At 38.5% G+C, this 288,358-nt stretch overlaps 1 long non-coding RNA gene and 1 pseudogene across 2 annotated transcripts; one reads left to right on the top strand and one right to left on the bottom strand.

Moving 5' to 3' along the window:
- Window positions 1-88,427: 88,427 nt before the first annotated feature.
- LOC311591873 (stress-induced-phosphoprotein 1-like) lies at window positions 88,428-89,910 on the top strand (annotated as a pseudogene). Its single transcript has 2 exons — window positions 88,428-88,730; window positions 88,936-89,910. The product of its transcript is annotated as a stress-induced-phosphoprotein 1-like (transcript).
- A 43,668-nt stretch (window positions 89,911-133,578) lies between these two features.
- On the bottom strand, window positions 133,579-282,168 carry LOC311583743. Its single transcript, XR_014774655.1, has 3 exons — window positions 282,120-282,168; window positions 155,610-155,708; window positions 133,579-133,599 (listed from the first exon to the last, which is right to left on the bottom strand). It is a non-coding gene; the product is annotated as an uncharacterized lncRNA (long non-coding RNA).
- Window positions 282,169-288,358: the final 6,190 nt, after the last annotated feature.

Here is a 288,358-nt window from a genome sequence, read left to right as displayed (position 1 = left end):
AATTTGTGGATAAATGGATTGAGCTAGAAATGATCATAATGAGTGAGTTAACCCAGAAGCAGAAAGACTCAAATGGTATATACTCACTTATATCTGCATATTAGCCCAAGGAGCATGTCCCACGAAAGCCTTCACTTACCAGGAAACTGAGACAGAGGGAAGGACATTCTAGTGGGGCTCTAGATGAGAGAATCATGGGAGAATGGCAAAGTAGAAGCATCCAGAGGGTCCTAGAAGCCTACAAGTAGAACATTATGATAGGCAGATTTGGGCACAGGGGTCCTGCTCAAACTAAGGCACCAGCCAAGGACAATACAGGCGGTAAACCTTAAACCCCTACCCAGATCTAGCCAATGGACAGAACACTCTCCACAGTAAAGTGGAGAGTGGGATATGACTTTCTCACATACTCTGGTGCCTCACCTTTGACCATGTCCCCTGGAGGGGGAGACCTGGTGGCACTCAGAGGAAGGACAGCAGGTTACCAAGAAGAGACTTGATACCCTATGAACATATACAGGGGGAGGTAATCCCCCTCAGTCACAGTCATAGGGGAGGGGAATAAGGGGAAAATGGGAGGGAGGGAAGAATGGGAGGATACAAGGGATGGGATAACCATTGAGATGTAACAAGAATAAATTAATAAAGGAGAAAAAAACAATAACTGGAAGAATAGTATTTTATGAGACTTATCAAATGCTTACTAGGATTCAAGCATTGCCCCGAGCTCCATGTTACTTGAAATGATTCACAGAGGAAAGAAAATATCCAAGTTGCAATAGGTTCCAATTGTTATCCCTACTTCATAACAATAAAATGGAATAGAATGTTAGTAAGTAAGTGACCCACGGTCAAAGGAAATATATCTGATCATATGGAGTGGTATTAGCACTTCTATATCATTGTATAAGATGGGCCTAATCTATCAGATATGTGAGATAGTCTTTGGAATGGGTCTCTAATGAAGAACTCAGAAGCATATACAAGTCTTCTGAGCACTAACAGTAACAGGAAGTAAACCAGTGGATACCAACATGAAGAGTCTGCATGTGGAAGGCACTGCCACAAAGGGAGTGAATATTATTGGCAGGCCAGGTCTGAAGTATTATTTAACCATGGAAGTACTTATCCAAAGGGCATGTGTTAATACATGCCATGCTCATAATTCAGTTTGGCAAAATAAAAGTGAAAAATTCAGAGTCAAAGCAAACCAGAAAAAAAAATGTCCATCCAAGATAATGATGGCTATGAATGTTTCAGATACTAGTAAAAGACAATCTCACTGCAAACTCTGTCACCATCTAGTTCTTGCAATCTTTCGTCCTCCACATCTGAATGTTCACTGAGCTGCCAATGCCAAATGGTCAGCCCCCAAAACATACATATAAATAACACTATACTTACTGAACACATTAAACTTGACCTGTTTATATACATATATAAACATACATACATGCATATATACATATGTATATACAATAACAATTAGTAAAAAAAAGACACCATGACTTTTCAGGAGAGCAGGAAGAGGTATATAATATGAATGAGAAGGAAGAAAATGGATAGGGGAATATTGTAAATATATTAATTTCAAACATAAAATAAATATTTAAGACTAACAAAAACAAAACAAAAATACTATGAATACCATAATGAGCAAAATTCTTAAATGCTTTGTACTCCATTAAGCTTATCCAAGGGCTAACATACATTATCACAGCCTTACAACCCTTAGATTACTATTATTATCATCGATATCTTATAACTGAATAAATGTATGGTGCCAAAAAACTTACCTACATCTGAACTAGAGAGTGTCAAACTGAGGCGCAATGACAAACAAGGTGGCTCTTGAGCCCACATTATAGAGAAGATGAAGGATAGAAAACGATATTGGAATTTTGTGATTGTTTTCCATCTATTTTCTTAGCTAATTCTGCAAAAGATTTCCTGAGTGTTTATCACACGATTTAGCATTCTAGTGAGGCTTCTAGTATTCTGAGTATTTACCACACTATTCTAGGCATGTGGGAAGAGCATGTACAAACTGGACACCCTCTTGTTCTGAAAGTTCATAGTCTATTGAGAAATGCAGTGTTGAAATAAAGAGTGCATGTGGTGGGGACAAGATCCAGCCCTTCGCATAGCGTCTTAATGTTCCATTTCTATAACAAGACACCATAACCAAGGCAACTCTTCTAAGAGAAAGCATTTCATTGGGGCTTGCTTATAGTTTCCAAGGATTAATCAATTATTGTCATGGTACAGGTAGACGTAGTACTGGAGAGGTAGCTACGAGCTCTACATCCAGACCTAGAGGAAACAGAAAGAAAATGACAGTGGCCCTAGCTTAAGCTTTTAAAGCCTCAAAGCCCACCCCCAGTGACACACCTCCTTCCACAAGGTCACACCCACTCTAACAATGCCACATGGCCTAACTAATCCTTCTCAAGGAGAGCCACTCCCTGAGGAGTAAGCACTCAAATATATGAACCTATGGGGGCTACTCTTATTCAAGCCACCACATACACCAAATTAAAATTTACCTCACAGCCTTTTATAGATGCCCTACTATCATCTCAGTTTGTTAATGAGGAAAAAGAGTCTAAAGGGAATTGAATAAAGTTACCCAGATGGATACATGTGAAAGTAAAAACCCAAAATAAGACCTACATCTATCTCTAACTTTATACTTACTTCTAGTTTTCTGTAGTGATTTTAAAAAATACATTAGAAGTAAGTATTTTATTGTAGACTTACAGAATCATTTCTAGCCTTTAAAATAGTCCAGAGATAATCATATCATTGTTTTTAATGGGGATATCTGAGAAAAAAAAGAAACAGGTGGGTGATTCAGATACCCTTCTAACTGAAGGGAAAGGCTAACAAAAGATTATCTTACCCACATTCTCTTGCTTGAGTCTCAAATATCTGATCATGTAGCATTGGATATAGCAAATAAAAGCCGTGCTCATGTATATCTTTTCTTCAAACAAAAGTTTAAAATATGGACACTGCCATATAATCTCCACAGCAATGTAGCCAAAGACTGAAGTTATACAAGATGGATTTTGTCTAACGAAAAAAGGTAAATCGCTGGTGGTTTGATCATACAGAAGATAAATATTTTTATTTGTGATAGAAGCCATCCAGGCACATTTAGGCCTGGATGAACTATATTTGAAGGGATCTGCCTTTCTTTGTCAGAGTTGCTTTCTATCTAGCTATTCTCCCAGTGGGAAGGATGCCTTTGTATCATCTGTTATCAAGAGGGACCATGCTGTTCTATAGCTATTTGATATGGTGGAAACACCTGCTGGAAACTCTGCCTTTGCTCTGAATTCCAGCTGATGTATAGCTTTTGTCTCAGGCAGAGAAAGTGCTCAGCACCCCATTAATGGTTGCATATGATTATTCTAAGACATTATCCATGCCTGGAATAATGCTTGGGGTTCTGTCACCATCAAAGTAACAGTGATCATACTGATCACTGCCAAAAGAAGGATTCAACTTGATATTTTAAAATGAGCAGGCAAGCTGTATGTGGGCATAGTCCACTGCCACCATGTGCCTTTCCCTTTACAAAATGAAATATTTAAAGGTCTCCTGCTATCCCTTCATCTTTAGTCAGAGAAGAATTGTTTGGTTATTGTTGTTCTTACTGTTGTTGTTGTTGTTGCTGCTGCTGCTGTTTAGTTTAATGGGCCAAAATAGTGAATGACTATTTAGCCAAGGAATGTGGCTTTCCAAGTAGTGGAGGAAAAATAAAATTTTGTGGTTTTTAAGTTTTTTATATAGATTCAAATCTTGTTATTCTTTCTATCTGTGTCACATTTGGTCATCAAAGCAATCTAGTTGAAAGACAAAAATACGATCATAAAATCTATTTTAACAGTAGAAAGTGGAGTCAGAAGAAAGATGGTAGGAATCAGACTAATCATAAAAAGTAAGTGGCAAAGCTAAGATTTGAATATAGGCTTCTTTTTTATTTGAAAGGGAGTTTTTGTTCTTCTTTTGACCATGTGAAAAAGTGTAATGGAATGTGAATATTTAAGTGGCAAGTTAAAGAAAAATTAGTGACAATTACATATATCCAAGCATATTATGTGTATGCTGTACACCATATATGTAATATAGTTATGTTCAGGTGTTGTGACCTCATTATTTATCACACTCTTTATCACATTCCAAACTGAAAGGAAAACCTTAAGGTCTCCAGGGCAATGTGGCCAGATCACTTGGGTTATCATGGATTGAACTCTTTCAGAAGGAATAGCATCCCCTTTATGCCTACGCAGCCTTGACTTCATCTTTTCTTTGGACTCTTATGAACCTGTTTATACTGCTGTTCACCTCCGTCTATATCTAGGCACTTCTATGGTCTGGCACACATGGATTCCCTTCACATCCTGAATTTGCTGCTTGCTTGTCTTTGATGGTTTAAAACAAAATGTTTGTTTTTAACACTAGAAAAAAATGCAAATCTCCCTGCTCTCAATAATGTAATCTTGTCTTGTTATTTGCTCAACAATATGCTCTCTAAATCACGAAGTGATAATCATTCTTTAAAACACGTTTTAGAGTTCAACAATGAGGAACTAAGAACAGTGACAACTGTCTGTTTAGTAAATGACAGCCTGTGCATGTTAGTAAATCTATTTGTAGTCAACATATGAGAGCTGTTGAATGAATCAAGAGTTACTTGGATGTTAAAGACAATTTTGTATTAACATAAACTTGGAATCACTTTAATTATCCCCTAGATTTAAATACAAAATTATTAACATTTTAATATTATTATTATTATTATTATTATTATTATTATTATTATTATTATTATTATATGTTTAATAATGGTAACAAATTGAAAAAAGCATAGGTAGCACATTCTCCTAGTCCTTATAAAGCATAAAATACAATAATATATTATTGATTCCATATCACTGGGTAAAATATGGAATTTGATAAGTCACTTAACAAAATTAAAACCTTCTATGAGAGTAATTGAAATACAAAAAAAAAAATTATGACCAAACATAATATGACTAAATTAAAAGGCCACCTTATTGGAAAAATGAATCTGCCTGTCAGCATCTCTTAAAAAGCCTAAAAAAAATACAAGGAAATACATGTATATTTCAAAATCAGATGCTGTTACTTGTTGGTGTGTTTTCTTCTTCTGCTTTCTCTGTATTTTTCATATAGCTGAACATATTTGAAAATTACTTTTATGTTTCTTATAAGTTAATTTTCTTATAAGTTAATTTTCAAATTTATAAACTCAATTATGTCACTTTATTTATTGGTAAAATGTGAGATGTTTAGTATCAAAACCATATTTTAATCATCTCTGTGACTTCAGACCCATTTCAAAAATTATCCATTTGTCAATAACTGACTAGATTGGCTTTGTTTACCCTCACTGCCCAGATTTTTAAGTCATACTTGCCAGATGAAATGTATCTAGGAAACTAGTAAAAGATCATGGTAGACAGATTTCAAGAGAAAAGGATAAAATGTAGGTTGTGTGAAAGACTTCAAATCTGTGATAACCCAAGTGACCTTACCCTGTCTTGTTAGAGACCTTACTTAAGGTTTTCCTCTCAGGGAAGAAAGAATGAATCAAGGAAGGATAAATGAAATGAGAAAGAGGAGGTACTATGAAGAGCAATAACTGATATTAAAGACCTTTGAAAAAGCCATATGGAAACAACACTGCAGAATCATCCTAAAATAACCATAAAAACACATATGGAGTTATCTCATAGCAAGAAAACAATGTCTTTCTCAGCCATCACAGGCTACCATCAAAAGCACAGTCTCAAGTATGGGATTTTTCTTTACAACTTGTTCCTCCATGAGGTCCCATAGACATACCCTCTAACTCTGAAAAACTATTGCCATGTTTCTGGATACCCTCAAGGACTTAAGAAGTCCATATTTCTGATGTTGCCACAAAGTTGATTCAAAGAATCTAAAGTAATCAAGGTGGCACTGACCTGGAAGCTTCACAATTGTTGGCTAACTTTATAGTACATAAAGTTAATTTTTACATTAATAAACTCTTAAATACTTTACCTTATTTTTTTTTTGTTAAAATGGAAGGTGTTTAGTATCAAAACCTACTGGAAGAGAAAATTAATCAACAGTTTTATCCACCTTTGTACCCTATAAGCTACAATAATAATGAATGCACACTGACACAATAATATCACGAACGTTATGAGTGTATCCAGCCACCTTCATTTTTTTTTAAAATGTCCCACAAGAGGGAGCTTATTCTTGGTACTATTAACTAGATTCAAAACCCAGAGCTTGGTAGATCATAGGCACCAGGAGAGAGCTGAATACTCTCATTCTACAAAATAAATATAGTAATGAAGTGTCCCTAAGTCATCTTTATATCCATACATCAGTACATCTATCAGCCTTCATCAAAGCAACTTCTTTTTATAAGTATATGAAGATGAATACAATGACCCACTACTCATTCAAATACTGAGAATAAAATACTGTGGGGTTTTCAGCTCTAACTGGCACATCTATAAAACATCTGCTCCCTACAAAGGTCAGAGCTCATAGTGGAAGAAGAGTTTAGAAAGAAAGATGTTAAGATCCAGAGGTATTTCCCAGGGAAAGAGTGGCTGAATAGGCCAGGGTCATTGTGTGCATGAACTCTCATTGTCTGTAATTGTATGCACAAGACATACAGAAGATCAAAACAGCCAGCTCCTCTACTACTGTTGGGAGTACAAACTTGTAAAGCCAGTATGGCAATCAATTTGATGTTTTCTCTGAAACTTGGGAATAGATCTACCTCAAGATCCAGCCATTCCTCCTCCTGTGCATATACCCAAAGGATGCTCCATCATACCACAAAGACACTTGCTCGACTATGTTCATGATAGCTTTATTAATAATACCCAGAAACTGGAAACAACCTAGATGTCCGTCAACCAAAGAATGGATAAAAAAAATTTGGTATATTTATACAATGGAGTATTACTTAGCTATTAAAAACAATGACATTAGGAAATTTGCCAACAAATGGCTAGACCTAAAAAAGATCATGCTGAGTGATGTAATCCAGACCCATAAAGACAAACATGGCTATGTACTCACTTATAAGTAGATATTAGCCATAAAAATAAAGAATAACCATACTATAATCCATAGATCCAAAGAAGAAAGAGGGCTCAAGAGGTGACATGTGAACTTCACTAAGAAAGAAAAATATAATAAACATCTTGAGTAGATGGGAGAGGGGACTTGACTGGGGTGGAGCCATGAACATGAGGGATCAGATCTGGTCAGCAGGAAAGAATACTGGAAGAGAACACAGATTTGGGGGTGTAGGTCATAGACAAGCTGGAAATCCTAGGACAATCAAAAATCCCAGGAATCTATGAGGTGACCCTAGCTAAGACTCCTAGCAATGGCAAATATAGAGCCTGATCCAGCCATCTCCTGCAACCAGGAAAGTCTTCCAACAGAGGGATTTGGATACCAACCCATCCGTAAAAACCTTTGACCTACAATTTTGTCCTACTAAAAGATGTGATGGAGCAAGATCTGAGGAGGTAGCCAACCAAAGACTGGTCCAGCTTTAGATCCAGTGGATCCAGTTATTATTTCCAGCCTATTATCAACAGCATTTTTGTCCTTAGTCATGGTAGTTTCTCATATTACTGTCTTGCCTCAATTACCTACCTTTTCCATTTGATACATTTTTGTATCATCAGGTATGTCTCTGGCACTTCCCTTCTGTGGTGACCATCATTTTCTTTAGATGTCCAAGTTCCATAGTGTCACCAGGTAAACATCACCTTCCCAGGCCTTGCTTGATGTTTTAAACCACATACCATAAAAAAGTATGCTTGTAAACATTTTAACAACCTGTCATCCAAATGTATCATTCTATCTCTTTAAATTGAACTCCACAGGTTGTCCTTTCATGTATATTCTTGTATATTGCTAATGAATACAGACTCTCAAATTCTAGCAAATTATGCCCTCATATATTTTGTAGCCATTATATATCCTTCTACTTAGTCATATTGTGGTGGCCAGATAGTCAACAAAGAGGTGAAGGGTAGATCAGAAGGGGAACACATGCTTATGTGCACAGTAAATGTTTGTCTTTCTACAAAGAGGAATATAGGAGCCAGAGCCTCTAACGGGGATGACTGGGTGCTCCTCTGAATACATATTAGAGGCATATGGAATTTCAAGCTTCCAAGATTATAAATAATTGTTACCTCGTCCTGTCTTAAGAGTCCCTCATTTTTCATCTAGGACTTTGACATTGGCATTATAGACTTGGTGGAAATAAAACTTCCATCCTTTTCGAGCACTGTCATTCTCATGATCAATTCTCTAGATGGATTTTCAGTATCTTCTGGACTTCAGTAGATAAGAGTCTCTTTCTGTAGCCTGAGGAGCCCTTTGGCTTTCAACCTTTAAATTCAACAGAAGATTAATCACCTATATTCTTCCATTTACTTTCTCTGATACATCAATGTCAGTTGGTAAATACTATCCAGGTCTACTCCCCAAGTCTCCTTTCAGATTATCAGAGCATCTGTGTACCTTTCTCAGCTATGGGAAACTCTTGAGTAAATGCAATCTACCATTATTCTAACTCAAAAGTATGTTATTTTTTTATCCTACTGAAAACAAGCAATTTGTGTCATATTTGTTTATTTTCTCCCTTCTAAATTCCCCCACTGTTCAAAGTCACCATCACATTTCAAGAGGCTTTTTACTTATAACAAATGTTAAGTAGTAATATGTAAGATATATATCTATCCTCAGCGAGTTTCTTCCTTCTAACCTAAGCTCTTTAATTATCTCCAGACATTTCCCAATTTTAGGCCTTTTGCATATGTTTTTACAAACCAAATAAATTAACAATAACTCCTGAGGCTCTGGCATTTTATAGATAATATCTTCTTGGTCAGGGACCCACTATGAAATTCTTCAGATACTGAGGAGTGATATACCAATTATTGGGATCACAAAGAGATCATTAGTATCATAGTATATTTATGTATGCAAAAACTTTATATATTTTGTCATACACCAACTTAAATTATCAGAAAAAATAGCAGCCACCAGTAGGTCATAAACCCTTGTCCTAGGGCTTATTTTATTTTTCTAATGAAAGCTAGGTGAAAGATACATTTATGGATGATGTATTCCTGCCTCAGAAGGAAAAGATAAAAAAAATAGTTCTGTTAAATGTGATCCTTTAAACAGTCACTTGCTGAATTCTGCTTAAGGTGTACTTTTAGCTGTTTACAGATATACAGGCATTTCAGGTGACTTGTAAAAGAACAAAGAAAGACAGGTATCTCATTTTATGAATGTAGAAAACAAAAACAAAAAACAAAAACAAACAAAAAAAACCCTGAATTCTACAAAGCTTGTATTCAGCTACTCATTTAGTCAGTGTCTTTGTCTAAGAGGATTTATTCTTCCACATCAAAGACCATGTTTCCTGTGAGCCTAACTCTTGACATATACTAGAAATCCAATGACTATAACATGAAATTTTTAAAAGAAAATGAGTTCATACACTCAGCTTAATTAATCACAGAATTTAAAGATAGTGTCTTAGTTATTCTCTGTTGCTGTACTAAAACACAGCAAGGCAAAGCATGACCAAGAAAACTCATCCCAGAAAGCATTTAATTTGCTTAGAGTTTCAAAGGATTAGAGCCCATAACCATCATGGCAGGGTACATGGCAGCAAGTGGATAGGCATGGCACTACAGCAGTAGCTGAAAGCTCACATCTTCATACATAAGCATGAGGCACAAGTGGCAGGTGCTGGCTTGGGCTTTGGAAACATCAAAACTCACCTCTAGTGGCACACCTCCTGATCCTTCTCAAACAGTTCCAGCAAATGGGGACTAAGAATTTAAATACATGATCCTAATGGGATCCATTCTCATGCAAACCACCACAGAGAATGTGATTTTTGTAAAATATGTGGGGGAGGGGGGAGGCAGGGTGGTAGTTAAGTGTACATGTGAGGACTAGAAGTAGACTTGAGGTGTTTGCTGTGAATTAGTTAATGAGACAGTCTCTGTCACCGAACCCAGAACTTGCTCTTTCATTTAAACTGGCTATTCATCAATGCCCTATCACACACCTGTCTGTTCCTCCATATGCCTACTGCAGCACTGGGGTTAGTGAGTTACCATGCCTTATTTTTATGTAGGTATAGGGGATACAAACTCTAATCTTTACGCTTGCTAAGTGGCTATTATGTTGCATTAACCATCTTCTCATTCTCAATTTTTGGATTTAAATTATGCCTAGAAAGTTTCATGTAAATTATTATTTGAGTAATTATTATTAGGAAGTATTATATTAATAATATTTATTATGACTCATTCCATATAGATAACAATATTTATACTTCATGTAAATGCACAGTGGGTATATGTATAATTTTAAAGTGACTGATACATTAACATAAAAATATTTTTCTTTATATTAATAAAAGTTTCATTGTTTTTGATAAAGTGAAAGCATGATATACATGCCATCAAAAGTATCTTTAATTAAATAACCAAGAAAAATATTTGTTTCATTAAAATTAAATTTGATAACTTTTTATGACTCCTTTTTTAATTAAAATGCAACTACGAGCTAAGACTTCAAGGCTCTTGATAAGAACAACTGACTTTAAACAGCTGAATGTATTGAAGCTCTGCCTAAAAAAATCTGTTTCTTCACTATTTTCCATTGTGCATTTACAACTATACTTTTGCTTTATTTTGCTTTCTTTCTCCCCATCAAGCACACTATTATTTGTTATCAGTTTTGTGTGACTGCTAACATTTTTTGATCAATGAAAAATTTGCTGTTTTCCAAAGTAATGGTATGTAATAAAGCTGTTCTACTCCAACAATTAAAAACATTTTATTGTGCAATAAAATTGGTTTCTTTTTCTCGGAAACAGCCATGCAGCATTAATTCAGACACTAATTTGCACATGATATATTATTGATAGAACTGTATGAGCATTTATTACTAAAGTGTATATACATATACATATATATTACATTATATGTTATATTTAGATCACATAAATACCAAGTCTGAGCCATTTATTCAATTTAATATAATGAGAAATATTTTTCTTTTTGAAAAAGTAAGCATGTAGAGGTAAGTCTGCAAACAAAGTAATTTACACAAGTGGAAGTATTTTGGAACGCATGTAAGTCAAAATAAATGAGACACTTTGGAAAGGATGTCAACCCAGAGTTGTCTGGAACTTGTGCTATAGACCAGGCTGGCCTCAAACTCATGGAGATCTGCCTGCCTCTGTCTCCCTAGGGCAGGCATTACAGGCACGGGTATTGAAAAAGCTTGATATCATTCCTGTCAGTGAGACTCTCTGTGTCACAAGACTGGCTGAGCTGTCATTCATTGAGTCATTCCTGGCTGAATGCATCAATGGGCAGAGTTTGAAAGCCAATTTTGTTCATTTGGATAACAGACTGATTTTTTAAATATGCTTAGGTACATCAAAGTTTAAAATTCTGCTCATGACATGTTAAATGCTTACAATTGGGAGAATGACTGAATCTGCAGACTCTTCTTATGTCCCACCTCATCTTAGTTGCACAGTTTAGCTTCAGCCTTGTGTTCTGGCTCCTACTGCGATAAATTAGTATTTGCTGCTGTGCCCATGCACTCATTAACTGCCCCAAGTGTCTTTCTTTCCTCCCACTCTGCCTACTTCTTACCCTTTTAGCCAAAATTTACCGAGTGCATCTCTTACCATCTAGAATGGGGTATCTGAGCTTTTGATGTTGAATGATGAAAATACAAAATTTCTTCAAATATATTGGTCACCAATTCCTAGTTACTCCAGCATGCATACAGCCAATAATGCAAGAGCTGAACATACCTGAGAGTAATGAAAGTTTATGTAGTAATGTTAAATAGAAGGAATAACGTGAGATGTGATAGAAGATGCAGATTGAAATCCTCTCCCGCTACTATAACTAATATCTAAGAAAATGATATGAAATTTTCAGGAAAATAGATGGAATTTAAAAACATCATCCTGAATGAGGCAACCCAGACAGCAAAAGACAAGAAGGCCACAAGTTCTCTTAGTTGTGAAGATGATTTCCAATCATTGAGCAATACTTGAAAATAAATGCACAGGTGTACAAAGCAGAAGATGATGAGTGGAGGTGCTCTTTTTTAAAAAAAGGATAATAGGACATAGTAAGAAAGGAAGGAAGTGGTGGGCTTTAAATGGGAAGGAGAGAGAGAACAATACAGAAGGAAAGGAAGAAAGGAAAGATAACATGAATCCTGTTTGAAGTGGAATAAGTAAACATTATTTTATAAGCTCGTTTTAAAAACCTATACACAAATGACAAAAGAGAGAAGAGGAAGAAGAAGGAGGAGGAGGAGGAGAAGAAGAAAAGAAAACAAGGACGCATCCTATACAATAACCACAAATAACACAAAATGTCTTTTCGGAACTCTAACCAAGTATATCAAACATTTGTACAACTAAAACTATAAGCCTTTAAAGAAAGAAACTGAAGAAGACATCAAAAGATGAAAAGATCTCCTATGCTGATGAATTTGTACAATTAACATCTTACCAAAAGAAATCTATAAATTCAATGCAATCTCCATCAAAATTCCAACATAATTCTTTACAGGCCTTGAAAGGAAAATTTTAAACTTAATATGGAAAACAAACAAACAAAGAAAGAAAAACAAGCTAGCTAAAACAATCCCCTCTAATAAAAGAACATGCAGAAGTATCACCATGCCCTGATTTTAAACTATTCTACAGAGACATAGGAATAAAAATCTCAGGGTATTCACATAAAAAAGACAGGTTGAACAATGGAATTGAATCAAAGACTCCGGCATAAATACACACAACAATGGACATCTGGTTACGCAGTGGAAAAAACAAAGCATCTTTAACAAATGGAGCTGGTCTAACTGGATGTCAATATGCAAGAGAATGCAAATAGATCTTTATCTATCACCCTGAAGAAAAGTCAAGTCCAGGTGGATCAAACACCTCAACATAAAACCAGATACACTGAGCCTAATAGAAGAGAAAGTGGGGAATAACGGAGAACACATTGGCACAGGCATTAAGATTAACAATCAATAAATGGGTCCTCATGAATCCGAAAAGCTTCTGTAAGGCAAAGACATTGTCAATAGTACACAATTCATCAACATCTGACAAAGAGCTAATATGCAAAATATATGAAGAACTCAAGAAACTAGACATCAACAAATGAAAAAATCCAATTAAAAATGGGATATTTGTTGCAAACAATTTACCAGTATGGCCTAAGGTGCAAATAACCCACATAGTGAGATTATAGTACATTTTATAGCTGCAACCACAAGGTTCAGCAGAATCTAGTCTACTCTAGTCCAATGGCACAAAATCCTACATATTTACCAATAACTAGCCAATCTGATGACTCCTAGGGCAGCTCCTTTCCCCACTGTCACTGTCCAACTACCAATTCTTCCAACCCCCACTAGGCAGCTCTGTCATCTATTTCCTGTCCTTCTGCCCAGCTGATTGGCCAAATAGTGCTTTATTGACAACTGCTACATCCACGCAAAGCATTTCTCCACATGATCTAAACAAAGACTTCTCATTGAGGAAACTCAAATGGCTGAGGAACTCTTAAAGAAATGTTCAACAACCTTAGCAATCAGGTAAATACAAATCAAAACTGCTTTCAGATTCTATGTTTCACCTGTCAGAATGGTTAAAATAAAACACACAAGTAAGTGACAGTTCATGCTGGTGAGGATGTGGAACAAGAGGACATTCCTCCATTGCTTGTGGGAGTGCAAACTTGCACAGCAATTATAAAAATCCGTATGGTGGTTCCTCTGCAAATTAGGAATCTATCTACCTCAAAATGCAGACATAACAACTGAGCATCCAAAGGACACTCCATCCTTCCACAAGGATACTTGTTCAACTATGTTTATAACACCCTTATTCTTTATAGCCAGAAACTGGAAACAACCTAAATGACCTTCAACAAAATAATAAATTAAAAATGTGGTATATTTACACAATGCAGTATTACTCAGCTGTTAAATCATGAGATTTTGCAAATTTATGGAAATCATAAAATTTGCAGGCAAATGGATGTAACTAGGAATAAACAAACAAACAAACAAACAAACAAAAAACAACATCCTGGGTGAGGTAATCCAGACCCAGGAAGACAAAGATGGTATATATTCAGTTGTAAGTGGACATTAACTGATAAATAAAGGATAATGTAACTACAAACCACAAACCCAGAGATGCTAAGTAAAAAAAGGGACTCAAGGGATGAGCGGGTGGCACAGATATCTCTGAAAGGGGAAAAACAATCAAGTTTTGCAAGTGGACTGGGAGCAAGTCAGAATGGGAACAGGATGGATCAGCTGATCGGTGGTAGGGATGAAAGGAGAAAGTACAGGAAGAGGTGACTGGAATTGGGGTGTTTTGTGGGACAATGTAGAAACCTAGTAAGTGGAAACTCCATGGAATCTACAAGAATAACCCTAGCAAAGTCTCCTAGTAATGGGGATTTGGAGCCCAACCTGGCTATCTTCTCTTACCAGGCAAGGCTCCCAACCCAGCCACAAAGCTTTCAACCTACAATCTGTCCTCCCTGCAAGACGTGTTAGGGTAGTGGTTGTGCAGAATTTGTGGGAGTAGCCAATCAACGACTTGTCCAGTTTGAGGCCCATGCCTTAAGGAGATCACACTTGACACTGCCTAGATGGCCAGAAACCAGAGGCAGGACAGTTCAGAGACTCAACACAGAACCAAACATGATTGGCAAAAAAAAGGTTAATGAAATTATTCTTAATGATGTTCTGCTATACTCACAGACAGGAGCCTAGCGTAATTGTCATCAGAGAGGCATCATCCAGCAACTGATGAGAGTAGATGCAGAGATCCACAGCTAGACACTAAGGAGATCCAGAAGAGGGGGAGGAAAGATTGTAGGAGCACAGGAAAACCTACATAATCAGCTAGCCTGGACTGCGGAGCCTCACAGAACTGAATCAATGATGCATATCTGCTAACTTATGAAACCAGCATGTTCCCTAACAATAAACTTTCAACATTTTTCTTTTATGAACAGATAAATGTTGTCCTTCCACCTCATCAAAGAAACTTCTCTTTGTAACACTCAGAGATCATTGAAGAAAACTACAACGACCAGGCCAGCTGGTCAGTTATTGGGGGGCCAAGGAGGGTCACAACCTGTGGATAAAAAATAGGCAAGAGGGAGGCAGGGCTCAGGGAAACCGTAGCTTGTCAAGAGCCATTTATTGAGGGTAAGGGCAGGCTTTTAAAAACCTGCTTTAGGGAGGGCGGGGGTAAGCAAGGAGGGTAATGGAAAAGTACAGAATCTTCTGGGGTTGAGCCCCGGGAACATCTGCAGGGGGAGGGGTTTTCCTGGTTGAGGCAAAGCAGAATGTCTCTGTGGTTATCTCAGGATCGGATCGCTCTCTTCTCAGGGCTAAGCCGGATGCCTTGCATGCCTAGTGAGTGGCCAAGCAGGATGTTTGCTGCAGATGCTGAATGGGTGGGGGTCAGCCACAGGCCGTTTAGTCCCTGGCATCTCACCCTTTTTTGTTTACTTTGGCCTGAAGGAGACCTTACAGCCCAGCGAGTGACCTTTAGGAGGTCACCAGTCATTTTTACAGGATGGCGGTATGTTTGAGAATCACTAGTGTCCAAGTGTTTCAGGACAACAGTTATTCTGGACCGGCCAAATTCCCAAGGAAAGGGGGCCTCGCGATGGCCTGAGCCTGCTAGAGGATCGATGCTCAATCTTACCACGCCTATGGTCTGTCCTCCCACCAAGGACCGACTGACGTCTGATAACCGAGACTTATCTGATCGCTCCATCTCTGACTTACCAGGCACTATCGCGGGTCAGGTCAAGGTGGGCTCAGGCCAAAAGATATGAGGGAGGGCTTGCATAGGTTTACCAAAGGCGCCAAGGGCACAACCAGGCTCGCCATCCAGTGTTCTGCATCCTTGGGAACTGTAAAGGCCGCCCATAGGTAACCAACTGAGGCGTAGGTGATATCTCCTGGATGGTAATCGAAGTCTCATTTGGGTCCTCAGTCTCCAGGCAGTGGTAGTGAACCTGGATATTCTTGGTGGCAGCTTCAATCTGACTTTTAATGAACCCTGTAAGACAGTTGAAAGCCCATGGGCCAAAGGATAATAGAAGGAGAACACCAACGAGGGGCCCGAGCAGGGTGAGGAGAAGAGTAGTAAGCCAGGGGGAGGCAGGGTTAGGGTTAGGGAAATTCCCCCCTCCAGAAAATTTAAAAATGAGTCGGGGTCATGAATAGTAAAACGGGGAAGAAGAATAACAAGGACACACCAGTCTTTGGAGGAAAGGAAGGTAGGGGCATAGACGATCGGGGTTAAACCAGAGGAACAAGCAAAACGGGTGTTATTTGGCACGAGAATGTAGGGGAGGGAGAGGTCAGGGATGATAGTCTGGGTGCAAACGCCGCTGAGGGGAAGAGGAGGGAGCATATTGGGACCCAGGAGGCAAGTATGGAGGGTAATGCGATTGTCGGGAGCTGGGCCGGTGAGGGTGGGGGTAACATTCGAGAAAGTAAGGGGGGACAGGAGAGCAATGCCTTCATAAAAGGGAGGAGAAGGGGAAAATCACATCCAGCATTCAGGAAATGACAAGGAGGAGTCATTCTTTAAGGTCCAAATGGAGGCATTTGCCAACTGGAGAATGACATCAGCTGAGCTGGGGGGGCCCACAGGGAGGGTAGGTCGGAAGGAGGGAGGTGAAGTGGACCAAAGAAGGTCGTTCGAGGGGGTGGGCGGGGAGGGAGGCATGGGGGTGGTGGGCTTAGCCGGGGGGGGGGGGGCAGGAGCAGGAACGGGAACAGGATGATGGAAAATATGATTAGGCCCAACCACTGCAGCGCCCTTATTGGGTATCTCTTTTAGGAGGCGCAACCTGAACGTAAGGCCAAAATCGTACTCTGATTTATAAACACGGAGGCCCCATTCAAATCCACGACCCGTCCAAATGGCTCGTTTACCGGGCTCAGTGAAGCGGATGGTTAGGGGGTTACACCATCCATTGGTGACTGAACGGGCTGCATTGCAAAGGTCCTTAACAGCCTCACCGTTAGGATGGGGATGAACCCAGGAGTCAACAGTGATGTAGTCCCAAGAAGAGGATGGCTTCCAGTACATGTCGCCAGTGGTCTCACACCCCCAAGGGGCACAGTAAAAATCTTGGGCCCCACCACAGCGGTGGTTATCATGACAGGGCCGATGGGAAGGTCCCAGGCAAACATAGAGTCCTCCGGCCCAAGCAATCCCATCCTAGTATAAGATTTTGTGGAGCATGATGCGCTCCAGGTCATTACGGCAGCCGGGACTGGGGCCACCAACAGAGCAAGAGAAAGGGGACGTCTCCTTGGGAGCCTTAGATTGTTTAGTAGGCCAAAAAATGTCTTCCATGCCCCAAGAAGAGGGGCCTCCCAGGGCCAGGGCACAGAGATCAACCTGTAAATCTGGCCACTGGGGATTAATGCCCTGAGAGGAGGAGGAATTGACAATATCTCTCGCTTGGTTAATAATGACCCAGGTAAAGTTATAGATTGTATAAGGCTGAGGTTGGCATGGGAATGCGGCAAGAATCACTTCAGGAAGGCAGAGGCAAAGGAGCGACACGGTGAGTAGCAACATGATGAATCGGCAGTATCCTAAAAAAGAGCACAATTACATTTTTTCCTCAGGGGCATTCCCTGGGGGAGGGGGGTTAAAAGGTTTGATTAGGCACTCAGGTAACCAGCGCGCATTTTGTTCTTTCTGATCATAAATGCAGGCATGACCTTTGCCCCAAATAAGGACTGGGTCAGTTCCATGCCACTGATGGGTTAGTGGATCCTTCCACAAAGCCTTAGCATAGGTGGAGGAGGTGGAAGAATGCCAAAGGCGATCGGCCGCTGAGTGGCCAAGGTCATCTCTTTGTAGAAAATTTAGGATGAACAATGCATGATTGAGAAGTAGGCAGGGTCCCACTGTGGAGGGATATAGGATTCCTTTGGAAGATTGTAACTTATTAAGCATTGCTTTGAGTGTTTGGTGGGCCCTTTCAACAATTCCTTGTCCTTGGGGATTGTAAGGTATCCCCGTAACATGTTTAATCTGCAGTTGGGCACAGAAGGACTTGAAGGCAGAGCTTGTATATCCAGGGCAGTTATCAGTCTTTAAGGTAAAGGGTTTGGGGGCAACAGTAAGGCAATACAAAACATGATCAATAACATCTCTAGTAGCCTCTCCAGCGTGCGGAGAGGCGCAAATAAATCCACTAAAAGTATCTATAGACACATGAATATACTTAAGTTTCTTAAAAGAGGAGAAATGAGTAACATCCATTTGCCAGACCTGTCCAGGCATGAGGCCACGAGGGTTGACTCCCGTATGTGGCTTGGGAAGAAAGGTGACACATGCCTGGCATTCTTTAACAATAGCCCGGGCTTGTTCCCGAGTGATGGAGAACATGTGGCAAAGGCTTTGGGAATTAAGGTGGTGGAGGGCGTGAGCCTCCCTGGCCATAGCAACGGGGTCACTGACGGATGGAATGGCCAGCCCTGAAAGCAGGGGGCGCATGGCTGAGTCCACCTGGGCATTAAGTGTAGTCAGAGGCCCAGGCAGGGTGGAGTGAGCGCGAATATGGCCAACGAAAAAAGGCTGAGAGCGCAAAAGAATAAGCTGTTGGATACGGGAGAATAGAGGGGAGGCATTAGTAGCAGGCTTAATATGAGGAACCGTCTCGAGGAGTGGAACAGAGGACGCGACATAGGCACTATCAGTATATAGATTAAAGGGAGTATGGGGAAGCAATGTAAAGGCATGTGCAACAGCTTCCAGCTCAACAAGCTGAGCAGAGGTATGGGGGATTTGTTTTTGTAGGATAGCTCTGTCCACAGAGAGGGCAGCGACCCCGGTAGAGGAACCATCAGTAAAAACCAGGGAAGCTTGGGGGAGAGGTCTGGAGTGGGTGACTCTCGGGAAGATGACAGGTTGTCGCTGCAGGAATTGAATTAGTTTATCTGGGGGATAATGATTATCTAATAGGCCACAAAAAGAAATACAGGAGACCGCCCAATCATCTGAATTTTGAAAAAGCCACCTTATTTGTGTGGCCGAGTAAGGCGTGATAATAGAGTAAGGGTCCCTTCCGAAGAGCCTGGTGGCTGCTTCCTGTCCCTGCTGAATGAGGGACGCAACCAGAGTGGGATAAGTAGGAAGGACCTTAGTGGAGGAGGAGGGGAGATGAAGCCAAAAAAGAAGGGCCCGTTGCCAGAGCAGTCCCGTGGGGGCAAAGAGGGAGGGAAAAATTATGAGCACGAACGGCTGGGTAGGGTCATAATAGGAGATGGACTGGTGGAAGATGGCATCTTCGACCTTTTGTAGGGCCATGGAAGCTTCAGCAGTGAGACTACGTGGTGAAGAAGGGTCAGAGTTGCCTTTTAAAATATCAAAAAGGGGTTTAAGCTCTCCAGTAGTGAGCTTAAGGTAGGGGCGCAGCCAGTTAATGTCCCCCAAAAGCTTCTGAAAGTCATTAAGTGTTTTAAGGGTGTCTCGGCGGAGATGGACCTTTTGGGTCCTGACCGAAGAGGTCCCAAGTTCATAGCCCAGAAAAAGAAAAGGGGGGTGTTTTTGTATATTGTCTGGGGCAATTTTAAGTCCCAGATGACCCAAACTCTTAACAAGTTCCTGGGTGACTAGAGAGAGCTCAGCCGTGTTAGGGCCAGCAAGTAAGATGTCATCCATGTAATGAATAATATATAAATGTGGGTACCTAAGGCGTAGCGGGTCGATGGCCTGGGCTACATATTTTTTACAAAGGGTGGGACTGTTGGCCATGCCCTGAGGAAGCACCCGCCATTTAAATCTGGGTGAGGGCCCCACATGATTAACGACAGGGAGGCTGAAGGCAAAACGTTTGGAATCGTCAGGGTGTAGGGGAATGCAAAAGAAGCAATCTTTAAGGTCGAGAACGAGTTTATGAAATCCTTTAGGGATAGCTACAGGAGAGGGGAGACCAGGCTGCAGAGCTCCCATGGGCATCATGGTCTTGTTAATTTCTCTGAGGTCCTGGAGGAGTCGCCAGGCACCATTCTTTTTTTGGATGACAAAAATGGGGGTGTTCCAGGGGGAAGTGGAGGGCTCAACATGGCCTGCATCAAGTTGCTCCTGCACCAGCCTTGAGGCTGCAGCCAGTTTACGGGAAGGAAGGGGCCACTGATCGATCCAGATAGGAGAATCAATTCTCCAAGTAATTTTATCGGCCTGGAGTGCAGGGGGAGAAGTGGCCCTTATAAAAAATTTTGTTTATATCCCAGCCCTTGGCAACCAGTCCTATGCATAGGGACAATGGGCTCGAGACGCCCCTGTCCCAGCTTGCCAAGGCCCTGGCCTGGCAGATAGCCTTGATCCAAAAGTTGATGCATGACAGAAGAGGGGCTATAGATAAAGACCCCCATCTGGGAGAGTATGTCCCGGCCCCACAGATTAACGGGTAACCCGGGGACAATGAACGGTTGCACCGTCCCCGTCTGGCCATCAGGGTCAGTCCAGCGAAGGACCTTAGAACTTTGAAGGGTGTTGGTAGATATTCCGATGCCCTGAAGGTGAGTAAGGGAGGGCTGACAGGGCCAAGACGAGGGCCAAGAAGATTGGGACAGAACTGTCGAATCTGCCCCAGAATCAATGATGCCTTCAAAGGGGTGGCCATCAAGCCTTAGCGTAAGATGGGGTCTATCGGAAGTTAAGCGTTGGACCCAAAAAGCGGAGGGGGGCAGGGAGGGAGTTGGGGTGGCGGGAGGAGAGACAACAGAGTCAGCCAGGGTTAAAGGAAGGGCCCAGGCCAAAATCTGACTAGGAGAGATGGAGAGAGGGCCCTGGGTAGCGGCGGCAAGGAGGAGCGCACGAGAAGGGAGCGGGTGTTTCAGAACGAGGGGATAGATGAGTAGCCTGATAAGGGCAGAAGAGGCACGGCTGAGGACCAGGAGGGGAAGGGGGGGGTTTCCATAGAGGGCGACAGGCAAGGACAAGGTTCCATCCTCGGGCGTCAATATTGTGGAGGAGGTGGCACGGAAGTTCAAATCCTGTGCGGGAGGGCAAGGGGCCGCCGCTGGAATGGGAGGAGGTTGGGTTCGGGAGGTGGGGTAGGGGGTCTGTGGATGGAAGCGGGTCTGTAGATTGGGGGGAGCCTGTGACACCGGTGCAGGCTGGAATTGGATAGGGTGAGGGGCCGGGGACTGGCCCCCAGAGAAGTTTCCTGAACACGGGGGGAGAGGGTTGCCCATGGCATCAACAGTGGAACGGCAGGTGTTGGCCCAATGACGACCTCTACAGCAATGAGGGCAGAGCGTAGTGGGGGGGGCGGGCCACAGGTCCCCGGAATCCAGTGGGTGGCGAACGACCGGTGGCTATCTAGCCTGTGAGGGTGGGCGATTACGCTCATTTGGGCAGGCGCAGGCAAAATGTCCCGATTGCCCACACCGGAAACAGGAGGCCCCGCTAGGGAAGGCTCCAACAGCCATAATGGCCTTGGTAAACTTATCAGTTAGGGGGTCAACCTCTCGGCAAAGCTGAATCATCTCATCAAGATCCCTGCCCTTGTATTTGTGTCTAAGAACTGCCTTACAGGCTGAGTTGGCATTTTCAAAGGCCAATTGTGTAAGAAATTTACTGTCTGTCTGGCCAGGACCAAGGGATCTTTCTGAAGCCTCCAGGAGGCATGCAGCAAAGTCGCTGAGGGGCTCCTGAGGTCCCTGAAGAATCTTGGTAATAGGGGACAGGGCGGAGCCCATGGAGGCAATAGTTCTCCAAGCAGCGAGGGCGGCAGAACTAGAATGGGAAAGTAAGGAGAAGGGGAGTGCACACTGTTTTTCATCAGTGGCATATTTGCCCTGGCCAAGGAGTTTGTCAAGAGACCATTTATGGGTCTCGCGATGTCCCTGCTGTACGTTTTTTCGGATAAGGTCACGGCAGCGATCAGCCCAGTCCGCCCTCCAAGAAAGGAACTGTCCTCGAGTGAGGACAGACTGTGCAGTGGTGATCCACTCGTTAGGCGTTAGATGGCCTCCATCTGCCAAATCATCAAGGAGGGAGAGTGTGAACGGCACATTAGGTCCGTAACTACGGACAACCGTGTTAAGTTTTTCTAGCTTTTTAAATTTGAGTTTATGATAAGCAGTGGGGGTAGGGTCAGGAGCCGTTCCACCACCTTTCTGTTCTCCCTCCGAACCTGAGGAATCATGCTCACTATCAGAATCTACAAGGGCCACGGACAACTGGGAAGGTGTAGGGGCAGGTGGCTCTCCCGAAGCAGCGCCTGAATCAGTGGCCTCAGTTTTCGCCCCGCTCAAGGTGGGCTGGCTCTGGGAACGGGTGATGGGGAAAATAAACGGGGCTGTGGAGGAAAGGCGCGTTGTTAAAAGCGAAAGCCGTTGTTGAAGTTGAAGAATCTGGGTCGCATGGGAGATCTGGTGTTGGAGATGGGCCTCCGTCTGGCAAAAGCAGTTTGGGAGGGAACAAGATGGCGGGAGCCGGGAGACAGGGTAGGGCTTAGCAAGGGGAGGGGGAAGAGTGAGCAAGGTAGAGGAGGAAAAGGTTGGCGCCGCGCAGAGGAGGCCATCATCAGAATGGTATCGAGCAGCCTCCTCCTCAAGGGTGGCGGCAGCATTCGGGTCCAAGGGCTCATCCGGGGCCTGAGAAAGGAAAATGGTGGAATGGTGGGGGGCGTGTGAAGGGGCGGCCGACAGAGGGGGAACAGGAGAGGCTGGCAGACTGGACCGGACAGAGGGTGCCTTTTTTGGGGGAAAAACAGGGGTACAAAGTGGTGAACACCCGTGTTCCATAGCGGAAATGGGGTCCTAATAGGCGGGAGGAAGCGACGGATAAAGACGGCGGGGGGAAGGGGAAGGGTTGGACGTGGGCGCAGGGGAAAGATTTTTTAAGGGCTCCGAGGATGTAAGAGGAACAGAATCGGGGGACATGTCAATGAGCGTAAGAGAGGAACCCTGCAAAAAAGAACAAGAAGGAACACGAGAAGGAAGGAGAGATTCACGCAGGCAGAGTTCAGCCACGGAGAGGAGTTGCCTCTGTCCACTTTCGTTTTCGCCAGACTCAATTATGTCCCGTATAAGGCCCCAATAAGAAAAAATACTGTTCGCCACCGCTGCATTACCATCTTTTTGGATAAGCGCATTAAGCTCTCGTCCCACCTTCTGCCACTTTTTAGAATGAATAGTAGGTTCATCAATCATGAACCAGGGACAGGTCTGGTCAATAAAAACAAAAAACTCAATCAAATGTTTCTTTTTTACCCTAATACCCCTCTCTCTGAGTATGTCCTTTAAGCCTCTTATGAACTTTGCTTCCTTGGACAGCGAATGGCCCATTCTTGAGATTTGCGAATGGATGACTCACCTAATGACGAGGCCGGCCAGGCGAGCTTGGCTGGTCATGAAAAATCCAGTGGACCAGTCCCTTAATCCGTTTGGGAAGAAATCCGTGCCTCAAGCCCCACGTTGGGCGCCACTCGACCAGGCCAGCTGGTCAGTTATTGGGGGGCCAAGGAGGGTCACAACCTGTGGATAAAAAATGGGCGAGAGGGAGGCAGGGCTCAGGGAAACCGTAGCTTGTCAAGAGCCGTTTATTGAGGGTAAGGGCAGGCTTTTTAAAACCTGCTTTAGGGAGGGCGAGGGTAAGCAAGGAGGGTAATGGAAAAGTACAGAATCTTCTGGGGTTGAGCCCCGGGAATATCTGCAGGGGGAGGGGTTTTCCTGGTTGAGGCAAAGCAGGATGTCTCTGTGGTTATCTCAGGATCGGATCGCTCTCTTCTCAGGGCTAAGCCGGATGCCTTGCATGCCTAGTGAGTGGCCAAGCAGGATGTTTGCTGCAGATGCTGAATGGGTGGGGGTCGGCCACAGGCCGTTTGGTCCCTGGCACTACAACTAATCAAAACCAGAGTTGTGCTACCAAGACCCAGTGAATATATGTACAAAACACTGTCATCTAAGGCTCAGGTAACACTGTAGAAGATGATACAGAAAAGTTTTAAGAGCCAGAAGATCATAGATTTAACTGTGAGATTGTGTCTTCTAGTAATATCTGAAGCTAAAGACATGAAATCTCAAAAGCATGACTGCTGAAATGTGAACTGAGCAAGAATGACACCTACAAACAGACCAGACTGGATGGAGAAAAGCCCATGAGGCCTCAACCTTACACAGAGAAAGCTGCAGGCAGGATAAGTTGTCTTCCCTAGAGAAGAGCACACCAACTAATGGTGATCAGCCCTGAAAGCATACATACAAATAACATTGTATGGATTTAAAAGTTTACATTTAGCAACATATATGTATGTACATGTATGCATGAAATAACAATTAGGGAAGCTTCATTTTGCAGAAGATGAAGACTATACAGAGATCAACAGATGTTCAAATAGAGAGAAAAGTGGCCATGCAGTGACCATTTCCAAGTGATACATCTATAACACAAACTCTGCATCGAACACTCAGGAAAAAAAGTCACAGAAGAGGGCAAAGTAATATTGAAAGAGCAGAAGATTGATGTAGAAATACTACATAGTATTTCTAGACATAACAGGGAAGCTACCACCCATGAAATCCCAACAGTATGGTTGCCTAAACAAGATCTTAATGATGATAGTATCAGTTGACAGAACAGTGTGGATAGGACAGAGACATTTCACAAGGAGTTGTTCATAGGGAAAGGGATACAGGCTATGAAGGAGCAAGAATCAATTTCCTGTGAAGATGAACTCTCTAACAGGTTACCTGGTTCCAAGTGTCACCTCTAAACATATGTGCATAAGAACAACACTGTGTATGTGTGTGTGCACTTGCACACACGTGCATAATAATAATAAATGACAGGTTATAAATGTGAGAGGGAGTTGGAGAGACAAAGGAGGAGTTGGAGTCATGGACAAAACGGTGGGAATCATGTAAATACAGAACTCATTTTTTAAATATATCTTATTAATTTAGTCATATTATATCTCAATCATTATCTCATCCCTTGTATCCTCCCGTTCCTCCCTCCCTCCTATTTTCCCCTTACTCCCTTCCCCTATGACTGTGACTGAGGGGGACCTCTCCCCCCTGTATATGCTCATAGAGTATCAAGTCCCTTCTTGGTAGCCTGCTATCCTTCCTCTGAGTGCCACCAGGCCTCCTCATCCAGGGGAGAACTCATGTATGAAATTCTCAAAAATACAATATTTAAATTAAAATACTTTCCTCTTAGTGTTGAATCAACAGAAGCTAAGTGGCAACTCCAATTATAAAGAGTATTAAACGCTGGTCTTAATTTCTTTTACACTGAACATTTGTAAACATTAGTGTTTGTACCCATTCCCAGAGAACATCTGAGTCTGTGCACTCTGTTTGCTAAAAGGTTATTTTACAAAAGCAGTAAGGATTAAAGGGAGAGAGAGAGAGAGGCAGGGAAAGGGGGCTAGAGCATTTTTGTAAATGGTGTAATCTTGACTGTTCGAGTCAGCCTAGATTGCCCTGAATGTTACTCACTCCTCCCCTATCTCCCCAGAATAGTTAGAAAAGGGTCTGTGCCCTTTTGCTCTCCCATGACTTCCTACATTTACTAGAAGTCAAGTACTTCTATATTAATACTTAACTTTTTATAATTATGTATCAATATGTTGAGTTTGATAGACTAGGTAGTTCATCAGAATTATTCATCAAAGCAAATGGATGATACAACATTAGATGCTTGGTAAAGTTTCATTAAACTGAATTGCCCTTAATTAAGAGCTTGGATCATTCACCAGCATAAGGAAACTGAGAAAACTGACAGACAGGGAATCTCAGAATAAGTTATCTCTGCTCTCCACTTAATAACTAATCCAGGAGTTTCTTTCAGCCAAAGACCATTTCTCTGAGCTTCATAATCTTACAGTAAAATGTTCAAATGTAGTGGATTTAAATGCCCTTAAGGGTCACAGTTCCTGGTGCATAAATGATGCCCAGGAGACACTTAAGACAATAAATTGATGGATATTTCTCTGAGGTCATGAGATCATTATAGCTATGAAATTATGTTGTAGATTCCATCCGAAACATCATTAAACTGAAGTGAGTCATAACTATAGATGTGTGGTTAAAATGTTGGAGGACTGTCATTGCTACCACTTTTATATAATCCTTTGTAATGGCTAATTCTGAGCAGAGAGAAGCAATGCAGAAGCCAAGTCTCATATTGGCTCATCAGCGACCTCTAGAGTTCTTTTTGTTTTGTTCAAGCATATAAGAATGAAAACATTTAGAATGTGTGCGTTAACTCTGGTAGGATCCTTCTCATTAAGTTCTCTCACGTGGAGAGAGCACAAATGATAGCAAAGATTTACACAGCACTGACATTGGGGCTTACTGGCTTTCCTTGAGTCTTATTTTCTGTCTTGTGTGCCAGGGCAGCTTTTAAATTAGCTCTATCTAGGTGTAGGCAAGGTTGACTGTGTAAGCTTGCTCTCCTGCACACTTTGAGAAATCTGAGTGACCCTGCCAATCTTTCTTGAGGAACGTTCTACAGTCTCTTACCTGCCACTCAGAACGTCACACACTTTAGTCCTCATTCTTGCACCATAATGTAATTTTGTAAGCATCCAAATATTCAGATTTTCATTCCCTATAGACTTTTAACTAGTGAAAAACAGACACCATCACTTGTGCCCATATCCTACTGCCTTGTATGCTTGCTTATCTTACAAAAATAGTTTGTAAAAAGAAAAGAAAAAGCAATCAAGTCACAGTAATGTGTACTTGAAAGCTGTGTCAAGTAAAACGTCAAAGAATACATGTGTATTTTGTGGGATATGCAAATCCTACTGTTACCAATTATTCATCTTGCTACACTCTGAGGAATGGAAGCTTCTTGTCTACCCCATATGTAGTGGCTGAGGAAGTTGTTCCTGGCATCTTGAAGAACTGAGAACATTACTGTAGGATAGTAGCAATCTCTTTGAGTATCTAAATGTATCCCTGGCTATAATCAGAATTTTGATGAGATAGAATACAGGGGTACTAGGAAAAACTGGAGAGTATAAACCATGAAAATGATTACAAACATCTGTTTACTCTGTAGGTACAGTAAAGGATATACATTTTGCACATTTCCTTACTACTATGAGTATTAATGGATTTAAAATATTTAGTTTTGGGGAATGGAGAAATGACTCAGTCCTCAGCACCTACATAGTTGTTCCCACAACCCCCTGCAACTCCAGTTTGATGGGATTTGACACTATCTTCTAGATTCCACATTCACCAGGAAAACACTTGCTGCATATACACACAGGCAAAACACCCCTACACATAAAACAAAAAGTACAATAGATAAATCTTATGTTGAATTTCCCTGAAATATGTGTTTTAGCTTAGAAACCGAAGTAACTTTGCATTCAATAAGGAATAGGGCATTAAGTATCTTTTAGTGGATTGAGATTGTCTCTACTCTTTTGCCTGTTCTTGGGACCCTTTCCTCCTGCTGGGTTGCCTCATCCAGCCTTGATATGAGAGTTTGTGCCTACTCGTATTGTAACTTATTGTTCTGTGTTCAGTTGATATCCCTGGAAGGCCTGCTCTTTTCTGAAGGGAAAAGGAGGAAGAGTGAATCTGAGGGAGAGGAGAGATGGAAGGGGAAAGACTGGGAGGGGTGGAGGGAGCGGAAATTGCAGTTGGGGTGTATAATCTATGAGAGAAGAACAAAGTTTGAAACGTAAAAGAAAATAAATATTTTAAAAAGTACAAGAAGCAGCCATACAGGGTCAAAAGCAGAGGAATGAACATACCAACAGTTATTAACATATATGTATATGGACTGCATGTTAACTGAGCTCTAGATTTCAAAGCCCACGTAAAGACTTTAAGTAGAATGATCCATACACGTTGCAAACTACTCATCATCAGTATTTATATAACTTTTACCCAAAAATTTTTGAGGGCTTAGATTTTTTTTCAAAATTATGATTATTATCTTCAGATCCTCTCCATGACAAAAACCATAGTTCCTTTTCCCAAGGAATTATCATGTCTTTGGTTCTTAACCTCATTGCTTGCTGCTCAGGTTCAGCAGGCAAGGTGCCTAGCTTCGCTTGTCCTTTAAACGTGGACATTTACTTCTCTCTATCCACTACAAAATTACTGTCAAACTAGTTGCTCCAGAACCCAAGTTTAAATGTTTTTCTTCTTGCTTTAAATCTTTCCAGTTCCCTTGACAGCCTATTGAACATAAATCTCTTAATTTAAGACAAAAGCTGTTTATAATTCAAATATTTTTCAATCCTCCACAATGTCAAATATGTATGCTTACTTCAATCCAAAACTCAATAGCAACAAAACTACACTATCTCCTTGCTATGTTGTAACCTCTTGCCTTTGAGCATTTTGAATCCATAGTCCACAATATCCTCACATTTCTCTCTTTTCCTTGCTATCCTTTTATTTTTCAAAGGACAGTCCTTCCCAGCACCATCATCTCCCCATTCCCAAACATAAAGGGATTCGTCCTGTGCTTTCTTTCGTCTCTCAGTATGTTCTGAGGACACAAGGTTATATAGTTGTCACATATTCCTTTTTTTTAGAGTTAAGTGGTTTCTGTGAGACTTGATACAATGGTTTTCGGTTACTCTTTTTCAGGAAAAAAAATAAAATTCTTAGCTTGACATATAAAGTCCTTCAGTTCTTATAGTTTTTCAGTGTCATTTTCTAAGAAGCCCCCAATATTATGCCTCACTGTCCAGCTTTCAGTTCTCTGTTTCTATTTTTCTTGAATAGTGTGTATCTGATGTGCATGTTGCCAGTGGACAGGGTCTAGGTTAGCTGTTACCAGGTTCTACACAACTAATTCAAGAATAAAATAAAGGCACAGACAGATTGAAAAATAGCAAGAGTAGTTTATCTCAAGCAAAGTGATTGGACGAATCAGAACCAAATACACTGTCAAGAGTGACAGCAAGCCACAATAGTAAGAACACTCAAGGCTCATGTTATTGTTCAGGGCTATCTTTGATGGGCTTCGGGAGAAGGAGTAGACAGGTTACTAGTGGAATTATTTGGGTTTGTCTTTACTTTCATTGACAGTTTTAGATTATATAAGCCTCTGACCACTATGTATGAATCTCGCTATAATGTATATAATTTGAGTCATATGCACATCAAGTTATCTACAGTCATAAAATGGTTAATATAGATTCTTCCATAAAGAATTCAGCTTTCCTCTTGGAGCAATATTCCCAAAACTGTTCAAATTCAACTGCCACCCCACCCAGACACACAAGGGTCTGCTTCAATAGAATCTGTGATGACTGTAAAGGAAAAGAGAAACTTTTTCAACTGTTTACACATATAAACGTACGCTGATTGATTCAAGTGAAAGTCCCAGATTTCCAACAGAATGCTAGATGTATTGTTAGGAAAGGGTGCCTGCCTAGCCCAAATCAAGTGGAGCTGCAGCTGGCTAAGCTACTCCCCCTGCTTACCTGCCTGCAGCATCCCTCACTTCCTTTAGAAACACCGTTTTCTGATACTTTTTCACCAAGCTGTTAAGATTCTAATCAGAAGCCTACAAAGAGCCATTCCCCTGTCGTACTCTAAGCCAAGCTCCTTCCCATCAAGTATGTATGCTGTCACATGTCAGTGTCCGGCTCACAGAACTTTAACCACGTCAAAGGAAATGGATGCCAGAATCTACAGTAGCTTTTCTAAGCATGCCTTAGCTCTAGAGCCCAGAGATTAACAACATAGACATCCGAGACTTAGAATATAACTTTACTCTTCTCTACAGAATAGTTCAACCATGTTTATAATTTAGATTAAGTGTATATCATATAATGGTGTCTTTAGAATAAATAAGATGTTATACTAAGCAGTAGTCCGTGCATCTGACATACTCTAAATTGGATGGTGTTTGGTTACGTCACAGGAAGAATAAAAGGCTGCGTGAGCTGCAGGACACAGCTATGCACCGGTATCCACATGCCAAAGGCCAGAAAAGGGGAAAGGCACCTGTTCAAGAGTAACATGCCCCATGTGGTAAGAGTGTGTGTCATATGAACCAGCAGTACGTACAGAGTGCCAAGTGGACACAAGAGGAAAGGAACCTCCGTGAGTGTTGATATGTGCAGAAAGCCTCATGCTGCCCCACACGAAGCTGGAGGGCGGCCACAAGATGAGTGAACCTCCATGGCTGATAATGCCAGCATTCCAAATGCTTCCATAATGGAGCGCTTCAAAATTAGAGTGAGGTAACCCAGACTCAGAAAGATACGCATGGTATATACTCACTCATTAGTGAATATTGGCCCAACATAGATGTCCTCTGAGAGAATCCACCCAGCAGGGGATTGGGATAGATGCTGGGAATCACAGCCATACTCTGGGCTAAGCGCTGAGAGTTGTATGGAAGAGTTAGGAGATGGAAGGACCTGGAGGGGTCCGAAGCTCCACAGGGAGACCATCAAGGCTGGTGGATCGGGACTCGGGGGCCGGGGGGGGGGCAGGTTGCACAAACTGTTGCATCAACCAAGGACAGGGCATGCAGTAAATCTAGACCACCTATTCAGATCTAGCCAATGGACAGCTCATTCTCCATGGTTGTGGGGAGAGCTTGGACTGTCTATGACATGAACTCTGGTGCCCCTGTTTTGATCACTTCCCCTTGGTGGGGAGTCTGGGCAGGCACACAGAGGAAAGGGATGCAGGCTATCCAGATGAGACCTGATATGCTGTGGTCATATGGTAGGGGATGAAGTCCCCTTCTGTCTAAGGGAGGGGAATAGAGTGGAAGAGGGAGGGAGGTTGGGAACGGGATTATACAATTGAGGGGACAATCGTGAGGTAACCTGAATAATTACAATAAATTAACATTTTAAAATTGAAAAAAAATTAGCTGCTTTTCAAATTTCCTTCTACTCTTGCTTGTCGTTTTGGGTAACCTACCAAATTTCCAGCATTCCGGTTGCTATGGTGACTTCTCCATTCCTTTGACAGCAGCAGGCTTTTACACCTCTCATCAGAAAGGTGGACAGGAAGGTAATTTAGTCAAAGAATATTGTTTTGTTGAATTGCGTCTTAGAACAAAGTGATCAGTCTTGCCCACAATATCTACTATTTTTATTTCCTGTTGATTTTTTCCTATTTTTTTTATTTAAAAAATATTTAGCAAGCTCTGAAGACTCTTACCCAATTGTAGATATCCCCAGAGTCAACCACTAGGATATTGTTTTTATCTTCCCACTTTCTACTATCTTTTTCTTCTCCCTTCCATCTGTAGTTGCAGCCCTTATGAATTAATAGGACTTAGCTTTTTATTGATCACTTGCCATTTTCAGAGCTCTGTAGATCTGTCCTGTCCTGATTTTTTATTGCTATGGCAGCAATAAAAAGGTTAGAAATGAAGAAAAATATAACACAGAGACATACACTCAAACCTGTGTCTACATCCAGAATCTATTGTTACTTTGAAATATTGATCTTTCAGAATAACTGGAAATGGCCTGAAATAACGCATTAGAGAAGGCAGCCCACGCAGAGTCCATGAAAGAACTATGAAAAATGAATTGTTTCTTTCCCATTCCTAAGGCGCTGGGTGGTGTGGAAGATGACAAAGAACAATGTCAGGATCCCATCAGCCTTGCTAGGAGGTGCTGAGTCAGCTGCTTCCTCAGAGTGGCTCAGAAGCTATTTTCCTAAAGATAAAGCTCTGACACTCCCACATCTGTAGAGAAACATACTCAGCATAGAACCTGGTATGAACAGTAAAATCAAGCATTACTCTAATATATATATAATTTCCCACTTTCAATATTGTTCATACTAGATAGTGAACCTTTTGGACACCAAACAAAGTGATTTGTTACTAATTTTAATGTACAAATAACTGAAGTGAACTCCGTGTGCTGTGACCCAGATACCGTCGTGTCTGCCTTTCATATGTCACAACATCTTTGGCACCTGAGGTAATACTGATTCCTTTCTGAAATTCAGGAATATCTATTTGAGGTCTTCCGGGTAGCAATCTTGCCCTCTTTATAAGTTTTCCAACACCCAGACTACTTTAGTTTATACAGGGTCTCATTATGTAGCCCAGGTTAGGTTCTGCCTTGGCTTCCAAGTGCTGGGACTGCAGGTGAAAGCCATCATACCTTCCTCACACAAAATCTTTGACATGTTCTAAAGCTTATGGAACAGATATTTAGAGGACTGCTGTTCTGCCCACCATATCTCAGCTCCTTGAAAAATGTCTCTGATCTCCCATGCCTTACCTTACATGCCAACAATGTGTAAGTTATTTTTAATTTACCTTGCTTCCATGTGATACTAGTCTCTTTTCAATTTGCCTTCATTACATGTTATGAGAATTGACATTAAATTTTCATTATAACAATACTTATCTAAGACCAAGGCTTTTTGGTTTTGGTTTTTTGATTAAATGTTAGCTATTACTCTTGCATGGATAATACCTTAATTTACTTTTGTTAATGTCTACATTTTTTTACTTTAAAGTGGACTGTCAATTTAAACAATTTGTGAAGCTATTTAAGTGCTGAATCCCAGGTACTTTTGATGCTTTCAATCACTTGCTATCATCTTACCCACAGACAGTTATAGAATTTTTATGCCTGATCTTCATAGCCTCTGAGGCCTCAAAACAATCTACATACTCATATTTTATCAACTTACCTAAATATGATCAAATCATAAAATTAAAATGCCAGTAAAACTGCATGAATCAGACTTTTCTGGACAATGCTTTCACTTGCAAAAAAATTAAGTAAGTTTTTAGGAAATTATCTCTGTGTGTCAAGAGTTCAGAGTGTTTGGTCATCAGTCAGTGCATATTACCAAATAGACAGAGTCTGATGACAATTGAACAAGGTAGTGAAATGGAAGCCCTTTAAGATTGCAGCACTTTTGCTCTCATCTTTTTATAAGTGGAAAACACAAAGTCAAAAAAGAAAGGTTATTTTCTCAAAGTCAGTCAACTGATGGATTACAAACAAACATTGGAACCTGGTTCTTCTCGATCCTTGGCCTATCCAATAAAATTAAATTTTCACACACACACACACACACACACACACACACACACACACACACACACACACACAAAACTACTACCCTGGTCTCTATACGTCTTTATCACAACAAAATATTCCTTCCAAATCACTATTGAAAAACATGCCTGAGAAAATTCTAAGATTCTCTCCCTAATGTATGGTGTTCGATTATTCACCAAGTTGTTGACATTCAATCTATTGTTGATTAAATAAAAAATACACGAGGGATCCTTGCAACACAGCATGAAATTGCATCTGCCTCCGGTGAAATAATTGACTGAATGACAAAGTTTTCAACATAATCCGGTTAAACCAAAATTAAACCTTACAGGTATTGGCCTTGCTACTTTTCTTGCTATATTGAAAGCCAGCCAAGTTAGTCAATGCCTTTTTCCTACTTCTTCAACATGTTTCTAAATTGATAAGTACACACTGCATTTGGCTGGATAATTATACAAATTTTACTTAGACAAATTGTAATGAAACCAAAGTCAGTCTCCTGAGTTATGAAGTTCAGCTTTACATTTATCCTTGAGGGATATAACATTAAAAAGCATATATCTGCATCAAAATCTATCTAAATATTAGATATCTATTTATTTATGTTAAAGCCTTTATTTTCCTTTTACACTATCACTGCACATTAGACATTGCATAAAAGTTGTTTATTCTCTCTCACAAAAAATATCTCATCGCCTACAAATTATTACAACATAAGGCAAACAGTTTCACAATAACCTAATTTTACAATCTACTTTAGATATCATTTACCTTAATGTTTCTCAATCTTGTCTATTCAGATTCCCAATGACCTTTTAGTTAGCAACAATATTGGTAGAATAATTTTCAAAATTCTTGAAAGACATAAACCTGCTTTCGTCAATATCCAGCACATAGCAAAGGGATCACTACAAACTTCTACTTATAGCAGCAAAATGTAAAACTAATGTTAAGAATGGTACAAATTTAAATATTTGTTAATCAGTGAATTCAATAATATTGGAACATTTACACAAAATGTAGAGTTGAGTTAAAAAAGAGGTTAAAATATAGCCTTAGTAAAGTAAAAGATTGTGAGTGTCTACCCCACATAAAATCATCATTTTCGGCAGGGGTGATAGCTCAAATGAAGTGCTTGGTATGCAAACAAGGGGACCTGAATTTGAATCCACAGAGGCCATGTTTAAAAAAAAAAAAAAGCAGGTGTGGCAGTAATCTGTCATAAAATCAACTAAAAATTCATATGAGAAAATATTTAAAATTATATCATAGAAAAATATATTCATATAAACTATTACCAGAAGTCTAGAGAAGAAGGTAAACCAACCAATGAAAAGATGCTCAAGATTCATAAAAAGGGTCTTTTGTTTCTTCAATTAACAGTTTTTATTAACATATAATTATATCATTTCCTTTTTTTCCTCAAACTTTTCCCATGACTCTGCCCAAATTCCTAGCCTGTTCTCTCTAATTAGCATAGATGATTGATAGATAAATGGTTGATAGATAGATAGAGATAGATAGATAGATAGATAGATAGATAGATAGATAGATATGCATAAAACCTAGATACTTATACATATAGGCACAACCTGCTGAGTATTTTTCATGCCTTATGGACATGACTTCAGGGCTGACCATGTGGCCCTGGCTAATAAATTAGGGAGGCCTCCATGGGGAGAAGACTGCTCCTCCCAGTTTCAGCATTCTTTGTTGCTTGTAGTTTATATGAAGGTGGGGCCTCATGACTTTCAGTCCTTTCATGTTAGCATAGTTATCTATGTTGTCATCTCTAGATCTTGTTTAGACAGCCATATTGCTGAGACATCATGGGTGTAGAGTCCCCATTCTTTCTAAGAGATAGTCTCACCACAGACTTCCTAATTCTCTGGCTCTTTCTGCTCCTTCTTCTGCAATGTTCCCTAGGCTTTAGTTTGCAGGAGTTTTCTTGCTGATGAATCCACTGGGGTTGGAACCCCTAGGTCAGTTGTTCTTTTCATTTTGACCAGCTGTGGTTTTCGGTAACAGTGTTTATCTGTTGCAAAGAGAAGCTTCTTTGGTGAGGGTTGGGAACCTAACTTATTTGGAGGTATAAGGATAGCTATTTATAATGCAGTTAGGAATTATGCTGGTTTAGTGAGGTAGCAGCTGTGGGTTCTCCTTCAATATCCACGACCTCATTATCTTCAGGGAGCTGGCTAAGTTTTCCATATGAGACATGATTTCCTTCCTGCTGAGTGGACCTGAAGTCCAATTAGATAACTGCTGATAACCACCAAGATGTGAGTGCCAGGGTTACACCTTTAGGCATATTTTTGCCATTATGAATCTTGTTCTGGTTCACGGGTTTCAAAACTGGCTAGGAGTATTGTTTGCTTACCTCCATTGGTAGCTTAAATAACACCTCCTGCTTCCATGGAGGCTAGTTCTTTAGATAGAAGGCATGTCAGATACAGCTCTCCACTGGGTTTCTGACAGTCCTGTGTTCTAAGTTCACAGACTCTTCTGAAATAGGTACTTACCTTTAATATGAGAGGCAAACAGGAGCAATAGCAATAGCCTGTATTGTTAAAAAGTACTGTAGACTCCCCTGATCAACAATCAGACAAGGATTTTCTCTTGCCTAGTACCAGGAATTTTACTAGGTAGTCTATGGCTCTTGGATGGAGCACTGTCAGTTCAAGTAGCACAACTGCATTTTGACTATGTATGTATACATACACTTATAAATTACATGTTAATTTATTATATTTTATTAATGTATTCAGATTAAAACTCAATTGCCATCCCATCACTTGTATCCTCCCATTCCTCCCTCCCTCCAGCTTTCACCCTATTCCCCTCCCCTAGGTCTATGACCGAGGGGGACCTCCTCCCTGTCTATATGGTCATAGGCTATCAAGTCTCATCTTGCATATTCTTTCTTTGAGTGCCCTCGGGTCTCACTACCCAGTGGGGGTGTTCAAATATGGGCCACCAGAGTTCATGTCAGAGCTAATATGATTGTTTGCGGCCTTTCATGAAGAAATATTATAGAAAAATAAATACAATAAAAATACATGAGATTCAACTTCACTCACAATAATAGATAGGAAACAGATGTTAATTCCTGTCAATTCAACAAAATCCAACAGTTCCAATATTGTATTATTAGTACTACCGAAACATAAAAGGTTATGAAAATCTTGTGTAAAGTAAGTTAAAAACAGCTCTCAGAATTACACATCCCTTTACCTTGGGTCTGGCAGTTCACTTCACTAAAATCCTCTTAAATATATACCTGTCACAAACAAATTGATATCTTAGGGAGTATTTATTGGATCACCACTTGTGAAAACAATGACCAATCTTGCAAATAATGCAGCACCTAATAAAAGGTTAAATCCATCCTCCTCCTTCTCCCACAGGCAAACAACCAGACATACAACTCCACTCCTTATCTTAAATCACAAGCTTTGAAGTTTTAAAGCCCTTGGTGGCCACTGGGTACTAGATGCTTAATGACATCTTTCAGCCTTTGCATGTCCAGTTTTGTCACCTTACATGTTTAATCCCCTACTTTTTAAACCCTCTATATAACTTCTATTGACCCTGATCAGATACCATCTCTCCTGATATGCCTTTCATGACAACATAAACAGAAAATCCATTAGCTTTCCACAGAAAAGTTACTGATAAAATGAGCATAAAAGCTTCTCTGTCTATATCCACCTGACCATTCATTTAAAGTGCATACAAAAAGCAATAATAGTATGAAAACAATCCACAATTTTATTTATCTCTTGAAAAATATGAAAGAGACAAATCCTGGCTAAATAATATTTCATAAAACTTTTTAAGGCTATGTAATAAAATGAACTAAGTTCAAAAGACAAGGAATAAACAGAGTAGTAGGTTGTTACCTTCTTCTGCCTATCTTACACATTCTAATACAAAGCAAATAAAATATTTTAAATATCTTTCCAAATTCTCCATCTTCATCACTTAATCTCCCAAAATAGTCCTTCAGGTATGTACTGGCTAGGTTTATGTCAACTTGACACAAGCTAGAGTCATTAGAGAGGCAGAGCCTCAATTGAGAAAACGCCTCAATAGGATCAGTCTTTAGGCAACCCTGCAGGACATTGTTAAAAATTAAGGATTGATGTAGGAGGGCCCATCCCACTATGGTCCTGGTGGTCCTGGCCTCTAAAACAAAGCAGGCTGAGCAAGTCATATGGAGCAAGCCAGTAAGCAGCACCCCTCTAATGCTCCTGCATCAGTTATAGCCTCACAGTGCCATCCCTGCTTGAGTCCCGATCCTTACTACTTTTGTTGGTGAACTATTACATAAAACTGTGGATGAAAATAAACCCTTTCATCCCCAAGTTGCCTTTGGTCATGGTGTGTTATTGCAACAATGTAACCCTAACTAAGACAATGTATGAAAATCATTCTTATTTTCTTTTATTTCCTTATTGATGCTGTTAAAGTGCCATCAACTCTCTTCTATTCATGTCCAAAGAAGTTTTCTACATTTTACTGCAAGTAGTAGAGATTTGTGTCCAGAGCCAGGCAATAGCCAAAGCTTTAGAGTTAGCAACGGGAGGAAAGATATACAACACTTGCATAGTCACATCCCCTTCCCAAACTGATTCTGTTAAGCAATTATTTATAAACCTTCCTTAAGAATTTTTAAAGTACTTGACATAGAAATGTCAGGGGATATTAGTCATATTTAAATGTTTTTTTCTTAAATCTTTTTTTCCAATATTAAAATTGCCTCTTTTTCATTTGTTAGTGACTTGCATACTGAAAATCAATCCATTTTTTATACACTGGTAAATCTTTAGAATTTTTTCTACTGAATCATACCAAAAAGAAAGCATGTCATGTTCATTTATGAGGCATATATTTTCTTTGAATGCTCAGTATTCTGTATATTGAGGAAGAAAGAAGAATATATTAATTCCTATTAGTTACTAGATAAATAAGAGCAAAAACGTAACAATATGGAAAGAAGGGAACATTACCCCTGTTTTAACTGGATATGGCAATGGATGCCTTTTATTAACATAAATGTTTCAGGACAAAATGCACTAACATAATTATTCTCAAGAATGCATATTCAATATAAGCAACATAGGAAAAGAAAACAACCTACTTTTCAGTAATGATCCCTCTTATATTTATATTTTAAAATACCTTTGTGTTCATTATGTCTGAGATTATGCCAGCAAAACTGGGCACTAGTGTTGTAATGATCTGTGAGTTGCACAGATGGTGCTGAAACATACAGAACTGAAAGGAAGAACAAGTTAGTGAATCCAGCCATTCAAATTATGAGCTACTTCTGACAATAAAGCTCTTACAGCATAGTCTGATGCTGTTTCTTTTTCTCTTGAGTAAATTAACTTTGACATAAATGCTTACCAGAAACCTCACTTCATGCCAGTCTTAATTGTCTGTCATTCTGTTACAAATAGTATTTCTTATACAGAAAAATCCAAACCAGTTCAGATGCAGCTGGATCTTACTGTGAACGTGTAGCAGACTGAATTGTAAGGCACACCACTGGGCACTGTGTTGGCCATTTATACTGCCATTCATTGGTTAACAATGAGAATAATGCTGAGAAATGTACCACTAGGCAATTTCTATGACATGCTAGCATCCCATAGTGTATTTACTCAAATCTTATAACTACTCCATACCTTAGCTATTGCTCCTAGGCTACAAATATCATGCTACTATGCTGAAAAGTCAGGCAATTATAATGCAATGGCAACTATTAGCGTACCTAACAGCATCTATCAGTGTAAAGTAATGGAACGTATAAAAAATGAGAACAGCAGAATGAAACTTATTATTTCATATGCTAACTGAAGAGTTAGTGAAAAAAGAAAAGGAAAAGCATCACCCAAACAGAATGGGTATAGGAAAAATTACACAAAGGATGAGAAATGTGGCTCAGGGACGGGCATGACAGCGCACATCTGTAATCCCAGCACTCAGGAGGCAGAGGCAGGCGGATCGCTGTGAGTTCGAGGCCAGCCTGGTCTACAAAGCGAGTCCAGGACAGCCAAGAATACATAGAGAAACCCTGTCTTGAGAAGAAAGAAAGAAAGAAAGAAAGAAAGAAAGAAAGAAAGAAAGAAAGAAAGAAAATGTGGCTCGCTCTTGTAGGGGGTTTCACAAGAAAGGACCTTGTAAAAGCGAGCATTGCTCTGGGAGGGCCAGTCAATAAACAGAATGTGAAGAACATTGCCCTACACGATGATGGACTTCATGTGTGGCTGCTTAGGCCATAGAAACTTGATTTAAACACGGTTTTCTTTCTTAAATAAATTAATGTTATCTTGGGATGCTGCTTTTTTAACTATTATATTATTATAAGAGTTATAAACTCTTAATATTTTAACTTTTTAATTCCTCTAATCACTCTTAGCTTTAAAACACACTATAAAGCCGCATAGTTTTAAAATATTTATTCCTTCTCGTTTTTAGACCTTATTTAGTTTTCCTTTCTTATTTTTTAAAAATGTTTTAATTGAAAGAGAATTACATCACTCTTCCCCCTCCCTTTCCTCTCTCCAGGCCTCTCCAAGCGGCTTTCATTCAATTCCTTCCCACACACCTCCTACTCAAGTTGACATCCTGTTTTCTTTTATTATATTTGTTATGTGTACGGGGAGCACACAAATATGTAAAGACACAACCTGCTTGTCAGTCGAGAGCCCAGGCTCTGCTTCTTCCCTTAGGGGCGTCCAGGCAACAGCACTTACAGGTGCGGGAGCTGAAGGAACTTAGCTTAGCTTGGCAGGTGGCTGGGTGTGCGGGATCCCAGTCTCGCGGGTGAATACCCAGAGAGAGAGAAAGCGTTCCTCAAGGTGGTTTTCAGTGAAAAGGCTTTTTTAGTATTACAGCCATTTTAGCTTGGAGCTATCTCAGTGATACAGCGGCACAGTCCTTCCAGTGATACAGCAGCTATTTATTCGGGGAAGTAAGAACTATATAAGCCTTTGGGGAAAGTGGGTAGGGATTTTCGGGCGAGTGGGCACCATTGGCTGAGGCTGAGGTGCTGGGAATGCTTCATTTGCATTGAGAGGAATTCCAAGTCCTAGGCTGTGTGGCAGCTTCAAGAATTCTGAAAGGGGTGGGGTCATAGGGCTAAGTGCACAGGGGCATGCAGGCACAGAACAGAGAGGGCGTAGGCTTTATTCCTGCAGGTCCCATGAATGGACACATCTCTACTCCATGCCAGTTTCCCAGGTGACACCGTCCACACCTGCTGAGTCCTTTCATGTTGTTTGCATTTATATGGATTCAGGGCAGACCAATCTGCACTGGACCAACAATCTGGAGGCTCATGCCTGGAAGAGGTTAACTCTTCTCCCGCCAGCCTATATTTGCCTGTAGTTCTTTGTCTAACGATGAGACCCCATGAAATCCATGTTAACACGCCCATCGATACCGCCATTGTTCTGGTCAATAGCAGGAGACAGTGCTTCACAGCCGACTTCATGGTATGCTGGCTCTTGCGACCTTTCCACCCATCTTCCAGGGTGTTCCAGAAGATGTAGGAGCTATGACGTAGATGAATAGCCTGGGGATGAGGTCTTCATACTAATTCTTCTTTTCATATCTCAGATCTTGACCTTACACAAATGTTAATCCTGTTCTCAAAGTTCTAGGTTTTTTTGTTTTAACTAGATTTGCTTCTTTTTAAGACACATGTGAAAATGAAAACTGTTGGAGTAAATATATACAATTACAGATTGCTTTTCCCAATATGTTGAAGGGAATAGCTGTATAATAGTTTTCTGCTGTTGTATAACAAATTACTACAAACACAGTGCCTTTAAGCAACGCTTGCTTATTTTGTGTTCTTATTCATTAATCACAAGCCCAGGCACACTGAGTAGATCTTAGCTCAAGATCTTGGAGTTTAAAACCTAAGTGTTGGCAGCACAGAGGTTGTATCCGAGTATGGACCCTTTTCACAAGCCCTTTCTGTGTTAGCAAACTGGCTGCCATGTGAGTTGAGCCATATCAATCTGACTAAAAATTGGTCTGATATGAAATAATGATCATCGTCAAGCCCAAGCAGCAATCTTGACTAAAGATGAGTAGAAACTGATGATAGTGTTTTACTAAAAGGTTTTCATAATTTTTTGTTCCTGATAGGAACTGGTTGTCAGTTATCTGTTTTGGCCTATTCTAAGAAATACAAGTTGAATAATTCAGATAAACAAGTTAAAAGCACATTAATTAAATCTCTGTATTTGAAGTAGCATTTGAATCCTCTCTTAGAATCCATTTGTCTCTATTTCAATTTTCCTGAACAAAATGTTCATCCACTTTAATGAATGTAAGCCTTTGAACTCCTTCTAATTTGCCCTAGATTTTTTTTAATGCATCATTAAAATCAGAGAATCAGAATAGAGAGATTTGAGATACTACACCTCCATACCAGTTTTCAGAAAATGAATTTCAACATAGGAGGAAAAATGAGGTAATAGAACCATAGAAATATCATCTAAAACCCCAGATCTTTCATCAGAATAGGAGCCCCAAGGAGATAATTACAGTCTTGCTTGAGATAGATCTAATTAGACATGGGCATGAGGTATACAATGGCTGGAAACAAGGACACTACAATTTTCAAGATATGAGTTTAAAACTGAGCAGAATATGATGGGCCACTTCACTTCTTTCTTCCCTGCAGATGTATAACTGGAATTTTACAACTCATATATAATAGCATCAGAAAGGCCAAGAGTCAAGGAAGAAAGACTCTATGGTACCTCGAAATGAAACATACTGAATAAATCTTAAACAAAGGAGAATGACAGATAACACATGTGTGAGTTTTTTTTTGGGGGGGCTGTATAATAAATTGTCACACATCTAGTGGATTGCAACAATGTCTGCCTGTGTGTTAGTTCACTGTTTCTGTGTCTCTGAAATCTGGAAAATGAGTTCTTTTGTCTTGTGTATAATAGACTCCTCCAGGTTTGAAGTCTGATCTGTAGCTTAGAACATTCCTACCACTTCATTTGCATTGTTGAAATATTTCAGTCAGTTCCATCTTCCCCCAAGCCATCAGCAAGCAATTTCTCTTGGTTCCTACATAATGTCAAGAAGTCATATAACCAACTCACAAAAATGACAGTGAAATCGTTCAGCAGCAAAAGGGCCAAGTAATCTTTTAAGGAACCTAATATAAGGAAATGACTATTCTATCATTTTCACAGGTTCTAACCACACTCATGAGGAGAGATGCTCTATGTATTTAGAAAAGAGTATTATGGAAACATCCTATATGTTTGATTTCATTTCTTTAAAGCATACAAGAAAAGGAAGCAGGGACAGTAAGCTCTTCTCCATCCCTAATGTTTTCCTATCCTGTCTTTTCTTTTTCTTTCACCAAATGGTTTAAGTCCTGAAAATAGTAAGTAACCATACGTGTTTTTTTTAATTCCATCACATTATTGGTAGAAACTCAGATCTGCTCTGTATTTTAGCCACAGTGAATCACAATGATCCTTCAGTCTGTATTTTGTCCAGGGTTAATGATACCATTTCAAAATTGCAAAACTAATTGGATTTTAGTATTATCATTGCAAAGAAATGTTAAATACATAAAGTATAGTTTTAGTTAGCTTTTTGGGAGGAACTTCCTACAATGCTTCTTTGTGAAGAAACATTATTTATATCTCATTTGCCAGTATAATCCCTAACTACATTCTAACTATTTGTCCTTATAACCAATGGTAAGTGTAGTTCTCACCCTCACCAAAGAAGCTTCTCTTTGCAACAAAGAGAGACAGTCACAAAATTAAATTAATTAATTAATTAATTAAAAGAAAAGAAAATGTAGCTGAGCGGGATGGAGCATGCTTTTAACCTCAGCACCCAGTGAGGCAAAAGCAGGCAGATTGCTGCCATCCTGAGGCTGCACAGAGAGTCCAGGACAGCCAAGGTTACAAAATGAATTCCAAAAGAAGAAGAGGAAGAGGAAGGATGAGGAGGAGAAGCAGAAGGAGAGAGAAAAAAGGAAAGAGAGAAAGAAAGAAAGAAAGAAAGAAAGAAAGAAAGAAAGAAAGAAAGAAAGAAAGATGTGGAGCCTCAATAGATGCATCTACAAAACAACGTCCCCACCTAAGGCTCAGGAAACATCTCAGAAGATGGGGCAAAGAGCCTATAAGAGCCAGAGGACCAGGGAGTTTGCTGTGAGATTGCATCTTTGAGGAATGTCAGAAGCTACACTGATAAAAAATCTTACCAACAAAACAATATTGTTTGGCTGAACAATAACAGTTATGAACATGCTATCTTAGAACAGGAAAAGCCTAAGAGGCCTAAACCCTCCATGAAGAACTATAGGCAACTAAGCTGAGGGTACAATAAGTAATCTTCTCCAGAGAATAGCACACCAATTGGTCATCCAATACCAAATGGCCAGCCCTAAAAATATACATAAAAATAACATTACACAGACTGATCATGGTATATTTATGTACTTTGCACAAAAATTAGTGCAGAAAGGGGCCATAAAATTTAAAAACAGTAAAGAAATATAAATATAATAGTTTGGAGGGAAAAGGTGAAAGCATAAATGTTGTAATTATGTTATAATTTTGTAATGTAAAAACAATTTTAAAATGAAAATAAATATAAGTCAATACATTAAAAATAAAATAAAACTTAATAAAGAAGTCATCAGCTTAATAACTAATTAAATTGTTATAGCATCATGTTGAATAAATTTTTTCTAACAATAATTGTAATGATGTTTTCATTGTGACTGAACAAAGTATTTTCCCAGCTGCTTACCCAAGTCAAAACGTCATTCTGTACTTCTCCTCTTAGCACTTTGCCTCACCACTTTATATTATTTTTCTTGATCACTAGGCTTGGCACATGCTATTTTCCTTCCACATGTTATATGACTTCCTTGTTTTTCAGTATTTGTCTTCTCTGTGATGTGAACACAATAATCATTTTGTTCAATTCAATGTCTCGTCTTCAATTAAATATTGCTTTTACAACAGGACAGGTCGCCAGAGTCATCTCACCCCTATAGGAGCAATGTCAATGGGACTACCCAGTTCTTTCTGCCTTCATACTGAGGAAATAAGACGTATACTAAGCCTGCCAGTTGCTCTAAAGCTACAGATTCCCCGGGCTCACTGCTGAAATTCAGCAAGTCTGAAGTGAAGTGCAGCAGTCATTTTTACTAATAGAATAGCATGTAAATTGGAAATCTCACTGCTTGTTAAAATAAACCATATCAGTTTAGCTTATGAATCAGAAAATAAACAGTATTGTGTTCCAAGCATCAGCAAGCACCATCCGTTTGTGACAGAGTTATTCCTCTTTCGTATGTCCAAAACATTAACCATTATCATCTTCTGTGCCGTATTTTCGCCAACAAAACAGATAACTCATGTTTTTCCACAGCTGGAGGAGTAGTTTTAAATGATTGAATAAGAGACAGCATTATCCATATTATTTAAAAGCCACAATGATTTATATGCTTTCTAAATTCCTATTTTCAACTTTTATCTATTCTCCCGTTAGTCACTAAGCTGCATTCACACTGGCTTTCAGCCTTTCCACAAGGCTTGTGTCCCTGATCTAAGTCTAGAACGGCCTTCCTTGGATCTTGGCATCCTTTGGCTCCATTTGCCCTCAAGTCTCAGCTATACTTTGGCTTCCTTAGAAAGGTCCATGCCCAAAAAGTAGCTTCCTCCCTCCCTCTCCGGTACTTCCACTAAAATTTCATGGATAGTTTTAAAAATAAGCCAAAGTCCTCTCCCTAACATGTGTGTTCATTTTGTCTCCTCTCAGTAAAACGTAAACTATCTGTAATAAATAAAAGACTTGGCTGTCTTCACCATTCAGATCTCAGGGTACCAGTGCTTCAAACAATTTCTACTCTGGTGTTGGCATTCAAAAAAAAGAAACAAAGATGAAAACACAAAGAAAAAGAAAATTTTATTCAATGAACAAACAAAACCAGACTGGAACGAAGCAAACAGAGAGAAAGAAAAAAAAACTCCAATTTGCAAAAATAAAAAATTATTCTCCCATCACAGCAGAGTAATTAAGAAAAAATGTGACTATCTATCGGCATCTTGTGATTCATGCCCAGTCAAAGAATTTATGAGATTAGACCAATTTGAAAATATGCCTGCTAAGCACTGCATTTTCACAAAGGTGTGATGTTTTCTAATAATGAAAATGAAACTTCACAATTATAAACACCACTTATACAAAAGAAAATCTGAGAAAATGTTCAATGGAGAGATAAGGGAAACAGATTTTTTTAACATTGATTTAATGGAATTTAAATTTAAAAAGTTTAAGCTACAGTAAAATCTCAAGGCTCTGTGTTCACATTAAAGTAGAGACAGTTTTCATTTCACAAAGTGGTTATGAGGCATTGATGGGCAGTGGAAAGTTGAGAATGTCTGTCTGAAATTGGTACCTAGTATGGCTAATGTCATAATTGTTCTCATTTACTAATTCCTACTATACATTATGGAGTATTCAACTGAGTTAGAGGTTCATCATTGGCTCAGAGTTCTTTATTCACATACACCCTTGTCAGAGCGTGATCTCAACAACAGGAAGACCCAACCAAAGATACCACCTTAACTTGGAAGAAGTACAAGTAAAGAATAATCTAATTTTAAGAGTACATTTGTACGATCAAGATTCCTTATTCTGTCATATCACTATTATCAGACCCATACCCACCCCTAGATGTAATATGGGTGATCCTAAGCATAGTAGGAAATTCATTCTGCATTGAAGACAATGAAATGTACCATCATTTGCTATTGTTGTGTCCTGAATGAGTCTATGCCCCTCATAGGCTCATGTTTCTGAATGACGATGGTATTTGGTGAGGTTATGGAATCTCTAGTAAACAAAGCCTTGCTGAAGGAAGGCACATTGCTGGTGGGAGAGGAAGTTTATGAATTCAGAGCTGAGCCTCACGTAATGTTTGTACTCTCACTTTACTTTCTCAGCATATTGCTCCTCCTGCCACCTGCTGCCATGCCTCCCTCTGCGATTACAATTCTCTCCCCCTCCTCCCCCTTCTCTCTCTCCCTCTCTCTCTCTCTCTCTCTCTCTCTCTCTCTCTCTCTCTCTCTCTCTCTCCCTCTCTCTCTCTCTCTCTTTCTCTCTGGAAGCATAAGGCAAAATGAGCTCACTTCTATGTTATCTTTGAAAATTGTATTCAAGCACAGTAACAGAAAAACAAAACAATACAGCTGTTTTCTAAACAAACAAACAAAAACAAAAAACAACCTTGATGAACATGGGGGAAAACATGCAGACATTGGTATTTTCTACTTAGAATACCTCAGAACACCAGACGCCAGCTTTATAGGATGTCTTTTTGTTGATTCTATACAAACATAACCACCTTGCTCTAGCACGCATGTTCGGGAAGCATAAAACCGGATCTAAGGAGCCCTGTACTGAGTGGCATAAGTCCATGAAACAAGGGATCCAATCAATGCTAAGCTTAGGTTATTTCAAACCAAGAAGCCAATCCTATACCTGCCGATGATGTTTTCTTCTCATGGCTCATGGAAATTGCACCTGTCCTGAAGGAGTTCTCTGGCCTAGAATTGCATCCACAGAGGCAGCCATCATGTGACCAGTGTAGATGACAGAGACTCAGCATCCTTGCTTCCCAGAGAGATACTTGGAGGTGTTGTCATGGTTCTTCACTCCACACGGGGGCTTCTAAATCCTTTGTCGGGATGCATTGAAGCCCACCTTTACTCTTCAGAGTTCTATTTCCCTTGTCCTTCATAGACCCTAAAACACTGTGGTATAGCAGCTTCCAGAAGACCCTCTACTCAAGCTCTCCTATACGTTCCATTTCCTGGAAGCCAAGCCTAGCCCACTGGTTAGCATTTCTCTCTTCAGCTGAATCAAAGCATTGACCTCTGAAAATGAAATGATCATCAGGATAAATGAGAGAGGAAAGAGGAATACATTACTTCTCTCTTGCATTAGTACTAGCCCTGAAACTTTGTGGAGTTGCTGGTCCTAAGAATAGTTTACAGAAGATAACGTGAATAAAGCCCAGAAATTCTTTCCTCATTACTTTACCTTCAACAACTTTCATCTGTGGCTTATTATCAATAAACAGGTTCTGGAAGGTGATTTTTTTTTCAAAAATTACACAGCAGTTGTATGTATGAAAGGCAGCAAGTCAAGCTCGGGTCTGCTTAGTAGAGTCTGTCCTCTTCTCTCTAACTGAGTGCTACCTTGTTAATAAAAGCACCTGCAGCACTTTCGGCTTGCTTTAAAGAAACCTTTTCAGGCTGACAGGCCTATCAGAACTTGTCACTTACAATTTAATGCCACACAGTCTGGTTGGAGCCTGTCAGCTTTACAGTAAGACCCAAATGGACGCTATGCCACTGTGCATTTGATGTACTGGTTCCGTGGAGGCAGCCGCCATATTAAATACTTAATGCCAGTCAATTTTATTTACTGGATCAAGCTTTTCCTTTCAGATATTTCCTTTTATCCTTTATGCTGAAGCCTCTAGAGCTCTTTGGGAGCCACTTGGCACTTTGTCCACCCAGAGTAGCTCATTACCAGTGGTGACATTTCCCCAGTCTAGAGAGAGAGAGGACTATTTATGAAAAAAAATGGGACCCATGGAACTTCAAGTTGAAAGAAAAGAAGCAATTTTTAAAAAGTAATATTTAAAGATGAAAGAGCTCTTTTGCTCTTTCATGTTTTGTTCCACATCAAAATATTATTTATACTGGTCAAGGCTTTTTGAAGATTAATTCTGAATGTTCAGCTTTGATTCGTTTCACCATTTTAAAAAAGGGGGAATGAATTTTTTAAATGCTACCAAGGAAAGAGAAATTAAAGATATTTAGAAAATCAACTCCTTTCTCATTACCCCTATCAAAGATTTCTGACATCATCTTTAGACACATTAGCTACTGATTCTATTTTGTGTGCCTGTGGGGCTTTCTCGTTGGCCTGGTACTTACCACACAGGCTAGACAGTCTGTCCAGGTAATACTAGGCATCTGCCTCCCCATGCTTCTCCAGTGCTGGGTTACAAGTTTCACCATGTCTGTCTTTTTTAAAATATATTTTATTAATTTATTCATATTACATCTCAGTTGTTATCCCATCCCTTGTATCCTCCCATTCCTCCCTCCCTCCCATTTTCCCCTTACTCCCCTCCCCTATGAGTGTGACTGAGGGGTCCTCCTCCCCCTATATATGTTCATAGGGTATCAAATCTCTTCTTGGTAGCCTGTTATCCTTCTTACCATGTCTATCCTTTTTTATTTATTTTACAGGGGCTTCCATGGGGGATTGAACTCAGGTCCTCACACTCACACAGCAAACACATGACTGAATAATCCACAACTATGCATTTCCCTTGGCCTTATACTGATTATTTCTTTAACCCATAGAGTTGGGCATTTATGGTTACTTCCTCCATCTAGCCTAAGACCTAGAAGTTTTAATTTCCTGACTAATAGAGTATATCTGGAGTGCTGTAATATGGAGAAAAGCTATACCATCGAGAGAGCAGAATAAAAATGATGGTCTACCGTTCATGTGATATAAGGAAAGGCTAAAAGACACAAGGATATATTCGCAAGATTATATGTATGTGTGTGTATATGTCTGTATTATATCACAGCAAGAGAAAACAAAACTGTTCTCTCTCTCTGTCTATACATATATATATATATATATATATATATATATATATATATATATATATATATATCGAGAGAGACGGGGGGACATTTAAGAGTAGAGGGGTACCTTTGTAGAAGAGGAGCGTGATGGTGTAATAAAAATGTTCTACTCAAACTTTTCCTACAGGTTACTCACTATGAAAGATGGCAGGACTCTTCAATGTTCACATGCCCAATGTTCACACCTACTCAAGATGTGTCTTATCTATCATTACCACCTCTGGGCCTCTGCTGCCACTAGAATTGGTCCATTTACCAAATGCTATCATCTCAAAGATCTCTTTAGTATACTTCACAGTACTTATTGTGACTTCAAGTGTTATGGTTTTGTGATATATAGAATTTTTGTGGTATATACTGGCATATAGCATATCCCATTCCAATTTAATGAGTAGTACTTTATTTAATACTGTATCTTTTGGGGATTATGACTGTGTTTTCACATAAATGGTCTCAAATATATTTTTTCAGTGAAACCTTATAGAATTCATAAGGGAAGGAAAGAATTGGTATTAATAATTTGACCCAAACAATATAAACTATAGAAAGCCACATGACATTTAAACAATAAAAGTAACAGACCAATGTTTTATATTAAGTCTTATCCTTCATTGTCTCTAATTGAATTCCATGCCAGTAAAAGTATCCAAGTACAAAGACCTCAAATTTTATATAATTGTTAGCCTTGTACTCAAATAATTTCTACTTGGTATAACGCATTTGAGTTAGAAAATTTTACATGTACCCTCTTCTTTCAATATATGAGTGGAGAAGAGCCGTCTATTTGTATTATGATGTCCTGGGTGGTCTAGTCTAAAATACTCTTTTTCAGGCTGGAGAGATGAGATGACTTAGGAGTTAATGTGTGTTGCTCATGCATAGAACCCAGGTACTGCTCCCAGATCCCACAAAGTGATCCACAGCCATTTGGAATTCCATTTGGAGTTTATGGGTCACCTAACAAATTCCTCAGTGCTCATAGTCATTATAAAACAACAACAACAAGAGGAAAAACTTGCTAGGTCCCATCAGAAATTAGTGGAGAAGCTTGTCTGTTAATGGGAATGTATCCAGGCAAGGCTCCTAGCCATAGGACTGACACATCAACATAGCCACAAAATCTTTAACATACAATTTATCCTGCCCAAAATACATGCTGGGGCAATGATGGTGCAGAACTTGTTCAAGTGCCTAACTCATACTGGTCCACTGTCCCCAGCAGTGAAAGGGAGCCAATGTTTGTCGCTGCCTGGATGGCCAGGAGCCAGAGGCAGGACAGTCCAGAGACCCAGGATAGAATCAAACAAGTTTTGCAAAGTCAATGAAATGATTCCTAATATTATTCTGCTATGCTCAGATCGTTGTGTAAGCCAATTGTCATCAAGCAACGAGTGGGAGCAGGTGCAGAGACCCACAGTTAAACACTAGATGGGGCCAGGTGAACTCAATAGAAGAGAGGAGGAAGGATGGTAGGAGCCAGTGGGGTCAAGGGCACCAGGAGAACATGGCCCACACAATCAACTAAGCAGGCCTCATAAGTTCTCACAGAAACTGAAGCAACAAACATAGACCCATATTGGTCTGAATGAGGCTCTCTGCATATACTTTATAGCGATGTAGCTTGGTGTTCTTGTGGAACTCCCCAAATGGGGACGGGGATCTGATTCTTTTGCTTGTGCTTGGAATGCTTTTCCTCCTACTGGGTTGCCTCATCCAGGCTTGATAGGAGGGTTTGTCTCCAGTCTTACTGTGACTTGTTAGGCCATGTTCAGTGGATAGGAGTGGGAAGCCTGCTCTTTTCTTAGAGGTAAATGAAGAAGGAATAAAACGGGAGGCGAGGAGGGAAGCAGGGAGGACTGGGATGAGTGAGAAGACAGGAAACTGTTTGAGATGTGATAAATGAGAGAAAAAAAGAAAAGTTGCCCATCAGTTCTGTCCCTTCTAGGTATAGCAAATGTCTTCAGATGCATAGTGTTAAGACATATTTAGTCTGGACTATTTCTCTACTCCCCTGATAATAACGAAAACTGAAAATTTAACAGTCAACCAAGTGTGATTGCTACAATGAACCCCATTTGCAATCAAGGTGTGCATGATGCACATATAAGGAAAAAAATAATGGAAATTGGAGTAATGAATGTATCCTAAACTAAAACTAAGAAGAAAAATACAGTTTGATTTTGTATGAAAAACTTTACATATTGTCAAACTTTTCAAATGCTAGAAAGGATTAACTTGAAGTAATGAGTTGGTTGACAAGAGTTTTTAAATGTGGCTGATAGACGCTTGCTAGAGATGTGAGATGAGATTCATCCACTGAGTTTGTGTTGGGTCTCTGTGATGTTTAACTGTCATCTCAAATCTCAGGGCGAGGATGAAGTTACTATGGTTTAAAATAGAGATGCAAGAAGAAGTTGAAGACAAAACTGCCCATATTAAGTACCAGAACAACTAAGCCTAACTGGCTTTGTGCCTTAAATGGCATAGGGATTCAAGAAGAGTGTTCCTGGTGACCTACTCTAAAATACTCCCTTTGAGGCTGAAGAAATGGCTCAGGACTTAAGAGCAGTAGCTGTTCTTTCACACAACCAGGTATAGTTCCCAGCACCTACATGTCCAGGGATCTAAGGCTCAAGCCTCTCTGAACACCAGGACTTCACATGGTATGCATATATATATATGCGTATATACACACATGCGTATATACACTCATGCATATAAAATAAAAGTAAATTTTGAAAAGAAAAGAAAATACTCCTTTTCCTCACTTAACAGACATAGGAGATGATTATCACAAGGAATTTCTAAAATTCTAGGGTATAAATCCAAGTATTGCTGGCTCCCAGTATTGACTCCTTTAATCTCTGAGATTACAGAAAGAAATTAAGGCTGATGAAAGAAGTCAACAGGAAATGGCTGCCATTTTCTAGAGGGTTAAATATTCATAATGAGGTCTGAGGTTTAGGTGGGGGGCATTGAGAGAAGTATCAAACATCCTAAAGGAAGAATCCCTGGGAGAAGGCAGGCGTCCTAGAGAGAGAGAAGCTACATGACAGCCCCTCCTTCTTATGAAGTATGGGACACAGGGCAGGTGATGTCAGCTTGTGGTATTGTACATAAATCACAATGTGATCTTAGAAAACCATCATCTCCAAAGGTGTCTGAAACTGAGTCACCGTCCCAAGTAGGACAGAGAAATAACAGCAGTAAAACCCCAAAGGCAAATGAGATGAGCTTCAAACCAGATGGCAGCGAGAAAGTCTGAGATGATTCACGCAACGAGGCCCAGGCAGCTGAAGAGGTTCTACTCTGGTTCCCACAATTACAAAAACGAATATAAAGGGACGTCAAGATATCTCCTGAGTGGTACTGTGAAAGCAGAAGATGCTTGGCATGAGGTGGGTAAGGTGTGGGCAATGCATCATCACCTTAAAAAAATAAAAGAGCCTTCCCATCCTTGCCCCTTTGAAATCCATGATGTTAAAAAAAAAAAGGCAAAAAAAGGCAGCATTGGTAACTGCATCTTCTACCATTAGAAAAGTTGGCGAACAACTAAACCTCTATACTAGTCAAGACCAGCTCAAGAGCAGGAAGATCTGCATCTATTAAGAGGATTACAGTCATTCCAGGTGGGTACTACTGGGAAAGGTAAAAAAACAAACAAACAAACAAAAAAAAAAACCTCTCAAGCATGTGGTATAATGTAAACATAATTAAGAGAGAATGATCAATTTAAGTGGAATTGAATCATATACACATCACTTATACACATACATATATAATTATACACTCAAAAAAACTTCCAATAAGATTTTTTTGTTGTTGTTTTTGTTGTGCTGATGTTTTGCTGTCACTGTTCTTAGTATTGTCTAAGAATTTATAAAACAGAACAGTGCCAACTCATCAAGCTTAAGGGAAAAAAAAAACATCTTCATCTCCTAGTGGATGTGTTGCATTATTTTTGTTTGTTGGCCTGCTTTAGTTTATTTTGTAAGTCTGTATGTAAACTGCCTACTTGATTAACTCTGCTTTGGTTCTGCTGCGGCTGGATAAAGGCTTGTGATGCCACAGAACATGCCAAAATCAGCAAAGAAACAATGACGCAGTAAATAACCTCTGCTTAGAATCTGAAAGAAGGCATTATTAGGCATTAAAAAAGAGAGAGAAAATAATGGCCTGCTCCATGTGTTCTCAGTTATATGGGCAAAGATTCCATGTGGCTAGATACAGATCCCAAGCTATTGTCTCCAAATCAGCAGTGGCCTGGCTTTGCCACAGGAATGCAAATTACGTTATTTGTTACCATTGTGTGTCCATTAAGATAAAATGTGAATTGTCCTACAATATGGTCCTCCTGGAATAGCATCTGGATTTTCTAAATTCTATTGCCTAGCTAGCAAAGATGTTGGTTGTTCCAAATAGACCCTGTGAGGTGTGGCCTCCTTATAGCTCCAGGAGGATGTTGGCCATGTGAGCTTCAAAAATCTAAGAAGGAAGATCGCCGTCTCCTTCTCCTTCCTATTTAATTTGTGCTGGCACTGTTAGTCCCCAAATGACTAGGAGTCAGACTTGAGATAGATTTTTGTTCTCCCTTCTCCTTCTTACATTACTCAGAATATAACATCTACTTCCATGGATTTCATTTTGTTATATCATGGCTTCTAATCTTTGCCCAAATTCCTATCCATGCTTTCTTGTATAAGTCTAAGTTATTATTTAAAAACTTAATTGCTTTCCCTTCTTCTGCTAATCTCCCCCCCTATTATTTTTCCATATTTTGAAAATTTGCTTTGTAAGGCGTTTTTCTCATCATGCTTCTTTCTTCCATTCTCAATACTTTCAGTAGCTTCTGAGTGGCAGATGTGGTACCACGGCCAGATTGTTGAAGGATGCTCTGGTTCACCTTAATGCCTACCTTACCTGCAATGTTCTTGGCTCTCTTTGGTGTTGTTGTTTATGATACTTTGCTTTTGTTCTTTCAAAAACCACAAGTCAACTGTTTTCCTTCTCTATGAAATATCTGCTTAAATTATCAAGCATAGCCATGTCTCGTTTATGCCTTTTCTGCCTGACATAGTAGCTAGCTTCTCTATTGCATCTATCTCTCTCTCTTTTTTTCTCACTTTTTCTTTCTTTTGTTTTTTAATTATCTAATTTATTTTTATTATATCCTGACTGTTATCCCCTCCCTCTTCCGCCCTATTCTGCTCCCTAGACCTCTGACAGAAGGGGAACTCCTCCCACATCATATGACTACAGCCTATCAGGTCTCATGCAGACAGCCTGATTTCCCTTACTCTGTGTGCTGCTGCGCCTTCCCACCAAGGGGAAGTGATCAGATTGGGAACACCAGAGTTAATGTCAGAGGCAGCCCCCACTCTCCTCACAGCCATGGAGAATGAGCTGTCCGTTGGAGATCTGAGCAGGAGGTGGATATTAGGCCAACATGGATCTCCTCTGAGAGTCTCCACTCAGTGGAGGTTTGAGACAAATGCTGGGACGGGCTACTGGATTCCAGGTGAGAGTGATAAATAAGAATGGGGGACAGAAGGACCCATTGGGTCCAAGAGCACCACAAGAAGACCATCAAGCCTGGCAAACCTGGACCCAGGAGGCCCTGCACAAATTGAAGTAACAATCAAGGACAATGCATGCAGTATATCTTATTTTTCTAGTGCTTACATATTGGTTACTAATCTCTTTTATATGGGTATTTTGCTAAAACAACAGTTTGTGTTATTTTAATTGTTTATGAAGTCAATATAATTCTAAGAAATTCAAAGTAAATTCATTTCAACACACAGTACATGTATAAACTGTATTGTTATCTCAAAGATCTAGTGCATGAACACGCTTCTAATAAAAATGTTCTAATAAATTAATTAATATTTAGTGAATCATACATCAATTGTTAGATATACATTTAAATATGTATTTGGTGGCAAAACACTAGTATAACCTCTAAAAGAATTTTCTAGGTAATTTAGGCTGTAGCAACTTCTATTAGAGTTTGGACATAGCTGATTCTATTGAGATGCCTTATCTTGTCTGTACAGCTGCATAGCCTTGATAATGAAAATAATGTGCATTTGAGTCAAACTTATGCTTTATAGGTTTATGCAAACAAGTAAATACAATTATTACCTAAATGTCCCATAATATTAAGAGCAAAATATGAAGGAGTGCAAAACGTTCCACCCTATTTTTATGGAACAATTTTGTCAACTTGTAACTTTACTCTCTATGATTTTAGTTGAATGAAGAAAATAATTACCATATAAATGTGCTCTTTGTCATTTAAAATACAATGGGTGAAGAATAACCAAATATCATTTATGCATCTGAATTTATTTTAACAACAACTATGTAGACAATGTCTAGTCTCTGAAGACAGAAGTGCAGAACTTCTGCTTCAATACTTAAGAATACTGCTGGGGCAGATTGACCTCTAATTCAATATCCACAATATCACTAAATGAGATCAAATCTTCAAGGAAGCCTGCTTTGCATTTAATCAAAAAGAAAACAATTCACAGGCACTTCAAATCCTAAGTGATTACATTCATAACAAACAGGCTTTTAAAAGTTGCCTACAAGGTTTCCGTGATGGAAATCAACAGAGAACAGCTTCCCAGGAACCTATAAATCTTTCACATGAGTCATGACATAAATAGCCACCTACTGCTTGGCCTCATGGACAGAGATGGAAACACAAAAGCCTGTACTTGTGCTGCAGCATCCTTTGGAACAAAAACTGGTTGGAGTTGAAAAGTATTGTCTTCACCAATTAATATTTTAATTCTCACAGACAACAGAACACTATTGTACTGTATGTTATATTTTAGGATATATGTATTTGCTTACACATGTACACATATAATAACAATTAATATAAAAGAGGCCACCTATTTGAAAGAGAGCAAGGAGATTAAATGAGAGGATTTGAAGAGAGGAAAAGAAAGGGACTAATATTGTAATTATATTATAATCACAATTTAAAAAAAAAAGAAGTAAAGCTTAGAGAGGTGAACCAGCATTACTGCCATTAATAAAGACTTAATAATTCACATTACTGATATTAATAAAGACTTAAGGTGGGCTGAAATCTATTTTCTTGTCATCTTAGTTCCAAATCTGGTTCCTTATCCATCATTCCAGAATATAGCAGACATGGCCTGCTAAAGGAAGGAGAAACAAACTAAAGAGATTTGTAGTGTATCCATATGATCTAATGGTGTAATTTGTATAATTCCTACATTTCCATCCCTTTATGCCTACAATTTGATGGTAAAACAAGTACTTTTTCTCCACAGTGATTATTTATAAAACAGATCAATACATACTAGTCTCTACTACTTCTACATGATTTATGTCGTGCACTATTTCTAAAATCCTGTGAGCAGAGTGAGTTTAATTTTTATGCTTGTCATATAAGAAAATTAATAGTTAAGAACTCTGGAAATTTTTTGAAAGGCTAGTCAACTAATAAGTAATGAAATTAGAATTCTGGCTGTCTCACTCCTCATGCAGCAAGTTGTCACCCTCTAACCTGCCCACAAAGATGAGCGAAGTGACAACAGCTGCAACACACGGAAAATATCAGAAGAATCAAGAAATTCACAACTTAGCTCTTCCACTGGCTGGGACCATGAAATTGGGTAGCTGGGTGGTTATTCTTCATTTATAAAACTATGCTAATCATCTTTTTTACCTATCCGATGAAATTATTAAGGGTAGATAAATTAGCATCATAACCCTGCCATATGATATGCACCAGGAAAATTTTCCTGCATTAAAATATGACTATCTTGCGCTTTTTATTCTTTGTAACTCTATGAATGGTGCCCACAGCAATGGTCTTCTTGCAGCGATGGGGGCCTCTGATATTAAAGGAGAAAAATGTTTCGCCTGTTCTGGGCAAAATCACTGACTGAAATCTCACAGAAAAAATGCAGAAACTCAACTATAGTGAAATTGTCCAACACTACACAGATAGAGAGGAACTGAAAATTCAACTAGATAATATAAAAGTGATGTTCATTATAGCTTTAATTAAATTCTGTTGGGATGTTTTAATCTTCCCATTTATCTGTCTTTGAAGCTCTGCTGTAAGGTCAGAAACTTAATCTAGCCATAAAAACTAAACAGATTGTGATGGCTCACTATCAGAAGGCACTAATGCTCTTTGCTTATCACTGAAAAATAATCTCTTTTCTGTATACATTGCTCATGACTTTAACCATCAACCTTGCTTATACTGTCCTCAGATTGATTTTGATCATTCTTTTTCTGTCAGATTTCCCCTAAAAAAACTTATTTTTGTCCCCAATTCATATTTACAATTTTAAAGCAGTACAGAAAATACTTGCATGATTTCATCCATTTGGGAACCTTCATAAAATGATATTTATTGTACTTATAAGCCCCTGTCTACATAAAATATTCAATATAGAATAAATATAATCTATAAAAATTCCAAGGGCCATATAATTAAATCACTACATGTCCTATAAATTCAAAATGCCACAATATATATAAATATGTATATATAATGCGAGTGTGTATATACATGTTCAAACACATTACATCTCTGATATTTTTAAATATTAAATATTTCAGAAAATCTTTCAATATTTTAAAATATTAAATGTATCTTTTACCCATGACTTCTTACGGCTAAAAAGCACCTTTATTTACATCTTTTTTATATAATTTTCCTTTATTCATTTATTTATTCTCTCATATACCTCATCCTAGACCACAGTTTCCCTTGTCTCTCCTCTCCTCCAAGTTCTTCTTTTCTACCTCCTTTTCATCCCCACAACCCACTCCTCCTTTTTTTTTTTTCTTCAGAAATAGGCAAGCCTCCCAGGGATATCACATGTCAAGTTGCAATAAGACAAGGCACACCCCCTCATATTAAGGCTGGAAGAGACAACCCAGTAGAAGTAAAAGGGTCCCCAAAGCAGGCAAAAGTGTCAGAGACAGTCTTCCTTCACACTATTAGGAGTCTCACAAGAAGAATAAGCCACACAACCCTAAGCGACCTGTGTCAGACCCATGCACACCCATGCAGGCTCCCTAATTGTTGGTTCAGCCTCTGTGAGCCCCTATGAGCCCAGGTTAGCTGATTCTCTAAGTTTTCTGTAGTATCCTTGACCCCTTTGGCTCCCACACTTCTTCTTCCCACCCTTCTGCAGGACTCACCGACCTCTGCCTAATTTTGGCTGTGGGTCTCCATTTCCATCAGTTTCTAGATGAAATCTCTCAAATGTTGATTAGGCATTAGACTCCTGTCTATGAGTATAACAGAATATCACTAGGAGTCAGTTCACTTACTTTTTCTGGGCATGTCTGGCTCTATACTAAGTCTCTGAGATATCCAGTCTCTGGTTCCTGGCCCTCCAGGAAATGTCAGCCATGGACTCCCTCTCTAGGCTTGGATCTCAAGCTGTCTCAGTCGTTGGTTGGCCACTCCCACAATTTCTGTGCCACCTTTACCCCAGCACATCTTGAAGGAAGGACAAGTCGTAGGCTGAAGGTTTTGTGACTGGCTTGGTATCTGAGTCCTCAAAAGAACCTTTATCTACATCTTAACTCATGAACAGAAAACATCTACTTTATATTTTGCTATATCAGCGTGTGGTATTTTGAACGACAGTGTCCCTATCTCCTGGTATACTTCAGTGCTTGTTTACCACAAAATGAAACTGTTTGAGAAGGATTAAGTGTGGCTGTTGGAAGGAGTGTGTCATGGGGCATGGGCTTGGAAAATTTGATAGCTCTCTCCTGCTCTCCCACTCTCCCTCTCCCCTACCTTCTCTCCATCTCTCTCTCTCTCTCTCTCTCTCTCTCTCTCTCTCTCTCTCTCTCTCTCTCTGCCTACTGCCTGGAGATCAGGTTGTAATGCTCTCAGCTATTGCTACAGCACCATGACTGTCTGGTTCCCTCCATGATGATCTCGAACTAACCTTCTAAAATTGTAAGCAAGCCCCCAGTCAAAAGTAATTTTATGAGAGTTTTATGAGAGTTGCCTTCACAGCAATAGAACAGTAACTAAGACACAGTGTGTCAGCTATAAGGCATTCCTTGCCTTTTTATAAATACAAATGTTGTCTTTGCTCTAAAACTTAGCTGTACATCCACCATTACTAATGCAGTTTAGTTCTTTGAAATATGACAAAACTGTTAGTGAAAGAAATCGCTGAATAATCTGTTTTAAGGAGCTTCCATGATACTATATTAGTAAACGTCATTGCTAGGTAGCTTTGTCAGAATTTGTTTTAAACAGAAGTCATTGTGCCATGGAATTTGTGTTGCCTACTTTTGGACCTAATGTTGCAATAAAAATATGCAAATACAGAGCCAACTCAATGGCTCAGTGAGTAAAGGCAGCAAGCCTGATAACTGAGTTCAAGTATTCAAGTACAAAGGTCTACCTGGTGGAAGGAAACATCCAAGTCTTGAAAGTTGGTTGGCATATCCCATCCCATCCTCTACCCTAAACTTTACAGCCCAGGGGCAGGAACTTCACCATTCCTAACATTTTTGGCTCCCCTTTTTTTCCATATATATATGAGAGCCACTCCAAATAAACCTGCATTTATATACTTTATATACCTTAACTTGTCCTGAATTAGCTCACATACCAAATCAATAGGGTTTATCACAACGTCTAGGTTATAAAAGGAAAATAGGTCATGATTTTTGCATAATTGAGACTTGAGAGCTTATATCACAGTATTAACATGTAATTGGTGTCTACTAAAATACATATACATATAAAATCCATAAATATATTTCAATTTAATACCTTCATGTAAATATGTAAATATTCTGTGAAAATATTATCAAAATGCATAAAACATATATTTAAAAATATAAGGTAAAAGATGAAGAACAATTATCTTAGTGACTTTGTACCCACTCAGCCCTCCTCTAATTCTCATTAGCATTTCTCAAGAATATCTGTAGGGTGTCCTGGGCATGTAACACTCTATGATATGAGGGAACTGGCCAGACCATTATAGATTCTGTTTCAATCCACCCTTGAAGTAGGTGGTTCTGAAACATATATCCTATGCATCATGCTGTCCCGGGGAGTAAAACGCTGTGAGAGCGCTTTTTGAGTTCTTACAGATACTGTGCAAATGTGGTACATGCACATAGAGAAGGGTGCCTAAGGACCAGCTCACACTGAATTCCAGGCTTCTATTGGCCCTTGCAAATAAATGTAAGTAATACATGCTCTTTGTGTACTTATAAATTCATGAAGGAAACCTGTCTCGTGGACTCTAGTTGACCAAGCAGTTGATCACACAGTGTTTATTTTTTTTTAATATATTTATTATGTATATAGTGTTCCGCCTGTATGTACACCTGCAGGCCAGAAGAGGGCACCAGATCTCATTGTGGATTGTTGTGAGCCACCATGTGGTTGCTGGGGATTGAACTCAGGACCTCTGGAAGAGCAGTCAGTGCTCTCAATCTCTGAGCCATCTCTCCAGCCCCCCACACAGTGTTTAATAATCAATATGTAACAGAATTGCAACAGAACAAAAAAAAAGAAAAGAGATGGCTAAATAAATGACAGCACATTTGTATAACGAAAGGGATATGACTACTGTGCAGGTATTTCTAACTGAAAAAGATAATTAAGTTGCAAGGCAGTATGTATGATGTCATTTGACTTGACTAAGGGCCGTTACTCTACTTACCATAGCTGCTCTAGTGTTAGAGACCGTGCTTCCTCTCTTCCCTCCAGGGCCTGGAACACATAAGCAAACATTTAGCAACTGATCCAGTCCCTAATGATGATGTATGAAAAACAGTTTGTCTAGAAAATTAGCAGATAAATTTGCATAAAATTTTTCTTTAAAGGTCTATTTTAGCTTATTTTTGATGTGTAAACTTTGTGGTGGACCCAGCTTTCCTCCTTCCTGGGGATCCCTCCCAGGTCCCCTTCTAGTCCCTTCCTGCTCTTAGTATCAACCTGATGCCTAGAAACCTGGGAACCCAGAGCCGCACCTGGGCAAGGAATCAAGATAGGTGGTCTTCATCGTACTTCCTGTCCTCAAATACAGTTTCTCCAGACTCACCTGCAGCTCTCTAGCAGAGTGCTTACAGAAGCCTGTCTTTTCATTCCACACTAACTCCTGTGGCCACATGGCAGGTAAATGAATCAAGCTATCCTTCCTGTCCAGCATTACAGTCTCTCAATTCTCGCCCTCAGCCCACTAACAACCTGATCACATGTGCCCTTCAACCCAGCTCAACTTCGTTCAGTGGAAACTCCAACTCCTGGTTCAGCCTGAGGGTCCCCCTAGACCTTTCATTTGTGTCTCTCCAGATAAGTCCTTGCCTTCCTGCAACAGACTTGCAGGATCCCCACTTCCCACCAGGGCTCCAAATTCCTATGGATCCCCTTAGCTCTTCCTTGAACTCCCTCTGCACCTTCTCCTCTGAACCAATTCGATTCCTCCCTGCCATTCACTGGCCTGCACAAACACTCTCTACAAAGCAACTCACAGCCACCATATACTCCTAAGATCCAGGAAGGCCAGCAGAAACAAAGGAACAGAACAATCCAACAAAGACAAGACAGACATTAACACTTAGACTCACAGTCATGCGAGGCCCAGATGCCTACACACTAGCACATGAACACAATAACAGCCAAGACAATATGCCTACATCACATCCTATAGACAGCAGGCTCTAAGAACTACAATATAGTTGACACACTAAACAAGAACTTCAAAACAGCTACTATGAATATGCTCAATGGCCTAAAACTACAAGCTTTGGTAGGAGGAAGAAGGCAGTGGATGTGATATTTAAAAAGAAAAAAAAAGTTAACAACCTTGCTATGAAGAAAGTGCTAATTTCTTCACTAGATCCATGACAACAGTATAACTATTGTAACATAGTATACTTATAAAAGATATTTTCTTCAGGGAAAGCTGGTTAAGAACACATGGGAACTAGCTGCTTGTGTCTATGGTGATCTATCTGCATATCTCCATAGTTACAACATTTCTTTTCCATCAACTTTGTACAAAGACTACAATTTCTCCACACCTTTGGCAAGAAAGGTTTAATTATTGTAGTTTTTGTTATACCCGCTCTTATAGTGACACTGTAATTTTAAGAGGTGTTTTATTGAGATCTATGGACCTCATTATACATTTGTTTGCTGTGTTTACACTTTGGAAATGTATAGTCACAAGGGTGGTGGCGATGCGCAACTTTAATCCTTTAATCCCAGCACCAAGGAGGTGAGCCTGATCTATACATCCAGGATAGCTAGGGCTACAGAGAAATCGTCATGAAAGAAAGAAAGAAAGAAAGAAAGAAAGAAAGAAAGAAAGGAAGGAAGGAAGGAAGGAAGGGAAAATAAAATAAAATAAATATACTCAAGTTATATTTCTCACTGGGTTTAAGCAAAGGTTTGCCATTGCGATGTAGATTCCAAACACTTTCTCCCACTCTGTAGGCTGCTTCCTCATTCTCTTGACTGTCTACTTTACTATTCAGAAGCTTTGCAGTTTGATATGTTCTGGCTTATCTATTTTTGTTTGCGTTGAGGTTTTGTTTTAATATATTTTTGTTTCTATTGAATCATTACTAGGATGAATGGCATAAGAAGGTAAAACCTACTAGTGGACATAATGTCTCAAATATGTAATATGAATAAGTTCTAGAGATCTTCTGAGCACCAGTCCCTATAACTGACAATACTAAATTGCACACAGGGAGAATGAAGGAGAAGGTATCACATAAGTGCCCTTACCGCATAAAGCATTTAAAGCCTATGATCATGTGTCATATTATCTTTCCTCCATCTTCAAGTTGTATGATATAGCATGTGCCTTTTTACAATTGAAGTCTTTCTTTAATTAAAAAAATATATATAAAAACTTAGTATTTTGCGATGAGTAACTTTCTGGAAAATTGAAAGTGATCATAAAAAAGTAATACAAATCCTCCTTCTGGGTAAATCATCTTTAACGAAATTGGAAGTTATTACTGTCTGAATCTTATTACAATCTGCACTTTTCAGTTACAAAGAAATAAATTTGGATCAAATCATTTCAAATTTTATAATTAGTGACTTGGACATCTTGTACCTCATGCAATTTTGATTACCTATGGAGAGCCATTTCCCAGAATATCTTCCCACTTAGTGTTTCTTAGTAAAAGTAGAAATGTCAGATCTACTAATTATAACAGGCTCTGTTAAGGAGCGTAACATTAGGAAAGAACAGAAAGTCAGATTTAAAACCACGATTACTATAAGCTGTCACATACATGCACCCCACCCCCACCCCTACCACAGACATGCACACACGGATGATGACACTTCTGCAGCTTTGAAATGTTTCTCTGCTCATTTGATATAGGATGTCACCTCAAACAATTTGGAGCCCCCGATGTATTTATTTTAGTCCCCTAACCATTCAGGTGCCAGAGAACATTTCTATTCACCTAACAATGTCCTAGAACTTGCAATTTTCCAAATGCATTCCCAGAGTTTCTGTGGCTCTCTTGGTGAGTGCCTCTGCTCATAATGATTGCTGTTGTTGTTCCCCCTGAGGGATCCCTTTCCTTCCTCACAGGTTGCGAGACTCCAGAAAACTACCTCCAGATGTTAGTGCTATTCGGACCACATAGTTGAAATCTATCTGTTTTAAGATAAATGTAGAAGCCATAAGACTCAACTTTGTTCATTGTTTGTCTTTATATACTTCATTATTTTATATTTTCAATGATTTCCCAGTTTATTACTCCTTTCTGCCTAAAATGAATTGAGGAGATGATTGTTCATTTGTTTTCTTTTTATATTTCTTAAGGTGAAGCTTTAGGGCACTATTATAGATTATTTTATGCTCCTATAACATTTTAAAGCTATAGGTGCCTCCAGATTTTAATATAAGCATTTAAATTGGCCCAAAGTTATATAACCACTTTGAAAATCAATCAAGTACTTTCTCAGAAAACTGGGAATAGTGCTACCTCAAGATCCAACTATACAACTCCTGGGCATATGCCTGAAAGATGGTCCACCATACGAAGACATTTGCTCACCTGTGTTCATAGGAGCCTTATTTGTAATAGCCAGAATATAGAAACAACCCAGAATCCTTCAACTGAAGAATGGATAAAGAAACTGGTACATTTACGCAATGGAATACTACTCAGCTATTTAAAGCAAGGAAATCTTGAAATTTTCAGGCAAATGGATGCAAGTAGAAAAAAATCATCCTGAGTAAGGTAACTCAGACTCAGGAAGACACTCATGGTATATATTCACTTAGAAGTAAATATTTGCACACATAGATGTCTTCTGAAAGACTCCATCCAGCAGGGAACCAAAACAGATGGTAAGACTCATCCAAATTCTGGGCAGAGCACTGAGAGTCCTATGGAAGAGTTGGGGTATATAGAAGGACCCAGAGGGGACAGAAGCTCCATAAGGAGACCATCAAAGCCAACAAATCTGGATCCAGGGGGCTTGCACAAACTGATGTATCAACCAAAGAAAACTCATGCAGAGAGCCTAGACCCCCTGTTCAGATGTAGCCTATTGACAGCTTATTCTCCAAGTGGAACCCCTAGTAAGGGGCACAGAGACTACCTCTGTCATGGACACTGGTGCCACAATTTGATCATTTCCCTTTGGTGGGGTGGCCTTGCTGGGTCACAGATGGAACAAATACAGGTTATCATAATGAGACTTGATAGGCTAGGGCCAGTTGGTAGGGGAGGAGGGCCCCTCATCAGAAATCTAGGGGAGGAGAAGAGAGGGGAAGAGGGAGCTTGGGAACAGGACAATATGAGTGAAGGAGTAACAATTGGGATGTAATGCGAATAAATTATTAAAAAATTAAAAATTAAAAGAAATAAATCTTTAAATTTTGCTCACAGAGGTTCACTGAGACTGAAGTGACAATCATGGAACCTCTGTGAGTCTGACCTAAGTTGCTTGGTGGGCTTCTGGAACTCAGTGTCTTTTACTCTTTCAACTGCTTTTAGGACCCTTTACCTCTTACTGGGTTGACTCACCCAGCATTGATGTAAGAGTTTGTGCTCCCTCTCTGTCTTCTTCCCTGCCTTCTTTCCTTCCCCTTTCCCCTCCCTTCCTCCTTCAGCTCCCCCTCCATTGTTTGTTTGTTTGTTTGTTTGAGGTTTCCCTTGAGCTTTGGCTGTCCTGGACTTGCTTTGTAGACAAGGCTGAGTTTGAACTCATAGAGATGCACTTGCTTCTAACTCCCCAAATGCTTGGACTACAGGTGTGCACCACCATGCTTTGTGGTGCCTAGTCTTATTTTAACGTGTTATGCCATGTCTGGTTGATATTCCTGGGAGAGCTGCTCTTTTGTGAAGTGAAATGGAAGAGTGAATCTGGTGGAGAGGTGATGGCAAGAGACTGGGAGAGGAAGGCTAGGAAAGTACGGCTGGGATATATGAGAGAAGAGCCAGGCAAACAAACAAACAGAGGAAAATGTATTGAAAGCATACTTAGATATATACCTCAGCACTTGTTATAATATGTATGTATTACCATTAAGTGCAAACACAAAGGTAAAATAGAAAAAGCCATTTATAAAATGATCAGAAAGTTAATTAAATGGGAAAAAACAAGTCCTTATTTTTATATTTGTCTTCATTGTGAGTAGACTAGATTCTCCACCTTAATGATACAGTGTGGATAGACAGGTACAAAATATGACTGAACTGTATGATGCTCACAAAGGCTCATTCCATCTTTGAGATCACTCATGGACTGAAAGTGGAGACGTGGAGAGAAAAGGATCTGTGCATGTGGAACTTAGAAGGCATGCCAGAGCAATACCTGCATGGAGCAAACAGACAAGACTCTAAAACCTCTAAGACAAAGTAAAGGATCTTATGATTAAGCAGCGATAACTTGTCAAAATATTTTATAATCTCAGCATCAAGCCACAAGTTGTTTACAATAGCATTGCCTAATTTCTCACTATCCGGTATTTTCTAAGTATCATTTCATTTATGATGGTCAGTTGGTTATTTGCAACCTCCATATATTTCAACATTTTTACACATTGAGAGTTGTATTATGGTCCATCATAAAGCCCATGTAAATATAACATTGTTTATGATGCAAATGTTCTTGATAACAAATGTTCGTACCTCTAGTAATGACTGTGATATGTAAATTTTTATTTATTAAATTAGATTCATTTTACATAGATTTTTGTCTCTTGGCTGAGAATTCCACTTTTCATTCATTTAAGGTTATTTTCATATGGGAACATGGTCATGGCTAGCATATTAATTTTCTGTGGTAGCCAAAGCAGAGTAGTACATAGTTGATGTGCAACAAGACCTATCACCTCACTTATTTAAAGTCTAGCTATATAATGCCAACAGCATTGTTTTCTAAAAGGTCTGTGAAGGGAATTCTGGCCAGCCTTCTTAACTTCAAGTGGACTACATGCCATCTTTGACATTCTCTGACTTCTAGATGCATTATTGAAGCTCTCTTTGTTTCTAGTTTTTTGATGTCAGCCCTGGGTTTGATTATTTCCAGATATCTACTCCTCTTGTGTATTTCTGCTTCTTTTTTCCCCAGGGCTTCCAGGTGTGTCATTAAGTTGCTTATATGGGATGTTTCCAATTTCTTTATAAAGGCACTTAATGACAATGAATTTTCCTTTTACCACTACTTTCAATGTGCCCCACAAATTTGGGCATGTTGTTCCTTCATTTTCATTGAATTTCAGGAAATCCTTAATTTCTTTCTTTATTTCTTCCTTGACCTAGGTGTCATTAAGTAGAGAGTTGCTTAGTTTCCGTGTATGTAGGCTTTTTGTTATTTCTATTATTGTTGAAGTCCAGCCTTATACTATGGTGTCTAATAGCATACAAGGTATTATTTCTTGTATCTGTTGAGGCTTGCTTTGTGACATACTATATGATCAGTTTTGGAGAAGGTTCCATGGGGTGGTGAGAAGGTATAATCCTTTGTGTTTGGGTGAAAAGTTCTGTAGATATGTTAGATCCATTTGATTCATGATGTTGGTTAGTGACATCATTTCTCAGTTTATTTTCTGTTTCAATGACCTATCCTTCGGTGAAAGGGGGGTGTTGAAGACCCCACTATTAATCTGTGGGGATCAATGTGTATTTAAGTTTTCTTAATAGTTCTTCTACAAATGTGGGTGCCCTTGTAATGGGAGCATAGATGTTTAGAATTGTGATGTCATCTTGGTTGACTTTACCTTTGATGAGTATGAAGTGTCCTTCCTCGTCTCTTTTGATTAATTTTGGGTAAAGTTTATTTTATTAGATATTAAAATGGCCACACCAGCATGTTTCCTGTGTCCTTTTTCTTCTAATATCTTTTTCCAGGCTTTTACCCTGAGGTAATATCTATCCTTGTGGCTGAGACGTGTTTCTTGAATGCAGAAGAATGTTGGATCTTGTTTACTCATCCATTCAGTTAGTCTATATCTTTTTTTTGGAGAACTGAGACCATTGATGTTGAGAGATATTAATGACCAGTGACTGTTAAGTCCTTTGACCTTGATGTTGGTTGCAGTAGAGAGTTTGTGTAGTTGTGTTTTTGCGATGGTGTAGTTGTCTATTTCCCATGTGATATTGGTTATACCTTGTCCCTTTGGGATGGAGTTTAGTAATTTCTGCAAAACAAGATTTGGAGATAGGTACTGTTTGAATTTGTTTTTGTCATGGAATATCTTGTTTTCTCCATCAATGGTTATTGATAATTTTGCTGGATATTAGTCTAGCCTGGCATCTGTGGTCTCTTAGGCTTTGCAGGATCTCTGTCCAGGCCCCTCTGGCATTTATGGTCTCTGCTGAGAAGTTGGGTTTAATTCCGATAGGCTTGTCACTATATGTTACTTGGCACTTTTCCCTTGCTGCTTTTAATATTATTTCTCTGTTTTGTATATTTTGTGTTTTGATTAATATGTTGCAGGAAGTTTTTATTTTCTGGTCTATTCTATTTGGTGTTCCGTAGGCCTCTTGTATGTTTATAAACATCTTCTTTAAATTGGGGAAATTTTCTTCTGTGATTTTGTTGAAAATATTTTCTAGGCCTTAGAGTAAGGCATCTTCTCTTTCCTCAATACCTGTTATCCTCAGGTTTCGGTTTTTCATAGTGTCCTTGATTTCTTGGATGTTTTGTGTCAGGAATTTTTCAGATTTAGCCTTTACTTTGATGGTTGCTTCAAGATCTACTATTGTATCTTCTAGTCCTGAGATTCATTCCTCTATCTCTTGGATTCTATTAGAGAAGCTCACCTCTATGTTATTTGCTTTCTTCTCTAAGCTTTCTCTTTCCCATTTTTTTCTCTCTGTGTCTTTATCATTGTTTCCATTTTCATCTTCATATCTTGAACTGTTTTATTGATTTCCTTCATCTGATTGTATATTCTTGAGCTTCTTCCACATCTCTTTATAGGTCTTCAGATCTTAAACTGTTTTATTGATTTCCTTCATCTGATTGTATTTTCCTGAATTCCTTCCAGTGCTTCTCTATAGGCCTCTTTTATGTCTTCCACCTGTTTGGCTGCATCTTCCTGCATTTGTTTACAGATTTTATGCATTTCCTCCATTATTATCTTCATTACTAAGGACCTGAGGTCATGTTTTTGTATTTCAATCATGCTTAAGTTCTCCGGGTTGCTTTCTTTGGAATAGCTGAGATCTAGAGATGCCATATTGTTTTTGTTTCGGTTGTTTATGTTTTTACACTGGTCTTTAGCCATCTTACTGTCTCTGATGTTGGGAGGTAGCTTCTGGTGTCCTTCACTGGTCAACGAGAGCAGTTTGTTGGTGAGTGATTATAGGTCGAGGGCCTTTGTCTGTGGTGGTCAGGCAACTCTTCCCTGGGACAAGCAGGTGACCTGGTTTTGGCTTGAAGACTTTGCTCCACACCCTGGGATCCCCACTGGGTCAGCTGAGGTAGGCGCTGGTGCTCTGCAGCTCCAGTATCAGTCTGAGGTAGTGTATTTAGAACCAGTTATCCTGTCTTTGGCTGGGCTTTGAATACCCTGTCCTCAGGCCCTGAGGCTTAGGGTCCTAGGCTCAGATCACCCTATAATGCCTGAACCCCTGATGGCTTCTAGAAGTTGTTTAAGTTTCTGCCTGTTCCAGGTAGTGTGGCCTGTGTTTCACCTACCAGGGAGAGAGCAGCTACTGCCTTCTGATTATTGTTGGGTGGTTAGATTTTTACTCTATCTTTTCTGGCCTGCCCAGCCTCTCCCAAAAGCATGCAAGTCCCTGCTAGGCTGTGGAGTGCCAGAACAATCTTCTGGGGCCAGAAGTTAGACTCCTGCCCAGTCCTGCTCAAACAGCTGCTGCGGTCTGTGACACCCCATCTCTGGTCTCAGACCATGCAGCTGTGGCTGGGCAATGTGAACACAGCTGTCTGAGCTTCCCTGTGGCACCTAGTCTTTCTGTGGACTGGTGTGGGGAGGGTGGGGGGGGTGTCTAAGGACAGGTTCACCCATTTCCCAGAGATTTCCCTAGGCCAGATGCTTCCCTGCCGGGATTTCAGTCCCAAATACTGAGTTCACATTGCCAAGCAAGGCAACAAACAGCTCACAGCTTGCAGCTTACAGGCAGGGTCCTATCCAGGCTTTGGGGACTGGGTTGCTGTCAGTAGCTTCTCCAGTCTCAGTCCGCACTGCTGTGGCTAGGTGTCCAGTCTCAGCTCACCACCATCTTGGCTCCCTGGTTGATGGTGAGAAGGAAATTTGCAGAGTGCCTCAAGTGCAGATGATCTCAAAAGTTCAGGATCAGCTTCCAGGGACAACACAGGAACAAGGCAAAAGAAGATGGTACCAAGGTAAATCGAGTATCTGTCACATTACTACTTCTTTTAGAAAGATATGCTTTGTGTTCTAGGACCCCAGATTTCAGTATGCCTTCTCTGTAAGGGCAAAATTTAATTCAAAATGGCTTATTTAAAACCCTGTATGCTAATGATAATATTTTGATCATTTTAGGATATGTATCTTTGTTTCTGTAGTTGTTTGGTGACTTGGCTGTTTTGTTATTTTTTTCCTCTTCTTCTTTGAAATAGATCAGGTTACTGTTTTTTGATTTCAGTTATTTTTGTGGAATAATAAATGTGTTATAGACATTTTTTAGTATGTTATATACTCTGAAGAAAAATACATTTGAACGGCTGAAATCACAACCTGTTTCATTTGTTCTGGGCACCTATTTGACCCATCTCATTCTTTCCTATCCAAGGTAAACTCCATCATTATCCAGTGGTAATGATATGTTTCTAGATCTTCAAGACAGTACAACTTTGTGCATTATATTCCACATATGTCACAGATCATGTTGTGCTTCATGTTAAAAGACAGGAAAATATAAATATGCTGATGGTTGTCCCTCATTCAAAGTTACATTATATCTTGGCTTAAATCTACTCTCAAATATCTTTAAAATGAGATTTTAAAAATATTGCCCAGAGTTTACATCTATCATCTTTAGGAGCATTGTTTTGCCTGTTCCCATATCTTTTAAATGCTTTAACTATGGACTAGGAACAAAGGCCAGAAATGACAGTGTTGGCACAGTAGGATTAGTGGAGATGCCAGTTGCTTAGCCAGGACTGAAACCTAAATCCATCCTTTGTCATTATGGTATTTTTAGTACAATCTCCTGTGTGCTTTATTTTAAAATGTGAGTGAAGAAATGGTTAGTTGTATTTGCCTTTCATATAGTAGACCCTTGACACCAGTCTAGGACTCATATATACATCTACTCAGAAACCATTTTGAATACCTACCTTCATAAATAGATAATTTCTTGGGCCCTTTTCTATACCTAAAATTATATTCATGTCTGAAGTAATGAGTTTCCTAACACAGCTTCAAAATTTAATCACAGTTTTCAACATTTACTAAAGTTTTATCTCTCCCTTGTCAGAAATATTTCATAAATAAACCATTTTTATAGCCTTGGAAGAATTTATAAGTATACAAGAAAAGAAGAGAACAACCCCACTGCACCAAGATATGATAGACTAACATCATTCACTATTTCTGCAATTCACAGCTAGGTTTTCTGTTTTTTGATTCAGAAAGGCACTAGGTTGTCACTGTAGCACTTACCAAGTATGGTGACTGTACAGCTTTTTCCTGAGTTATTTGCTACCAGGTAATTGCTCATATGTTGTCTGGCAGAGTTGACTTACTATAGAATTTGTGGAACTGCTTAATGAAAAGTTAAAACCACATTGTTAAAGTTTGACTGAATTAATACAATAAAATAAAATGTATACTTTATGATATTAAGAGTTTAGATTGGGCCATACATCTCTCTCTCTCTCTCTCTCTCTCTATATATATATATATATATATATATATATATATATATATATATATATATAGTTAGTTAGTTAGTTAGTGTCATAACCTACAAATATTTGGAATGAACACATTTTTCAAAGCATAATATAAACATACTTTAAAACACTTTGCCTTTCTAATAACTTATGCAATTTTCTTCAAATATTTTACTTGCCCACTATTCTTTTCAAGTATTCTATACAGTTTTTTTTTTCAGACACCTCTATGAACCATAAAATTCTACATTCTGAACTGAGTAGTTGATGAGGACCTAAACATTTACTAAAGGCTCTGTTCCCATTTAATGCACAATAAAATTATCTTTTCTCAAAGCCAGATTAATGTTTTCCCTGCTTTGTTTTTGACAATTTCATAACTGTATGCAATGCATTGTGACTATATTCCTCCCCATTAAACTCTCCTATGTCCCTTTCACTCCCATTAATCACCTTTTTACTCTATATTAGGCTCCTTTCCCATTTTTATGTCTTTTTTATGTAGATCTCTTGCATGTAAGCACAGCCTAGTATGTTGATTGCAATAGTCATGTCATGGCCAGAATATAGTGTCTTCTAAACACCCTATCCTCACTTTCATTATATCTCATTGGTAATTCTAGGTTGAAGTTACTTCAGCAAATGCCACTGCAGATAGCCAATTTGTTTGAGAGTTCATAGACTTTATAAATTGATTTTCATCCCTTGACTCTTACTTCCATTACCAATAGAATTTATTTCTTGGATATCTAGTTTCATCTACTTTATTTCAGTTCAACAAGAAAATTTGTGTCTATTGTTGAGTTGAGGTCATTCATATTAAATTTATTATTGAAAGATTAATATTAATTCCTGTAATTTTCATAATTGGTTTTTTTTCTGGTTGACTAAATGGCTATTTGTTCTTTCTTTCTCTTCTAGTACTAACATAGCATGTTGACTTACTGAGTTAGACAAGATAGACTCCGTCTTAGCACCCCATTATTCATCACTTTCATGAAATTTATTCTCTAATGTGTCCTCAAAATTGAGGTGATCATCTATCTCCTGTTTAGTAGTGAGGATCTGCCTTATTTTATGCTTGACTTGGTATGTTTTTATTTCTCCATCAAACTAGCTTTGCTGGATATATAAGCTTACTTGACAGTTATTTACTTCAGGTGCTTGAAATGTGTTGATAAGTTTTTTTCCTGGGTGTTATTGGGTTGGTGATGAGCAAAATGATAGCATTCTATTGTGTTTGTGTTTGTAGGTGAGTGATGTTTTCTAGTTAAAACTTTCAGTATTGAGTCTTTTCTTTGTGGGTTTGACACCATGAACTTAATATGTCATCGATTCCCTTCAAGCCATGCATGTTAGTAGTTCTATGAAGCTTGTATTCGCAAACCCATTTCTTCTTCTAAATTTGATTATTTGTTGGTTTAGCTTGTCTTTTTCCTCAACCCTATAGATTCTTATGTTTTGTCTTTTGTCATGTCCCAGAATTCATGAATGTTGTTGTCATGCTCATATTTGCTTTGCTTTATTCTAGTGTGAATGGATTTCCTCAACTTTGAGCTCACCCCCTGACCACTTTTCTTCTGCTTGCACAAATCTATTGGTGATGTTTTTCACCATGCTTATCATTTGGTTCATCAGGTTTCAAAGATTTATGCTTTTTCCCAATATCCTTGCCAAAATTTTCCTCTGTGTTGCTGACCTTTACATTCATACTGCTGATTTTCTCAGCTCTCTTCTTGGCTTTTATGGTCATGTTGCTGATCTTCCTGTAACCTTGTAGTTAGCTCATGCTCTTGTCTCTGTTCACACTGGGACAAAGTAGTAAACTTGAAATCTTCATGTAACCATATACCTATTTCAGGATAGTTTGATTCAGGAGTTAAAGACTTATGACCTTTTGATGGGCTCCAGTTGTTATGCTTTGTTATGTTTTACATACTTCTTTCTGTGTCATAATTTACTCATCTATTCCTTTGATGATTTCTTGTTTTAATTGAGGACATTCTGATTAACAACCCTTCACTTTAGATTTTAAATTTCAGTCCCACTCAGAAAGAATAAAGCAAATGTGGTTTTGGAGGTAATTTCTCCTACTTCTTCCCCTGTCAGGGAATCATATAGTTGAAGTGATGTTTGGCTTGGCTTCCTTAATTTCACTATGGCATCTGCCTTTTTCTCTGCAGTTTTGAAATCCTGTCACTACCTTAGAGGTTTCCAAAGATGTTTCTCTTTCTCTCTTAGGAATAGATTCTGCTTGTTTTTTGTGTTTCTTCCTTCTCTCAGGTCTGCGACAGGCATTGTCTAGTGATTTGGTTTCAGAATAAAGAAATGCCATCTAACCTTCTTTTCTCCAGATGCTTTGAGCTATTCTTTCTCAAAGATTATCTGTGGCTTTAGCTTGTCCTCTTCACCAACACTTTAGATTCTTTCTATACCAATGCACTTGAGTTGTTTTGAAATGATAGGCTTAACTGTATAAATTATAATTGCGTATTTGAAGCTACAGACTGAATTTTAATTTTCTATTGGCAATGTTGATTTAAGTGACTGACATTGATGTAAAATCCAAACAAATGTGTAGAAAGGAAGATATTTTCAAAGATCAAGCAGCTATAAATGAACAGCACTAAAATTTCAGTATAGATTTGTCTCTGTGTCAAAAATTCACTTTGCCTCTAAAGTTTAAAACCCAGTCTCAAAATTACCAATTTATGGCCAATAATGCTTTATGGAGAGTATGAGAGAAATAGTAAATATTAACAGAAAATGTCACTATCATCTTCAAAAAAGGTAGTCTGTAGTTATGTTAAGAAAACCTAGTGTGACAGAATTATGCTAAAAATGAAAATACAAGACAATGCTATTGGAATAGCACCATATCAAGAATATGGCTTTTGTACTTTTAAAAAGCCAATATATGTTCAATAAAAAAGTAAAAGCCAGTTATTGTTAAAAATAACCTGAAATATATTGACAAAATAATCCAAATAATATTCTACAATCAGATAGAATACACAAAACCAGACCTCAGGCTTCTTCATCGTAAGTCTACTTTGTAGAATTTCATTTTATATTGACTGAACATTTCCATTTGAAATAATCCCTTACCTTCTGTTTCTTTGATATATGGTTTTCTGTCTTGGTCATATATTACTTTTGTCAAAATTCATGAACTACTTTCTTTAAAAAAATTAATAGCACATGAATGCCATGGCATGAATTCAGAGGTCAGAGAAGTGCCCGTGGGAAGTCAGAGCTGTCCTTCTGCCATGTGTACTCCAACAATGGAGCCCAGCTTGGCTCTGATTGGGTCACCCACTGAGCCATCCTGCTAGCTCACAGATCATTATTATCTTCTTCACCACCTCACCCTTCCTGATACTTATTCTGTTTGATTTTCTCCTGATCTATAGTTTATTTTATCACAAATATTTATATTAATTAACCTCAACTATGACTTGAAATGACATTATACCATAATCCAAATTTGTCTAACCAACCGTGGCTAGATTTCTAATTTCTTATTCTGATTCCCTGGTCTATACATCCAGAGAAATAGTCTGAGATAAAAAATAGCTTAATAAGAATTCTAAGTGTAGTTGTCCTGATCCTAGATGTACCAACTTATCATTGTGTAACTGGAAAGTCAATGAGTGGACAAGACTGACCAGGAGTGTCTGAGGTGAACTCAGAAGGTCACGACAGAGTTGATAAAGTTCAAGGTCATGTTTTTTGAACTGTTTCACATCTCTAGCTATGATTTATCCACTTCTAAACAAGAGCTACTATTTCTATTCTAAGTGATTTCTTTTTCATTTCTGCTCCGATCTATAAAGGTCAATGCAAACATAGCCACTGAACAAATTTACTTTTGCTTAGCCTGTGTCTCTAATTCCTTGGTCTTGTATTTCAGTGAACTAGCTTTATATTTTCTTATCTAATTCCAACAGATACATTTGAGACTTTGTTCTTGCTGATTGAACCATATCCTACAAAGTAATACTCTATGGATCTTTTTTCTTTCACTTTCACTTATCTCTTAATAATTTGTTGAGATAATATATTTCTGAATTGTCCCAATTCATCTCATCATTAAAAAGCTTCAATTATCATTCAATGAATCCTATATGCTAAGATATCATTGTGAATACTCTCAGAAAAAAAATATTTCCTTAACTAATTTATCAACAAGTTTTAATATATTTAGCTAAAGTTCATCGATTTTACACTTTAATGCCAACACCTTCTATCGTACTATAATTTGTATCCTATTCAACTTGCTTATTTATAAAAATTCCCTTGACAAATTAATAATAAATTATAAGATATATTATATTAGAAATAAAATGATGGACTAATAAAAAGACTGCTGGCCATAAAGGGAATATATACAAGTAATAAATATATTTACAAACTGAAGTTATGTGGTCAACCAGATAAGCACATTAATGTGAGAAGAGTGTATCATGATGTGACATTCTAGAAGTTATCCTTCGATGGGCATCTTGTACCACCCAGAGTTAAAGTCCTTTTAAGGTAGAGAATGTCATATTTTCTGCCACAGATATTTACATTGAACTTTTCAAAAGTAAATTTGAAGCTCAAAACATTTTACTTTTTTAAAGTGTATGTTGTACTAATTCATGGTTTTTAGCAAAATTGTGTCCTGTGGAGTCATGTATGTGCTTCATGGCTCAGAACACATACTTATCATGGACAATGTGGATATTTAAAGTAAGTCAAGCAAATACAACTCGTTTTCCAAATAATCCTGGGTGAGTGGCTATGAATTGAGTAGTTCTGAGGCATTGTGTTACCTGAGATTTTATGTCCATTGCCACCTGACTGGTTATAGAATCACACATCTAGCTGTGCCTAATAGGTGTTTTCTTATTAGTTTAGATGTGGAAGATATAGTCTGAATGTGGGTGGCATCATACCATAGTATAGAGTTCTAGATTGCATAAAAATGGGAAAGCTAGTTGAGCAATAGTATTCATTTTCCTTTGCTTTCTGACTTGCAGATGCTGTGTGATCAGGTGCCTCCTACTACTGTCTCATTACTCTCCTTGCCTTAATAGACCATGTCCCTTCAAATTGTATGCAAGCCCTTACTACTTTAAATTACTTTTTATCAGGTATATGATCTCACCAAAGAAAAAGTAAATAATACACACATATAATGACTAAATACTCAAGGAACTAAAGGAGGACATTAATGAAAATTTGATAAAGCCTATCTGAGGTATACTTTAATTACATTTAATACACCAATGTTAATGTCTTAGTTACTATAGGCATTTCATGAAAATATGAGATATTAAATATAAACAGGAATGAATAGAAGATGTACATATAAATACAACCCGCTGAGTCTGTTCAGTGTTTCTTGATTGTATACATTTCTAGGGAGGACCATTCTAAGTAATCACCCCTGGGGAAGACTATATTTTCCTTTTTTAGCAATTGTTAATTTCTTGAAGCTTCTTCATCTACAGGGGCGGGTCCTGTGGGATTTCCCTCATCTATATCAAAATGCCTTTCTGAGGCAGCATAACAGACTCTTTGCTGATAAAAGAGGCAAGCTCAGACATTACAATGTCCAGGGCAAAGACTTCATGAACCTAAATTAGACCTTGTCTTTGTTGAAAATGTACTACCGGCCAATAGTAAGACTAAATAATTGAGCTGGGTGTGTTGGTACATGCCTTTAATCCCAGAACTCATGGAGACAGGCAGGGAGATCTCTATGAGTCTGAGGCAGGTTTGATCTACAAAGCCAGTCCAGGAGAGCCAAGGGTACACAGAGAAACCTTTTCATGAAAAAAACAAAACAAAACAACAAAGAAAGACTGAATAAATGTCCACCAAACATGTTAAGTAAAACATTCTTCCAAGGCCAGAAAGTCCCCTGATACACTGCAGCTGACCTTAGTTATAGGAATATATACTGGTCTAATGTCATTAAGAAAATTTACTTTTCTGTGTGGATTTCTGAAGAAGCACTTAAATTCACCTTTATATATTCTTCTCCCTTTGTTATAAAATTCTAAAGGCCTGTAGGATTTTTCAATCACATTGTTCAAAACAAATTTCCTTTAGTGTTCTTTCCACTTAGTATTTGAAACCTAAAGGCATTATGGCCAATGACAATCCCCCAAAGTCTAATCTGTCATCACACATGTCTTTTTTGTCCAAGTATGTATTCAGAATAGCAACTGACTGCAGTCCAGGAACAGGTAGGTCCTGCAGTGTGATTCTAAAATGCCAGCCTTGTTCTCACAGCCTGCCTTCTGGAGGATCTTAGATATTCTGATCAGTATTTAAGTAATTAAAGTTGCTCATGATCAAAGTTCTGACTTGTGCCTTGGTCTTGCTTATCAGTGAAAACATGTCTTGATCTCCTTGGCCACAGCCTATGGAAGGTTTGTATAACGATACCACTAAGTTCCTGTCTTCCTCCTGTCCTTTACTTTGGTTCATGCTGTGTCTGCTGTGTCAGCCATAGCCACCCTGTAAGTTCTCTTGGCTGCCTCAGCTGATTTCTAACCAGCATTACACTCTCCCCACTTCTGTTCTGCTTCTCAAACAGCTTTTCCAACAATCATTTTTAAATCTGCTAATATTTTATTACTTCAGGCCTCTGTAGTTGGTTTTTCCTCTCTTAATCTTTAAAAACTTGATGATTAAATCCAACAATCTTGTGGTACATATCAAGTGGTCGTTTGTAAGGAAAAAGTGCCTTTTGGTTTACTCAGAATTCCTCGTAGTCCTCACAACACTCTCCTCTTCAGTAAGTCCCATCATGCTGTGAGCCTCCACTCTCCCATCCATAAAAGATATTAGATATGTGACAAAAATCTCCCTAACTCCTTATTAGGGTTACATTTCTTTCTCTTGTGTATGCATGATGAAATGCCTGTCAAGTGGCTACCACCATACAGTGAAGAAGGTAACAAGAAAAAGAAACAAATAGGAAGATAGTCTGCCGTTATAATGAATCTTAACTTTTTAAAATTATTTTGTTTTTGTACATATACTTTTATATTATTACATATATATATATATATATATATATATATATATATATATATATATATATATACACACATACACAATAGATTACCTATGGCAAGAAGAACTGTGACACAATCAACAATTATATAAATGTTACATTCTTAGTGTTTTGGCTATTTGTATTTGACAGCCTTGAAGAAGATATTAGTCCTACCTTGGTGCATCTACATTTCTGAATGTAAATCAAACTCCATCACACATCGTCATTATTAACTAGGAACACAGCCACTGGGAAAATGGTCCTCATTTCTTCCACAGACAGAATTCTGCCTAAAAAAAGGGCAAGCTTGGGTGCAAGCATAGTTGACAGCCAAACTCTGCCAAGACAGGGTAAGCAAGTCCTCAATAGTGCCTGCATCACAAATATGTCTCCAGATGTATTAGGCCAGAAGGCTGATGATGATGGTCCAACGTTATAGAGAGTTTTGGGTGGCTACTCAGGTAGAAAACTGTCTCTGTCATCTTCTCATTTGGAAAGATACTAACCTGCACCCCTAGCATACTCAGATAATCAAGTTTACTCCTTCTCAAGTCTCTGAGGGAGTTGAAGACCAGGTAGCTTAGTTATACAATGAAGGTTAATTGAATCTTAACTTTTAATGGTAGTGGGGAAAATGAACATTTTCAATTAAAAAATTACTTAAGAGGATTGTTCAGAGCTGTATGATGACATGAAAGAGCAACCTATTTAAGAGTAAGTTGAAAGAAACTTATACATTGATCTAACCTCTTGCCTGTTTTGAAGCCCAAAGAATCTTTTGCCACCCTGAGCGCAAAGCACAGTAGCATCACTATACTAATGTCTGAGGGTCTCTTCACCTGACTCTGAGGCATAATGAGATCACAGCTGAAATTCTCAGAACCTAAAAACATTTCTGTGAGCACATTCAACACAAATGGGAGAGGAAGGGAGGGGAGGAGTAGAGGGATGGGGAGAGAAAGAAAGTATGAAATCATTCAGTATCTTACAGTTTCTTTCTTTTTTTATATTTTTTTCTTTTTTTATTAATTTATTCTTGTTACATCTCAATGGTTATCCCATCCCTTGTATCCTCCCATTCTTCCCTCCCTCCCTTTTCCCCCTTATTCCCCTCCCCTATGACTGTTCCTGAGGGGGATTACCTCCCCCTGTATATGCTCATAGGGTATCAAGTCTCTTCTTAGTAACCTGCTGTCCTTCCTTAAAGAATTAAATTCGCCATGTCATCTAGACACCATCAACATTCCTTGCTTCTAAAAGCAAAGGGCCATGGTGAAATGTCTATCAATTTTATTTACTTTCTCAAAAGGACTAAAAAGAGCTATCTCAGGAAACACCAGTTCCGTTCCAGTCACCAAATCATCTCTCTTTCATTATACTCTAGTTGACTTTGTAACAGATCCTCAGATTACTAAGAATGCATAAATTTCAGATAATATTAATATAATATTTCCAACCCATAAACCAAATTCAGGGTATCCTAAACTTTTCAGTCAAAACAAAACTGATTAATGTCACAATTAACACATACCATAGAATGTCATAAATACCAGGGAGAGTATTATATTTCCTCACCTAACTTAAAAAAGTGAGCCTAGTCCAAAATCTTTTTTTAAAGTTATTCAATGTCACATACTTAATAATGCCTCTGAAACTAAAATCATATCCCCCAATTCCAGGTTTTAAAGGGCAATAAAAAAATCTTGAATGCCTTATAGGTTACACTCATAAGGCTTCTATTGCCTATGTTGTTATACTATGTAGTTATTACTTTTAGTAGTATATATGAATCATGGCGTAATTTATTCAGCACGTAATACTGTTATACATTACAATAGCAACAAAGATTTAACTTCTTAGATCTCTCCATTTTTGCCAAGGTAAGATAACACTGGTAACAGTGTTTACTGAATTAATAGACTAGTAAAATAAAGAGAATAAAGAAGTTGGCCAATTCTGTGAGCTGGCAACTCATATTTTCTAGTTTGGTTTGCCTTCTCATTTCAGCGTAACTGAGCAGGCATTTTACTCCTCTCAACTTTTCACTCAGCATGAACTTGCATACTGAAGCATAATAAATAATGTATAATAGCATAATCATATCAAAGTAGAGTAAAGATCAAAGCCTAAAGAATGAGCTTTCCAGAATTCTGCATAATCATATTAATCAAAGATGAAAATTATGATGGCTGTGTTGATAAAAAAAAGACCAGAACTATACTCATATGTTGTATTCTGTTTTATCAATTATGTATTTTTATCTTTTAACCCAAAAGACTTATCCATGGAAGAAAATCATAGCGTGCTGCCTTTAGATAGAAGATGAGAAATAATATAAATCAATTTTGCTAGTTAGGAAGATATGTTATGAAGAAAAATATTCTTCTATAGTCAAATAAATACCAAGCCAGTTTTCCAAAGTTCGACACAAATTAGACCAGTTCCAAACTCACGGCTTAAGTAGTCTACCAGGGTATGGTTGTGCTTATTTACCTTCTCAACTTTATAAATTTCGATAGACTTTCTTTTGTACTTAAGGGTTTTAACTATGATATTCCATGGGGATTTCCTTATCTAGTCTTGTCTGGATTTCTATGTGCCTCTTTTGTGTGTATGAATGTGTCTGTTCTTAGCATAGAAAAACTTCCTTCAATTATCTGGTTAAAGATTGAATCTATGGTGTTGATTGAAAATGTCCTCCCTCATCTATGCTTATAACTCAAAGGTTTGGTCTCTTTGTGATGTCCCATAGTTTCTGTATGTTCCTTTCTTGTATGTGTGGGAATTTTTTAGTCTTTCAGAGTCCTTGCTTATTGGATCTGAATTTGCCTCAGATTCAAGTTCTGATAACCTATTTTATGCTTGATTCACTCTACTTACAAGGCTTTACTTTCAGTGTTATAGTTTAGCTACTGGGATTTTCAATTCTGTTTTCATTCAAGCTTGAGTCCTCTTCAGTGTTTCTATCTCTCTATTGAATTCCACTTAAAATCCTGCAATCTCTCCGTCATTGCTGTTAGTCTTATGTTTGTGTTTTCTTGGGCATCGCCCAGGTGTTTATTCTCCTTAATTCCATCAAGCTGTTTCTTTGTGTTTTCTTTATACTCCTTGAATTCTGTGATAAAATGTATGAATGTTTTAAATTATGTGTTCTGGATTTTAATCTAAGTAACTCTCATTAGCAAACATTCCTATAGGACTAATACATTTTAGAGAGAGAATAGAAGATTCATCTTTCATATTTTTATAAATTTTCTATGAGATCTGGACTTTTAAATTTTTAAATTAAATAGTCTTTTTGTAAGTGCCTTGCAAGTCTTTAAAAAAGAGGTTTGAAAATCCATCCATAAAAAATAAAACAAAACAAAAACAGAAAGTACTTAAATGACAGTACTCACAAAACAACAAATACTTATTGTACTTTATCCATAATGATACAAATTTAAGGAGTTTCACAGATGATATCTGATTTAACACCTTAGTGAAATAAACTGCTTTATGTCAACATGTCATGGGAAAACAAACAAAATTGCACAAAAGTCATGGAGCCTGTTTGTAGCTAAACAGTTTGTAAGTGGCTACAGGGATCACATGGTATACTAAACATACTAGATTTAAACCCAGGTATCTTTCAGGAGCTGTATATTGTATATTAGTATTTTCTTGTACCCATCCTTCTTTTTACCTTCTACATCTAAAAATGAGGACCTGTGTATAAAAAGGACTTGAGTCTTCTGCTGCGCTACCGTTGAAAGGGTGTAATTTCACAAATCACCTTCTTCAACATTTATCTCTCATTCTTTCACATTTTAAGTCTAATTTTTATGCAAATAAATGCATTCTTCCATGCCTTCTCCAATCTAAAAATACAGCTATTCAGCTCTCTCTTTCCTGGCTAATCATTTGTTTAATACAGACCGTGTGTACTCTTTGCCATTTAACAGAGTTATATGAATGACTTGTCCCTCTATAGTTTGACTCTGAAATGTGCCCCACAGGAGTAACTCAATTCTCCAACTGGTAGAGTTATTTAGGAAGTTGGTGGAAACATTTGCTAGAGCAGTATAGCTAGAGTAGGGACATCAATGTGAACGTACCTTGGTTCTAACCTGATTTCCATTCCTTTCTCCCCTTTTTCTTTGCTGGCTGCCTTGAGAAGTGCTCCCTCCACACACTGTCACCACCATGATGTTACTACCTCAGTTCAGTTCTAGGAGCTGAGACCATGGACCAAACTGAACCAAAAGAAACCTTTCCTTCTATGAAATTGCTGGTACCAAACAGTGGTCACAGGAACCATAGCTCCACTGACATACTCTTTAGGAACTCCCTGAGTTTCCTGAATTCAATATTGCCTCAAATTCTGAAATTTGGTGTTGTATACAGAGGGAGCTCTAAGAAAACCAGAATTGGGAAGAGTAATCCTAAGTGTACAGAAAGTGGAGGCTTCTACTACCTTTTTCCTTTTCACCTCCTTGCAATCTAATGCTCAAGCCATCACATTGAGCTATTTATGAATAGAGAACAGCAGCTCGTGATGCTTCCAGCAGCCAAAGTGAGGTAGCTTTCCCGTCCCTTTATGGGCAATAGGATGTTGAGAACTATAAAGGGTGGGTCCAGAGAACTCACAGGTACAGGGAGATCACTGAGAGAGAAAGTAAGAAAGTCATCCTATAAGGTTATATGTGACCTCTAGGCTCAGTCCATGCAGCAAAGGTACCAATCCGGTAATAAGAAATATGTGAGTGTAACTGAACTAAGGGATTATTGCCTAGGTCCTAAACCGCCCATGTCCTGAAGTGCTGAAAACAGATGAGCAGCCTTCTATAAATGCTTTGAAACCTGAAGTGGCTGTAATCGCAAGAAGCAGGTTCTAAACTAGTACCTAAAGAATATAAAGAAACAAGATCACCCAAACTATGCTGGTGGAAGTTGTATAACTATTCTGAAAACAAGTATGGCTATTAATTTTAAGAATAGATTTGTGACTACTGCTCTAGGCCATTTATTACAAATAACTGAAGACATATGTTCACACACAGCAAAAACAATTGGATCCATAAATATTAATAGGACTCATATTTGTAATATTGAAGAACTAGACACTACCAAGATGTCTATCACTATAATAATGATTAAGCAGATTATCACATAACCATATCACAATACTACTCAAACACCAAAAGTAACAACCTATGGATATATACAAACACCTACATGAATATTCAGATAATTACGATAAGTAGAAAAATCCAATCCCCAAATTTTATATGCTACATACTTTATTTGCATAATTCTGAAATAACAAAATTATGAAAATAGATACCAGAAGTTCTCAAAGTTTGAAAGTGATAGGAAAGACCATGTGGACAAAAAGAGAATGGCAAATATTTTATGCTAAAGTTTTATACATTGATTGTATAATTGAAAATATGGTACTGCTATAATCTCATTCTAATTTGTTTTGGAATATGACCAAGTCTGGTTGATCTGTAACTCATTATGTAGACTAAGTTGGCCACAAACTCACAGAGATCTTTCTGCCTCTACCTTCCAAGTGCTGGGATTAAAGGTGTGCACCCCCATGCTGGGCTTTCTTTCTAAATGTTTTATCATCTATCTATCTATTTATCTATCTATCTATCATCTATCTATTCATCCACCTATATATGTATTATGCATATAGGTGTTTTGCCTTCATATATGTACACCACATGTGTGAAGTGTTCACGGCATCCAAAAGAAGGTCTTGGATTTCCTGGGACTGATATTATAGACCATTGTAAGCTGTTCACTTGAGGACCTGCTTACCTTGTCTTGGCAGAGTTTGGCCATTGACTCTGCCTGCATCCAAGCTTGCCCTTTTTTATGGCAGAATTCTGTCTGTGGTAGAAAAGAGCACATTTTCTTTATTTAATCATCTATTAATAGACATCTAAGTTGCTTCCAAGTTTTGTCTATTATGAATAATGTAATGTTCAAGCTAGTTTTATGTCAATTGACACAAGCTAAAGCCACTTGAAAGGAGAGAACCTCATTTGATAAAATGCCTCTATAAGATCCAACTACAGGAAATTTTCTTAACTAGTGATTGATGGGATAAGGCCTAGCCTATTATGAGTAATACCAACCCTGTGCTGGTGGTTCTAGGTTGAATTATGAAGGATGACCAAGCCAGTAAGCAGCATCCCTCCAAAACCCATCAGTTCCTTCCTTGATTGAGGCTCTGCCTTCATTGCTTTTGATGATGGACGGTTATATGGAATTGTAAGTGAAATAAACCCTCTTATCCTGAAGTTTCTTTTGGTAATGGTGTTTCATCACACTAATAGTAACCCTAACAAATATAGTCAGCAGTGAACATGCTGAACAAGTAAGTATCTCTGTAATGAGATGCAGAGTCCTTCAGGTATATGCCCCAAAAATGGTGTAGCTAAAAAATGGAGAAGATCAATTCCCAGCTTCCTTTGCCACACTTGTTTCCATAGTGGTTGTGCAAGTTTGTACTTTCACTAGTAATGGATGAGTCTTCCCCTTAATCTATGAGCTGTCATTTGTTTTATTGATCTTAGTCATTTTGACTAATGTAAGATAAAAATCTCAAAACATTTTTGACTTTATTTTCCTAATGACTAAGGATGTTGAACATTTCTTCTTTTGAGAACACACTTTGAATTGGATTATTTACTTTCTTGATGTTTAGAGTTTTTGTTTTGTTTTCTTTGGTTTTTTTTTTCAGTTCTTTGTGTATTTTAAATATTTACCCTCTATTTTATGTGTAGTTTGTAAAAAAACAAAAGACAAAAACCTTCTCCAATTCTGTAGAAATGGTTAATTTTCTTGATATATAACCTAGTAAGATCAGATAAGCACTTTAAACAAAACAAATCATAAGCAGTAATTAAAAGACTTCAAACCAAAAATCAAGTCCAAGGACAGAATTCTACCAGACTTCCAAAGAAGAATTAATACCAATACTCCTTGAATTATTTTCCATAATACAAAGGAAAGTAACATTGCCCAATTCTTTTAAGAGGTCACAGCTACCTTGATACCTAAACTACATAAAGACCCAACAAAGAAAATTAAAGACCAATTCCCTTTATGAACATAGATGAAAAAATTCTCAATAAAATACTTACAAACCAAAAAAGCCAAGAACCAAAGAACACATAAAAAGAGATCATCCTCCATGATCAAGTAGGCTTCATCCCAGAGATGCTAGGAAAGTTCAACATATACAGAATAATAAATATAATCAAACATATAAACAGGCTGATGTTATGGGATGAATTTTAGACTCTAGAGGGATTTTATAGCTCAGTGAGTTCCCAAAAGACTAAGACAGAGACCTTTTTTTAATTCAAAAAGTTTTAAGGCACCATAACTGGCCAGGTATCACCCCCCTAAGTTATTTTGCTATTTCCCTTAGTTGCTGGCCACAGTTGTTTCTGTCTGGACCAATTCTGTTCCATCAGGCGAGCCCTCATGGCCTTGTGCTCATGGATCCTACTACCCACCGGCCACTTCTTTCTCTCCAGCTCCTGCTCATCATCCCTCTCACTTCAAGCCCAGGACCTTAAACTCCACCTATTTCTCTTCTGCCTGGTGACATGCTTTATTAACCAATTAACTTTAAGTTAGGTAGAGCAAGGTTTACACAACAAAGAGGGTTGTACATGAGAATGTGCTCCTCTGGCTAGCAACCAGATCTTCTTGGGCAAGTAATTAGCATAAGAATACTTAGCACCAGACTAAGTCACAGCAGATTGAACCACGGGATCATCTAATTAGGTCTAGAAATGAGCTTTGACAAAAATCCCAAACCCCTTCATGATACAAAGTCCTGGAAAGATCAAGGATACAAGGGATGTATCTGAACATGATAAAGGCAGTTTACAGCAAGTCTACAGCCAACATCAACATAAGCTGAGAGAAACTCAAAGCATTTCCCATAAAATCAGGAACAAGATAAGGTTGTCTACTCTCTCCATACCTATTCAATATAGGTCTTGAAATCCTTGGGAGAACAATTTTTAAAAAAACTGAAGAAAACTGAAAGGATATAAATAAGAAGGGAAGAAGTCAAAGCACATTTATTTGTAGATGATATGATTGTATATTTAAGTGACTATAAAAATTTCACCAAAAATTTCTACAGATGACTCAGCAATGTAGCAGGATATAAAATTAATACACCAAATCAATAACTTCCTATGCAAATAACAAATGATCTGAGAAAGAAACCAGAAAAAAAACAATGCCTTTTATAATAGCCGCAAAAATAAAATAAAATGTGTTGTGGTAACTAACCAAGTGAAAGCCCTGTATGATATAAACTTTAAGACATTGGAAAAATAAATGGAAAAGATAACATAAGACGGAATGTGTTCCATGGTCTTGGATCAGTAGGATTATTCTAATAAAAGTGGCTGTCTTACCAAAGGCAGTCTACTTATTCAATGTAAACGCTATCAAAATTCTGGCATACTTCTTCGCAAAACTAGAAAAGACAATTTTCAGCTTCATATGAAAACACAAAAACCTAAACTATCTAAAAAAAGAAAAAAAAACAAAAACAAAAACAAAAAGCCTGAATAAGTAATGTTGCATTGTCACTAGTCACAACTGCAAAACTACAGAGATATAGTAACAAAAAAACAGTGTGGCACTGGCATAAAAGCAAGCATGTAGATCAACGGAATCTAATTGAAGAACAAGATGTAAGTCCTCACACCTATGAACACTTCATTTTTTAAAATAAATAAGTAATTCATGAAGACACACTGGAAAAAAGATAGCATGCTCAACAAATGGTACTGTGAAACTAGATAGGAGCCTGTAGATGAATACATATAGACCCATACTTATCATCCTGTACAAAATTCAGTTCCAACTGGATCAAAGACCTCAACATAAAACCAGATACATGTAACCTAAGAGATGATCAAGCGGAAAACAGTCTTGAACTTACTTCAAGAGAAACTTTCTGAAAAAAGCATTGCTAGCACAGGCACCAAAATAAACACTTAGTAAAAAGGAACTTCATGAAACTGAGAAGCTTATGTATGTCAAAGGATAGATACCCTTGTGTAGACAAAGTGGCAGGCTACAAATGAAAATGATTCACAAGAGAATAAAGATGGAGGGTAGTCTATGTGACCATAACCATCATTTCTAAAAGATGATGAACAGCATGCCTCTGCTTAAGTTAAACACAGTGTTTCTCATCAACTTTCAAAACTAAACTAATTTTATTTATATTTATGTATTTGTATTCTAATGATTGTTCTACATTACAGTATGCTTGATGTAATGTATTATAATTTAGAGAAAATCTTTGTGATATCTCCGGGTGAAACTCTTAATAGTTGAAGTTATTTTATTTTTAATATGATTTTTCATAAAAGCTTTAGAAGTTTAACATATATATGAAAGTATGAGAATGTGTACATTATAATATAATAGCATTCTGGTATAAAATTATATGAAGCATAGTTTGATTAAGATGTATTTTCAGGAGACTGTTCTAAGTTGTATGAGTATCAGTAAGGGAAAAAAATGAAATCAACATCTTAGTTAAAATTCTAGATCTATGTTAATTTTTAAAATCTGTTTATCTTTATTATAGGTCTTTTTAGTTGGTTGTAACTGGTATTGTTGTATAGCTAACTGAAGTTTACAAAGCATAATAAAAATCAAGAAATGATGGAGTAGGATTCAGACACAGCCCTTAAGAAAGATATTAAGTTCAAGATACTTATAGAGAGAAGATATTGTAACTAGAGTAATGGGTGATTGATTACAAAGATGAGTTGCTAAAAGGTAGGATCTGAGTGGTAATAAGACAGAAACCTGGGAGCTTCATTTGAGTAAAAAACAGCTTCATTGACAAGAGTTCTTAATGCCGAGCCAGCTTATTTTAAAATATGATCATTTTTGCCTCTTGAACTCTTGTTTGTTGAAAGTCAGGACCTGAGCGATTGGGAACATGGAGCAGTCTCATTAGAATCAATGGGGTTCCGGGCCAGGCTATGGAGCAGGTGAATGGATAAAAGGAGAAAAATGATAAGGCCCTGGAGCTGGGAACATTGACAATACCTTACAGTGCTACTCTGACGCAGTCACACTAGATCCCCAGAACCATGTGCTCTATAGCAATCGCTCTGCAGCCTACGCCAAGGAAAGGGACTACCAGAAGGGCAATGAGGATCCTACAAGACTGTTGATATGAAGCCTGACTGGGGCAAGGGTTATTTATCCAAGAAAAGCAGAAGCCTTAGAGTTTCTAAATCGACTTGAAGAAGCCAAACTGACCGGTGAAGAAGCTTTAAACCGTGAAGCCAGGGGCTGGAGAGGTGGCTGAGCAGTTAAGAGCACTGGCTGCTCTTTCAAAGGTCCTGAGTTCAATTCTCAGCAACCACATGGTGGCTCTCAGCCATCTATAACAAGATATGGTGCCCTCTTCTGGCCTGTAGGTGTAGGTGAAGACAGAACATTGTATACATACATAATAAATAAATAAATCTTAAAAAAAAAAAATTGAAGCCAACAACCTCCAACTTAGAGAAGGCTTGCAGAATATGGAGGCCAGTTTGGCAGAGAGGAAATTTGTGAATCCTTTCAACTTGCCTAATCTGTACCAGAAGTTGGAGAATGATCCAGGACTAGGACGCTGCTCAGTGACCCCACGTACCGGGGGTCACATAGAGCAGCTACAGAACAAGCCTTCAGACCTGGGTACGACACCTCAAGATGCCCGGGTCATGACTACTCTCAGTGTCCTCTTTGGGGTTGAACTGGGCAGTATGGATGAAGAAGAAGAGGCAGCAACACCCCCACCCCCACCTCCTCCCAAAAAGTAAGTCAAGCCAGAGAATAAGAACCAGGCACTGAAAGAAAAAGAGTTGGCAAATGATGCCTACGAGAAGAAAGATTTTTGGCAAGGCCCTGAAGCATCATGAAAAGGCCACGGAACTGGACCTCACAAATACGACTTACAAACCTAATCAAGCACCTGTGCACTTTGAAAAGAAGGACTACAGTAAATGCCAGGAGTTCTGTGAGAAGGCTACTGGAGTGGGCCGAAAGAAGCAAGCGACAGGATTACCGATAATCGCCAAAGCTTATGCCCGAATTGGCAATTCCTATTTCAAAGATAGGAAAGATAGAGCCATGCTACCCATTTCTACAACAAATCTCTGGCAGAGCACCGAATCCCTGATGTGCTCAAAAAGTGCCAGCAGGCAGAGAAAAATCCTGAAGGGGCAAGAGAAACTTGCCCATGTCAACCCCTGAACTGGCTTTGGAGGAGAATAAGGACAACGGATGCTTCCAGAAAGGGGCCTACCCTCCAGGCCATGAAGCGTTTTACAGGAGCCATTAAACGGAAGCCAAGAGACACCAAACTGTACAGTAACCGAGCTGCCTGTTACACTAAGCACCCTCGAATTTCAGCTGACACTCAAGGACTGGGGGAAATGCATCCAACTGGATCCAACCACATTTTTACTTTAAAATAGCACTCAGATTTTTTTCATTACTTTTCGCTATAGATAAATTTGATATCTGTACACCATCCTTTGCTTTCTTTGCAGTCTTGAAATGTTGCTTAGATAAGTTGTTTTATCTTACAAAGATAAAATAACAATAACAAAAACTTATATAATTTCTTGAAAACTTTTAACTTGGGAAACATACTTAATTTTTGTCTTATTTCCCTATTCTGCTTAAAAGGAGGTGCAATAAAAGACAACAATAGCTATGAAGCTAGAATGTGCCATATAGACTAAGTTTCTTACCTCTCAAATAATGGTAGCTGGCTCTGACCTTGATCATTACTTCACTGTTAAAGATCAGTTGTTCATTAGCTCAGTCTTCTGATTTTTTTCCAAAGGTCTTCCTCTTGTATCACACCTAATGATGGTTAAAGACCAAGGAAATGCTGAGCATCAAACTGCTGCTCAATTCTAGTCATGCTCTCCAAGTGCAGATGTTACAGAAAGCAAGCAGGAAAAAAAACATATTTAAAAGCTATTGTTAACTTTCAAAGTATTCCTTTACTCTGTTTCTATCTCACTCTACAGGTGCACTAACCTGTTGAAATTCCTAATTGAGTTTTATCAGGGATAAAATAGCAAATATCCTAAAGTCCTAGAATTTTAAAACAATGTAAAAGAGCATTGCTTCATGAACTCATGGAGACTAAAGCAGCAAGCACAGGACCTACGTGAGTCTACACCAAATCATACATGTGTTAAGTTTAATATGTTTATAGAATATATGAATGAATGAGTCTTTGATTCTTGTGCCTTCGCTTAGGCCTCTTTTCCTTCTGTTGGTTTGTTTCATCCAACTTCAATGTGATGTTTATGTTTTATCTTATTATATTTTAGTCTGTTTAAAAAACTGTCAAGACAAAAGGTCCTCTAAACATCATTAATTCTCAACAACCGATGACAAGTCTGGCTAAATAGATGTGAAGATAGAACTGAAGCAAACGAATAAATAAGCAGATAAACCTTTATAAGCATTTGTGTAAGCATAATTATTCATTTTTATTTTCCTTTCCAAAGCCTTACATGTTGAGTAAATTTTCTATTAATCTGCTTCAAATAAAAATGAACAAGGAAAAAAACAAAGCGAAAATGTCATAGAAACATACTTTATATGATTGAGATATGTCTGACATGCAGAGAAAAGGATGGTATAATTTTTTTTCTTCTGCCCTTTCTTTGACAGCATCTGCCTTGGAAACATTTTTTCCTTCTCCTTCTAGTCCACAGGTAAGTACTCTTCTATCCATAGGCTAATATTTTTTGTACTTTATTAAGATGCATTGTAATTGCAGTCTCCCTAATTGCCTCCTAATTGGTTCTTTCCTCCCCTTGGTGTATTTTTCATGCATTATTAAATTCCAACTGGCTTTCTGGAACTCACTTTGTATTCCTTCCAGATAGCTCTTTCAAAGTTAAACTGTGTATCTCCTGGAACCTTGGTTATACAGGAAATGGCACTGTCATATTGAAAGGAACACTATTTGGAAACTATGAACCCTCTGATACGGCTAAAGGGGACACGACAGCACCACCAACCTTCCTGGTCCTTAGCTTTCATTCACAGTCACCTTCATGCACAGAAATTATTTGGTACCATTTTCTTACAGAAGTATTTTGATAGCAATTTCTTCCAGTTGTTGTTATTATTCCCATTCAAAATGGGACATATCTAGGATCAGAATTAGTACATATCTTGAAGCTAGTCTCTGTATTCTATGATCATCACGCACAGTTAATATAATAACACAAAGGACAGGTTCCTAGCCAGTTAACCTCGTTTTCTACCCTACATGTTTCTCAAGAAAGTATTTCTCTCTCCAGCACTAAGTTCTTTGGTAAAGAAAATGTGTCATGGAGTGATTTAAGTATCAGGAGTGAGGCCTGGTATGGCCACCACTTCTCCATTTGTAAAACTAATTATGATGCTACTGTCTTTACTGAGTTCTTCTGAGCTTACAATATAAGCAAATTATTTTTATAGACAGAATTTCTAGGAGTCAAGAGATCACTGAATTATATAGTTGAGATATAAATGTGTGTGTGTGTGTGTGTGTGTGTGTGTGTGTGTGTGTGTGTGTTCATCTCTATGTACGTACACCTATGTGTGGGTGGCTTTAGAGGCTAGAAAACAAATTTGGGTGTCATTCCTCAGGCACCATCACCTTTAATTAAGTCAGTCTTGTAGAGACATGGAACTGACCAGGTAGGCCAATCCCAGAGGTGTTTAAAAGAGCTGCAGAATTATACCGGTGCTGCCTCCCAAAGGCTGGTGCTCACAAGTACTCACCAGCACGTCGGGCTTCAGCTACACAGATGCTTGGGTTTGAATTTCAATTGTTAAAACTGTAAAGCAAACGCTCTACTGACTGAAACTACCTAGTTGTTCAGTTTTATTTTATTGACATTCAAATTAAAATGCTATGCAATAAGAGGTTTGGAAGTATTTTTATAGAGGCAGAATTTCTAGGGGGCAAGAGATCATTAAACTATATAGTTGATATGTAAGTGTATATGTGTGTGCCTGTTCATGTTATAGTTTTTCATATACTATATATAAATAGATATATATTTCATTATATATTTATATTAAAATGTGTTTGTATTTAAATACAAATTTATATTCAACCAGTCAGATCCCTTCTAGAGAATTTAAAACTCTGAGCTCATATTGCTTTGCACATTTTTTTTACCTAACATTAATATACTATTAAGAACCAATTCCAATGAAGAACTAAAGCTGCATACTTCAAGACTAGCAGGCCTTTAAAACATAGTCCTGAACAACTGCAATAGTGCAGAGCACAGTCATATCCACTGGAAACGGAAAGAGTCATGAACCTAGCACAGCTGTTTAACACAGTTCCAGCAAAGCTGAGCCAAATTCTGCAATTGCTGTCATTCTATGACTTCTGAATTTGGGTATCTGCATGTCCCTTTCTTGGGGGGAGTTTCTGCATTATGATTCCGTTTATGTCTTCTCCTGGGAAAATTATGTCTATGTCTTTTTCAGAAAACCCTAAAATGAACTTTATCTGGCCTCTATTTTCAAGTCTTCTTTATGCCTTGGAGATCATTAAGCATAGATAAACACATAGCTAGATGAGGGAGGTTTCAGGAATCTTCTTGGGGTATCGGCCCCTGTCCTAACTCAAACAGTATAGTTGGTACAGGGTAAACAAAGAGAATTGGCAAGCTCTGACTGGTCAGGAGAATAGGCTACAGATTCAAGGTGTCTTTTTATATAGGCTTAGAGCTTTCTGAAAATGTAGTTTAAAGGTAGAGGGTGATACAGGGTACATCCTAGAGGAATAGAACTCAGTAAGTAAGATAGATTGAGAAAAATGAAGCTTTCCATACTTTGTAGAGTAGATTATGAAACATATAGTGAAAGGAGTTAGCTATCAGTATTTGTTATTCAGAAAAGGACCTGTTCAAATATTTTCTGTTTGTCTGGAGTGTTTTCAAATTGCAAACATTGCCAGCCTAAAAGCAGGCTGTCATATAATAAATGCTTTTGGTTTGGAGGAGACATTCTTTAGATTCTTTAACTTGAGGTTATAGGTCTGATAATAAAAATAAAATCTGTTCTGTTTGTGTTATCTAATTGTGATTGGACTTGTAGCCTGGGACATGTAATGAAAATATCAAATATATAATCTGTAGTTTTCTGATAATCATTAGTCCATCTTTTTTCCCGTGCAACCTGAATAAATAAAGAAGCTCCTGGTTGCTAGTCAATCAAAGCTGCAGAAGCAATTTGGTTGATAGTCAGAGCTGCAAGATTCCCCTGACCACAGCCCAACTCACTCCTTCCTCCCCTCACAAACTCCTTACCTCCTCTGCAGGCTTCCTTGCCAGCAAGACCAACAGACTGGCCAGGGAAGGCCCAGGCAAGTGCATTTATAGGGGAGGTAATCCCCCTCAGGAACAGTCATAGGGGAGGGGAATAAGGGGAAATTGGGAGGGAGGGAAGAATGGGAGGATACAAGGGATGGGATAACCATTGAGATGTAACAAGAATAAATTAATAAAGGAGGAAAAAATAATTCTTTTAGCAAGTCAAGAGTTTGAATCACACTCACGATCTGCCTGCCTCTGTCTCCCAAGTGCTGGGATTAAAGGCGTGCTCCTCCACCACCCAGCTCATTATGTACTTTTTAAAACTTTCAATGAAGTATTTCAATGTCAAAGATAGAATACTTCTTTTGGAAAAATAATTAATTTGTTTTTACTCCAAAAACTTTATAAACCCTTTAACACACAATTCTTTGTAAAATATTTTAAATTTCATTTTATATGTATATTCATACCTACAAGTATGAAGGTGTACCATATATGTGCCTGATGCCCACAGAGGCCAAAGAGATTGTGAATGTGGTTGTGAGTAATTTCAGATGAAATATATTTCTTATTTTTTAAGGAGTCTGGTAGTAACCTCATGTGTTGAGAGGAACAAGATAAAACTGAAATCTTTGTAGCCTCTGGACAGCTCATCCTCCACATAGTGGGGTCAGGGGGGTGGTTGTGGAGGGAGCGAGTGGAGACTGCCTCTGAATTGAACTCCAGTGCTGCAATTTGATCACTGCAGGCTATCCCGGTGAGACCTGATAGGTTGTGGTCAGATGGAGGGGGAGGACAACCCCCTGTCAGAGGTCTAGGGGAAGGGAAAAGGGAGGAAGAGGGAAGGCAAATGGGTGGGAATGGGAAGATAAGAGCAAGGGGATAACAATCAAGATGTAATGTGAATAACTTATAATAAATAAAACGTTTTTTAAACTGAAAACTTCATTGTATATGTCAAACAAATTTCAAATGTTTCACCATAACCCCAAGCACAGACCTACTGCCAATATATGGCACGTGCCTACAGAACTAAACAGCCACTAGGTGAGGCTAGGAATCACTTCTCACCTGGTTACAAAGAATAACTCTTGTGAGATTGTGTCTGACTACTCACGCCAGTCTCAGTATCCAGGCCTTTCCACAGTTTTACTCCATGGGTGAACCTGTGATAGTATTGAGAAAATGAACAAAGAAGTTACTTTGTATTTTGAATAAAAGATGAAAGATGAATAAACAACAAGCACCAGTTTACCAGCTCCAATGAATCAGATTGTAGATAGAAACCAACTAAAATTGCGTTCTAAAATCTTTACTGCTTTTAGTAAAAACCCAGACTCAACTCATCCATCAACTAAAAGCTATTCTTGTGCTTCAAGGTGAAAGAATCAAATGATACTGGCTGTGCTGTTAATTCCATAGTTTCCAATGAACCTCACATTGCTTCTGTTAAAATAGGGTCCCTTTTCATTGGTCTGTGCCCAAACACTGGAAGGGCCCATCAAAACCTGAGCACTGGGGAAAATGGCGATCTTTCACCAAGAGTAGACTAGCATCTTGCATCACTGAGTAAACCAACAGCAACACGTAACTGACTGCTGCTTATATAACCAGAAAGTTTTGACATAAAAGAAAAGAAACTCATTGGGATGTGGTATAAATAATAATAATAACACCCATAGTGGAAAATTTATTTAATGATCTGTATGTAGCAGATTTTTATATAAGCACTTTACATGCATCAATGTATTTAATCTATAAAACTCTGTGAAGTAAAATGTTATTAGAATTTATAGGTAAAGGCTTGAACAAAACGACATTTTATAGCAAAGAAGTGACAGGACTAAACAGTGTGGACAATGAAAGACTGCAGGCACAGCACGATCTGATAATGTGAGAGATAGTACGTCTTCCAGCAAAGTTCTGCTTTTGCAGACCTAACAAAATGCCATTTATGCCTAGGCTTTCGCTTCTTTTAAAATCAGCTTTATCAGTTTTCTCATTCAAAGCCCTCATTTAAATTGAAGTCTTTGAGAGTAAAGAATAATCTGTCACTTATAGCTGTGTCCATGACAGAACCAGAGCAAATCGCGTCTACATTCTCATGTCCATCATCCCGACTGAGCATTCATTTTCCTCACATCTCTCTTCTTTTCTAAAACATCGAGATATGTCATGCCAGTGGAGTGTGCCAACCATTCAGAAGAAACCAATATTTATCAATAAGCACGCCCATACATATGCTAACCGTGAATCTACTAAATGCTGAGCCTGTCTGTACAACCGGTCGCACAAGTTGAAACCACGAGATGACCGTGCAAGTTTGCCTAAGGCATGCAAATACTTACTATACGCTTAGCACTAAGCTGGCACTGAATTCATTCTTGACTCATTCTCCCTTCGAGTCTCAAGCTGTTCAACTATATGAGATTTAGCAGCCTACCCTCCTGATACTTCCTCAGAAAGGAACCCAGAGACCCTACGCGTGCTACTTGGTTTCTCCTGATCCCTGCTTAATAATTTCTGCATCTGCGAAAGCGTATGTTCCTGTCATTGTCTGTATCTTATTATCCAAGATCATTCTTTGAAGCATCTTGGTGCTTATCTACCAGGAGAATTCCTTAACACATGATATATTAATTGATGTCAGCCCTGTCACGCTAGCATTGACTTATAAATAACTTCATTTATATTATTTGAGAATTCAAGGACAGAAATAAAATGTTTTTTTTTTCTACCAGGTTTTACTTATTGTAAAACAAGAACATTGTGTGAAGATCTTATTTTTCGGGGACAGTGAGCTGAATACTCCCCCCTTTGTCTCTAAATCATCCCAGGGAAGGCTCTCAGGGCCGGTGGCACATCACAGCCTCCCTCCTAGCTTGGTCATTGTACTAACACTTTCATCCTGTTCTCCGTCTCCAGGTTTTGAACCTTTCTGTTTAAGTTATGCTGTTCATGGCACAGTTTCTCTGGCTACCTACAGCTTCTTCCTCTGCCTACAATTCACAGTCATCTCTGATGACACCATCAACCATCTATTAGAGCCCTCAGCCATAACAACCCATTTTTGTGGCAAGGAAAGAAAGGTGGATGAACGAAGACTTAATGGAAAACAACACAGTACATTAGAGACCCTTGTGTGTTACACTAGGCTAATGACTAATATTGAGTTTGTTGTTGTTACATTAAGAACACCACCCCTCCTCCTTTACTGAACAAAAATACTACTTTTCTTTTTAAAGATTCATTTAGCTTCGTGGTAGCTCAAGCCTGTAATCTCAGGATTTAGGAGGATAAGGAAGATAACCATGGACTGGAGACCAGCCTGGACTTCATAGAAAGTAACTAAAAATCCTGGACTATCTGAAATCAATAAAAACAAAGAGTAAAAAAATGAATTTCAGATAAAATGTAACATATAAGCTATCTGTCCAAACTTTTTTTTAAAGCTGTGTGGGTTTTTAGGCTTATATTTCATTAACATTCATTGCATATTCCAGACACAACATCTTATCATCATAATTTATATTATTATCATAGTAATAATTTTGTCCTTTTCATTAAACAGTGAGCTATTGAGGATAAAAAACTTGTTCTACTTTATATCCACTCCAGTTGACTGCATTGTCTAGCCACACAAAGAAAGTCCTCAGCACTTATCAAACATGACAGGATTCTGATAAAATGTCAACTTAGAGAACTGAAAGAGCAATAAAGAGAAGAGCCACAGACAGGTCACATTAAAGCAGGATGCCCAACTCATGGAAAAACTTCAGCTGAGCAAGGTGGCAGCAAAGACAAATAAAGAAGGAAGAGCCTCCATACTAACGCTCATAGTCGGTACTGATTCATATTTCCACCTATGAGAATTTTCATGTTGAACTAGACCAAATCTTGAAATCTTTTTTTTTCTTTGCCAAATTGAACTCTATGCAACCTAATTTCAAGCAACTTTCCCTCCTCTGCATGAGCCCAATCTTCAGATACAAAGAGCATTGTGGTTGGTTTCTGATTGCTAGAACACTCTAATTTTTTTTGGGCATGTCTGACTGCTTCTTAGCATTCATATGTTCTCACAGATTTTTTTTTCTTACCACAAACTAAAACTACTGCCTGTTACCACACCACAATTTGTGGTCTTCATTTAATATATTTACAATAGGTTGAATAATGATATTTTTTAAAAAGCCTGTGAACATGTCATCTGATATGTTAATTATTGTTTGAAGACATGATTAAATTAAAACTTTTGAGGTGGAAATACGATTCTGAATATAGCAGGTATCACAGGCTTCTTATAAGGCTGAGGCAGAGAAGCAAACAGCAAAAGGAAAGTTTGTAAGATACTATGCCGTTGGCTTTGAAGACGGAGTAAGGTTCATGAGCCACTGATTAGAAGTAATCTCTGGAGCTAGAAAAGTCTGGGAAAGCAAATTTCCACTAGATTCCCTAAAGAATGCCACTTTACTATTGCTTTTACTTTAGGACTTCTGACCTCCAGAAACATAATAAAGTTTTGTGACTTTATGCTACTAACTTTATATAGTAGAAACATAAAAAAATCTATATAAGTTTTCACAACAGGAAAAAGACTGCTGCTATAACAACAGCAGCAACAACAAAAACCAAATAATTTATAAGCAGCTTTAGAACTGAGCAATGAGTGTAGGATGAAAAGATTTCAGGGTTGTTAATGGTAAACCCCAGCCTGATAAGTTCTGGCTCCTCTATTTAACAATATGTGACTAGAATAGTATAAACTCAGGGAAATGTTGAGGAAAAAATATACTGATGAAATGAGAAGTTCTCAGCCTATCCAGATTGTAAAATAAACTGAATTAAGGAGAATGAATGTCAGAGATTCTTCCCCTGGGAGAAGAGCAAGGATGCAGGTGGATGAACTATTGCTAGTACCTTCGAAGGATCAAAACCCAGAACAACCAATCACAGAGAAGAGGTGAGCCATATGGCTCTGTGTTCTCTCAGACCTCTGAAGATAAACTAGGAACTCAGAGGAGATTGTCAAAAAAAAAAAAACGATTCATGATGAAGCACTCTATCTAATGGAGGGACTCTATGGGATGACAGGAAATGTGCAGGAGCTATTGAGAAGGTTGCATCAGAAAAAAAAAACCTGCCATTTTGGAATGTAAATGATAACAGAAGGACAAAATGGAAAGGCTGGGAAGTTCTCAATATTTTAAGAAACCATTCATAAAATTTCTATTTGCATCTCTTTGCATTCATGATAGAGGTTGAGTCATTTAGGAAGCATAGTTACCAGTTCTATGTATAAATCATCAAAGCACAAAGGGTAGAGAACTGGACCCAGAATTTATGACGATTTCTTATAGTGGCAATGGGATCTAATACCTCATGGGCAGTGAGCTCTGCTAAAGACCTTACTTGACTTAATCAGTGCTATTCTGACATTATCAAGAAGAATTGGCACAGTACTGAGGACCCTTGAAAATATTTCTCAAATATGCTAATTAATGTGATGTATTGAAATGTACAGCTGTGGGAATATATGACAGTCTGAGACTTCCAAAAAAAATCCTCATGTTTAACTGTAAACATTTTTATACATCTCTATAAGGAATAGAAAAACATATTGCAATTACAGAAATACTTGCAACTTTATGTTGTTTAAATAAGTTAGTTTTAGACAAATAACTTACACGCACTATGAATATTTAATGCTGACATGCCTCAAATTTGGCCAAGATATAGGGACAAATGACTGATACATCACTATATCAGAATGCTGATCCATATTTTGGATGTCATCAAAATTGATGAGTTTAGTTGATAGTATCAAAACTCCTAGCATCATTCATTGCTGATATGCCAATTTTTTATAATACGATAATTTCATAATCTGCTTTTATGTTGTGAGATAACCATAGATAACCCAGAATTTGCATCATTTTATATCTTTCCATTCTTCGCCCAAAAATATGTTTAACCAAGTCTGTGGAGCCAACTTGATTTTCCAAATCTAGTAGCTCCATCTGTGGGTCACTGCTTAGAAACGCTGCTATTCGTAAAAATTACACAGTCATTATAATGATCTGACCTAACATGAGGTAGATAGATAGATAGATAGATAGATAGATAGATAGATAGATAGATAGATGATAGATAGATAGATAGATAGATAGATAGATAGATAGACAGATAGACAGATAGACAGATAGATCTGGTATGTTTACCCACTAGCAAATCATTTAAGTATGAAAAGCAATTTGATGGAATGTACAATTAGCTCATGACATGCATGAGAAATGTTTTTCCAAGTATATGGAAAAACTGTATTTTAATAAATAATTGGTTTTGATCATTTCTTTTGCTTTGAAACATCAGATTTCTGAAGAAGAAATCACACTAGGAGTCCAGTGATAGATAAATAGATAAGGAAAATGCAATGCATATACACACAGCAGAAATTTCAGCCATAAAGAAGAGTAAAGTTTGGAGGTTGTAAGAATATGGGGGCAGCTGGAGACCACAGCATTTAGTGACTTACGCTGATTGCTGACAATCAAGAATCATGTTTCCTCTCATTTGAAGTTCCCGGATTTTATATAAGTATATAAAATCATGTACATATATGTCATCAAAATAAGATTAAAACTGTTTAGGGGAAAAAGAAAACCAACAGGAGAGTGGAAGGGAGGGAAAGAAAATAGGAGGTGTGAGATAGAATACAATCAACAAACAATATACATGTACAAAAGCTTGGAAAACATAAATATGTGATTATTTCAAATAGATATTTACAAAAGTTTTAAAACATTCTTAGATATTTTCTTTTAAAATTATTTCTTTTATTTTTGAGATTATAATAATTTAAATTAAATTTTCTCTTCCCTTTACTCCTTTCAAGCCTTCCCATGTATCTCTCCTTGCTTTCTGTCAGTTTCGTGTACTATTTTTTCATTAAGTATTGTTACATGCATAAATGTTTATGTGTACACATATATATTCCTAAATATAATATCTTCTGTCTCTATAATATTTATTTGTATGTATGTTTTCAGGGATTACAATTTGTTATTAGATTAAAAAGATTCTGATTCTGTTTGATTTTAGTTTCTAATTTCTTCAAAAGAAGTGTATATATATATATATGTGTGTATTTGTGTGTGTGTGTGTACATATATGACATACATACATATACTATATATACATATATGTACATAAACATATATTCTATATATTCATTTATATAGTGCCTTAAAACTAACTTTTCATTAAAAGTAAACAGAATAAGGTAGTCCTAACATGATCCTTATTTTGTGTTTCTCAATGACATCTATATACCCTCATCAAAAATTCAGTGGAAGACTGAGGCCAGGCAAGGCAACACCATTAGGGGGAAGTGATCACAAAGTAGGCACAAAGTCCATGTCATAGACAGCACCTGCTCAACTTATGAGGGTACGCACATGAAAATCAAGCTGCCCATTGGCTACATATGTGTCGGGGTCCTAGATCAAGTTCATGCATGCTCTTTGGTTGGTGCTTCTGTATCTGTGAGCCCCCATGGGCCTAGGTTAGTTGGCTCTATTGGTCTTCTTGTCGTGTTCTTGTCCCCTCTGAGTCCTTCTATTCTTCCACACCACCACACTCTTCCACAGGACTCATAAACATGAACACAAGCATCTACTCATTTTCTTCACTGTGTAGCCGGGCATTGGGATTGGTGACCCTGATGGCCAGCTGTACTGCTTTTTCTTACCATGCTCTTCGGTTCTTGGAGGAAACATTGTAAGCAATCTCAGCACAGTAAGATTTGTTGCACATCAGCAGCACTTCCAGCTCCTTGACACTGTGGACCAGAAACTTTTGGAAGCCACTGGGCAACATGTGCTTGGTCTTCTTATTGTTCCTATAACCATTGCTGGGCATAAGAATCTGACCCTTGAATCTTCTCTGAGCCCTTTTGTCGATAGCTCTGGGTTTCTGCCAGTTTCACTTAATTTTGACATATCAGTCTGACTGGTGCCTGGTGAACTTCTTGGCCCTCTTTCTGATGATGCTGGTCTTTGCCAGAGGGCAGCCATGATGCAGCAAAAGAGACGGCAGCCACCTTGTCGGTAGCACCAAGAAGGGGAGGCAGCATGCCTTTTTGTAAACTTTAAATTCATGTAAGCTTCAGGGAATGATTTGGATACACCTATCACAGATAAGTGCTCCTGTCAATCAACAGCCTAAATTTCCCCACCTGCTGCTTATTCCTGAGGGGCAAGTTCTAAATGTAATGTTTTTCTTTACGTTCTTAAACTTTAACTGAAAGCTGATGTAAACCAGACCAGCCAGTGTGCTTGCTCCCTGTCTCCACAGCTGCGTCAGCAAACAAGATGTTTCTGAGGAATGGTGTCTACTGCCCGAAGCCCCACCCCTTGTCCTTTGCTTAGCATTCCAGCCATTAGGGACCCTAATCTCAGCTCACAAGCAGCTACAGAAGAGAGTGTGTCACCCTTTATTCTCAACAAAAGGAGGAAATATTAGGTCTAAAGGAAACTGCGACCCCACTAGAAGGGACCTTGTCATTCTGACTATGCCCACCGCCGTCAAGGTAGATGGTATTCACACACGTAGATACATCACTCTCAGGTCAAGCACATCATGAGATAACAACCTGGCTGCAGGAAAATAGACTGTCACCAAGGCCTGAAAAGATCCACTCAGAGGAAAAATAGCAGGCTACCACGAAGAGACTTGATACCCTATGAGCATATACAGGGGGAGGAAGTCCCCCTCAGTCACAGTCTTAGGGGAAAAGAGTAAAGGGAAAATGGGAGGGAGGGAGGAATGGGAGGATACAAGAGATGGGATAACAATTGAGATGTAATATGAATAAATTAACAAAAAATATTTTTTAAAAAGATCCACTAAAGCTAAGACTGATGTGGATTTTAGACTCCTTCATTTGTTTTGTGTGACTATGTTCTCTCCTGCCCTTTTGTGAGAGAAATGTCTAGATCCCTTTTAAGAGAAAATGCAAACTTGCCAGAAATGTCAAAAATAATAATTCAGTGGAAAAAAGGAATCCATCTCAGCTGTATCAAACTTAGAACCAAGATGATGATGACTCTACAATTATCTATTACAAACTTACACAGAACTCCATTTGGCATCTTTCTAATATTAATCTACTTGTATTTCATGTGTAGAAGTATTTTTCCTGCATTCATTTGTGTGTAGCACATTAATGTTTGATGCCCACAGAGTTCAGAAAAGGGATAGAATCTCCTGGAACGACAGTTACAGTTACAGATGTTTGTGAACTGTCATGTGGGTTCCTCGACTGACCTTGGGTCCTCTATAGGAGAATCAAGTGCTCTTTAATTAATGAATAATCTCTCCAATAACAAGTTTACCATTTTAAAACAACAGAGTGCAGAACATTTAGGTCAGAGATAATGCATTTGCCTAATGGTTGGGGCTTAACTCTTATTACTGCAGGGAAATATGACATCTTATTGTTTCTCCGGTTTGGGTTCTGGATGTACTTATGAATGCCTGACTTAAAGTCTTTCTCATAAGTGTTGACTCTGATGGCCTCTCCACAACAGGGTAAACCATTTCCCTCAAACACACAAGGTAAGTGATGTACACAAGTTGGAAGCCAATCTCTTTGTATCAAGTGTCTGAAGTGGGATTCTATAACTTTCCTAATAATTCACTGACTACACATCATTCCATAGGCCCAGGCCTCACTCAAGGTGAAGGGATTAAATACAAACATGAATCACAGGAAAGAACAGTCACTAGGTGGTTTGAGATGATGCCTTAGTGAGTAAAGTACAACCTGCACAATCCTGAGTTCAGCTTCCATCCACATAAAAGCCAAGGAAGATGGCAGGAGCCTGTAACTCCACTGTCAGGTTGTGGAGCCAGGAAAATCCCTGGGGACTCTCTTGTGACTTTCACATTTAGTGAGGGACCCTGTCTGGAAATTTGAGGTGGAAAGAAATATAATAAAACATACAGTGTTAACTTCTGGAGCAAAGATAAGAATATGCACACAAACACATGCATAAGCCCTCATCAGACACACACATTCATGCCCGCACACTCATGCACACATATGCACATGCCTTCACACAATACTTATAGGCTGTCTTAAAGACAACCCACAACAATTTCTTACTCAGATTTGAGGTTCTTAGAGTGAATAATATTGTTATAAGCATCATTGCTTCAATTTTTTAACTTTTTAGTTTCACATTAATTTAAAGGTTATTTTAAAATTAGTTTTGATACAATTAACATTTGCTATCAATTTACTTTGAGTAAACTAATAACCTCCATGACGTGACAGATGTCATCATTTAGAAAGACCTTAAGAGCAAAGATTGAAGTGACCCAAAGAAAGAATTCCACTGTATGACTGCAGAAAAAAATCTGCCCATGTTTTCCAGGCTTCAGTTTCAGACTCTGTACTATAATGTCTGCTCTTAGCAATGTCTCTAGAAGCCTTGATGACCCTCTAAATTCTTGTCTTGCCAGATGCTGTAACTGTATAAGGCATTTTCTTAAAAACCATTTTCTTCACTTTCTTCCTCCCGTCTACCATCCCTTATTCTTTCCTTCTCTACCTCTTCCTCCATCATAAGTAAGGAAATATAATGGCAAACAGATGACAGACAGGGGGACCTGACTCATAACTAACATGAAGATAATACCTCATCCAATCACTCAAGATGACTGAAAACTGAAATATGATATTATAGTCAAAGATGAGGTGGAAAATCGCAGAGACCTGTGACTTTTTAACTTGAGCTGGCTACCTAACTTTCCTGAATTTCTAGAAACGTATAAAAGCAGATAATGGTAGTCACTTGATCAGATTTATAAATATTTGATTACCTCTAACCAAGAAGCTTTTGTCAACTGGTAGCTGCCAGGAATGGGAGAGTCCATTTTATTTCTTTATTTTCTAATAATTTATTTATTAACTTTACATCCTGATCATAGCACACTCCCTCCTCTCCTCCTGGTCCCACCCTCTCTCTGTCATCCCCCCATCCTCCTCCCCCACATCTTAGAAAAGGGGAGCTCCCCTCCCCACCTATTTATCCCAGCACATCAGGTTGTTTCAGGACTGACAGCATCCTCTTCCAAGGTGGCCTGGAAAGACAGTCCCAGCAGGGGAAAGTGATCGAAATGCATACAACAGAGTCCTTGTCAGAGACAGACCCAGCTCCCCTTACTAGGGGACCCACATGAAGACCAAAGTGCCCATCAAATACATATGTGTAGGTCCATACATGGTCCTTGGTTGATGCTTCAATATCAGAAAGTCCCCCTAGGCCCAGGTTAGTTGGCTCTTCTGGTCTTCTTGTGGAGCTCCTGTCCTCTCTGAGTCCTTATATCCTTCCCCCTACTCTTCAACAAGGCTCCATGCACTCTGCTGTGTCTTAAACTGTGAGTCTCAGCATCTGTATCAATCCCTTGTTTGGTAGAGCCTCTCAGGAGACTGCTATGTTCAGCTCCCTCCTGCAAACATAGTAATTTTCTTTAAGAGTGTAGTCTATGGTAAGTTGACCATATTCCAGTAGGTCAAACATACAAGAGTGTATGTTGATGAAAACTGGAATTGAAAGGTTTAGAAAAAGAGAACACAAAATTGGATGTGTAAAGAACAGGGTTTGACCTGGGAGGAGTTGCAAATTGAGGTAAATATAATCAAAATTTGTTGAATTAAATTGTCAAAAATTAATAAAATTTTAATATAAATAAACATTTTATTGCCAAATATTGATAGTACAATTTTGGTTTTGAATACCATTATCGTTGCTACTATCACAGGTTTTCATTTACAATTAGGACAGGAACAATGTAGACAAAAGGAGATAATACTAGATCTGTATTTGCTATTTATAACATGTTTCTAAAACCCAGAAATACAAAAGTTAATAGCAAATAGGGCACTTTGAGGGGGAAAGAATAAATTACAGTTTAAAACAGCCAATTTAATCATTTCCCTTTAAATCAATGTGTTCTCACATTTGTTAGCTTGTTAATTATTGTGGAAAGGCTTTTCAAAATAGCTTAGTAGATTCAGACACATTTCAGTCCAGATGTGCTTTAGCTTAAGATGTTTTATATGTAAATATTGACAATATTTCTTTGGGGGCATTTTAGCACTGTTATGCACCAGTTTCATTTAACAAAGCATGTGTTCTCTTTGCCTCGGCTTAGATAGGGAATGCCAGCATTAGCTTGTGAACATGGTATGACACGATAAGAGCAGCACGGTGAATAGGGAAGTAAGACTGTGACACACTTAAGCATTTCTTCTTGATAAAGAAAAACATCCTACCTGGGGAATATATTTAAGATTCTGTCTTAACAAGCCTAGCCTTCTACACAGTAACTCTGTTTTCTATGAATTCAAATTGATTTGTAAAAAACTGCTTCATCATTCCTGACGTGATACAACACGGAAGACCCATGTACCATGTAAAGGTGTAAACAGCACTGTGTGCGGAGATTCAAGCTATGCTTGTCACGGTTACTTGCTTCTCACCATGTGATCTTGAGACGGTTATTTAACCTGTCTCTGGGCTTTATTTTTTCCAGATGAATCAAGTAAAATAAAAATACTTCTATGAACCAAGGATACCTAAAATAATTTATGGGGCTGGAGAGATGGTTCAACAGTTAAAAGCACTGGCTGCTATTTGAGGATCTGGGATTGATTGCCAGCGTGATGGTTCACAGAGCTCTGTAACTCCACTTCCAGGGGAATCTGTTGCCCTCTTCTGGTCTCTGTGAACACTACATACCTGTGATGCACAAATTTATATGCAAGCAACACATACACATAAAAATAAATTACAATATTTTAATTCCCTTTAAATTCTGTATTTGGTAAAATATAAATCATAATACTTCCCCATTAAACTTACATTAGCTCTTAATTTATGTTTGTCACTAATGACTAAAAGCAGAATAATAAGTGGCAAAATATTTACTAAATTATCAAGATATTCCTGTAGGGAAAAGTCCAAGGAAATGGGGAAAAATAGGTATATAAAAGTAAAGGAAGACTAAGGAAAGTCCCGGAGCCAAACGATGTCTTCAGTAATAGAATTTAAAAATAAAATGTATATTTTTCCAATAATAATATTTATCAGCACCCAAAATAACTGACTAAATTTCAAGGCAAAAGTCAGTCCCAATAATTCCTCCTCCTTTCTCTTCCTGTCTCTCTTCTGTCAGGGAGATCTCCAGACCTGAAATTTTAATTGGAAGCCAGAAAGATCTTATTCAGTCCCAAACTCAAAAACTGGGACTAAAAGGTAACATGCTTTGTCATTGAGACTCCTTTCCATCAGCTGTCGGAGACTATATATAGCTCAGTTACAATGCAGCCACTGCAGTCGTGCTCAGAAACATGCGACCCTAAATGTGACCCTAAGCAGAACCACACTCTATAGAAGCAGATCTCATAATATATAGCACAGGCCCAGAAGCCATGAGACCCTTAACAAGGAGCTACTCTGCAAAAACTTTCCTGGATACATTTCATATCTAATAACTCTAGTTTTGAAAATGATAAGAGTCATTTTTAATTTGGCTGAGAAGATATCACAGTGGGTAAAGAACTCCCTACGCAAGCCTGAGGACCTGAGTCCAGACCTTTGCCACACACCTGAAGCTGAGAGTACTAGTGCTCACCTATAACCTCAAGGCTTCAGCAGTAGATAGCACAATCCCCAGAAGCTCTTCAACCAGCTACCTGGGAGTAGCCAGAAGCAAACGGCAAAGGGATGGCATCTCAAACACGGTGAAAGGCATTGCCTAGCATCAGAAGTTATCCTCTGACCTCCATGTATCTACTGAGGCATGTTCATATCCACATTTGCATGCATACGTGAACACAGACATTTATATACAACATACACACAAAAGCAATTTTCAACCCTACCTCAGAATTTTTTTCTCAGTTTTGCAATTAGCCAAAAGTCCCTAAAGCAACCTAAAACCAAAAAACAAAAGTTATTAAACAGTGGGGATATTTTCACCTCTTTAGATATTGACTCCGTATCCTCTCCTCCAAGATGATCTGTATATGTTGTTTTTACCTTGTAAATAATATTGTCTTCAACATACACATAATAACAACAAAAGGGAATATAGATGACAATAGTAATGTTACCCAGCATAGTTTGATCACTTACTGGACCTTGTCTCTGTGAACTGTAGAGTATGTCCTCCAGCCCTTGACGAATGCAAGCATCATTCTGAGTACATATGGGCAGTCAAAGCCTATAACTTTCAGTGTTGTCTCTATTCTAACTTCCAGTCCATACCACTAAGTTTGGTCACATCCCCCTGGTAAAGAGGCCTGGTGGCACACAGAGGATGGGGAAGCAGAGTATCTGGATGAGACCTGTTGGGCTGTGGTCATACGGTAGGGGATGAGGTCCTCTTCTGTCAGAAGTCTAGGGGAGAGGAATAGGGCAAGAGAGGGAGGGAGGATGGGACAGGAAGATACAAGTGAGGGGATAACAAGATTTAATCTGAATAAATTATAATAAAAAATTTTTTTAAAGAAAAAGAAACCCCAAGGCAATAGAAAAAGGAAAATAAAAGATGCTTCTTTCTGTACAGTCTCATGAGACAAGAGGCAGGGACCTCATCTGTGTTCCCAGCCAGGGACTGACTCATTCTGCAGTAACGTTACCAGAGTGTCTGAAGCCACTATGTTTGCCAAGTCATTACTGAAGTGAAACTCTGTTCTCTATTTGTCTCTTACTTTTGATGTATGTTACTTTGATTAGAAAGCCAAAGTGGGAGGAAATAGAAATCTTATCATTCAAGCATCAACCCCCATTCACTTCTTTAAATTCTTCTTTTGTCAAATGCCCATGTTATTGTTTTATGATCATATGTCTTTTTAAAAATCCTGTGTAATAAATTCTAACAAAAGAGAGTATATGAATTGTTTCTGTGTGGCAATGAGTCCTTCCTCTGGATTTTGGTAGTTGGAACTGAGTTGATTATGATTAAGTACAATCTATTTTTTCCTGGAATGTGCCCAATCCTCTGTGAAATTCATTCAAATTATTTATAGTCAAAGGTATTTCTGGGGTAAGTTATTCAACACTGTAGGCAGAATGGTTGATGTATTTGTTCAATCTTTTTGCTTATATACTTCAAAGTAATGGGTAAATTATTGTCTCATAATTTTAAAATATAAAAATAAACAAAAATTATAGTACCATAAATTTCTTAAATGCTTTAAAGCAGTCATTTCTAATCACCAGGAAAAAGACAAATACTTGTCTATAATGAATTTTCAAGACTACAATTAAATGAGAATAAAAAATGAAACAATTTGCATTTTTTCTTAAAATGGAGAAGCTTGCAAGAATCTTCCTCTTGTCAAAATAATGAGCAGGAGAAGAAAGGCAGGGTTCGTTTTTAAACTTCTTAGATTGTTTAGATGTCAAAATGAATAAATGAACAAAATTTGCAACAAAGCTGTTATCCCTATCAGAAAATCTTGAAGAGAAACCAGCAAATGCATAGTACATATAGAAGACTGTTCGTGTGAGAAGAAATTTAACATTAATATATGATTCAATATGTTGGCTATAGTCCTGCAAAATGTCGTAGGGCTGGGGGCAAACTCCCTATGTATGTCTGCCAAATATTTTTCAAGAGACTTTCACCATGTCTGGCATGTGAAAGACCAGAGCTAGTTGAAAGAAAGAATAAGAGCAAGAAAGAGATACAGCAATTAATGGTAAATTAGAGGGATGGAATGTTAAATGTTGTTCATATTAAAAGCCAAATGGAATTTTGAGGGTCACTTATGTACACTATCATATCATCTGCAAATAGTGATAATTTGACTTCCTCCTTTCCCATGAGCATATACAGGGGGAGGTAATCCCCTTCAGGAATAGTCATAGGGGAGGGGAATAAGAGGAAAATGGGAGGGAGCGAAGAAGGGGAGGATACAAGGATGGGATAACCATTGAGATGTAACAAGAATAAATTAATAAAAAAGATTTTTAAATAAATAAATAAAATAATGAAAACCAAAAAAAAAAAAGCCAAATGGAGGACTTGATGCTCTCAAAACCATAAATTTCTAATTCTATTAGTTAATTTCTTCTGTATAAGAAAAGGACTGACTTTCAGATGTAACCTTATAGTGTGCAAACTTGGTTAAAAAAAATTGCTCATTTTAGGAATTTCAGGTTATTATTTTATACAATATCTATAAGAACAATTACATCACCTGCAAAAGCATTTGTATTTTGTGTTTTCTTTTTTAAATTTATTTTTAATTTATAGATTCACTTTACATCCCAATTGTAGCTTCCTCCCTCTTCTCCTCCAGGTCCCTCCATCCCACCCTCTTCCCCCATCCCCCATCCCTTTTTCCTTAGAAAAAAGGAGCCCCCACCATCAACCCACCCCAGTACATCAAGTCGCATCATGACTGAGCACATCCTCATCCACTGAGGCCAGACAGAGCAGCCCATTAGAGTGAAGTGACCAAAAGCAGGCATCAGAGTCCATGTCATAGACTGTCCTGCTCAACCTACTAGGGGACCAACATGAAGATCAAACTGCCCATTTGTTACATATGTGCAGGAAGCTTGGGTCCAGTTCACGCATGCTCTTTGATTGGTGATTCCATGTCTGTAGGCTCCCATGGCTAGGATAGTTGGTTCAGTTGGCACCACACTTCTTGTGATGTTCTCGTCTCCTCCAGATCATTCTATGTATTTTTGTGTTTTCAATATGTCTATAATTTTATCCATTTAGCACTGTGTTCAAAAGAGGCCATGATACAGGGCAATTTATGGTTTTACCGGGAAAATTGTAATGGCCTCGTCATTTTGAGTGCAGCATGGGAAAGTTATATATGCACATATTCCAGTTGAGGATCACCCACCTCTATTTCTAGATTGCTGATAAGGTCATCAGTAACGGGTGTTACACTTTCTAAACTGCTTTTTCTTCTTTTACTTACTCGTGAATTTGTTCTCCTTCTTAGACTATTGGTATGGTGGATCATGTGAACTGATTTGTAAATGTTGAGCCAGCCTTTCACACCTGCCAAAATATGACTGATATGGTATTAAAATGTTTTCATATATTGTTAGATTTGATTGGCTAAGATTTTGTAGAGGATTTTTGAACTCATATTTATGGGAGGTATCCATCTCTAGTCATTCCTTCTCATAGCAGTTTTGTTGAACTTTGGTAATAGAATGGTGCTGGATAGATGTTTCTTCTATTTCTATATTCTAGAACAGACTATAATGAGACATTAATTTCATCCTTGATTATCAGTATAATATACCAATGAAGACATTTTGGTATGGTGTTTTCTCTATTGGAAAGTTAGTGACCAATGATCTAATTTATATAATAAATATACAACTATCATCATCATCATCATCATCATAATCATCATTATCTTTTTTTTTCTTGGTTGAGCTTGGCAAAATTGTGGGTTTTTTTAAATTAAGAAATGAGTTCCATTTCATTTACCATAAGCTATCAAACTTTTATCCAGAAACATTTTTACAGCATTCTGTTATATATTTTCAGTATCTACTTTTGGAAGGAGTCATCATTATATACAGGTGAATAATGGCGCTCTTCAGGTCAACTGATTTTTTTCTGTATGATGAATTTAGTTTTTCAACACAACATGTGAAAGTTTTCAAATAGAATATATTCCTCTTGCTTCTATCCCCCCTTTTATTGAAAATAGATGATCTTTTCATACAATATATCCTGATTATAATTTCCCCTCCCTATACTCCTTCCAGTTCCCTTATAACTTCCCTTCCATCCATATTGAATCCACTTTACACATTTAGACACTGTTTTGGAACACACAGGTACTACTCTTTCCTAGATTTCTTTGGTAACTGACTTGTTATTTTTTTATGTACTGCCTGCCTTTCTTTGTCCTTAATATTTTTTTGAAAGAGAAACACAAGGAAAAAAATTAACAAAGGCACAGGCTAGTCTATTTTTATAGAAAACATTATGAATCAGCAATCAGAACAATAAAAGGGATGTGTGGATAGTGGAGATGGGAACTATAAAATACCAATATGAAAATAAAAGGCTATCACTCGTCTTTCTGGGGACATAAAAAATTGTATAGAAACATTATGAAAAAGTAATAAAAAGTCACATGTAGCTCAATAATCTCGACTATACACATTGAGTAAATTCTTTTTTATTTTTACTTTTACATTTATATTATTACACATATATACAATAAACTACCTATAGCAAGAAGAACCATGAAACAATCAGGAGTTATATAAATGTTACATTCTTAGCATTTTGGCTATTTATATTTGGCAGTCTTAAGAGAGGGAACAATGGGAGGATACAAGGGATGGGATAACCATTGAGATGTAACAAGAATAAATTAATTTTTAAAAAGTGGGAAAAAAAAGAAAACATCTTTCCTATCTTGGTGTGTCTAAAATTCTAAATGTAAATCAATATCTATCGTATCTCATCTTTTCAACTTAAAACCTCTTATATTAACTTATTTTGTCTTGGACAAATACGTACACATATATAATGCATGCTTGTTGCCCTCCTTCTATAATTCTCTTATCTTGCTCCCAGCTGAATCAACCCATACTCTTCCCTACACATCTTTCTCACCTTCCTTTTTTTTGTGTGTGTAGCATACTGAATTTAACCATAGTTATCTTTGTGATTGTGAATTTAGAGCTGAACTCTAGAGCCTGATGGGCTCAAAAACAGGTTGACAACTGAATGCAATGACTACCACTCTCATAAATATATCCATAACTAATACTACAGCAATAAAGAAATGCCTCCATGAGCCCTTCTGTCATACTTGACTGGCTGGTGACAGGGCCAACCTTATGCTGTCCTAATGCAGGTACCCACAGATGCTGTGAGTTCATGATTGGAATAGCCATGTTATACTTTTTTTTTTCAACACTTATATTCTTCTCATCCACTTCTGAAATGTTTTCTTACCCTTTAGAAGAATGAGTGACATCTTTGAGCTGAATAGACGGCTCAGCGGGGAATAGTACATACAGTCCCCGTCACCCACGCAAAGTGGTTCATGATCATCTGCAACTCTAACTCCAAGAAATTCAATTCCTTCTTCTGGTCTTGATGGCATCCACATTTTCATGCATGGACCCACACACAACCACACAAACGTCACAGAATTAAATAAAAATAAATCTTTAATGTCTTTTTATGGTGTCCTTTGACTCAAACATCACTTATCTTAACTCATCGCTTATCCTCATTTAGGAAAATCATGAGTCTCAAGGCTGAAATAAACTCTTAGTGACACTCTGAGGCAGAAAGCACTAATCATTGGTGGTTTCACTGGTAAGGTCTACGAAACATTCAAAGAAGAAATGAGCCTAAATGGCCTCACTATCTCACAAAATGAAAACAAGGGGAATACTTTCTAACTCTCTCTGAAATGATCATTGCCTAATGTCCCCAAACAAAAAGGCATTCAGAAAAAGAAAACTATAAACTAATACCTCTCATAAACACACACAGCAAAGTAACAATTCTGGCTAATGAATTATAAAATGTATATATGAAAACAACTAAACACTGTGAACAAATATGATTTATCACAGTATGCAAAGTTAATTCAACATTAAGCATGAGCATCTATACTACACTCTATCAACAGAGTAAGAAATTCTACACTCTATCAATTAAAATAATCTCATTGACATAACAGCAGCTATTGCTGATCAATTTCTCCAATTAGGAAAGAATTCAATTCTTTTACCCATTGAAGAGGATTTATGGGGGAAATCCTAGAAATAGCATTATACTTAATAAGTGGAAAGTGGGGTATTTCCCCACTAAAAGGGGAAACAGGACAAGGCCGTGCTTACTCACCACTTCCCTTCATCACTGTACTGGGTAGTTCTAACTAATGCAAGAAGACAAAACAAAAGATGGATCTAAGCTCATAAGGGAGAAAGGAAAGTACTCTGATTCACAGAAGATTCAGTTACCTAAGTAGAAAATTATTTTTAAATGCTTTAAACTAAGAAAAGAGTATAGAAAATTGGATAATGCAAACATAGCATCAAATATCAATTTCAATTTTGCATAACAGCAGTGAAAACTCAGAGTTAGAAATTAAGAAAACAATACCATTTACAGTATGAACAAAACCAAAATTTTTTGTTGTGTTAAAAAAAAAGTATATGAGGATCTATATGTAAAAAAAACTGTAAGTGTGCCTTTTAAAAATCTCAAAGGTTATTGAAATAAAAATACTCTATGTTTATTTATGTACCTTTAGTATGATTAAGCTAGTATGATCTGTTTAAAAACTGTAATAACTGCCAAATACCAGAGAAATATTGTGTTGAAACCTATATATTATTTTTAAAGTTCTTGTAGAAAAGTAAGAGACCTGAAAATGCTAAAGAATAATTTTAGAGGAATAGTACTACCAGTTTAAAGAGTTATTTTAGATCTACAGAAATCAAAATATGATATGATAGTAAAGAAAAATAAACAGAGATCAAATGGATCAAATGACTAGAACAGAAAACCCAGAGACCAACAAATATAGTCAAGAAATCTTTAACAAAAGAACAAAATAATCCAATGTGTGTATTCTTTTCAATATACTGTTCTAAAATAATTGGACATCTTTATGCAAGCAAAAAGTCACAAGAACAAACACATGTACACCTATACTGAGACCTTATAGATTTCACAAATCTATAGCTATATAAATAGCTCATGCACCTGAGTGTAAAATCTAAAACTATAAAACTTCTAAATGAAAGTAAGGGAAAAAATTCAAAGTGTCTTTGTATTCAGCAACAAAGCTATAGATAAAATAATAAATGCAGAGTCTTTGAAAAATAATAAGCTGTACTTCATTAAAATTATAACCTTTGCCAAATATAATCAATAAAATTAATTAATGCTACAAGTAAGTAAATGCCAATGCCATGTGGTTCTAAATTACTACTATCCAAAATACACAGGAAAAAAAAACTTTTACATTTCAGTAAAAAGTGAACAACCAAACTTTAAAATTAGGAAATAAGCTGTACACCTCAACAAAGTAGATACATAGAGAAAACTAAAGGCATGAAAGGACATTCATTTCTCTCATGACTACATACCATTAACAACAATTGCAAACCACTACACACCTATCACAATGGCTTAAATTCTTTTTTTTAATTTTTTTATTAATTTATTCTTGTTACATCTCAATGGTTATCCCATCCCTTGTATCCTCCCCTTCTTCCCTCCCTCCCATTTTCCCCTTATTCCCTTCCCCTATGACTGTTCCTGAAGGGGATTACCTCCCTCTGTATATGCTCATAAGGTATCAAGTCTCTTCTCAGTAACCTGCTGTCCTTCCTCTGAGTGCCACCAGGTCTCCCCCTCCAGGAGACATGGTCAAATGTGAGGCACCAGAGTATGTGAGAAAGTCATATCCCACTCTCCACTCAACTGGGGAGACTGATCTGACCATTGGCTAGATCTGGGTAGGGGTTTAAAGTTTACTGCCTGTATTGTCCTTGGCTGGTGCCTTAGTTTGAGCAGGACCCCTGGGCCCAAATATGCCTACCATAATGTGCTACTTGTAGGTTTCTAGGACCCTCTGGATCCTTCTACTTTGCTATTCTCCCATGCTTCTCTCATCCAGAGTCTCAATGGGATGTCCTCCCCTCTGTCCCAGTTTCCCGGTAAGTGAAGGCTTTCGTGGGACATGCCCCTTGGGGTAGTATGCAGATATAAGTGAGTATATACCATTTGAGTCTTTCTGCTTCTGGGTTAACTCACTCATTATGATCATTTCTAGCTCAATCCATTTATCCACAAATTTCGGGAATTCCTTGTTTTTAATAGCTGAGTAGTATTCCATAGTGTCAATGTACCACAATTTCTTCATCCATTCTTCTACTGAGGGACACTTAGGCTGTTTCCATGTTCTGGCTATTATGAATAAGGCTGCTATGAACATGGTTGAGCAAATTTTCTTGTTGTGTGCTGGAGCATCTTCTGGGTATATTCCAAGGAGTGGAATAGCTGGGTCTTGAGGAAGCCCTATTCCCATTTTTCTGAGATAGCACCAAATAGATTTCCAAAGTGGCTATACTAGTTTGCATTCCCACCAGCAATGAAGAAGTGTTCCTCTCTCCCCACATCCTCGCCAGCATGTGGTGTCGCTTGAATTTTTTATCTTAGCCCACAATGGCTTAAATTCAAAACATAAGACTGAACAATGTGCTTATGGTCTTTAGGAGGCAGGATTTCTCACATTAGTAGTGGGAATAAAAAAAATAGGTAAGTCAGATTGATGTTCCTCTCCCTCCACTAAGAGTCATGTCTAGTTAGAGGGTGGCCTCTTCAGTCTCCATGACCTCTGCTACTAGAAGTCTCAGCTAAAGTCACTCCGATATCATCATAGGAATCTACCCCATTGTAGGTCTTCAGCTTGTCAGAGAGATGCCCCTGCCCATGGTTTCTCTTCTCTCTACAAGCTCTCTGTCCTCCTGCCCTGCTCTTTCCACCCTCATCTCTCTGTGCTTCATTTCCTACCCTGTTCTCTCTCTTCAGCCACTTCCACTGTGTATTCTATTTCCCCATTCCAAGTGAGGTCTAAGCATTCTCCCTTGGGTCCTCCTTGTTGCTTACTTTCTTTGTGTCTGTTATTTGTAGTATGGTTATCCTGTCTATATGGCTAAAATCCACTTATAAGTGAGTCCATACCATGTGTGTCTTTCTTGGTCTGTATTACCTCACTCAGGATATTTTCTAGTTCCATCAATTTGCCTGAAAAGTGAATTATGTCCTTGTTTTTAATAGTCAATCCAGTCACAAAACCTTTGACTTGGGGGAGGAGGAAAGATGGCAACACTTAGCACATATGGTATCTGAGTACCAAAAGATTAGAGATTGAAGACCAAGTAAACAACTTGGCAGCTGACTCCAAAGTGCCAAAGTCTGTGTTTCCCAGACAAGAGGAGATATCCTGTGATCTAAAGACACATAGGTCCAGACCTGTATGGACAGCTATTGAGACCAAGGGATACACAGGTTGCTAGGTTCCTAGCACTTGGACCCTTCTGCCTACCAGAAAAATACTCCCTCATCCTAGAAACGGTCGGCCTCAGAATCCTTCAGCTCCAGGACACCAGGGACAGGGTTCCAGCCTCTGGTCCACAGCTCTACCAATCCCCTGGTGGAGACCAGCTGTGCAGTAGTAGCATGAAGGGTTCAAAGGTTCCAAGATGGTGGATCCCAGTGGAGTCTGAGAGCCAGGAACACAGTGTCTGTGAGGTGACCAATCCACTAGACTGCATATTCCAAAATTTCCACATTAGTTTTTGTCTTTCCAGAGAAAGGAGAGGATGCAGCTGTCAGACATGCAAGGTACCACTCTCAGATCTCCCAGCTACTCCTACCATCTTGAGGATGACTCTGGGAGGCCAGAGACATGCAGATCTAGCCTTCAGTTCATGGCTCTACTAGCCATCTTGAGAGGACCTGCAGGACCTCAGAATCACACAAGTTCAATATCCATACCCTAATTACCCACCTATAGGTTCAACTGGGACACAACCAGCATATAAGAGCTGTGAGCTACTTGAGAAGAACTCAAGCTCTCAGCTCATGATCTAGAGTTTCTCTTCATTCATGAGAATCCCAGAAGGCTCCTGGAACAACCAGCCAACTTGAGGGACAACCAGATGGCTAAAGACCAGTGTAAGAACACAATCAACAAAAACAGAGTATGGCAAAGGAAAATTACTTTATATCTAGGCTTATGAAGATGGTACAGCCCTTTAAAGAGGAAGTAGATAAATCATTTAAAGAAATATAGGAAAGCACAATCAAGGGCACAAAGAAAATTAGTAAAATGGTTCAAGACATGAAAATGGGAATAGAAGCAATTTAAAACACACACACACACAAAATGAAGAAACCGTGAAGATGGAAAACTTAAGGAAGAGAACAAGAACCACAAAGGTAAATACAGAGATGGAGGAGAGAATCGCAGGCACAGAAAATACAATTGAAGAAATTGATACATCTGTCAAAGAGAATATTAAATCAAAAAATTCCTGACACAAAACATTCACGAATCAAGGACACCATGAAAAGTTTAAACCTAATAAAATAGGAATAGAAGAAAGAGATGATTACAGGCTCCAAGGAGCAGAAAATATTTTCAACAAACTCATAGAAGAAAAATTTCCTAACCTAAAGAAAGAAATGCCTTAAGACATACAAAACGCTTACAGAACACCAAGCAGATTAGACAAGAAAAGAAATTTCTCCTGCCACATAGTAGTCAAAACACTAAATGTACAGAACAAAGAAAAATACAGGATATGAATAACTTCACTACAGCAAAACAAAAGAAAATAAGCGGAGGATCCAAGATGGCGGTGAGCAGTGTGGACTGTGTTTGAAAGCTCCAGTGAACAATTCAGGGAATTGCACAGATTTCTGAGCCAGGAACACCAAGGTCCCCACACCACGGCAGCAGAAGTGCTCCACGGTTCGGAGGGACCAGGGTGCGGAGGACCTGCCTGCCCCTGCACACGGGAGGAGCAAGGACTTTCTCGGATCAGAGCGGCAGCGGTGGGGACAGCAGTGCCACCAGCAGATCCAGCGGCGCCAGCGGCAGTGGCTGAGGTTTGCAGCTCAGAGCCTTCCAGTGGAGGCGATTAGTGTGGTGGACGGTGGGAAGTGCTGCGGGAGAGGGGACTCTGGACAGGATTTGGGTCGCATGGTGCCTTGAGACCCAGGCTGGACTCAGTGGACGGTTCAGCCCGGAGTCCTGGGTTTGCTCAGTGAGCTGTGCCGTGGAGAGGCTGGATCGGCTCGGTGGGCAATTCTGCCCGAGGCGCAGCTCCCCTGCTGTGACACAGGCTAGGCGGAGTGCTCGCTTCCACCCTGGGCTCGGGCTCAGTGCAGCCGCAGTTTTCCTCCTGTCACGCGAGCTGGGCGGAGCGCTCAGTTATACTCTGGGTGTTTGCTCAGCGCAGCCGCGGTTTTCCTGCTGCGACTCAAGTTGGGCGGAGCGCACGCTTCTACCCTGGGTGCTTGCCCAGCGCGGTCGTAATTTCCCTGCTGTGATGCAAGCCGGGCGTTGTGCTCACTTCTACCCTGGGTGCTTGCTCAGTGCAGTCGCAGTTCTCCTGCTGTGGCAGACGGTTCAGGCCCTGAGAAACTAGCTGAGCTTGATGCGTAGTTCGGGCCCAGTATCCCTGGCTGGACTTGGCAGAGGACCAAAAAGGTTGTGGATACCTTGGCCTGACCCAACAATCATTCAGATACCTAGAACAATTGCAGGACCCACAGCAAAGGGGAGCTGAGGATCACTGGCTGTGAGAGCCCAAAACGACAGGGTTAACGTCCTGCCATCCACACCAGTGAAGTATCAGGGCTTCCAGCCTACGGAAATCGTGAGAAAACAAGTGAATCTATCATCAGACTCCCTCCACTCAACTCTGGAAGTTACCCAACAAAAACAGAGATGGCAAGATGTCTAAGGGACAGCGTAAAAGCATACGCAAAAAAAACCAAAATAACATGGCATCTCCAGTTCCCAGCTATCCCAAAGAAAACAACCCGGAGAACTCAAATACAATGGAAACACAAGAAAATGACCTCAAATCCTTATTAACAAGGATGATAATGGAGGAAACAAATAAAATTCGAAATCAGATGCAGGAAGACGCAGCGAAGCAGGTGCGAGACATAAAAGAAGCACATAGAGTGGAACTGGAAATTTTTCAGGAAAATACAAACAACCAGATGAAAGAAATAAAAAAAATCTGTTCAAGATATGAAGATGAAAATGGATTCAATGATAAACACACAGACAGAAGAAAAACGAGAATGTGAGGCCTCAGAGAAGAAGGCGAATGACACAGTGCTGAGCTTTTCTAACAGAATACAAGAGATGGAAGAACGAATCTCAAGTCTAGAAGATACAATCACACATCTTGAAGCAACCATTAGAGAAAATGCCAAATCTGGAAAACTCCTGACACAAAACATCCAAGAAATTAAGGACACCATGAAAAGAAGAAATCTGAGGATAATAGGCATTGAAGAAAGAGAAGATATCAGACTCCAAGGCACAGAAACTCTTCTCAACAAAATCATAGAAGAAAATTTCCCCCAATCTAAAGAAAGAGATGCCTATAAACATACAAGAGGCATACAGAACACCAAATAGATTTGACCAGAAAAGAAAAATTGCCCGTCACATAATAATCAAAACACAAAATATACAGAACAAAGAAAAAATATTAAAAGCTGCAAGGGAAAAGGGCCAAATAACATTTAATGGCAAACCTATCAGAATTACACCCGACTTCTCAGCAGAGACCATCAAAGCCAGAAGGGCCTGGACAGAGATCCTGCAAACCCTAAGAGACCACAGATGCCAGGCCAGACTACTTTACCCAGCAAAACTATCAATAACCATTGATGGAGAAAACAAAATATTCCATGACAAAACCAAATTCAAACAGTACCTATCCACAAATTCAGCTTTACAGAAGGTACTAGAAGGAAAACTCCATCCCAAAGGGTCAAGCTACAACCAAAACTACTCAGGAAATAGATAACTATACCATGGCAAAAACACAACTACACAAACGCTCGACTGGATCCAACATCAAAATTAAGACTCTTAATAGTAACTGGTCATTAATATCTCTCAACATTATTGGTCTCAATTCTCCAATAAAAAGACACAGACTAACTGAATGGATGCATAAACAGGATCCAACTTTCTTCTGCATTCAAGAAACACATCTCACCCATAATGATAGGCATTACCTCAGGATAAAAGGTTAGAAAAAAATATTCCAAGCAAATGGTGACAAGAAGCAAGCAGGCGTAGCCATTTTAATATCGAACAAAATAGACTTTCAACCAATATTAATCAAAAGGGAAGAGGATGGACACTTCATACTCATCAAGGGTAAAGTCAATCAAGATGACATCACAATCCTGAACATCTATGCCCCCAATACAAGGGCACCCACATTTGTAAAAGATCTGCTAAAAAGGCTTAAACCACACATCGATCCCCACACAATAAGGGGAAAATGGGAGGGAGGGAAGAATGGGAGGATACAAGGGATGGGATAACCATTGAGATGTAACAAGAATAAATTAATAAAGGAGGAAAAAAAAGAAGATAAGCAAACAAACACTACCACCAGCACCATACAAAACGAACTATCATTGGTTATTAATATATCTCGCTAATGGACTCAATTCTCCAATTAAAAAAAAGACACAGGTAACAGAATGGATGGGAAATCAGGACCCAAAATTCTGCTACATACAAGAAACACAACTCAGCAACAAAGATAGATATTACCTCAAAATAAAGGGCTTGAAACAGGTTTCCAAGCAAATGGATCCAAGAAACAAGCAGGAGTAGCCATCCTAATATCTAATAAAATATATCCCTCATGTTCATAGATGGGTAGGATTAACTTTGTAGAAATGGCTATCTTGTCAAAGGCAATCCACAGATTCAATGTAACTCCCCTCAAAATGCCAACACAACTCTTCACAGACTTTGAAAGAACAATACTAAACTTCATATGGAAAAATAAAAAAACCACAATAGCTAAAACAATCCTATACAATAATAGAATTTCTGGAAGTATCTCTATCCCAGACTTGAAGCTGTACTACAGAGCAGTAGTAATTAAAAACTGTATGATACTGGCATAGAAATAGACTGGTTGATCAATGGAATTGAATCAAAGATGCAGAAACCGACAGACCTAAGGACACTTGATTTTTTACAAAGGACCCAAAACCTTACAATGGGGAGGAAAAGCATCTTCAACACATGGTGCTCATCTAAATGAATGTCTACTTGTAGAAAAATATGAATAGATTCATATTTACCAGTCTGCACAAACATCATGTCAACGTGATTCAAAGTTAAAACCAGATACACTAAGTCTATTAGAAAAGAAAGTAGGAAAGAGCCTTGGACTCACTGAAACAGGAGACAACTTCCTAAACAGAATGATAGCAGCTCATGCTCTAAGATCACCAATTAATAAATGAGGCCTCATGAAACTGAAAAGCTTCTGTAAGGCAAATGACATTGTCAGTAGAACAAAATGGTACTCTACAAACTTGGAAGAGATCTTTGTCAAACCTACATCTGACAAAGGGTAATATCTATGCTGGAGAGGATGTAGGGAAAAAGGATCACTCCTCTATTACTGGTGGGAGTGCAACCACTTTGAAAATCAATCTAGTGCTTTCTAAGAAAATTCAGAATAGCTTTACCTCAAGACCCAGCTATGCTACTCATGAGCATAGCTCTTCCATATAACAAAGAAAGTTGTTCAACTATGTTCATAGCAGCCTTATGCATAATAGGCAGAATCTGGAAACAACCTAGATGCCCCTCCACCAAAGAATGGATAAAGAAACTGTGGTACTTTAACACAATGGAATACTACTCAGCTATTTAAAAAAAAAGGAAGTTATGAAATTTGTAGGTAAATGGATGGAACTACAAAATATCATCTTGAGTGAGGTAACCCAGTCCTAGAAAGACACACATGGTATGTACTCACTCATAAGCAAACATTAGCAATATACTACAGGAAATCATACTACAATTCACACACCCAGAGAAGATAAGTAACAAGGAGGACCTGAGGAAAAATGCTTAACTCTCACTAGGAAGGGAAGTAGAATAAACAGCAGATCCACCCATCAGTGGATTGAAACAGATGCTGAGACTCACAGCCAAACATTAGGCTAATTCATGTTGAAGAGTAGGAGGAAAGACAGAAGGACCTGTAAAGGACAGGAGCTTCTCAAGAAAACAAACAGAGCCACCTAAGCAGGGCCCAGGGAAGCTTGTGAAGGCAGAAAACCCAAACAAGGACCATGCATGGACTTTACCTAGACCTCTACACATATGTACCCGACGGGCAGCTCAGACTTCATGTGGGTCCCTAGTAAGGGGTGCAGGGGCTCTCTAACATGGATTCTGTTGCACTACATGTAGATATGGAGCTATATAGTTAGGTAAATGAGTGGCAGGTGGCTTGAGTTGGGCTTCTTAGAGGAGAAAGTGTGAAAATAAGTAAGGGAAGGTACAGGAATGATTTATGATAACATTGGAGACATCTTGTGAGCTCATGGTTAGTCTCTGTATATAAATATTTATAAGTATAAATATATTACTGAGTAATTGAACACAAACACACATACTTACTCTTCATGTAGTCTAAAAGAACTGGGAAAAACAACACACCAAAAGCAGAAGCACCATGAGCTTCCCAGAATTGGCTGGTAAAAGATACCACAATCATTGGGGAAATAGTTGATTCTGTGACTTAAGTAGGAAATGAGAAAAGTGTGTGTGTGTGTGTGTGTGTGTGTGTGTGTGTGTGTGTGTGTGTTTCAAAGTGATAGAGAAAACAACCAAAAAGTGAACATTTTCCCAATAACCGGGCAAAACATAAGCAATGTGTTCCAATCTCTGGCATTAAAAAAAAAATGTTCAACTTAGTTTAGGGATTTTACCACAGCCCCAAAGCAGCATGTGTTCCTTAAAGGGTTTGTAGTTGATCTCTTCCTGGGCGAATGACATGTGCTATGGTATTTCCTGCTATGATGAGCACCATCATTGCAAGCTGGTCACCAACCAGAAAGGTGATCTGTCCCATAACCAATCTAAACTATACTATTCTGTGTTGCTAACCTTTGATATTTCTCAGCTTAAGTATATTAAATGCATTATCAACTACTAATATTTTCAGGGTACCTTCTCTTCAGGAGTAAGGAAATAATCTCATCCTAGGTCAAGTAACATTTATATCCAGAGTTTATGCAACCACAAGTAATTGATCAACTTTAAAATGGGAGATAACCTTCCTATGAGACAAAGTCAGTAACAGTGCACAAAACTCTGCGCTCTTTACATATGCAATGATCGATGCGCTTTCTTCCTAAGTAACACACCACAGAAGGAGAAAAGGTAGGGAATATGTGCAGACTGGCAAGAAGTACAGGAACACTAGTCTGGTAATGTAGCGAAAGTTAACTTTAAAATGGTAAATTGTATAGAAGTTGTGTTGTAAATTTATCACTTGTAACTAGGCTCCACAACTCTGCAGTTTGATTAGTTGTGATATTCTGTAATGATTTCTATTGTAAAAAGAAGTAGGAGTGAGAACTACACTTATCTATTGGTATAAGGACAAATATTTAAAAATAGTTAGGAATTATACTGGTTTGGTAACATAATGGTTGTAGGTTCTCCTCCAAGAGCCCGACATTCTTAGCCCTGGTAGTTGGCTAGGTTCCCAGTGCTAGGCACTCTTGTCCAGTGGCTCATAAGTCCAATTACAGAGCTGTTGGTTACTGCATGCCACTATTGCACCTTCTGTGTTAACTGGACATCCTTGTCATTGTTGTGATTCATAAGTGTCATAGCTAGGTAGAGCTGTCGATTGCTTCCACATTTGGAAACTTGCATAGTGCCTTATGGCACCATGAAAGATATCTTCAGAGAGGAGAGTTTCAAGTCTCCTGACCTCTGGTTTCTTTTTTTTTCCCTCCTTTATTAATTTATTCTTGTTACATCTCAATGGTTATCCCATCCCTTGTATCCTCCCATTCTTCCCTCCCTCCCATTTTCCCCTTATTCCCCTCCCCTATGACTGTTCCTGAGGGGGATTACCTCCCCCTGTATAGGGACACCACATGCTGGTGAGGATGTGGGGAGAGAGGAACACTCCTTCATTGCTGGTGAGAATGCAAACTAGTACAACCACTTTGGAAATCTATCTGGTGCTATCTCAGAAAAATGGGAATAGGGCTTCCTCAAGACCCAGCTATTCCACTCCTTGGAATATACCCAGAAGATGCTCCAGCACACAACAAGAAAATTTGCTCAACCATGTTCATAGCAGCCTTATTCATAATGACCTCTGGTTTCTATGCTGACATGGATTGAAGAGAGCTCTCATGAAGCCTCAACCCTGCACAAAGAACTGTGAAGAGGTGCCAATAGCAGGAGAAATGTTCTTCCTCAGGGAAAACAATATCATAGAGAGAGAGAGAGAGAGAGAGAGAGAGAGAGAGAGAGAGAGGGAAGAAAGGAAATGAAAATTATATAATTGTATTAATATAACCGCTAAAATGTTATACAAAAAAAATGTCAAATTATATTGACTGTATGGAACACTGATGAGATGTTGTGATATGAAAATAATGAGACTTTACCTCACTAAAGTCCCTTCTCAAAATTCATAACTGCAATCTATTTATGAAAGTGTAAACAGAAATTTTTCAACAAATGGGAAAACATTTTCAATGTCATTACTAGCAAAAAAAGTTTTAAAAGCTATTACAGCCAAGAGAAGCCTACAGCCTATAGGATAACTAAAGGTAATGTGGCTTCTTGGATGAGATATAGGACCATAAAAGAGAATTAGGAGAAAACTAATGAAATCAGAATACAGCACATGCTCTTTACTTAACTATAATGTATCAGTAATTGTACCTTGATTGTAATAAATGCACCATCATTCTGTAAAATTCTATGTGTAGAAGAAACTGATTGTGGGATACATTGGAAATCCTTCTGATAATCACAATCTTCTGTCAACCCAATACTGTTACAATGTTTTAAGGGTTTTTTAAACCAATAAATGAACCTTACCACCATGAAATTCCCTACCTTATAAACATTTTATTGGCTTGCTTGTTTTATTTATTTACTTTCTCATGCCCAAAAATTTCTTCCTTTGGGAACTTTAATTATTTTGTAGGCATTACTCTTTTTGAAAACCATTGTTTTCTTCGTGTGATGTTTTGGAAGCTTATTTTATTTTGGAGTGAGTTATATTAAAAGGTTTATTATGGAGCCAAAAAGACTTATATGGTATGTACTCGTTTATAAGTAGATATTAGCCACGTATTACAGCATAACCATACTACAATTCACAGGCCCAAAGAAGCTAAATAACAAGGAAGGCCCAAGAGATTATGTTTAAATCTCACTCAAAAGGGGAAATAGAATAACCAGCAGAAGTGGTTGAAGATGAAACAGGACATGAGGGGAAGTGCTGAGGGCAATGAGGTTAAGGATCAGATGTGGGGGGGAACAGGAGAAAGAGGACAGAGGGTTTCCAGAGAAGAGAAACCACCGCATTGGCATCTCTGAGACAAGCTGGAAACCTATGACAGGGTAGACTCCTGAGAGAAAATGGCGGTGCCTCTAGCTCAGATCCCTCGTAGTATGTGTCATGGAGATGGAAGAGGCTACTCACTAACCAGACAGTAAAGGAAGAGGAACATCAACTCACACAATAAAACTTCAACCAATAATTTCCCTGCCTAAAAGATGTGCAGGGATAAAGATAGAGCAGAGATTGGGGGAATATCCAACCAATGGCTGGCCCAACCTGAGACACACCAAGGGAGAGAGCCAACCTCAGACACTATTTATGACACTCTGCTATGCTTGCAGACAAAAGCCTAGCATAGTAGTCCTCTGAGATGCTTCAATCAGCAATGGATCAAAAGAGATGCTGAGACTCATAACCAAACATTGATCAGAATGCAGAGAGCATTATAGAATGGGGGGGGAGGCGGAGAGGATAGAAAGACCTGAAGGGACAGGAGCTCCACAAGAAGACCAACAGACTCAACTAACCTAGGTACAGGGGAGCTTGGGTAGACTGAAGCACCAACCAAGGACCATGCATGGACTGTACCTAGACCTCCTACACATACTTACCAGATGGGAAGCTTGTTCTTAATTTGAGTCTCCTAGCAAGGGGAACAGGAGCTGTCTCTGAAAAGGACTCTGTTGCATGCTTTTCAATCACTTCCCCCCAGCAAGGCTACCTAGACAGGTCACTCAGGAAGAGAATGAGCTCAGTCCTGATATGACTTGATGTTCTGACATGGGGTGGGAGCTCCCTTTTTCTGAGGGGTAGAGGATGGGGCATGGGGGAAAGAGGGAGGGAGAGTGGGACCAGGAGAAGAGGAGGAAGGTGGCTACAATTTGGATGTAAAGTAAATAAACAAATTAAGTAATTAATTTAAAAAGATTTATTATGAATATGGGGGTTGAGGTATGTAGAGTTGATGACGGGTGTTCTTGGAGGCCAGAAACATCAGATTCCTGGACTTGGGGTTGCGGACTGCTACAGGTGCTAAAAACTAAACTTTGGTCTTTTTCTGAGCTTTCTCATAGGACAAAAACTCTTTATAACCCTCCAGTACACCTTGAGTATGGACTATTCTGATGTTATTTTTTTTTCATTTTTAAAACTTTCTATTGATTCGTTGTGAACTTTACACCATGTACCCCAATCCGAAGTCATCCCTCCATCCCTTCATGTCGTCCCTCTACATTTGCAACCTTTCCCCCCAAAAGAAAAAAAACAAAACCAAATGAACAAAACTATCTAGCCATCGATGTTGAGACATGCCGTGCTGTATCACACAGCGTACCCTTTGTCCAAACATCTTTAGTTGCAAAAGTTCATCACAATGAGACATTGGTCTGGCTCAAAGGCTCTGGCTTCTGCAAGACTGTCAATACTGGGTCCTCACCAGAACTGCTCTAGGATATCCTGTTGTTGCCTCATGTCATGGAGATTCTGCAGGTTTGCATCTGTAGTACAAGCCCCTTAATGCAGTCTAGCAGTTCACAGATGGGGTAGATATTGTGGTGCACCCATTCAAAGTCCTGGATCTGGTCCTGGGTGGTGCTTGAGTTGGTCAGCCTGCCAGCTCTCCCCCATCCACACCACCAGGGCAAGCTCTCCAGCTCTGCCCTGGACAGCTCACCCAAGTGTCACAGGCAGCAAAGGGCAGGGCCAGCTCTCTGCTTTCCAGTCATCAGGTCCATCTCACCTGCCTGGATGCCACCAGGGCCAGCTCTACCATACTGCCCAAGTGAGATGTGCAGCCTGCTCTTCCAAGTGCTATAGCCACTGAGGGGGTGAAGCCAGCTCTCCCTCTCCCATTCTCATGACCTTGGGCCTAGATATCTTGTTGCCTGTGACAAAGGATGAGGCAAGAAGGGCAGATCTCATGTGCCCATGCCATCTCACTGCCTACTAGAGGAGGGCCAAGTCAGGGTCCACCAGGTGAGGTGTGTTCCCTCAAGTACTGCAGCCATGAGGTGTGGGGCCAGCTCTGAACAGCCCTTGGATGGTCTCAGGCCAGGGACATCCACAGGGCCTTTGATGGTAACATGGGATAGCACCCCTGTTGCTGCTGCAGGACGTAGCCCTCAGTGGCAGCATGAGCAAGTACTTCATCATGGCTTCGTGTGACACTTCAGGCTACTAAGGTTAGGCTGTGCCTCACCTGCCTCACACTGCAGTTCTACCTTTATTTATACAACTCAAACAGCTCAACTTCCCCTTCTCTCCCAGCTCTCCACCCCATACTTGCACAGCATGGTGGTACCTGCAGCAGGTGGGCCCCTGCTTTTGAAATGAGGAAAATGAAATTCAGGAAGGTGAGCTGATTTATTCAAGATGATTTCCATACTAGTTAGTAGATATACAGGATCTCAAATCAGTTTTTGGATCACAAACTTTAGTTCTTCAGCAGTATTTGAGACATTTTTTAAAAAACATTTTTCTAATTTTTTAACATATCCACCCTGTCCTCATCTCCCAGATATCGCATTATTTCTATCACATCTCTCCTCTCCTAACTTTGAGACAACTTCTTTTTCTTTTTTCACTATCAAGTTAAGTTTGTGTTGCCAAGCTATTCTTAGGAATGATGCATGTCATGCTCAATCTACCAGAGGTCAGTATTTTCTTATTCTTTTACAAATTTACCATTGACATTAAGTCAATTTACAAATATGTTTTTAATCCTCTCATTGTTTATAGATGTATTTTAAGCTAAGTGGTTATTGATTTCAAGTATAATATCATTGTGGTCAAGGACTATAGTTTAAATGAAAAACAAAGATAATTAAGCAGTACAAAATTTTTCATTAATGTTTACTTTCTTCTACTTATAGTTTATTGTGGTGACTTTAAAAAAAACTATTTTAAAGGAGACATTAAGGATAGGAGAAATCCCAAAAATTGCTTTCTATATTAGAGACATTTCTAAATTTGAAGTTGGGTAGAGATTAGGGTTATCTAATGTTGTGCTTTTAGTTAAATGTCTTTTATGGGGACTGATGTCATTCAAGGAGCAAGAATACAGTACAGGGATGGAAGAAAAAAACAGAGCAAAAATGTGTACCAATCATCTATCCTCTGGGCTTTAATAAGAATCACGTATGGATCATCATCAGAATCCTTACTTAGAAAATTGTTTTAGAGCCATTTGCCCCAGTAGACTAAGAGAGAAACATTTATCATTTGTTGCCCATGTCCACCTAGTCAAGGACTGACATTAACTCTACATTTTTAGTTTATATGTACACCAATGTGCAAAGAATCCTGAGAAACGCCAAAGCAGGACATAAAACCCACACATTTCAAACATAGATGAATACAGTGCCTTTGCATACATAAATGTGTGGTCAAATACCCTCAGACACCAGGTGGCACTAAACAATGGTTGAAAAGGTGTGAAAAAGTGCCCAAAATTCCCCCAAAGCTAACTACATTTCACTTTGAAGTTTACTTTCCCTTGCCTTGCCATTTTACATTCTCATGACTTTTTATGAGGATAAAGCCCAGTAAAGCCAAAGGATTTCAGTATTTCTAGGATCTCTGGCTATAGTGACCCTCTCAGTTTCACTGCCCATTTCAAACCACCTGATAGTTTTCTGTTCTTTTGGAGTGAAGATGTGAACTTTTTTATAACTTTATGCTTTTATCAAGCCTTACTTTGCACCCACATAATTGTCTGTCTGTATTCTGCCAGGCTGGTGTTCTTTCTTTCCATAAGAAAACTTACTTCTTCATGCTCAGGGTCTTTATTTCTTTCTGCTCCCAGTGAAGATTAAGATTATTCATCTTCCAAATAGTAAATGTTGTCCTCCCTTGTCACCTCAGTTCACAATATTAAAACCTCTTATGTATGTATCCATTTGAATGTTTGGGCTATGGTTGACTTATTCACTATGCTATAAGCATCATAATAACAGAAAGTGAGTTTTTAAATTTATTATCATTTAATTCATCATGATGGAACTTAGAACTTAATTCTAAGTGCACAAAGAACAGAAGTAATTGTGCCATCAGTGGTTTCTTAGAAAATCATTAGTGCTCTTCCTCTCACTCCTGAGGGCAATTTAACATCTTAGCTCCACCACATTCTAAGACCTGTTGTCCTCTCATGGAAAAATTCATAGTTTCAGACTATTTCTGTTACAGTGCAATTCAGTATATTTCATTAATTAGCATCTACCTTTAAACCTGCATTCTCACCATTCCCAGTGTGGTTGAAATGTCCCTCCACGCATTATAATTCTTACACACTTCATGCTGTTCTTTTTACCTCTTTAAAAATTTTAGAGATGTGTTTATTTTTATTTTATGTGTGTGTGAGAGTGATTACATGGATGTTTATGTACCACAAATGCGCCTGGGTCACACAGTAGCCAGCATATTGTATCAGTTAATCCTCTGGAAATGGCTTTATAAGCAGTTGTGAGCTACATGATGTCAATACTGAGATCCACACTTGGGTCTTCGGCAAGAGCAGCAAATGCGCTTCACCACTGAGCCATCTCTTCAGATCCAAGTTGCCTCTTTTAGATCATAATAACTAATCTTAACATAGAATCAATCTCTCTCTCTCTCTCTCTCTCTCTCTCTCTCTCTCTCTCTCTCTCTCTCTCTCTCTCTCTCTCTCTCTCTCTCTCCCTCCCTCTGGTCTTTTCCTTGGATACTGAAAGCCCAGTCCTAGAGATAAAATCTTATTTCAGGACCTTGGTCAGGACTCTCAAATTGGCTGGGAAGCCAACCTGAGGTTGTCTCTTTTCAATTCTATGCAGCCATTCAGTTGTCAATTATCAACTAAGAAACTGGTGAAAATCTTGATACAGAGCAATAAAAATAAAGCAAACATGGCCTACTTATCTAAATTATATGATATGGAATCAAAATGGCAAGGAAAACTCACAAAAGAAATTAGCCAGGTTCTTCAAGGTTCAGGGATACATATAAACTTCTGCTGCATAGGCTATCAGTAGCAGACAACAACATCCATATGAGCAAGAGTTCCATCATAAGTTTTGGAAGCATCACAACCACCTATTTGACCTTAAGCTTCTCCACGATATCCTACTTCACACTGTCTACTGCTGTATTTTCATGGGCAACTGCATTCATGTCTATCACTTATTGGGTTTCTACTGGTCTATGCCTTTTTAAATCCTCGCCTAAAGTACAAAATCATGTGGGTGGTGTTTTGTCTTACTTCCATCTACTTTCTGCTCATGGTCTGATACACAGTATAGTGAGCCACCATGAGTCAAAGCACTGGGCAGACAATGGTTCAAATTTCAATTCCTCATTTTGGTAGTTTTATGGCCAATGTAATTTTTCTTTCTAGTCAAGTCTAAATAGCCATTGCATATATTTGATCGGATTACTGTGAGTTACACAACATTATGCAAAGTTCAGAACTATAGTAGGCGCTCAATATATGTCCATTTATCACTTTCATTTTTATTTGATTGATTTCACAAAAAAAAAACCCTGCAAAGAAAAATGAAGCCTAGATCATCAGGCCAGCAAGAGACACATTAAACAGATGGCAAGGCAACAAGGATATGAGGCATGAGAGAGCAGTTTGAAGAAGCCAGGAATGGCGATGTTTAATCAATATGGAAATGTGGGCACAGAAGAACCTGGATGACGCTGAATACATTTTCTTCTCCAGTAATGAGAACAGAAAGCCACCCCAGCAGGCTGCGCGGATCTTCTAGTTTATTACACCAGGACTGTTCTCACCCTGTGCTAGCCCTGTAATTTTGCATGGCAAATGAAAGTATGGTCTGAAAAAGGGACAAAGAGGCTGCTGGGGCTGGTGCATCCTCACAGCCCAGGTGGGCATGTCCATCTGGAACATAAACTAACAGAGTCTCGCCCTTCATCTCTGCCCCGTGCAAAGACAATGACGGCAACAACACAATAATTATTACATTTTGTTTAGCCGCCACTCTTGTTGTAATTTATATTGCTCGTTTAAGGCATGCTGAACGCTTGCTTTGATTGGGGTCTGTGACCAACGCTTCATGTGTTTTCCCACAGAGAGCGCTTCGTGTAACTCTACAGAGTAAATTAGATGACATACTATTCTTATGATCTTTCTAAATAATCTACAATTCATAGGTATTCACCTGGGACTTCTCACATAGCTGGTAATGGTGAGAAATTACTATTTTTCTGTCTGATCTCAAGAGCCCTTGTTCTTAAGGTGAGCTTTTGGAGATAGACCTACATTAGCATTATCACTATAGTCACAGCTGTCTCTGTTCATTGCTGTCAGCTATAGTTACTACGTTGGTGGGTTTATGGCTGACACAAGAGGAAACAGTTATGAGTAACCTGCTTTCCTTTCATTCAGTTTTAAAGACTTAATTAACCATAGAAAAACCAAGTCTTCCTTTCTCTGCGAATCCCTGGTTCTTACAGTTTTTTTTCCCAGTAAAAGCACTAACGGCATCAATATAAAGGCTATGTGTGTTCTTGAGTTAACATTAGCCATGATGCTGGTTATTTGAATGAACTTTTTTCACGGAGATTTCTTATATTATTGAGACATTGCAGAAACTTCGGATAGATTCTGGCAAAAAAAAAAAAAAAGCCCAAATATTAAATTAAAAAACCCCCAAAATCACAGTGTCTGGTGATTTTGGAGGACATATTCCTGTGTGGCAGACTAACAATAAATAATAGACATTTAATTTAATGAGATTCTTTTTCCTAGAAGCAACAACATACAAGTGCAGCCAGGAACAAGAATGCCACCTTACTTATCTGGAAACTCCCATCTAATACAGAGTATCTGAGCTGTTTTCTATGTGTTAAGAAAGAACTATATGCTGCCAGGTTCAGCACTTTGCAGACCTAATTATCAGTGCAGTAGACAATGACGGGGCTATGAGACAAGCATGAGCCCACTCAAACTATAAATTCTTCTAAAATATATTCTAATAATAGTGTTTTACTTATACCATCTCTAATATTAAAGCATTATTTGTCATAGTGTATGACATCTGAAGATGGTTAGAATCATCAGGCTGTTGAATATCTCACTAAGTATTTCATAGCAGGACAAAATCTACATGGACCTTCCCCTGAATTCCATAGCAGATCCTGAAAGAGTTTCATACTGTGAAACTGTGGTTTCAAACTGTGGTTTTATTAGTCATGTTATGCTATGTCCAGTAAAATATACCTTATAAAATGAACCATACTCATCCAAGTATGTATAAATTATGTTAATTTTGAACAATCCATGTTTATTTAATATAATCTGAAAAACTGTTTTCTTTTTCTTGTTCCCTGATCATGCAGACATGACCCATAGGCCTACTCAATGACTACTCCTTGTTAATAAATCACAAATAAATCAACACACAGTAGCTTTATATCCAGACAATTTTAAAAATTAATGAAATTAAATCTAGATTTTATTTAGATTTTACATTTCTATTCTCCCCCAGTTAACACCAACCTTGAAAGTATGATTGTGATTTGATTTCATTTTTTCTGGTACTTTATTCTTCTTTCCATATCTATCAACTTGCTTCTGTTACCTATGGGATGAAAAAAGGTGGGACTGAAGTAGCTTAGAGGCAGAAAATGTCTAAATGTCTGAAAGGAAGCACTGTCCTGCCATGTGTTTAGTTCTCTTAGCTCAAAGATATTTAATTTGTTTTCTTCCATGGGAAGCAAGAGTAATTCTTTGAAGAAGTTCCCTCCAAACATCATTACAGTATATAATGAGCCTACAATGACTTAAGATAAGTAGCGCACACTACTTTAATGGCTTGATGCATGTTGAAATTGTTCATATAAAATATCGTATCTTCCGTTAGGGTCCTTTTGCCCCTCCAAGCTACACTTCAACATGGTCCTGTGAACAATGTTTTAATTCTTTGATTTTCTTTCTCCATCCCTCCTTCTTTTCTCTGTAATCAATCTAGCTATCTATTTATCTATCTCCTCTCTCTCTCTCTCTCTCTCTCTCTCTCTCTCTCTCTCTCTCTCTCACACACACACACACACACACACACACACATGCACTTACATTCCTTAGCAAATACCCCTTGACTCATCATAGGTGAACAGAGAAGTGTTACTTCTAAAGTGAACTGACAGCCCTTAACCTCATCACCAGCTAGGAAATTCCACCACGCACATTCACTTTCAGAGCTATTGGGCAAAGATACAATACCAAGATCTACATCTTAACAGTCCCTCGGCTACAATGCCAAGCTCTACAAATGACTTCTTTGAAGGCCTTCTCAGTTGTATAAAGAGAGGAGGGAATCCCTGACATCACTGCTCTGTGGGTCCTTAGTCCTCATCACACATTGTTGGTCAGCTTTCCATCACTATGACTAAGTACCTGGCAAAACAACGTAGAAAGAGTAAAAGGTTTATTTTAGCTCACAGATTTGGTCAATCGCTCCTATTACGGTGACGGTGACATGTCGTGAATTAGCACATTGCATCAGAATCATGGGCCTTCACAACTCACATCAACAGACAGGGAACAAAGGAGAGTGAGGAGGAGCCTGACACCCCAGTATACCTTCCAAAAGGAAGCCCTCAATAGCCTAAAACTCTCATACAAGTTCTTGCTTTTCAAAGGGCCAGTGCCTCTCTGGAACACCAACTTGGGGATCAGTTTCACTAATGCTTCAGCTTTAGGGTGCATTTTACACTTAAATTGTAGCACATAGTCAAATCTCTTTGAAATAAAGCTCATTTGCAAACCCTTCTGGGCTTCTGAATTTCTTATGGATAGCAACATTGGAAGGCTTAATAATTGAAAAAGAACAGGAGGGATACATGAGAGACTTCGGATGGAGGAAAGGGAAGTAAAAAGATATAATTATATTATAATCTTGAAATTTTTAAAATATATTTAAAAATAGAAGACTATATTTTGAAGAATCTATTCAAGTCAATTTGTACCCACTGTGGAATGTAGGAGTGTTTCCCATCTGTTTCACCTATTTTCCTGATACATAGCAAATTACAGCAAAAACCTCTCTTTTTAATATTTTCATGAAATTTATTTTAAATATACATATATGCACATTCAACCATGTACAGATATTACAAGATAGATATGTATGTGTATGTGTATACATTTAACATGTGAGCTCTGAACATGATTATATACTGTCTGTCCCTATAAAACTGGTTTCATTGAGTTGTTCTGCCTTACATGAACTCTACTGATCTTTCTGCCTAGCCTGAAGGCCCCAAAGGGCATGATGAAAAGAAGCCTCATCAACCTAAGAAGCATCATCTAGAGTTTGATTTTGAACAGTTTCTTAATCATATTATACAGTATCTTTTCTACAGGGATAAAGAAGAGAAATATCAGAAATGTATGAGACACTTGCAAACAACGTGTTCATTTTTACTCTATGGAAACTGAATTATATAAAGGATCATCTTCACCTCTGCTGGGTTATTTCTATAAAATCCAGAGCTTTGAAATTCATGGCATATGATATAAAATATATAGATACAGATACATCTAATTTTCCTCATTCACTCTAAAGTCTTACACATCAGGATTGCCTTATTAATGCAAAGAGAAATAATGAGTTAAAGTCAGATTTTTCCCCTAATATCGATAAGACTATAAAAGAAATAAGACAGAACATGGCTTAAAAGTAAACTTCAAATAATTAAAGAACTGACCAAATTCGGTCTGGATACATGCAAAATACCAAATTGAGTGTGATCCTAGTGGGAAAGAGAATTAGAGAAGTGAATCTAGAGTAAAAAGCATTAAAATGGTGTTAGTGTGTGTGTGTGTGTGTGTGTGTGTGTGTGTGTGTGTGTGTAAAACTATCAAGCAATAGAAATGTTCACCACAGAATCGAAACCCACATAAGATGAACTTGTGTATTCTATGACAGCTCCTGAGAAAGCAGCTGAATAGCAAGGGGAAAACCATCCAAGGAAGCAATAATACTGAGAGTGCTTAACCTTGTCTCACAAATCAAGGAAAGAATTATAAGAAATTCACTTCCATTTTATTAACAGGACAAAGGAGTTTTTTAAAAGTCCATTTCACTGTGTTGATTAAAGCACTAATTAAAACAATGTGTGTAAAGGGTCCCCGTGGCATAGCTGTTTAAGAGGGAAAAAAAATAGTAATGAAATTAAATTACACAAAGACAAGTTAAGAATACAATGTTTGGTGACTTAATAACGAACAAAAATTAAGGCAAGTAGAGTGTGCATGCCACATCCAGCTACTTCCCAGACTACAGGAGCCAGAGATGAAAAACAGCACATACCTAGGCCAGTTATTTTCTCCTTTGGGCTATTTTCTGATTGCTATTGTTCTACCCACATTCATTGCTTCCACAGCTGTTCCCAAGTTCACTAACCATCCTGCTTGTGTTCCGTCGTGTCAACACATTTCTCACATGCTCTCCCATCTCCTTTTCCCGAGGACCACCAGTAGAATCTCAGATCCAAGCGGCATCCTCTTCACATTTTTCTTTTATTTCTACTTTGCTCCCAGCATGCCTTCACAGGGAGGGGACATAACACCGCTAAGACTTTCTTCAGCTTTACTGAGGATAACGGCAAAGCACGCTCCAATTTTCCCCTCTGAGTCCACCGGCGGCAAAGCTTTGTGTTCATCTGCTAGCTCATTTGACAAGGAGTGATCGAACTTCTTCCCCGTAGTAACTGCTGTGTAACCGATGGTTGCAAAGTGGGTCCCCAACACTGCCTCAATGATCTTCAGCCTCATCTTGGCGGGGGGGCCCTATTAATGTCTCCATTTCACACAGGGAAAACTAAGACTAAATGAGGTGAGCTAGCGCTTCTTGTCTAGCGACAATTTTCCTGACTTTCATGTTGTGCACTGTTGCAATATAAAAGACGGATTCACGACATTATATCTAGTTCTTGGATGCTTGTCGATGAACTTTTTTTTTTTTTTTTACCATTTTAAAATTTTTATGTGTTTAATCATTTTACAGCCCTGATCCCAGGCCCCTCCTCTCTCTCCTCCCAGTCCCAACCTCAGGACCCTCTACCTCTCATTCGCCCATCTCTTTCTTCTCAGAGAAGCGGAGACCCCTAAGGGGTACCAACCCATCCTGGCACTTCAAGTCACAGCAGGACTAAGGGCTTCTCTGGCTGAGGCCAGGCAAGGCAGCCCACCTAGGGTGAAGGGATCCAAAAGCAGGCAACAGAGTCAGAGATAGCCCCTACTCCTGTTTTTAGGGAACCCACACCCACACGATAACTGTGCTACACATCTGCTGCATATATGTAGATATTCTGGATCCGATCCATGCAAGCTGTTTGGTTGGTAGACTGCTGGCTTGTCCCACTACCTGTTTTCTGCTCTTGGGTTTTTGCAGTCCCTGAGGCCAGGCCCCCTATGCTCCCTGCTTCCCGGGAAGCTTGCATGTGTTTTCTGGGCGACTTGTGATAACTAGCCCACACGTGTTGGCATTTGCATGTCAGGCGTCTGCAGCTCTCACTATTATCGTTGCCTGTACCCAATGGAACGGTAGGGCCACGGCCGAGGAGGCACTGATTTTGTCAATGGATTTTAAAATAAATTATGGGGATTCAAAAGGAAAGATAAAGAAGAAATAAAGTAGAAAACACAGAAAAGCATAACAATGAACAACTGTAACAATATTTGAGAGCAGAAAGCTTTAGGAAAATATGGAAGTCAAGTTACCCTAGACTAATGCCTTAAGTATTTGATGAGCTATCTTGAACCTGCAGGAAGTTAAAGATGAACTCAAGAACATCCCTCCTGTTCAGTTTGGCCCTTGAGAGAGGACTTATGTGGTACTAAGGCAACATTACTCATCAGTGTCCTACACAAACTAATGAAAATCTCTAAAGCAAGTACCATCAATTTATACCCCCAGGTTGCACATGGACTAAATTAAAACAATAAAATATTAACAGACACGGAAGGAAAAAAAGACCCTGTGATTCAGCAGAAACAACAAATGATAGTTTTCCTTAGATGACCAATGTCTTTGCATACATTATTTATCACGATAAAAAGTGTGTATTAAAAATGAATAACAATTGAGTATTGAGAACCAGTGAAGTGAAAATGGGAACTTTGAAGAAACAGGATATGTAGCCTCAGAGATGATCCCATGAGTCCCCTGCTAACAAAATTCTTCTAATGTCTTTATGTGTAAATGTTCATAGCACATCTTCCTTTTCAATACAATGTATTTACTAACTTCTCACATTCATTTTTTTCTTTAAAAGATATCATATGATATACAATTACTATTCTGCTCCTTATATTTCTCTTTCCTTGGTCATCTTTAATATATATTCTTTATCTCTGGTTTTATCATTTAATCATGCTGTCAGGCTTACTCCACATTCTGTCTATTTATAATTAACTTTCTTTGTAAGTTTGCTTCTTCTATTTTTTTTCACTAAAATTAAAAAGAAAAATATTCAATAAATTTCATATTTAGTGGTGTGACAATTCTAAGTTAATAACTCAAACATATTAATATGTTTCTAAAAATTGCATGTTGCTTACTAAAACACCAAGATATGTTTAAAAATGGCCAATACCACATGAATATAGTAATGAATTCAAACAATAGAATGCTGTACAGTGTGAATCAGGGAAGTACTGAAAAACAGCTTCATGCAAAAATCTGAAATATACAATTCTAGTGGAAGCAACCAGAAAAAATAACTCTGGTGTCCCATATTTATCCATGTCCCCTGGATGGGGAGGCCTGGTGGCACTCAGAGGAAGGATAGCAGGCTACCAAGAAGAGACTTGATACCCTAAGAGCATATATAGGGGGAGGAGGACCCCCTCAGTCACAGTCATGTGCATATACAGGGGGAGGAAATCCCCCTCAGGAACAGTCATAGAGTAAGGAGAAAATTGGGGAGAAGGAATGGGAAAATACAAGGGATGGATTAACAATTGAGATGTAATATGAATAAATTAATAAAATATAATTTTAAAAGTGTATTCCCATTGATAGTTTTTTGTAACTTTAGAACAACAAAAAATAAGTTTTATTTATAGATATCAGAATAGTGTAGCCTGATAAAGATAATGAATGATAAAAATCAAAGAATTTACAATGTATAAAAGTGTAGAAATATTTGGTTGTTAATTGGGGTCGAGATTGCACAGTGTATAATCTGTTAAATCCATCAAAGCATAAGTATCACTGATGATCCATTGAGGAAAGCGCTTACATTCTTGGCTCCAAATCAGTAATAAAGCTAAATAGCTTATTTTAAAAATCTGAATAGTAAAATTAAAAACTAGAAACCAGGTCAGAGGAAACTACACAAACTAAATTACAGACAGGTGTAGAAAACAAACTACCAAAGAAAAGGTTGAAGACAGAAGATATTTTCTCTGTCTCATTGATTTGAGGGGCCAGTTGCTCATTCAAACTTCTAATAAACATTTTAAAAATCAATTCAATATATGTCAAAATATTTTTAAAATACTGAGAGTGACAACCCCTTTACTATCACACAAAAAATATGAGCAAAACCAGAAATACAAGTATGTTAGTAGGACACTGAAACCAGTCTAGGCCTGAGGATCTTTGCCAAGTGCAGAGAAGGCTTGTGTTTTGACCGTTCTCCATTGCGTAGGATAGGGTATGAAGTCTGTGATTCTAAGGCAAGTTCACTTACTTGAGAATCAATAAATAAAATGATCTAACCCTGTTCGAATCCCAGACAAACACAAGAAATGCTGTTGTGGCTCCGATGAAGAAGGGGAATGTTTTACAGAAAATTCCACAAAGCCTTAGGGTTTAGGGCAAGTCTCAAACTTATTCCTGATTAAAATGAATTACATCTCCATAGTTTTAACACTCAAAAGCAGTCTCTAATAAGAAGTTCCCTTCAGTACCTTGCAGTAGCAAGTGCAAAGTAGCTTCAGATGACAGTCACTCATCTTAAGGCTCGAAGAACCCAAAAAGTCATTTTATATATAGGTACTAAGAATTTTAGATCATCCAAAATCAGAGTAAAAGTTAAGCCAACAGAAACAAATCATACAGGCATCAGAAACATCTGGTACTTTCTTAGAAGGATCTTTATTCTATAAACTATTAGTATATTGCTGTAGTAGTAAATCTTCTGGTAGTATTTATTTGTATTTTTTTACTTATTTTGCTTCTCTCTCATTTTTAGGATGGGCTAGCACATCAGTATGCTCAACTCTATGGAAAGAGACCTAGATCCTAGGTCACCACTTTGATTATGAAAAATGTATCAAATGGTATATTAGATATCTATTGGCATGTAGCAAAGTGCTCTCAGAATTATGTTTAAAACAGCATTTTGTGCATGTGTGTGTGTGTGTGTGTGTGTGTTTGTGTTTTGTGCAAGTGCTTTGTGTGTGTATCTAGGTGTGTGTGTGTGTGTGTGTGCATGTATATGTGTGTGTCTTGTGTGTGTGCAGTTTGTGTGTGTCTCTGGGTGAGTGTGAGTACATGTGTGTGTGTGTGTGTTTGTGTGTATCTGTGTGTATGTCCATGTGTCTGTGTGTGTATCTGTGTGTGTTTGTCTGTGTGTATGTCTGTGTCTGTGTGTGCATGTGTGTATGTGTGTGTATGTGTATCTTTGTGTCTGTGTCTATGGGTGTTTTGCCCACACAAATGTCTGTGCACTACATGCATGCCTGTCACTCCTGGAGGACAGAGGAAGGTTGTGAGCCCTGATGGAGGTCCTGGGGTTTGAATTCGGGTCTTCTGGGAGGGCAGTGGGTGCTTTTACCTGCTGAGTCCATAGCACTTTTTATTTCTTTGATAAGAATCTTGTTAAATCTGGCTCTAAAAGACATATACAAGGCATGATCCTTATTCTAAGTAAATTAATACATCTATATTGATTGAGATTCTGTTATATCCCTGAAATTAGGCTGGGAGGTAAGAAAAGGGCAAATTAAATATGGGCTTCTACTTACGGCTATGAGACAAGCTAAGGTATTTTCAAAACAGTGTATTTAGACAAAAATTATAATTTAACATGTAAGAGAGATAATGGCCATTGACTAGATCTGGGTAGGGGTTTAAAGTTTACTGCCTGTATTGTCCTTGGCTGGTGCCTTTGTTTGAACAGGACCCCTGGGCCCAAATCTGCCTATCATAATGTTCTACTTGTAGGTTTCTAGGACCCTCTGGATCCTTCTACTTTGCTATTCTCCCATGCTTCTCTCATCTAGAGTCCCAATAGGATGTCCTCCCCTCTGTCCCAGTTTCCTGGTAAGTGAAGGCTTTCATGGGACATGCCCCTTGGGCTAATACCAATGGTCAGAACATTCTCCACATTTGAGTGGAGAGTGGGATATGACTTTCTCACATACTCTGGTGCCTCACATTTGACCATGTCTCCTGGAGGGGGAGACCTGGTGGCACTCAGAGGAAGAACAGCAGGTTACCAAGAAGAGACTTGATACTCTATGAGCATATACAGGGGGAGGTAATCCCCCTCAGGAACAGTCATAGGGGAGGGGAATAAGGGAAAAATGGGAGGGAGGGAAGAACAGGAGGATACAAGGGATGGGATAACCATTGAGATGTAACAAGAATAAATTAATAAAAAATAAAAAAAGACAGATAATGGCAGAGATAGAGCCAAAGAGATGGGAAAGAATCAATTAATAGAGAGCTTTGGAAGCAATGCTAAGGCTTTTGCTGAGAAGCCATTGGAATTTTTCATCAAAGTGGTAATATAATCCAAAATATAATCCCTGCTGCTGTGTGCAGGTTATGCATAAAGGAGATGCATATGGAGACTGAGAGATAAGCTTTGACAAGAAAGAAAATAATCCAAATTAAGGCAGTGAAAAAGAAATGTAATGTTATCTCAGTCTCTGCTGACAGAAATATCTAAACTAATCAAACTGTACCTCCAATCAGTCCTCCCAAGCAAGCACCTCTGCCTTGGAGCCCCTCTCTCACGCCACCTTTGTTTTCTTGTTGACAGGAGGGTCCCTCCCACCACATGATTCATGCAGGTAGACTATTGCTCACTGTCTGATAGGCAGTGCTTTTCCTGGACCGCATGTATCAAGGACACGGATACAGTGTGGACAGGTGCTTTGCCTCCTGTTTTTGTTGGCTTCCTCTTAAGATGGCAAAGCTTAGGCCTTGAAAGGAAGAGACCCGAGCACAGCAACAATGAGAAGCATCTGCACTGTGTGAGCAGCTCTGGCATGAAATCTCCCATCCCTGCTTCAAAAGCCTTGACAGCAGATGGCACCAACTGTTAGTTAATGTGACCACAAGGAAGAGAAAAGGGAGCATCCTATAACTTGCAGATAGTCGATGTTTACAAAAATTCTTTATGTTCACTAGATATTTTAAAACCCACTATGTGTGTGTCCTGACTGCATGGGATATCTTTTCTTCTCGTATCCCAGAGGCATCCTTCCCACTGTCCTTTTTTAAGGGAAAGAAGAGATAACGTTGAAACCGTACCTCACATTTATAGTCAGCCTGTATCTAACCTCTGAAGTTCATGAATGTTTCTTTTAGCTGTTCCTTTGTTTTCACTTCATTCATGGACCCTCATGGTGTCTTTAACTACTCACTGTTGTCCAAAACAAAAGGATATAAAATGTTTTGACCTATTTCCTCTATCAAATGACGACTAGGAAACCTCCCATTTCACTGGCCCTGTGGCTGTTCTTCTAGGCAAGCAGTTCCTTAAAGTGTGAAGATGAGTCGAAAGATTGTCATTATAAACTCAAGGGTTGGTTCTGCTTGTGGTGACGGTCATCTCTTCATTTCTCTCTGTCGATGTTTAATATGACCTCTGGCACAAACTTGGCAAATTCAGAAATGCTCCTACCATGTGGGTGGATAGGGTCTGTGACATAAGCCTCCAAATGGGTCCATTCATAAAGGTACAGATGGCATAGCAGCTCCAATGCTGTCCACTGACCAGCCATGTGCTGAACACAAAATTTAAGTCACTAATGGTATGGTCAACAGAGAGTTTGTCATTATTGTTCAAATGCACTGTAGCCCACTTAGCAATATGGTCACTGAGCTCTTCATGAATATATAAAGACTGTTATTAAACTTTTTGAGCATAAGTCATTCTTTCATCACTATGAAAACTACTGAGAATTTCTTCTACCAGCTGTGTCAAAAAATGTCATTTGGAATCATCATATTACGTAATAATGCTATCTTCAAAAAGCAGTATTGCATTCTTATTATCATTTGTGGATCCTAGGCACATTAAACTATACATGCATATGCATGTGTGTGTGCATGAGAGTGTTATGTTTGTGTGTGCTCATGTGTATGATAGACAGAGGGGAGGAGAAGCAGGAGGGATATTGGAGAAGGAAGGAGTCTAGCATAGGTAAGAAAGGGAGATCAGTATGAATGGGATGATACAAGGGATGAAAATGGTTAAATCACATAATATACTTTACATCATTGTCATGATGCCCAGCAGTATGTCCAGTGAATGTACAGAGAAGAGAGAGAGAGAGAGAGAGAGAGAGAGAGAGAGAGAGACAGACAGACAGACAGACAGACAGACAGACAGACAGACAGACAGACAGACAGACACAGACACAGAAGACTGACAGACACAGAGAGAGACAGAAACACAGAGACAGAAGACTGACAGACACAGAGAGAGACAGAAACACAGAGCCAGAAAGAGAATAAAAACACAGTCCATACAGCAAGTGAGACAAAGAACACCAGGCAATTTTAAAGTTAGCCTTAACTTGACCCTCACTCGTATTCCAGATGCACAAAGAAAGTTCAAAGACATGTCTCCAGATGTTTGAAAGATAATCTGTTTTTAGCATCTTCCCTAACAGTAAGCTGTATGGAGGAAATCTGGCCATCAAAATTACCCTGAATTGCCACTGATATGTTCACTGACACATTTGTAGTTACTGCCTACTGAGAAAATAAAATGAATAGATATTGATTTCTTAAGGAAATAGTTAAAGGAAAAACCTGAATTTATGTTGCCATAAAGTCAAAAGAGATAAGATAAATCAAGGTAGAAACAATTCTATAAATGCAAGGGCAATGTGCACATCTTATAGATAAGAAGGTAATGCGTCTTGTTGGGAAATTTATGGGGACAAAATTAAAATTTAGACTTTTAAACACAAAGATATGTAGCAGAAAAAGTTATAAGAAAAGCATGAGGATATGGTTCCCTCTTATCCAGTTATTGAAATATGATTTTTACAATAGACTATTCCTTCGGCACCCAAGGAAATTTTTAAAATCTCTGCCACCCTCACATGGGCATGTATTAGATTACAAAATCTATCTCTACAACCATTACCCCATCCAAACAACATTATTGGAAGACTAGAGTTGACAACAAGAAAACTTTTAGAGAAAGTTATCAGTGTCCTGCATGTGTGAATATGTAGGTGTATATGTATGCATGTGTGTTCTCTGTGTGTGCATGCCTGCCCTGGATTTGGCAAGTGGGGTAGGGCTTACAATCACGGAAAAATACTGGTCTCAAATGATGAGGGCCTTCATGGCACTCCTAGAATTTTAGAAATGTTGGTATCTGTGTCTGACTCAGACATGAAAGGTATTAGAGTCTCTGAATAAAAGATTACTAAATTGACAATGCTTTCCTTTCCCTAAAAATAAGGCAGAATATTACGTGGGTGCCAGGCTTGGTGTAATCCACACTTGACCTGCAGAGGCATATGACACAGTCAGGTGATTAATGCATAATGTCAGAGGTCCAACACGGACAGGCACAAGAGAGCAAGCAAGTGGGGCTCTCCAAAGAACATGTAATGCACCTCACTGGGAGAAAAGAAAATCAGCACTTTGCTTCTTCTACATCTCATGGTCACTGTGTTCACCAATGTATTGCTACTCTGCTTTGAAATCACACATTAGTATATGCATTGTGATTTAAAATGATAGTAATAAATTTCTCTGGGACTAGAGAGATGGTTCTGTGTTTAAAAGTACTAGGTGTTCATTATGAGGAGTAAGGTTTTATTCCCGCACATAGTGACTCACAACCATGTATAGCTTCAGTTTTAGGGGATCTGGCATGCCCTTCTGCCCTCTGCAGGCATCATGCTGTGATGTACACACACACACACACACACACACACACACACACACACACACACACACACATGCATACATGCAGGAGAAACACCCATATACATATAATAAAGATTTTAATTATTCCTTTGTTTTTCTTCTTTACAGTGATTCTGGAGTCCTCCATAATGCCAGGGAAAACTAGTTTCTACCAAGGGTCAAGGTGAATAGGGCATGAGGTCACATGATGGCACACTACCTGACCAAGATCTAGAATGCAGTCCTTCGGGGCATTTGCCACCTCATCTTATGGTAACTTTTCCTTAGTTCCTTCAGTCAGGAAACCAAAGGCTGTGTGATCATGTGCTCCCAAGACTTCCTCCATGCCTCTTCAGTCTATAGCCTGGATACTGATCTCCTGTCACCTGAAATGTACTCTGGAAGGATTCTTAGTCCCTGTGTGCAAGCTCTCCTAGCCCAATACTGAGCAAATGAGAGCACTTCTTTGCTTACAGAGGACAGAATCATTCCTCCTTCTGTTTCAGCGACTGTGCAGTTTCTGTCTCCTCACTAGACACTCACTGCTACAGCCACCTATGCAAGTATTACGGTTAGACACACCAGGTCCAAAGCCTGTCTTTTACCCCTAATCCCCCTAACCCCTCCAACTCTGGAGGAGACAAATTAAAGCCTCAGAGATGAAGGCTTGGAAGCATAGGAAAAGATAGGTGAAATAAAGAAATCACAGCCTCCCTGCCCTATTCAATCGCTATATCCCTAACGCTAGGGCACAGTAAAGCAAGGAGAGAAACCTTAATTGAGTAAGTCATTGGAGTTTTGTGATTCTTGGTTTCTTCACTTCTAAAAATAAGTGAAAAAGAACCCAGTATGCCCAAGATGCTGCATGGGCATAGAGGAGATGCTAACGAGGGAAAAGAACAAAAGATGCAAAGTAAAATGAGCATGTGCCTTTTCAGGCCAGTTAAATCCATATATGTATCTGTGATCTTATTCTGGGATAAAGATCTGATCGTGACATCCTCCACCTGGTAGATGGCATGAATGCTATCTGTCTTTTTGTCAGTTAGATAGGTATTTTGTTAAAATTATTATGGTTGAAGATGAAGTCAATTGGGAAGAGAAGGTAAGGAATATTTAGACTAAAAGAATTTAAGTTTAAAAGTAAATAAATCCCAGGTTAAAATAAGCCCTTATAGTTTATCAGACTTATGAAAACTATTAATCAACAAGTGTTACCTGAATCACAAAGATGTATTAGTTAGGTAGGGTGTTCTTATTGTTAACCTCTTCTTCGAAGTGTTGATTCATCTGTGGGATCTCTCCAACTTATTTTCAAACAATCACCAATAAAGAATTCTAATCTGCTAAGGAAATCTAATCCCAATACCAGAGGGCACATGTAGGCTTTGAATTTTTTCAAACCTACTTTACTTGGGGTTCTTTAATGCTTATACCTCCCTTCCAACCCACCTACCCAGGCTAGGAGAAAAGAGATTAATGGGAACAAAAGTAGACCTTTTCAGACTCAATTCTATGCAGCGATTCTACTGGCATAGTCAGCAGAATGCCAGCTGACCCATTAAACAGCAAACAAGAAATTCAACAAATGTGATTGTAACTGCAGCCTCTGGAACCCAGGAGCAGCAGGCAGAACCTGGAGCAGCTGCTGGAACCTCGAAGCATTCGCTAGAAAGTTTCTCTCTAGCAGTGTCTTGAATGGGAACAATGAACAGCCAGACAGTAGGAAATGATGCCAAGACCAAAAAGCCCAGCATCTTGTTTTGGGTATGTGTGTGTGTGTGTGTGTGTGTGTGTGTGTGTGTGTGTGTGTGTGTGTGTGTGTGTGTGTGTACACATATATACATAGCCTCTCAGAGTCCTTCTAGGATGTTTATCAGTCGACAAAGACCATTCCCCCAAAAGAGGTGGACAAACATCACTTGTTCTCTCACAAGTCTGTTTCCAGCAGACAAACACCACACACTCTCACACAAGTCTGTTTCACATCCCACTCTTGGGATTAAGACAAGACATCTTAACATCCACTATAGGCACAAAACTTCAGAGAGTGTTTCCTATAATTGAGGTAAAAATACAATTCCATTTCTAAGTTTTCAGGAGAAAAACTTTCCTTTCCTGTGACATCTTTGAAATCTTTAAAAGAAGTTGTCATAACCCCAGAGAGTATCTTCTCTCCCACTGAAAAACCAATGCTTTATTTTCATAAGGCTCACTCAGTGTCCTCACTCACTTCTGAACACATGAAAGTAGCAAACATCTCCAAGATTATTCTCTTTTTTTTTCCTCCTTTATTAATTTATTCTTGTTACATCTCAATGGTTATCCCATCCCTTGTATCCTCCCATTCTTCCCTCCCTCCCAATTTCCCCTTATTCCCCTCCCCTATGACTGTTCCTGAGGGGGATTACCTCCCCCTCTATATGATCATAGGGTATCAAGTCTCTTCTTGGTAACCTGCTGTCCTTCCTCTGAGTGCCACCAGGTCTCCCCGTCCAGGGGACATGGTCAAAGGTGAGGCACCAGAGTATGTGAGAAAGTAATATCCCACTCTCCACTCTACTGTGGAGAGTGTTCTGTCCATTGGCTAGATCTGGGTAGGGGCTTAAGGTTTACCACCTGTATTGTCCTTGGCTGGTGCCTTAGTTTGAGTGGGACCCCTGTGCCCAAATCTGCCTATCATAATGTTCTACTTGTAGGCTTCTAGGACCCTCTGGGTCCTTCTACTTTGCCTTTCTCCCATATCGGCCTCTGTGCATAATGATTCCTTTACATTACTGTACAAACAAAAGCATCAGAAAGACTTGTTTAGAGTCCATCCTATGGACCGACAGAAAAGATCTACTCTATTGGCCTTCCATTTTCCTTATTTTTCAAAATGAGACTTGCTGAGGCAGGAGTGAGGGGGTCCTCTAAAACACTGTCAGCCTCACAGGATCTACAATCAAGTAGAAGTCAACCTTCTGGGATGTCCCAGGATTGTGTAGATTAGGTTAGTTGAAGTAGAAGAACCCTTCTTAACTGTGGGTGTCACCATTTCATGGGTTAGTGTCCTTGACTGAATAAAAATGAGAGATTTTGCAAAAACAAAATCAGAGACCCACTCATTCACATACTCAAAATCCCATAAAAACACTAAACTGAAAGCTAAAATATATACACAGAGGACCCAGTTCAGAACCATGGAGGCCCTGTGCTTGCCGCATCAGTCTCTGTGAGCTCATTTGAGTGTTTCTCAGTTCATTTTCTCAAGTTGTTCTCCTGGGTTCTCTGGTTCTTACTCTACTTCCGCCTACTCTTCCGTGGTGTTCTCCAATCTCTGAGAGGATGGTCTGAGAGACCATTTAGAGCTGTGTGTTCAAAGGACCCTCTCTCTGAGTGAGGTGTGCCTGTGAGTCCCTATTTTTTCCATCAGCTGCAAGAGGGAGCTTCTCTGTTGATAGTTGAATAAGGCATGGATCTGAGTACAGCAAAATATCATTAGGAGTCATTTTAGCCCTACTCTTTTTTTTAAAAAAAGACTAATAGTATTTGGTTTTACCTTAGGTCACTGGGCTATCTAGTTTCTGGTCCTTGATCACCCAAGCATCATGGGATATGGGTTCCAACTCATGCAGTGAGCCTTAAGTCAAATCAGACATTGGCTGGTTACTCCCACAAGCTTGGAACCGCCGTTGTTCTAGCATATTCTCTGGCAAGAAAGCATTGCAGATCAAAGGTGTTGTGGATGCGTTGGTGTTTATGTTTCTCTTTCGGTAGCCTGCAGAGTACCTTCCCACACCAAAGACAATGCGTGGGTGAAAGTTCTGTGTAGGCGCTAGCTCAGCCTCTGTATAGTCATAGAGTTGTGTGGGTGTTGTCGTCAGCTTTTGCTATCAGTTTGCGGGGAGAAACCTATTGTCTTGGCAACTGCCTGCGTTGTTTAAGAATTGAGAGTGGTATGAAAGAATGGGGAGGGGGGTGAAAAGACCCAGAGGGTTCAGGAACTCCACAAGGAAGACCATTAAGGCCAGTAGATCTGGACGGGGGGAGGGGGGGACGGGGGGCTGCACAAACTACTGCAGCAACAAAGGACAATGCATGAAGTAAACCTAGACTCCCTGTTCAGACCTAGCCAATGAACAGCTCATTCTCCACTGTTGTGGAGACAGTGGGAATTGCCTCTGACATGAACTCTGGTGCCCCCAGTTTGATCACTTCCCCTTCATTGGGAGGCCAGGTGACACACAGAGGAATGGGAAGCAGGCTATCCAAATGGGACCTAATAGGTTATGGGCTATGGGCATATGGTGAGGGAGAAGGTCCCCTTCTTTCAGAGGTTTAGGGGCAGGGGAATAGGTCAGAAGAGGAAGTGAGGGTAGGAATAGAAAGATACAATCAGGATGTAATATGAATAAATTATAATAAATTAAAATTAAATAATTTCCACAGGGCCCAGTTGGTCAATAGCTATGAGATATAACCCAGTCCCAATACAGGAAGCTCTGTTTGGTGACAAGAGATGGCAGTTGAGACTCTGTATCCCTCATTATTTGGGGATTTCATTGGGACCAACTTCATATATTTTAGGATGTTTCCACTTCATGAAGTTTCCATTCTACCCCTCAAATACTCATCAATTCTATCTGTCCCTCTAATTCCCCATATGCCCTCCTCCTCGCCACCTGATCTTCCCATTCCTGCCCCTTCCCACACCCCAGTCCACCTATTAATTCTTTTCCATCTCCCTCTCACAGGAAGATCCTTGTGTCTTCCCTAGTCTCTTCCTCTTTATACTTATCCTTTCTGGGTTTACAGACTGTGGCTTGATTATCATTTATTTAATAGTTAAAATCCACATATAAGCAAATACATACTATATTTTTCTCTCTGGTTCTGGGTTATCTCAGTGAAGATGATTTTTTTTTTCTAGTTCCATCAATTTTCCGGCAAATTTCATGATGTCATATTTTAAACAGGTAAATAATACTCCATTGTGTAGATGTACCACACTTTCTTTACACATTGTTCCAATCTTGGCATCAATGCTATTTCCAATTTCTGGCTATTATAAATAGAGCAGCAACGAGCAAGGTTGAACAAGTGTCTCTGTGGTAGAATAAAGCATCCTTTGGTAATATGCCAAAGAGCGGTTATAGCTGGATCTTGAGGTAGACTGATTCCCATCTTTCTGAGGGACGACCATACTGATATCTATAGTGGCTGGACAAGTTTACACATCCACTTGCAATGGAAGAGTGTTCTCCTTGCCCCACAGACCCACCAGCATGACCTGTTCATTTATCATTTGAATTATACTTGTGAGAGGACATGAGATGGTGTTTATCTGTTAAAAGAGGAATTGCCTCCTGAGGGGCATGGTCTTTGCCCGCTGATAAAATTCCTAGAATAAACTTTGAGTAGATATATATGAGGCCTCAAACAGAGGCTTGGTTTTTTTTGGTTTTTGTATCACATCCTATCAATTGGGTGATCATTGCTCCACTTCTAGACGCTCCTAAAGAAAAATGGTCCAGAGAATGCTTTGAGTTTCTTCAGGATTTCGGCTGCTCCTCCAGGTTCCAGTGGCTGTGGTTGCATTCAATTTTGCTGAATTGCTGATTTGCTCTTTAAAGGGTCTGCTGGAATCCTGAAATCAGAAGGTAAAATGGCTCCAAAGAACTGAGTCTAAAAAGGTCTACTTCTCCTGTCCCCATTAACCTCTTTTCTCTCCTATCTAGTGTAGATAGGTTGGAAGGGAGGTGTAAGCATTAAAGAACCCTAAGGGAAGTAGGTTTATAAAAGTTCAAAGCCTACAAAAGAGTTCCCTGGTGAAATTTTTCTGGTCCCATATGTATACTATCATACTATTTACAAATAAAGAAACTGTAGCTTTTTCCTTTCCAATTTGAATCTTTTGTTTTCTTGTAATTCAATTACTATTGCTACTTTTCACTTGTTCTCTAGTTGATTTTTCTTGTTTGCAGTCTCCACAAATATGACCCTGCTAGTGTCTATCCACCTACCACTAATCTATACCTCTTCACACATTTTATGTAGTTTATCCGATCACCTACTGTCATCATTTATCATTTCTAGATATTGCAGATATACCTCAACATATATATATATATGTTCTAAGGAAACAAAGAGGTATACATTCCCATAGAAAAACTGAGAAAATGCCTATCCCCATGACTTGCCCTAAAATAAACAATAAAAGGATCCCATCATCCTGGAAGAAACAGATGCTAAATACATATGAAGAAAATGTAGGAACATTTAAAATTCACTCTTAGAAGAAACTATACACATAATTAAAGAATTTTATTTGATTAACAAAGTAACTCATCTTTTGATTATTCCTCCCGCTACTTTCTCCTCGAGCCTATCTCTTTGTATCCTTCCCTAATGCATTTTTTCACAGCTAATATATTTAGTAAATACTCAAAACAGCATTTTAGAATACTAACTATACTAATATTTTAAGAAAGAAAATGTGGGCAGATATAAAATCAGATATCATTAAAATGTGTAAAAGAACAGAGTCGGATACATTTTACTATTATACTTTTTCTATCCTAATTTTTGTCACTATTACTAACTTGTTACCATAAGATGTGTCAGAATTTAAAATGATACCTTGAATATGTATCATGATAATCACAAAAGTAAATGTCAATAATAAACAAACAAAAATAATTACTACGGAACCAACTACAGAGGGAATCATTTCACCAGAAAAGATGACCTAAGAAAGGAAAGAAAGGAAAGAAAAAAATTTTAAAAATATATTTTTAAGTAGTTATAAGACTTTGATTTTTAATACTTACCTTAAATGTAAATTAATTAAATTCATACAGTAAGACAATTTAAGAAGACCTAGCAACATACTGCTTCAAGAAACTTGTTATTTCTAAGAGCACACATAAGCTGTTCCATACAAATAAAATCCCAGGGAAATCTGGAATACTTAGATTAGGTGGAAGACTTCAAACCAAAAACAATGAAAAGAGAAGAGGGTGTTTATAATAAATGAGCCATCTTAGCAAGAAGAAACAAAAATTCTAAGTGGTATCACTGTTTTGAAGTATCTGAATGTGCAAAGAAAATAGTAATAAAGTTGAGGGGCTGTATAGACTCAAATACAATAATAAATGGGGACTTGAACACCTCATTTTCTGCAAAGGATGAATCATACAGAAAGGAAAATCAAGGAAAGAGACCATGATTAAATATACCCTGAATCAAATGAACCCAACAGACAACTACAGAGCATGGATATAATTTAGTAACAAATAAGTTCCACATTTTAATTTGAAAATATATTGTATATAGCAAGAATCTTTTGAAAATACAAAGGGATAATGTTGGAAATCAATTGAAGAAAAATCTTTAGAAGATATATAAATATTTGGAAATGAAATAGCTTCCTGTGAAATAACTAAAGGAGAGAAGAGGCATATTAACGGAGTTTAGTTATCAAATGAGTGTCATTTCTACAAACATTCATGAATAGTGTCCATCCATGTCTACATAAAGTGTTTCTGTTCAGCTATGAGTATCACAGTGACAGTTTGGAAAACTAGAGGAGCATTATTCTTACATTACTTCCATGGAAAAGATGGTATTTTATGTCTAACTCAAATAGATAACCATAAAAACACTGAAAACTCAATGACCAAAAGTACTTCATACTTAATTTTATTTTGACAGATTTTGATAAGTTTATGGTTTTAGAGTATATTAAAGACAACGTTTTTATTTTTTCTATAGACAATACTGAAAACAAAATCTACCAAAATTTGTTGCTCCAATTGTTTCAAACCATATATACAGAATTTAAAGTCCTTCATGTCTCTCTCCCTCTCTTTCCCTTTCTCTCTCTCTCTCTCTCTCTCTCTCTCTCTCTCTCTCTCTCTCTCTCTCTCTCTCTCTCTCTCTTTCTCTCTCATGTGTGCACACTCTTCCTCTACTCTCTCCATGTCTCTTTTGTAGCCTTTCTCCCTTCCAACCTTTCTTTTTCAGAGAGATTAACTGGGATGTTTAGACAAAGGAGGACACTCCTTAGACTTGCAAATTTTGAAGTATCAGAATTCTGAATGAATCACTGCAGCTGTGAATAAGTAATGTCATCGAAATACCGAGATGTCCTGAACCACTTTAGAAATTAATGGACTGAGTGTGATATACTGGCGCCTCTTTCATGCATCTATAATTGGAGTGCCAATTTATTTCCAATCATTTCAAGCACTGTAATTATAGACCATCATCACTGCCTGTTTAACATTCATATGGGAAGCTGTTGCATGAATGCTAGCCAGGGACCAATATTTTGCAAATGAGATACATACACAAAATATAACATGCCCTAGTTTGTTTATCAAAAACACCTTGAACCTTGGCCAAAATGGGCAGAATTCATAGAGCAGTAGAGCAGTTTGTAGGTTTGTAAGTTATGAACGTTTTGTTTAAACATACCATTAAGCACGTGGAAAGAAAGAAAGCAAACAATGACAACAGGTTATTGTAACATTGATATACTCATGACACTTCAACAGTCATTAGTAGAGCATTTATTGTATGCCAGGCATTCTGCTGAATAGTATATCTACTGAAATAAAAGTGGAAAACACCCACACAAGTGTTCAAAACAATGCTGACATAGTGAGAGGTGGTTACAGACTGTACTATGGGAGGATACTTCTAAAAATTCTCTACTGAACAGTACTGTTTTCATTTCAAATATGGTGATGCAAAAGCATAGGTGCATAATGAAAATATTTACTCCATTTTCTGGAAGCCAAATATAATTTGAGACTTCAAGTTCATATAAAGTTATTTGGAAAATGTTTATGGCAATTTTTGATTATCATTTAAAGGTAAGACTGTTCTGTCTGTTCCTGTAATATTCTTAAACTGTATTAATGTATTTATATCCTATTGTCTCTACTCCTGAATTGTGATACTTCATTTACATTTTCTATACCTCAAAGGAAGACAAGAAACCTAGCTTATTCACTGGGGGATCCTTGACGTCTGTCTTTCCACCGGGGTCACCATAGCTACTATGCAAATGCTGAGTAATTGTAGAAATGGAATCCCATGTTGTAACAGTATTCATATTTGATATCTTCCTTCCACACCATTTCTATAGTTTAGACAAGATCTCTAAGCATAACTAGCCTGAATTGTTTACCTTTGTAAAATGAGAATTAAATCTTCTCAAAGCATACCACAAAACCGTCCATAGGATTTTAATTATGTGCCATTATTTGGAAAACAAAATCACATCTCCTTATCTGGTATCCAGAACCCTGCATCACTCATTTGTTCTCCGTTTGTAATTTATTCTATTACTGTGAAACTAGTGTTGTTCTTGAAAATTAATATTTGTGGAGGTTTTGTCATGTTATTTAAATTTTTCAAATTTTATTTCAAAAATTATTTAGTACCAATTTTGGTACTATATTTATATACTCATGAAAATTATAATGATGAGAATTTTTATCAGCACATAAAATATAAAGATAATTATAACGACTTATACATTGAGCTAGCTGTTGTGTTATTAAATCAATAAAACTAAGATGGCTTATACAGATGGAGAAGAGACAAGGAATGTTCCAGGAGGACAGCAGAACAGGAGCAAAGGAATTTTGATCGAACTGCAAATCCAAATCCCTGACTGTTCTCTGTGAATATCAAGATGGACAAATGATTCTTGGTAGTGGCAGATTTTTGTGTGTAATTACAATAGCAGTTGTTTATACCAGTTTATGTGAATTTTATTACTGGTCATAAAACACAATAGCAATTATAAAGGGTTATTAATAATAATGAATCTACTTAGACTGGGGTTTTAATTGATTTAGCTTAGAACTATCAATTTACTATTGTGGAGAGCCAGATTGACACAAATCTTTCTGAGAAGCCCTAATAAAAAGACAAGGGGAACTTTAGTTCTGTGTCTTGTTCTTGTCCAGGAGTCGACTTAGCAATGCTCATATAAGGCTGGAGTCAGTGTCTCCAAGCAGTCAGGGTTTCAGTTTCTGGGGACCTGACTCTTCCCTCTGGGCTGTGATATTAGTCCTAAGGCAGCTGTGTCTGTGGTATGCTGTGTCCTCTTGGTCAACATTGTTTGATTCAGCTCTCTATTGACTTTGGCCATTTTTCCATTTATCAAAAGTTTATAAGTTGCTGTATTTTCCAATAAATTTGCTTGGCCTAATTGTCAACTTGCTTTTGTCTCCTTTGTTTCTCAACCCTTGTCCTTGCAATTGACACCACATTACTTGGAACCCTATTTCTGTATATTCATGTCATGCTATGGGAAGAGAAAAGACAGAGAACAGGCCCCTGTTCAGCCCTCTGCATGTGCCTCTGAGTGATAGCTCTTAACATACACCACTTCACATCGTGGTCTCAGCACTCACATCAACATTATTGTTTGACGTGGTTGCAAAGCTATGAAAAGATAAATAACTCACTGAAGGTCCATCTGCACCAGCTAGTCAATTCAAAGTCAGGATTTGAACCCAAGTCTTCAGATTCGAACATTATGTCTCTTTCCTTTCATTAAACTTTGCCTGGAAAAATGTAAAACAGCTGAATGGAGACAATAGGAAGTGAAATCTGAGCATTTCATATAATCGTGCATAGTGCATTTGAGATGGGCAAGAAATTTGACAGTGAGGAACTTGAAAGGACTCACTTCCGCTCAGCAATGCATCCATTTCTCCATTTGCGCTGCCAATGTAGTTTAAAGATCATGATTGAGACAAAGATGAGTTATCACTTTGAAATGTGGAGAATTCTGTATCTGAATGTGGGTGTGAATATAAATGAGTCTCTCGATAAAAAATAATTCTAAAGAACATATAAAAATCAGAATTCTAAATACTTTTGATAACTGACCTGAGTCTTCATCCTCCAGGTACTGCATACACACACACACACACACACACACACACACACACACACACACACACACACAAACACACACACCCAGCAGCTGGTATAATTTTCCAGGATGTAGAACTATACAAAACAGGCTTTGAGCACAACAATAGATGAGAGAGGGAAAAGAGAGAATGGACAATTTTTAAAAGTATTTTAAAATAGTAATTTCTGTGTTCACAATAATAAAATATATTTAAGACAATTCCTAACTGAAATTGCTGTAAGATTAGGAAGCAAAACTAGTCTGCGCCAATGGCCTCTCAGGCATTTTGATAATGTGGGTTTATCTATAAATCAATGACCACACTTCATGCTGTATTTAATAAGTTCCCACACTATTCCTCTGTAGCCTATATATTTAAGTCTGAAGGGGGTGTGTGGGTGAGGTGATGGGAGCATTTTTATCAACAACTAAAAACCTGAGAAGGCAAGATTATCAAATCACATCAGAGATTTCTATCGAGGATAGAATCAAGTTACTCTATAGGCATGTAGACAAGCCAGATTACCATAATGAAATTTAATGAAGATAAATGTAAACAATCCAATAAGCCCTGAAAAATCAAATACACAAGCTTAAGATATTAACTAACTGCTATTTATGTGTAAAAGGCCTAGGCAAAAGCTGACAGTACACTCAGTAGGAATCAATATTGTGACATTGCAACAGCTGACTTAATTTCAGACCACAAGACTCCAAGCTCAGTTCCAAACACCAGTGAAAGCAGTCCCACTGTGCCTCAGCCTGGTGATACATGAAGTGGAATTCCCTAAGGCACAAACTATTGAGCCGTGCACATTGAAATGTTGAGAACCCAGGGCAAAAGACAAATAATTAAAGCGACTAAAGAAAATTCCTATGTATCTATTCAGATATTAACATATTAACAGGCTCAGTTTATCCCAGAGAAGAGAGCAGACATAAGCAATCAAAGGAGAACAGAGCACATTTCTGATGACTCACTGAAGAGGCAGTGGAAGAATGCTTAGCTTTGGACACATCAGAACAAACAAGATTTCTTTAAGATGGTTCATTTATGGAGGCAGAAGGTCCCTTTGACACAGCTTCCCTGCTGTGTTCCCGAGCCTGTTCTAAGAGTCCAGCTCTGCAGTACACGTACTTGAGGGATAAAGGAAAACTTGACTTTCTAGAGTGTATGGTATGCAAGAGTGACCTCAACTCTCTACATTGACATACTAGTCAGCTAGTGCACAGAGTAAAAGAAATAGTCTAGGTTCCTTGTAAGCCAGTATTTCTCAATCTTCCTTATGCTGCGACCATTGTTAGTCTGTAACTGTAATTTCGCTACTGTTATGAACCATAATGTAAATATGGGATATGAAAGATATCTGATATGCAACCTCTGTGAAAGGGTAGTTTAATCCCCGGGAGGGGTTATGACCCACAGGTTGAGAACCACTTTTGAAAACATAACTGGTGATTTTTTTATTTACTCATCACCTCCCCATTTTAAAAATTGATTACAAATGTCCTTAGTGCTTTTTTTCTTTTCTAAGTTCATCCCAAGCTCAAGGCACTAGAAAAAGAGTTTCCTTGTGTAACAGATACTTTGTATACAATACTCCTGTTTCAAAATTTAGAATTTGCCTTTTGTTAAAATGCTGCTACTGTTGCTGGTTGGGGTTTGTTCCCGGTACTGCTTGCTGGACTGCTGGGTGCTGTTTGGAGATATCCTGACTAAGAAGATCAAGCTCAAGCCCAGGCACTCAATATCCCTACTCAGCGGGGATTAACCTAATGATAGCAACCCTCCCACTCCCTTCTATCCTTCTTTCTCTCCTAACTAGTTTTGGGGTGAGAGGAGGGATAGGGGTGTTGCAGGAAGGTAGATAAGAGAACCCAACCATGTTCATAGCAGCCTTATTCATAATAGCCAGAACCTGGAAACAACCTAGATGTCCCTCAGTCAAAGACTGGATAACAAAACTGTGGTATGTTTACACTATGGAATACTACTTACTCGGCTATTAAAAACAAGGAAATCTTGAATTTCGCAGGTAAATGGATGGAACTAGAAATGATCATCCTGAGTGAGTTAACCCAGACTCAGAAAGATATACATGGTATATATACTCACATGGTATACACCATTAGACACTAGCCCAACAGGCACACCCTCTTAAATTCTTCACTTAGCAGAAGATTGGGGTAGATGCTGGGACTTCCTACTAGGACTCCAGGTAAGAGAGATATGGGATCCAGAGCGTCTTAGAAACCCGCAAGAAGACCATCATGGCTGGCAGATCAGGACTCAGGGGGGTCTACTCAAACTACTATACCAACCAAGGACAATGCATGCAGTGAACCTAGAACCCCTATTCATATCTAGCCAATGGACAACACATTCTCCACAGTTGTGTGGATAGTGAGGGCTGACTTACCTGAATTCTAATGCCTCCTATTTCACCACTTCCCCTTGGTGGGGAGGCCTGGTGGCACTCGGAGGAAAGGTAAGCAGGCTACCAAGATGACTCTCCTGCTTGCCATAAGTGTTGGGGGACAAAGAGGAGGGCACCTCTCCATTGCCCATGCCACTACAACACAAGCAAGCGGCATGGCCAGCTCTCCCATGCTCATATACTCAAGACCAATTTACCCACAACTCCTATAACTAGGGCCAGATCTACTGTGTTTCCTGGTCAAGGTACAGAGCCTATTCTCCAAACCGTTGCAGCTGGCAAGGGGCAGGGCCAGCTTTCCTACACTCACCTCCTTGGGACTGGCTCACATGCAACTCCTGCAGCAATTATACTTTCCAGGCAAGGTTCAGGGCCCATTCTTATGTGTTACAGCACGACACATCCAGCTCTCCTACTTGCTGCAGGTGGTGATGGGAGGGGGGCATCTCTTCCTCACTCAACCACTTTGAAAATCAATCTGGTGCTTTCTCAGAAAATTGGAAATAATGCTATTTCAAGACCCATCGGTACCATTCCTGGGCATATACCTGAAAGATGCTCCACCATACAGGGACATTTTCTCAACTATGTTCATAGCAGCTTTATTTGTAATAGCCAGAATCTGGAAACAACCTAGATACCCCTCAGCTGAATAGTGTGTAAAGAAACTGTGGTACATTTACACAATAGAATACTATTCAGCTATTAAAAAACAAGAAAATCTTGAAATCACCCAAACTGCTGCACCAACCAAGGACAGTGCATGCAGAGATCCAAGACCCTCTGTTCAGATATAGCCAATGGACAGCTTATTCTCCATGTGAGCGCTGGGGGAGGGGAAACTGCTGCTGAACATGCACTCTGGTGCCCACTCTTTGATCACTACCCCCTTGGCAAGACAACTTTGCAAGCACACAGAGGAAGAGGATGCAGGCTATCCTGATGAGATCTAATAACCTGGCCAGACAGTGGGATTGGAGGGCCTCTCATCAGAGGTCTAGTAGAGGGAAATAGGACAGAAGAGGGAGGGAGGGTAGGAACCGGAAGATAAGGAGAATATAGGCAGTAAACTTCGAACCCCTACCAAGACCTAGCCGACGAACAGGATATTCTCCACAGTTGAGTGGAGAGTGAGATCTGACTCTCACACGAACTCTGGTGCCCCTTTTCAGACCATGTCCCCTGGATGGGGAGGCCTGGTGGCACTCAGAGGAGGGATAGCAAGTTACCAAGAAGAGACTCGATATTCTAAGAGCATATATAGGGGGAGGAGGTCTCCCTCAATCACAGACATAGGGGAGGGGAGAAGGGGAGAAGTGGGAGGGAGGGAGGAATGGGAGGAAACAGGGGAAGGGCTAACAATCGAGAGGTAATATGAATAAATTAATAAAAAAGAAAATTTTGGCTTATATTAAAGAAGAGTGAGGGGATAACAATCAGGATGCAATATGAATGAATTAAGAAAGAAAGAAAGAAAGAAAGAAAGAAAGAAAGAAAGAAAAGAAAGAAAAGAAAGAAAGAGAAGGAGATGGAAGACAAAGGAAGAGAAGAAGATATGACTTTAAAAAAAAAGAGATACATGTTGGCAAAGCAGATGTTGAAATTATATACCTTTAAGAATGTAGAAAGGACCACAAGTCAATGAACAGAGGCTGTTAATCAATGCTTTTAAAAAGAAAAAAAAGTGTGAACACCATTCTCCTCTCACAGCTTGTAGAAGGACATAACCACTTATATTTGAATTCTAGTCCAGTGGGATGCATTTCAAAATTTGACTTCAAGAACTGCAAAACTTGGACTTTAAGAAATGGAATTATTTCATCTGTATGTCAAGTGCTGAGGAAAGTCAGGGATCTGGGTTACCAAAAGATGGAAGAGATGCTTTATAGAGTTAGTCTATAATGCATAATTGATCACATTTATTTTAGCTATATCATAGTATGTAAGAATTGTCAGTATCAATACAAAATGAAGCTAATATTTGATTTCTTAAAATCTGAATGCACCTCTCTGTCTATCTTTCTCATTTTAAAAACCTGAGGTAAATATTGTTCTTTCATTTATTCGTAATAAAAGATCCAGAAAATGAATATTGGATTTCTGGCATAAGGTTAAAATATAAGTTGCATGTGCAAATACATAAATCTCAGTAAGTTGACTGACCTTATCTTTGATGGACTCCAAGTTTTCCAAGAGTCATCTACTTTAATCAAGTGTTCAGGCACTGGAATGATGTGAAATAGACATCCCACTATGGTTGGTATCCTATAACCTGATTTCCAAAGTGTTTCCTCTTCTTATATACACCCTGCATTCTTAACTCCTGTCTTTGCAAATATTATGTAATTTGCTTGAAAAGTTCTCTTTTCCTTCCTTCAACGCTCCAATAATAGGCCAGAAATTGTTCACTCATTTGTTAGATCCCAACCATGAAATGCCCCTTCTTCTTAGAACTTAGAGTATCCCTCTGGATTCTTCCTTTAATCTTTAGCTTGTATTCAGCATTCTATTGGACTTTAGAGAAATTGTTCTAAAATGATCACCTTTATTTAACAGACTGTCTGTGGGCTTTGAACTTTTTAAAACCTACTTTATTTGGGGTTTGTAATGCTTTTACGTTCCTTCCAACCCACTTACCCTAGGTGAGATAGAAGAGAGGTTAATGGAAACAGGAGAATTAGACATTTTAAAACACAGTTCCTTGGAGCAATTCCACTGGCATAGTCAACAGGATTACAGCAGATCCATTAAACAGCAAACCAGCAATTCCACAAAATGACTGCCACCACAGTCGCTGGAACCTGGAGCAGCAGCTGGAACCGGTAACCTCAGAGTGTTTTCTGGAATGGGAGCATCTCAAAGTGGAGTGATGCACAGTCAATACCAAAAAGCAAAAAAATAAAAATAAAAATAAAAAAATAAAAAAAAATAAAAGCCCCATCTCTTGTTTTGGGCTCAAATATATAATATATATCTCCTCTCAGAGTCCATACGAGCATGTTTCCTAGTTGGCAAAGGACATGCCTCCAAAAAGGCAGTTCCTTTTCCAGTAGACAAACATAACCAGCTCTCTCACTAGTCTGTTTTCAGCAGAAAAATACCACATACCCTTTCACAAGTCTGTTTCACATGCCACACTTGGGATAAAAAAAAAAAAGTATGTTTACATGCACTACAACTGTCTGCCACAGTATTTTCTATATGTTTAAACTTTAACCTGCACTCCCCAGTCTTCTCAGTTGAAGAAACAAAAAAAAATGTTAATAATGTGTGTGGATCTCAACTCCATAACAGGTCTCTTGGATTTGAATCTGGCCTAAGCACAACATTTTCATGCATGACATTGTTAACTATTTTGTACATTATAAACATCTATCCTCTCTTAATGTATTATCCCTTCTGTTGCTGAACCATTAATATAGAAATTATTTTAAAGGTTCCATTTAATTTTATTTACATAGTCTTCATCCCTGATTCTGAAAGTGTTATCATGGCTATGAGAAGTCATCTCTTCAGGAAAATTGTTGTTGTTGTTGTTGTTGTTGTTGTTGTTGTTGTTGTTTTTATTTCCAAAAGCATGATAATTTTTATTAAACTTGATGTATTGTCTTTCAAGACGTGAAATTAATTTACCTCTGAGGATCTATGATTATTTTTTATATAAAATGGTATTACTGGCTAAAATTAGGCCAGAATTGCATGTCACATTGTTTCACATACTCACTGACAACTAATGCTTCTTTCTGACAAAGACAGATTCATTAAAAGAAAGAAGTGCCTGAATTTATGCTATTTCAAGTTGTCCACAGTTTCTTCTGCTTTAAGGCAAAAGGAGAATGTAGAGGTCCGGGTTCCCATGTGTACGCCTCACATTTTGACCACAGCATAAGTCCTGCACTTAACCACTGCTACCCAATGAGACAGTCTGTTGTGATTTAAAAAAAAAAAAAACCTTATCCCAAGACAATAATATCAAATTAGGAAGTTTCTTTTAATTTGTATTTAATTTTAATTTTTTTCAAATAGCTTTTATTCATTGTCAATAGAACAAAATGGCAGGCTACACACTGGAAGGAGATCTTCACCAATCCTATATCCTACAAAGCACTAATATCCAAAATATATAAAGAACTTGACACCACCAAACCAAATAATCCAACTAAAAATCGGGACACACAGCTAAACAGAGGATTCTCAGCATAGGAATCTCAAACAGCCAAGAAGTACTTAAAAAATTCTCAACGTACTTAGTCATTAGGGAAATACTAATCAAAATTACTCTGAGATTGCATCTTACACCCATTAGAAAGGCTAAGATAAAAAACTCCAGTGACAGTGCATGCTGGTGAGGATGTGGGAAAAGGGGAACTTTCATTAAGAGCATGAGGTTGAGTGGGTTAGAAACGGAGCTAGGATATGTGAGGAGTTGGTGGATGGGGAAGAAAAGTTGATATATACTGCATGAAAATTTCAAAGAATAGCTAAAACTTTTTAAAAAGAAAATCTTATTGACAGTTTGCTGAATATTTAAAACGCACTGTTGCGAACTACTACCAAAAACTATTTTCAAAATATTACTGCTTCCTAGCAATGTACCTGGTCACTCAAAATAGTTCACAGAGGTTTAAATGAGATTACTGGCTTTATGACAATATCTATTTTTCACATCCTTCATCAAGAAGCAATTTGACTTCCAACTCTTCTTTAAGGATGTAGTTTATAAGGCTGTGGTTACCATGGGTAGGGAGTCCCCTGACAGAGCAAGGCAAAGTCACCTGAAATCTTCTTTAAATTGCTGTTCATTTAGAGACATCATTAATAACAACTGTGACTTGATTAAGGAGATCACAATAAAAAAAACATTAAGAAATATTTTGAGAAATGGAAAGATGGCTCAGTGGTTAAGAGTATATACTGTTTATGCAGAAGACCTGTGTTTGGTGTACAGCACCCATGTATTAAGTCAAGATAATCATAACCTCCTATAACTCCAGCTCCAGGGATCCAAAGCTGCGGTCTCTGTAAGGACTGAACTCACGAACACAACACAGACACATACATACATACATACATACATACATACATACATACATACATACATACACACCCAATTTTAAAAATAAAATAATTTTTCTATAGTAAAAAATTGAAAGAAGTTGTTTCCCACCTTTAAGGGTATCTTTGATGAGTACAAAGAAAGTGAGTACAAATGTGGTTTTAAAATAGCAAGGAAAAAAAGGCTAGAATTGGAAGTAGGAGCTGAAGGTGTAGCTGAATTACTAAAATCTCATAAAAATTTAACAAATGAGGACCTTCTTATAAATGGGCAGAGAAAGGGGTTCTTGAGATAGAATCTACATCTATTGCATATGCAGTAAAATTGTTGAAATTACAACAAAGAACAGATTATTGCATAGACTTTCTATAAAACTGCAAAAGAGTTTGAGTGAATTGACTATAATTTTACAGAAGAGTTCCACTATGGTAAATGCTATCATCATCTCATGCTACAGAGAACCCTTTCATAAGAGAATCTATCCATCAACGTAGCAAATTCTGCTATTTTATCTAAGGAAGTGATACAGCTAAGCCATCTACTAGCATCCACAATGCAATCAATCAGCAGCCAACAATACTGTAACAAGACCCTCCATCAGCAGAGACTGCATTGTAAAGCCTCAGATTATGATTACCATTTTTCAAGCAATAAAATCTTTTTAATTAAAGCATGAACCTTGCACGATGTGTTGTCTACCACCCCATTGATCATGAGGTTTGATTCAATTGATCTGAGTGACTGATAAGGGCATCCACTTCTTTCTGTGGTGCCTTATATTAAGAATGTCTTCCAAACACTCAGATATATAAACATACAGTCTCTGGTTGTTGGTACTTTAGGGGGATGTTATGTGAGGCGCAGCCTTGGTAGAAGGAGTACCTAACTGAGAGTAGACATTGAGAGATTATAATCTCACCCCACTTTTTCAGTTCAGGCTCTCTGCTTTGTGTTTGCAATTGAAGTTGTAAGTTCTAAGCTTCCTGGTCCTGTTGCCATGTCTCCCACCATAATGGCCATGGATTTATCATTTTGGAACTATAAGCCCTAATAAACCCTTTCTTCCACATATTGCTTTTGGTCTTGTCAATGTAGGAAGAGAAAGGTAACTAATACACTCTCTCACTACTCTATATGCATACCTCCCAAAGTTTTGTACTCAGTCAAGGAGAACAGACTTCTTTGATAGTTGAAGGCTTTTCTTTGGTCAACTGACATATGAGTAGCTGTATCTGCTGTTATAATTTCCAGATAAGCTCTGCTGGTACATACAGATACAGATACGTCATTGCTCAAGATACAAAATATAAGGTATGGATGAGAGACTGATGCTTTTCATACAGCTTTTCTCTAAAGCTCAGGGAATATTGACGAAGAAAGGGACAGAAAGGATATAAAAGCTGGAAGACAGGGAGGTGGCAGTGAAATCCCTTGCTTTTGATATCACACAACCAATGTCAACAAAAACTCACAGACACTGTGATGGCTTGCACTGGCCCTAAACAAGAGAGCCACTAACGGATAATCACTGGTGGGGGAGGGACTCATGGAACTTTACCCCTTGCTTCTGAGTTAAGAGGCCACTGATTGACTCCGCAAGAAAAAGACCACTGTCTTCAGCTAAGTTATCCCTGCGTTATCCTCCAGACTCCAATGGATATTTCCAATCCCAAAGCCATATAGATTATCCTGGTCAAATTCAGAAAGACATAAAGAAACCAAAAAAGACAGGAATGTGGGAAGAAAAGTAGTAAGATGGTGTGGACAGGGAAGAAAGGGAATGAGGGAGTGTGAAAGTGAGAATATTCATGATACATCACATGTATGTAAAAATTTTAATTTTTAAAAGGAAAATATGTCATGCATGGTAGTGTGTGTGTTTAATCCAAACAATCAGGATATAGATAAAGGTAAATCTTTGTGAGTCTGTCAAGGTGAGCTTGGTCTATAAATCAAATTCCAAGACAGTAAAGCCCTGTCTTCAACAAATAAATTAACCAATTTAGTAATTTTTAAATAGAAAATATGTTTTTACTACACTGTGGTATACTGTAAAAAAAATGGAATAAAGTCTAAAAGACTATGTTGGTCAGGAAGACCTCAGAGCCCACCAAAACCTAAATGCTTTTGCTTTTCTCCATGCTTGTCCACCAGAACTAGATTGTAAGACCCTATTGATGAAGATACCACACCATGATTGCAAGATATAGAGGACTCAAGCTGAAATACTCTTCCCTGGACTAGTTCTCAAAATGCCAAAAGGTACCATGCAGAATACTAGGGAAGAAAAGGCATCAAAGGGCTTACTAAGCAATAAACTCTGTGAACTTTAATACTGACCTCGCAGTCAAGATGTGCTCACATGTGCAATAGTGGCAAGACTGTTGCATGGGCTAACCAATTGTTCTCTGGGTAAATTTGAAGCCTGTACTAAAAATGAGATCCTGTGCCTGGTGCTATATAACTGGCTCAAAAATGCACATCTCAATAATTCATAAGCTCTATGAGGAAAATTGCTACTAATGGTTAGGTAAATACAAGCAACGTCAATTTGCCTTTTAAATACCTATGTTTATAGTTAGAGATTACTCTCGGTCATGATCAAAGTGTATTCTTCTATTTCTATCCTAACAACTCCTAGGTTGTTCCCAGGCATGATCCCATACCTGGCACTAGGATTTTTATTCAATATCTTGATGTTTCTAGGGACAGAATTATCTAGCTATACTGGCTATTTCCTTGCAGACATTTTTCCTCGTTGTTGTTGTTGTTGTTGTTGTTGTTGTTGTTGTTGGGTTTATGTATACCATGGCATGTACGTGGAGATCAGAGAAAAATCATGGAGTAGTCAGTTCTTTCCTTTCACCCTGTCTGCCTCCGATATACCTCCTCAATACTTTCATTTTATCTATTGTCCACTATGCCCCTTCCATTCAGACTCCCCTTTATCCTGATAACATTCTTCTACTTACATGACTTCCACAGGGACTCCAAACCAAATGTACAAATCCAAAGAATCAAAGCTAAGATCTGCACATTGGATTCAGCATGCATATGCTGTCTCTCTACGGCTAGTTTACCTCACGAGGTCTCTTTTTCCTGGTTTTACCCATTTTCCTGAAAGTTTCAAGGTTACATTTTCCTTTACCGCTGAATAAAATTCAACTATGTATGTTTACCCCATTTTATTTCCATGTTCTTCAAGTGATGGAACATCCAGACTGTTTTTTAAGCTAAAGTGAGTAAGGCTGCAGTAAACAAGAATGTGCAAGCTTCTTTATAATAGGATGTAGATTCATTTGAGTCTAGGCCCAGGAGTAGTGTAGCTGAGTTATAGGGTAATTTTCTTTTTAATTTATTGAGGACCCTCCAGGCTGATTTCCCAAGTCACTGTGCTTGCTTATACTTCTACTAATAGTATGAAAGAGTGCCCCCTTTTAGCTGCTTTGTTGTGCCATTGTGGAGTTCTTAAGATGCCAGCATGTAGTGTGACTCTTCAAAAGTGGCAGCAATCCAGCAAGCATCTGTATCATTTGAGCAGATTGCCTGGAACAAGTGTTCCCTGGAATATTATTTAGAAAATGCAGTTCCAACTTGATATTTATTTATTGACCTACTCATTTAATCAGCAAAACATCCTGGAAGAAAGTTGAGTATGAAAATACCCAGTGTCTCAGAATTTGTTATTCCATTTCAGTTCAGTCGAGGGTCTCTTTTTGCATCACCTCATACAAATGAAAGTAAATTTCAAAGGGCGGGTGGAAAATCCTTTTGGTGCCTTCCTGCTTCTCCTTTTACAACTGCTTGTATCAAGCTCAGGTACTAATTATTTAATAAGGTTAGACGTGAGTAGATATAGAAAGAATACTAAATAGGAAATGAAGGCTCTTATCCTGCTGCTCCCCTGATTCTCATCGGTTCCCTCCACCCTCCTGGGCTATGCTCTCATTTTATGCAAGAATACAAGGAGAGAAGTTGGTCTTAACTTTCCATTCTAATGACAATCTTCCTAGTTACTGTCTCAATTGGTTGGTAGATCTATTGTTTGCCAGGGTCTTGGGTAAGAAAAAAAAATTTTTCAATGTGTCAGCTGTAAACAATGTTAAGATTGCCAACTGATGCCTGCGTTTGCAATGCACTATGTTTACACTCTAACTATTGCAAATTGCCACGTCATTTGATTCTTAGGAAAACTATCAATATAAGACATGGATTTTTTTTAACAGATGAGGAAACCATGTTTCATGTATTTTCCCAAGTTTATTCAGTTGTTAAATGATAGAGCTAGTCTTGACCTCAATGGCCATCTGAGTTAAGAGTCCTATGTATTCGGAAATAGAAAGCGTCCTTACCATCCTGAGACCACAGCCAGAATAATTTTGCTACATTCTCCGTTGCTACCAGACAATCACTCTAGGGAGAGAGGTACTCATTATTTTTCTGCAGGGAAAACACAATGTTAACTCACACAACATAATAATTTTATGGTTTGAATGGAAAAAAAATTTGCTCCTGTCAAAATCAATTTATATCATGAGACTAAATAAAAATTTTGTGTACTGAGTGAGGAAAAAATAGACAGAAAATGTCCTGAGTAGATGAGCTTAAATTATGTCCCATTTGAATGAGTTCATTTCCCAGAGAGAGTCTCATCAGGCTTTTTAATTAAGAGCAAATTGTTCATCTAGGCTCAGTAATTTGCCAATGACCTTTTCATAACACTTTTTTCTAAGGTGACAGAATTGACAATAGGGCTGGCAAATTAAAAACATCAAGCTCTCAGAGACAGGGAGACCTCTGTGTCTAAGTGAGTCATGAGAAAGAGGTTACTTGAGGAAGTAACTAAATTTCAATCTTATGCCTCCCCTCAAATATAGGGCCCAAGATATCTAAGAGGCTACTTGACATTGATTAGGGAGCTCCAGTCATATATGTAAACATGTATATGCAAATTACATGTGTGTCCTTACATAGAACCTTGTGAAAATCAAACATTCAGATTACTTCCAAAGTCAGGCAGAGACTTTATTAAGGAAGGCTTGGAGCAGAGTGCTAATACATCTGAGGACAAGACAGCCATTATTGGTTATGCTCAGGAGCTGACAGGGAGCAGCACTTGGGTTTTGAGGAAGTGTTTTGTTGGTAAGACTCTAAGATGAGGTGGTGAAAGAAAGAAAACAAAATCCGAATAACTTCTCACACCAACACAGAAGTAATGGGTTGTTGGAAGTAAGGAATTCAGAAAAGAATGGCTACTTCCATAACATTCACTATTTCCATAACTTCTGTTTTACATCTTTGCTTCAACTACAACAAAACTATTATTTCCACTACTATATAACAACCACTATTTAACTATCACTTTTTAGGTACCAGTAAACCTATGAATAAAACTGTATTTTTGTTTTCCTAAGTAATTATGCCTGTAATTTACCACAGATAACTGTGGTGTAGAATATCCAGTGAACTGTGAGAATGTGACGTTGGCATTGAATAAGGAAAATATGGAAACCAATATAATTGGCAAGACAAACTCTACCATGATTTACAAGCCAAGACAGAATGTACAACATGAATCCCCTAAACTAATATTTTAGCATCAACAGATTCAGATTCAAATCTCCCAAGGCAAAACTACATGCTGTGTTGATAATGAATCTCCAGGCTCATGCATTCTAAAAGTAATACCCGTAAGCCCGCCAGAAACTCGCCTAATTTGCAAAGTCTAACTTTACCCAGAATGTACTTGTTAACCTACATCCTATAAACTGCATTGGTATATGTAATAAAATTATATTATTTATTTTATATTTTATTTATATGTTATTTATTATATATATTTATTTTACACAGGTTATATAATATATAATTCTATATTTATATAAATTATAATATATAAAACACACATATATGTGTGTGTGTTTTCCTCACAGCGTCTCTGAAAAACGGAATCAGTGTTTATTTGATAGACGATTGAATCGAGGCTCAGAGATCCTCTGTAACTTCTTGCTTTTCTCACAACTAAAATCAGTCTCAGTCCCCATCCCCTGACCTGAAAGGAGGTATGCCTGTTTGATTTTTCAGTTTTTTTTCCCTGAAAGTGTTTAGAAAGATTTGATACGTAATGATAATCTTTATAACAGGTATTGTTTTAAGACTTTAAAGCAGGGACATTTTAGTAACCTGAAGAATTTTGACTCTTCAGTAAACTTGTCTTGCAACTAAGTACACTACAAAAAATAAATGTTATTTTGCAACACTGCAGCAACTTAGAAGATGGTTCCAGGATACCAAGCCCACACATGCTGTAGAAGTGTGAGCTACAAATGGGCACCTATAAAAGGGTATATTAACATTCACTGGTCCAGTGTCTCAGTGGTGGAAAAAATACATCATCCAGTTAATACAAAATGTAATTTATTTCCAGTAATGTGTTTATTTCCTCTACAACATCAAATCTGGCAGCTTTTGTGAAGGTGCTGTTCTGTCAGCTGGAATGGCACCTTTAACAAGCTCATCTGTGGAACAATGAATGTGCAATCTGCTACCCTACTGTTCACACGCCCATCATCTTACCTACCAGCTTCTTGTAGTTATACAAATCCTTCCCTGACCTAAGAAATGGTGAACCGGCCTCCAGAGCTGTTTGTGTGCCGTTTGCGTTGCTGCTGCTCTCACCTATGAGCCACCTGAAGGGAAGAAGTCTGCATAGCTACGGGAAACCTGAAATGCTCCTCCCACCAATGAACATTCTCTGGGACTGTGTAACTCAGTGCCTCTCCCAAAAAAAAACATGAATAGGATATCGTGATGTCCTAAGTGGTGAACTTTAGTCCTTCCCTGCATCTCCTGCGGTCCCTGGAGTGTGGGTTTGCCATTCTGGCTATTGCCATGGTCTCTACCTCCCGGGTCCAAGACTGTTTGCCCGTGCTTCTGAGCACTAGTCAAGACTCATCATCTGACAGCTCTTCCATTGTGCCTTCTAAGACACAACAGGGAGACCATGTTGCTTTCTAAACCTCTGGTGCCCCCGATGATCACTTTCCCTTGGTGGGAGGCCCAGCGGCACGCAGAGGAAGAGGAAGCAGGCTATCCAAATGAGACCTGATAGGCTGTGGTCTTATGGTGGGGGAGGAGGTCCCCTTCTGTCAGAGGTTTAAAAGAGGGGAATAGGGATGAGGAGGGAGGGAGCGTGGGTGGGAAGGGGAAGATACAAGCAAGGAGATAACAATGGGGATGTAATCTGAATAAATTATAATAAATTTTAAAATTTTTAAAGAAAATAAATGAGTCTTTTTTGTTTTGTTTCATTTTAATATATGTTATTAATTTATTCATATTACATCTAAATTGTTATCCCATCCCTTGTATCCTCCCATTCCTCCCTCCCTCCCATTTTCCCCTTACTCCCTGCCCCTATGACTGCGACTAAGGGGGACTTCCCCCTGTATATGCTCGTAGGGTATCAAGTCTCTTCTTGGTAGCCTGCTATCCTTCCTCTGAGTGCCACCAGGCCTCCCCATCCAGGGGACATGGTCAAATATGGGGCACCAGAGTTCATGTGAAAGTCAGACCCCACTCTCCACTCAACTGTGGAGAATGTCCTGTCCATTGGCTAGATCTGGGTACGGGTTCAAAGTTAACTGGATGTATTGTCTTTGATGCTATCTCAGAAAACTGGAAATGGGGCTGCCTAAAGACCCAGCTATTCCACTCCTTGGAATATACCCAGAAGATGCTCCAGCACACAACAAGAACATTTGCTCAACCATGTTCATAGCAGCCTTATTCATAATAGCCAGAACCTGGAAACAGCCTAAGTGTCCCTCAGTAGAAGAATGGATAAATTAGTCTTTTAAGAAAAGGCATTTCAAGTTTTAATGCCTCTGAAACTCTGGTCCTTCTTCAACGCAAACACCTTTATTCATATTCCTTTTGGAGCCCCACCCTTGTTGATCCCTCCTAAATATGTCTTCAGTTTGAATTTTCCATTAGCAACCCTCACTCTTCAGTCTGCCCTCACAGATCCCTCCGTGTTTGTAATCCCTATGATAACAGAGGCATCAAGCAGTTTAATCCAGGAATATCAGTTCTTCACAGTGATATTGAATCTATTATTCTGGCCAGAAGCTGACTCTGGCTGGGAAGTGATTTGGTGATGTTGAAGCGTGCCTTATTAAATAGAAAATGGAGTAACTAGAGTTATTATGCAACGAGCATAACAGGTGAGACAAACTATCTTTAAAGCATATTCAACAAACTTGGGTGAATTTCTATTGTGTGCAAGGTGTAATGCCTCAGAGAGTGGGGATCCTAGGGAAGGAAACAGACTAAGTACATCCAAACAAAAACATGATGAATTTACTGAATACAGAACTGCAGCTAGCACACACACAAAAAAATTAATACTCAGTATTCTGAGATACTCCGGTGTAATTCATGTAGGGATTTTTTTTTCCTATTTCACTCTACTTTCCAAAAATAAAACTGACTGAGTCAAATGTTCCTGAAAGCATGTAGAGAAATACTGAAAAGCAGAGACATCACATCTCATGTTGCTCTGTGATCAATGTATACATTGAATGTCTAAGCTTAAAGCTGCTACTCCAGCCATTCTCAGTATATTGTTAACTGAGATCACCTCATCCAGTGTGCTTATACTAATTATTCAATTACAATGTTCCAGTAGATTGTCCTAGACCTACACACATATACTAAGTGGTAGACTCAGTGGGTTAAAAAGGGACCAAGAAGTTGAGGAATACATGAGGGGAGTTGGAAGAGGGAAATTGGTGAGAGGGGCAAACGTAATCATATTTCATTGTGTGCAATGTATGAGAAGTATATCATTCTTACTGTAAGCCCTGTAACTATGTAAACACAAAGAAAAATGGACTTACAGAGTTGTATTTATATATCTGTGTATTTATAGGAAAGTTTGAGACATTTTCACTTTATTGAAACATGCATAATCAATCACGTCGGGGAAGTCACCTGATCTAAAATCAGAACTCTTGGCAAGCTGTGTCTTAAGATTTTTAAAGACAGTCAATTGAAGGCATCTGACACTCCAGCTTTAATCATACATAGAAATTCCATCAGAATTGAAATATATTTGTATATATGCATATATACATACATATATGGATATATAATTAATCTTACTTTCTCTACTACTGTAGAATGCTTAAACACCACCAATATACTCTGTAGCCTATACAAATGAAGCGGATATGAATGTGACTGGAGAGAAAGGCAAGGTTCTCAAGTTCTGTGGGCATCCAGAGCATTTAGCAGGAACACTAGTAAGGAAATGGGAGACTTCAAAGTTATTTAACAGAAGATCTTATTAAGACTTGGAACATTGCCGTAGTCTCTTGACCAGCTGTTGGCTTCTCTCTCTCTCTCTCTCTCTCTCTCTCTCTCTCGCTCTCTCTCTCTCTCTCTCTCTCTCTCTCTCTCTCGCTCTCACTCTCTCTCTCTGAGACTGTAAATGTAAGGTAAGAAGGAGGAAGAACAAAGTTCAAAAGGCAAATCAAATGGAAGGAGAAATAAGGAAGAGAAGGAGGAAGTTCTCCAGCAAAATGTATTAAAAAGATAGGATAAAACTTACTAAATATTAATGATAGAGAAGAAATAGTTTTGAATACTAGAAGTAACCATGTCCTAGTAACAAAGAGTAAGGGCTGGAGGCAAAATGTCAGGTATCAAATCTTTGATCCACAACTAGAGGCTATGTGAGCTTTGACAAATCAATCAACCACCACAAACTCCAACCTTTATCTATAAAATTGGATAACAGTGAGAGTCTAAAGAATGCTTGCATATAGTGATTCTTACATGCAAACTGCTTAAGGAACTTTCTGGTATAAAGTAAACTAAGTGTGTGTTTACCATTGGGTTTTTTGTTTGTTTGTTTTTTGTTTTTTGTTTTTCGAGACAGGGTTTCTATGTGTTGCCTTGGCTGTCGTAGACTCACTTTGTAGACCAAGCTGGCCTCGAACTCACAGAGATCCATCTGCCTCTGCCTACCAATTGCTGGGATTAAAGGAGTGCACCACTACTCCCTGCCTTATTATTTCTAATGGGGAAAAAACAGGTTCAGAAGGTGCAATAGACCACACAAGAAAAGAAATGATAAGGCTTTCCAGAAAGAAGAAAGCTGAGATAGAGAGATGCAACTAATCACTAAGTACCTTTAGTCTTTCTCTCTTTGGGCGGGGGCAAAGGAGGGCGGGCGGGGTGGAATACAGAATCAAACACGCACCTTCAGGAAGCTCCAGCAGCTTCATACACACACACACACACACACACACACACACACGCACACACACACACACGCACACACACACACACACACACACATATGTATGTATATATATGTACATATATACATATATATATACACATACATATTTGATGAGTGAAGCAAAGCTCCAACCAACTTCACACACACACATATATGCAACATACACACTGGGTAGATAGAGCAAATCTCCAAGGACTTTACATATATACATATATACATTTGGTGGATGGAGCAAAGTTCCAACAATTTCATCTCTGACAGCTTTCATATCCCAGCAAAATCTCTCAAGTAGCATAAAAACTACAATGTGAATACATTCTTTTTTTTTTCTAGTGGATGATTACAGTGAGTATATGTAAGGAAAAAAAGCTTGTTTCCTAAGCACATGATCAAATGGTTTACATATTATGGATGAAAAACAAATTATTCTCAAGAACCCACCTACATTGGTAACTAAGCAACTTGTTATAAATTAACAAACTATAAGCAAGCAAAGTAATTTTCTCAGCCAGTTTCTCTTACTGACAGGCTACAGTTTACAGTTCCAAAGAAAGAACCAATTATTTGTATTATTTATCTTAAAAAGTAATCTTGTAAAAATCTTTTATTAAAAATCACAAATCTAAACTTTTATATAAGAATATCAGTCAATTTTGTTTTAAATCCTCAGGGTGCACATCTTCTTGTTGACAATATTTTATTAAATCATACCAAGAAGCTGGGGGCAAAAAATGGGTACAAGAAATGACTCATTACCATAATCAACAGCTAAGCTTTAGTGAGAAAGATATGTTAGCTAATACTACTCCTCTTGTTCCCTGACCTCAAAAAATCCCTAGCTCAACTAAGAGTTTGCCTTTCTGAATTTCAAATTGTCCCATAAGGTGTTCTACATCAGAGCCACTAGCAAAAACATCTTAACTTAACTTTGGAGAAGTATATTATTATCTACTTCTCCAAATTCTTTCTAAGGATGGTGGTCATTCCTAACAATCCACATCTCTACGTTCTTTCCATTTATCTTCTTTTCATTAATCTTCTCCAGCAACAATTCTTGAAAAAGATCAAATACTATCATCGTAAGGAGCCAATGATACTGCCCAGTGAGGAGCTGGGAGAACCTTAGAGTTCTCATTCAACACATAGATGAGAAGTTATGGGAGGGCACCAAGCAGAGCAAAACTCCACAATAGCAATAAGTCCTCAGAGCTCCTCCTCTTCCAGGCACACCGAACACCCATCATGGTGGTGCTAACCAGCAAGCCACATTCCATGACTTCTAAAGTTCTAAAGTTGTTCTGACATGGCCCCCAACAGAACTGGTCTAAACACACACACACACACACACACATACACACACACACACACACACACACACACACACACAAAACACATGCACGCACGCATGCACACATGTGAACAAACGCATGCATTAAAATTAATAATACATTAAAATAAATACAATAAAATAAATACGATAAAATAAAACATTAAAATAAAATAATAATGGCGGTAAAAGGAATCATAAAAAAGTAGAGAAAAATATAAAGTTTGGATTGATAGTTTTAAATAAACAATTACAGAGCCAGAAAAAAACTAATTATGAATCTTGTCACCATGTGATTGACAATAGTAAACTATAGAAGAAATAGTGAGACTTTTCTGCTTACAGATATACTAGAACCAGTAAGGATGTTGGGCAGTCTCTCTGTGCTAAATATTTAAAAACTCAGTACAACTCATTCTGAGTTCATATGGATGGGATGAATAGCCAAATATTTGCATGACTGTACTGAAATTTGAAGGATATGCTACACAATTGTTTCACTACTGAAATGTGAAAATATAACTTAAGCAGTTTTTAGTTCTATGTGAACATATACTCCACAGAAATTGTATTTTATATACCATCATCAGCCTATTTTAAAGATAAAAATAAGGAAACTTAGGTAACTTCTCTGGGTTTCTGAAGTGATGGGTCTTGGCATGGGTGTGACCTAGATGGCATCTACAAACTGAATTGTATAAGTCCATCCCATTTAGTTCAATATCATGTTCCCTTAATGGATGACTATGACCCGGTCCCCTTGTGAATAACACTTATAAAAAGCATGCAGGACAGGAGAATAAAATCCCTTCTAAATTTGAAGCACAATCATTTTAATATCCTAGCAAATCTTTTGTGATAATTATTTTAAGAAGCTTGGCTTTCCCTATTGTCTTAAAGAAAATGTAGACTCGGATATTTTCTTGGATCCTCCACAATACAGTTGACAATATCTCAATGGAACAGCCTCAGAAAGAGAATAAATGTTACAGACACTTGTGTGTCACTGAAACTTTTGTGCCCATTGAGGCTTTGTTCTGACACACTAGTGGGTGTAAGTCTTTATTGAACTACTTTCAAAGCCATAAGTTGAAAAAGAAAAAATTTTATCTTGATCCATTGAAAAAAAATGACTCTACACCCTGAATTAGATTCCTTACTTTGCATAAATCCTATTTTCTAAGAGTGAATTAATTATCCATAAAAAGAAATGAGTAGCTTCAGTTTCTATTTTAAAGCTTGATATACCCTCACCAGCCCTGGAAATTGAAAAGATCAATCTTGCAATGAATCGGAAGTTGGCTTTAAGCCATAAAACATCTTTTTAGAATGAGTATCTCAAGGAAGCTGAAAAAGAAAGCAAGACAGGAAAAGTATGGATAGAATGTGGAAGCAAAGTGGCATTTTCAGAACACATTCTTGAGTTTTCATTCTTAAAGAAAGATAGAACTCAGTAGTTTTCAACTCATCTCTAGATTCTAAAGGCTTAGAACTTTCCATAGTCCATTTCATGCAAATCCCTACTGTTCTAATTCCCTTTATTTTTTATTTCTTTTATTTCCTTTATTGCTGTGATTATACACTCTAACAACAGAACGCAACTTAACAAAGAAAACGGTTTACTTCATTTTACAGATTACTATTACTATTACTATTACTATTACTATTACTATTTATTACTATTACTATTACTATTGACAAAAATCAGGTCAGGAATGCAAAACAGAAGCCGTGAAACAATGCTGTTTGCTGGCTTGCTTGAAAGGTCATGGTTACCTAGCCTTCCCATACAGCCCTGTATTAGTAAGGGTTCTCTAAAGGAACAGAAGTAATTGAATGAGTATATGTGGGACTTATGAGAGTGGCTCCCATGCTGTGATCAATCTGATCCAACAAGGATGGTCTACCAAGAATCAAGTCCAAGAATCAGATCCTGTTCCACCCATGAGGTTGGATGTCACAGCTAGTCTTCTGTATTTGCTAGAACCCTGAAGGCGTAGTCTCCTGCGCCAGTGAAGGAATGAGCTTGCTAGTTAGAGAGAGGACATGCAGGGAAAAGCAATGGATTCCTTCTTCCATGTCCTTTGTATTATCTACCAACAGAAGATATAACCCAGATTTAAGGTGGATTTTCCCACCTCAAAAGATACAAATCTAGTGTACATCTTCCCATTATGAGAATTTAACTGACAAAAGTTCCTCACAGGTATACTGAGGCACTTGGCTTGTAGGTAATTTCAGATATAGTCAAGCTGGTATCCAAGAACAACCATCACTAACTCAAAAACACATCCCCTAAGAAACAGTGCTTCATGGTGGTCTGGGCACTCTGGACACCAATTAAGTTTAATTTGCTGTGAGACTGCCTCATGAATTCTCAAAACATCCTAAAATGAAAAGGTTCTGGAATTACCATTTTTAAATAAGGCTATTAAGTCCAGCTCACTTCAGGACAGCCATGTTGGTGAGACTTGATGGAGGGTGCAGCTTTGGGCAGTATTAGGAGACACAGTCTCACAGAAGACTCCCTGTCTCTTTCAATACCTCTGCCTTCTCTTCAATGTTCCCTGAGTCTTGGACACAGTAGTGTTTATTTTTTTGAAAGTTCCCTTATACTATTTTTTATTGTTTTATGGGGGTTTCGCTTTAGTTTTGAGGGGGGTTGTTTTTGTTTTTCAAGGCAGGGTTTCTCTGTGTAACAGCCCTAGCTGTCCTGAAACTTTCTCTGTAGGCCCAGCCAGCCTCGAACTCAGAGATCTCCCTGCCTCTGCCTCCCAGGTGCTTGGATTAAAGGCATGCACCACCACTGCCTGGCTTATACTATTTGTATTCCTTGTTTCAAAGCCAATTTCTCCTATTTTAATCCAAGCAGTCTTTTTAAAAATTGCCTTTCTGGGGCTGTAAAAAACTTTTACTGAGATTATACTACAAATCGTTTTTGTCAAATATAGACCAGTTTTCGATCACTTATTTTATAGAACAAAATTTTGTTGGAAGAGGACATCGCACTGAGTTCACAAGTTCCAAATGACTTGTACACTCCCAAACTTGAAAATAACCTTTTGGGTGATTTGAAGTTGTATAACTTCATTTTCCTCATTTTAGGAAAACAAAATTAATAAACCTTGCCACCTAGGAATCTGAGGACAATCGTTTGAAATAATGTAGCTAAAACAATTCTTTGATGATTCTTTACGATGGTCAGTAACTATAGAAAAAGTTTTGAAATTATCAGGGGGTAAAAAGAGTCATTCTCCTCTAACTTAGCTAAAACTGATCAAAACATTTCATCTTAAATTCATTCTTGGTTTGCTTTTTTTTGTTTTTTGTTTTTGTTTTTGTTTTTGTTTTTGTTGTTTTTTTGTTTGTTTGTTTGTTTTGTTTGCAATAGTTACAAGGGACATAGATGAAATTTGTGTTTTAGAAAAAGGGAATCCTAATATGGTGTAAAAACAGAGGGAAACAAATGGACATATGTGAGACTAGGAATGCCTTTACCCCAGGTTTCTGCTCTCCACAGTCACCTCTCCAACACAGCAAATCAATCTCCCTTTTCCTTGCCTGGTCGGTCTGGTCACTTCCCACATGTCAGTTAAAGCTCAGATCCCCTATCATCCACTCAACACAAAGTACTGCAGACAGGAGTAATGACCAGCTCTGCTAAGGCGCCACTGGCTCTATCTATTTGTGTAACTGTCACAGAGAATAGTGCTTAGTTGCTTATGTGTTTGTCTCTCCTTACAATTGTATCTCTTCTAAACTGAGTTACTTATCTTTGTAGCACATGATGATTGATATAGAAAACAGCATGTAAAAAAAAAAAGTCCACAACATGTGTCTGTTGATCAAAACGGAAGTCATCATTATTGATTACATATCACCAATCAGAAAACCTGCAAGGTGTTTTGTCACCATTGCCTCACGAATTCCTGAAATGTCCTAATGAAGTGGACATCTTTAAATAGAGAGAATTCAGCATCGCACCAAACTTGTTCATTCTGAAATTCTCTGGAGGAGCTAAGTTTCTGACCTGTGTTCATTAATAAAACAAATGAATTATAAAAATGTAATAGCTACCTACTTCTTATAATAACTATAGCCTAAACATAACCCATTGTAACTAATAAAGCAGCTCCCAAACGGTGAGCTTGCCTACGCCTGAGGATTAGCTAGAAATCAGAGCTAACAATGATCAGCTTTCATGACACTGAAAAGTCTGATTGTTTAAGACTGCACTGAGGTAGCTATTCCTAAGACACTGGAGAAAAAAAAAGTGTCAGTACAGAAGCTCTACTTGGGAATTCTGAAAGCCAGTCATGTCCTTTGTTTATTGAAGAGGAGCAGCCATTAATCATTTTGAGCTAGGAGGTACAGGACCAAGGCTTACCAATAAAATAATGGTACCCATGATAGCAGAGCCAACAATGATGCACAGGATAGTAAAAGATAAGGAAGACATATTCTGATAAGAGGGCTGTAATTGTAAGTGACTTTTAGCTTCAGAAAAATTAATTGAGTGTCTCTTGATAGATGCCTATGAAGAAGCCCTAAATGACACTCATGGTGAGATATGGCCTCTGGTACAAACTCTGAGAGATTTTCCCTGTGAGCCAAAGCTAGATATATTCCAGTGACAGTGCGTGAGATGGATAGGAAACGTGTCAAATGATTGATCAATGCTTGGCCACAGGGTTGCCTACTATAATTTTTAGAAATTGAAAAACAGGTTTGGTTTTTGTTTTTTTTTTTTTGAGAAATTGGGCTTTAAACATTATCAGCAGGGAAGGAACAAGGAAGGTCACAGAGGATAGATGGCCTCTTTGGGAGGCCAGAGATTAGTCTCTGGATTAATTTTTAAGTTCCTCTGTGATGGCCTATCATTGCATCTCTGAACATTCAATCTAACCCTCACAGTATCGCTAGAGTTATCATTTTCAAACACAGAATGCTCAAAATAGTATATAGTTCCCACCCACCACCACTTTATGACGCCCTGCATGTTTCTAATGTCGTGGGCTTTCCTTCACAATGTGACCAAATTTATATCTGAAGAATTAATTCTTCATCCTTGAATTAAGTACACTTCAAGGGATGAAATTCATTTATCAGCTTCTGTGACACTGAATGTCTGATCACTTTGTACTACATTGAAAGAGCTGCTTCCTGAAACAGGAGAAGAAATAAATGTCAGTGTGGAAGCTCTCCCTGAAAACCCTAAAAGATTGCCACGTCCTTTGTCTATGGAAAAGGAACAGTAGTTAATCACTGAGCCAGGATGTGCAGGTGCTCTTTCCTCTTCCTGAATTATGGTGACTCCTATGCTAATACTGCTTCTCTGTGCAGACGTCTTTCCTAAAAGCACAGTGATACTCCACAAACCTTTACTTCTACATCATTGTTCTCATAATATTCTATCTCCATGTGGAAATGCACCCCTCTTATATTCACCCACAGATTTATATGGCTCTAGAGAGCTGGAAAATGACTTCTAGTTCTGCCTACCCCGTGGCCTTGAGAAAGTCTCTTGATCATTTCAGTGTTTTATCTGTAAACTAGGCCTTACCAGATTCTCAGGGAAAGCAGAATGTTCAATTAATGACTAAAAAGCTTTGAGAGTGCCTAGACGGAAGTGGATATGAGTGCTGATGCACGAAAGATTCCAAAGTGCGCAGTATGCTTGGGTAATGGGGCCATTTGGGGAGGCAGGAAAAAAAATGTTAGACAAAAACAAGAGAGAGCTGTGTACTGTGAGATTACATTCCTCTTCGCATGTACACCCTACTTATCTTGAGCCAAAGCCTCAAGAGAAATATTCACTTGGCAAGAGAGACCACAAAACACTTAGAGAATATGAACTTACCAAGAGGAAGTCAACCAACTGAAAAAACCCACAAACATTTGAAGCCACCCTATTAAACTAATCAAAATTATTCAAAACAAGCATAACAATCAGCTTAATATGTCATGTTTGTTAGCCTGATGTTTTGGGGAACCCCTGACAGTGCTCTCACACACTGAGGGTGTCTCTGACTCTATTGCCTGCTCTTGGGACCCTTTTACTCCTACTGGGTTGACTTTCCCAGCCATGATGTGAGAGTGTCTGCTTGGTTTTATTATATCTTGTTTTGCCATGTTCAGTTGATATCCCTGGGAGGGCTGCTCTTTTCTGGGGATATGGGAATAGTTCTGGGGGACAGGGGAGATGAGGGGGAATAGAAGGAGTGGTGTGAAGGGAAGTTGTGGTCTTGATGTATTATATGAGATAGGAATAAATGATTTCTTAAATAAAAATTTCTAAATAACACAGGATATTAGGAAATAACAGAAAACAGCATCAAGAAAACTTTAGTCACTACAATTAGGAGTTCAATAAATTAGGTGAATAGCAGGATAAATCACATAGAAAGTAAGTTAATGAACTTGAGCATGAGATAAGAAGTTTCCCCAAAAGGCTTTAGGGGAATAAGCACATTCTCTTTAAAAATGTCATTATGAATGTCTCAAAAAAAAAGGGAAAAGATAAAATAAAAAGTTACTTTTAAATGGTTTAACTGAGATTTTCAAAGCTACAATTTATAAAAACTTCTTAAATTTAACATTAATAAAAGTAATATAGATAGGATAAACTCACATAAGAAGTCTGAGCCTCATGCCAGGCATGGTGGTACATGTCTATAATCCCATATTCGAGAGGATAAGGAAAATGCAAGGCCCTTCTAGACTACATAAAGAGTTACAATCCAGCCTGGGACATTAGTGAGTCTCTGTCTCAAAAGAAAACGTAAAAAGTTAAATTTAAATTTTAAAAGGGGACTATTGGTATATATCAATTGCCTAGTTTGCACAAAAAAAAAAGCAGTAAACAAGACCTAGAACATAATGCTTATAGATGCTGTCTTTAGGGAATATGGTACGTAAAATTAAAAGGCAGAAAAAGTAACCAAAGCACAGGTAACCCAAAGAAGTTATAGTTAAATTTTACAACAATCAAAATGATACCTGACATGGAAATTCATTAGAACTGTGAAAAAACGAAGAGATGCTACCTGCTAGGAAACTGAGCAATAAATTGTGTTTAAATAATATTTTGCTCAGTGAAAGAACATTTGCTTAGCATATGTAAGACTTGTGAGCAGTCCCTAGTGGTCCTACACACACACAAAAAAAAAATAATAGTTGTGGATTTTAATACATATCAAGTTATAAATTCATAGTGATTATATACTAAGACCACAATTTTGAAAAGCACTAAATCATTCACAAGAGAAGCCTAAGAGACCATAAGCTTAGGAACATGTTATAACCATGTTTTATTTTCTTTCTCAATGTTTTCTTCAGAGCCAATGAAATTAATACACAGCAGTATGGATACTAAAACAGATTTCAGTGGGGAAGAAATTTTTTTCATCGTGCTATAATATGTAAAAACTTAATCCACACGCATACAAAATAATCCTACAACAAAGAGAATGCAGGATTAATGCTGTTTTGTTTTTCAGGGAACCTCGTGCTCAAAGACATGGACAAAAAAAAAGAAGATGAACATGTTTAGAGAATGACCACTCATGTAATGTGTGTCATAATTGCTGGGCTTAATAGTTTGGAAGGTGGTGCGCATGGTTGAGGGGGAAGAAATGCGTGGCTGGTGTCAAATCCAAAGGAACTGATGAAGTTCAGGTTTTCAGGCTGTCATATATAACCCGTTAGAATGCCACTAAAAAATTTTATGGCCCAGAAGGATGGGAGGACCCTTGCTGGCTTACAAAGGCCACATGAAGAAACCCCAAGCTGTCACCAACTAGCTCAGCTTCAAGATTTCAGACACGTCGCAGAGTAAGGCTCTTAGTTAAAATGAGGCTCTTGCAAAGAACGGTCAGGTTACTCTGCCTGGGGTGGAATCTGCTGGAAGTAAGGACATTCAAGTCAGAAGACACTTTGATCTTCAGATGATGTATGTCACCAATACATGTCAGAGTGTCAGCCATACATCTGTCATCCAGATAGTGCTATATAAAAATATTTTAATTGCTTATGGAGTATAAATAAAAGAGGACATTATCACAGAGATAAACGGCGAGAGCACTGCTAATTTGCAGGCTGTGCTATGAAGGACAAAGTGAATTCCCCCAAAGGGCTGCAGTGCAAGCTGTTTTACTGATAGGAGGTGCGAGCAAAAGTGTTTTAATAACAAATGGCAACTCTCATCCTGCGTCGACAAGAGCTTTGATTCAGAAAAATTCCAGGCTGATGTATCCCATTTTCTGTCCTGTATTTAATCAAGTGTGGAAGATATTGCTGGAAGAAAGGTATTGAGAAAAGGACTTGTGAATGTCAAATGTTAAAAGAAATGTTTGCATTTAGGTAATCTTTTCAATTTTGGTGTGCATCATGGCCAAATTTAATGTCCCCATGCCTGCTTTTCACATGTCTGCCTCTGATATTTTCCCTCACTTCTACTGCCTTCTGTCTCTGCTCTACTGTAATACCTAACCTTCCTTTCCTTGTACTTTTTATCTCTTATCAAGATCAATCCTCATAAAGTACCATTAGGGTTATTCAAGTCTTTGCTCAGAAATTCCACCAGACCAAAGGCAGCCTGCAGAACGCAGTTGCTACTCTTCTTAAGTTCAAGAAAATTCATGACACCCATTCAGTCAGTCAGCAGGAATGTAGTAAACAGCTCCTACATGCCAGGAGCTGTGCTGGACATTTGAAAGATATAGTTTATCCATGTCTGACAAATGCACTGTTGTCAGGGAGCTTGTAGACTAAAGAGACTATGCCCAGACATACAACCCTAAACAAATAGATTAGTTTGCTCACGGCTCCTTAAATTAAATGCCATGCTGTATTATGTTTTGTGGCTTTTATTAACATAATAAATAATTTTCTATTATACGTGTCTTTGGTGTCTGTGTATATAATGCATCCAGCTCCTTGGACTCTTGCCTCCTTGTCTTTTTCTGAAATGTTTTCTTATTCCTCTGACTGCTTGGCACTCCTTGTCACCATCACTCAAGTGAATTCACACCAAAATAACAGCACCAACTTTCAACTTTTAAGTCCAAGTGCTACCAAGAACTAGTCACCACTTATCCTGATCTGCCTTTCCAGCCCTACAGCCATACAGAGCTTTGGCATCACCAACATTTCTAGTACATGCTTGCTCTTTCCTGCCCCCATGTTTTTTTTGTTGTTTTTTTTTTTTTACCTGAACTGAAGTTCTTACATCCATTTAATGACACATTAAATTGCTACATTTCATAGCACAACACCTATGTGTCCCTACATGTGTATTTTGTTATTTTTTTATATTTTTTATTCAATTAATTTATTCAGATTACAACTCAGTTTTTATCCCATCACTTGTATCCTCCCATTCCTCCCTCCCTTCGGCTTTCACCCTATTCCCCTCCCCTAGGTCTATGACAGAGGAGGACCTCCTCTCCCATTATATGGTCATAGGCTATCATGTCTCTTCTATTGTTTCTCTGAGTGCTACCAGGCCTCCCCACCAAGGGGAGGTGATCTACCCAATGGACAGGACATTCTCCACAGTTATGTGGACAGCGGGGACTGACTCTGACATCAACTCTGATGCCCCATATTTGTTACTATATTTTCAAAGCTAAGGTCACAAGGCTTGTATAATACCAACTAATATTTACTGAACACTCAAAATATGATTAAATATATATTGAATAAATTATCTGAACTGCTTCAGTGTGGACTGATTTCATCTTCACAGCAAGTATGTGGTATGAATTAATTATTTTCATTATTTTTATTTTAACTAAAGAGAAAATTACTAAAATGAGAATTTCAATTAATTGGCATAAACATGATAAATGTTCTTAGATGTTTGTTAATTTATTAAATTTATTAATAAATTAAAATTATAAGTAATCTCACAAAGACTTAAAGCAGCCTTTAGAATTTCACACAGCAGAGGTAAAGTAGGAATACAAAATCAAAATTCATACAAAGGAATCTTTACTTCAGACTCAAGTTTCCTAACTGCTATATTATTCTGAAACATAATTCAATCCTCAAACATTTGTAAAATGAATGGGTGAATGAATTTAAAGGCCTCCTTACTTTATAAATCAAAAATTTGTTATAATCACTGAGGTTATTTCATCCTGTCAGATTCCCAACTTGATACTTCCTCTAGGTAGACACCTTGACATTGTCCTTCACTTGTCTGAAAACTTCTTGTTGATGCCTCGTCAAAATTGCTTCATTTGGATCTAACGTTCTAGGGTAGGCAAGATGTTTGTTTCAGACACAGTGACGTAAATAATGAAAATGACGAGTATTCTATTACTCCACTGCTACATCCTCCCTTTGATGAAGATCTAGTAGCTTATTTAATTTTCATCCCCATAACATAGATAATATTTCCCTATTTTATATAACAGAACTTAAGAACTAAACATTTTTGCCAGGCATAGGTGGCCCATGCATTTAATCCCAGCAATTGGGAAGCAGAGACCGGCATTATCTCTCAGTTTGAGGCCAGCCTAGTCTACAAAGAAAGTCTAGGACAGTCAAGGCTACATGGAGAAACCCTGTCTCAACCTCCACCCACTCCCTCAAAAAAAACAAAAAAGGAATAAAACATTTTTAGGGAATGCTGATAAATACACAAACTGTATATACAAATGTGAGTTTCTCATTAAAATTGTTATGATTATCACTCATTCCCAGTACAGCTAGAAGCCACACACTTTAGTAAGCTGTGTGATCTGTGGACATTAAATGTTGATAAACGTCAATGTCTTTGTTATTTCTGCTTTCTTGGAACAAGGTTAGCATTGGCACAAATCCATCAGAGAAACGTTTCCAAGCTACCTGCATTTACCCCCATGCTGATTTCTACTTCAGACCTATGGCCACCACAATCTAGTGCTCCAAGAGGGTGCACAAAGCGCCAGCCCCCCAAAAGCCTATCTTTGAGAGGATGACCAGGACAGATGTCAATTTGACTTTGGGATTGGGCCAGTGGTGCAATGGAATACTGTAGGTTGGTATGCTGGGTGGAGAGTGGTTATGGAATTACAAATCCAGAAATCAAGCTATGCTAATATTGTATGTACTGAGGGATATTTAATAATTCCATTTTCATGCTTCCTTTGGAACACATGATAAGATAAGGCTGCCTCTCAGAGATCCCAGGAGGATGGATTAATCAGAATACCACGCGGGATGAAACTTTATACGCTATGGATCTTTGTAAGCATTTAAGAAACTATTTGATATTACCTTCAGCTTCTAGCTTCTTCTGAGAGCAAAGAATTTAAGCTATATTTCTGAATCACTGAAGTTTTTCTGGGATCCAGGGTTCCTTTGTTTTGCTTCTGCCTTTTTCCCAAACGGAGGAAACTCAAGGTCACTAAAAAGACACTACATCATATTTGCATGGCTCTATGTAGCAAAGTAAAGAATTTTCCATTTTTTTAAACTTTCATTTTAAAAGTTTAAAAATTACTAATCACCCAAACATTATATATAATATATCATATTTATATGTAACATATAATATTTATATATATATATCATATTTGTATATTTACATATATTTAAGTGTTTGCTTGTTGTTTTATAAAAATGTAATCTGGATATTTCAACCTCTCTTCCTGAGATTTTTCACTTATGGGCTCTATATTTTAAACAATCCTGGGACAATTCATATTTTCTACTTTACCTTTCTTAAATTATGTTAAGTTGTGATTTTTTTCAAGGCATTGCTTTATTCTGTATAAATTTATTACTGTAAACATTTTTAACTTCGTGGCAGTCTGTAGAAATGAAAATTATATTCATTCATTTGAAGTTGTTTATGTGTATCTCCTGATCTCATTCTTAGCAGTACACCAGCAGTTTGTCAATTTTATTAGACTTTGTAAAGAACTCGCATCAGATTTATTGATCTTTTTCCTGCAAGTTTGTTCCTTTCATGTTTCTCTTCACCTCATAATTTACCACACTTAACTTGGTATTTAGTATGTTATTATTTTTGACTTTTTTGAATGAGTATCTCTATTTTTATTTCCAAAATTTGCATTGTACAAGTTTTGACAATTTCAGTTCTAAATTTATCCAAGCATGGCATTATTTGTATTCCATGCTTACTTTCCAAATGTGTGTCAAGTTGTGACCTAGATAAGGACAGTGCTTAGGCACATGCATGCTCCGTTCTGTGTATCTACCAAGAGCCTGCAGTTACTCAGCATTGACTCTCTTCCCTGGGTTGCTCTGAGTCACTGACTACTTTCATATGTATGTGCAATAGATGTAAATGAAATCATAATATGCATATTTACAAAAGGATGTCCATGTAATTTTACACAATATACAACCTCTAGACTTTTACTGCTAAACTTTTGGATCTTTGGCCAAAAACAATTAAACTTTTATTTTTAAAAAAATTTCTTACAAAATTCTTAAAGTTGTATGTGTTAATTGTGTTGCTTAATCTGATCTAAAAATATCTATCATTTAGTTGGAACAGGTGGACCATTTGTGCTGGGAAGTAATTGTTGATATATATGAGTCCAAATTTATGTTGCTAAGCAATCTGTTTTCTTACAGACTCTGTTCTCACTGAAATACTTCTTATTTCACTTCCTTTACTAATTTAACTATTTAAATTTTCATTAACACATTTGCATTTCTGTTGTTTTAGTTTTATATTAATCATTCATATATAAGTACAGTATAAAATTAATGTGCTATACTTAACTGAGTAAATCATTGGGATGACCTTTACTGAATCTTTTTTTAGACAAAGTTTCTCTGTTCCTTGGCTGTCCTGGAACTTTTTCTGTTCCAGGCTAACCTTGAACTCATGGAGATGCCCCTGCCTCTGCTTCCCAAGTGCTAGGATTAAAGGCATGTGCCACCATGCCCAAATTAGAATGTTTTTTTAAACTCGTTTTATTTTTATTTGTATGTACGTGTGCATGTGCACATGCTCACATACTCTTGTGGAGGTGAGATAAGAGCACCATGTCACCCTGCAGCTAGAGAGTATGAGCATGGGCCACCATACCCAGATATCATGTGGGTATTCAAGTTCATGTCTTAACAACAAAGGCTTTTCTGAGCTTTAGCTTCAACTGTCAATAAAATTTAAAAATTAAAAACCCAAAAGCATCCACTCTCAACTAGATTAAAATCCAAAGATCTTTGACCATCTGCCCAGGAGCAGTATAGCTAGTTCTGGAGGTAGATGGATTCCCAATTTTCTTGGAAACGGCTATATTGATTTCCAAAGTAGCTGTACAAGTTTGCACACCCACCAGAAATGGAAGAGTGTTTATCTTGCTCCACATCCTCTCCAGCACAATCAGTCACTAGTATTATTGATCTTAATCATTTTGACAGATATAAAATGGAATCTCAGGGTCATTTTTATTTGCATTTCCCTGATGGATAAGAATATTGAACACTTATTTAAGTGTTTATTATTCATTTGAGATTCTCCTGTTGAGGATTCTCTGCTGAAATCTGTACCCTGATTTTTATTTGGATTTGACTTGCTGATGTCCAGTTTCTTGGGGGACTATCATCATCATCATCATCATCATCATTATTTATTATTATTATTATTATTATTATTATTATTATTATTATTATTATTAACATCAGCCCTCTGTTAGATGTGGTGAAGACCTTTTCCCACTCTATAGGCTGCTGTTTTGTCTTTTTGATGGTGTCCTTTGCCTTATAAAAGCATTTCCATTTCAGAGGTCCCATTTATTAATTGTCAGTCTTAAAGCCTGCAGGATTGGTGTTCTATTCAGGAAGTCGTTTCCTGAGCCAATGTGTTCATGGCTATTCCCTATCTTTTCTTTTATCAAGTTTAATGTATCTGATTTTATGCTGAGGTCTTTGATTCACTTAGACTTGAATTTTGAGCAAGATGAATGTAGAGAGAATCTCTTGTGTGCTGTATAAAAGCATCCCCTTGTCAATAAAAAGCTGATGGCCTATTAGTTGAGGCAGGAAATAGGAAGTGGGGGTTCCAGCAGAGAGAGATAGGCTCTAGGATAGAGACAGGAGCGATTCACCTCAGGCTCTGAGGAAGAAGGACACATGAAACTGAGAAGGAGTAATCAGCCATGTGGCACACATAGAATAAATGGGTAATGGAAGTGATGAGCTAGTCAGGGAATGAGCCAAAGCATATGGCCTACACATTTATTCATAAATAACAAAGTCTCAGGGCCATTATTTCAGGAAACGGGGTGTGGGTGGAAAACCCAAAGTTACAGGTGATAGGATATGGACCTACTTGAAATTAGTACATGCAGACATCGAGTTGGACCAGCACCATTTGCTGAAGAGATGTTTTCTTTTTTCCATTGTTTAATTTTGGCTTCTTTGTCAAAAACTGAGTGTCCATAGGTGTGCTTGCTTCTGGCATTTTATTCAGTTCCATTGATCAGCCTGTCTGTTTTTATGCCAATACCATACCATTTTTATTGCTATTGCTCTAAGGTACAGCTTGAAACCAGAGAGAGTTGTACCTCCAGAAGTTCTTTTATTGTTCAGGATTATTTTAGCTATCCTGTGCTTTCTGTCTTCTATATAAAGTTAATTATTGTTCCTTCCATGTCTATAAAAAATTGTGTTGGGATTTTGATGGGAATTCCATTGAACGTATAGATTGGTTTTGGTAGAATGGCCGCTTTTACTATGTTAATCCTACTGATCCATGAGCTTAGGAGTTCTTTCTATCCTCTATTTTCTCTAATTTCTATCATCAAATATTTGAGGTTCTTACCATATAGGCGTTTCACACCACAAGGACACTTGCTCAACTACGTTCATGGCAGCTTTATTCATAACAGCCAAAAGCTGGAAGCAACCTAGATTGCCCCTCAGTCATAGAACGGATAAAGAAAATATGGTATCTTTCACAATGGAATATTACTCAGCTGTTAAAAAACAATGATATCATGAAATGTTCTGGCATATGGGTGAGACTAGAAACCTATGAGTGAGCCCATACTGAGAAAGACAAACATGGTAGGTACTCATTTATAACTGGATATTATACATAAACTACAGGAAAACCATGCTACAATCCACATGCCCAAAGAAGCTAAACTTCAAGAAGAGTTCAAGGCGGGATGAGTGAATCTCACTGTGAAAGGGAAATAGAATATACATTACAGATGGTGGAAGAGTTAGGAGAGGAAGTTGGGGATGGAACCAAGAATTATCACATAGGGGGAGGATGGAGAGACAACTGGAATCAGGGGCCATCTCCGGAATGAACTAGAAACCTAGTGTAATGGAAATTCCCAAGGTTCTATAAGAGAGACCCTAGCTAAGACTACTAGCAATGGAGTCTGAATCAGCCATATTTTGTAACCAGGCAAGACTTCCAGTGGAGGGATTGGGATATCTACCCAACCAAATATATTTGACCTAAAATTTGTCATGCCTACAAGATGTGCTGGGGTAAAGGTGGTGCAGATATTGTGGAAGTGGCCAACTAACAGCTGTCCAATTTGAGACCCATGCCATGAGAGGAAGCCCATCCATGACTCTATCTGGAAGGCCAGGACCAAGAGGCTGAATACCCAGACTTAGGCTGAACTAAACACGAATAGAGGGAAAAAAGCAAATTAAGTGATTCCTAATGATATTTTTCTATACTCATAGATTGATGACTAGCTCAATGGCTATCTGAGAGTCTTCATACAGCAACTGATGGAAACAAATGAAGAGACCCACAGCCAACAGTAAGTGAAGCTTACTGAATCCTGTGGAAGAGGGGATGGAAATTTTGTAGGAGCCACAGAATCAACCAAACTTGTCCCATAGAGGCTCATAGAGGCTGGATCAATAGCCAATAGGGGCTCATAGAGACTGGATCAATAACCAATAGGGGCTCATAGAGACTGGATCAATAACCAAAGAGCCTGCATGGAACTGACCTAGGCTCTTTGCACATATGTTACAATTGTGTAGTTCGGCCTTTGCAAATGTTTTTATTTCTTCGGGTGGGGGTAGAGATGATAGCCATACTCAAGTTTTGTTGAAACATGGCTTAGGCTGAGCCCAGAAGATTTCTATCTAAATATTTCTAGGCTTAGGCCTGGAAGCATCTAGCCTCTATACAATATATAATATTCTCCAAGCACAGACCTTGACGCTTCATCTGGTGCCCTAGGCCTAGAATGTTTTCAGCCTCCAATACTTACTGCTGAATAAACTCACCCATTGTACTTCCTCCTGAACTATGGCTGGCTGGGCCAACTCATCTCAAAACTCCCCTCCAAACTGACTGATTCAAACTGGCTTCTCTCCATTTCTCCCTGAATCGTTCCAGTTGGAAAAACTGACACTCTGAACTACACAAACTGAACTGCATGAACTCAACTGCACTCAAATGAACTGTACCTAACTGTACTAAACTCTCCTCTCTCTCTCTCTCTCTCTCTCTCTCTCTCTCTCTCTCTCTCTCTCTCTCTCTCTCTCTCAGCTTCTTTTTCTCGTCTGTTCTCCTGAGAGTTAGATATATCCTATCTCTGCCTAATTCTGTCAAATATTTTTCTAATCTGATTCATCACTCTGTCTGCCCCTCCATTAGATTTCATGGTTTGTGATTAAAGATGTGTACTAAATTCTAGACAGAGGGATAAAATGTGTGTACTAAGGGCATGACTGTATTCCAGCTAGATCACACCAATCTAGGTCTTTGAATGTGATCCTTGCCAGAGCAGCTATGTTACTGGAATAAAATTCCACTACAGGTCTTTTTGTGGGAATTCTAACAGTGGGATCAGGGGTTGTCTCTGATTTTGTTGCCTGCTTTTGGGACTCGTTTCCCCTACTGAGTTTCCTCATCCAGTCTCAATTGAAGAGGAGAAAAAGGAGGAAGAGGATTGAGTGGGAGGAGAGGGAGGTAGGGAAAACTGTGATCAGGATGTAAATAAATGAATGACTAAATGAATGAATGAGTGAATGAATGAATAAGTGCATGCCAAAGATCTTAAAATATCTACAAGAGTTTACATTTCAGTCCTCCCTCGGCTCTTGTCTTTTGTTTTCCTGACTTTATTATCCATAGTCTTTCAAAAAGTCATTCCTACCAGGTCTAACAAAAAGAACCAAGCTTTGTGTGCCTTAAGGTGATGTAGGAGGCACATGAATACCAACTGCCAATGGGTATGGAATTGGGATAGGGTGATTTCACTGTTCTAAATGTAGTGAAAATGGTTCAACAACCCCCTGACTATGCTAAGTCAATAACCTGCAGTCTTAAATAAGTAAATTTTATGGAATGTTAATTATACTTTTAAAGAATGTATTTTCCAACTAAATTTCCACCTACTTTTAATCAATTGAATTTTTAGATCCTAAAGACTTCTTTTTTCCAGTGATACTTTTGAGTGACTTCTATTTGTCAAAAAAATTACCCACAATAAACAGTAAACAGGAAGACCAGTAAGCCATGGCCTGTACCCTTCTGGAGTTTACAGTCTCACAAGAAACAAATGAATGGTTGATAATGAAGTTGACATTAGGCAACATACACGGAACTAAGTTTAAAGCAGTAATATTGGCAAACGACAGTTACTATCATAGTAACTCAAAAATTCTATTACCACACACTGTGGCCTGGAGGACTTTTATTTTGTTTTCCCTTCCTATGGTGGTTTGAATATGAATGGTCCCAAGGGCCCATGTATTTGAATGCTTGGTCATCAGAAAGTAGCATTAATTGGGAAAGATCAGGAGGCGTGATGTTATTAGAATAGGTGTGGCCTTGTTGAAGTGAGTCTGGCCTTTTTGAGGAAAGTGTGCCACGTGGGGTGGGACTTGGGGTTTCAAACGACCAAACCAGTCCCAGTGTCTCTCACTTCCTGTGAGATACATATTCAGAACTCTCAGCAACTTCTCTAGCACCATGTCTGCCTGCAGGCTCCCTGCCATGATGACAGTGGACTAAAGTGCAATTAAATGATTTTCTTTATGAGAATTACTATAATCATGGTGTCTCTTCACAACAATAAATCCCTATCTAAGACATTCCCTTTCTGAATTTCAGTAGTCTACATGCACGCGCGCACGAGCGCACACACACACACACACACACACACACACACACACACCAGAAACCTTTTCTATCATGACAGAGATGGTACTGTGTGTCCACAAATGACTTCTAGCCAGTGTCTTGGGCCAGATAAATTGTTCTTGGCATCCACAACGTCTTGGATTTTTCTTTGCAAATACCCATTGTCTGAGAAGAACATGTTTTTCAGAAGATAATTCCCTTTCAATTGAAAAAAACACACACAAAGCTCAATAGATGCCACTTAGTTGTATACAAATGATTTGGAATGCACTATTTCCTCCTGGCACTCATCTTCAAAACATAGCATGGTCTCCTTGTTCAAGTGCTGAAAATAAATGCTCACAGCCCAAATACCGTGAAACTGGAGCTTTCACATCAAAGAGAATTGAGACAATGATTCCGGGTTTGAGTTCTTAAAAAAAAAATGCTATGCTTACAAATTCTAAAGTGTCTTTCAAACACTGGCATTATGGCATGCCTACATTGTTTGATTCCATCCCACTTGAATACAGGAGGAAAACCATGATAAAAATCTCAAGTTGCCTATCCAGCTGTGTCCAGCTGGAAGGCTATAGTTTGGAAAGCTTTTTAGGCTTTGATCTTTTGTTTGTTGTTGCTCATTTTGATGTTTTCTTGTTGAAGAACAGAAGTCAATAAAGACATGCTTAATAATTTTTTTAAATTTAAATCAAAGTCACCTATGTGGTATGACTTGTCCAATAAGAGTAAATGAAAATTTAAAATATCAAAAGAAATGAAAAAAAGATGAATTAACGTTCTTGTGGTCAAAAGACTGTGAGACCTGAGCCTCTGTTTACAAAGGATAGTTTTACTCTGAGATTCATTGAAAATATTCAATACCTGTAAAACACTGTATTAATGTAAAGCTTAATTCTCAAGATAGTTTATTTAATCACTCAGAGTGTTTGACATTGGTTCATTCTGTTTTTTCGAGACACAGTGGCATACACACAAAATTGCCAGTAGAAGCTGGAGAGATGACTCAGCGGTTAAAAATGCTCTTCCAGAGGACAAGAATTCAATTCACAGGACCCATGTAGTGATTCACAGCCATCTGCAACTCTAATCCAAAGGAATGCTATACTTTCTGTGCTGGCCCCAGGTGCAAATAATTATATATACTCCTGCAAAACAACCATACATATAAAATAGATATCTTAATTATCAGTCAATATGCACATCTTAAATTTGATTACTGCTTACAAAGTGAGGATTTCCATACTGAGATCTCAGAACATTTCATTCTACCACCCTGTATTCTTCCCCTGCCAGGCTTTATCCCATTATCTGTATCTCTGCCCAACCTTAAGATCCCAGTAAATTGCCCTCCTCTTTTCTTCCAATTCTTTTCCCTAAACTCAAACACCAAAATAGTTGAAGCTTTATCGTTACTGCCATTTTAAGCTACTCTGTTCTTTCTCCAATTTCTTTGGACAAAAACATCATATCAGAATACTTTTTTTCCCCTCAAAGTGTTTTCTGTTTGTGTACTGTCCTCCAAGTGCAGGTGGTCAGGTGTCATCTTGGAGAGGGCTGTAGGAAATCATCCTGGAGAGAACAATTGTGATGAGTTGTAGAAGACCTTGAATTTCTGGGCTATTGGCATCTTGGAGATATTAACACGTTTAGCACAAAGGTGTCACATGAGAGATTACAGACAATCTCAACAGTCTAAACATGAGTGGATAAAGAGAATGATGAGAACCTTAGCTGTAGACAAAGAACAAGACTAATAGTTAAAAATCTAGCCATAAGGCTGGTGATGGGGCTGGAGAGGTGGCTCAGTGGTTAAGAGCACTGGCTGTTCTTCCAAAGGTCCTGAGTTCAATTCCCAGCAACCACATGGTGGCTCACAACCATTTATAATGTGATTTTATGCCCTCTTCAGGCATGCAGGTGTAAATGCAGACAGAGCATAAATAAATAAATAAATATTTTTAAAATATATTTTTTTTTTAAAAAAAAAAAGGCTTGTGATGGTCCAGGAAAGTCCTTGTCTCTCAACATATGATGTTGATTCATTGTCAGTTTGACTGGATTTAAATCATTTAGGAGATATGCCTATGAATGTCTCTGGGAGAGTATGTCCAAAAAGATTTAACTGAAGAAAGTAGTCATACCCTGAATGTTTGTAGCATCATTGCATGAACTATGATCCCAGATTACTTATTTTTTTTAAGGAGGCTTTCAAATGGAGGAGGGAAGCACTCAGGGATTGGTGGGTTTTCTTGTCCATGGATTAGTGTGACTTTTCTTGTAGGGCAGGGTCTAGGCACTCTTCCACCATGGGGCTAGGAATGACCATTATGGCCATTAGGAAAGTCTGAGGGCAGGGCCTGACTGTCAGAGCTCCCCTGCTGGGGACCTAGTCACTTTCCGGCCCTGAGGGTTTCCAAATTTTATAAAGTATGCAAAGTTTACAAAGTCTTTCCCTGCCACCTGAGTCTGTGTGAATAGCCAGGACTGACCCTTTGCCCATCCTCCAGACACTTCACTTGCCAATTATTGTAGTCCTGCCTTCCTCAACACTTCACAGTGCCTTGTCCCCCCCACACACACTCTCTCTATTCTTTCATTAGAAATGAATTTGTTTATTTGTTCTTCATATTAGAATTTTTTTTTTGGCTTGGAACACTCCATAGATTTGTCTTGTATTCTCAGAACACCATTATGATGTCTGTTGACTTCACAAACCACCACGAATTGTCATTATCTCTACTATGCTCCATTTAATTCAGAATCCCTGGAAGACAGAAACCATGTGGCTTTTTGCCCTATTATCATTAGCCTCTATTACAACTTGAAAATCTAGAGAAGGCACATGTAAATGGCATCTGAGTTAACTAGTCAGTGATTGCATGACATGGCTCTTAGGAAATGGAAAACTAAGGGAAATATAACAAGACTTATTTGTTCAGATCATGACCGAAGTTCCCATTATATCTCAGATAGAAGTGGGCCTAAATCATTGGTAAGAACCTCTTCTAAGATCAGGGACTCTAGAAACGAAACAAGACTAGAATCTGTCAACCTAAATTTCTGAACCTAGTAGTGTCACTAGTTTTGAAGAAACCAACAGGCTAGAACCTGCTTATCCCTGTTGTAATAACTAAATGACATTGGTCATATTGTCAGAAACACTAAGGTCACTCCTATTTTTATTTTACTTAAATTTCATATCTTGCAATAGAGAATACAAAATCTCCACCTTACAGAACTGGCATGAAGCTTAAGCAAGATAAGCTACACACAAAAAGAAAAAAATGAATGAAAGAAAGAAAGAAAGAAAGAAAGAAAGAAAAAGAAATACAGTGTCTATTTTGGTGTCTGGCTTCAAGTGGAAAATGCCGACTATAATTATCAGTGCTATTATATGAGTGCTTCAAATCTAGGAAATACTGTTCATGTGTTAATCTATAAGGCTTGTGTACATCTACAAAAACATTACCTTCTAAATGAATCTGATACTGCAGAAGACGTGAGCTGAGGTTGACACATATGAGAGAATTATTGTAGTTTGTTGATGTTCAGTAGAAAGATATAAGATACATACTGAAAATAGGGAATTTCAAGCATTCACCACTCTCACAGTATGCATAGTGCCAGCTATAAAGTGGTGGCTACACATTAGTCTCTTCAGTGTGTTGCTGTGTTTTACCTTTTCCATAAGTAGAGACACATGTAGTTGTCCCATTTCCAGATAGAGAAAATACAGCCAGAGAAGATAAATAGCAACCCGGCAAACTGCTTTCTTCTTCCCTACACCCACGCTCTTTCTAACCATGGTATTTTCCTGCTGAGCTTGTCCAGGTGTCTATAGTGTGCAAAGACCTTTATTTTGTACATAAGAGGATCACTGACTCTAGCAATTCCTAACCAAAAAAAAAAAAAAAAAAGCAGTCAAAATATTTAACTGACTAGCCTAAGGTCACAAAAATAGTAAGCCACGGTCTAGGAAAACAACCTCCTTTTCTACAATGGAGTGGCCACCAACTGTTCATAAATAATTAGAAGTAGACCAAGGATGTAGCCTGGGGGTATATTGCTCGCCTGATATGTACAAAGCTATGAGTTCAATTCCCAACATCACAAAAAGTAAAGAAACTACTTTTCCCTAAGCTTAGTGTTAGAACTTTGTCTTTAAAAAAAAATACTCCTCTAGTAAAGTAGTTACAAAAGCTATCCCCATGTGAGGAAAAAATTGTGATTATATGAATTTCTTACCAACCTCGTCTTAGTGTTGGGAGGACTTAATGACTGCGTGTAAAAGTTCCCATTGTCCAAAGAGCAGCACACCTGGGACTCATCGATCACAAGTTCGTATTGCATTCAAAGTGAATTCTTACTTACTTAGAAAATGACAGCTTGTGGGAAAGTTACAAATATTTGGATAAACACATAAAATGCAGTTTTCATGCATGGGTTACTTTATACCAAGAGGACTTTCTAAACTAATGCTCAAAAGTAGAGTTTATTACATTAGTTTGAAAGACTTATTAAGCATTTCTTGAGATGCCTAGACAATGGGCCACAGAGATATGTAAGTATAATTATGTTTCTGTGGAGTCCCTGGTCCAATAAAAGTGACTGGTTAATAAGAAGATATAATGAATTATAGGTTCCACCTGCCTCTATTAGCATGTTTGAAGGGTACACAGTGTGTGGGATGGCCAGCTTTATGGAAAGATAAAAAATACAATTCAGAGAATAAGTAATATTTAAGCTATATCTTGGAGAGTGGAGAGATATTACAAGATACACAGGGATAATGGGAGGCTGTGTGTGGAGTGTGAAGAATGCCATCCCATCTTATCTCTTGGGAACTTCAGTGTCTCTACAACTCCAAGGAACTAGAAACATAGCAAGACCAGATGTGATGTTATATCAAGAACTGTAGCAACAGCCATAGAGATGGACATGTGAGGATGCAGTAAAAAGGATACAGGAATTGAGGAAAATAAATAAGAGAAGTCTTCTTTGGTGGCTTGAGGCTATTAATACCTAGGGTAGAGAATAAAGAAGAGTAGGGAAAGGGCATCAAGTTTCCCCCATGATGATAGCCTGGGAAATCTGGGTGACATCCAGGTAGAAAAGGAAAATAATTAGGCAGTGAAATAAATGAGACAGGAGATCAGAAATAAAGGGCTCATTGTAGATATATACAGTGAGAATATTTGAATAGTTAATTCAATCATATGAGTGGTTGGCTTTGCTCTGAGACAGGGAGTGAAAGGGGGAAGGAGCTGAGGACAGAGTGCTAAGCAGTTATTTAAGAATGACAGAAGGACTAAGAAGATGAACAGAAATGATAGAAGAAAGTAGACAGCAAGCCCAACAGAGAAATGAAAAAGATATAAAACAGAATTGTTTCAGTTTAACACTTTAAGAGTGGAAGACATATCTGGAGTAACAACATAAGCACAGAAGTGAATCAACCAGCCTATCGGAGCAAATGGGGACCAGGAGGTCAGGAAAAAGATATGATGGATTGTCCATTTGGGTGTGAGAGTCCTCTAACAAGAGAAGGAGACACGAAAATAAAAGCCAAGAAGAAAATGTCTTGATAAATAAAGAACATTGGTCACAACTGCAAGGGATACTGACATAACAAATGTCATGTGTTTCATACATGAGTAGGGGTTTGTTTTTTTTTTTTGGTTCTTTTTTTTTTTTTTTTTTTTTTGGTTTTTTGGGGAGTTTTTTTTTTGTTTGTTTGTTTTTTTTTTTAGATAGAAGTAGGATAGATAGTAGGTGACAATGGGAAAAACGGGATGTTGTTGGGAGACTCCTCAGGACTTTAAGACGCAACACTTAGCAGAGTAAACAGTCTCTGCTTTTGTAAGAGGCTGTCCACGCAAATGAGTAAGCCCTTGAGAATAAAAATTCCATGGGAAGGATGGGGCAATAGAGTCAGAGAGCACACATGATACAGAATGAGCATCTTTATTGCAAGTGGAAGATGGAGGTCCTACTCTTGTACTCTGAAGTCTGTGGTGATAGGAGTAAAGCCATTTAGAAACCATTAAAATCAAGTTTTAGAGTGAGCATGATTGTCAGTGGCTGGATGGGATTGAATCTACAGCTAACATTGATTAATTGCTGAGGTATTGTTTTAGATATTATTCGAAGTGCCCTATTTAGACAGTTTTTATTCCCTGACATTGAAGAATCCACAGAATGGGAGGAAAGAAATCATAGTACACATAGTAAAAAGACCAATTTAGATAAGTAGACAGACCAGCAGATGAGTCCTTTCTGCATCATCTGTGCGTCCCAAGCACTAGGCCATGCTCTCTAGTGCAGCTTCTGACAGTTGCGTGGCTGCTACAATAAGACAGGAAGCAGAGAGGGCACAGCAGCAAGTGGTAATGCCCAGACTGTAGAACACAGGAGTATACCAGAAGACACTCAACATCCTGAAGTTACCCAGATGGCAGCAAGAATTAGGACGTATGCAACAAAATGATAACCAGGTTCAAAATCCTTCATGACCTCAGGTTCAAGCACTTCTATTCCTCCTAAGGACAGAGGGCTGTTTTCAAGGCAGTGGAGAGAGAATCTGTTATGGTACACTCAAAGGATCACTCTCGCTATTAGTAAGAGGAAAATTTGAAATGCCTTGCAGTCTTATTTTGAGGATTATGTGAGTTATTGTTGTATAAAACTCAGCACAATATTAAACACATATACCTCACAGAAATCCACTGAATTGAAATATTTTTTGTGGAGTTCAAAGAAGCATTCCTCTATTGGTTGTATTTTAACCTACTTCAATAAATCCTTACTTCTCTACATATTAATTCTGAAACTTTAGTTCTAAGAATCTCATTATTCATTTCAAAACTTAGCATATAATACAGCTCATATGTATATATTAAATTATGTGTGCATTTCATAGGAGGGGATTAATTTTTTGTCTATTACCCTAAGTTCATTTTGTTGCTTGTTTTAAGTTTGCTTTGACCATCAGATATTCAAGTCAATTTGCACATATGCCACTATTATCTAGAAAGTGAAGATATTTGTAAAAAAAAAAAAAAGCAAAAAAAATTGGTAAAGACTTATCTTTTAGGACAAGTCTAAAACTCACATCAAGAAGTTTTGCAAAGATTCAAGTATCTTGTGCGATTGTCTAATCCAATGCTTATCACAAAGTCAGAGCTCAATTTACTATGAAAATAATTTTAGAGGTCTGAAGAGATGGCACAACAGGATGAAGGGATAACTCGCACAACAGAAGGCAGCCTTTCTAAACTGCTCATTAAACAAATGTTTAATATCTAAAATATATTAGAAACTCAAGGAAGTCACCCTTGTGATTTCATTCTACTATGGCCTTCAGCCAAGAAATTCCTTGTGGCCTGAAAGAAAGACATACCTGTGGGGAAACGGTGGCATCTCCTGCCACTTTTATAGGTTACACCTTACACACAGTAGCCTCATAGGTCAAGAAAGTGAAATGTTTGCTCAAATTTACAGTCAAGTAGGTTATTAAGGGAACTATACAATTCTGGAAATGTCCTTAGGTACCATTTGAATAGTTTTAACTTACCATCTCCACTTCAAATCCTTTCCTAAATCTCTTCTTTAAAAAGCCAACTCCCTGACACCTGCTCTGTAATACCTTTACTGATTTTTCTGGTCAAAAGGACAGATTCCCCTTCTGGGATAAAATCTCCCTGCTTATCAATGTGCACAGTCTTGTCTTCCGTTGTTTATCTGCACATAGGAGGTGCCCTATAAATAAATAGCTATTTGAATTGACAGAAGAGTAACTCAGTGTAAAGACAGGTGTGTATCTGACTAATTTGCTAAAATGCCTAGATAAGTGAACTTGGACTAAGATGTTACAACTTTGAAAATTTTATACAATTTTACTTCTGTGAGACTGCTTTATTAAATATGCAATATTTGGAAACATTTTTCTTATTTGTTTTGTTGTTATTATTGTTGCTTAAAATGAGGTCTCACTGCAGTTCTAGCTCATCTCCAATCCTGGGTTCAAGCAGTAATCCTTAGCCTCCAGAGTAGCTGAGATTATAGACAAACAACACTCAGCTAAGAATGAACATTTTAACAGGTCCTATGTCAAAGCCTAAGAGCACAAAGATGCAGAAAATGAGGAAGTAAAACACAGAGATGAGAAAGGGCATCTCCAGCCACTGGGAAGGACTTGGAAAGGTGGAATTAATCTTGATACAGAAAACTAAGAAAATTGCAACAGATACAAACACTGTCATGCTTGCTTTCTTTACACAAGCAGTGATTAATGTCACTTTGTGTATCAGATAACAGTTGGGTCCTGAAAGTGAACAAAGATGTTTTTAAAAACAGTCATGCCCAATTAACTCAAAATCGACCGGAGTAGAGAAACGGGGAATTGAAAGAGTGTAAAAGCTAAGGGAAAAAAAAAAAAAACAAACCAGAGTGAAGCATGGAAACATAGGAAGTTAGCACAATGTTCAGAGGATGCCTGAGGGAAAAAGGCTTTGTAAAAAGACTCAGCAAAGAGGAAGAGGGGTCCACTTGGCTGGGATGTGATCATAGAAACTGTAAGCAGAAGGTAAAGTCTGCATTCAGAATTGCAGCGTGGTGGCTCTGTGTTATCCAGGATGCTATAGGTCAGAGCACTTCGAACTAAAGGCATAAGTGAAGTCCCAGGGGAGGAGGCTGCTGCGACAGGCAGGCCAGCTCGTGAAGTACTTTCATGCTCTACTGTGCAACGTGAAGGAGAACGCTGACTGCTGTTGTTTACTTGTCTATGTGTGTTTCCGTTTACTTATTTAATCGTTCGGTAATGGAAGCACTGAAATGTCATGGTGTACATGTTTAAGTAGGAAGGCAGCGTTCTGGAGTTGAATTTCACCTTGCACCTTCTTGAAAAAGGGTCATTTGTATTCTTTTTTGCTATGCTGAGTATTCAAGGCTAATTGGCCTCTGAGTTTCCAGCAATTCTCCTGTCTGCACTGCCTGTCCGCCCATAAGAATGCTAGTATTACAGAAGTGTGCCACTACACCCAGTTTTACCCATGGGCTCCAGGGGTAAAATTGGTCTGTCAGACTCATGCTGCAAGCAATTTTATGTAATAAGCCACTTTCCTAAAGGCTGAGAGAAAAATGTTACAAGCATATCAGGACACTGTCTACAAAGGTCAGGTACACAGAGCACCACTGGACTCTACTCTGGTCAATGCCTATACATAAACATTCAGTCAAAAGGACGACATGAAGAACAGTGGTCCAGGCTGGTAGAAGAAGTATGCTAGGCAGTGAGAAGTGCAGCATTTAGAAAGGATGTGGATGCTAGGTCATGCAGGATGCAGAGTTTAGAGCTTCTCTAGGCAGCAGAAAGGAATCGTTGTAGAATGTGTCAGCTTTCATTTGCCTTATGATAGCAGGCACAGTGCCAATTGCTTGACCAGCTACTAACATTGTACATGGAAATGGCTTTTGCATTAGATAGCAATGTGAGGGGAAAACCTATCCTCATGCCTACTTCATATAGTTTTCTACTGCTATGATAAAGTGACATGACTAAAAGCAACTTGGAGAGGAAAGATTTATTTCAACCGAAAGCTTATAGTCTGTCATATAGGAAATTCAGGGCAGAAATGCATGCAGGAACCTGGAGACAAGAACTGAAGCAGAGACCACGGAAGAATGCTACTACTTACTGGCGTGCTACTTAATAATGTTTTTTATACCTCCCAAGGCCACCTGCCCAGAAGTGACACCACCTACAGCAGTCTAGTGCACCCCTCTTATCACCAATTATTAACCACAAAAATACCCTCCCAGATTTGCCTTCAGGCCAATCTCATGGGAATATTTTCTTGATCGAAGCTCCCTGTTCCCAGAAAATCTCATGTCAACATGACAAAATACAAACAAGCAAACAAAACACTGTTCAGTATACCATCTACTTATTTTACCTTTAAATTATTCCCTTGAATTATTTCTTCCTAAAGATAGAAAAGATAGTTGAAGGATTGAATAGTTTTTTATCTTTATAACTATACTCTAGATGTATAGAAATTGTATTTTACCTTTATGAAGTATGCTCTTATTTTCCTATTGTCCAACTTTTCTGTTGCCATGGCAAAACACCATGAACAAGGCTACTTATAAAAGAAAATGTTTAATTCTGGGTTCATGACTGCCGAGAGTTAATGCCCATGGCTGTCATGATGAGGAGCATGGCAGCAAGTCAAGAGGCATAGTGCTGGAGCAGCAGAAGAGAGCTTGTATCCTTATCTGTAACTGGGAAGCAGAAACCCCAAATGCCACTGCTACTGATACATCCCCTCCAATCCAACAAGGCCACAATTTTTAATTCTTCCCAAACAGTGCCATAACTGGGCACCAAACATTTAAATATAAACAGTCAAAAATAGCCCCCTATGAGGGCTATTCTCATTCAAACTATGGCATCCTGATGAAAGTAGTATTTAATTTTACATATATAATATAATGTGTGCATGCATGTATGCCTACACATGCATGCATTTGTGAGTTTATTTGTATGAGACAGTGCACATGCACATGTGTCCATACCTCTGGAGGCAAAAAGTCAATCTTAGCTCCTTAGGTTCCATCCATACTGCTTTTTTAAATTTTTTATTAATTTATTCTTGTTACATCTCAATGGTTATCCCATCCCTTGTATCCTCCCATTCTTTCCTCCCTCCCATTTTCCCCTTATTCCCCTCCCCTATGACTGTTCCTGAGGGGGATTTCCTCCCCCTGTATATGCTCATAGGTTATCAAGTCTCTTCTTGGTAACCTGCTATCCTTCCTCTGAGTTCCACCAAGTCTCCCCCTCCAGGGAAAATGGTCAAGTATGAGGCACCAGAGTTAGTGTGAAAGTCATACACCACTCTCCACTCAACTGTGGAGAATGTTCTGCCCATTGGCTAGAACAGCCTAATTGTCCCTCAGTAGAAGAATGGATAAAGAAACTATGGTACATATACACTATGGAATAATACTCAGCTATTAAAAACAAAGAATTCCCGAAGTTTGTGGACAAATGGATTGAGCTAGAAATGATCATAATGAGTGAGTTAACCCAGAAGCAGAAAGACTCAAATGGTATATACTCACTTATATCTGCACACTAGCCCAAGGGGCATGTCCCACGAAAGCCTTCACTTACCAGGAAACTGGGACAGAGGGTAGGACATCCTATTGGGACTCTAGATGAGAGAAGCATGGGAGAATAGCAAAGTAGAAGGATCCAGAGGGTCCTAGAAACCTACAAGTAGAACATTATGGTAGGCAGATTTGGGCCCAGGGGTCCTGCTCAAACTAAGGCACCATCCAAGGACCATACTGGTTTTTGAAACAGGTTCTATCCCTGGCCTAGAGATCATCTCATATCCTAGACTGGCCAGCCTGTGAAACCCAGGAATTATCTTATAGCCACCTCAACAGCAGTGGGATTATAAACATACAACCTCAGGCCCAGTTTTTTACATGGATTCTTAAGCAAACCACATTACTAACTGAGCCATCTCACCAATCCTGGATGATATACCTTAATTCACATTTGTGTACTCTAGTGTTCGTCTCAATTCTTTCTATGTTTTACACTGAAGCATTTTAATGCTGAGAAATGATAATAGGAAAGCATGGAAGGACAGGACCAGAAGGTCAGAAACACAGGCCACACTGCACTTCACCACGCTCAGTACGCACAGGTGCTTAGTCAATATGTGTCAAACAGATGAAAGAAATAAACTCAACTTAAGTGGTCTGAATTCTAAATCCATCTTTTTTTTTTCTACGACTTCATGATCATTGACAAATTGTTAAGCTATTTTATGCCCTAGTTTCCTCAAGAGGCTATTTAGCATAAAATTTTGCAAGCTTGACTACATAGAAGAATTACTCTGAGTCATGTTATAAGGAAAGTTCTGACTCAGTTAAGATGTGAGGTTGAGCCTGAGCTCTTGCATGTCTAACAAGATCCAGTTGATGCCAACATTGCTTGCCTGAGGGCCACATTTTGAACTGGAGGGTGGGAGAAGTTAGAAAATCTAAGAAGATATGTAAACACTTTACAATCTGTTAACTATTACAATTTAAAAGTTTCTTATCATTATATATTCAGCTAGCAAGCTTCTAATAGTTATGGAGCCATGTATTTAGTTTTACATATTTAGTTTCTTCTGTTACAACCAAAGTTGAAATAAATACACTATTGCATGTTCCATGAAAGTCTTCACTTACCAGGAAACTGGGACAGAGGGAAGGACATCCTACTGGGATGCTAGGTGAGAGAAGCTTGGGAGAATGAGGAAATAGAAGGATCCAGAGGGTCCTAGAAACCTACAAGAAGAACATTATGATGGGCAGATCTGGGCCAAGGGGTCCCACTAAAACTATGGCACCAGCCAAGGACAATACATGCAGTAAACTTCGAAAACCTACTCAGATCTAGCCAATGGACAGGACATTCTCCACAGTTGAGTGGAGAGTGGGGTCTGACTTTCACATGAACTCGGGTGCCCCATATTTGACCATGTCCCCTGGATGGAGAGGCCCAGTGGCACTCGGAGGAAGAATAGCAGGGTACCAAGAAGAGACTTGATACCCTATGAGCATATACAGGGGGAGGAGGTCTCCCTCAGTCACAGTCATAGGGGAGGGGAGTAAGGGGAAAATGGGAGGGAGGGAGGAATGGGAGGATACAAGGGATGGGATAACAATTTAGATGTAATATGAATAAATTGATCAAATACATTTTTAAAAGAACAAAAAAAGAAATAAATACACTATATAATGTCTTCATAGATTTAAGCATATTTTCAAAGATATGTGTAATTCTTTTGATACTATAAATTTTACTTAACACTGATATTCAGCTGCCCAAGATAAATTCAATATTGATTTTTCATTATTATATAATACTTTTTTAAGTCTTAAGGATTCACACACATTTAGTCTGTCTTTTAAACATATTTTAAACATTTACTAAATTAATTTAAATCTATTTCTGAACCTATAAAGATTTTTATCTCTGATGGCACAGCTTTTCTTCTTTTTATTTTTTTCTTTTCTTTTTTCTTCTTTTTTATTTAATAAGCATAATTTTCCATAAGGAAAAAAGTATTATGTTTCAGGGTAAAACAAAAGTATAAATATAGACATGAGAAGATGGAAATTGTAATCCTAAAACTCATTCTTACTAATGTCTAAGTTCTGTGTTACTAGAATAGAGGTAGGAATGCAACTGATTTTTATAGATTTATCATATCTATTCTTGATCTGTATCTCATCACCTAGCACAGTGCTTTGGTACAAAAAGGCTACTTAATGAATATTTCTTGAGCAAACAAATAGAACAAATAGAACTGGGACTCACCCCACACACACATCTTTCTGTTGTAAACAAAGCTGGCTAACCCAGAGCTTCAGACAGCAGCTAAGAGCTATGCCCAACAGACCTGCTGGCCATGACTACCTGTCTCTCTGTGAAGTCTCTGTTGGTCCCCAGGATCCCATTGCTTGTGACGTCCCTTTATTACAGCCTTCAGTACAGCACTGCTTATATTTTCTTGAACCTGAGTTGATATCCTTCTCCCCACCAAATTACTTTCCTTTTTGCATTTCTTTGCTGTCACTCAAATTTCATTTTCTCTCAACTAGTGCTCACTGCCAGTGAATGGCTGAATCAAGATCTGAACCAAAAGACATCTCATTTCAAAGTAGCATTTTGTGTACGTTCGTGCACTGGCACTCAAGACTTGTCCCTGCTGTGTGACTAACTTTTCCTATACATATATCTACTCACCTGAGACAAGGCAAGGACCACAAGCAAGTGGTTTTCAAACTATGGGTCATAACCCCCTTTTACAGATGAGCAATCATTTCACAGGAGTCATATATCAGATATCCTGTATATTGAATATTTACATTGTAGTTGATAGCAGTAGCAAAATTACAATTATGAAGCAGCAACATAAATAATTCTGTGGTTGGGGCCACCACAACATGAGGAACTGTATTAAAGAGTGGAAGCACTGGGAGGGTTAAGAGCTACTGTCACAAACCAAAGGAATGATTGATTGTGCTGACGTGCAATTGGAGGACCAATGAGCTTTTTGAAGTTAACTGTGGGTATATGAAAGAAGGGTTACCTATAAAGGATGAATGACCCAAAGGCAACCACATCATCAGAAAGTCCACCCCAGCAGCCCTGGAGCTCTGCACAACTTGCAAGCAGAGCAATAGTCCTTCCTGTGCATATAAGCTTGTATAGGAAGTGGCTTTGTGCCTCTGCTAAGTGTCAAGGTCTTCCTGAGGCTTAAGCAGCCTCCCTCCCGCCATAGAATCTTTCATTTTAAAACTTCCTGAGCCTCCGTCTAGCATGAAATGTTTTAACTTGGAGGAAAGTTCTGGACAACAGTTTCCTATAGGTTCACATTTCAGAATACTTGGTCACCACCTGTTGGTGCTGTTTAGAAAACTTGTGGAATTTTCTGGAATTGGAGCCTCCCTGGAGGAAGTTGGTCATATCAAGGCCAGTTCGTAAGGTTCTAGAAGCCAAGCAATATTTCCTGCTCACTCTCTGCTTTTTGTGTTGATATGTAACATATCCAGTCAACTTCCTCCTCTTGTGGCCATACCTTTGCACCATGATGAATTGAATTTTCCTGGAACTATAAGCCAAGTTTAATCCTTTCTCCCTCAGATTTCTGTTTAAAGGGTATTTTATCACTTAAAGGATATTTTATCACAGCAACAGAATGCAACGAAGACATGACAACAGTTATCAGTGTGTTCACAACAACCATATGTGTGCCACTTTGCACTTTGTACATGTAGAAATAATCAACCAAATCCCATGCAAAACTGTGGTGTCTACAGTTCCATAGGCTCCTGCTCTTGGGTTCCCACAGAAGACTAAGGAAAGAGGCAGCTCTATGGTGACTTTCACCGAAGCTTCAGTCTTAGATGCCATCTAGATTTCTCTCCAGACAGGTCTCCCTGGTCACATGCTTCAGACAAGATAGCCCAGCTCTTGTCATCATTCCCTGGCTCACTTTAGAATATACCATTTTCCCTTCAAATTTTCCTTGTTGGAGAAATGAGGGGTAACTGTTGCATCTTCCCTTTTGGGGGAGCCCTACAGTTGTTCTTAGCTCATTTCCCTCTTCCTCCTTGGTTCTTCTCTACGCAGTCACATCAGGACTCCTTTGGCATGCCTTTCCTGGACAAAAGATGTTCAGCCCCTGCACCTGCAGCTCTAAAGTATTCAGACTGTCTCAGTGCTGAAGGGAAGTCTCTGATGTGGCTGGTGCAGCCGTCTACCTCATGATGTACAGGATTAAACTGAGGAGAAAGGTAAAGCAGCCATTTATCAAAAGCACAATGATCTATCCTAGATTTTCTAACTCTGAATCTCTCAGCCTCACTATGGTAACATAGAATTATATGCCAGCGTCACAAAAGGCTGTGACACCAGCCCAAGATCCTTTGATGCTAGTTCATTTAACCCTCAAAAAATCTTTTTTTTTTTTTGAATAGGTAAACAGTGGTGCCACCCACAGTCTCATTTGAGGCAACCAATGTTACTAAGTTATATAGGTAGCTACTCTACCCTGGGGCAAAACATATCTGCTATTGTAACTGAAGTGAATCCCACTTGCTGGTTTTATTTGTGACATTATGTTAACAAGATTCTTTCTGTTTTTAGAGTCACAATAACTTGTGGTGTCTGTCATCCATGCACATATGACATTTATAAAGCTGCAATTACCTGGTGTAAGAAAACATAATTCTTTCTCTATTTCTCTTTTTCTAATTGATATTTAAGTATTCACTTCAGCCAAATTCTCACTTTGAAATTCTTTCACCAGCCACCATAAGTAAATAAGGTTTGAAATACCTTCAACCCAGAAGTATTTTCAAAATAGAAATGAATCTATTGTATTTTGAATGTTTACAATTGGGTTTATGATGCACCTTTAAATTCTTCTATAATGCAAGCGGGTGCATAAATCTAATATTCATGAAACTTAAGTAACCATCCCAGAATAACATCATTTCCAAAGGGCCAAAAGGGAACTGAGATTCAGATCTATCTGGCTACAAAATACAGTGTTCTTCTCATTGCATCTGAGTCTGCTACAGCAAGGATTGTGGCACATGCTGACAAATACCTTTTATCCCACAATAAAAAATCAGCAGTCTGACAGACCTTAACATCGGGCATTTCACCTTTTAGTTTTTCTCTCAGGATGCTCAAAAGCACATCTTTCGCTGTAAAGCAGAAGTACTTTTAATATTAATAATCATCATAATAAAATCAAATACATATAACTCTAAAGTACCAGACAGCAGACACCATAATTTATGTAATTGGTTGGAAAGACTATTTGTTACATTGTATTTTTTAAAACCCACGTTTACTGCCTATGTTGCTGGGGGGCAAACTGAGAAGATTTCAAAGTTAATTTCCACTCATAAATAATACATTACAAAGCCTAAAACACACAGGCTGGTGCCTGAGCTTCATCGCTGAGCTACTGTCGCCATCTGTCGGCCTTCAAACTACCTACAGCTGAAACTGGAGCTGGAGTCAAGGTTGGGTCCCAGTGAGTTGCTAGTTTTGGTGACTAAAGCTCTGTGAGCCAGAATGGTACTATGTTTAATGCTCGTTTCAAATGACTGCTCTTGGTACTTTTTTAAAAGAATGTTTTGTTATTGATAGAATGTTCATAAGGCAGAGATATGTCCATCAGTGAAGATGTGTTTCTGCCATGCAAATGTGGCCAGATAAAAAAGCAAGAGCACAAGAGAAAGAAGGACTTGGCTACCACAGTGTACAATTAATAGGAAAGAAAACGGCACGGTGTGTTATGCAGCTCACACAAACTCAGTCAATGCTGACTGAAACCTGTCAACCTTTTACAGCATCAGTGGCTTTTCAGCATCTGCAGGGCATTCAACCTCATCCCAAAGTGAGCTTCTGTGGTGCTGTGAGCTCCCCGGAGTTCTATGAAAAGACAGCTTTCAAGCCCATTTCCTTTCTGTGTCAGATTTTTTGATTCTCTAGTTCATGAAAACTCTAATGTGTTTGGGACTGAGCTCCTGCCATTGGCCCTTCAAATGCCCCCCCCAAAAAAGACCAAGGACAGACATCTTACAAGTTAAAAGTGAGGTGGGAGCAGCTGTATCTCTCACTCTTTTGCATGACCTTGGGACTCTTTTCCTCCTACTATTGGGTTGCCTTGTCCAGCCTATATATGAGGGCTCTTGCCTTGACTTATTGTATCTTATTTTGTCCTGTTTAGGTGTCTACTCTAAGATGCCTGCTCTTTTCTGAAGAGAAAAATGGAGGTAGAGTAGATCTGGGGAGGGTAGATGCACCAGGGGGAGTGGAGGAAGGAGGAACTGTGGTCAGAGTGCATTGTCTGAGAGAAGAATCTATTTGCAATAAAAAAAATCTTTTTTTTTAAGTGAGTCTCCTCTGCTACTGTTTGCTACATGTCCTTGAACTCCTATACACAGAGATATTTAAATTCTCAGCTTCTCGGTTTGAGAGGTGAGAATCTGCTGCACAAGTGGAGTTCAGGCACTTTGTCCAGGTGTGTTGAGCCAGTGCTCTAATGATGCGTATTTTCCCAAGACCCACAGCTGCTTCGTGTACTTCTTTCTTCATCTAACCTGGTTTTTCAGGACACTGAAAGGCAGATCTTTAAATGGGAGCCAATTCTGTGGGACCCAAGTTCTAGAAGTTTAGTGTGTTACCACTGCTACCTTGAAATTCTCTGAGTTGACCTAGGTGACAACAACTGATGGAACAAAGAAGCATGTGGGTAAAAGAGGTGCTTGGCCACTCCTCGCCATGTTCCCACAGATTCTTGAACTCCTGACCGCAGTCCTCACCTTCCCCACCTTAACTTTCTGCTGATCTTCACCCATGTTCACCACCAGGTAACTCCCAGGATTCAATTCCTTTTATTTTCCCTCATCTTTCTGCACAAAAGGCTGCTACAGTACCTTAGTGAGTCTGGTGGACAGTTTGGAGAAGACCCTGTCATTCATCATTGGTCTCAGTGAAAGATTTATCTCTGCATGGAGGTTGCAGACCTGCCAGCGTTGTCCTTCAACGTGGATTAGAGCTGGGGTGTCAAGGAAGAAGAGATTCACTTCTCTACCCTACCATAGCCTCATATTTTTATGTTGCATAAATGTTCAGCAAATAATGTAGCTGGCACTTACCCTAAAGAAATATTTATATTTTAAAATTTAGAAGGAAACCGTAGTAAGCTATTAGTGGAATTTGCTTTAAGTTCCCTTTGGCTAAATCCTCTGTCTGCTGGCACCAGCACTCTGGATTCACAGTCATACAGCATCAGATATTTGAGAATAAAACTGCAAACAAATTCTAAGAATCAATTGTATCAAAAAAGAGGGGAAAAAATATATATGATGTTCTATCTCATGGAACCATATGCTATTTTCATTTTTAAAACTGGGGGGAAAGAAATGGGCTGGTTGGGATAAGCTTAATACTTTTCTTCATCCTGTGCATCTCCTTTATATTAAACCTCTGTTCTGCTAGCTAGCACTGACAAGCAAAACCTGTTGGGAATTAGTTCATTTTCCAGACTAAACAGCTAAAAAGATTGCTTTCTTCCCACTATTTTTTTTTTCATTAGGAAATAGGTTGCAAACTATATTTATGGTCTCAGCAAGAGTGCTCAATCCACGGTGTTTAAAAAATAACGTGCATCCTTTCATATCATTTAAGAAACTCAGACTCGCCCACTCTCTGCCCTCTCTTCTCCAATGTGTGGCTGTGTGGACTTACTCATGAAAACTTTGAGGTTAGTTAAGGTTGTCACAGCGTTCCCCATTCTCCGCATATCATGCCAGTGTTTTCTCCCTCTGCTGCTCACCTATCCTAGTGCCTCATTTTAAAAACAAATATATGCATTGCATTCCTGGATGTTGGGCCTAATGGGTCTCTAATGCTGAAAGGATCTGACCCTGCATTTAAGAGTCCTGCAAAAAAATATACTATAAGACAAGCAGAGTCTAGAGAACTGTAACTTCATTGTAAGGCATTCATTGTAAATCCCATAGAAGTTAGCCACGACTACGGTCCAAATCTAACTAAAAGAAAAAGGCTTTCAGCGCAATGCCAATAACAATCTGGCCAGGTTTTTACTCCTTCTGGATGCGTGTTTAAAATGGTAAGAAAAGAGACATCTGAATCTATTTTTTCAGTATGAAAAACCTTTACACAATGGTCTCATTTATAACTCAGTCCATTGCAAGAAATCCAGTGTTCACACAGGCCAATAAAGCAATTAACTAGAATAGAAGAGAGCAATAAAAGCCCTTCCTATAGAGGTCTGGAAATGGGCTCTTTAACGTATAGTAGGGTTGAGGTGAGCACAGCAGGGGCATCAGTGACTAGAGTCCATGCGGGACGTGAACTCTAAGGGAGTTCTCCTTAGCAGCCCCATTATCACTGCCATCATGCTCTGCTACACTGGCATGCTTGGCTTTGCATCTCTGTACTGTTTAAGACTTCCAAGTCAGGAGCCATGGTCACTTCTCCACGATAAGCCCCCATCTAGGCTTGAGAGGACAAATCTTTCACTGAATCTATGCCACTGAATTTGCTCACACTTCATCTCAACCTTGTATATAAAGTGTTCTCTCTTTCTTGCAGTTTCTTCTCTGCCAGTCCTTCTAGCTGGCACCTGGAACACAGGCCATCTCTGTTCTCACGTAAAAAATCACCATCACATGAAATCAAAGCAATCTTTTCTTCAAAATAACTGTAGCCCTAAATTGACAAATTTTAGAACTCTCTCCTCAGGAGTGGGAGGGGATCGTGACCTCTGAGCAGAACACAGTAGATTCAACTAATTCAGTGCCCCTGAGTAGTACATGGGAGTCCTGTCAAATCCCTGGTTAACAAGCTGGCATATTTCATCATCAGTCAATATCTAGCAGCCTCCCTCCACCTGAGACAGCCTATTCTGAAGAACAGGATGAATGGAGCATCAGAGTACAGCTCCCTCCTATGATTTCTGCCAGAAATACCAATGTAGACCACCTGTCCAATTTTCCATGATCCACACCACAACTGGGAAACATTCTACCTGCCATCTGTCACTTTTTTTTTCTGTCAGATTTCTTGTAAGGCAAAGGAAACGGATTGTGTTTTTACATATAAATTACACTGATACCAGTAATAAAACACCTGACTGAGCCGTGCAACTTAATAAACGCAGCCTGCTCAGCAAAGCCATGTCACACAAGATGGAATGGCAGTCATCTATCAAGACTGGCATGCCCTGCCTGCCTGGATGCTCCCATCTCAGCTCTGGTCTCAGCAGCTCTTGGAGTCTTCTCATCTTTCCATCTTATCTGTCTCTCCTTTGAAGGATCAATTTTGTAGAGACCCAGTCCTTTCAGAAAGAGATATGTATCTGGAAGAGCATCCACTTTGAAGCTAGACAATGTTAGCAAGAATCGCCTCTCTACTTCTGAATGCTAGTACTGTACATGAGGGCAAGTCACTGATCTTCTGCAATATTTGGTATTCTCAATAGGGAACATGAATATTGAAATTATTATCTTTAAGATACCTGTGGAAGGGAGATCCAAGATGGTGGCGCCTAACACACACCTTGTTTGATCAGCAGGACAGCAGTGACCATTGAGCAACCTAAGGACTGATCCACAAAACACCAATACAGGTGACCCACAAGTGAGAGGTCCAGCCTCTGGACACCAGCTAAACCACAAAGTCCCTGGTCCCCACAGAAATGGACACACAGCCTCCAAAGGCTAGCACCACACACCTGGCTGGTGGGCAGCTCTTGAACTCCCTGGGGGCACAGAGCTAGCTGGGTACTGCAAAAACACCAGCATCTGTGGTTCTAGCACCAAGCAGATACTACAATTAGGATCACAAGTGGATCTAACCTCAGGTCACCCAGCAAATCCACAGGAAGTTCCGAGGTCCAAACAGGCACTGGGCATACACTCCAACCAGAGACATCACAACGGGAAGAGGTCAGCATAAGAGCACAAGCAACAACCCCCAGGACCATTTGATACCACCAGAAACCAGCAGTCTCACCACCACAACAAGCCCTGGAGATACTATCACAGCCTATGCACAAGAGAGGGATTTCGAATCTGAGGTTATGAAAATGATAGAGGCCTTAAAGGAGAAAAGATACCCATGGAATTAGAAATAAAACTTTCTAAGTGCCTCGGTTGGTCACTCACAAACTGAAGTCAGTCATAAATCAAGAGAAGTCATTTGTCGCAATACATTTTCCCTTTCCTCCACCAAAATGCTACACATTGTTGGACCTAACCATTTAACTTGGTTTTGGAGACCCTAGAAGGCTTCTCCAGAATAAGACAGGTTGAAGCGCATGCATGCTATCTATAGACTAGAAGGAAAAGAACTCTCCCTTTATTTGAGTTATCTCATCTGTAAATGGGATTAAAGAAAGGGGGAATTTTCACAACAAAACCAGACCTCCTATAAATAAGAATAATTCTAAAAGCCTGAAATAACATTCAAGAACCAACTGACCCTTACAGATACATCTTTCCTGCCACTTCCTCAATAGCCAGCTCCACTGGCCCCATTGTTCTGCCTTTGGTGACTCCATGCCCCCCTGCCCATTTCTGCCCCTACTGTTATAACTGAGTCTGCTATGATGCCCCACATATGTATTTCTCAAAGTTTCGGATTGCATATGGTTTCCTTTGTCCACCGGCCTCATGAATTCTTTACTTCCAAGATGCCTGTTTACGTGCTCTGTGAGGTCTTCTTGCAGTCTGTGTCTCTACTGACAAACAAGGAATGTACATATCTAAAATTCAAGCTTCCCAATGAAAAAAGACTCCCTACTTCAGCTTATCACTGTCAAAGATGATCATCATCTCAAGAATTGGGAATAGCTCATATACCAGGCCACCTCAATGCAGACAGCTACCCTGTATCCAATCAGTTATAGAAAAGATCTCAAACCCAAAATTCTACAGGAGCTTAAGAACTCCTTAAGATTGCTCCATCCACAGCAGGCTTCTGGCTTGGCCTTGGAAGGCAGTCAACACAATAGATTCTTCTCCAAAACATCTCTTTCCTCAGGCATTTTCATTCCAGAAAAGGCTTGTTATACAAAGCAGAGAATTGATTACTGCACCAGAAATGGCACTTATTACACAGGATTGCTCATTTTAGAAATTTCAGAGTAGACAGAAACACAAATGTTGTTACAAAGTTGTGTTCTTTAAAATGGGAGCTTTTGCATCAGAGAAGGCTTGGAGTCTATTTCCAAACACAGCAAGGTGATTACCAAATGCCTACTGAGGTTCTGGGTGGAATGCTCATCATATTCACAAACTAACTGGAAAAATCTAAGATAGCTTCCAGCAGGAGGGACAATTATGTTAATAATGCACTATATATCATTTTCTTTGGCTCTGATTTTTGGTGTTGTATGTGGTGGCTTCCCAACTCAATATGTACTAATGAATCACATACTCTTATATACTATAAAAGAAAAAAAATAAGAAAAAGGAAAGGAACTGCCTGCTGGTTTTTTAATAGCCATGGATAATGACAGTTTCAAAATAGCTTTGGTGAGTGCCAGGTAGTGAGTGCTGCAAAAATCAGTGAAACAATTGCATTTCATGCCTGGACTTCACACCTCTAATTGTGATGTTTTATGTCTTAGCAACATAACCTTAACCTTTTTCCTTGAAACATTCAAGACAACTTCACCAAGTCAACTCTCTTTGCTGATAAGCTAGATGAATTTCTGTTCTAGTCTGAGAGAGAGAGAGGGAGAAAGAGAGAGAGAGAGAGAGAGAGAGAGAGAGAGAGAGAGAGAGAGAGAGAAGAATGAAAGAAATGTTGGCTAAACCAAGAGGCTTTTTGCAAATGTCTGGGAACATTTGTCTCATTTTCTGGCAGTTTAGGGCAATTTACATGACTTACTAAGTGAAGAAAAACAGTATCATTGCTCCATGAATGATCATGAGGTCAGAGGACTCAAGGGTGATATAAGACCAGTAATGATCTCACCTCTGAAACACTGTTGAGGGCAGTTACCCAGATGTCATTCCAGCAAAGGAATCAGCCTAGCAATTTCATGCCTCATGCCGGCTATGCTGACTCTGTCTGAGCAGGCCCTCTGTGGTGATTTTGTAATTTACAAGCCTTTCCATGAAAGTAGTTACTTTGCAAAGCAGTTTAATGAAGAGGCTTAGTAGGTACCTCCATGAAACTTCAGGGGCCGGATAGGAAGAACACACAACACACTACTTTTATGTAACAAAAAAAAAAAAAAACTTTATATAAAGGGCTACCCTTCCAGTTAGAAGAAGATGGTCCTTTATTTCTATTAGTCTAAAATCAGTGGACTTTCATGGAATCAAACAAGGTGGGGTTCATTCAGCTCAAACATTTGGACAATGGTTGATGACATTTTGCAGAAAAGGATGGGAGATACTTGACAGTGCCTGAGCTGACAGTATGCAGTATAGTGGCACCTAAGTTTGCATACATCCGTGCCAGCAAAACTACAAAGTAAGCTGCTGTGAGCAGTGTGAGCAGTATGATTGGCCTTGCCTGGGCATCATCCAAGTTATCTATGTAGTCATTCACAACCAACTAACTTTTTTCTTACTGAAGAATAATTCATACCAGATTGCTTATGTCCGTGGGTCTGCAGAAGTACCTCAGTAATATTATAGTGCTTGCTTAGCAAATGATAGGACTTCAATTCACCTGAATTAAAGCCCCAGCATCACAGAAGAAAATTATACCTATGGCATCACCAAGAAAGATTGTAGGCTAGGAAGATAACCACAGGTCAGTGAAAGATGCTGTCTCAGAACACAAAGCAGCTAGCAATCAAAAAAGAAAAGGAAAAAAAAAACGGTTCCTCCAGGGAACACAGCCAGCGGAGTCCTTAACTTTCCCTCTAGAGGAGGCCTGACAGCCCCAGTATCACCCAGGCCTTCAGATCCCTACAAAGAGCCAGGTTAGACCTTTCCAGACTTTTATCTGTCTTCCAGGGGACACAACCCGCACATCTCCATGACCACCTCTCTAAAGGAGGCTTGCTAGTTCCAATCATCCAGGCCTGTGGTTCCCCAGGAAGAGCCATGTTAGAGCATATCCACATTTTGCCTGTCTTCCAGGGGATACAGTGAACAGAGCTCCATAACCATCCCTCTGGAGGAGGTCTGAAACCCTAGGATGATCTAGGCCTGTAAGTCCCCAGGAAAAGCCAGGTTAGCCTGCCAAGCCTTTCTCCTATCCATCAGGAACACAGGCATCAGAGGAACATCAGGCTTGCAGGAACACCCAGCCAGCAGGGGTAAATAAACTGCTCTACCCTGAGTTCCACTATCAGACCCAGGGTTATTCCTGCCTTCCTGAGGAGTCCTGTAAGATTAGACCAAAAAAGAAAATCCTCCCCCTCCAGACACATAATAATAAAAACTCTAAATGTACAGAACAAAGAAAGAATATTAAAAGCTGCAAGGAGAAAAGGCCAAGTCACATATAAAGGGAGACCTATCAGAATTACACCTGACTTCTCAATAGAGAATCTAAAAGCCAAAAGGACCTGGGCAGATATCTTACAGACACTAATAGACCACAAATGTCAGCCCTGACTACTATACCCAACAAAATTTTTAATCACTCTAACAACACCAACATTGAAATAACTGTAATTAATAATCATTGGTTATTAATATCTCTCAACATCAATGAACTCAATTCCCCAATAAAAAGACACAGAATAAAAGAATGGATACAAAATCAGGATCCATCATTCTGATGAATACAAGAAACATACCTCAGCAACAAAGATAAACATTTTCTCAGAGCAAAGGACTGGAAGATTTTCAAAGCAAATGGAGTCAAGAAGCCAGCTAGAGTAGCTACTCTATTCTCTAATAAAATAAACTTTCAATCAAACGTAGTCAAAAGAGATAGGGAAGGACACTTCATACTCATCAGAAGAAAAATCTTCCAAGATGAACTCTCAGTTCTGAACATCTATGCCCCCAAATGGAAGAGTACCAACATTTGCAAAAGAAACATTACTAGAGCTTAAATCACACATTGACCTCCACACATTAATAGTGGGAGATGTCAACATCCCATTCTCACCAATGGACAGGTGATAAAGACAGAAACTAAATAGAAAAATAATGAAACTAACAGATGTCATTAATCAAATGGACCTAACAGATAGCTACAGAATATTTCACCCAAACACAAACTTACACATTCTTCTCAGCACCCCATGGAACCTTCTCCAAAACTGACCATATACTCAGTCACAAAGCAAGCCTTAACAGATACAAGAAAACTAAAAAAAAAAAAAAACAAAACAAAACCTAGTATCTTGTCATACCACCATAGCCTAAAGCTAGAGTTAAACAACAAACAACAAAAACAAAAAAAAAGCTACAAACTCATGGAAACGGAACAACTCTCTACTCAATGACCACTGGGTCAAGGAAGAAATAAAGACATTAAAGACTTTCAAGAATTCAATGAAGTTAAAGGCACAGCATACCCAAACATTTTGGACACAATGAAAGCAGTTCATAGCACAAAATGCCTTCATAAAGAAATTGGAGAGTTCACATACTAGCAATTTAAAAACACACCTGAAAGCTCTAGAACAAAAAGAATTAAACACCTCCAAGAGGAGTAGATGTATGGAAATAATTATACTCAGGCCTGAAATCAATAACTTAAGAACAACAACAACAACAAAGACAATACAATCAATGAAACTGAGAGCTAGGTCTTTGAGAAAATCAACAACATAGACAAACTCCTAGCCATAACTAACTAAAAGGCAGAGAATCAGAAGTCAAAAAGGGTACATAACAACAAACACTAAGGAACTCTAAAGAATCATTAGGTCTTCTTCAAAAGCTAGAATTCCAGAAAATTGGGAAATCTAAATGAGCTGGTTTTCATGATAGATTTTCCATACCAAAGTTAAATCAAGATCAGGTAAGCGATCTAAACAGTCCTATAACCCCTAACAAAATGAAAGCAGTCATTAAAAGTCTCCCAAGCAAAAAAAAAAGCCCAAGGCCAGATGGTTTTAGCACAGAATTTTACCAAACTTTCACAGAAGAGTTGATAGAAATACTTCTCAAACTATTCCACAAAATAGAAACAGAAGGAGCATTGCCAAACTCATTCCATGAAGCCATAGTCACCCTGCTACCTAAGCCACACAAAGACTCAATAAAGAAAGAAAATTTCAGATCAATTTCTCTCCTAAATATTGATGCAAAAATACACACAAAAAATACTCATGAACTGAATCCAAGAACACATCAAATACAATGTGCACCAAGATCCAGTCATTCATCCTAAGGATGCAGAGATGGTTCAACATATGAAAATCCATCAATGTAATCCACATATAAAGAAGCTGAAAGAAAAAAAATCACATGATCATCTCACTAGATGCATAAAATGCCTTTGAAAAAAAAATCTAACACCTCTTCATGATAAAAATCTTGGAAAGGTCAGTGATACAAAGCACATACCTAAACACAATAAAAGCAATATATAGCAAGCCATTAGCCAACATCAAATTAAATGGAGAGAAACTTCAAGTAATTGCACTAAAATCAGGTACAAGACAAGGCGGCCTACTCTAGAGCTCTTCAGTATAGTACTTGAAGTTCTAGCTAAAGCAACTAGTCAATGAAAGATCAAGGGGATACAAATTGGAAAGGAAAAAGTCAACACATTGCTATTCCCAGATGATATGACAGTATGCATAAGTGAACCTCAAAATTCTATCAGGGAAATCCTCCAGTTGATAAACACTTTCAGGAAAGCAGCTAGATATAATTAACTTTTAAAAAATCATTAGCCTTCTTGTATACAAGCAACAAATTGGCTTAGAATGAAATCAGAGAAACAACACCCTTCATAGTAGCCAAGAATAATATAAAGTATCTTTGTGTAACTCTAACCAAACAAATGAAAGACCTGTGTCACAAAAACTTTAAGCCTCTGAAGAAAGAAATTGAGGAAAATAACAAAAGATGGAATGATCTCCCATGCTCATGGATCAGTAAGATTAACATAGTAAGAATTGCCATCTTACCAAAAGCAGTCCACAGATTCAATGTAATTCCCATCACCCTTCACAAAATTCAAATTCAAGTGGGTCAAAAACCACAACATAAAACCAGAAACACCAAATTTATTAGAAGTAAATTGGAAATCAGACTTGAATTCATTGGTGCAATACACAATTTACTGAACTGAACACCAACAGGATAGGCTCTAAAATCAACAATAAATGAGACCTCTTGAAACTGAAAAGCTTCTGTAAGGCAAATGACACTGTCAATAGAACAAAATGGCACTCTACAGACTGGGGAAAGATTTTCCTCAATTCTTCATCTGACAAAGGGCTGATATCCAAAATATAAAAGGAATTCCAGAAACTAAATACCAGCAAACCAAATAACCCAATTAAAAATGGGGTACAGATCTAAACAGAGAATTCTCAACATAGGAATATAAAATGGCTGAGAAGCACTTAAAGAAATGATCAAGGTCCTTAGTCATCAAGGAAATCCAAATCAAAATGACTCTGAGATTCTATCCTATACCCATCAGAATGGCTAAGATCAAAAACTTTGTCAGCACATGCTGACAAAGATGTGGAAGAGGAATACTCTTCCATTGCTGGTGAGAGTGCAAACTTGTAAAACCACTTTAGAAATCAATCTGGTGCTTTCTCAGAAAACTGGGAACAGCTCTACCTCGAAACCCAGCTTTACCTTCTGGCATATACCCAAAAGATGATCCACCATAAAACGAGGACATTTGCTCAACTATGTTCATAGCAGCTTTATTTGTAATAGCTAGAAACTGGAAACAACTCAGATGTCCTTCAAGCAAAGAATGGATTAAAAAAAAATTGTGAAAGGTTTACACAATGGAATACTACTCAGCTATTAAAAACAAAGACAACTTGGAATTTGCATGCAAATGGATGGAATTAGAAAAGATCATCCTGAGTGAGGTAACCCATACGCAGAAAGGCACATGTGGCATATACTCACTTATAAGTGAATATTAGCCATGTATTATACAGGATAACCATACTACAATTCACAGACCCAAAGAAGCTAAGTAACAAGGAGAGCCTAAGGGAGGTTGTTTTAATCTCTCAGAGGGAAAATAAAATAGTCAGCAGAAGTGGTTAAAAAGAGGGAAAAAATAGGAGAGAGACTGCAGAAAGAAATGAGGGTGGGGGTCACATGAGATGAGAGAAGGCAGGAGGACAGAGAGCATGCAGAGAGAAGAGAAAATATGGGCAGAGGCATCTCTAAGCAAGCTGAGAAGTATGATAAGGTAGGTTCTTGGGAAGATATGGGGGTCACTTTAGCTGAGACTCCTAATAGTGGAGGTCATGGAAACTGAGGAGACCACCCTCTAACCAGACAGGAGTCCTAATGGAGGGAGGAGAACATCCACCCACACATGAACCTTGGACCAACAAGATGTGCAGGAATAAAGATAGAGCAGAGGCGAGGGGAATATCCAACCAATACCTGGCCCAACCTGAGATCCATCCCATGGGAGAGAGCCAGTTCCTGACACTATTAATTACACTCCATATGCTTGCAGACAAGAGCTGTCCTCTGAGAGCCTCCACCCAGCAGCAGATCAGAACAGATGCTAAGACTCACAGCTGAACGTTAGACAGAGTGCCAGAAGTCTTGTGGAAGAGTTGGGGGATAATAAAAGGACCCAGCGGGCACAGGAGCTCCACAAGACCAACAGAGCCAACTGACCAGGGCCCAGAAATGCTTGCAGAGACTGAAGCATCAACCAAGAACCATGTACAAACTTGATCTAGGCCCCCTACACATATATACCCAATGGCAAGCTTGGTCTTCATGTGAGTCCCTTAATTAGGGGAGTAGGTGCTGTCTCTGACATGGACTCTGTTGCCTGCTTTTAGATGACTATGCCCTGGCTGAAGAGGATGTACTAAGTCCTGCTGGGATAGAAGGGTCTCCTTTTCTGAGGTGTGGGGGGGAGGGATAGGTGGAAAAGGGAGGGAGAGGAGGAGGAAAAGAGGGAGAGAGGGAGGGAGAGAGGAAGGGAGGGAGGGAGGAAGACAGGGAGGAAGGGAGAGAAGAAAGGATTATATGGAGAGGAAGGAAGGGCTATGATTGGGGTGTAAATTTAATAAATAAATATATAAAAAATTAAAAACATATATCTGCAATCAATCTCTGGTCCCTGCAGGCACACACATGTTTATATGCACACACACACACACACACACACACACACACACACACACACACACACACATTATAACACATGCACAAAGACTGTCTTGCTCTTATCTATTTTATCGTTAACTTGGTACTTTGTGGGTTAACATGTTACCTGGAAAAGATTCTCCTGTTCTATGGGTTTGATAGTTTCTCTTGTTTTGGATCCAAAATAACTTAGCATTGTGGACCCCTACCAGTAGACTCATAACTAAATATAAAACTTGGCTTATCATTAAAATATTGATGGTTAAACATGCCATTCACAGGCCAGAAACAGAGAGCAGAGAGAGAGAGGTGGGGTGGGTTCGTATATGAAGTTATAACTCAATGAGTAGCTCTGAGAAATTTAAGCAAAAGCCTATTCTTGACATGGCTGTCAAGGTGGGCATTCAGGAAGAAACATCATCTTAAATTGTAGCACGAATAAAAAGTACTGGCTGCCCACTAAACCCACCTCCACTCCAAACCTGAAATCTAAATGTTTTTTTTCTACTATCAGTAGGTTTTTATCTACTCCAAGCTTCTATAAAATTGATAACATTCACTCAACATGTTGCTTTCTCTGAATTTAATATGTAGGCTCTTCTTCCAAACTATACCAAATTACCTCTCTGACTAGGAAGGAAGAATTAGATATTTTAAACCTATCTCCATGTGCAGCAGAATATAAGAAGAGTCTAAACAACCAAGAGAAGTAGTTCACACTTGGCGACTGTGAACTCCAGATGTGCTTAGGGTAGAAATTTCTATTGTACGCATAACTAATGAGAAGACTGTCCAATAATGGACTGAGAAATACAGAGAAAAAGCACTGATTGATCTCACACATGAAAGGGAAATTTTTTAATTAGCATTAAAGCAACCAGAACAGCAGAGCTCTCTAACTCATAAGTGCAGGTCGACAGGTATGCTAGCCCAAGGTCCCAGATGATAAGTCACAAAGAATGCGGAGCTAGGAGACAAAGGCCTATTGAATGTTCCAGGGACCAGCTGGCCATAAAAGATAGGGAGAATACACAAGGACAAATTCCTGAGAGAAACAGGTACCGGACATGGTCGAGTGAGTAATGAGCCAAGACCCCTCATCCAATCTTATGGTGTCTGCTTAATGTCCCCCTGAGGCCCGCACACAATGTTCCAGGTTTGAGTTTAACCAGATGTGTCATTAGCTCAGATAAATATCTACCCTCGGGTTCCAAGAAAAACAGGAACCAAGGACTCTTCCCATGTGATTAAGTCTGAGCTTACCCCAGATCTGCCTATGCAATTTGCTGATGCTCAAATGTTTGAAACAACCAATCGTGTGTGGCCGCGCCAAAACTTCCCACTCCCCACAACCCTAGCCCATATAAACTCCTAACCCCTGGGCTTCTGGGTTGACCCCTGTGTCTCCTGTGTGAGATACGTGTCGACCTGGAGCTCCGCCAATAAACTGCCTCATGTGTTTACAGCAAGACGGTCGTTTGTGTGTCTTTAGGTGCGTGCCATCCCGAGGCTTGAGTGAGGGTCTCCCTTCGGGGGTCTTTCACACACTCTTTGCTTAGCCCTGTATTTAGTTCTGCTAACTCCACAAAGGCAGGTCTGTGTACCTCATTTTCTACATGAGAAAATGGACTCACAGCAGACAAGGCATTTGACTAGGATCACCAGATGGTCAAGGAAGATGTTTATATCTTCCCTACCCCACCTTTGTCTTCAGCTCTATCTTGTTTATACTTTTGAAGTGGTTTTCAGCATTAAGTGCTGAGCCCACAGAAAAGTCCAGAGGCTTAGGGCTTCCCTTACTCACAATGGACAGCAGAAACCCAAAGAAAGAGACTATTAACTACACCCCCACTACCATTCTAATCACAATGCAAGCAACATATCCGTCTGGCACTTCAAATTAAGCAAGGCATGGAGGAGCACTCAAGTACACTAGAGGGCCCTTGTACACATTTCAGTAATTTGGACTGGGATTCTTCTAAGCACTCATTGACCAAGGCAATTCTTGTCACAGAAGCTTCTGCTCATTGGGGTTACCCCCGCCCCCTTCTAAGTCTGTGTGAGAATGATTTTGCAGGATAAGAGTTCCACCTGGAGGCTGAGAGGGGATCTAGCAATTCCTGCACAGAATCATGCAAGAGGCGCCCTACACAAGCGTTTGCAGGACAAAGCCCCAAGAAAACGCATAAGCATGAAGATAGCACAATGGCTCTCCTTTATTCACTGATTGCTGCCTTAGCTCTGGAAACTGAACCGAGCATGCACTTCACAGCATCATCACACTTAATCCTCAGTAAGTTCTTAGAATAATACTTTTATGATTCCCATGCCAGAGATAACTGAGATTTCAAAGCCAATATTTTTTCTTAATTCACTCAGCTATTAAGTATTGAAGAGGGAATTAAAACTCAGGTTTCCATAAACACATTTCAGACTCTTAGTAGTATTGCAGACTGAATCTCTAAACAACGAAAATAGCAAAGGATTGACCAAAAGCCTCAAGAACCAAACTGTTGTTATGCTCTAGTCTAAGTCTCAGGAGGAAAAAACAAAACAACTTGGATGCTCCCTTCACGCCTTGTGCTACCGTGCCCTCCCTAGAAACTATTAAATTTCTGTCACAAGCAATCAGACTTAAGTCTATTCACATTCATGTGTAAATAAAGCATAATCGATAAAGCTTGCAGCTTAATTATTTATTTATCCAAATTGATTACTTAAGCCCAACAAACAAAACTTAAGCAAATTTCATTATTTTTATCATATAATGAATTATTTACTGCTAAATTAGGATAAACATGGTTTAGTTTATCAGCTCTTATTTGGAAACCACAGTCAGGCTTCATCAGCTCCAGATTGTTCTTTCCTTCTCCCAGTCCCTGGCTTCTAAACTCCCTTTCTTCCCAGCTACCACCAGGAAGCCTATCCATCTGAAATCTCTTCTCCCAGGCATAGAATATCAACTCTCCAGGAAGCGCAGTTCTTTGGAATGCTGAAAACAAATTCCAGAATGTTTTGTGTTTTAAGTATTCCCTTTTGTAGTACAATGGCTAAGCATGCAGAAATTACCATGAGCTAAATAGTCATTTGCATTCTCCAAGATGGCCACCGCTCTGGCTCCTACTGATTAAAATGCTGGCACTAATACCCACACCATTTGTATGAAATCTGTCTCTGCTTCTCAAACCTGAGTGGATCTTTGCCAATGCTGACACCATGCAATGGCAGAAGTGTTGCTGTGCACCTTCTAATTTAGGAAAGTGGCATGACCTTTGCCCGTAGTTTCTTAGGGTGTGTGGGATCTGAACCTAGCCTGTATAATATGAACAATCTAAAACTGGCCCAGGGCCTGGAGTTGAAGATGATTCAGATATGTGTTCTGGTCAACAGACTGGCTAGATTTTTTGTGTTTCATCCTCCAAGACACCACAGTATTTTAAGATATTTCTCTAACAGTTAATAAGATATTCTTTCCTCTCTTCTGTGTCCCAATAGAATGGAGCTAATTGAAAATAATCAGTTTTCATCTCCAGCTCAGTTCCTGTTATACAGTAGCAGGTTATGATTCAACCAAAAATGTCTTATTGTCTTAAATGTTTATTTATTCAATAACTAATAAAATATTAATTTTTAGTGTTTGGAATAAGGAAGGCTACCTGTAAAACATACCATTTGAATTAAGTATTGAAAAATAGAGAGCAGACTAGCACATTCTTTAATATTACATTCTGTAGAAGGAATCTCTTATGTATTGTATGGATACACCTGTCAATTAAAAAAAAAAACTATAGTCTATGGCTGACACAGAAAGTAGTTGGGAGATCCAGCAGGCAGAAGGGACTCTGGGATAGAGACAGGTGCTCAAGACATGAGGAGCTCAGGTAACCAGCCTCAGTGCAGAATGTAAATTAGCATAAATGGGTTATTTGAAGTTATGAACTAGCCGGAGAGCCTCATGAGTCATTATTCTGGGGCAGAAAGAAAAGCTCCCTACAACAATATTCTTATTAATTCTTTGAGAAATTTCTATATTCATACAACATACTTTTATATATTTATATTAACACCCTGAGCCTCTCATATCTATCCCCTATTTTTCCATCTTCCATCACTGTCTCCCCCCTTTACAGCCCACTATTCCCAGGTTTTCTGCTCATAGGTTTGGGGTCTTCACTGGATCATAGTCATCCTAGCAGAGATCACACCATTACAGAAAACTGACTCTCCCTCCCTTCGATTCCACCAACTGTCAACAGCTCATCAGTTGGGGAACTCATAGCTGGCCCTTCTCCAGTCCATGCTAGAATGTTTCATGGCTTGATCTTACACGGGTCTCATGAAGGCAACCACACCTGCTAGGAGTTCATGGGTGAAGCTGTTTTGTCATGTCCAGCAGATGCTGTTTCTCTTCATCTGGAACATTCTAAACAGATAATTCTGAATAAAAATTCAGAGACAGCAAAATGATGAGAATTTATGAGGCAGTAAATACATGAAATAGGGACACCAATCTCAAGAGAAATAATGAAGAATTTGTTAAAGCAGTTTATGAATAATCATGTAGTGATTTAAATGAACCATTGGAATTTGACTACATTTGTGTCCCTGGGAATTACTGAAAGACTTTAAGAAAGTAAACATGGATATCACATTTCTTCTGAGGCACACATTAAAAATTTAAATGAAATTTTATAGAATAATTTGTATCTTATTAATAAAATTTTGTAAAACATGTGGATATTCTGCTTCCATACTCATACTTTCCTTTCTTGTTTTTTGCTTTGTGTGTGTGTGTGTGTGAGAGAGAGAGAGAGAGAATGTGAGAGAGAGAATGAGAGAGAGAGAGAGAGAGAGACAGAGACAGAGACAGAGACACAGAGAGACAGAGACACAGAGACACAGAGAGAGAGACAGAGACAGAGAGACAGAGACAGAGAGACAGAGAGACAGAGACAGAGAGACAGAGAGAAACTACTCTGGGCAAAATCAACTTAAAGAAGGATTTATCTGCCTTTTACTCCTTCTCACAGGCCATTAATGAGGTTGGAATTCAAGCAAAAACTTGAACCAGAAACTGAAGAGGAATGTTGTTTTCTGGTTCTCTCCCAGATAGGCTTTTTTATATAACTCAAGACCACCTGCTTGGGGAAAGGTGCTGCCCACAGTGGGCCGCCCCCTACTATACCAACTAATAATCAAAACAACGCCCTATAAACATGTTCATATGTCAAGATGATCTAGACAATCCTTCAATTGAGACTCCCTTCTCAGATGACTCTAGGCTATGTTGACTTGACAGTTAAAGCTATCCGTGACACACACCTAATATCCATATCCTATCTTAGCATCCTTGATGGAAATATGGATCCTGAATGGAGCAGTGCTGTATCCTTGACTTTCTCTGAGAACCAGAGGGGTGCTGTAAGGCATGCGTCATGCTATGCCAAGTTGTCCATGTCACAGTACCATGAAGCTCCAGATGGAATCACCGACTAGACCTCCTGTAGCTCTCTCCTACAAACCTGACATGATGAGAGAATCATTAACCAGAGAGGATTATTAACTTCAAAACCAGCAGGATTATTAACTGCAGCCGCACCTCAGACAGCACTGTGCAGAAAATCCTTGCCAAATAGCATGAAGCTATTTGACACGTTTCTTTGACAAGTGCAGGTATGGACCAGTTTCTTTTACTTGTTTCACTAAATAATAAGTTAGTATAACTTTTAAAATAATGTAACAGAATTTCCATTAAAAACAGACTCTGGTCCTATGTCACTTCATGTAGTTCATTAAACGTAATAAATAAGTAGGAACTAAATGCTTTAAAAATATTGTTTAATTTAATCCTGTCTTCATAATCATGAAAATAAATCCACTATAGTATTTATTTTAGGAATAGTAAACCTTAATTTCAAGAATATTAATTAATTAGGCCACAGTCATATAGTAATGGCTATTTTCAAATGCATTCTGATTTTAGTTGTTTTTCCCCATCAAACAATTCTCCCATATAGGACAGACACTAATATTAGAAGTACAAAAATGAGTAAAGTATCATCTTCATCTTAAAAACCTCAAAAACTACATGGTAATAGTATGTCATCAAAGAACAATGAATTGAGGGTCAAATAGAAAGGATTTTGACTAATGGACAGGAAAACATTACCATCAGAAGAATTCCTAGTAGACAAGTACAAAAAAAAAAGTCTTTGAATCAATTCAAAACTGGAATTAGTAATGCATGGATGAAATATTAAAATAAAACTAAGAAAGAGAAGCATTCATTATCATGGAGCAGACAGTCAAAACTCACACAAAACTAGAAAAGGCATCAAATTAGCCTTAAAAGGCTTAAAGGAAATATAATGACAAGTCTCATTTGTCCTATCAATATAAAATCTCTTAATACTAACCCCAGCACTCAGGAGGCTGAGGCAGATGGATCTTTGTGAGTTCGAGGCCAGCCTGGTCTAAAGAGTGAGTTCCTGGACAGCCAAGAATACACAGAGAAACACTGTCTCAAAAAAACAAAACAAAATAAAAAACAACAAAACTATTGATACAATTGACAAAAAAAAGGATTAAGAAAGAAAAAAAAACAGAGGCTATAAAAAGGTCTAAGCAAAGTCAATGAGACATCATAAATAATCTAAATGTTGCTTAAATTGCTAATATTTGTAGCAATTTAAGTTGCCACAAGTGGTGTCTTATAAATGACTATTAGAACAAACAATACTGAAGATCTTGTAATCAGACACATCCAGGAAAGTTATATTATGGAAGTGGAAACTCTCCCTGGATTAGATGAGATAATGCATCTTTACTTTTCTAATTCTCCTGGATTAGAATCTCTTCCTTATACCTGTGTAGGGAAACTCACAGTCTATATCAGTTCAGAGTTCCCAATTTATGAATGACTATTTGCTGAAGAAAAAAAACCCTTGAAATCTTTCTTATTTTGCCTCTGTTTACTTTTTGATATTATAAGAATGGCTATTATTGCTGCTTCTCTTTTCTATTGCCCTTGAAGTACAATTAAGCATACCAAAACAAGAGCAAATGCATATATGTACATGTGTATGTATATGTGTATGTGTATATGTGAATGATGTATATATCAAATAAATGTGTATATATTATATATAATACACATATATAATATATATTAAGAACTAAAGTGGAAAAGGAGGCTATCATACTTTGTCATGCAAGTGATTATCTACTTAGAGAACACAAAAGAATTTTCTGATAGATTAGGAGAACAACTATTGTCAAAATCTAGGGGAAAAAAAACAACTACATTAAACTCTTTTAATTAAAATAAATGTTGTAAAGTCAATTTTCTCCAAAATTAAAATGTCAAATTTCAATCAGATCTCAATGGCCTGTTCATGTGATTTAACAGTCTAATTCTAAAACAGACTTGGGGAAGGAAAGGCAAGGAATAATCAGTCAAGAATATGATGTAGAAAGATGTACAATAAAGTTGAGATTGCATATCAGTGGGAAGAGCATTAAGAATTCTTTAAAGAAAGGATGAGATATGAATCTTATGGGAAAAGTACCAATTAATTTGATTACATTATAAGTTAAAATTTTGCAACAAAGAAATATGAAACGAATCAAAACATAAGGCATCAACTTAAAAGGGGGCTGTGCTCCTCATCACTGAGAGATGCATGTATGTCACCTTAAGTTCCTGCGGCCCCTCTGAGACATACTGGTGAAGGGATTGTTCATGCTAGTTCCTGGTTACCATGGTCCGGAATAATGAATATTCTTGCTATCAATGACCCTTTCATTGGCCTCACATTGATTATCTACATGTTCTTATATGAAATGGAACCCTTAGAAATGGTTAGTTTAATGCACACTAAGAACAGGAGATTTGTCATCAATGGGAGTCTACCTCCATTTTCCAAGAGCAGGAGCCCATCAAGTTCAAGTAGGCTGATGGTGATGTCTAATGTGTCATGGTATATACTAATGATTTTCACCATGGAGAATGTTTATGCCTACTTGAATGGTTTAAAGTTAAAGGAGTATCATCTCTGCCCCTTCTATCAAGGTGCTCCTGTTTTGATGGGCACAGACCATGAGAAGAACTTCAATCCACTCCTCATCATCAGTGATGCCTCCTGCACCACTAACTTCTTTGCCTTCTTCATAAAGGTCATCCATGATAATTTCAGAATTGTAGAGGGAATCATGATCACAGCCAATAATACAGTTTCCACCATCTAGGAAACTGGGACACTGTAGCCACATGGACATAACTAATACTATCTCTGCATTCATTCTCATTGCCAAGATTGTAATAAAAATAACCCCATAGCTGAATAAGAAGGTCACTGTTACATCCTTCTGTGTACCTAACCTTAATGTGTCCATGTGTACCTGACCCACTGCCAGGAGAAAGCTTCCAAATATGATGACATCACAAAGGTAAAAAAACCTTGGTCCAGGTCACCTCTTGTATCTTAATAACACTCAAATTTCAGCTTTGATTCAGGAGTTGCTATTGCCCTTAACAAGCACTTTGTCAACCTCGTTTTCCACTATGACAGAAATTTGCCTACAACAACAGGGCATGGTTTATGTACTGTTCAAGAAGTAAGAAGCCTTGGCCCACCTACTCCAGCAAGAACATGAAAAGAAGAGAGAGACCCTCACTGACTGGGAAGTCCCTGTCCCAACTCATCTCCCAACAAACATCATCTTTCTCCATTTTAAAATCCAGACCCACAGAAGAATGAGGGTCTTAAAGAATATTAATCTCTCATTTACTATCAACAAAGTTCACTGAACCCAGCCTCTCCCCAAAATCTAGACTGAAATAATTCATTTTTTTAATTTGTCCAAAATTTATTTTGAACCATATAAAACTGGAATTCTTACAGGTCAACGAATATAAAACTATTGACAGTTACTTTGTTAACCTGATATAAATAATTCTTATGAGTCATTAAGAGAAAGCTAAGCAGAACCATAAAAATTTGAGCAACTTACATAAGCAACCATTTCATAGATGTGGAAGCAGCTGTCCAACAACTCAATAAACATTAAGAATAATGAAAATGGCAGGCAGTCCTGCAGATTCAAAGCTGCAGGATCTCCATGACACAGGGCAACAACCGCATATGAGAGGAGTCCCCATGAGCATACAGTGTTGACAGCGTAGCAGAAGCCAGAGGCCTCGAACCAGACTGCATTGCAAAAAACATTTGCAAGTAAAGATGTACGGACAAAAGGGTATGCTTCGTGATGTACTACAGCTCCTGTGCCAAGATTGTTTTTTACTTCAATCTTATTTTATTTTATTTTGTGGGGAGGTTGCAAGGGCAGAGGGCAGAGATGAGGGAGAGGGAGGATGAGAGGGACGGGAGTGCATGATGTCAAATTCACAAAAAAAAAAAGAACAAAAAGTTTTTATATTAAAAGTGAATAAGGAAAATGAAAATTAAACTCAAGATGATATGCAATTTCACATCTATTAATTTGGCAGAAATTATGAATTCTGACTACCAAGAAAGCAAAAGTGGTCCATGTACTGCTGAAAATACAGATCAAGGAGACATCTCATTCAGTGTTCCTGCTCTATCTTGGGGTTTACCACACTCAGTTTTTCCTGACCTCTTCTGAATGCCATCCGTGCCTAGGATAATGATACCTGAAGACAGTCCCAGGTGCTCGCTCAGAAGCTAGGGTCCTGCAGTCTCTGTGATGATTGGATTTGTTCAGAAATAATATGGATAGAAATAAGATTGTTGAACTCTGATTTAAATTGAATCTTACGCCTTAAGAAAGCAATTTTAAGCTTGAGAATGCACCAAATTTGACGGCAGAGGATGATACATATTTCATAATCCCACCATTAGAATTTTTGACACAGGAGGTGTGTGGTGGGACACAAAAAATTTACATTTATGACAAGCCCTTAGGAGATTCTTGGTAGATCACAGCCACTGTAACCATCTCTGCCTCATTCCCAGAAACCAGGCCACAACCCTACAGTCTCTGTCTCTGGACAGGGTTGGTTATAAAGCTTAGTCTACTGTGCCTTTGAAGTCTCCCTATTTCTTCCAGCTATAAATGAGTACAAGATAGCCTTGAATTAAAATTTTACTTTTATCTAGTGCCTTCTAGCCTCGTGACTTCTAACACACAGACTAAGCTAAGCTGCCCGGTGTGCTCAGGGCCTTGTTCCCTCTTCCTGGCATATAAGAATCAGAAACTACCTTTATCATATGGGATCAAAGTCTTCCTTACTCTCCCTCTGGTATGATACTCATAACTCTCACAATATTTTTTGGAACTGAGTGGCTTATGTCTTTAGGGCTCCTCATGAATGTCTATAGACATGGTGCTTTAATCTCTCCACCTTAAAGGATATTTCTCTTCAAGATCTCCATCACATTTTCCAGGATTGCTTTCTATCCCAATGTTCTCCTATTTCAATATCCAATCATGGCTTCTTGCGGTTGTCATGTTATCCCTGCTAATACAGTGTATCCAAAAGGTCATCATCTCAGCCTCCTTTTCTGTCTCTCCTTCCCCCTTTCTAATAATTCGTATGTGGCTGGTCTCAAGATCACATTTTAAAAGGTTTTGCTCCAAACAGAGATTATTATCTATTGTAGGCTAAGAAGGAAGGAGTGATACAGTGGAAGGGAACTGGACATATAGTTACTGCCCACTGTATGCAGTTAGTGTACTCTTAAATAGATTACATCTGTTAATACATCTTGATATCTAAAATATAGAATCTGTCTGTCAAAATAATATCGGTCAAAATTCACCCAGATGTTGCTTATACATGCATATACACACATCCCAAAAAAAGACACAAAGGAATGCTGGGATACAATTCAGCAATTTAAAAAAAAGAAATACTATCAATTTTAGCATGAGTGAACCTGGAGGACAATGTGGTGAGTAAAATAAAACAGGAATAGAATGGAAAAGAAAATTACAATCTCGCCCACTTATATGTGGAATGCAAAATAATAGTTGAAGTCATAGAAATATATGTAATAGACTGGCAATGGCTTATGAGTAGGAACAAATATCAAGTTAGGCAAGATGATAGAAAGAATACAAAGTTTCACAAAGAAGGAGGCGTTTCCAGAAATCCATTGTACAGAAGTTTAAAGCACTGAAGAAAGACATAGAAGAACTATAAGGTAGAGATCCTCCTCATGTCTGTGGGAAGTCTATAGAATTAATACGACAACCCCTGTGAAAATCCTAATGGCCTTCTTCAGAGAGCTATAAAAAAAAAGTTTATATGGAAGCAGTAAAGACCCCAAGCAGCCAAAGCAATTCTAAGCAGGAAAATCAATACTAAGGGTGTCAAATACCCATCTTCAAGCTATACAGGATAAAGGCAACATTATGCTAGCACACGGCAGGCACACAGGCTACAGGAATACAATAGAGGGCCCAGAAGGAAATCCACGTAAAGGAAGGCATCTGATTTTCAACAAAAATGAGGAAAAGGTGTTAGAAAAGATAGCCTTCCCAGGAAAAGGTACTGGAAAACTAGAATGAAACTTGTGTTGGTTTGAGTAAGAATGGACCCATACAGAGGCTATAAATTTGAATGTTTAGTCACCAGGGAGTGGAACTCTTTGTAAGGATTAGAAAGATTAGGAGGTTTGGCCTTGTTGGAGGAAGTCTGTTTCTAGGGGTTGGGCTCTGAAGTCTCAAAAAGCCTACGCAGTGCTGTTTCTCTCCGGGTTGCAGATAAGAATATAGCTCTTAACTACTTCTCCAGCGCCACACCTACCTGCCACCGTGCTCCCTCCCTGCCTTGATGATAATGGTAATAATAAAAGATTAGGCCCCTGAATCTGAGACCAATCCTTCAATTAAATGCTTTCCTTTGTAAGAACTGCTTTGGTCATATTGTCTCTTTACAGCAACAGAACAGTGACTAAGATAGAACCAGATCCACATTTATCACCTTCTTAAAAATTAATTCAGAATAAATTATATATCTGAAAATTAGACTTGAAACTGAAATTTCAAGGGGGAAAAAACTCCAGTCTATAGGCATAGGTAAAGACTTTCTGAACAGGACTCCAGTGCCTCAGAAACTGACAAACATTACATAAAATTAAATAACTTGTCTAGCAGTAAATAGATAGAAAGAAAGATAGATAGAAAATAGATAATAGATAGATGGATAGATAGATAAATAGATAGATAGATAGATAGATAGATAGATAGATAGATAGATAGAAGATAGGAACATATATAAAATTTTTAAAAATCAACCAACAGAGTGAGGCAGCCTGCATATTTAGCCATGCAAGAAGAGATTAGTATTTAAAATATACAAAGAACTAGAGAAATTAAAACCCTAGAATTTGGCAGATTTCACAAGTTTGAGGCCTGCCTCAGCTACATAGTAAGTTCCAGGCCAGCTTAAGATGCACAGCAAAACAGGTTTAAAATGAAATCCTAATAATAATATTACAATCAATAAGTGCAAAAATAAATTGAACAGACTTCTTGAGGGAATTATAAATCACAAGTGATTAAATTAAAACTGATAAACACGTATCAGAGAAATGACTATCAAAACTATATTAACAACAAACCATTTTACTCCAGTTGCAAAGGCCACTATGGGGAAAATAGCAAATGCTAGGAAAGATATACAAGGAAAGGACCCTTAAACACTTCTGATGAAATGAAAATTCAGGAAGCCACAATACATATTGGAACCAGTACAGAAGTTCCTTATAGACCTAAGAATGAAATTACTAAGCAATCCTGTGCTCCACTGCTTCTGGATACATAGCCAAAAGGACCAGTCAGCATCACAATACCAGCAGCCTAGAAAAGTTAAGAGCATTTATTATATATTGCTGGGCAAGGAGGAAACAAGTTAACTCATCTCTATAAAGTCTCTGCAGCAGAGCAGTTGACAGCTGCAGTTATGCAGGGGGAGGAAGCTGAGATTAAGACTTTCTGAGTACGCAGGTTTTAACTAAAGGTGAATCACTTGTGACACGATACTTTGACCAAAGGAAGTCTTTGCCACATCCCTGAGCCTCACTTAGAAAATGCCCTGCTATCCCCGTGAAAGGGAAATTTTTTAATTAGCATTAAAGCAACCAGAACAGCAGAGCTCTCTAACTCATAAGTGCAGGTCGACAGGTATGCTAGCCCAAGGTCCCAGATGATAAGTCACAAAGAATGCGGAGCTAGGAGACAAAGGCCTATTGAGTGTTCCAGGGACTGGCTGGCCATAAAAGATAGGGAGGATACACAAGGACAAATTCCTGAGAGAAACAGGTACCGGACATGGTCGAGTGAGTAATGATCCAAGACCCCTCATCCAATCTTATGGTGTCTGCTTAATCCCCCCCTTGAGGCCCACACACAATGTTCCAGGTTTGAGTTTAACCAGATGTGTCGTTAGCTCAGATAAACATCTACCCTCGGGTTCCAAGAAAGACAGGAACCAAGGACTGTACCCATGTGATTAAGTCTGAGCTTACCCCAATCTGCCTATGCAATTTGCTGATGTTCTAATGTTTGAAACAACCAATCGTGTGTGGCCGCGCCAAAACTTCCCACTCCCCACGACCCTTGCCCATATAAACCCCTGACCCTTGGGCTTCTGGGTTGACCCCTCTGTCTCCTGTGTGAGATACGTGTCGACCCGGAGCTCCGCCAATAAACTGCCTCATGTGTTTACAGCAAGACGGTCGTTTGTGTGTCTTTGGGTGCGCGCCATCCCGAGGCTTGAGTGAGGGTCTCCCTTCAGGGGTCTTTCACCCACAGGTCTGAGGAATTGGGGTCCTTGACATAGCAGGCTTTTGAGCTCATACACAGCTGCACAGGGCTCCATCCCCTACCCACATGAACAGAAAAAGAAAATGTGGTATCTGCATACAACCCAGTATTCTTCATACACAAAGAAGAAATTCACACACAAAGAGGTAAGCACCAAAGCCCTTTAAGGTGTCTTGCGTTTCTATTATAAATATGAAATAAGTGAAGGAAAATGACTGGCCGTCGTACTTCCTGGAATAAGCCAGACTCTGACAAATATCATCTATTTTCACTCAGATCTAGACAGGAAGGTAGAAGGGAGACTATTTGGAGGGAAGAGTAATTGGAAGTGAGAGGTGCTACGAGGGTGAACATGATAGAAATGCATCAGACGTATGTGTAAGAATGCCATAATGCTGTGTATCATTTTGTACAAATAACATTCACTTATAATAGTTTCTAAAATGACAGACAAGCTACATATTGGATATTAAGGTCCAGATCTCACAAAGAAATCTAAGGCTTTCAAAAGGTTTGCTTTCTACCATGCAGATAACCCTGGAAAGAGGACAGAAAACACGGCTCTGTCTTATTATAACCCTAATGCGCTGTGCTGCATACTCTGTGCCTGTCAGTGAAACTTATCAGCCCTGCAGTTGGTATCAATGATACGCAATACCTGTTACCTGCTATAAGGAAATTCACGGTCACTTTCTATTATCCTAGTGAAAACTGAGGAATACTGTGCATTCAAATGTTTCTACTTAAAAAAAAAAACATAAATATATACAATTATGCCTTATCAAGCTATATACCTACTAAGTACAATTCATTTGTATATGTTAACTTCTTAGCAAATATTTATGCTACCTTGTAAAATTTCAGACAAAAGTTTTCAACACTGTGAAAACAATAATCTATACAGTAGACCTAATATCTATACACAGTGCCTCTCTGGACTCTGATCTAATCAGAAAACTAAAACAAACAAGGAAGCAAAACTATATATAGCTGAAGGAGAAAAAGAAACTGTCCACAATACAAGCACATGAAAGGAATTTATGTGTACCAATCCATCCATATGGAGAATACCTGAAGCAGTATTTCAGACTGAAGACAACAATAAGCATAGCCTAAATGCTTATTTAAGAGACTCTAAAAGAAAACCAATGAAATTATAGTTACTGAAAAATGAAATATGACTAAGAACACAAACCACAAATAAGCAACAAAATGGCTGTAATCAACACATATTTTTCAATAATACCTCAAAATATCAGTGGCCTCAACTCTCCTATTAAAAGACACAAATTTATTGAATAAATAAAGGGGAAAACCTTCTGTTGTCTAAAAGAAATTCAGCTTTAAAGATAGATACCATCTTAAAGTAAGTGGGTAGAAAAATATTTCAAGCAAATGGGACAAAGAAGAAAGCAAGCATTGCTATTCTAATAACTGACAAAATAGACTTCAGGTGAAAACTAATCAGAAGAAATAAACAAAAACACTTCATTCTAAGCAATGGAACAGTTAGCCAAGAACACAGTACAACCTTACACATATATGCACTAAACTCTAGTGCACCCAATTTCATAAAAAGACATACTACTAAAGTCAAAGACAAAGACCAACAGCAACTCAATAATAGTAGGAGTTCCTAATACCCCACTTTCTCCAATAAACAGGTAATCCAGACATAAAAATGAACATTAAAAAATCAGAATTAAATGGCATCATGCCTCAAATAGACTTAGGAGAACTCTACAGAATATTCCACTGAAACACCAAGGAATATACATTGTTTTCTTCAGTCCATAGAAATTTCTCTACAATAGGCTGTATCCTGGTTAACAAAACAATACCAACTCTTGCTCTTAATTTCTAATGGTACTGTGACAAGGGACACAAAAGTATAACAATAAATGACTTTACCCCATTTCCTAAGATTCTTCATTAAATTTAGTAATACTTGGGATATTTGAAGTTGGAGCTAAGCACCAAAGCTCTTTAAGGTGTCTTGTATTTTTATAATAAATAAAATTATCACTGCAGTGTTTTGAAATCATCATTTCTCTACAGGCATGGAAGTAAACAACACATCTATTGATTTTTAAGCTTTAGGTTAACATTGCCTCTCTGTGACTCAATGAAACTAGAAAACTCAAAAGCTTGCATGAGTTTACAGGGCTTACCAGCATAAAGAACTCTACTCCTATGTACTCTTCAGATGAGGGAAAATGTGTCTGCAAGATAGACCAGGTGGTTAAAGAAGGAAAGAAAGAAAGAAAGAAAGAAAGAAAGAAAGAAAGAAAGAAAGAAAGAAAGAGAAAAGAAAAAGAAAACCTGACAACCATAGTCTGATCTCCAGGATTGACAATGAGAGGAGGAGAATAAGACAAGTTGTCCTCCGACCTCCCACTTGTATAACATGGAACCTGTACACATGAAAGTGGGGATACACACACACACACAAACACACACACACACACACACACACCAATACACAAGAACAACAGCAATAAAAAGTTTCAAAATAAAACAATATTATCTTACCCACCTGGAGAAACTACAGATTTACAATACATTACAGGCATCACAGTGCAAGTGCAGAGGTAATTACCCAACACTGTGGCTGCACTACAATTTCTAAGTTCTAACCCACTGCTCAATGTGAGCCTCACGTTGTTGCTACAATTTTGGGATAAATGGGTAAAATTAAAACATAAATATTCATCTTCTTAGAATTAACCACAATCTATTAATTTATTCCCATGTCTTTTTTCAGTGGTCAAATTTGGAGACTGAGCTTTGGATTTTGGATAAGCTATGCTCAGAATGCCTGTGATATCTTTTGGAGTAATGGTATTTGTAGGCATGCAGATTAATGTCAGTGTGTCATCTGCAGAGGCTGTACCGTGTGTGTGTGTGTGTGTGTGTGTGTGTGTGTGTGTGTGTGTGTGTGTAAGTTTGAAAGGTAAGCTTAATTCCAGCTTTGATATGAGGGAAATGCAGTCTACTGAAGCAAGAAGAGCAATGCAGTGGTGACATGAGTGACTGGTCACATTGGGTCCACACTCAGAAAGCAGAGAGAGCAAATGTTTCCTCTTTTCATAGCTGCACGGAGTATCCTGAAAGTTCACCAACTTCCTTTGAAAGTCAGACAGAAGCTTTTGAGAAAGAGCTATTTGGACCCAAAAGGAAAATCTTCCAAACAAATGAATGGGTCACCCCACATTTCACTTCAAGTGTTTTTAAACCTATCCTGAGAAATCTAACAGCTTCCATTTCTTTTCATGGTATTGCCTAACATGATCCGCCTGTTCTCCTGCAAATGGGATTTTTCAATACTATATCCGAAGACGGATCTTGGCAGCACTAAAACCAACAGAGTTCTAAACATGGGCTAAAATTCAAAGCTTTTTCCCGAGTAATGACACTGGTACAAATAAATTCAACTGAGTTAATAAAGATGTGATGGAATAATTTTCAAGTATGGACACATTCATACATCTTCCAGCAATATAACAATCTAGTCTAGACTTTTTGTTTTGGCAACTGACACAATGTTTTATCTTTATTTTGAGAAGCATCTCAAACACAGATGGAGGAGCATCTCCGTGTCAGCGCAGCACCATAGGATAACGGCTGCCATTTATTGATCACTTACTACATGAGAGACAATTTATAACCCCATAATAGATATATATTGAACTTTTATCATGGGTGATAAAGGTGGAATCCAGAAAGCTTTGAGAATTTTCCTGATATCAACAAATAAACAACATAACTTGAAATTAAAATTCTATGATTCTCTTACCACTACCTTTCTTTCCCTAATCTAGGCCTGCACATGAGAATTTCCTAGAATTTTGGGTTCTGGCCGTGTGGGCAGGGCTGGTGTTAGTTTCTATTCTTCAGAAAGCAGTCATCAGCTCAGGGATTAGGACCCACTGGATGGATAACATCATACAGCAATGATTTGCCTAGATGTTCACATATACAAGCCAGGAGTAGGTCACTCCTAACAATAATGAAGGAATTCACTATTTTTAAAAGGTGTTAGGGAAGAAAAATGTTACCACAGTCTTAAGTTCACATGTGTCTATACAAATTTACAATAACTTTTGCCCAGGCAATAAGTCATTCAAATTACCTTTCCAAATGTAAAGATATATGGAGATTCACTCTCAGAGTTCAGTATTTAATCACACACCCGCATTATCTCGATTGAAGGAGGAAGCAGAAATTCCAATATCAAGCCCATCGGCAGAGGTGACAGGAGCATTCCTGAGAGCAGGCCAGTGCTGCGCCTAAGTCAACTGTATTTATGAATACAAACACAAAATTCCAAAGAAAGTGATGGCAAATAGAGTTCAGCACACATCACAAGCAGAGGGTGCATGAGGAATGAAATGATGGTTTAAATTCAGAAAATTCATATACTCTTGATGATATTACCTGATTTCTTTTTTTTTCATTTTTTTTCTCCTTTATTAATTTATTCTTGTTACATCTCAATGGTTATCCCATCCCTTGTATCCTCCCATTCTTCCCTCCCTCCCATTTTCCCCTTATTCCCCTCCCCTATGACTGTTCCTGAGGGGGATTACCTCCCCCTGTACTGATTTCTAAAAATACAACTTGGTTGCCCAGTACCTGATGAACAGTCTTGAAAATATGCATACAAGTAACATTCTACGAACTGAGCAGGTTTTACTTAGGAAAAAAAAAATATATATATGCACATAAAAACAATTAATGAAAAAAGAGGCCAGGAATTTGTAGGAGAGCAGGAAGGGGTATGTTGGAGGATTTTAAGGGGGAAAAGGGGAGGAAGGGAAGGGTACGGAGAGACGTTAAAATTATATTTTAATCTCAACAATAAAAGAAATTTAAGATCAAGAAAAGATGCATCAAGAAATATCAAATATATGATTAAAACTTAATACTATTCACAGCCACAATCTAAATGTTCAGTGACACAGAAAGAATTATAAATTACTACATTTCCTCTCAGAAACTACAAGGTCTCATTAGAAATCACTTTTATGGAAAGCATGTAATAACCTAGGAAATGCTTATGCTCTTATTGTCATTAGAAAAATCATGCTCTGAAATTGTACATACAACTGCCATTATAGAAAAAGAACACACACAGAAGCAACAGGAAAACACACTTCAAAAGGCATATGATGATAATCCACCAGCATTATTATAGTTCTTTTCAAGTTTGTTATTCAAATATCTTAAGTTAATACTATAATTTAATAGTGACACGGGGCTTTTCATCATAACATAAAAAGCACATTGAAGCCTCTTTCATCTTTCTTCTGACTACTTGTGTTCATTTTCTTCTTCATCCTTAGGGCAATTTGGTTTATCTAGAATCCTTGTTTCCCAATTTCTTCACATCTCATATTTCATACTTCAAAAGTTACTGCTTAATGCTCAGGCAATGTTTATATTTTCTCACCTGTTATCAGTGGTCTTATAGAGACAACATTGGACATTCTGTCATGTTGAATCCACTCAGGAAAGAAAATTATGCTAATGCAACATTTGTCAGTTTCCCTGTGGCTGGGAGTAAAAGTCTTTTGGTCACAAAAGATTAAATTGAATTCCCTTTTCTCTTTCCACAGCTCAAACTTACCTTGCCCTCACAGTCTGTAAGAACCCAAGCCAATTAGATGTTCACACATGAGTCACTTGGCCTGTCCTTTCTTCTGGAGACATCGGAGAAAAATAATTCATCTTTTATTATTGAATTTTAAAAATCTACTTTAAACTGGAATTAAATAATGTTGTTTGTGATCATACATTGGATTATTGTCTTAAAGAATTCCACTGGGGCAGAGGGAGGCTGAAGAAATGACTGTGTGGTTGAAAGTGTGTCCTGCTAACCTAAGTTTGGTTCCCAGCATGAATGCTGGGTGGCTCACAATTGCCTCTAACTCTAGGTCCAGGTATATAAACCAATTTTCTAGTTTGCAGGCACCTATGCACACATGGCATACATTCATACAGATATTTACACATAAAAATAAGAAAATATGGACAGGAAAGTGGGGACTGACTCTGAAACAAACTCTGATGCCCCATATTTGACCACCTCTCCTTGGTGGGGAGGCCTGGAGGCACCCAAAGGAAGGATAAGCAGGCTACCAAGAAGAGACTTGATAGCCTATGACCATGTAGTGGGGGAGGAGGTCCCTCTCAGTCACACACGTAGGGGAGGGGAATAGGGTGAAAGTGGGAGGGAGGGAGGAACGCGAATATATAAGGGATGGGATAACAATTGAGATGTAATCTGAATAAATTAATTAAATTTAAAAATAATAAATAGAGCATATAAAGGGGGAGGAAGTCTTTTTTCTGTGTGATCCTTCCTTCCCCTGAGGGCTGTTGGCCACCATCCCACGAGAACAAAGGGAGCAGACACAATGAATAGGGTTCTGACATCCATGAGTATGACAGACAGGACTTTCTGGAGTCAGCTTCAGAGAGGCAGCTCAATTTATTATTTTAGGAGTAAGCAATATAAAGGTTCTTAGGATTTCAGGCGGGAAGAACTGATTGGTCATAACACAGTACCTAACTGTCATATGGTCAGGGAGGGTTGATTGGTCATAGCACACAGGCAGGGAGAAAGAGAGAGACTCATGTGCTAAGTCATATGCCACTTACAGGAGACTCTGTGCAGGGTCATTCTTTAAGCAAATTCAGGAATCTGTGCCTAGAGATGCTCACCAAATAAGATCAGACTAAGAAAAAGAAGCTCTGCTGAGAAAGAGAATCCTCCATTTTGCACCAAGCTCAGAGAACTATCAGGACATGGTGGCTTGTGGCCTTAATGGCAGGATCCTCCAACAATGCTAAGAATTTTTTTTTACCACAATCTCATTGTTCCTACCAGTGACTGAGGAAGAGGAAAGACAGTCAAGCATTACTTTTGCTATTTGACATAAAAAAAAAATGATGTGCATATTAAATAACCAATTCAAAGTCAGGCAACCAGTATGTCATCCAACACACACACACATACACACACACACACACACACACACACACACACACACACACACACACACACCAATTCCTTCTCTTTCATCATACACTGTGGTTTTCTGAAGTACATCTGAAAATTGACTTATTAATGTCGCTTGAGAGTATCCTTACTTCCAAATAGCCCTCCCCAGGTTGTTTATGCATTCACAATTAGAAGTGCGTCCTTCTAGATCAAGTACTATATCTCCATGTAGCCTGTGTTGGAATACCACCAGATAACACACGCCAGGCTGGGTGTAAATGGACAGAAATATGTCTAGGGGAATTCACAGACCCTAGAGAGGATCACACACATTATGGATATATGGCTGCAGCCATCATCAAAGCACATAGGAGGCACTTCAGTCCTCAAAGAAGCCATATGCAGTAGATCATCAAGAAGTATCATCCTCACCTTGCAACTGAGAAAACTGGGTCTGGCAAAAGTTAGACAATGAAGGGGTGAGCTAACTCAAGAAGTCTTCTACAATCCTACCCACCTTGAGAGCTGCCCAGAGTAGGAAATTAAAGAGAACTGTAATGCCCTTAGGATTTTCCCAGTAAGTATTCTTTATTAATGTCTCCACAACAGCACCTAATTTCTCTTTGGTGAACACTTTCTTACAACATATAGCTTGAGAGAGGGGTGATTAATGGAGGATATATTTCCACCACCAAAGCATGGGCTCCTGAACTAAGCTGCTAGATCAGAGTATACTGTTCAACTACATTTGTTCACAAAATAGCATGCAACCAAGCAGAACAGATTAATGTTTTGGAGAAAATGAATATGGGTGCTCAGAGGGCTATTGCTGAGACTGTAAATACCAAGACCTATGTAAATTTTGAGCTTCCAAACACCTTCTAATCTCAGGAAGAAACTTTTCTCAAAGAAAATGAAGCCAAGACCAAGAAAACATCTTATAAAGGGAATAAGGAATGGAAAGATGGAGGAATAAAAGAAAGCAATTGAGAGGCACAGGGAGAGGGGGAAGAGACATAAGGAAAATGGCAAAAGAAAGAAGATTATCCAGACCTCTAATCTAGCCCACACTGAAGGAAACACAAAGCACCTTGACCTGTAAAGGTCAGATATTCTCATCAGAAAACAAAACAAACTTAAATTTTGTTGCTGTTAATAACAACCAAAATAACTTTCTACTGACTGTTCTGTATAACTTTTGGATATACGTATATCCAAATGCATGTGCTTATGGCTATTTCATCAATGTAGATTCTAATAAATGTAAAATGATCATTTTCAAAAAGAATCATTTCTTTGAGCTATATTGAAAAACATAGTCTGAGAAACTACTGACCCAGTGAAATGGTAAAATGTGTGAGACATGGCTATAGAGAGATGATTCCATTTTGTGGTACAAAAAGAGAAAATTTAGTGCAAGACCTTGTGCAAGCACAGTTTAGCCCTGCCACACTAGAAATTCTTTCTAAGGGTTAAATTTATTTTCAGATTAAGGTAACCTGTTTATTCCTCTCAGACACTATTTTTAAGAATTATTAGGAGAAAATATAAAGTTTCTACCTGAGCTTAAAATGCTATGTAGGTGTGACATATTCATTATAGAATCACAGACCCTTTATTGAGGTGTGTGTTCTTGCATGAGTACATAAATGTGTGTTGTGCTCTGTAACTACAGAATAAATAGCATTTCCACAGCTGCACACACAGTCTCTCTCTCTTTCACTCTCATTGATCTTTCACTTTGATAGAGAAAGTACTTTAAGGTGTTTGCAGATTGGCAATGTGCTTCACACTTGATTTTCCCCATCAATCGTCATAGCAGGAAGATAATAACGGACTTGGACAGACACTGAGTCAAAGCTGTCTGGACTGCTCAATACAGAACTCAGCTCTGTCTGTTCTTTTTCATCACCAAATGCAAATGCTCCTGACAGCATGTCCTATTGGCTCTTAAATGTTCTGCAAAATGCATGGGCTCTGCCTCTTTGGAAATCTAAGGTACTGGAATCAGTGGTCAGAGAGTCATCTTCTCTTCTTAAAGCCTGTATCCCATCATCCATCAGCCATACCATTCCCACCCAATCCCTCCTGCCCCCGCAGTACTGACACTTCCTGAACTTATGTCTTTATCACCGCACAGTCCCAACACCAGAGAGACCCAACCCAAAAACAAGTATCTGATCACATACATTCACATAAAAACTTTTCGACAGCTCGCTATAACTTGCAAAGCTAAATATTAATCTTGTAGTGCTTAGGCAGAAATCTGCACCCTCCTTTATGTCTTTAATCTTTTCATGCTTCTCCCCAGTGTGTATGTTATAATCCAGATGCACCAAAATATTGCTTCAGCTTCTTTGCAAGTCTGTCTAAGTCCATTATTACCTTCCTGCCATGATGGTTGATGGGTAAAATCTCTTAGGAAGCACATGCAAATCAGCACACACCTTCAAGTACTTTTTCCATCAAAGTAAAAGATCAATGAGAAAGAGTGTGTGTGTGCAGCTGTGAAAATGCTATTTATTCTGTGGGTACAGCCACAGGACACACATGTATGCCACATGCAGGCACACACGCTTCAACAAAGGCTTAACTGGTCATTGGGGTCTGTGAGTCAATAATGAATCTGTCACGCCTACACAACACTTTTAAGTTCAGGTAGCAACTTTACATTCTTTTCTTCCTCAGACACTTTCTTCACTCTAGTCCTGTGATGTTGAGCGCTCTACAATGTAATTTATAGCTATGATGCTGCAGGATTTGCACAAACTACTCTCATTTAATATTTAACCTGATCACCAATGCAGTGAAGCATGTATATTTTTTATTTCCACTTCATAGATGGAGAAAATAGAAATTAAGGATATTGTCTACCAAAATCACAGAGGTAATTAATGGTCAAACTAGGATTGAAACCTAAGACGTTATACTGAAGAACTCATGAGCATTATCCCCAATATTAAACTACTGGCATATTTCTGTTGTTGCATTCATCAAACTGTATTTTAATTGGTGGTGTGGCTATTTCCACTTGAAAGAGACTTGAGCTGGTTATGAATGAGGAAAATATGTCTTAATTTCTTTAATCACTAAGTTGGTGAGCGGAAAGTCTGAAAATGACAAGGCACAAAGTAATAAGGATAACATAATAAGGGAGGTAAAGGATGGGATACTATGAGGTCACACACACACACACACACACACACACACACACACACACACACACACACACAACTTTAACCAAGAATCTAAGAAGGGAAGACAGGCAACCAAAGAGGGGTAGGAAACATGAACATGCAGTCTGAGACACAGTAGGAAAATCAAAAGTCCTTTTGTGAATCTACCCTGCGTCTAACAGAAATGGGGGTTACAACTCTGGTAGAAGAAGGCTCCATGAATGCACAGGCACAAAAGACATTCTGTTCAGGAACATTGCCCAGAGCAGATTATGCCTACCCATGTGTCTCTACTGGCTACATAGTTGTACGCCTGTCAACTAACTTTTAATGTATGACTTGCATTTGGAAGCCAGTATTTAAAATATAATTTAGGAAAAAGACAAATCCTGGTACCAAAGAGGTACCTGATAGTACTGTGTTAGTTAGAGGTTTACCTGTGTATCTATTAATTGATTTGTTCTCTCTCTCAAAATATTCAATGAGTATTTTTCAATTTCCAGCAGCTGTGCTAGGTTCCAGAGATAAATCAGAGGCAGGTGCTGTTGTATCTCAAAATATAGTGAGAAGACATTTACAAAAACGACAGAGTGTTATGACTGCAGGTACACTGGAGTCAGAAAACAGACCCGACCTGCTTCCAGGAGTTAAAATCTCCCGAACTAAACCTTGGAAGCGATAGATAAGCTGAGACTAGAATGAAGGACAGAATCAGGAAAATGAGCAGGAAATACAGGCATTTTCCAGATAGAGAATGTTTAAAATCAAGTCTAGAAAAAAAAACTCAGGATTCTCAAGAAAGAAGCAGTCTCACATAGCTGATGTATAAGCTATGAAGAGAGTTGCACCGGTGAGGAAGCCATCAGGGATGATGACAGGGACCAGATGTGGAAGACGGAGGATCCAAGTTGAAGTATTTGGGTCTTAATACATGGTTAATAAGGAATCATTAAAGAAGCCAATTAAGGAAGACACGTGATCCATTTGTCACTACTGTAAATACACTGTAAATAAAATAAAATCTTACATTTAAAAAATATTTTTATTTTATTGACCACATGCATATACCACATGCATGACAGGTATCTACAGCAGGCAAAAGACAGCTCACATCCTGTCTCCTTTTACTTATCAATGGTGCATCTTATTGCTCTCACAGATACTCTTTCTTCTTCAATACCCTAACCCATCTGAGACCAGGGGAAATATTTAAACAGTATTTTAATAACAATATATGATAATAGCAAATAAAAATGTACTGGATAGCATAGAACAGAGCCATCTTTCTCAGGGGCCCATCCTCTGTTGTAGAAAATTCTAGGCTTCTGACATGACTTTCCTTTTCTTGATCTCTGCTCATACTTTTGCAAACCGAATGACACCGGTTTACTTCATGCAAGTGACTCTAAATCCATATTTCTCTCTCCAGTTTTTCCCTAGAGTTCCAGACTCGTGCATTCACCCATCCACCCGGAACCATCAGTAAGGTATTTGATAGTCAGCCCAAACTTAGTTTGGCTACTAAGTGAGCACATTTCATTCTATTCTTTCTCAGCCTTCTGAATATGATCAAATGTGCCGTTCCATTTCATAAGATCTGTCTTCCTCGGCCTCCGTAACCGCTATCTTCCTTAACTCTATAAACAGTATTTGATATTACTAAGTACATTTATTGTTTATAATTTATTTTCCACAAAGAGATGTAAGCCTAATGAATTCAGGGTTTCTTTGCCTTAGCTTTTTCTGTGATGCAGGCAGGGTTACAAATTATATAAAGCCTACCTGATGCAAGGACATTGAGAGGCTTCAAGTCAGCAAGCAGAAGTCTAAGGCTGAAGCTCAGAGCACACGGGGTAAAATCAAGACACACTAAAAAACAGAGACTGAGCACATTTACTACTCCCAGAATCAAGATATGTAACAACCGACAAAACATTGTAGTCCAGAGAAGAAACGTGGCTACCAGATAATCTGAGTCTCCAATACAACTCAATCATCCTCTATTCTTTTAAGCTTGACAAAGTAAATTAAGCTTTCTAAATTATACCCCAAATAAAAGTGGTAGTAGCCCTGCATGAGAAGCCATTGCAAAGATGAAATAAGGTAATAAGTAGAAAGCTTTCAGAACACATAAGTTGCTTTTTAAAGGCTATTTATCTTTAATATTATCACTGTCTAGAAATTTTGTGATTTTTTTCTAACTTTGTTTTTGTACCCTTAAAAATATACATTGCCTGTTTCTATGGTTTATAAACCCTCTTCCCTCTTAACTGATGGCGCTAAATAAACGTAAATCCAGGTTCAGGCATAAAATATTTACTGTTCAGAGTTCAATGAAGGTGAGCTAAGTGCTTAGAAAGGTAAGAGTGATGAAGTCCTAACAAAAGTGTGCTTGACACTTGCAATGCTATAAATGGCATTCCTCGCCCAGGAATTTCCTAGATTTTGGTTAGCTCCTTCCTCCACATAAAGAATCCAAGACATAGAAAAGGCATTGCCATCCCCCTGTTAAGAGCTTCCAAAAGAGAAAGCAAGATACCAGAGGTGTTTCTTCCAACAAGAAAGAACGTGTTAAAGCCTGGACCTTGCAGCAGAGAAGAGTACGGTGTTTCTACTTTAAAGGAAAGGCAAAGAGATAATTGATCAAAAGTGCAAATCTCAGATGTGGAAATATAAGTTATGTTCTGCTTTCCATTTGTGACTTAAAGGAGTCAGAGGGGACAGAGAGAGAGAGAGAGAGAGAGAGAGAGAGAGAGAGAGAGAGAGAGAGAGAGAGACAGAGACAGAGAGAGACAGAGAGAGACAGAGAGAGACAGAGACAGAGACAGAGACAGAGACAGACAGAGAGACAGAGAGAGACAGAGAGAGAGACAGAGAGAGAGACAGAGAGAGACAGAGAGAGATGGAGGAGGGTAATCCTCTAGCTACCTGGTAAATATAACACCAGTGTAGGTAAAGACAAGCCTCCACTGTCATTCCCAAGCCAGTGGTCCTCCCTTAGCACTGTGGGGTTCACAATTGCCATAGCAAAGCATGGTGTACATGATGGCTACCAGAAGGGATGCTTCAGAAGTTAACCAGGAATGGTGGGGAGAGTAGAGGAGGAGAGGGTCAGGAGAACTACTGGACTCAGTTAGGGGCCAAAGACTACATCACTAGTTTAACCTCTCAAACTTGTCTATGCTGATTACGACAGTCACATTTCCAACTGGATAAGAAGATCCAAAGGGCAGTCAGTCAAAGGCCTCCCTTTCAGATCCACTCCCTCCCACCTTGCTGCCAGAAGCATCTTCAGTCCCAATGCCACACCCTTAGAGAAATGCAGGAAACATGATAATTATCAGAGGGGTATTACTCAAAGAGACTGGACCATACCAAAGATGCAACCTAAACCAGAGACAATTGATTCAAGTGCAGTAGTTCCCAATAGTAATCATTTTTCAGTCCTCCTCTGCCATTCCTCTTTGCAGCTTCTCAATAGCCAATTTGTTTAAGGGAGGAAAATGAAATCAGTAACAAGCAGTGAAATCATATTTAAGGAATAGAATAAATTATGATCAGAACATATGCTGTGTATCATTTGGTCTCTGCAGTGGGCCTATGTGCTGGACAGTGCTACTATCTAGAGCTTACAAAGGAAGAAACGAAACTTGCCAAAGTTAAGCTTCTCAAAATCAAAAGCCAAGGTTCCAACCCATGTCCAATATCACGAAAGCCACTCTTAATGACTTGGCCTAAATAAAGAGTAAGTCATATTGCAGAAGATATGTGAAGGCTGAGACTTACTTTATATAAATGAGAAAAAGTAAGTATTCAATAAGTATGAGGATTATCTCATTGGAGATTTAGAAGAATCACTCATAGTGATATATAGAGGAAAATGGCCAAGTAAAGCTGACACATAGAATCCAGATAAAATGTTTTCAAACAGTAGAGTGGAGATTTAAATCCATATCTATTCTATGTAAAAGTCAACAAGTTTTTCTTTCAACCAATCTCCCAGGGATAACTTCCAAATTTGGAGACAGGACGAAAGCAAACTTAATCTTACCAACTTTAAGTGATAGGATGTGTGTCAGTTTAACAAAAATATTTAAATTAAGCTTGGATACAGATCTTTTCTAAATATGGATGCCCTTGAAGTAAAGTGGGGTTTTATAAAACCCAAAGAGACCTCTTCCAAAGTCCCCAAAACTGAGAATAGCTTGACATCACTATTATGATATGTCTCAATTAATATTTTCTCAGCATGGATCAATATTGGCATTTCCTCAATTACTTTTAAAGCCCAAGGCATGAAAGTCCTATTTAATATAGCTCCTAGGTTTAAATGGGAGTGTTTTATAATTTTTTTATTCACTTATAAAATGTGGGAAGATTTTTAGCATATAGATGGGCTAATTTCATGTATGTCCTGGGAAATGAGCTTTGGTAGTTATTAATGAACTCAATATGTGTACATGTGAATTATGAACAGGAAAGCAAAAATAACAATGATTTAAGTATTTGGTTCAATTCATTCCAATTAAATAAGCTGTTATTAAGCATCTGCTTCATGGAGATTCTTTTCTAGCTAATGGGATTATGAGAAAGTCTGCTATAAGAGTCTCATGACTCAAAAGTCTATGTTCTTAGTAACCTAGCTCTGAATACTAGCTCTTCCTGTTAGCCCTACATTCACACAAACTCTGTGCCATGGATCCCACCCCCCTTTAATATACTCAGTAAAATTCCACCATACATGATGTTAAAGGTTTCTAGGAATACCAAAAATCAATACATGTTAATAATCAACCTTAACAGTTGAGAAAAAAAAAGATCACAAGGAATGACCCTGCAATAGAAGTAGAGTATCAGAGTGGTCCTGTTGCTTTGGACACAAAACCTTTTAGAGAATAAAGAAAATAAGGAATAGATAGACAGAGAGATAGATAGATGTAGAAAAAAGACAGAAATGGAAACATTCCAGTCATGTAATAAATGTTGATAGATAGTAAGTCCAACTCAGACAGGAACACTTTATACACAAGGAAATAAACTCTTGTGAAAGATTAATTTTCCAAAGTCACACAGTGATCTCTAGTAATATTTGCATTGTATCTATACTCTGGACCCTACACTGACATTCTTTCTGCTATCTCTCAACCCTTGTGGAGATGTCTATAAAAAGAATCTTGGAGAAGGTGCTAACAAACATGTTCCCATTTGAAAGGAGCTAAAAGAGCAAGCTGGACATAACGGAATACAGTAGGGATTGCTCCCTTGATAAGTCCATGAATTCAACATGGCCAGAAAGTTGGAAGAACTCTGGGTCATTCTGAATGGACCTCACTCTTGTCTAAAGTCCTTTTTGACTTTTGGTTAACTGGTGTTTTATAGAACCTCTCTCACGGCAGAAAATAGAATAAATGTACTTTTATAATATACAAGTCTAGTTTCTTAAATATTGTTTAGCTATTTCTTCTAAATAGAAGAAACATTAGGAAGGCTGTTTAAGTCTCAGAAAATAAAGTCAACTCAGAAATCTCAGGATGTTCCTGAAACTTGTAAGACACATAATCCCTTCCCAATGTTTTACAACTAGTAATAACTGCTGGAGAGAGGAGATTTTCAAGTCAGTTCAAGGGATACAACCCTCTTTAGTCTCAGTCAGTATTGGAGTGGGCTTTTTGGTAATAGATCTGACTTTGATTCACTCATGTTCCTGTAAGTAACCCCAGGAAAGTCACTGATTCACTAAGTTAAAATTGAGTGCAATCGCTGGCTACTTTGTCTATTGTGTGTGCCCCTGTCTGAGATGAATAGACAACTTACAGAAATCTTACTAATGCCACCTTATGAGTCCCCCCCACACTACCATCATGAACTGTTTCTGGACATCCTACTTCAAGACTATGCTCTATTCTTTTTAAAGCCACATTTCCAGAGATGAATATGATAACCCAAGCTGGGCATCATCTAAAATAATGCAGCCAAAGGTATTATTCACGTTCTGCTTTCTTTTATGGTCACATGCCATTTAGTGGCCTGTACTTATGTCAAGTGTTATTTAAGATATAGATTTTTAAGTGGCCAAACAAATCAATCCTAGCGTTTTCTAAAGTCTTTCAAAGACACCCAAAAGAAAGTTTTGCATTCAGGCTTCAGCCAGAGTTTAAAAAGGTCCAGAAGAAATTCACGGCTCCTTAGTAGGAATGACAGCTGAAATATTTTTCTTTCAGTGATTCATAAGGAAGTGAAGAACAAACCAATCCTCCATGTGGCAGCCCTTTTCTTCTTCACTATGGGTCACTCCGTTTGTATCACAAACTGAACAAAACTTCTCAGAGCACATTTTCTATGAAAGGGGGCTCATTAAAAATGGACAGCTCTCCCAATAAGGAAAAGCTCATACTGAGATTGCCAGTTTTCTTTTTTTTTTATTTAATTTTATTTTTTAAATATATTTTATTAATTTAGTCATATTACATCTCAATTGGTATTCCATCCCTTGTGTGAATGAATGAATAAATGAATGAATGAAATAAAACACCATCAGCCCCCATTCTCTGTAAACACTGGGCAAAGGAGGCACCTAAATGGAAGTTTAAGAATTACCTTAAAATCCTTAATAGCAAGATGGAATATGAATAAAAAGGGGGGAAATAAGGATATTAAACTAAACAAAGACACCGAGAACCACATACAGAGGTTGTTTTTCTTTTATATCAGACATATTCTATAACCAGGCCAATCATACGCTGATTTTTCTCCCAGACCCAGATTTCAGGAATTAAACATTTATGGAATGGCTATACATGACAAGTAAATGGGAAAATATTGGGAGTACCAAGAAAAATAATGTACTTTCTTGATCTCAAGGAGCTCTGAACCAGAGAACGGCATCAAATGATGAAAGATAGATTGTAAGATCAGCAGTGGTGCTGCTGGGGTAGCTCAGTGGGACAGCATGTGCTTAGCACAGTGAAGCATTGGGTTCACTCTTCAGCACTCCACACCCTCAAAAGTGGGGGAGACGTACAGAATAAAAGTGAAATAGTTATATCTTAGTCTGTGGTTGGCTCAGAGATAAGTAAGGCAAACCTGACTCCCCATCTATGCCTGAAGCAGTGGCTTGTTTCTCTTAAATAAACCTACAGGTTACAGTGAAATTAAAACTCTTTCTGCTCTTCCATAAGACTCTTTCAAGCTGTCTTTCCCATGTCTGTATCCCTACAGCGCTGCACCAACCAGACTCCAGGACAGTTCCTTCTATGTTTTATGAGTTCTATGTAGGCTGTTTCCCAAGAAAGGGAGCCAAAAGCCACAGCACGTACTTCCAAATGAAGAAGAAGAAGAAGAAGAAGAAGAAGAAGAAGAAGAAGAAGAAGAAGAAGAAGAAAGAAAGAAAGAAAAGAAAAAGAAAGCCTCTGCTCTTGAATTATGCAGGACACTATTAAAATGAGACTCACGACTCACAGGGCAAATTAATTTTAATTTTTAAACAAGCACCATTTTTAACCGTTCATCTCCATGAAATGTATCCATTTTGCCATTTTTAATCATCCAAAGAGTAGGTAAAGTTTGCAGAGCAAAGAGAAAATGAACTGGCGTGCTCCAATTCGGGGACTCTAATGTCCAAGAAGGGACCTGACAGAGAAAGCAAAAGTCAAATTACCTATTCTTAGATGACACGTATGCTGAAAACCCAGCATAGGTCTAAAACAAATTCAGTGCTAAAAATCCACTTTCCTTCTGCTTTTGTCACACTGATGTGGGGACAGCTGTTTGAAACCACAGTGCCTTCAACTCTTTAACTCTGCATACCACTTCCACACTGAGACTCTAGGAAAGCCAGGAGCCTTGGCTTATGCCATTGACTCCCAAACACACTACTCTGCAACACAAAGGTTGCCCTCAGCTCAGGGACTATGCTGTTGTCCTTTGTGTTCCTAGCACCAAGTCAATGCTGTCTCAGTTAAGCCTTACTCTAACTCATCTGATTTAATATGAAATTTTTTCCTTATTTACATTTTTTATTAATTTATTCAGATTACATCTCAAATGTTATCCCCTCACTTTTATCTTCCTGTTCCTCCTTCCCTCCCTCTTTCATCCTTTCCCCCTCCCCTAGGTTTCTCTATACTCTATGACTTGTAGCTGAAATGCCCTTTGAATATCAAGGAATGAAATAAAGTCCTCACTGTTGCCTAGCTTTGCCTTGGAAAGTCTACTGATTAATTTTGGAAAGGGGTGAACACAGGGTTTCTCTGTGTAGCCTTGGCTGTCTAGGACTCACTTTGTAGATCAGGCTGGCCTCAAATTCACAGAGATCCACCCACCTCTGCCTCCCTGAGTACTGGGATTACAGGCATGCACCACCATGCTCAGCAAAAAAACGTCCACTGTTTCTAATGTTGCTTTTACTCAGACTTTCAAAAGACTAACATGGCTGTCCTATGTAGCCTGAAATTAAAAAGGCCAAAGCAGCCTCAGTCCATGGTTGCAAATGCTATCTCCACAGCCTGGAAGAATCAAGAAGGCTCTTGGGTGCACATCTGAATTATCTCTCTACTCCTGGCTTTTCTGACTAATAAGAATCATAATAAAAAGAAAATAAATAATTTTTCTTCATGCTGTTTAATCTATCACTTCACCATGAAAGGCTTGTAACAAGAGTATGATTACTTCCCCAGCATGTCTCCTAGAGACCACTTCACCCACTGTTCTGTTTGGCAGCTAGCCTCTTGTCTCTCTCTTCAGCAATGGTGAGACAGATTCTTTTTCCTTGGGGAAGAGAAATTCATGATTTGTTGCCCTTGCCAACAACAAAAATGTTGGAAAGCAGAGTGGCAAAGCTGTTGCCATTATCACTGGAAACTAAATAAATTTTTACAGTTCCTCACAAGCGACCACTCTCACGGTCAGCTTCTCTGTGTGATTGAATCTAAGAAGAAGACAAGAATCATCTCTTTCAGAGTTCCTGCCTGGGGTCTCTACCCATAGGGTATTTCTGGACCCTAGTGCTTCTTTACCATTGTGTAAATAAGAACTTTCATTTCCTCTTCTGTCAGAAGCGCGCGCGCGCGCACACACACACACACACACACACCAAAGACCCTTGTATGTTTAAAAAATAAGAAAATAAGATGCCAGGAAACAGATATTATGTAGAAGTTTATTAAATGAGCATGGGGAAAGAAGGAAAAGGGGAGGGGTACCCCAGAGAGAAACAGAGACAGAGACAGAGAAAGAGAGGAAGAGAGAGGAGGAGGGAGAGGTAAGAGATGAAAGAAAAAGGGGGTATGAGAGAGAAAGGGAGTAAGAGGGAGGGATGAGGTGGGCCTGTCCTTTTATATACTGGGAAAGGCCACACCCCCATGGCCAGTAGGCAATGACATCATAGGTAGGCAGCTGAAGCAGAATCCTAACATTCCTCCCTTTTTCTATAATTAAAAATAGGGAATGTTGGATTGTTTTTATGTACGGTAAGTTAAAATATATAAAGGTAGGTTCATTGGAAGCAGCTTTTGGCTGCCATGTAAGGGGAAAAGAAAAACAGAGGGAAAAGGCAATAGTAACAAAATATCCAGATGATAAGGTTAGAGGGAAGGAAAGCTCTGTCCTGAAAGTTCAGAGTAGAGGTCAGGGTATGTCAGCCATGTCCTGCAGCAGATAGGGACCAAGGAGTGCTAGGAGCACCTGCAGCTGTTCACCCCAGGTCAGGAGCACAGCATTTCAGCCTTATGTAAATGGATAAGGGGTGAAATAATCAATGTCTTTGACTGCTTCCTGCTGATAGTAGGGTAGTGACAGAAGGTTAAAAGGCTGAAATGTTGGCCAGGTTCTAGAAGAGCAGGCTGTTGAATTTGCAGTCTAGGGTCTGGGAACATCTGTGGCTGGGAGGCGCAATGCAGGTCCAGCTGACAATATTTGTGAGGTTGGACTGGAACAACTGTGGATAAGCTGCTTTGATGATAAAAAGGCTTAAAAATAAGAAAAGGGACAATGTTTGAAAATTTGGGGAGATCAAAGAACATGGAGAACTTCCTTCCAATTTACCTGATTGCCGGTGGTAATTAAAAGTTAGTTTTGGATCTGTTCAAGTTTGGTTGCAGAGGCATATAAGCTTAGCAGCCTTTAATGTGGGCATAGGATTTGAAATTCTCCAGAAGGAATCCCAGATGAGCCTGGAAAAGCAGTTTCTCAGGGGGATGTGAAGTCAATAATCTGTTAGGGAGTACCCAGAAATGGATTGTGACTCAAAAGACAAGTGCACAGACTTTCCTAGCAACTTGTCAGTTCTGGTCAGCAACCAGCAGATGAGCTGTCCCAGGGACACAGCCCATGTAGTACTAAGATTTTGTGGCAATGATGGCAGTCGGCACCAGAGAAAGAGCTGTGTCAGCAGTCTCACCCAGTGGAAAAAGTCCTAGTTGTAGATTAGGAAGAAGGAACAGCCACAGTCATGCAGACTTGGGTTGTCAGGTGGTATTGGGTTCAGAAAAATGGCAATTGGGTAGCTACGTAGGGGAGTCCCAAGAGCATTGAAAAGGGGGAGATAAGAGATAGGTGGGAAACTTGGGCTGTTTATTGACAGTACTTATCTGCATTCCATTTGACCTGAGAGATGGATTTCTATAGTTCACAAGAGTCTTTTTATGTTCATAAGGGAAGATAAATTTTAGGCATATTAGTATCATCATTGTTTGTAATCTGCAATGAAACACACATTGTACACATGTACACATTGTAGGAAAAGGCAGTAGACATATAGCACATCAGAGACTTGGAAAATTTTTTGAATTAGAAGTATGAATATTCTTTGAGGTGAGCTTAGGAAAGGCAGAAGCCTTGTGGATCTTTTCTGACACCTGTGAAACAGTTACACAGGGAGGACAGAAATCTCCTGTAAAGCAGCATGGCAAAAGCTCACTTTAGCGTCAGTACACATCATGAAATGTTGGCTTCATCCCTCTTTTTAGAAGAATAGAGGTAAATAATTTAAGTACAATGAGAAACATTTTTTATAACTTTATTCTTGTTACATCTCAATGGTTATCCCATCCCTTGTATCCTCCCATTCTTCCCTCCCTCCCATTTTCCCCTTATTTTCCTCCCCTCCATTTTTACTCTTTAAGCTACAATATTATCCTTTTATTTATAATTAGTTCTACAATGGATTGATTTGGGCTTTATCTACTAATACATCTTCCTATAAGCCTCTTTAATATCTGTATTTTTTCTCCTTTATTAATTTATTCTTGTTACATCTCAATGGTTATCCCATCCCTTGTATCCTCCCATTCTTCCCTCCCTCCCATTTTCCCCTTATTCCCCTCCCCTATGACTGTTCCTGAGGGGGATTACCTCCCCCTGTATATGTTCATAGGGTATCAAGTCTCTTCTTGGTAACCTGCTGTCCTTCCTCTGAGTGCCACCAGGTCTCCCCCTCCAGGGGACATGGTCAAAGATGAGGCACCAGAGTATGTGAGAAAGTAATATCCCACTCTCCACTCTACTGTGGAGAGTGTTCTGTCCATTGTCTAGATCTGGGTAGGGGTTTAAGGTTTACCGCCTGTATTGTCCTTGGCTGGTACCTTAGTTTGAGCGGGACCCCTGTGCCCAAATCTGCCTATCAAAGGCAAATCAAAGGAAATTTAAAATCTTGATCTTGGAACTACAATCGGATCATATAGTGGAATGTTTTACCATAGTTAGACTAATAAGTCAGAGCTCCATTGATTAGTGTCAGCACCCTGAATAACTAATACAATAGCATAGCAACAGGAAGAAATAAAACATTAACTTGCATTTACCAACTTAAACCACCATCTTAGACCCTCCAACATTCATAAAACACCTTCCTCTTACACCCTCAAATACTTTCTTAGAAGCTCTCTTTTTAAATTTAAGCTTCTGGTAGGTGAAATCGCTATGTGCAGTCACTGCCCTTTAACTAAATGAATGGTGAAAGGAAGTCTGGTAACAAGATAGACTGTATCTAGACCTGACAGTAGCTCTAGGAGTGAGACTTGGATCTCCTGCATACGAAAAGACCTGGGAGGGTATCTGAAGCCTGTTTATGTTTAACCTGAGATCTGTGAGTAAGGCAAACCTGTTTGTTCTTTTAAATAGTAGAGTGGAGAGTGGGATATGACTTTCTCACATACTCTGGTGCCTCACCTTTGGCCACATCCCCTGGAGGGGGAGACCTGGTGGCACTCAGAGGAAGGACAACAGGTTACCAAGAAGAGACTTGATACCCTATGAGCATATACAGGGGGAGGTAATCCCCCTCAAGAACAGTCATAGGGGAGGGGAATAAGGGGAAAATGGGAGGGAGGGAAGAATGGGAGGATACAAGGGATGGGATAACCATTGAGATGTAACAAGAATAAATTAATAAAAAAAAGGAAAAATAAAAATAAATAAATAAATAAATAAATAAGAGATCTAGTATCTAGTAGTTTTAACTAGCTAATGAGTTGACCAATGAACTAACATGGTAGATTACTTTGGGCTAAGGAGCTAATTGTCTGTTTTCTAACTATAAGCTAACATCAGCTTAGCCATTAATGTGATCAGAGAACTGAGAAAAATAAATTGTAACCATGTATCAAGAAAAAGACAGAAATGAGTAGTCAGTCATATCCTAGTAAATAGAAAGTTGTCCCAATTGTCTCCTTTGGCAGCATGGCACCAGGGGGAGAGACAGTCTGGTATCAGGCACAGAGTACGGGCGGCTGTTTCTGTGGAAGATGAACATGAAAGAGACTGACTTCACCTTGTATTCAGCAACATGAGACAACTAATCTTCAGGTATCTAGTTTTATCTACAATCCAGGCTGAGCCCTACAACAGGGCAAGAAGAAGTTTTGCTCATGGTCAGAATACCCTAGTCCAGGGTTGAAGTCACCTGTCATTGTATCCAAATCTTCTGAGACCTTGGAGAACTACAGTTATGATCTGGGGATCTCTGTTTTTTATAATAAATTTACACATTAAGTGTCATATTCATCAGATCTCTGACAAGTTCAAGGGTTAGCATATTTGAATTAAGCAAGCTTTGTATCTAGTTATCAGAACATTATAGAACAATTTAAAAACCCATATCAAACCCAATAGCCAGGAATCCTGGAATTGAACCTAGGGTAGCTAGTGGCAGGAGGAACAGCATTTATTTATTTGTTTAGGAATTAGTAAAGATGTAAGTTAGAAACAAAAACATTTTGGATCAGAGTAAAAACAGAGCCATAAAAATGTAATATCAAAACTAGGTAACCATTGTAAAATATAGAAACTGTATTTAGAGTTTAGTAAGGATTTGAAATGGGCTGGTGAGCATATTTACGATATTCAGACAACAAACATGACATCTAGTCACGTAGTTTCCCTTAAGAAAGATGGTGGCTAGTCACATGTAGTGCCACATGATTTTCCCTAACAAAGATGGTGACTGCTATGTGGTTGCCCTTAACAAAAATGGTGACTCTCACGTGTTGTGAACAACCAGTGGTGTGCAGGTTTTAAAATGTTATCTGGACCCATGATGCCTAGCTGCTGTAGATGCCAGCGCAGGGGCATAGTTGTACAGGAGGCTGCAGGGACCAGGCTGTGCAGTGGTTTAGCAGCCAGGCAAGTGCTGAGGTGGTGGTAGCTGCCAGTTTCCTGCTAACCTGGTCCCAACTCTGTGCTGCCCACACTCTGCCAGTTTCACAGAAATGACCCAAACCCCAAAACCAGATTCAAAAACCCCCAGTGCCTGAGGCCCGGGTCCCCAAGCGTGGGAGCCACAGGATTGTGCTATGATCAGCACAGCAGGAGGCTCCAGCCATGGTGGCTGAAAGAATCACTTACGTGCAATTTGAACCTCGGACTTGCTCGTGGCTGACGGAGAATGGCCAGCACAAAGTTGCCCACACATCTTTGTGCAAGCAGGACCAATCATGAGGCTGGAGCGACTCCAGAGTCTGGCCTGAGGCAAAAGGACCCAGAATTGGTCCCACTATGGTAGCCATTTGCTTACCAACAATAGATGGACTGTCAGGAACAATGATGATTTAATGGCAATGACATCACAGGTAGGTGGACTTAAGCCGAATCCCAGCAGACCCGGCCTGCATCATCACAACACTCACCCTCTCAAGTAGAGCCCCAGCGGCCTGAGAAATGACTATTCATTCCTATTCTGCTCACTCACAGCCACTGTTCTTCATCTGTGACCCTGGCATTATCTGACCTCAGTCTACCATTTCCCTAGGTGGACAACATTTCACTGTGGGTGTTGCTGCCTCCTGACTTTCTGTCTGTCCATCTACAGTGCACAGAAAATTAAAATATGTGCCTTCAGGCTGCAAATGTTGTCACTCACCTTCTTGAAAGTATCCATATTCCAGCCTCATCTCTATCCTCATTCTTTTCACCGCATCCTGCCCCCATTTTCAAACCCCATGCTCCAATTACAACACTGACACTGACACCCCTGACACTGCAGCCCAGTGTGAGTTTTGTGAATGTCGTTAACACACACACGCTTTCTCACACACACACACATACACACACACACACACACACACACACACACACACACACACACACATAGATTTAATCATTTTTAAGTCTATCCCAAGATCCCAAGAATAGCTCTTTCATGAAGTCTCCCACTGTTTCCACAGGAGTTTATCATTCATCTTCAGGCTCCTGCTGCTTTGTGTGTGTGTTTTCTTCTTAAAAATCAACATTCTCAAATTACAAATCCTACCCCACATTAATCTTTAGGACTCTCCACTTTTCCAATTACACTTCGTGTTCCTTAGGAGAAACAGGCTGTGTAAGATTCATCTTTGAACTCCAGTGGGGATTTATGAAGCATTCAGCAAAGAGTAGTGAATTACTTGAGAATAAAGTTTAATAATTAATATTGAGGGATGAAATTGGGGTAGTTTAAATTTTACTCTGCACTTTCTCAACAGCTTTTTGTTAAAAGCCGGTCTTCTGAATTTTTAACATTTTTACATTTATTTACTTACTTATCCAAGGTGTGTATGTGTTTGTACCTAAGTGTAATATATACACCAAATATAAGCAAATGCCCAGGGAGGCCAAGAGAGTATCAGATCCCCTGAAACTAGAGACTTACAGGTGGTTTTGAGGAATCATGCAAGTAATAAGAACCAAACCTGGGTCTTCAGCAAAAGCATCAAGTGTTCTTAAGCCATCTCTCTCTAGGCTCCTGAATATTATTTTTATGTCACTTCTAAAGTTTTCTATAGGAAAAAAAGCTTTCAATTGCTTTTAACCATATAGCAGTCATATTTTGTGTAAATTAATAAATTGGCATTATTATCATCTATGCATGTGATTAATGTAAATTAGTACTCATTAGGCTGATAACCTTACCATACATTAGCAAAACACTTTTAGGTACAGTGATAATAAGTAAAAACAATCTTTTAAGTCTATGTTAATGTAGCCAGTCAACTTCTTTCTTCATAGAATTGTTCTTAATCAAAATTTAAATGTTGAGGCTAAAATCTTTGAGACTTAAATTTGGCAATTGTACCGCAATGCCTGACATAGATTATGAGTTACAAATTTTACAAGACTGCTGCTGTTAGCCTAAATGTGTGAACTCAGCTGGAGCTTAGAACAGATTGCTTGGTTTGTTGTGTAAGTATCAAGATAAATCATGATCTCTACCTGTTTGCATTGTCTGTTGAAGCATAAGACAGCAGGGGCTCAGTGGTAGAATTACTACATTCATAGCATGTGGAAGGCTTTCGGTCAATCACATACACACCCTAACTGACAAAGAAAAGACATCAAAGTGCAGTCAAAATCAGCAGTTACTCAATATAGAAGTTATCTAGAGACTCGCCATGCAGCAGATTGAAACGCAGTGTCTGACATTTCTATAAACTTGTTCTTTTACCATTTCATTTAGTATAAAATATTCCAGGCACCAAAGTAGTTTTTGCTAAAATAAAAACTTTTGACAAATTAAGCTGAACAGAATTGATCTAAATAAAGAATGCTCACATATAACCAAAATATGTTCAAAAAAAAAAAAAACCTACCCTGAAGCGCCAAGAACAATGTCTGTAGAGTGAACCTAGAAGGAGAAATAATCGGACTGGACTTGGTAGAGAAAGACCCTGCCTTTTTATATCTAGACCTCTGCTTTATTAGAGGTCTGTGTGATCAGGTGCATGCCTGCCCTATTGGAGCATGGTGTGATAAGTTCGTTAGCTGTGATTGACAGAAGCATAACTGGAAGTGACTGACTGAAACCTGATGTAATGGTTTCTATTGATTATCAACTTGGTAGATGTAGAATCCCCCAGAAAACAGGCCCAAGTGACAAGAAGGAAGCAGGCTGAGCACCAGCAGGCATCTCCCTGTGCTTCCTAACACAAGGTAACCATTCACATGCATGGCAAGTGCAACCTGACCAGCTGCCTCTAGCTCCTGAAACTATGACTTCTTCACCACAGTGGACTGTACTCCCAATACATGAGTCAAAATAAGTCTCCCCTTCATTCAGTTGCTTTTGTCAAGCTATTTTACCACAGCAATTAGCCAATATACCTGGCTATAAATACATTCCTACATTAGATTTTGACTTGTCTTTATACTAAGTCAAATTGCATTGTAATTAATTGTTATGTAAGAACTCATAATAGGGAAGTAGTGTCTGACTAAATCCCCCTGTTTATTTAATTCAAGATTATTAACAGTACTGGAATAAATAAACATAGCTCTGTCTTCAAAGGATATCAATGTCTGGTGGAAGAGATTCTGAATTAAATAAAGACATAGGCAATATTGAAAACAGTTGACAAGGAGTTGTGGGAGTACAGGAATAAACATTGTTTCTGCACACATCAGTCACTCTAGAAACTGCAATGAGACTTTACAGCTATGTCAACTGAGTCTAAAAAGATAAGTAAGAGTTTTTTGAACATGGAGTTTTTTGTGCAAGATGAGTATAATTCAAAAAGCATTAAATACAAAAAGAGCTCAGACTAAATGGGAGAAAGCCATATGCAGGATGAGAAGGAGTGGAGAAGAAAGAAGTTTCTACTTCCACTGAAGTTCTCACTGGGCAGTTGACTTCCTGTAATCTCTGCTGCAATCACTAGCTCATTTGTCATCTACAATGCTAATGCAATCTAGGTTTTCTAGACCAAAATGTGACCCAGGTACCTCAGACTTTTGACATACTATGTTTTTTTTTAAGTCAGTTTACTTTCTTGTGATAACTGCTCAACTCAATAAAAAAAAAAGATCCTCTTCTTCAAAGATTCCAACACTCAGAGGCACTCCTCAGTGAAAAGCAACCTGAACCTTTCATGCCAGTTGATTGAAAGAATTAATATTGTGAAAATAACTATACTACCAAAACCAATCTACAGAGTGAATGCAATCCCTTTCAAAATTCCAAAATAGAAAAAAATATCTTAAGAAGCATATGGAAACAAAAATTCCTGGAATACCCAAAGTAATCATAGCTAAAAGAATAATGCCAGGCTTCCCCCTGTACAACGGAATAGTGATAATAAATATGGTGTAGTGGAGGCACTAAAATAGATCAATAGAACCAAATAGAAGTCTCAAGGCTATGTGGCTTTTTGCTAAGCTTTTTTGCAAAGGTGTCAAAAAGATACATTGGAAAAAAGACAACTTCTTCCACAAAGATACTAGGAGAACTGGGTATCCTCATGCATATGCATGAAGCAGTATCTCTATTTCTCATCCTGAATGTAAATTAGTTTCACATGAACCAAAGATGCTCAGGTACGGCCTAAAACTCTAAAACTGATAGAGGGAAAATAGGGAGCATGCTTTAGGGCAGAGAGATAAACAAGGACACTCTCAGTGAGGTTCATTGTAGCCACTGGAATTATTTCCAACTATTGACAAACAGGACCTCATAGACTAAAAGGCTTCTACAAAGAAAAGAAAGGAATCACCAGACTAAAGAAACATTCTACAAATGAATGAAACCTCTTTGTAGTCATACATCTGACAGTGAAATTCCCAAATTAAAGGTAATCATACTTTTAGAAACACAATATTATTGGCTGAGGCCCTACTGTTAGCCTTAAATAATAATATAAAAATTATAACATAAATAATAATATAAAAAAATTTGCATTCACCAAATTTATCAGTCTCTTTTTTGATGATTAAATGGCATGGCAACTGTATATCTAGAAATGTAATTTGTGATCATAAATACTGTTTACTAAAATTAAATAAGCTCAAACTACTACAAAGTACTCATGTTATTTATGCCACAGATATGGGCACGACAGGTTAAAACCCACTCAACAATCTCTGTATGCCACTAAACCTAAAGAATTGATCATCTGAAAGAGAAAGATGTTCTTTGTGCCCGATAGAAAGGACATTCTCTTAACAATTAGTAGACAATAAAATTCCAGTGGGTTGATTTTGTACTCATCTCTCATAAATCAAATCACAAATTATTCCCAGAATGAAGATAATTCTTTTCAACTAAAGAACTTGAGTTGAGAGTTCTTAAATCTTCTGGAAGCAAATGACAGTTATAAAAAGAACACTAATCCAAGGTTGTTAGACCAAGTAGTTGATGGTAAGATTAATTACATACTTTATATACAACATCTTTGTGACTTCACCATACAAATACCCAGAAGTAGAATATTATATATGATTATTGTCTACCACTCTTATTTTAGCTTCTGTCAATTTCTTGCCATTATATACTATAGATTTGATAAAAGACCTTTGGCATCATAGCCATCATGAAAAGATCAATGAATACATACAATTTGTTCTATATAGAATTATCCAGGTCTACTGGAGTATTCTTACATAGTTACTTATTCCCTACATGACACTGACTGGAATTTGCCATATTTTCCAATACTGAAGAGAAAATTCCAGTAACAGTTAATATACATTCAAGGAGTCATTACGAGAGATTCTCTTGGTATCTAATATAGACCCACAATGTTAACACAATACCTAGTCATAAAAACTCTTGAATTTCACAAGACCAAAACAGTTCTAAAGATACTATGTTTCTTCTATATGAATAATCCAGACCTTTTTAAGGCATGAACATTAAAAGTGACTATTAGGAAAAGGAATGTGACAAAAAAAAAACAGAGAAAAAAGATCAGAAGGGCATTGGGTATTCAATGTGATCAAATGTACTACAAGCATGTGTAAAAATGTCATAATGAAATTTTATGCAAATAATACACACTAATAAAAAGTAAAGGCTGTTGTCTATAGATTTCAGAAACATGACAAATAAAGAAACAAATGTTAAGGCTATGTTTTCTTCAGTATGCCACTTGTTTTCAACTTTGCCTGGAGCACCTGCCTTCCCAAAGGAAGAGATAACTCATGTGACTCATGTTAACAATCTCATCTCCTAAAAGACTCTGTGCCCAGATATCATCTTTAATGTGGGCACAAAACCCTCCTTCATTTACTTCATTTTGCATATATAGAGAGTAATAAATGTATATTTTATTGTACTCATGATCACTACACCTCCCATGGTTAGTGACTCATTGAAGTGCGTTTGACGGGATTTCAAAACAAAGACACTACAGACTGCTCTAAAACTCACTCAAAGTAATCACAGATTCATTTTTTATTTTAACCCTCTGCTCAGTGATTTCTACATGTGAAAAGTAGAGGGATGTGATCATAAATTAAGTAAAACTCTTCTGATGTTCAATCCTTAGTAATTAGGTTGTAACTCTACCACAGAAATGGAATCAAGCAACTGAATAGCTTTCACTTTCTGTTAGCTTTCACTTCACTGTACCCACACCACTTCAACTATTTCATGTTGAATTTTGATGAACATTTTTACCAGGTTAAACATGTCATTTCCAAGTGGAAAGTGATGGCCACCTATCTCTCCAAGGTCCAGCAGAAATGACAATAAGACACGGTTTCCCTGTGAGTTTGAAGTCTGGTGATCATAGCTTCATAGCATGTAGACTCATTGTTCACAGATGTCATGGTTGGGAGGTACAGCTTCTTCTGAATCCTATGTAATGCTACACAGCCACTGTTTACATCAGATATCCAACCCATCATTAAGGGTAGAAATAATATCAGACTCTCATCCAGTTCTGACTGTGATTATGACTGAGATACAGATGTCACCAGCAGAGCACAGTAGTTGTGTAAACCTGGAATGAAGCTGCTCTTCTTGAAGGAATGAAATGATACTAAATTCATCAAAACATAATACTTTCTTCCTCTCCTGAAAATCTGAATTTCCAATCCCAACTCAAGGGTAATTTTTAAAAGTGTACAATTCTTTTTCTAGCAAGATGTTATTCTTAAAATAAATTTTTGATGTTCTTTTTTGATGCAGTGTCAATAAAATTCACTTTCTTTTCACTAACTGTTAGCATAGATGGAGATTTAGAAGGCATTGCAATCAGGATGTAATGTGAATAAACTGTGAAAATAGAAAATGAAAAATCTGCTGGAAAAAAAGAAATTAAGGCTTTCCAATGACAATATGTAAATAATAATATCAGTAAACTGTTTTATACATTTTGTGCCATCAAAACTTAAAATAAAATAGCAGATCTTTATTCACAAAAGAAGAATGTAGAACAAAGGAGGGCAGATATTATGAGGCAGATACTCTCAGGCCATTCCCACAATAGGCATATACCCTGTATATTATAGCCATTTATTAGAATACACCTTGCAAATTCCTTTTCAGCTATTATATGACACTGACTCAGAAGGGTTAAGACACCTCTAGCATGAAATCAATCAAAAGTGATAGCTATGTACAGACATTAGATCAAAGTGAGTGGAAAAAGAGAAGCCTATATTTAACCTTGCTATTCCAATCAAGCTATCTGGTTAAAAATAACAGAAGACAAATGAATGAGAAGCTACACACACTTCTGTTAAGATACATTAGCAAGTTCACTAACTTGAAAATGCGAATCCAGAGTACATTTGATAAAAACAATAGCTAGGAGTAAGCTCAAAACTTTTCAGTAACTTAAGCAGTCAATTTCATTGGAGGATAAGGAAAGACCAGATAGTGGTCTATTTTAAAGCTTACTCCTACACTTTCAATTTCTGCATATTTTACATAGTTCCCAATTTTGATAAATTCTTAGTTTTATTAAATTATTTTATTTTTGTACATATACATTTATATTATGACACATATATACAATAGATTACCTACGGCAAGAAGAGCCATGACACAATCAGAAGGTATATAAATGTTACATTCTTAGGGTTTTGGCTATTTGTATTTGACAGCCTTGAAGAAGACATCTTTCCTATCTTGGTGCATCTAAATTTCTGAATGTAAATCAATCATCACTTATTGTCATTATCAACTTAGAACACCTATCTAGACCTAAAAACATCTTAACCCTAAACAATTAAGCTTCATTGTAAAACTAAGCTACCTTGTCTTCAACTCCCTCAGAGACCTGAGAAGGAGTAAACTTGGTTATCTGAGTATGCTGGGAGTTGTTATACCAGAAACCTGCCTTCCAGACAAAGGGTACCAAGTGGCTAATGAAGTGAATAGGAGATCATGAGAGGAAACACTAGGTTTTATGCCCAACAGAGCTTTGCTCTGCTCTGTGGTGTCTGAAGGGCTAGTGGAGACAATACATGAAAGATACAGGGCTGAGAGTCCCCTGAGAGAGGCCGAGGGCTAGAGCTCACACATCAGGTCATGTCTGTGAAGGGAGCCACTTTACTCAGACTATGGTCTGTAACTTGGTAGACCATGGATCCAAGAGGTTAACTGACTGGAGAATCTGATGGCTGCTACATCAAAATGGCAATTTAAAAAAATAAAATAAAACTCAGAGTACTTAGATCCAGATGACTGAGCAGAAGCCAGGCAGCCATGCTGACATCAGTTTCTAAAAATGCAGAGTGAGAAGGGTAAGCTTAATTCTGGGCTCAGGCAGGTGGTAACAATATCTACCATGAATCTTTGCAGGCATACTGATTTTTATATTTGCATTTCAGATGTCTTTTTCTTAGTTGCACTGTCTTTTAAAACACTACTGATATAAGAATTGATCAAATCTAAGCTGATTTTTTTGTCCCAGTAGACATTTCTAAGAGTTCTTTTCTCTTCTAAATAAAATGCTTAGCACAGCAAAAAAGAGAAAAAAAAACTTTTCAGTACAGGCTGGGAAGTGGTGGAACACACCTTTATTCACAGCACCTGGGAAGCAGAGGCCAGCCTGGTCCACAGAGTGAGTGAGTTCCATAACAGTCAGAACCAAAGAAACCCTGTCTCAAAAAAAAAAATCAGTAAAGACTAGTAATGGGCAATCAACAGAGAGAGAGAGGAGGGGGGGAGGGAGGGAGGGAGAGAAAGTGTATCAACATCACAAGGAGTGGCAGAAGACAAGAAATCAAAGATCATTCATTCACAGTTCCTAGACAATTTAAAGGTCTATTAATAATTAAGCTGGATATGTATCTATTGCTATTCACAGGCTTAATTCTTGATTGGTTATAAAACTAAATGTAATATAAGAAATCATTAGCACTCTAAAATAATTAGTTTGAAGTGTATCTTAATTATCTTGCAAAGACCATTAAGACATAAAAGTGAAGAAACTATAATGTTAATTGCCTATAAATAACATTAAACATCAAGTGTCGCACTTTTATCATCACAGGATATTAAAGCTAAAATAAGAAATAAACAATAAAGTCAGAAAAATATTTTTCTTAAATATTATAAGCATGTTTTTATAAAAAGTGGTGTATAAAAGTTAATATAAACCTATATGGTGATATCTTAATATTATGAACATGGAATGTAGAAATATAATTTACATGAAGTAAAAGAAGTTAAAGAAATGACTAGTAATTGTGAGAACACATCATTATTTCTAGTCACCAGGGAAATGCAGGTTAATTATGAAATTTCTACCCTCTACAAAGCACTTGAACTGACAGTGTTCAACAATGATGGAGAAAGTATCCAAACAGGGGAAGTATCACATCTCCCAGTGCTAAGAATCACCTCAACAATTGCCTCTGTAGGATTATACCCCAAGAAAATATTTTAAAAGACACTTTATAAAAGATAGTCATCGGAGCATTATTTAGAAGTGTAAAAGATTCAGACATTCACCCCGGTCACAGAAGAGCTTCTCTCATTATAGAGGACTGAGCATTTGACACTTGCATATGCTTAAAGCTTTTGAGTACTTTCTGTATTTTGGATTTTTTAAAACATTATTATCTCTCTGCCTCAAAGAAGAAGTGAGAAAATAACATCCCTGGACTCCTTGTAGCTGAGAGGTAGGCAGTTGACCTCACAATCACTGAAGAATTGAAGAAGAAATGAGGAGCAATTGGAGCTGGGGTAGTTATGTGACAGAATCTCCTTTCCCTGTATATGCTCATAGAGTATCAAGTCTCTTCTTGGTAACCTGCTATCCTTCTTCTGAGTGCCACCAGGCCTCCCCATCCAGGGGACATGGTCATATATGGGGCACCATAGTTCATGTGAAAGTCAGACCCCACTCTCCACTCAACTGTGGAGAATGTCCTGTCCATTGGCTAGATCTGGATAGGGGTTTGAAGTTTACTGCATGTATTGTCTTTGGCTGGTGCCATAATTTGAGCAGGACCCCTGGGCCCAGATGTGCCCATCATAATGTTCTTCCTGTAGGCTGATAATGACTGACCTTTAAGATAAGATGGGTAAAAAAGGGAGGCAACCAGGTATTGAGCACCTTCTATTTGGAATTAATAATCACTGGGCTTGTCACCTATATGTCCTTATTATTCCCAAATTGTTCACAAAATAAATACTAACATCTTCACATTTTTTTAAAAAATGAGTAATTCCTGCAGTGCAAAAATTTTCCTCTCTCAGCTTCCCCATAACAATCACATTCATTTTCCAAATGCGAAAGGGAGCAGAAAAGCCAGGACATAGTAGAGACAAAACATCAATCTTGGTTCAATTGATGATACAAAGGGACTTTTGATATTTATGTTTTCCAGTACCATATATATGCAGTGCTGACGGTCATTATCATTAAGATTTCAGTTAAATTCTCGGTATAAACATATTTGCTTTAGATTCTAAGACTCCACCTTCTCAATTTAGTGGTAGATGTACCACTAAATAATTTTAAAAAAATGCTTAGTAGAGTTGATGCCCTTGGGGATTGCTGTAGCTTCAATTCCAGATTCAAGTCATATTTAGTCAGGATTATCTGAAACTGCACAGGAATAGTAAAATAATAGATTACAGAGAACCTAGTCCTGAACTGCTCCACTCTCCATGATCAATGAAATGCAAATGATAGCTAGCTGGTAATTTATTATTGTTTATTTGCCTTGCCAATATTTTGTAAATATGTACTCGATAGTCTGACATCAACAGTGTGCTATAAACAAAAGAATAACAGATACACAACCAAGCCATACAACCAATTTTTATTTCCTGACTTGAGCACAGTGTCCCTGAGTGGCATGTTGATTTTCATTAACATAAAATATCAGTCATATGAGATTCCACAGAGATGCCTGCAGTGCTGCTCCTGACTGAATGGCTCACGCTTCAACACACAGATCATTTCAGCTAAAGAACTGAGAGTGCCAGAGAAGGATTTTGTTTTGTTTTGTTATGTTTTGTTTTGTTTTTAAAAAAAAAAAGGACCTCCATTAGCACTTTTGAAAGAAAACTAAACAATATTTCCTATCTCAGTTCTAGGTCGTTGTTATCTGTGTGACCTTGAACAAGTTGAGTAATCTCTGAACTCTTAACATACACTAACAATGTTAACTTTTGCAGATGGTTTGTGAGATATTAAAGCTGGAAATGTTGTAAGTACTTAGAAGAGGGCCTGGTGGATAAGAATCGCTATGCAAGTGTTAACCTAACACAGTTACCATTTGCCATCAAGGGACTTTGGAAGGACAGAGTTTGTGGGGCTATGCCTATAGAGCTGTCATTATGTTAGAATGCCATTACATCAGAATATGTTTCAGGATGTTTATTTCAACTGATATGAGCTTTGGGAAATGTAAATATATTACATATATTAAAGTTTGTTATGGCTGACAGGCTGACTATAGCAACTGAGAAAGCAGAGGCAAACCTGCATTGGGATTCCTGTTTCTCTGAAGAGTTGCGAATGGCTTAGTACAAATTCTTGAACTCCCTGGAGTCTCAGTTTTCCAATAAGTAAAATATACACAGTAATACTTAACACTAAAGGCATATATGTGTATTCAATCAACATAAAATTAAGTATGCCTTGAACATACATTAATTTTATTAATAGTTAATTTTTTAATTAAACATCTTTATATATATATGTGTGCATGTATGTATGTATATATATATATATATATATATATAATGTTAGGATTAGAAATATAAAACTAATTCTCTCAAGGGCCCTACATACACTGATAAAAAAAAGTGTAAGGATTATTATGTTACACAAAAGAGTGTGACATTATGAGATCACACCTAAAGGGTACCCAAATCAGTCATAGCCCCTGTAAGGCAAGAGCTGAGAAATTCAAGTAATGTGAAGTTTACAATGAACTTGAATTTTGAAAGACTGTTGTATTGAAAGGGAATGAGGAGAACAAAGTGTTAAGAGTTAGCTTGAAAATGTGATCCCACTCAGGCTGGAGGAAAGGGTTGTGTGTGTGCTGATCTCTGCAGGCTTGTGTCATAAAACATCTACCTTGCTACAGGCAGATCATTAGGGAAGAACAGAGGGGTCTGAGAAACATGCTTTTGTCTAAATTAGAGAGGCAGGCTCTAACTTAAAACGACTCTGAGATTTCATCTTACATCTGTCCAAATGGCTAGGATCAAAAACTCAGGTGACAGCACATGCTGGCAAGGATATGGAGAAAGGGAAATGCTCCTCCATTGCTGGTGGGAGTGCAAACGTGTACAACCACTTTGGAAATTAATCCTGTGCTTTCTCAGGAAATTGGGAATAACTCTACCTCAGGACCCAGCCATACCACTCCTGGGAATATAGCTAAATAATGCTCCACCATACAAAAAGGATATTTGTTCAACAGTGTTCATAGCAGCTTTATTCATAATAGCCAGAATCTAGAAACAACCTATATGTCCCTCAACCGAAGAATAGATAAAGTAACTGTGGTACATCTACACAATGGAATACTATTCAGCTATAAAAAAAAAAAAACAAGGAAATCTTGAAATTTGCAGGCAAATGGATGGAACTGGAAAAGATTATCCTGAGTGAGGTAACTCAGACCCTGAAAGACACACATGGTATATACTCACTCATAATCAGACATTAGTCACATAATACAGAATAACTACACTACAAAACAGAGTCAGAAACATCAACCAAGGACCATGTATGATGTGGATGTTGACCCTCTGCTAAGATGTAGTAGTACAGACTCCTTGTGGATCCCACATGTGGAGAGTAGGGACCACTTCAGACATGCACTCTGGCCACCGAACTTAGATAACGTCCCCCTGGCACAACAGCCATACCAGGCTATAGAGGAAAAGGTTACAGCTAATACAGATGAGACTAGATAGGCTGAGGTCAGATATTAGGGGAAGAGGGCTCCCTGTCATCAGGAGGGAATGAGGGAAGGGGCTACAATCAGGATGTGAAGAATTTAAACTATAGAACAAGCAGGAAACTTATATTGCTAATCCCACTATATATAGGACTAGCTCTGAGACTAGTTGAAATGTGAATATCTAGGTACAGACAATGCTTCTTGTTGACCCCAAAATCTCTATAAATTACTATTAGATGCCATTCTTCATATGACATGAATGAAGATTTACAGAGGTCTTCTTTTCTTGCTCATATGAAGAGCAGAAATCCAGCTTTAAATGATTTGTGCATCACACACACCTTATACATTTATAATTTTAGGACTGTATAATGCTTGTGAGAAATTATGTGCTTTCAGAACAAAAGAACCAGACACTGACATTGGATCAGACACGACAGGATGCATTCCTCACAGCATACTAAACATTGACATCCTGTTTGAAGAAATGGGTTGAAAAGAGAGGTGAATATAGAAATATACACAGAAGATAGAACAAAAAGCAGATTAGTGAATCTATTCCTCAGCTTAATGCCTCAATGTCACTCACAAGATATTTTTAATTCACTGGTATAGAATCTTGTATATAGATGCAAAATAAGTTTAATTCTAGATACAGTGGTATAGAATTCAAATGTAAGATTATTCTTCATACACCATATATATATATATATATATATATATATATATATATATATATATATATATTCTACTCTAATGTGAGTTAGTATACCCATATGACTCAATTATAATACAAGGCTTACTTCCAATGCTTTGAAAGTGCTATAGCAAGCTGTTTAGGAGAAATAAGCTATACAAATTAAATATTAGTAGATTAAATCATGGTCATGTCAATTGCTAGTCTACTTTTATCACAAGAATAGACACCTTAGGTGCAGCAGATAGGCATGACTCTATAGAAAGATAAGGAAAGATAGGTAGACAAGGTCTTCAAAAACTCGAGAGACATGCAGAATGACAACGAGACAGGTTGACTCCTGGCAACACCCAGCCTACCTCAAAGATGATGATGAGCATCAGAGAACCTCCTTATGGAGATGGCTTCAATTGTAGCAAAGTAGCAACTGGGAAAAAAAAGTCCTCATCTCTACCACATTCTGCCTAAAAAGGGGCAAGCTTGGATACAGGCAGAGTCAATGGCCAAACTCTGCCAAGACAGGGTAAGCAATTCCTCAATAGTTCCTGCTTCACAAATATGTTGGTCAGATATATTGGGCCAGAAGGCTGAAGAAAATGCTCCAGCATTATAGAGAGTTTTGGGTAACTATTCAGGTAGAAAACTGCCTCTGTCATCTTTTCATTTGGAAAGCTACTAACCTGCACTCCCAGCATACTCAGATAATCAAGTTCACTCTTTCTCAAGTCTCTGAGGGAGTTGAAAGCTTAGTTTTACAATGAAGCTTAGTTGTTTAGGGGTTAAGATGTTTTTAGGTCTAGATAGGTGTTCTAAGTTGATAATGACAATATTTGATGGAGATTGATTTACATTCAGAAATTTAGATGCACCAAGATAGAAAAGATGTCTTCTTCAAGGCTGTCAAATACAAATAGCCCCACCTCCTAATCCTTCCTTTCGAATAATGTCACTCCCTGGTGACTAAGTATTTGGTATTTGAATATATGACCCTACGGGCCCATTCTTATTCAAGCCAGGACATTTTTTTCTATAGCAGACATTTTTTCATTTCATTAAATTCATGTTTAACTGACTAAATTAATATAGTCAGTTGCCCTGACCTTTCATTCTTTCTCAGAGAATCTCCCCATAGATCTTGTATAATAAAAGGAGGCTGCAGTAAACTCTTCTCCAGTTTTCAGAGATATGTGGCACCTGGCTCAAAGCTAAGCAATCCATTGGCTAGCCAGGCGACCACTTATACTTGTCCTACAGAGTACTAACTGAAGCTGTATCCGATCCAATAGTATGTGATCATGCAAACTCACTATCTCAGGCTTTGTATATGGTTAGCCAGAAATGTATACTCCTCAGTAGAAGCACACGACAAGACAGGTATAGAGAGAGAAGCAAACCCTAACAAGCAGGGACACACTAATGGTCATCACAGGTGACTTCTGTAAGGTCTCTCAGAATCGCCCCAATACTTTTATCTACTTCAGGTAAGTTCTGGCTCCAAGTATCTGTAAGATAGTCACCTTGGTAAAGCAGATAGAAAGGTAAGAATGGGGCAGACGAAGAAGCATATCCTGGTCCCAGCCAGGTAGAACAAGTTTGTCGCTAATTGTGTGGGCCCGCAACAGTTTGTTTTACATGTTAGTGGGTTATCTCATTTCCCCCTATATTGCTACACAAACTGTGACCAAAATTTACTTAAGAAACTCTGAAATCATAAGCTTAGCTGACATGTAGGATTCCAGAAAGAAGTTTGAGATGACATGTGCATTGAGGGTTTTGTTAATAACTAATTAAAGATTTTAAAAGAGAGAGGTTATGTATGTTAATTTTCAAATTTATTGGAATGTGGTGTGTTGGCTAGAAAACATGTTAAATGTGATCTTTACCTGCCCAGGAGTAAAATCTCTAACAAGTCAGTCTCCTGGGCACCAAAGAAGTAATGATGTTCACAAGTACATGAATCTTTGTCTGTTCAAAACATATTTTGGAGGATTTTTAAATTATTATTTCACGGGTTTAATCTCTCTATATCAAATGTTATAACTATTATATAAAAATTATTTAAAACTGGTTTCTTCTTAAAATAATTTTGTAACTTTTTTTTACTTTTTTTATTTATTTTTATTTTATTTTTTAAGTTTATTTTATTAATTTATTCATATTACATCTCAATGGTTATCCCATCCCTTGTATCCTCCCATTCCTCCCTCCCTCCCATTTTGTATAAGCTTTTTTATGAATAAGAAAAAGAGAGAAGAGCAGAGGATGAAGAAGAGAGAACAGAGAAGAGAAGAAAGATGGGGAGGAGGAAAAAGAGACAGCAAAAAGAGGGATTGAGAGGAGTTGACCTGAAGGAGAAGTGTTCCCTGTAGGCTCAGGCACTTAAACACTTGGTTCACAGGTGACAGTGCTGTATTAGGTGGCAGCCCAGCCCTATTAGTGAAAGCGTGTCACCGAAAGCAGACTTTAAGAGTTCACAGACTACTTTCAACGTGCACCATCTGTTTTGTGTCTACAGAATATGTGTAATCTCTCCACTTCCTGTTTCCTGCCAGCAGGCATGCCCACTAGCTGCCATACCTCCCTGTCTTACTGACTCTTGTCCATCTATCTGCAACTGTAAGGCTAACTACAGCTTTCTTCCCTAAGCTGTCCTTGGTCATGGTGTTTTACCACAGCAACGGGACATTAACTACTGTATCCTTCTTCATTTCCAAACATACAATTAATCTGCCTCTATCATCAGCACCTTAAAAGAACACAAAGCATCAATCTCTCAGTGCACTTCAGTCATTATCAGGTTCATGTTACTGTTAGTAATGAAAATACAGCAGAATTTCTTGATTGTGAAAGAACACAAGTACAAGGGAGCAGCTTGCAGTGATATGTGCTTGTATATGTGCCCCCCAAAACTGGTCAACAACATAACTGTGCTTATGAAAAGGAACAACAAAATATATACTCATGTGTATATACACAAACAAATATTTGGCTGTTAAGAAAAGTGAAATTATGTAATTCCTGGGTAAATCGATGGAGCTGGAAATAGTCATTCTGAAAAATGTAACCCAGGCCCAGAAGGCAAATAGCATGTAATAAATTATTGATGCAGGAATGCCTAGTCACTGTGGAGAGTACCACCCCTCAACAGGTGGGGCTAGGTTGTATAAGGAAATCAGGTGAGCAAGCCACTAAACAGTGTTCCTATGTAGTCTGCTTCAGTTCCTGTCTCCTAGTTCCTGCCTTGTATTTCTGCCCCGTCTCCTCTCACTAGAGTATGCTTTGTTCACATAAGATGCATCTATACTTTTGTCATATCATATACCATGAATGTAGTAGAAGATGAGCCTTCAAGAAGAACTTTATGACAGGCAGATCTGGGTCCTGGGGTCCTCCTCAAACTAAGGCACCAGCCAAGGAGAAATAGGCAGTAAACTTCGAACCCCTACCAAGACCTAGCCGACGAACACGATATTCTCCACTGTTGAGTGGAGAGTGAGATCTGATTCTCACGTGAACTCTGGTGCCCCTTTTCTGACCATGTCCCCTGGATGGGGAGGCCTGGTGGCACTCAGAAGAAGGATAGCAAGTTACCAAGAAGAGACTCAATAATCTTAGAGCATACATAGGGGGAAGAAGTCTCCCTCAATCACAGACATAGGGGAGGGGAGAAGGGGGGAAATGGGAGGGAGGGAGGAATGGGAGGAAACAGGGGAAGGGCTAACAATCAAGATGTAATATGAGTAAATTAATTTAAAAAACACATAAAAAACAATTGAGATGTAATATGAATAAATTAATAAACTATATTTTTTTTAAAAAAGGTTTTTTAGTTACATTTCTTGGCATTACAGTTTACTATAATTTTTTAATATTTTCTTTATTTTATATAAAGTATTGGGGATCTTTAAAGCAACTATCTTAAATCATAAGGAAAAATAGACAAGCTGGTTTTCATAAATAAAATAAAAAAACTAATGGGCTCTGGAAAAATCTCAGCCATACAACACTTGCCTAGCATGTGTGGACTCTAGGTTCAATCCTCAACAACAGAAAAAAAAAGAGAAGGAGACATACGAAACAGAAAATATATATATACATATATAATTTGGGTAAATAACAATTCTACATAAAAGGCTTTATAATGACTATACTAAGGTCATAATTATTGAAAAACATTGAATGTAAAGGAGGCAAGTTACAAAAGAAGAAAACAACTAACAAATAAATATACAAAATTTTAATATGAAAATTCTAACTATAGCAATATGACACTTTATAGCAGTGGCAAGGCAACATGTGCCATGTTTTATATATCTTAAGCTTTCTATATCTACATATTGTTGTAGATTTTTCACCTCTTTTTTTTTACTGTGAAATGCATTTTAATTAATTTATTCATATTACATCTCAATGGTTATCCCATCCCTTGTATCCTCCCATTCCTCCCTCCCTCCCATTTTCCCCTTACTCCCCTCCCCTATGACTGTGACTGAGGGGGACTTCCTCCCCCTTTATATGCAATAGAGCCTTTTATATAGGGAACAATGTATATCATTCCTTACCTTTGTGAAATATTGGAAATTATGATCCTATGAAGAATTTTATTGGCAGTTACTAATTCTATCTCTAGGAATTCAAAATACGGAAAAAGTCAAATCCAAGAAGCTAATCACAGAATTGCTTATCCTGATGACAAAAATGCAAATAAGCAACTTAATTATCCAACCTTCAGAGCTGATGAAGTAAACCAGCATCTCAATTTAGTGCAATCATTAAAATTTTTGGTTTTAAGCACTGTTCAAAATGCAGATCAAACATTAATTGAACAAAGCTGAATATAAAATATCGTGTGGGTTATTAGAACCATGCTCTAAAATAAATATAACTAAAATATGCTAATAAGCAAACACAATAATAAAAGCATATTGAGATCCCTTACATTCAAATTAACGTACACTCAACGTCCAAAGAGACTAGGAAGTATTAGCCACCCCTAGCAAAGCGAGTAAGCTATAAATAAGTATATCTTTATATATTTAAGACTTCTAAAATATAATTCATGAGAGCTCCATGCTTCCACTGGCCACAAACTCCCTGGGATAGAAATCCAAAAGAACTGAAAAGATCTATAGAAAAGTTGATGCATCGCTAAGAGCATATTTTGGTGAGGGACCTGAGAGAAAATTAAAGAAAAGAAAGGTTCCTTCTCCAAGTTGGCGGTAAGAAACTGGAAAAGAAGAAGATAGAATGATATTAAATGTTTGCTAGGTCTGCTGAATGAACGGAGAAACTCTGCACATGGTGGGCAAACTGAGCTGTGAGAACACCAGGAGAACTGTGTCCAACTCTTCCCGGAAATTCAAAGGAAAGATTTCTAAAGATGTTTGGTTGAAGACGATGAGATTTCAGCAAAGTTTGATTGGCCACAAAACAGCTGAATAAATGAATCTCAGCCAGTAAAGCCGTGAAATGGGCTTGAGATTGGGGGGGGGGCGGATGGTTATTTCATGTGACCCAGTTCTGGGCTGCATACTAGGAAAGAATGGGAATAGAAGACATAAGATATGGTAGAAATCAAAGTCCTACAAAACCAGATATGGTACCCTGTTCCATAGGATGGGGCATTTTGCCACAGAAATGACTAGGTATGTGACAAAAATGAAGATTTTTTTTATCTCATGTTCAGGACATCATGCTCAGGTAAGTACAAATTACTAAAAGAACTTCAGTGACAATTTGGAAGTGCACACTTTTGTCTATGCTAACTGAAGAAAGCAGCCATTTTATCCACCTACAGAACATGATTTCATGCTCAGACTTAAGGTCGATTCCAACTCACTCACCTTCAGTGCCAACACAACACACCATCCTGAACACTGAGTGAGGAGATATCCCTTCCTGCCTGCTGCTTCTACATCAACAGAAGTCAGGTGACCTAGAGGACGAGAGGACATTCCTTTCTACTCATAAACTGATACACTTGCAGTCATTACTGAAATCCTAACACGTGAGAGAAAAGATTAAGCAGAATCATCCAAAAGGGACTGAAATATAAGGAAGATACAATAGAAGCTCCAGGCATTCTGATTATGCTACGTCTGAGTTATTTACAATAGACAAGTTATCAAATGAATCTACATGCTCACCCACAGACAAATGGATAAAGAAATGTGCTGAAAACATACAGTGGGTTTAAGTATCCATAGTGAGAACAAATGGTATTGTTTGCAGAGCATAAATGGAACGGAATGTCACCATGTTAAGAAAAACACATCTGACTCAGGAAGATAAGAATTGTGAATTTTCTCTCATAGAGCTAACATTGAAAAGAGAGAAAAATATATCTCTCTGGATAGTTTTATGTCAACTTGACACAATCTGAAGTGATCTGGAATGAGGGAACCTTAATTAAGAAAATGCCTCCATAAGATCTTCTATAGAGCATTTTCTTAATTAGTGATTGATGGGGGATGGCCCAGCTTATTGTAGGTGGTGCTGTTCCTGGGCTGAAGGTCTTGGGTGCTATTTTTAAAAAGCCAGCTGAGCAAGGCATGGGGAGCAAGCCAGTTAGCAACATTCCTCCACGGTCTCTGCCTCAGCTCCTGCCTCTCAGTTCTTGCCCTGTTTGCGTTCTTACCTGGATTTCCTTTTATAATAAAAAGCAATATGGTAGAGTAGGACAAATAAATTCATCCTTCCCAGCTTGCTTTTTTGTCATGGTGTTTCATCACAGTGACAGAAACCCAAACTAAGATGTTAAAGGAAATGTGCTTATTAGATATGTGATAAGCAATAAAGAGGAAAAGTATGGGAATAATTGTGCAGTAGACTTTGAACGCAATCAAAGTATATGTTGTATATGTATGTGTGCACGTGTGTGTGTGTATGTATGTATATCCATAGTGTGAATTTTTATGGTGTATAGTGCAATGTGGTAGATACTAAATGCAAAGGTGACATTTACATATATATACATATATAACAAATATATTATATATAGCACAGGATATGTAGCTGTGTAGAATAACAAACAAGAATTCACACTATGGAACTAAATTTAAGACCTTCCAGTTTATAGGGACTTAACAGGCACCACACTCGGTCTCTTAAGAGAGAGGAATAAGGAAAGAGGGCATAATTTCTTTAGATATAAGTGTATGATGGATATTTTACTTATTTAATCTTCAAGGCAATAATTTAAGTAAATATTACTACTCCAGTTTCCCAGCAAGCTGAAACTCAATGGGATTAATTTGTTCAAACTCAGAGAAAATAGTCAAAGCTACTTCACACTCAACCGATAATTTTATTTCTCCCACACTATGCTGTGCAGAAATATAAGAGCTTGTACCACGAGACCGAATTCAAATTTCTTCGTGTTTATAGGTTCATAATTTCTCCATGCTTCAATTAACTCATATGCAAAAACATAAACAATAATGTTCACTTGAATTAACACAACTCATTTGGCACAAGATAAGCAGACAAGAAAAACAACTCAAAGGAAGACAGAAAAAAAAATTGCAAGGCAGGACTTTGTTCTCACAAAACTTGTAGGAAATTGTGATCCAGTTCATTTTAGTTCTGGAAACATGTATTACATTTGCACTATACAAAAGTGATTCAAAAATAAATGGAATATTACTTAGAACTAGTCTATAATTTTAAATTCATTCTCTATTCTCTAAAAGTTAATTGAGATATTATCATGAGCTAGATGTAAGAACTGAACATAAAATTAAAACAGGGCTTTTATAATACACTGTAATTTGGGGATCAGCATGTCAATCTACATTTATACAATGAGCCCCTTGAATAGAAATTTTAGTCTGTGGTGTCTAGTCCTTGTGCCCAGAAGTTGCTTAATAAATGTTCCAATGAAACAAGAAGAGGAAAGCAGAAGATATAGGTAGGAGAGAACAACAGAAGGATAAAAGGGAGATATTCTAAAAAAAGGCACAGAATACATTAGTCTTCTATTGCTGTGGTGCATGTCTGAAGAAAAACAAATTCAAGGAAGAAGGGCCTATTTTCCTCAAGGTTTCAGAGATGTCTCTATTCGTGTAGCTTTTAAGCCAAGGCAAGGCAGAGGATCATAGCAAGGGAAGCATGGGCACAGCACAGCTTTTCAGCTCAGAGAGATGGAGAAAACAGGAAGGGGACCAGGACATGTGACCTCCTTCCACCAGGAGGTCTTACCTCTAAATTGTCCCTTCAATTACAAACCCATTAATGAACTTATCCATTGGTGAAGTTGGCATCCTCATTACTAAGTTACCTCTTAACCTCAGCAGCAGCGGACCAAGCCTTCAGGACGAGAAACTTTCTGAGAAATTCTCATTGTCACAGAAAAACAGATTATTCTGAAATTTCAAAGGAAAGAAAACACCAAAAGTTAACTGAATGGGAAGACCATGGCACTGGAGCTATATAAAGGCATTTTTTAGGAAAAGTTAGGACTTGCTCTTATTTATTGCCTGTGTTGAGTGAATGCTGCATGGATGAATAGTTGTAGGGATGAGTCTTCACGTCACTGTGGGAATTTGGACACATCATTTACCTTACCTATTCTCAGGCTGCTCACTACAAAACAGTACGTAAAATAAAATAAGGGATAAGACCATGCCTGTAAATGTCTCCTGCTAACATTTTCATTTCCAAATTAATTTTGTGAGTTTATTATCCAAAACATATAAAACAGAGCAATTTTATACTTTGCTAACCCACACATTATAATCCATGCTACCTTCGGGCTCCATACGGATAATTTGCAATACTGGAAGCACCACAGTTGTAGGCCTCACAACTTTTTACAATATCTGAGATTTGTTAACCATGTTCTACTGGGGAAAAAATGTATCTAATATCTTTTAAATGACACATTTTTATGTCCCAGAAAACTAGGAAGGACTGTACAGTAAAAACCAAGAGGTTGACAAGTTACATGAGTAACTTTCTTTAATGTCATTTCTGAGCTAGCAGCTTAGATGTTCTGCCTCATTTCTGCCTTATTAGGAAAAACTACCTTTCATTCTTTGTCCTGTTAAAGAGACATGTCAGAATACCTTTGAACCTAATAACATTCAGAAAGCATTCTCTCCTCTATACTGGTTCACCGGTGAGAGCATCATCTAAAATAGCAATGAACAAGTGGAGAAAACTTGATTTAAATTCACCCATGACAGGGTATTAAGATAACAAATGATGAGTTTGGGGGAGGGGGATTGGAGGGAGGGAAAGTAGGAATTAGAAGTCAATTGAGGAGGAAATATGTATAAAGAAAAAATAAGGTAGAAACAGCTAGCAATTTTCAAAGGAAACTCTTTAATTTACTGAGATGTTTTCTGTATGAGAATTGAGCCACTGATCCTGTCTGAGTGGCATACAGTGCTTTATGCAGATAAGTCTATAAGCAGATAATGTCCTCAGTGTGATTAAAGGCCGTATTAGTGACAGAGGCACAATGTGCCAAGTCTCTAAAGTTGATATGTCGATTTTCAATGTATTCTCTAGTTTTGATTTTTAGATATTTCTAATTCTGTGCCTGAAATTTTGCCTTTTATTAAATATTGTCACCTCACTATTATCATATTCTGTACCACAAGTTAAGTGAAAGGAAGATGGTTTTGTGAAACTCTTGGCTCTGATTGTAGAACCCCGCTTACTAATGCAAAGAGCAGTTTCTTGTAAGGTCTTCAGGATTTTTCTTTGTATTTCCTATACACTATAATGCAAGTATGTCCTTTTGGTGGGCAGCACAGCATATTACAGGGAGGCTTAGATGTGTGTTATGACAAAGATTTGTAAAATATTAACAAAAATTAGTGTCTGTGGAAACTGAATTTTTATTTTTAACAAAAAAATTTTAAATTTTTTGACAGAAATTTCTCTAAGAAATAAACTATAATTTAGTATTTTGTTATTTAGTAGCAGCTATTAATATAAAAAGAGACCAAAATATTTCTGGAAAAATGTCTGAAGAGAGATTAAATAAACTCCCTTGAAGCTTTCTGTATGTTAGTAACATGAAAAAGAACAAATTTATTCATGTAATTCCAGTACTACCATTTACTGCTTCATGAGTTTTGCACAAATTGTATGATTTTTCTTACGTTCTGCTTACTACATGGTAGTTATATCTACCTCTAAGAACTAATGGGGGTGTCAAATATGTGAAGGTTTTATCTCATTCCATGTACCATAGGGGCTATATGTTTATTATTTGATACTATTTAGTTCTTTTCCAGAAGACAAGTATAATAATGAGAAGTGATAATACCCATTAAAAATGTTAAGGGTATTCTAAGTCTCATCAAGCAGTTTCTAAAATATAGACAGAATCCACAAGATAAATATCACTAGTAAGTAACTCATCAACTATATTCAGGTCAGGATGAGATAAATAAAACAGAACATTTCATAGAATAAATGATATTATCATTGACAAATGAAAGATACAAAAATTAATAAACTGCGTTGCATCTGGACTTAGAGATAGTTATCCAAACTTCAGGAACACACTATGGCTTCTTCACACCCCATAACGTCCTCTGCCCAAGAAACATATATAAAATCTAAACTTCCCTTTAGATTAATTAATCAGCTATAATTATCATGTGTGAATTTGCTCATGCATCTCTGTGACAGACTGTGTGTTTGAGATCCAGGTGCCTTCTGTCCTTAGATATCATAGACCATATGCTCAAATATCACTGAGATATATTTATGAGCTATTTCTTATGGATTCTCTTTTTCTTGCTTCTCACTATATGTTCTACACTGATTTGACAATCTGTATCATTCAAGCCTTTCCACATGGTTAATGAACTGTTCTATTCCTTGACCTCTAAGAAAATGTACTTAGGAGTAAAATTGGATAGTGGCATTGACTCAATGTAATTTTACAGATATCAAGAATTATGCAACTTAGCCCCTTTATTTCCTCTTATTGAACAATAATAGAAGAATGAAGCACAGGAAGTTTTAGAATTGTTTTGGGTTGATAATACTTGTCTCAACTCATACAAGCAGGCCTATCCTCACATCTCCTAATGCATAAGCTCCCTCTACCTGCCCTCCACGCACACCTAGTGCCAACCCTCTTTGCTATAGTGCATGGACCAGAGGCGTATTTATCCCACACAACCAACCCTGGCTGATGGTGAATTGAAACATGGGAAATCTCTCTCAGAAGGAATAGTACATCATTCATATAACAGAAGTAAGATTACAGATGTGAAAAATTAGTGTGAGCTTTACAGAGGACTGTGTTGACATGAGTAGGCCGTGTTGTTGCTAAGAGCTAGTGTAAGATGCAGGTGAAGAAATGATGCATTTTGATGTGAGATGTTGGGAAGAAAATACTGTAGTAGATGAGAATGGACAGAGGAGATTTGGAAGTGCAGTGATATTGCTCAACGGTGATAGCAAGTTCCCAAGATCAAAAGAGAAGGGAAGTGTGCCTCCCCTGTACTTTCTCCCCTCCAGCAGCAGGACCCGGTCACTCAAAAGTTCCTACTCAGTATCCCCCATTCAAACCATAATTTTCTGTAGAAACTTCCATTTTACCTTACAGTAGAGCATTTTTTTTTAAAACAAACAATGAGAATTTTTATTTTTAAATTATTTTTTAACATTTTATGTGTATTTATGTTGTATGGTGTGGGAGGGGCACATGTATGGATGTAATGACACGTGTGGGGGTTAGTTTCTGTTCTATTGCTATGAAGAGACACCATGACCAAGGAGACTTTTATAAAAGAATGCACTTAATTGAGGGCTTGTTGTTTTGGAAGGACATTCCACGATCACCGTGGCAGGCATCAGACAGGCATGGTGCTAGAAGAGCAGATGGGAGCTTTTAATCCTGACCCTCAAGTGGCAGGTAGAGGCACTGGGCCTGGTATGGGATCTTTAAGCCCCAAAGTCCACACTCATTAGCATACTTCTTCCAACAAGGCCACACTTCCTAATCCTTCCCAAACAGTTCCACTGCCTGATGACTAAGAATTCAAGCGTACATTCATATGGGGACCATTTTGTGGGGGCTATTCTTATTCATTCAAACCACCACAGAAAGCAACTTTCAGTAATCAGATTTCTTCTTCCACTCTGTGTTTCAGGGGTTGAGCTCAAGTTGTTAGTCTTACAGTGAAGCCTTGCACTGGCCCTGCTTAACGCTCCTGAATAACCTCATTTAGATGGAACTTGCACATCTTACTTTAAGAACAGGCATTGGTAGAAATGCTTGCTGGTGCCCATGAGGCAGCCCCAAGAAACTTGAAATCTTGTGAAAGGAACAAAACATAAGTTTAGCAGCTTTCATAATCACTACAACCTTCATGGTTCAATCTCATAATAATACATAATCTAGTGATAGCACAGAAATGTAGTATTTACCCACACTCTTTCAGATTTATAAAAGCCCACAAAAGAAGAAAGCCATTAGTTAGAAAAACAGTGTGAGCAATAGTAACACTAAGACAATGTTTCATCCCTAACCAAGAAACTATCTGCAATTGATAGACAGTGGAAAATGGAAAACAGGTTTTCTGTAATGGGGTCTCACAGGTATATCAACCACACTCAGTGCAGATCCCATGCCTGGGGTGGTTGGCCAGCACAATACAAACACAATGATACTTTGGTGTATCTTTTGTTTTATTTTGCTTTGCTTCAACATCTTTTGTCTTATTGGTTTTTTTATTTTAATTTTCATTTTATGGGGATTTTAGAGAGAAAGAGAGAATAAGTTTGAGTGGGTAGAGAGATGGAGAGAATCTGAACGGAATTGGGGGAGGGGAAACATGGTTGAAATACAGTGTGTGTGTGTGTGTGTGTGTGTGTGTGTGTGTGTGTGTACATATATACATATATGTGTATGTGTATATATATACATGTTGTAATTGCTCTTTTTAAATTTTATTATAATTTATTCAAATTATATCCCAATTGTTATCCCCTCAATTGTATTTTCTCATTCTCACCCTCTCTCCCTCTTCCTCCCAATTCCACTCCCTTAGAAGGGAATTCCTTCCCTTAGACCTCTGATAAAAGGCGACCTCCTCCCCTACCATATGACCACAGCCTATCAAGTCTCAACTGGATATCCTGCTTTCCCTTCCTCTGTGTGCTCCTGGACCTCCCCAGCAAGGGGAAGTGACTTCATGAAACTGAAAAGCTTCTGTAAGGCAAAGGACACTGTCAATAGAATAAAACAACAACCTGTAGACTTGGATACGATCTTCACAAACCCTACATCCAACAAAGGGCTAATCTCCAAAATATACAAATAATTCAATAAGTTAAACATCACCAAGCCAAATTATCCCATTAAAATATGGGGTTCAGAGCTAAACAGAGAATTCTCAAAAGAGGAATATCAAATGGCTGAGAAACACTTAAAGAAATGCTCAACATCCTTAGTTATCAGGGAAAAGCAAATCAAAACTACTCTGAGAATCCATTTTAACACCTATCAGAATGGCTAAGATCAAAAATTCAAGTGACGCTAGTGAGAATGTTGAGAAAGGGGAACGTTCCTCCTTTACTGGTGGGAATAAAAACTTGTGCAACCACTTTGGAAATCAATCTGGTCCTTTCTCAGAATATAGTGCTAATATGCAGATATAAGTGAGTATATACCATTTGAGTCTTTCTGCTTCTGGGTTAACTCACTCATTATGATCATTTCTAGCTCAATCCATTTATCCACAAATTTTGGGAATTCCTTGTTTTTAATAGCTGAATAGTATTCCATAGTGTATATGTACCACAGTTTCTTTATCCATTCTTCTATTGAGGGACACTTAGGCTGTTTCCATGTTCTGGCTATTATGAATAAGGCTGCTATGAATATGGTTGAGCAAATTTTCTTGCTGTGTGCTGGAGCATCTTCTTGTCCCACGAAAGCCTTCACTTACCAGGAAACTGAGACAGAGGGGAGGACATTCTAGTGGGACTCTAGATGAGAGAATCATGGGAGAATGGTAAAGTAGAAGGATCCAGAGGGTCCTAGAAGCCTACAAGTAGAACATTATGATAGACAGATTTAGGCACAGAGGTCCCGCTCAAACTAAGGCACCAGCCAAGGACAATATAGGTGGTAAACCTTAAACCCCTACCCAGATCTAGACAATGGACAGAACACTCTCCACAGTAGAGTGGAGAGTGGGATATGACTTTCTCACATACTCTGGTGCCTCACCTTTGACCATGTCCCCTGGAGGGGGAGACCTGGTGGCACTCAGAGGAAGGACAGCAAGTTACCAAGAAGAGACTTGATACCCTATGAGCATATACAGGGGGAGGTAATCCCCCTCAGGAACAGTCATAGGGGAGGGGAATAAGGGGAAAATGGGAAGGAGGGAAGAATGGGAGGATACAAGGGATGGGATAACCATTGAGATGTAACAAGAATAAATTAATAAAGGAGAAAA

Source organism: Acomys minous (assembly GCF_964271855.1).
Source record: "Acomys minous genome assembly, chromosome: 2".
In the NCBI taxonomy this organism is placed as follows: Eukaryota; Metazoa; Chordata; class Mammalia; order Rodentia; family Muridae; genus Acomys; species Acomys minous.
This window is presented reverse-complemented; position numbering and strand designations above follow the sequence as displayed.